The 281,838-nt window shown below is 40.8% G+C and overlaps 28 protein-coding genes across 44 annotated transcripts in view; 10 read left to right on the top strand and 18 right to left on the bottom strand.

Moving 5' to 3' along the window:
- LOC108041758 (DNA N6-methyl adenine demethylase) overlaps positions 1–13,194 on the top strand; it is a 97,038-nt gene extending 83,844 nt beyond the window's left edge. The window contains 8 exon segments of the mRNA XM_044458307.1: positions 3,354–3,743; positions 5,372–6,560; positions 6,780–8,189; positions 8,511–8,715; positions 8,781–8,944; positions 9,400–9,913; positions 10,348–12,988; positions 12,991–13,194. Of these exon segments, the coding sequence (XP_044314242.1) occupies positions 3,354–3,743; positions 5,372–6,560; positions 6,780–8,189; positions 8,511–8,715; positions 8,781–8,944; positions 9,400–9,913; positions 10,348–12,988; positions 12,991–13,083 (6,606 nt within the window). The 3' untranslated portion in view covers positions 13,084–13,194.
- A 1,411-nt stretch (positions 13,195–14,605) lies between these two features.
- On the bottom strand, positions 14,606–19,790 carry LOC108043728 (N-acetylgalactosaminyltransferase 6). Of its 2 annotated transcripts, none has more exons than XM_017122538.2 (4): positions 19,626–19,790; positions 18,541–19,259; positions 17,424–18,189; positions 14,606–16,798 (listed from the first exon to the last, which is right to left on the bottom strand). In XM_017122538.2, exons 2-4 carry the CDS (start codon positions 19,086–19,088, stop codon positions 16,136–16,138), a joined length of 1,977 nt encoding a protein of 658 aa, XP_016978027.1. In that variant the 5' UTR covers positions 19,089–19,259; positions 19,626–19,790; the 3' UTR covers positions 14,606–16,135. The 2 variants fall into 2 exon arrangements, with proteins under 2 accessions (XP_016978027.1, XP_016978028.1); XM_017122539.2 differs by lacking the exon at positions 19,626–19,790 and adding an exon at positions 19,323–19,573.
- A 287-nt stretch (positions 19,791–20,077) lies between these two features.
- Positions 20,078–21,258, bottom strand: LOC108043725 (28S ribosomal protein S35, mitochondrial). Its single transcript, XM_017122534.2, has 2 exons — positions 21,045–21,258; positions 20,078–20,984 (listed from the first exon to the last, which is right to left on the bottom strand). Exons 1-2 carry the CDS (start codon positions 21,157–21,159, stop codon positions 20,122–20,124), a joined length of 978 nt encoding a protein of 325 aa, XP_016978023.1. The 5' UTR covers positions 21,160–21,258; the 3' UTR covers positions 20,078–20,121.
- Positions 21,259–22,307: 1,049 nt separating this feature from the next.
- On the bottom strand, positions 22,308–28,643 carry LOC108043727 (autophagy-related protein 2 homolog A). Its single transcript, XM_017122536.2, has 2 exons — positions 28,519–28,643; positions 22,308–28,438 (listed from the first exon to the last, which is right to left on the bottom strand). Exon 2 carries the CDS (start codon positions 28,297–28,299, stop codon positions 22,579–22,581), a length of 5,721 nt encoding a protein of 1,906 aa, XP_016978025.2. The 5' UTR covers positions 28,300–28,438; positions 28,519–28,643; the 3' UTR covers positions 22,308–22,578.
- Positions 28,644–29,242: 599 nt separating this feature from the next.
- On the top strand, positions 29,243–32,023 carry LOC108043723. The gene is made up of 3 exons (XM_017122533.2): positions 29,243–29,941; positions 31,102–31,301; positions 31,360–32,023. Exons 1-3 carry the CDS (start codon positions 29,327–29,329, stop codon positions 31,796–31,798), a joined length of 1,254 nt encoding a protein of 417 aa, XP_016978022.2. The 5' UTR covers positions 29,243–29,326; the 3' UTR covers positions 31,799–32,023.
- A 111-nt stretch (positions 32,024–32,134) lies between these two features.
- Positions 32,135–37,838, top strand: LOC108045713 (adenosylhomocysteinase-like 1). Its single transcript, XM_044457867.1, has 4 exons — positions 32,135–32,469; positions 32,527–33,280; positions 35,875–36,324; positions 36,388–37,838. The coding sequence occupies exons 2-4, from the start codon at positions 32,759–32,761 to the stop codon at positions 36,979–36,981; spliced, it is 1,566 nt and encodes a 521-aa protein (XP_044313802.1). The 5' UTR covers positions 32,135–32,469; positions 32,527–32,758; the 3' UTR covers positions 36,982–37,838.
- Positions 37,839–37,896: 58 nt separating this feature from the next.
- On the bottom strand, positions 37,897–39,273 carry LOC108045715 (upstream activation factor subunit spp27). Its single transcript, XM_017125109.2, has 2 exons — positions 39,140–39,273; positions 37,897–39,072 (listed from the first exon to the last, which is right to left on the bottom strand). The coding sequence occupies exon 2, from the start codon at positions 39,028–39,030 to the stop codon at positions 38,290–38,292; it is 741 nt and encodes a 246-aa protein (XP_016980598.1). The 5' UTR covers positions 39,031–39,072; positions 39,140–39,273; the 3' UTR covers positions 37,897–38,289.
- A 5,254-nt stretch (positions 39,274–44,527) lies between these two features.
- On the top strand, positions 44,528–88,660 carry LOC108043470 (myocardin-related transcription factor B). 3 transcript variants are annotated; one of them, XM_044458281.1, is made up of 6 exons: positions 44,528–45,090; positions 65,915–65,956; positions 75,800–76,612; positions 77,037–77,177; positions 81,816–81,881; positions 82,675–88,660. In XM_044458281.1, the coding sequence occupies exons 1-6, from the start codon at positions 45,033–45,035 to the stop codon at positions 86,901–86,903; spliced, it is 5,349 nt and encodes a 1,782-aa protein (XP_044314216.1). In that variant the 5' UTR covers positions 44,528–45,032; the 3' UTR covers positions 86,904–88,660. The 3 variants fall into 3 exon arrangements, with proteins under 3 accessions (XP_044314216.1, XP_044314215.1, XP_044314217.1); XM_044458280.1 differs by having other exon boundaries at positions 44,528–45,096; XM_044458282.1 differs by lacking the exon at positions 65,915–65,956 and having other exon boundaries at positions 44,528–45,096.
- Positions 88,661–97,857: 9,197 nt separating this feature from the next.
- On the top strand, positions 97,858–166,869 carry LOC108038744 (regulating synaptic membrane exocytosis protein 1). The gene is given in 18 exon segments (XM_044458239.1): positions 97,858–98,178; positions 114,109–114,331; positions 123,222–123,664; positions 128,737–128,872; positions 131,004–131,341; positions 134,446–134,694; positions 135,401–135,479; positions 135,482–135,656; positions 135,726–135,974; positions 136,475–136,716; positions 143,591–143,715; positions 144,313–144,532; positions 144,720–144,784; positions 150,785–150,966; positions 151,499–152,235; positions 162,118–162,860; positions 163,713–163,874; positions 164,685–166,869. Coding segments are annotated over 16 exon segments (4,020 nt in total). The 5' UTR covers positions 97,858–98,178; positions 114,109–114,331; positions 123,222–123,538; the 3' UTR covers positions 164,877–166,869.
- On the bottom strand, positions 154,694–156,671 carry LOC108053570 (putative transporter SVOPL). Of its 2 annotated transcripts, XM_044458241.1 has the most exons (9): positions 156,567–156,671; positions 156,188–156,512; positions 156,009–156,130; positions 155,694–155,955; positions 155,543–155,644; positions 155,373–155,487; positions 155,048–155,322; positions 154,869–154,996; positions 154,694–154,815 (listed from the first exon to the last, which is right to left on the bottom strand). In XM_044458241.1, exons 1-9 carry the CDS (start codon positions 156,598–156,600, stop codon positions 154,754–154,756), a joined length of 1,425 nt encoding a protein of 474 aa, XP_044314176.1. In that variant the 5' UTR covers positions 156,601–156,671; the 3' UTR covers positions 154,694–154,753. The 2 variants fall into 2 exon arrangements, with proteins under 2 accessions (XP_044314176.1, XP_044314175.1); XM_044458240.1 differs by having other exon boundaries at positions 154,731–154,996.
- Positions 156,902–159,015, bottom strand: LOC108053591 (putative transporter SVOPL). Of its 2 annotated transcripts, XM_017136295.2 has the most exons (6): positions 158,806–159,015; positions 158,697–158,747; positions 158,310–158,634; positions 157,749–158,258; positions 157,079–157,623; positions 156,902–157,014 (listed from the first exon to the last, which is right to left on the bottom strand). In XM_017136295.2, exons 2-6 carry the CDS (start codon positions 158,734–158,736, stop codon positions 156,980–156,982), a joined length of 1,455 nt encoding a protein of 484 aa, XP_016991784.2. In that variant the 5' UTR covers positions 158,737–158,747; positions 158,806–159,015; the 3' UTR covers positions 156,902–156,979. The 2 variants fall into 2 exon arrangements, with proteins under 2 accessions (XP_016991784.2, XP_016991798.1); XM_017136309.2 differs by lacking the exon at positions 156,902–157,014 and having other exon boundaries at positions 157,440–157,623; positions 157,772–158,258; positions 158,697–159,015.
- Positions 159,124–161,456, bottom strand: LOC108053613 (synaptic vesicle glycoprotein 2B). 2 transcript variants are annotated; one of them, XR_001769706.2, is made up of 6 exons: positions 161,348–161,456; positions 160,956–161,280; positions 160,391–160,900; positions 159,583–160,136; positions 159,434–159,530; positions 159,124–159,385 (listed from the first exon to the last, which is right to left on the bottom strand). XR_001769706.2 is itself a non-coding variant. In XM_017136323.2 (6 exons), the coding sequence occupies exons 1-5, from the start codon at positions 161,385–161,387 to the stop codon at positions 159,496–159,498; spliced, it is 1,464 nt and encodes a 487-aa protein (XP_016991812.1). In that variant the 5' UTR covers positions 161,388–161,456; the 3' UTR covers positions 159,124–159,385; positions 159,456–159,495. The 2 variants fall into 2 exon arrangements, 1 of the variants encoding a protein (XP_016991812.1); XM_017136323.2 differs by having other exon boundaries at positions 159,456–159,530.
- A 19-nt stretch (positions 166,870–166,888) lies between the features above and the next one.
- On the bottom strand, positions 166,889–169,078 carry LOC108053509. The gene is given in 4 exon segments (XM_017136197.2): positions 166,889–168,456; positions 168,521–168,709; positions 168,773–168,870; positions 168,873–169,078. Coding segments are annotated over 4 exon segments (1,713 nt in total). The 5' UTR covers positions 169,072–169,078; the 3' UTR covers positions 166,889–167,229.
- Positions 169,079–169,104: 26 nt separating this feature from the next.
- Positions 169,105–170,341, bottom strand: LOC108040297 (snurportin-1). The gene has a single exon (XM_017117710.2). The coding sequence runs from the start codon at positions 170,291–170,293 to the stop codon at positions 169,238–169,240; it is 1,056 nt and encodes a 351-aa protein (XP_016973199.1). The 5' UTR covers positions 170,294–170,341; the 3' UTR covers positions 169,105–169,237.
- A 666-nt stretch (positions 170,342–171,007) lies between these two features.
- LOC108053542 (probable proline--tRNA ligase, mitochondrial) lies at positions 171,008–172,653 on the top strand. 3 transcript variants are annotated; one of them, XM_017136238.2, is made up of 4 exons: positions 171,008–171,181; positions 171,238–171,489; positions 171,551–171,812; positions 171,872–172,653. In XM_017136238.2, exons 1-4 carry the CDS (start codon positions 171,089–171,091, stop codon positions 172,651–172,653), a joined length of 1,389 nt encoding a protein of 462 aa, XP_016991727.2. In that variant the 5' UTR covers positions 171,008–171,088. The 3 variants fall into 3 exon arrangements, with proteins under 3 accessions (XP_016991727.2, XP_044313986.1, XP_044313985.1); XM_044458051.1 differs by lacking the exon at positions 171,872–172,653 and having other exon boundaries at positions 171,238–171,493; positions 171,551–171,764; XM_044458050.1 differs by lacking the exon at positions 171,008–171,181 and having other exon boundaries at positions 171,402–171,493.
- LOC108053527 lies at positions 172,632–175,093 on the bottom strand. Of its 2 annotated transcripts, none has more exons than XM_017136220.2 (6): positions 175,013–175,093; positions 174,563–174,744; positions 174,370–174,493; positions 173,835–173,996; positions 173,643–173,776; positions 172,632–173,586 (listed from the first exon to the last, which is right to left on the bottom strand). In XM_017136220.2, the coding sequence occupies exons 2-6, from the start codon at positions 174,623–174,625 to the stop codon at positions 172,756–172,758; spliced, it is 1,314 nt and encodes a 437-aa protein (XP_016991709.1). In that variant the 5' UTR covers positions 174,626–174,744; positions 175,013–175,093; the 3' UTR covers positions 172,632–172,755. The 2 variants fall into 2 exon arrangements, with proteins under 2 accessions (XP_016991709.1, XP_016991717.1); XM_017136228.2 differs by having other exon boundaries at positions 174,990–175,086.
- Positions 175,094–176,662: 1,569 nt separating this feature from the next.
- LOC108053552 lies at positions 176,663–178,154 on the bottom strand. The gene is made up of 2 exons (XM_017136249.2): positions 178,022–178,154; positions 176,663–177,660 (listed from the first exon to the last, which is right to left on the bottom strand). Exons 1-2 carry the CDS (start codon positions 178,049–178,051, stop codon positions 176,770–176,772), a joined length of 921 nt encoding a protein of 306 aa, XP_016991738.1. The 5' UTR covers positions 178,052–178,154; the 3' UTR covers positions 176,663–176,769.
- A 2,373-nt stretch (positions 178,155–180,527) lies between these two features.
- On the top strand, positions 180,528–182,010 carry LOC108053492. Its single transcript, XM_017136176.2, has 2 exons — positions 180,528–180,769; positions 181,316–182,010. Exons 1-2 carry the CDS (start codon positions 180,618–180,620, stop codon positions 181,782–181,784), a joined length of 621 nt encoding a protein of 206 aa, XP_016991665.1. The 5' UTR covers positions 180,528–180,617; the 3' UTR covers positions 181,785–182,010.
- Positions 182,011–182,206: 196 nt separating this feature from the next.
- LOC108053486 lies at positions 182,207–187,419 on the bottom strand. The gene is made up of 6 exons (XM_017136159.2): positions 185,014–187,419; positions 184,694–184,951; positions 184,199–184,444; positions 183,956–184,135; positions 183,498–183,846; positions 182,207–183,140 (listed from the first exon to the last, which is right to left on the bottom strand). Exons 1-6 carry the CDS (start codon positions 187,417–187,419, stop codon positions 183,136–183,138), a joined length of 3,444 nt encoding a protein of 1,147 aa, XP_016991648.2. The 3' UTR covers positions 182,207–183,135.
- A 3,430-nt stretch (positions 187,420–190,849) lies between these two features.
- Positions 190,850–192,976, bottom strand: LOC108053498 (uncharacterized protein KIAA1143 homolog). Its single transcript, XM_017136187.2, has 3 exons — positions 192,709–192,976; positions 192,500–192,650; positions 190,850–191,067 (listed from the first exon to the last, which is right to left on the bottom strand). The coding sequence occupies exons 1-3, from the start codon at positions 192,814–192,816 to the stop codon at positions 190,850–190,852; spliced, it is 477 nt and encodes a 158-aa protein (XP_016991676.1). The 5' UTR covers positions 192,817–192,976.
- Positions 192,977–194,817: 1,841 nt separating this feature from the next.
- LOC108038151 (peroxidasin) lies at positions 194,818–230,676 on the top strand. Its single transcript, XM_044458151.1, has 10 exons — positions 194,818–194,943; positions 195,524–195,897; positions 216,930–217,145; positions 217,222–217,293; positions 217,400–217,641; positions 219,490–220,149; positions 222,736–222,942; positions 223,045–223,223; positions 223,546–223,727; positions 227,839–230,676. The coding sequence occupies exons 2-10, from the start codon at positions 195,731–195,733 to the stop codon at positions 230,489–230,491; spliced, it is 4,578 nt and encodes a 1,525-aa protein (XP_044314086.1). The 5' UTR covers positions 194,818–194,943; positions 195,524–195,730; the 3' UTR covers positions 230,492–230,676.
- On the bottom strand, positions 230,587–231,883 carry LOC108038203 (acyl-coenzyme A thioesterase 13). Of its 2 annotated transcripts, none has more exons than XM_017114953.2 (3): positions 231,785–231,883; positions 231,228–231,379; positions 230,587–231,167 (listed from the first exon to the last, which is right to left on the bottom strand). In XM_017114953.2, the coding sequence occupies exons 2-3, from the start codon at positions 231,315–231,317 to the stop codon at positions 230,826–230,828; spliced, it is 432 nt and encodes a 143-aa protein (XP_016970442.1). In that variant the 5' UTR covers positions 231,318–231,379; positions 231,785–231,883; the 3' UTR covers positions 230,587–230,825. The 2 variants fall into 2 exon arrangements, with proteins under 2 accessions (XP_016970442.1, XP_016970451.1); XM_017114962.2 differs by having other exon boundaries at positions 231,228–231,367; positions 231,785–231,882.
- Positions 231,884–232,376: 493 nt separating this feature from the next.
- On the bottom strand, positions 232,377–233,224 carry LOC108038193 (acyl-coenzyme A thioesterase 13). Its single transcript, XM_017114942.2, has 2 exons — positions 233,076–233,224; positions 232,377–232,802 (listed from the first exon to the last, which is right to left on the bottom strand). Exons 1-2 carry the CDS (start codon positions 233,163–233,165, stop codon positions 232,443–232,445), a joined length of 450 nt encoding a protein of 149 aa, XP_016970431.2. The 5' UTR covers positions 233,166–233,224; the 3' UTR covers positions 232,377–232,442.
- Positions 233,167–235,522, top strand: LOC108038173. The gene is made up of 3 exons (XM_017114923.2): positions 233,167–233,258; positions 233,438–235,317; positions 235,370–235,522. The coding sequence occupies exons 1-3, from the start codon at positions 233,204–233,206 to the stop codon at positions 235,520–235,522; spliced, it is 2,088 nt and encodes a 695-aa protein (XP_016970412.1). The 5' UTR covers positions 233,167–233,203.
- Positions 235,511–236,844, bottom strand: LOC108038183 (enkurin). Its single transcript, XM_017114931.1, has 2 exons — positions 236,584–236,844; positions 235,511–236,481 (listed from the first exon to the last, which is right to left on the bottom strand). Exons 1-2 carry the CDS (start codon positions 236,687–236,689, stop codon positions 235,664–235,666), a joined length of 924 nt encoding a protein of 307 aa, XP_016970420.1. The 5' UTR covers positions 236,690–236,844; the 3' UTR covers positions 235,511–235,663.
- Positions 236,845–236,950: 106 nt separating this feature from the next.
- LOC108038165 (protein daughter of sevenless) lies at positions 236,951–243,190 on the bottom strand. The gene is made up of 7 exons (XM_017114912.2): positions 243,025–243,190; positions 240,040–240,364; positions 239,206–239,972; positions 239,030–239,141; positions 238,736–238,970; positions 238,072–238,669; positions 236,951–238,012 (listed from the first exon to the last, which is right to left on the bottom strand). The coding sequence occupies exons 1-7, from the start codon at positions 243,088–243,090 to the stop codon at positions 237,479–237,481; spliced, it is 2,637 nt and encodes an 878-aa protein (XP_016970401.1). The 5' UTR covers positions 243,091–243,190; the 3' UTR covers positions 236,951–237,478.
- A 746-nt stretch (positions 243,191–243,936) lies between these two features.
- On the bottom strand, positions 243,937–245,574 carry LOC108038220 (60S ribosomal protein L8). Of its 2 annotated transcripts, none has more exons than XM_017114973.1 (3): positions 245,495–245,574; positions 245,133–245,272; positions 243,937–244,742 (listed from the first exon to the last, which is right to left on the bottom strand). In XM_017114973.1, the coding sequence occupies exons 2-3, from the start codon at positions 245,268–245,270 to the stop codon at positions 244,110–244,112; spliced, it is 771 nt and encodes a 256-aa protein (XP_016970462.1). In that variant the 5' UTR covers positions 245,271–245,272; positions 245,495–245,574; the 3' UTR covers positions 243,937–244,109. The 2 variants fall into 2 exon arrangements, with proteins under 2 accessions (XP_016970462.1, XP_016970468.1); XM_017114979.2 differs by lacking the exon at positions 245,495–245,574 and adding an exon at positions 245,456–245,480.
- Positions 245,575–246,786: 1,212 nt separating this feature from the next.
- Positions 246,787–280,962, top strand: LOC108047493 (serine/threonine-protein kinase mig-15). 6 transcript variants are annotated; one of them, XM_044458224.1, is made up of 19 exons: positions 246,787–246,952; positions 247,576–247,709; positions 254,508–254,573; positions 267,326–267,770; positions 267,861–268,103; positions 268,227–268,732; positions 269,014–269,187; positions 269,717–269,737; positions 270,686–270,990; positions 271,639–271,780; positions 272,790–273,692; positions 275,329–275,496; positions 277,424–278,020; positions 278,088–278,243; positions 278,302–278,469; positions 278,531–278,680; positions 278,739–278,873; positions 278,949–279,023; positions 279,092–280,962. In XM_044458224.1, the coding sequence occupies exons 2-19, from the start codon at positions 247,632–247,634 to the stop codon at positions 279,263–279,265; spliced, it is 4,506 nt and encodes a 1,501-aa protein (XP_044314159.1). In that variant the 5' UTR covers positions 246,787–246,952; positions 247,576–247,631; the 3' UTR covers positions 279,266–280,962. The 6 variants fall into 6 exon arrangements, with proteins under 6 accessions (XP_044314159.1, XP_044314160.1, XP_044314158.1 ...); XM_044458225.1 differs by having other exon boundaries at positions 270,626–270,990; positions 277,778–278,020; XM_044458223.1 differs by having other exon boundaries at positions 270,626–270,990.
- Positions 280,963–281,838: the final 876 nt, after the last annotated feature.

Raw genomic sequence — 281,838 nt, 5'->3', positions numbered from 1 at the left:
GAATATCAAGTAATCTTGGTAATTAAAAATACGGAAATTAATAAAAACACTGGAGAAAAAAGGATTTTGAGACTTAAAATTACAACAAAATGTGGCTATGATTAGCATACAAATTTAATTAACGATTAGATAGAAACAATAATTTAGATAAGTCATCAAAACTTTAAAATGCAATATTATTTTTCTGAATATCAAGTAATCTGGGTAATTAAAAATACGGAAATTAATAAAAACACTGAAGAAAAAGGGATTTTGAGATTTAAAATGACAACAAAATGTGATGATATGCAATACAATTTTTTTAATTATTTAAATAGTTCATTTAAACTTTAAATTGCCTTATTAAATGTTATATTTCATTTCACAATAGGAATTAAAAATCATTGTAATGATTTAATCGAGACTACTTCGATATAGTACAGATAAAAAATGTATATATATATATTTATATATATAATTTTTCGACTTACATAGATTTTGAGATTCCGAATTTAAGAATAATATATTTTGTGAGTGTCTTACCAAGGTTTTTACCTTTACTTAACCTTATTCGGCTGTGTTTCGTTTGCTGCTTATCAAGGCGATGTAACGCACACAAGCGTAAAGAACACACACATTAAGAAAACACACACACGCACAGGGAGATAAACTCACACAGAGACACAACTAATTGCTGTTTACTCAGCCCGCAATTTTCTTTTCAACACTCAGAGAAAAATATGTGAAAAAGCGCTGTAAGCTGAGGGCCATTGCCCGGTGTTCTCGTTCTTCTTTTTTGTCGCTGTGTCAACTGCAACTCACTAATCTCTCACTATCTCACACACACACAGATACTCACTAGCACACATGCACTTTATATATCTCCGGCGGTGCCATCTTTCTTTAACGTTTTATTTATTTTACCAAGAAACAAATAGTTGCCGCGATGCAAACGCGCGATCATAAAAATTTAATTAACTTTTATGAGCTGGGTAAATAGTGGGGAAAATGCATTAAACACAGCGCAGAAAAACTAGAAAAACATTTACTCAAGACCCCGGGTCTGAAAATACATTTTTATTTACTTTCCTTACGATTTTTCATTTGCGTCGTGTTTGTTTATTTGTTTGCCGATGTCTAAGCAAATGTTTTCGCCGGTGTTTGCAAAAGTTTAATTAATACTTCAATGCTAATATTTATGAGGGTTATACAGCAGAGGTTAACAAAATAGTAGTGAACTTAGGATGCAAATAAAATTGGCAACACCTCAACTTTGTAATATTTTTATTGATCTGCAAAATTTTGGTAGACGAAAAAAAGTCTTCAAAATGTTCTTTTAATATTTAAATTTTATTTAGTGTTTTAATCTATTAAAACTATTTTGAAAAAGATGGCAGTACAAATTTATACATTTTTGGAAATTTCAAACATTTTTGGAAATTTCAAACATTTTGATTAAATTAAAAATATATTTTCCAAATGCCCTATTGCTGTGCACTCGTCTGTAGGACTATTTATTTTGGGATTGTTTGCTCTTAAAATACAAAAAAAAGGAAATGTAAGCAAAAATAATTGGCAATTTTCAATTGGAAATTGCGTGCAAATTTATTTTAATTTTGCACCTGCGTTTGCCATCCCCATCGATGTTTGCAATGCAAATATTTTTAGAAAGCCAAAAGAGGGAAAAACCAGCATCGCCCCCTCACCTTTTTTCTGGCCAGTGTTTGTTCAAGTTATTTGGCTGCTTGGTTGCCACCTGGGAACCCAGAGATAAGGAGAGGAATTCGAATTTACCAGCTCGGATTGTTGGATTTATTTGCATAGCATTATGCGACACATACTATACATACAGTTTAAATAAATATATAGAGAGAGAGATGGCCTGCCAAGGTGGCAAATATTATTTCACACATGTGTAAAATATAAATCACTTTATTGCAGCCAATTTGCACAAACGATTTGCTTTGACTGCCATTTTGCGGGCCATGTATGCAAATTGTGTTTATTGTGTGTGTCTGCACAAAACTCCCTGCCACATAAGCCACATTAATTGGATGCAGCCTTTTTGGGCCATTTTTGATTTGTGCCTTTCGCAATTAGCAGAAATATTTCGAGATATATATTTGTTTGCCCTGAACCCAAGGAGTTTTGTTGATTTATTGCAAGAAATTTACGACAGACACAATGCTTATTTATACGGCTTCCTCTCCCTTGGATTTATTCCTCTTTTCAACAGATTGCTGGAAAGGAACAATAAAAGTTTTGTCTGCTTGTGTAAATCCCTATTTGCACAGCCAGCATTTTAAATGTTTTAAGAGCAACGCTTCATTAATTGGGTGAACAAGGTTTTTGAAAGGATAAATTTACATTTTATTTTATTTTTATTCGCTTTTACACTGCCTAAAAACTACCCCTTAATTAATTGCGCAACCAAGATTTATACAATCTTTGCAATTCTACCAGAAACTAATTCAAATTAAAAAGGTTTTCTTGTTTTCACAAACTTTGTGAGGCTTCCACGATGCAAAAATAGTGTGAGGCTTGCCCACAAAAGAAAACTCTCGAGCATTATGCAAAAATATCTGACCATTATCGATTGACCTGCCAAGAGCAGCGTAAAACCATTTTTGCTTTTCCATTAGACTATATGCATCCCTTCGCCAAGCCAAAAAAAAAAAAAAAAAAATAAAACTAATAAACGACGAGAAGAAACGACAGCGACTCTTTTATGAACATAAATTTTGAAAGCCTTTAATGGCGAGCAGCCACAACGACAACAACAAATGGCAACCGCAGCTGTTGCTACGAATTTTTGCAACATTTTTCCTCTGTTTTCGGATTTGGCTGCTCAAATAAATTGCGCATAAATCGTGGGCAACATAAATTTTACATGTTGCCCGGCGTTTGCAGTCTGAAAACAAGTTGAAATTATGTGAGCGAAGCGGGCATAATTTATGCGATCGGATGGGGAGGCAATTAAAATATTTGTGCCAACTAACAAATTTCCTTAATTAAAAAATGTTTTAAACTATGCAATTACGAGTTGAATAAGTGAGATCAACAAAATATAAGTTTTTAATAAGCGGGAAAAAAGAGTGGGTCATATGTATCGGAATTTGGTGTATTTCTACAGCAAGCAAAAAAATAAACAATAATAAATTAATTATACAGCTTTAAAATAATAGCTTTTGCAAATATTTAGTTTATATAGTAAGGTTGAATAGAAACGAGCAAACAAGAAAAGATTATGGGTATTTAGAGCTGTCTTAACTAGCTATTAATTACGCTAAGCTACCTTATCACAAGTTTACACATAGTTTTGTCAATAACCCCTTACTAACTGGAGATCCTTTTATCTTTTCCTTACTTTTCAGCAGTCACGCGCCCGCAAAAACTCCACCAAAGCAAACAAACTGAATGCAGCCGCTGCATCAGCAACATCGCCTCGTCTAAGTCCAGTGCCGGCAGCAACACTGTTGCCGCAGCAATCGCCAAATACCACATCAGCAACAGGCAATCTGCAGCAGCAGCAACAGCAACAGCAGCAGCAGTACCAGCAGCATCAGCAACTTTTGTCGCAGCAGCAACTCCTGTCGCAGCAGCAGCAACAGCAATATCAGCAGCCGCAGCAGCAACAGCAGCACTTCCAGCAGCAACAGCACTTGCAGCAGCAGCAGCACGCACAGCAGCAACATTTGCCACAGCAGCAACATCAGATAACCGCACAAATCCAAACCATGAAGGATCAACCGCAGCAACCCATGGTGAGTCGTCAATCGGTTTCGATTTTTCCCCTTAAATGCCATTGACCTTCTCAGTTGTTCCCCCATCACCCCCTCACTAGTCAATCGGTTTTGATTTTCATTTCGTTTTCCGTTTCAAGGCAGCCAAATGAAAAATACAAAACACAGCAAGCCCATAAATCCGTTTGGCCATATTGCGTATACGTCACGTGGCCCCGGGGCCAATCAATTGCAGCTGTGCATACACTCAACAGCCAGACATATATATATTGTGTATATAGTCTCCCATTCATTCATAAAGATTTGGTCGATTTTTATCAATGATTGCTAAATGCTTTTGAAAACAAAACCACACACCACGCACACACGTGAGCCAGGTGCAGATAAATTCCAGATACAGGAAGCCAGCTGCCTGGCAATTCCACTCCTACACTTACAGAAATTTTACTAAGCAAGTATAGCCATAAAATTGATTTTTTAGAATTTTATTGACTTTTCTTAAAAACATTAAGAAATGCTTTTGGTTTATGTAACTGAATTGAAAACAAGGATAGGAAATATTAAAAGAAGAATAATAATATCTCTCAAAGTAAAATGTATATTTCTGTATTCATCGTTTTGTTTTGAGCTTGATCTCTTTGCAATTCAGTTTTATTTTAATTGAATTTCAACAATTTCTTTTGTGTGTGCAATGCAAATTGTTTGCGTTTTAATTTTTACATTTTATTTGGATTTTATTGCTCGCCCCCATCCCATTACTCCTCACTTTCACTTTCATAACTTTTTCAGCGCGCTCGTAAAAATGCAAATGAAAACGGGTTGAGTTTTGGGTCTGGCCGGCAGTCTGGCTTTGTTTTTCTGCCTTGTTTCTCGTTTTATTTCTTTTCATGGGGTTTTCCTGTTTATTCAGGGAACAAAAAATGTAGCATAATTTGAGGCGCGTTAATTAACAGTGGTGTTTTGTGTACACGCCGCGGAAGTTGTAACTCAGGGCAAAAAGGAAATTTCTGTTTTTGGGGTCTGCAGTTCGCCACCAATTAGACTGAGCCTAATTAGGGCACACAAAATATGATTTATGACTGGCCAATTCAGACCAGCTTTGGGTACATAATTCATGTCAGTTTTTGAACTGTTTTTATGACCAAAATGTTTATTTATGAATGGTCCTGTAAGCCAGTGGAGTAATGGTATTGTGTTTGGGTTAAGTCTAGACCTGAAATTAATGGTAGGATATGGTCATAATAAGGTGGTTAGAAAGCAGCAGTTGAAATTGGTTAATAAATGGTCAAAAAAAATACCTGGGTAATAAATAACAATTTAACATAAATGCGATTTGGTTTTGGGACATTAGAGGACTTTGGGTAACTAATGTTTTCCTAGGGGCTTACTGATTTAAAAAAAGCATTTTGAAATTGCTTTCTAGGAAATAATGAATACATAAAATAATACTTTAACCTTAAAATTATTTTATTATTATTATTAAAAAGAAATTACCAGCAATTACAAAGTTTGAAAGTGGTATACAGTATATTAATTAAGACTTATCCCCTAAAAATTTTAAACTAAATGGCTAAAAATTAAACACCTATACTTACGACCAATACCGCTTTTCCAGTACTAATCGATCCTGGTATTTCCCTTTCTTTTAGGCACCCATGGCCTTCTACCCCACATGGCAGGCGGATCCGTCGCAGGGCTGGCAGAACCAGTTCATACAGCAGATACCACAGAACACACCGGCCATAACGTCCCTGAACTCGCTGGACTTCCAGACGCAGTCGTATGCGTATCCCTCGAACGGCTACGTCCAGTCGGGACTGGGATTCGATCCCAACTACGGAAGGTCGCCATATGCGGCGCCAGTGCAGCGCTACGACTTCCAGAGTCAGCAGTTGTCCACGGCTCCGTCGGCGATCAATCAGGTTGGTCTGCAGAGTGTGGCTGGCTTCGCGCCCAGTTACGCAGGACAGGTGTCCGCCGCTCCAGTGCCGCCGTCGCAGCAACAACAGCAGCAGCAGCAGCAGCAACAACAGCAGCAACATCTGGGAGCGGACCTGAACAAGACGATGTCGGGAAACGACACGCCTGGATATCCGCGGGTGAGCAGCGTGCCGCCGCGCTCACTCAACTGTAACGGGTATTCAGGCGACTACAGCGGTTCCCCAACCACCAACAGCAACAACAGCAACAACAACACTAGTAACACCAGCAACAACAACAGCAATCCCCCGACAGTGGTCAGTGGTGGCACAACCACCCCAGCCCCACCGCCCACTGTAGTGGCGCAGCCCGCCTCCTCGCCCATGCAACCACCCAACCAGGCGGTGCCCCAGTCGCCCACGCGCAGCAACATGTTGCAGCAACAGCAGCAGCAGCAACATCAGTCGCCCACGGGCAACGGGCTGCAGCCCTATGTTTCACCTCAGCAGCAGCAACAACAGCAGCAGCAACAGCAACAGCAGCAACACCTCTCCTCGCCCCCCATGCAGGATTGGAATTGGCAGCAGCAACAACAACAGCAGCAGCAGCAATCCTTGGGCGCCGAGGGATATCCGCAGGGGGAGAGACTCCACCTGAACACCCGCATCAAGTCCATGATCATGCGCAAGAGCGATCCCAAGGATCCGCCGCCCGATTTGCAGCAACAGCAGCAACAACAACCGCAGCAACAGCAACAACAGACCGGTCATTTTTTATCGTATAGCCACCATCTCCGGCCCGAAGCGGCGCTGAGCGCCAACGGACCGAGCAGTGCCACGCCCACCCACCCACTGCCGCCCAACCTGCAGCAAAAACAGCAGCAAGAAATGCCGCCAGCACAGTCGCAGCATATGACTGGTGAGTAGTATTCACAATGTTTCATTTGTTTATTATTATTAATTTATTAATTACTGACAATTATTGTCTAAACTAGAATAAGTTCAAACATCATCTCATCTATTAAAACTAAACATAAAACTTGAATCAAAAGTTAGTTCATTTATCAATTAATACCTTATGGACCTACAATACCTATTTGCCATTTCATCTAGACATTCCTCTGTATTACTCTTCCAGGAATGAATCACCAGCAAGTGCAGCAGGTGCAACAGCAGGCCGTGAATAGTGGGTCAGTGCCTGCCGAGCCGATCGGAGGTGGTGGCGATCACATCTGGAAGCCGCACCACGCCAACTCGTTCAAGAAACCGAGCGTGGTTAGTGGCTATCCAGCAGGAGTAGGACAGGATGCCCAGTTGCAGCTGCAGTTGCAGCAACACCAGCCAGGACAACACACGACCATCAGTCATTCGGTGGAGCCGCCGGTTCCAGTGGCTCCCGTCCCCGTTCCCGTCGCAGCCCAGCCCAAAAAGTCCAGGAGTCGCAGTAAAGCCAGTCGAGCAGCGGCGGCGGCAGCGGCAGCGGCAGAGGCAGCGGCGGAAATTGACCGGGATCGCAATTCCACGGATCCCGGAGGCGGTGGTGGGCTGAAGCCACTCGGTGCCGCCCACTACCCGCCGCATCCGCATGCCGCCGGAGGACCTGGTCCACCGGGTCAGGACTACCACTCGCAGTACATCAAGACCGAACCGGGTCTCCTTGGTCCTCCGCAGCCGAATAAAATGGAGGGCTACGAGCGGAACTACCAGAACTTTATACAATACGCGGACTTCTGCCAAAACGATGGTCAGGGTCAGCCGGTGCAACAGCACCATGGACATGGACATGGACAGCAGGATTACGCCAGCTATCATCACAATTCGGCGTACTATGGCGCCGGAGCTAGTAGTTTTCAGCAGAACTTCCAGCAGAACTTTGTGCCGGGCTATCAGCACTCCACTTACGGAGGCAGAGGGAAGCCTCCGGGGGCCAATCAACCCCATCAGATCCACGGACATGGTCAGAGCTTGATGGAACTCGACCGGAAACCGGACACCAATAGCATCATACCACTGCCCACGAACTACGAGAAGGACATACCCGCCTATCCCATTCCGCCACATCGCTATGCATTGGGCCATGGAGCTCCGCCGCACTTGAGTCACCACGGGATGCTGGAGCCCAAGATCGAGGACATGGGCATGCTGGGACATGGCGGGGGCTATGCCTATCTGGGAAGTGAGGGGAAGGCGCTGAACAATGGGTTCTCCTGCTGCCGACAGGGAGGCACGCGGCCACCCACCGCGGAGCACTTGAAGGACGGCACCTGCCTGGGATTGGGCATCCAGCCCAAGGAGGAGCTCATCGACGAGGATGAGCTCATCGACACGCATGGCAATGGCTTGAAACCCATCGTGGGAGTGGGCAAGGCCAAGGGAAAGCAGAAGCCCGACGAGATCCCCGAGATCGTGGTGAAGCACGAGAAGATCAATCCCATGTTCGACACCACGGATCGACTGGAGAAGGGCAACAAAACGGAGATTCCCGAGTGCGAGTGCTTCCAGTCCGACAAGAATCCCCCGGAGCCGGGTACTTACTACACGCATCTGGGTGAGTAGTCCTACAAATCTGTTCGGAATCAGAAATCTATTTTAAAATCAATTTAGAGAAGAGCAGTGAAATAATAATTAAAAGTGAGATTTTTACTGACCAAAGTAGTTTTCATTTAGAAAAACGATAGAAATATGTATCATCATATATTTAGAATATTATGTACGAGTATGACATATAACATGAAATTGTTTTCCTGTAGCTTAATTTCATACTTAAACTTACAGTGTAAAAATAAACAAATAAATAAATTTCAAGGATTAAATCAGGCTGTTGAATCAAGTAAAATAATTATCTTATTTAAATGTATTATTTTACCAGGCACTGCATCTTCCCTAATGGACTTACGAAGAGAATTCGAGGAGCGTTGCAACCTCACGGGTCGCCAGTTGAGGATCGAAAAGATCGTCTACACTGGAAAGGAGGGTAAGACTTCACAAGGATGTCCTGTGGCCAAGTGGGTCATCCGAAGAGCTGATCTCGAAGAGAAGATTCTGGTGGTGGTCAAGAAACGACCGGGTCACAGGTGGGTTTTCTCTATTATTATCTATTTTACAATGGTTCTCAAACTGTAATATTTGTATTTTCCAGATGCATAGCTGCCTATATTGTAGTGTGCATGGTGGCTTGGGATGGAATGCCTCGTTTGGAGGCGGATAATGCCTATAAGAATCTGATCCCGAAGCTCAACAAATACGGCCTGCCCACCACGCGAAGATGTGCCACCAATGAGAATCGCACCTGTGCCTGTCAAGGTATGTAGTAAACCTATATTATTAGAAATACCCTTTTTTAAAAATTAACCAATTTTTTAATTTTTAAAAATAATAATCACAGTATTTTAAAACAAAAGTCTTTAAATCTCTTTCTAAAGTCCTGCTTTTAAGTAACTTTCGAACTCAAAATTGAGAACGTAGGAATTCCTTAAGCGAAAGCCATTTAAATATGTCTTTTCTGGAATATCAAAAAATATATATTGAATTTTTAACAAACAAGTGTTAAGCCCAGATATATTTTTCTTTTAAATTAAATTACTTTCCAAGATTAAATTTGTAATATTGCAGATATAGTATTAGGAATTTTTAAGAATACAGTATACGACCACTAACCAAACAATATGGTTAGTGATACGACTTAGCGATTTTCCACATGTCCATTTTGGTCTCCATTACATACTTCATGTTTAATACTAACTTTAACCAATTTGCAGGACTGGATCCGGAATCGTCGGGCGCCTCGTACTCCTTTGGTTGCTCCTGGTCGATGTACTACAATGGTTGCAAGTACGCCCGCTCCAAGACGGTGAGGAAGTTCCGGCTGTCGGTGAAGAGCGAGGAGGCGGCCATCGAGGATCACATGAACCTGATTGCCACCCTTTTGGCGCCGGTGTTCAAGCAGGTGTGTCCGCGGTCCTACGACAATCAGACGAAGTACGAGCACGAGGCCAGCGATTGCCGGCTGGGCCTGGAGCCCGGAAAACCCTTCTCGGGGGTCACCGCCTGCCTGGACTTCTGCGCCCACTCCCACAGGGATCTGCACAACATGCAGGATGGCTGCACGGTGCATGTGGCGCTGCTGAAGCCCGGCAATCGGGACACCCGCCTCCCAGACGACGAGCAGTTCCACGTCCTGCCGCTCTACACGATGGACGGCACGGACGAGTTCGAGAGTGTCGAGGGTCAGCGGGACAAGCACCGCACCGGGGCGGTGCAAATGCTGGACAAGTGAGTGTACCGTTGAGTTTTGAGCAGCAGCTCCCAGGCACTCCGAAAAGAAATCGATCGAGGATCAGGGAAATCGTCATTAGATAATCAAAAAAAAAAAAAAAATGTAATTATGTAGAGCAAATTGCACAATTTAACAATGTCACGATTTACAAACTAGAATCCTGAGTTTATAATATTAACCAAGTAAATAACCTTTTCCTAAAGATTATCGAAAAAAAAAAAAAAATTAACAATGTCACGACCTACAAACTAAAAAAAACAAGGGTTTTAAACTGTTATTTTAATAAGTTCCTTCTGAAATTAAAAAATATTCTGATTTATAAATAACGATATTAACGATTTCCCACATTTAAGTTCGATTTCTGTTCAGAGTGTATTAATTCCTGGACTTTGCTAATATGCACTCCCTATCTTGCATCCCAATCGAATAGATTCCCCTGCGAAGTACGCGTGCGATCGACCCCTTTGATACCCTGCAGAAGACACGGCAAGAAGCGGAAGGAGGGCGACGAGGCGGCGCCACCGGACGGGGACCAGGATGCGGTGGGCGATGCCAACAGCCAGAGCAGCTCCAGCAATGGCGCCCAGTCGCAGACGCAGGCCAACAACAACCAGCAGAGCAGTCCACCAGCTTTGGGAGCAGCCCACATCAAGAAGGAGAACGGCAGTGGAGGAGCAGCGAATGGTGGGGGAGCGGGTTCCAAGTCGAAGGGCAAGGGCAAGTCGAATCAGTCGAACAACTCCAGTGCTTCCACGCCGGGATCGGCCCCTCCCTCGACCCCCTCGCCGCGATGCCAGACTCCGGTGACGAACAATCCCAGTCCGGCGGGCAGTGCCTTCAGCACGCCGCCCGTCCACGGATCCAATGCCAATCCCCAGACGAATGGTGGGCAGACGGCGGGTGCAGGTCAGCCCGGCCAACTAATGAGCTCCAACTCCAGTCTGATGAACATGGCCACCATGATTGATACCTTCACGGACGCCCAGCTGCAGTCCAATCAGATCTCAAGCACTGTCCTGGATTCCCCGTATTCCTACGACTACCAGACGGGTTCCTATATCGACTCCAGGAACTACTACGGCCAGTGGCCCACGCCTCATGCTCCGATGGGCATGCAGGGGCAAGTGGGCGGAGGAGGACCAGGAGGACCGGGCGGAGCAGTAGGTCCTGGAGGAGCTGTGGCCGGCGGAGTGGCACCCCTAACGCCCACCACGCCCACGGCTCAGCCACAACTGGGAGTTCCGCCGGCGACTTCGTTACCCGGAGGAGGAGGAACCACCACAGGAGCCCCACCGGGAGCACTTCCACCCACAGCTCCTGCCGCGGTCACTCCCAATCATCTGGAGACGAGTAATGGCTACGGACCAGGCAGCTATCAAACGCTGGTCAGTAATCCCAATCCCGCCTCGAATCTAGCCAATCCTGGAGGAGTAACCACCGAAGTGCAGCAGGTGCATCAGCAAAACCAACAGCAACAGGGAGTCCTAGCTCCAGGAGGAGTTGTCCCCACGGGACTACCCTTGGTGGGCGGGGCACCCGGTGACCTCAAGAGCCGCCTGGTCAGCGAGGAGAATCCCGATTCCACGACCTTAGTGAACCACCATCACCACCACCACAACCTCACGGAAAGTAAATTAACCGCCTTGACGGCCATGCAACCGATGACGAACCTCGCCCAGCTGACCACCTCACATCATCCGCAGGAGGGATTCGTGAAGCCGAAGCCACCGCCCAGCGATTACACGGCCCAGTATACGGCTCAGTATCCCAACAACTACCAGATGTACCCGCCTCCACCGCCACCGCCCCACTCGGCGTACTCCGCCTACGATGCCTACCAGAACATGAACTACAACTACGGCTATCACCAGGCGTACTCGCCCTACGGGATGTATCCCCAGCAGACGCCGCCTCCCACGCCTCCGCCGCCCTCGCCCAACTGGAACATGTATGGTCACCACCAGACGGGGTCCGTGAACTCGGGCTATGGTGGTGCGAATCCTGCGGTCGGAGCGGGTTCGTTGATAGCCACCCATGGTGCAGTGGCGCCGGCGGGAGTGGGTCTCCAGAAGCCCATTGTTCCAGTACCAGGACCGCTGCATCATCAGCAGCAGGTGCAACAGCAACATCAGGTGCAGCAGCAACAACAACAGGAACCGCCACAGACGATATTACCCGACCTGAGTAATGGCCAAACCACCTCCGAAACGGTAGCCACACCCACGCCCACCGGCGAAGCGCCGAGTAATGATGCGGGATCGGGCAATCCGGGAGCTGGAAACCAAACACCCACTGGCGGAGCAAGTGCAGCAATCACGGCTCCACCTGCTGCTTCGCCGGGCAGCACGAATTCCAGCAAAATCGAACCCATCGGCGAGGTGGCCGAGATCAATGAGAACATCGAGGCCTTCCAGGATCCGCAGATGGGGGGCGTGGCCATTGCCCTGAATCATGGCAGTGTCCTGATCGAGTGTGCCAAACACGAGATGCACGCCACGACGGCGGTGCGAAGGCCGGATCGCCACCATCCAACGCGGATGACCCTGATCTTCTACCAGCACAGGAACCTCAACAGATGCCGACATGGCATAGACGAGTGGGAGGAGAAGATGCGGGTGAAGAAGATCAACACGGATCTGGACAATAAAGCCAAAGAGGAACGCGAGCGGCTGATGAAGAAGGCGGCTGGCGAGGATCTGGACGATCTGGATGAGGATGCCCTGATGGACGAGCCGTCGGCGCCCGTTAAGAAGGAGTCCGCCAATGGACAGCAGCTAAAAAACGGAGCCAGTGGCAGTAAGAAAAAGAAGAGCAGCGCCGATTCCAAGAAGAACCAAACCAGCGAGCAGTCAAAAAACGAGAAGGTTGCCCTCCACGCACCAACACTGACGACCACGTCGTGGACGACCCTGTTTCCCATGCATCCGTGCGTGGTTTCGGGGAAATATCCGGAGGGCAATAGCAGTCCGACCTCGTCCACGAACAACGCGCCCAACGGTGGTGGTTGCCCACCAGGCCAACAACAACAACAGCAGCAGCAGTTGGCTCCTCCTCCTGGCAGTGGGCTCGCCCCCACATACCGCCGGCCACGCCCACTGGCACCGCGGCACCACCGCCGCCCACTCCGCAACAGCAGCAGCCGCTGCCGCAGCAGCAGCAGACCTGAATCTCTTCAGGCTGAGGGGCTACTACTGGTAATCGGCCACCGCCGGAGTCCTAATCATAAGCATCCACACAAATCAGCCCTGTCCGGATTTCAATTACGGCGGATTAGGCGGTTAGGGAATTAATAAACTGAATATATTCCAGAAGCAAGCGAAAATGGGTTTGAGAGTTTAAGAAATTGAAATCAGTTTTGAGACTTATTTGGAATAACCAAAAAACATATTCATTTAGATTTCAGTTTGATCTTATCTTTGATCTTATCTTTCAAAAGGGTTTCTGTATACATTTTCATTTCAGAAAGAGTTTTTAAAAATCTTGTATGTAACACTTATGAAACGCAAAAGTTCTGGATTTTTTTCAAAAAGCTAGATTTGAAACCAAAAAATTGTAAAACTATTTTAATATAACGCGTTTTCACCAACTTCAAAATGTTATAATTCAAAATTATTTAACTCTAACTGGTTGTTTTGAGGAGGTAACCTTTTAAGAAATTAACAAAAAAAATTTTTTAAAATGAATTTAAAAATCAGAAACCTTTTTCCGTTAAAGTAAGCCGCCAAAATAAATCGAAATGAAATGAAATGAAAAAAGAACAGGGCTGTATGACTGAATATTCACTCAAAGCAAAGAAAAGAAACGGAGACAAAAGAATTGATTATTTTTGTAAATGCGTCTGATTTTGTGTGCCATAGGAGGAGAGTAGGAAAAGTCCCCCAAAAGGAGTTGCAGTTAAAAAAGTACAGTTGACGCTGCCAGGCTAGAGTTGTCACCATTCCACGAATAAAAAAAACAAATCCCAGATACTACATACATCACTCAGCAAAAATCACACAAAAATAACAAGTTTCTAAACTGATAAAGCAGCTAGTTTAAATTCAACTATTAACTTTAGTTTCTTAAGAGCCAGCAACAAAACAATTTCTGTTAAATGAGTTATTTTTTAAAGACAAGCAAAAAACAAACTACAGAAGAGCCACAAAAACGAATACTACTAAAACAAAAACTAAATAAAGAAATTTTGCTTGAAAACAAAAAAGTCATATTAAGAGTTAGTGGGAGTTGAAAAAAGAAAGATCATTGCCAAAAGTACAAATAAACCATTTTTTAACAAGCAACTAGAAAAACTTAAAGAATTTCGCAAGACAACAAAAGAAAATAGTTGGTAACAAAGGAAAACAAAAGAACTACACTACATTACAAGAGTTTTAAATTTATTTAAGAACCTTTTTTTTTAACAATTTGACTGTCCTTTGGGATTGGCTCGAAAATTGAGTGGCAGTGCCAAACGAATTTAAATTGTATAAAATGAACAAATGAGGTATTTCTCTCTTTAAAAAGGTTAAAAATGATTTTTACACTGAAAGAAATTTCTCAATTGCTCAGCTGATTTACCGTTAAACCAAACCACAAGCAAAACAGTTGAAAATGGTGCGAGCAGGACAACTACAACTACAACTAGAGAAGAATTGAATATTTTTGAGCAAGTGAGAAAGAGACAAACAGAGCGGCACACGCTTGGTGAGAAAGAGATAAACCGATGGAAATATAAGGCAGCAAGACATTTTAAACTTTAATCATAATTTAAACTAAGTTTAAGCAACACACACACATGCAACACAAAACGAAAGTTATATATTTATTTATGCGCAAATCGACGGCAAATAAGGGGTTAATTCTAGTTATTATTATTTCTGCAAGATTTAGTTTGAAAAACCCAAAAAGACTCGAAACCAATCAAGTATTAAGCACTAAACAACCAACAACTAATACTAAACTTATTTGCCTAACCATTTGTAATTGTTGTATAAAACTCAATTAATAATTTGCATCCATCCAAAAGGTAAAATAAAAATTAAAGATTAGAATGCAAAATGTGGCAGCGCAACTGAATTTCAAATCAAATTAGTCTACATATAAATATATTTTGCACAAAACAAAACAAAAAAGGAAAGGATAAGCAAAAAACGGTTATTGATAATACGATTTTTAATTTCGACGATTGTACGTAATGTAATGTAAATGTAAGGCAGCGAAGAAGACTTTTGAGCAACAAGAAAAAACATGTTTTGATAAATATTTAAATGTTTATATAAATATATATATATATTAATATAACTTATGATAATTGATAATTGATTAACTGATTACGCAAGCCAACAACTATTATAGTTTGTAAATGCTTTTTTATCATTTTCAAATAAAAGCAAATCCTTTGCCATTATTAAGTTACACAACACCCCAAATCGACTTTTGAGTTTCGCGGGGCGACCGGCGTGCACCTTATATATAAACTATACGTATTGGCATATGATAAAGCAGAAACAAAAACCAATTAACACTGAGCAGCATAAGTAATAAGCCGAAATCAGAAATTAGAAATCAGAAAAGAGAACAAAGATAACGCACCTGGTATAGCGACTTTCAGGTGCGAAATCAGCGAGAGATACGATATAGCGATGATACATACATATTGTAAAACGATACACACAAACCGAGAACGTATATACAGATTGTGCAGCACGAAGATGGATGGATGAGAAAAAAACATAAATTATATTTATTTAAAGTACGCGCATGGAAAGCAAACAGATATTAATATTAAATAAAACGAAAACAAAGTTAAAATCGCCAATTTGTTTCTTTCTTACGTGGTTTTAAAGTGGTTTTATCATATGGGACTTCAATAAGTTTGCTGTAATTTGTTTAACTTCTAAATTTTAATGGAAAACAATTTTTCTGGCATACAAAGTCGTACATGTCAAAATTTATGACCATTTCAAGGCTTACTATGAATTTTCCTTTCATAATACATTTAGAATCTTGCTTAAAACCAAACAAAATTCCAAAAAATCACCACAAATAAATTTTGTGTTAATTATAATTACGTTGAGATGCACTATTTATAAAGATAGCCTTTAATGCAGCAATGGAAATGTGCGCTTGAGTCGGAGTAAATTGTAAATTGGCCAAAGTGCCTTACAACCTAGCTAGCCTAGTTATTTACATCGAAGTTTTCTAAGTACATGGCAAGTGATACTATCGCTGAGCTGCGTTTAAAGGTTGAGGACGAGTTCCTTGGAGTAGTTGTCCAACGACGTCTGATTGAAGGAGCCGAAGTTCCAGTGCTGGAAACGATTGTCGGGGTCGCACTTGTTGACCACCACCTCCTGGGAGAAGGGCAGCAGCTCCAGGCATCTTCTGCCCTCCGCGCCGTGCTTAAGTAGCTTCTTGTGGTAGTCATAGAACCAGTACTGATTGCCACCCTGTCCATGGCAGTCCCACAGCCAAACGGGGGCATTATCATCCCAGATCTGTACGTCCAGGCATTCCTTCTTTCGCCGTAAACGCAGATCGCGTTTCCAGCTCAGCTCCCAGAACTGAGTTTTCTGTGGAATCTTTATATCGTTGGCACATGAGTACATTCCCATCTTGTTGTGCTTCTTTCTGCTCATCGTGTCCAAGCATAGATTCGTATTGCCCAAATTCTGCAGGGCGCCAAGAGCATAGCTCGGCGGATCCACCGGCGGGTAGGTCTTCATCAGATCGAAGGCCACCTCCTCCATGAACCACTTGAAGGACTTGCACTTCAGCTTGGTGCGGATCGCCTTCTGTGCGGTCAGATCTCCAGGATCTACGCTTTCATAGAGTCCATCGCCGTGGCTGTACAGGTAGTTCTTGTACTCGTCCATCCAAACCTCCGCCACTCGTTTGTAATTCTGCAAAAGAGTCAGTATGATTAATTCATTGATTGATTGCTTAGATAAGATAGATATTAGATATTATCGGAAAACAAGGTTATTAAACCGCAAATCATTTTGTTTTTTATGGTCAGCAATCATAGGGGCTTTAAAAGTTACTTCAATATTTGCAAGCCCATTTTGCTGTAAACCGTTTCGCATTATTTAAAGTATTTTTAACATCAAAGTGTTAGGTTTGCTGCCCTGAATTTTCGATAGTAAACATCTATTTGCAAAACAAATATCAAATAAAGATGTCCCACACAGATTAGATAGTGAAATTGCTGAGAAACTCGGCATAGGCCTTTAAATTTAGCACCAATATGACAATTTTTTTGTTGTGTACTTTTTAAAAAGCAAGAATGAAATCTCTTTTTTGATCTTCACAAGCAGATTTACACACAAAAGAACTTAAATAGAGACTGTAATAAAAGTGAGAAACTGGTATTCCTACGGCTAGATTGATGGGCGTGTCTGTGAATTTTAAATGCATTGCTCAATTCCAAGAACGTGTTTTGTTTTAATGAAGTCAATCAACTTAGCTCATTTAAAGCGATTTTGAAGAGATAAAATATATAACATAATTGCCAATTTGTCGACTCACCTTGTGCAGATAGTCGCCCTTTCTGGGACTTGGCTGATGGTGGCGGGGTCCCCGATATATGTGACCAATGCGAGAGCAGGGAGCATCGTACATTTCACCGCCGCACATCCAGATCTTGAAGCTCAGCTCGTACTGCTCTCCGCCCCAGATGTCCAGACCCTCGTCGTAGCCGCCCAGTTCAAAGAAGAACTCCGTGGAAATGGCAAACAGTCCGCCAGCCATTACGGGGCTTTTGAAGGGATCCGCCGGCTTCTGCAGATCCTCTTCCAACAAGGGCAGTCGCTTGTAGTAGAACTCCCAGTCGAAGGCTCCTCGGGCACCCTCATCCTGCGCCCGGTAGTTGAAGTTGGAGTGATCGATCACATCGATAAATGGACACACCGCCGTCCGTTTGTTCAAGGCGATCGGTTCCAGCAGCGGAGGCAACCAGTTGTAGTTGGCTTCCACGTGAGAATCGAGGAAGATGAGCACTTCAGCAGTGGCATTCCTGGCTCCCTCAGCTCGGGCTCCAATCAAGCCCGTGCGTTTTGGCAATCTCACCACGCGAACCCACTTGAAGTGATCCGCAATGTAGGCCTCCAAATCGTGACCCAAATAATCCCGATCGCTGTGATCGTCCACCAGGATTATCTCCTTGAGAAGCTCGGGCGGTGAACGGTTGATCAAGCTATGAACCGAGCGCATCAGTACGCTCAAATATTCGTTGTAGAAGATGATGATCACACTTACAGTGGGCAACTTGGCCACATATTCCTTTTTGCGGCAGCTGCAAAGAGTTTAAAAAAACATATGAAAAAGTTTCAAGGGTCTAGATTTAAAGTTAGCTTGCAAACGATGAAGAAAAATACGAAAATGGGTTCTATCAACTCGCCTAGTGATGCTTATAAAGAATATATACACTTATACGGTTTATTATATATTTTTGTTGTATATATATAAGCTTTTTTCTAATTAAAATTCATAAATATATGTGATTCATATTATAATAAAAAGATTATCACAATAAACGTGATAAGCTTTTTTTTCTTCACATAACATAGATATTATTTTACGAAGTACACCCTTATTAAATTCAATGAGTGCCCCAAAAAAATATGATTGTATGCCAAAAACTTACAGATGGTGGCGGATGTCCGGCAGCGAGCGGTTAACTGATATTGAATCCGAAAGCAGCGCATTAAATCCATTCTCCAGCGACATTTGTTTCTCCAACTCGCGCTGGGTCTCGTCGTCCAGCGTGGCGGCTTTTCCTTTTTCCCCGAGACCCACTCTCTGTGCATCTCTGGCCATAGCCGTATAATCATGCCAGTCCTTCTTCACCGAACCATCGGCGGGTGGGGCCACCTGCAGCTCCTCCTGAGGCTGCTCATCGCCCACCGGCTCCGGCTCATCGATCTTCTGCAGCTCTGGATCCTCTTCAAGATCGTGTTCCTCTGACTGTTTCACATCTGGTTTCTTAACTTTTGCCTCGGGAACTGGCTTCCTTGGCTGCTGGACATCGCCGGAAAGTCCAGCCTGTTCGGGCAGGGGCTCTACGCCGTGATGTACGGGCTTATTAGTGTACGGACTGGAGGAGATCCAGCTGGTTATCAGTATGAAGAGTGTCAGGGAGATAAACAAAAGCAGCGAGGCCTTCACTATCCACTTGAGATTGGGTCGCCTCATCCTTGCCGAATATCCGTGGTTACGTGTCGGCTATACGGGTCTCTATATAAACCATTAAGTAAAGCCTCGATAGACCTATTGTCCCACTGTTAGCTCAGGTGTTTCTGGTGTTTGCTGGGTTTGCCCTCTATCTTGCAACGTGGTTTCTTCTACGTCAAAGAGAAATGAATACTGCAAAAAAAAGGGAAACGTAAGCGCATTTGTACACACATATCTTTTTTGAGTGTCACATACAAAAAGAACCCAAAGATAAGCGAGACATTTTCACCAAATTGAATGTTGAGATAAAAGAAATTGTGTGGTACTGAGCACTTAAAGAACTTCCGGTGAATATTAACATTATCGCTTATGTATGTTTATAAGTAATTACTATATATAAAGAGTATTATAAACTTTAATAAAACCAAACGGACTGGCATTGTTTATAATTCATGATTTTATGGAATTTATCAGGTGAAACGTCATCAGCACCTTGAGTTCTTATTAAAAGAAGGCAGTGTTTTTAATGGATTTTTAGGGGTTTATACCCATTCTCACCCGGTTAGAATTATATTTCGCGTAAAGCTTCAGCCGATCTGGGTTGAATAAACTAATAGCTACTAATTAGCATAGCAAAACAAAAGTTCGCTTCCACGTCCACGGAAATTCGGTTTTTTTGGCTGTTCTTGGCGCTGTTCTTGTGCCGTTCACTCGGAAACGCCTGCACTTGCCGCAGAATCAGCTGTTGGGGTATTTGCCCCGAAAAAGGGGCGCCGTTTAAAGGGGACTAAAATCTTCATTCAAATTTATATCCAATTCAAAAAATAAAATAGTAACAATTTAAAAAATGTCTTACAGATAAAGCATTATTGGCTATTTAAAATTTTAATGCTTTTTAACTTTCTTAATTATATTTAATATACTTAAAGAATGACTGCCTTAATATCTTTTTGGATATTATATTCTTGTCAGTTTAATGCAAAACGTTATTATTAAATACAAAATCCACATAAATTATTAATAACTTCATGCTTTATTGGCGTAAACAAGTTCCCTAGACAATGTTCAACATTTTCTTGACCTCCTCCTTGTATTTGCCCAAATTGTACTCGTTTTCACCCTCGTTGATCAGCTGCTCCACACTATTGGCATATGATTTACTGGGAGACTCCTTGGGGGCGCCCTCTTTGGCGTTCCAGTTGAGGATTCCCTCGGCGGAAATCTTCGACTGGTTCCTTTCAAACAAATACTCTTCCATGTCGGCCTCCGATTTGGTTTCCTCCCAGGGTTCGGTGACAAAGGATTCGTGGTAGCAAGCGGTGAGTAAATACAAGGCGTAGTCGTAGTTCTGCTTCTTTTGGGGACACCGATCCGTGACAATTGTAAGGATATCTGTCTCCTTGTTGTAACGATCGCCCACGAGGCGCAGAAACTTATCCCGGGAATGCGAATCAAACCGAAGATCAGAGAGCTTCAGGGACACGGTCACCTTCCTGGCCTCCGGGTTCCTGATCGTGGGCAAACTCTGGCAGTAGTCTGTGGTGGTGACCTCGATGGGAAAGTGTCGCTGCCACTTGGCTTCCGTTTCCAGACCCTTTGGCCACGGGGTGCAGAATCTCTTAATAGCTTCGCATTGCTGACGAATGGCAGGCGGTGTTAAATGCAGAAAGTTGGGGATTTTCATCAGCTCCGCATTGGCGAATTTCGAGGGGGCTGCCGCCCCACGCTCCGTGAATCCCTGGCGAAGTGGCAGAGGCACACTGGCCGGGTGGAAGGATCGTGGTCCTGGCCAAACAGCCGTCCAATCCTGATCCACTGCCATGCGAGTGGTGCGCGGAGGTGTGATGGGATCCCTGCGCACCTGCTGGCGCCGCTGGAATTGCTGCTTCACCGTCCGCAGGCTGAGCACTCGGAATTCTGATCGAACAGGAAGATATACCCATTAATGTATACTCCTAGAAAAAGCGTGTTGTTTACCTTCATCGTCTTCAATTTCTGGCTGGTCCTGGTTGGAAAAAACACGGATTCTGCTTTGGGCCGCATGTTTTTTGAGTGGTAATCGCTCCCACAAACGAGTTAATCCAGCAGACATGGTTTTACACTTAAATTTCTTTTTTGAAATCTACTTTTTATTAAAAAACCTATCAACTTTTGCGGCTTTTACGTAAACCATGCGACTACTAAATGCCATTCTCCCCGAACTGCAAAAGAAAACAGCTGTACACAGGGGACTGCCATTCCCAGGTGACATTTAAGCGGGTTTCTAATAAAATTCCGTTAAAAAGTTTATGTTTTAAATTACAAGCTAACAAAAACACAATTAATAAATTATTAATAAATATAGCACACTTAGAAATTATTGTGATTCAATTCTCTTCGGGTCTTTGCAGAAAAGTGTCAAAAACCGGCACTCCTAGGCTCATAACTTTTCCTACAGGCATCCGTTTTAACAGTGGCATACCTCTAAATGATTGTGTTTTAATTCTCTTAAAATCTGTGTTCAAATTTTGGTTTGTATTTTTGGGTCGATTTTTCATCATTTTAATGATGTTACCCCTTTCCAAATTTTCGAAAAACGGCTTTCCAGAAAAGTGCCCTTAAACCTGCAGTTCTAGGCCAATAACATTTTTACAGACATCAGATTTCAAAGTGGCATATATCTTAATGATTGTGTTTTAATTCTCTAAAAATCGGTGTTTTCACTATTAATTTTGTTTTGGATCGATTTTTCATCATTTTAATGATGTTACCCTTTTCCAAATTTTCGGAAAATGGCGTAGCTGAAAAGCCTCGAAAACCTGCACTCCTAGGCTCATAACTTTTCCTACAGGCATCCGATTGCAAAGTGGCATTTTGTGGCATCAAATTTTGGTTTTTATTTTTGGGTCGATTTTTTGTCATTTTAATGATGTTACCCCTTTCCAAATATTCGGAAAATAGCTTAGCTGAAAAGTGTCAAAAACCTGCGCTCCTAGGCTCATAACTTTTCCTACAGGCATCCGATTGCAAAGTGGCATACCTCTAAATGATCGTGGCTTAATTCTCTAGAAATCTGTGTTTTTATTTTGGTTTTTATTTTTGGGTCGATTTTTCATCATTTCGATTAAGTTGCCCCTTTTCAAATTTTCGAAGAATGGCTTTACAGAAGTGTCAAAAAACGTAACCTTACAGAAAAACGATTTCAGATTATAATATCCTCTGCAAATGTATAAAAATAGAAAAAATAAATACAGTTCCCACTTTCCTTTTATATACATTTTTATTTAGGTAAAATAATAAAAAATATAACTTTGATGTACTGTAGTAATATGGCTAAAAAGGATAAGTTCAATCATCACATCCAATCGGGATCCCAGTCCCTCGTCTCCCTCGCCTTGTGCATGTGCTCCTTTTATGTACATTATTTATTTTTAGTAAAACATTAGAAAATAGTGTGTTATGCTGTAAGCCCCTTGGAACTAAAGCTACCGTAAACCTAACCGATTTGGGTGATTGGGAAACCCAAACTTGCTTAGTGGATTTCCTGTTTCCACTTGTCGCGCGCCTCCAGTTTTGCCTCCGGAACGAGCGAGCTCTTGGCGCCGCCCAGGATATTGGTGGTGGCCTGGGTGGCCAGCACCGCCGGGCAGACGACGAGCTGCGGGATCTGGCGCACCACCGCGCCCACTGCTCCGCTGTAGCCCTTCTGGTCGTGCTCCGTGATGGCCGCCTCGATGAGTGTGTTGGCCGATTCGTTGATGCCATCCCTCACGATGGTGTAGGCGTTGGCCACGCCCTCGCGCAGATCCTTGGGTCGTCCCTGGCGCCTCCTCCTGCCCTGCCTGCCGCCCTTCCTCTTTTTCATGGATGGACCTGCGGATAGCATGTCAAAAGTGGTCTCCGCCGTGAATTGCAGCAGGTGTATGATCCTCGAGGTGATCTCCAGCGCTGCCAGTGCTGTGCGGGCCGTGAAACTCTGCGCTCCCAGCTGGAATCCCCTGATAATCCGTCCATCCTTGTTGTACTGCTCTATGGGCAGGCGGAAAAGATCGTAGAATCCCTGGAAAAGCTGCAACACCGCATTGGTGGGCCCGATTCCACTCAAGATATTAGGGAGCTGATTCCGCTTGATGTCCTTGAGCCACTCCTTGGCCAGAAACTCGCAGAGTTTGTTCCACCCCAGGATTCCCCGGCGGTTAACGATTTCCCTCAAATTAATTCCGGATCCTTGTAGCTGGGCCAGACCCATGATCAGGCCAGTGACGGGTCCTCGGGAGAGCTCGATCCGCCTGCCATGGTAGTCGAAACAAATGGGAAGCGCTGGACTGAAGATCACCTCGCGGAAGAACACAGGTGAAGCAGTGGCAGGATCCTCCTCTAGTTCGATCTCCACGCTATTCTCTTCAATCAGCACATTCAGATTCCTTTCCACCATCTCCTTGACCTCCGAATCGGGCAATTCATCGGACTGATCCTCCGGCAGCTTGCTCACCGACATCACCGGCATATCTGTTGCGGAGGAGCTGCTGACCTCCGTCTTGGTGCCGCCAGCAGCACTGGCGGAGTTCCGGAACATGCCAGAGAAGAAATCCTCCAGGAAGAGCAGAGTATCCTGGTCGATATTGAGTTTTATGGGCAGGATGGAGACCCGCAAAGAACACTCCTCCGCTGAGCTCTTCTGTGGATTTGGACGCACATTAAGAGCCTTCACAATTACCATATTCTCGTCTGGTCTGTGGGACAAATTGTTGCCCGTCGGGTGATACAGAAACTTGTTGATGTCCGACGAACGCAGTCTGTCCCTGATTTCAATTTCCGACACGAGCAGCACCTGTCGAGATGAGTACATGGAGGTCAACGGGTAGGTTTCGTAGGAGAAGCGGATCTTGGAGAGCTGTATCTCCACCAGAATCTCCAAATTGCGCTTGGAACCCTTGGGCTGTTTGAGCAGGCTTTTCCTTGAACCCTTCCTTTCCTGTTTCTCTTGTTCCTGGGCTTGCGATACTCCATACTTGTACGTCTCCGACATGCCAAAGCCACTGGCAGCCGTTGACGAGGATTTCTTGAGTGGTTCGTCCGGGAAATCTCTGCCGCCATAAAGGTGCCAGGTGAAGGTCATCTCGCAGAGAGTGTAACTGCTCTCGGCCATTGGGAAGTTAGCTGGAGGCCTCAGCAGATCCACCTTCTCGTGGGGCAATTCAAAGTGGTTATCCACGATCTGGAGGGGATCCTCCGAGATGTAGATTTGCTTGATGCCGAACTTGTCCATGCGGCAGATCTCCTCGTCGTGGATGATATCGAAATCGCGCTCCTCCAGTGAGGCATTGCCCAGGGATCCCAGCTCCTGCTGCACTTGCGAGCCCAGCGAAGTCTGCGGTTGCATTTGGCTCTGTTGGTAGTATGATGTCAGTATCACATTCGATTCAAAGTCCAGAATGTCGCCAATGACCGAAGGACTCTCCACCATCAGCGATGTGCTCTGAAGTTTGGCGGGCGTAAACTTTCTCTTCTCCTTGGGCTCATCCGGAAAGTAGAAGATCTCGATGCCCTCCTCCCTGCTTCCCGGGGATTTGGTTGCCCTGGGATTGGGCGAGCACTCTACATCCATCACGGCATCGGCCATCAATTTGTTCACTTGGTTCTGCGTGTGATCGTTCACCTCCTGATCCTCATTGGGTTTGGGCTCTGCGACTTTTGTTTCCTCGTTTAAGACGGGCTCCTCTGGCGGCGACAAATCTCTGTCGTTGGCTACATAGGCTATCAGTTGGGCCAGAGCTGCCGCCGAGTCGTAGCAGGTCTTCAGGTGCATGTCGTGAATGGAGGAGCGCAGATCCACTCGCGGCTGTCCACTGCCCTCTGCATTCAACCTGAAAGATATATTCAGTAGTCCAAGATTCAAAACGGGTATCAAAGCGTCATTGGATTCCTTAACCAATCCCAGTTGGAGTACACAATCCTCGGCCAGAAGTCGCAGAGTGCAGCCACTCATGGAGGATATAATATTGCTGCTCAAGGTGCAGTAGCCCAAATCCAGGAAAGCTCGTTGCGGGAAGAATTTCGGGCGATAGTCAATACCAGCATTCCAGACATGCAACTGCAGTTCGGAAACCAAGGCGAAGGGTTCGTATTCCTCGATGGGAAAGTCGGCCACGTCCATGAAATCAATCAGCTGAGTCAGCCAACTGTGCTCTGAGTGGCAGGAGTGGTGCTCCAGGATGGCACCACTTATTCCAAAGGACATTTTGATCCTCTTGATGCGCTGCTCCGGTTGTTTCTTGATCTCTGCTACCAACGATAAAACCTCCATTCGTTTTCTGTCCTGCTGCTGATGATCGTTTGGGAAATTATAGATGGTGGGCAGCAGATCCTTGTCTGGCAAATCACTCCAGGCTAGCACCAAATCCTGGAGAGTGTTTCCGCAGTGCAAGGCCTCAATCTCGCCCAACTGGATGCAGAAGAAGCTCCTGTTCGAATCGTTATCCAATCCATTCACTGTAAACAATCGCAGCTCCTTGAGATTCACCTGGAACTTGCCGCACTCCTTGGAGCGTTGATTGGTCTCGGGATCGAGAAAGTGGGAGAACAGGATAAGCGAACCCTGCTCCACAAACAGCTCAAAGGAGAAGGCTTCATTCCGAACTGGTGGCGCCGCAGCAGCAGGAACAGTCGGCTCCGCCATGGAAAAGTAAATGCTGCTCTCCATGGCACTGGTACTGAGGAGAAGGTTCCTCCGGAACTCCTCCAACTGGGGCTCTGAATCCAGGTTCTTTGATTCTCCCCCCTCCTCCTCCAGATTGTTTTCATAGTGCGGGGAACGTGGCTCCCACATGAAAAGATCTCCATTCAGACGGTTGTATATCAGTTCATACATATTCTTGGAATCCAACACAACCTTTACGAGTGGGATAAAGGCAAAGATTTTCAGCTTTGAGGATTGCGTGCAACTATCGCAGAATTCATTGATCTCCTCCGTTTCGCCGGGCAAAAGGGAATCCGTTTTGTCCACACTGCCATCGAGTCCCTCCACATGGGATGTGTAGCCAAAGGTACATTTTGAGCTGAAGGGGGATTTCCTTGGTGGTTTCTTTTGGTTATCACTAGTATCCGTCAGCTGGAGAACATCAATTTGGATTTTCTTGTTCGGCTGCATTCTCTGTTGGCATTTCAGAAGATGCACTGCACTCTGTTTGTCCGCATCACAGTAGAACGCATCCAGTTCATCCGAAACGATGCTGATCTGAGACCTCGAAGTGACTACCAATGATCGAAACTCCAAGGCCAAGAAATCGCGACGCACATTCTTTTGCCACCAGGGAATCTTCTGCGGATCGTTGGCCGCTCTACCATCCACCACTGGGAAACGCAAATGAAGTCGCAGATTCTCGCACTTCACACTAAATTCCGTTTGGCTGGGATCATCTGGATAAGGATGTGAAGGAGCCGAATCCCTGGAGAACGGGGAACTGCCAAAGAGGGCTCCCAAACGATCGTATATAGATATATCCAATTCTGCCGTGCATTCATCCAAACTGCATTCGATTTTGTTGGTGCAACGATTATGGTTTTGCTTGAACATGAACGAGGAGCTCTGGGTAACCACAATTTCCGGTCGGATGTGATAACCATCCGGGCAGTTTCGCTGGCGATCGAACAGCAGCAGGTGCTCCATGGAGTCGTTCAGCACCTCGCAGAGATCCACAGCAGTGGCCGAGAGTGTGGTTCTAGATGTGAGCTCTTGGAAGTAGCGCTGCTGGCTTCCACCAACGATGATTGGGGCTGCGCGGAGCAGGAGATACTGCTGCTGCTGCAGGGGCATGTGATTCTCCAGGACAGTGCCCAAAAAGAAACCACTGGCAGTGTCCGAGTAGCGAAGATAACTGGCGTGATCGAAAACCGTGCTGCAGCTATCGATGTTGGCGGTGTTTTGAATGAGAATATCTTGGTGCAAAGCCACTCCATAAATCTTCGAGATCTGAACCTTAAACTTGAGGATCTCGCCGGATTTCTCCGTGTAGCCCAGCTCCTGCTGCAAAGTATTAGTGCACGAGGTGAGCATGCTGTTTGTGGATTCACTCATTTTTCGACTCCGGGAGTAAACGCTCCTGGGGGGATTTCCATAGCCGGAGTATTCAGAGGGCTCTGGGTCTGACATTCCCGTACACCAATCTGCATTCTGGCCCAGGATTCCCGTCATGCGGGTGGGCTGCTGCTGATTCTGCATATGATACTCGCTGGGAGGAGCCGACTTCAAGCTCCTGCCCTTTTTGGGCCGCTCCTGCTGGCCTCCGCTATTGAATCCCTTGGAGAGCTCGATGAGCAGATGAATTTGACGCGGGGTCAGCATAAAGTATATGTCATCCAGACTTAGTTCCAGACTGACTTTCGGCCCCACTATGTTCTCCGTCTGCTTGATATTGATTTGTATATTCTGCGCACCCTTGAGCTCCACAATCTTGCAGAGCTGCTCGTAGGGAGTGGGTCCAAACTGGTGATCCAACACATCCAGCACCTCAGAGGTGTGCAAACTGAGTCCCTCGATCATCAGATTATGTTTTGCTATCATGGGCAAGGCATTGAAGCTGCTGTTGGGATCTTCTTCGGTTTCAGTGTCCTGGGAAGTGGACATGGGCATCTCGTAGCCCGTTTTGTTCTTGTACTCTACATGGCTGGCCTGGAAGGAGAGCACCAGTTTTCTGTCCGACCTGGGCAGTAGGTACTCTATATTTAAAGTAGTATTCGTTAGCTTGGCCCGAATGCGATTGAGGACATTGTCGATGGTTTCGGCGAACTTCTCCAGGCCAATCAGGGCGTTATTGTGGTTTAGAAAGGGCACATCGTCGTCCACCTGCTTCATGCATTCCTCTGCCATTTGCATGGAACTGCTAACCGAGGACCACATGGACTCCAGCATGGTGGTGCCGCTCTGGTAGCGAGTAACTGGCCTCAAAGTGATGGTTAAATTGGAGATCTCCAAGCTGCTGTCGTTGGTCATCAGGGCATTCCAGGGCACGACGACCGTCAGGCAGCCAATGTGACCCGAAACCACCTCGAAGGCCCAGCCCTGATCTTCGAAGAGATCATTGAAGGCGTTGACCTTCAGGAATATATCTTCCACCACCGCCTTGCCATTGTAAAGATCCACTTTCAGCTGCTCCAAGTTTAAGTTATTCTCGAAAAACTGGCCCAAATATCGCTGCAGCAGGTAGCGACACATCTTCGTTTTGAGGCCATCCCAGGGATTAAACCACGACATCTTGCCTGGGTTTTTCCCTCAGCCAAATTTTCCACGTTTTCACCGATCTTTCTTTTGTGCGTTTTAAATTTTTCGTGGTGATATTTTTTCCAGCGCAGCAGCAGCAACAACAACTGTGACAGACCTTTGTTATTGTTTTCTGGTGTCGAAACAAGGAAACGGAAGAGAATTGGTTCGTAAATCAGCGATAAGAGTCTGTAAAAATCGCTTACCACTCACATTTTATGATTGGCGGGGGCGGAGGGCGGCTGTGGGCGGGTATATATGTGCATTATTTTGGAAAATAATGAATTAATAAAGCGCAGTTAGCGAGTGACCATCAAAGTTGGCCCTTGTTCTTCTTCTTTTTGTTGCTGTGGTTAGTGTGACCAGGAGAGTGGTAGTCGAAAATGACCGATTGCCTAGGGCTCTGCGGGGGAGGGCCAAAAAAGGTGGTTTGAAAATGGCTAATAATTAATTTATATTTACTTAAAAGAAATGAAATGTATTACTGCTTCGGAGTATAGGAGCACACAAACTATATTTAAAGCACTTTTCGACTAACTTCTAAAAAGCCAGGCTTTGGCCAGTGCTGGGGAACACACCCTAACAGCTGTTTGTTTATTATTGTTTATTTGTCTTGAGTTTTTTTACATATTTTGAAGGTTACATTTCAACTAACCTTAGCTAAATCCTGGAATTAAATATCTTTTCCAAAAAATATTGAATATGTTCCCTCAAATTTTAATTAGTTGAAAATATTTTTAAAAAATATCAAGAATAAGTAATTTACTTATTAATACTTTTGTATTATTTACAAGATTATATTATTAGATTATTTAATTCATATTAATTATGTATCAGAACATGACTCAAGTCACGTACCCATTGGTATAGTAAAATTAAAAAACAAACCACCTGTTGATACCCTGCAATAAGTCATACTTTGCCCAGTGTTGAAAAACACAGCTTCACACCAGCTGTTTGTTTGCTAAGTTCTTAATTATTATTATTTTCCTCTTTAGTTTTTCTTTTGTTTGCATTAATTATGTTCCTTTGGCATTATTTGAGCCTTTTGTGCCTTGGTTTCGCCGCAAACGAGGCGAAATCCATCAAAAAGTCGCATGTTAGTCTGTTGGAGCCGACATTTGATCTGGACGAGAGACTGGGAAAGATGGGGATGTCCCCACCCGACATTTCCAATGATGTGCAACGTGTGCAGGTCCCATCGAGTGATGCACCTGGAAAAGATGACTGGAAGGGCAAGTGGTTCCCCCATGCCCCGGGAGATCCGGAGGATAAGAAGCAGTCTGTGGAAAAGACGACCACGGAGGCAGTTACTCTACTGGATTCCACAACAAAGGATAGTTGGCAGGGCAAGTGGTTTCCCCAAGCCCCTGGGGAACCGCACCTGATCAAGATGTCCCCTCAGGACAGGAACAAGTCGGATGAGTCCACATTGAAGGGCAAGGTGATTCCGTCCACGACCGAAAAACCCCATGTGATACGGAAGAAACCGCTGGACGGAAAGAACACGGAGGAAACTGAGGAGAAAAGTACCACGGAGGACGTAAAGATACAGGATAATTGGCAGGGAAAGTGGTTTCCTCAGGGTCCCAACGAACCACACAAATATAAACCATTCATTTGCGATGATGGCAAGGTGAGTTTTCTATCCGGATAAAGGGGAATTCCCATGTCTTGTAAAAGCGTGATCTAAAATTGGACTTATGGAGTCCATAACTTTTCCAAATTTAAGCCTATTCCAAAGTGGCATACCTCTAAAGACTTGTGGTTTGATTCTCTAAAAATCTGCATTCAAAATTTGCATTTTAACGTTGGTCCAATTTTTGACCCGTTTTCATGTCATTTATTTCCAAGTTTCCGATGTGTTGTTAAAAGGTGACCCACAACTGGACTTCTGGAGTCCATAACTTTACCAAATTTTATCCGATTTGAAAGTGGCATATCTCGTAAGACTCGTAATTTGATTCTCAAAAAATCTCCATTCAAATTTTTAATTTTAACGTTGGTCCAATTTTTGACCCATTTTCATGTCATTTATTTCCAAGTTTCTGATGTGTTGTTAGAAGGTGACCCTTAACTGGACTTCCGGAGTCCATAACTTTACCAAATTTTATCCGATTTGAAAGTGGCATATCTCGTAAGACTCGTAATTTGATTCTCAAAAAAACTGCATTCAAAATTTTAATTTTAACGTTGGTCCAATTTTTGACCCATTTTCATGTCATTTATTTCCAAGTTTCCGATGTGTTGTTAAAAGGTGACCCTTAACTGGACTTCCGGAGTCCATAACTTTACCAAATTTTATCCGATTTGAAAGTGGCATATCTCGTAAGACTCGTAATTTGATTCTCAAAAAAACTGCATTCAAAATTTTCATTTTAACATTGGTCCAATTTTTGACCCATTTTCATATCATTTATTTCCAAGTTTCCGATGTGTTGTTAAAACGTGACCCACAACTGGACTTTCGGAGTCCATAACTTTACCAAATTTAAGCCGATCCCAAAGTGACATACCTCTAACGACTTGTGATTCGACACTCTAAAAATCTGCATTCACATTTTTCAATTTAACGTTGATCAAATTTTTGACTTATTTTTATGTTAGTTACTTTTTAAAAACAAAAAAATCTGCTGTAAAATCTTTTTAAATGCTGATCTTGCTTAAAATCACACTGTGTATATACATAAAACAAACTTTTAATCCCGCAGCTACTGATAAGTACTTGAAGTATTTAATATTGCTATTTTTGTAAATACATTGAATGACTTATTTTGTTTGTATTGTTTTTTTCAGAGCAACCTTGCCGTGGATTTCGATCCAAATGACATCCGTGATAGCCTGAATTACCTGTGCATCAGCAGCAATCGCAGTGTGTACCAGCCGAACTTGACCAGAGAAGCCATCCTCACGGAGCACTTCCTGCCCAGCGCCTATTTGCCACCAGCCAAGTGCCTGAGTGAAAATATTAGTTATTCCCACCTGCCAGTCACCAAGTAATGCCAATGATATTACTCTTTCCTGACCACTTTTAAACCAAATCCATAATTTTAGTGGTCCATATCGTCCATTGCCTGCTGAATATGGATCCTATTCCTACCTGCCACCCCAGCGATACCTTCGTAACCTGGCAGAAGGTGCCATAGTGATGCTCTATCATCCCTGCGCTTTTCCAAGCCAAGTGAAGCAACTGCAGGACATCCTGGGCGGCTGCCTGTATCGCCATTTGATCTCACCCTCGCAGGCCCTCAATCCGGAGCGTCCTCTGGCCCTGCTCGCCTGGAGCCGCAGCCTGGAGATGTCCGTCGTGGACCAGCGATTGGCGGTGGACTTCATCCAGAAACACGCCAAGCAGGGACCACTTGCTCCGGAGGAACTGTCGCGGGTGGTGGAAAAAAGGGAAACCTACAAGGAGGGACTACTCACGGAGGCCCACTTGGTTACCACGGCGGATGACTACGAGCTGTGCGGTTACCTGCAGGAGGGAATGTAGGGAGAACATGTTGACTATTTGTTTTAAATACAATTCGAATAATTTGCCAATTATGTTCATTTTTATCTGCGTTCTGTGATAGTTAAAGTTTTCATTTATAAATTCCCAAAGTATTTATTTTTATTCATGATCCGAACGCAAACGGTCAAGATTTTTTTTCTTTACGAATTCTTGCTCATTACCGTATTAATAAGTTTAAAAATTATATTTATTGTTAAAATGGGATTTAAAAAGTTGTCAGTTATTTAGTGTGAACGCAAGACACAAATGAAACGACTGCCGGCGCATATGAAGAGGCCATAAATAGCACTAACGCCTTCTGCTTTTTGGTATTTTCGCATTTCTTGCTTACTGTCCTCGGTTTCGGTTTAGTTCTCTTTCTCTGGATAATAAATAATAGTTAATAAACGATCGCCAAACGATCCCCCACTTGGTCGCCACACAAACAACGTCGCCCGAAAAAACCGACGGCTATATATAATTTCCACCCCGCCCTCCGGAAAAGCCCAGGAATCCCCGGATTCAAAGTGCGTAGCCCCCCCAAGAAGTAGAAGAAGAGGAAGAACAACAACAACAACAGAGGAGAGGTGAAACAAAGGAGACGCAAACTAAAAACAATTAAATTGGCAATTTGTGGGCGACCTAACGTCGATTTATCACGTGATTGTCTGGTTAGTATAATCCCCGATCCAAGTATAAAGTGATTTGAAGTTTATCCTGAATTTCAGGCTTTACATAACATCCAAGGCGGTCGTTCTGAAGGAGGAGCCGTGAAGGATTAGGAAGTGGAAAACTAGTAGCTGGAGAAAGAGGACCACAAATTGGAGTTATAGAACAGCTGGAGAAACCAAGACAGCTAGAAACTTGACAGGAGAAGCAGACAAAGAGCTTTAAAGGATCAGGGAAGCAGCACCAAAAGAACCTTAAGAAAACCCCGAAACGAACCCCCGAACTTCCACCATGAACAACCTGGCAGACACTGTAGTAGTTGATCCTGGATTCGGAGGCGGTGACAAGCAGGCGCAGGCAGGACCGGCGCCGCAGGATGCCAGTGTGGTGGTGCCCCCACCCGCGACCAAGCAATCCTCGGCCCTGAAGAAGACCAGTCGGTACAGGAGCCGCTCGCTTAGTGCCTCCTCCACGGATTCCTTCAGTTCGGCCAGCTATACGGGCAGCAGCGAAGATGGCGATGATGTGCCGCCAAGGGAGAAGGTGCAGAAGAACTCCAAAGGCAGCTCCGATTTCTGTGTGAGGAACATTGCCGCCCAGCATGCTTTTGGTCGAAGGGAGATTGAGATTGCGGAGCAGGAGATGCCGGGCATTATTGCGCTGAAAAAGCGGGCCGCCGAGGACAAGCCGCTGAAGGATGCCAAGATCGTGGGATGCACACACATCAACGCCCAGACGGCGGTGCTCATCGAAACACTGGTGGAATTGGGCGCAAGTGTGCGCTGGGCCGCCTGCAACATCTACTCCACGCAGGTAAGTCCGGGCCTATGAAACACCAACCACCACCCGCCACATCATTCATTTATTTATTTACAACCATATGTCGTATACAAAATAGGAAAAATATTACAGATAAACGACAGATATTTATGGACTTTTAACGAGTTTTTAAAATGTTTTACTACAACGGAACAACTTGTTATACCCTTGCAGAGGGTATTATAATTTTGGTCAAAAGTGTGCAACGCAGTGAAGGAGACATCTCCGACCCTATAAAGTATATATATTCTTGATCAGGATCACCTCCTGAGTTGATATAGCCATGTCCGTCTGTCCGTCTGTCCGTCTGTCCGTCTGTCTGTCCGTCTGTCTGTCCGTCTGTCTGTTTCTACGCGAACTAGTCTCTCAGTTTTAAAGATATCGAATTGAAACTTTGCACACACCCTTCTTTCCTTTGCACGCAGTATATAAGTCGGAACGGCCGGGATCGGCCGACTATATCCTATAGCTGCCATATAACTGATTGATCGGAAATGCCATAACTCTGCTGTTTGTTAAGTTAGGAAATTGAAATTTTATATGGGTTTTATATTTGGCCAATCAATCCGACCTACCAAATTTCATAAAGATCGGCCGACTATATCCTATAGCTGCCATATAACTGATTGATCGGAAATGCCATAACTTTGGTGTTTGTGAAGTTAGGAAGTTGGGATTTTCTATGGGTGTTATATTTGGCCTATCAATCCGAACTACCAAATTTCATAAGGATCGGCCGACTATATCCTATAGCCACCATATAACTGATTGATCGGAAATGCCACAACTTTGGTTTTTGTTAAGTTAGGAAGTTGGGATTTTCTATGGGTTCTATTTTTAACCAATCAATCCAACCTATCAAATTTCATAAGGATCGGCCGACTATATCCTATAGCTGCCATATAACTGAACGATTGGAAATGCCATAACTTTGGTGTTTTTAAAGTTAGGAAGTTGGGATTTTTTATGAGTATTAAGATTGCATCATATGAATAATTTTGGAGAATATAATTTACAGAATATTCTGCAAGGGTATATCAACTTCGGCTCCGCCCGAAGTTAGCTTTTCTTTCTTGTTTTTAGTAGTCATAGTTAAGTTTTCGTTTTACAGAAATGATTATATTTAATATTGAATGTTTTTTAAATGGTAAAGATTTAAAGTTGCAGATTGTATTCCTAAGTTATATTAATATTTTCCAGTACTTTGCTGAAACTAACAATTTAAAAGAATAGGTAATGCATACATTTATGCAACATCGCACCAAACTTAAAGTCACATTTTATAAAGTGCTAAATCAAATTTCCCTGAATTTATATCTAAACACATTTTATTATATTTATTTAAATACACATTTATATTCGAGTTTGGTCACTTGATCTGGCTGGTCGCTTGGAGACAATTGTTGTCACGCCAGGCGGCGCAAACAAATGATCAATCAAGCCATGTTAATCAATTAAGCGCCCGCGGCTCAAGTGTTTGGCAATCGCTGAGTAATTGATGTGCCCTGAATTGGGTCGCCACATCATTGGTGGAGTGGAAGTTGTAGACGCAGTAGTTCCATTTGCAGCCTCGTCTGCGGTTTCTCGATCTGTTTGCCCAGTCCTGCGGCGTGGCTGATGCAATTATCACGAGTGTGCGGACTATAAACAATTTATGGGATCTCTAATGAAGCGGTCCGAGTGCGAGGGCACACCCCCTGCTCATTTATGCACCCACCCGTCCGTCGAAACTTTTATCGCCTTCGAGTTCCCGACAGCCTGTCACGCTGAATCACCTGTATCACCTGGGGCTTATCAGCCGAGCTCCGAGTGCTGTGCTTAGCGAGGGTGCAGCCCGATATAAGTCAGATATTACCAAATGTTTACACCGCATTAGGGGGACTCGATTTATCAGACAAACAGTCTTTTCGGAATTCCTTGGGGGTATTTACTTCATGGCAATAGTTGTAATAACACGAAATATACTTTTTTACTCCATCATGGAATACATTATCTTTTTAAAATTGATGGGGCAGTCACAATAATCCATGCTTACATATTATATTCGTGTTTAAAACAACACCATTTATCATACCATGTACCCTGTTATTCTTACTATTACTTAAACTTGTACTTAACTTGAAATTTTTGTTGGATCTCATAGCCAGACTATGCTACTTCTATCTATTAAAATAGAAGTGTGTTATAATTTCTATAAATTATTTAATAATTTTTAGTAAGAAACTATACATTTTCAGCAACCTAATTTTTAATTTTACAACTTATACACACGTGATAATACTTTTTGTTATATCGCTTTATAAAATTGTAATAAATTTTAACATAGTTTAATAATAGTACTAATGTTAATTGTGACCTCAGTCGAAATGATAAGAGAAAAACAAACTTTTTTATTAACTTGAAAAGGTCTTGAAAATGATAAATCAACTTTTGGCCGTTGATTAGTTAGTAAAACAATTACCAAAACGAAAAGGTATTATCGTAAAGTGAGAAAAAAAGAACTTCAGGCTTTGTTTAATGATTATAATCATTAAACATATTAAAGGCATATTAAGCTAAAACCAACTAATATTTCCCTCATTTTTTAGAACGAAGTTGCCGCTGCTTTGGCCGAATCTGGAATCCCGATCTTCGCCTGGCGCGGCGAGACGGAAGAGGACTTCTGGTGGTGCATCGATCGCTGCGTAAACGCCGAGAACTGGCAGCCCAACATGATCCTGGACGATGGCGGCGATGCCACGCACCTGATGCTAAAGAAGTACCCGACCATGTTCAAGTTGGTCAAGGGAATCGTGGAGGAGAGCGTCACCGGGGTGCACAGACTCTATCAGCTCTCCAAAGCCGGCAAGCTGACGGTGCCGGCGATGAATGTGAACGACTCGGTGACCAAGACCAAGTTCGACAACCTGTACAGCTGCAAGGAGTCGATCCTGGATAGTCTCAAGCGCTCCACGGATGTGATGTTCGGCGGAAAGCAGGTGGTCGTCTGTGGCTACGGTGATGTGGGCAAGGGCTGTGCTCAGGCACTCAAAGGACAGGTGAGCGCTGATTAAATCCACAAACATAGAGCCTCTATTAACCTACTCAATTATTTTTTACAGGGCTGCATTGTTTACATCACGGAGATCGATCCCATTTGCGCCCTGCAGGCCAGCATGGATGGCTTCCGCGTGGTGAAGCTGAACGAAGTGATCCGTAACGTGGACATCGTGGTGACGGCGACGGGCAACAAGAACGTGGTGGTGCGCGAGCACATGGACAAGATGAAGAGCGGGTGCATTGTGTGCAACATGGGTCACTCAAACACGGAGATCGATGTGAATGGACTGCGCACACCGGATTTGACCTGGGAGAAGGTGCGTTCGCAGGTGGACCACATCATCTGGCCGGAGGGCAAGTACATCATACTGCTGGCCGAGGGCAGGCTGGTGAATCTCTCGTGCTCCAGCATTCCCTCGTTCGCCGTGTCGATCACCTCGGCCACCCAGGCGCTGGCTCTAATCGAGCTTTTCAATGCCCCGCCCGGACGCTACAAGACGGATGTCTACTTGCTGCCCAAGAAGATGGACGAGTATGTGGCTAGCCTGCACCTGCCCACCTTCGATGCTCACCTCACGGAGCTGAGCGACGAGCAGGCCAAGTACATGGGGCTCAACAAGGCCGGTCCTTTCAAGCCCAACTACTACCGCTACTAAAAAGAGGTCGAGGGCAGCGATCTGCGGACAATAACACCAGCAATTAGGAGTAACAACAACGCCAACGAAAGTATTGTCTTTGCGAAGAAGTAAAACTATTTAAAACAATTGTTGACACACACACAGAACACACAAAAGGATACGGAAAGGAGAACACAAAGTTACTATTACCATTGTATTGCTTAGTTTAGCTCGAGCGGAATTATTGGTTGCTTTTCGTTAGCATTTAACGTCTTCGATATAGTATTTAGCACTCGATTTAGCCGCAGGAGTATTCTCTCTGTTTACTAATCCCCCATGACTCTCTAAACCCTAAACTAATCTTGCCCCTAAGAATTTATCCCCTTGAAATGTTTTTATTGCCGATCACTTGAATTTATTTTAGATATTCGATTGCTTTTTGACTAGGTTATCATAATTCAAAAGATGTCGATTTTATACAAATTTGGAAAAGTTTCATCAACAAATATTAATTCCAAATAGCTAAAGCTTCAAATCGAAATAATAAGCAATGTTAAATGAAAATCCCTTTTTCGAATTATGAAATCTACAATAATAAGTGATCGATTTAACCTCTCGTATTGTTTACGTACTTAATTTGTTAATCGTTTATGCCCCGCTTTTGATTATGGCACATTTGTACTTTCGTTTCGTCCGGAGAGTGTTGATTGAAATGCAGTGCAAAGTAATTCCATTTATTCAATTATATACACGCTGGCATATATTTCAGATCGAGAATTATATATATACACTGCATATACACCTAATATGTATATTAGAGAAAAGTGAAAAATGTTTGTAAGAAATTTGTGAGAAACGCAAAACAATAAAAAAAAGGATTCTTTATTGAGCAATAAGCTCTGTTCGTTCGATTGATTGATTTTCCCCCACTTTCAACCCAAAAAAAAGTCGCCATTCAGATGCATCACTCGTCTATTTCTCTTTTTATTACTCGATACATTGCCTTAAACTTGTTTTTCTTTGATACTTTATAAAATGTAAACTACACGAGTTTGTTATAAAAAAATCATACACTTTATGTATTACAGTTTTCTTTTATATAATTTCTCCGTTCATCTTACGCTTCTCGTCTGAACTTTTCCTTAAAATGCCGTAAAGTGCATATCAAACCCGTCCTAATTAGGTTAATGCTAAACACATGCGTCAACTAAATCTTAATCAAAGGTTGTGTGGAACAAACAAATCCAAGCGGAGCCGAAAGTTACAGTGGGTTAGGTAAACCAGGCTGGCTGTGAGGCTGCGTACATATATGGTTGCATCTGGAGAGGATCGGCGGGCGGCGCGAACTTAGTCGAGGAAGTGCGGCTTGAGGTGCTTGAGCATGCCAAAGGTGCGGAATCGGCGGATCTTCATCACCTTCATCAGCTCATCGTCGCAGATGGCGAACTGCTTGTTCTTGGGATCGTACAGGTCGCGCTCCTTGATGATGGCCCACACCTTCTTGACCACTTCGTGGCGGGGTAGCGAGGATTCGCCCATGAGGGCGCTCAGTTCGGGTGAGAGATTGTAGGCCCTTGTGAAGCCGGTGCTCTTGCGTCCGGACCCGGACCCTGCTCCTCCGGCAGCCTTGCCCTTCTTCTTGGCGGCGGGTTTCTTTACCACCTCATAGTCCGAATCCGATCCTGCATCGCTCTCGGTCCCGGAATCATCTGCGTTCAGGGTCTTGCGCTTCTTCTTGGGCGCCTTGTGCTTGGTGGGTTGTGGCCTCTTCTTGGGACCCGGCTTCTTCTTCTTTTGGGCCTCCTCCTCGCTGCTGCTGGGGTCCTCCTCCTCGCTGGGCTCGCTCTCATCATCGGGCTCCGCATCCGGGTCCTTGCCCTCGTCATCGTCCTCATCCTCCTCGTCCTGCTGCTCGTTGATCACCTCCATCACGATCTTGTCGAACTCCTTTTTGCGGCTCAGCAAGGAGCAGTTGAGCTTCCCCTCCACCTGCTCGCGCACCCTCTTCGCGGAAATGGTGGCCAAATCTGCGTCCTTCAGAACGGCCTGTATTTCGCGACGCAGGTCCTCGCTTGAGATGTCCGACATCTTGTTCGTGGTATTCCTCGTTTTCCTGCGGGACACGTATTACTGTGGAGGCGGTAAGGGTTAGTTTCGTTGTGCCCGCCTGGAATTGGATGTGCTGGGACATGCTTACCTGCAACTCACTTTTCGGGGGTCTTTTCACGTTTTTCGAAATATTTTACGGCTACACAAATTCTTCCGTTTTTTCTTTACACCGGCGTCTCTATAGGGTTGCAACTTGATGACCGCACTTATCGGTATCGAAAGAAGAAAATCCCTCTATCGGACAGTGCTGACGGGGCTCTAGCCAAATGTGGCTAGACGACAGGTGCATACAAATCTAGCTATATTGAAGCTAAATTAATTTTTCTAAAAAATGCCCATTTCTAATAGCCTAAGATTATATTAGTTATAATTATACGTTGCTCTCAGCTAAACCCTTTTAAAAATGTTGTGTTAATTACATTTTTTAAGATATAATTACGGGTTCGGGTGTCAGCTAAGGACTTATTTAAGCTCGCAACCATTTTTGAGGCATATTTGCAGAGCATTTCAGTATTTTTGGTAGAGCAACATGGGATATTTCCACTGTCGTGCTGCGGCCACACTGGTACCACAAGAACGTCGCGTATTTGTTAAAAAACTACAACTAAATAATATTTAACAACCGTTTAAAGTTTTCCTCGCGTTTCTAAACGTATCTCCGATACGCGAAAAGTTATTGTCTTTGTCGGTTGCCGTTTACGTGTCGTGAAAAACAGTGCAATTGCAGCAGCTGCAGCAACAATAACAATATATAAAATATACCAGCAACAACTACACTACACACACACAACAACAACAACGTGCGCTGAGGTAATTTTGCTATTTTTTAATGCTTTATTTTATGTTTATTTATATAGTTGTGCGTGTGTGAGAGTGATGTGCGTTAGCTTCCCATCTAAATTTGATTTTTGCTGCAACTTTTCATGTAGTCCCCCTTTATTTAATTGCATTTATGTATATGTATCTATTCCGCTGTTTAAACCCCCTTTTTGCGTGAGATTCGCAAAGTTTTGGCGTTCTCTTTTGGGCTCCCCTTCTTCGCTTTTCGCTTCTCCGCTTTTTGCCGCTGCTTCGCGTCTTTGTTTTGCCGGCGTTTCGATGACGTTTTTGTTGTCTTCTTTTGTTCGAATTTACGACGCCCTTTTTCCAATTGGAACTTTGGGATCTCCGGAATAAAAAATGTTTTTTTTATTAAAAATAGATACATATACATACATTACTTAAGAATTGTGTTTGCCACTATATTTCTTGATTTACTTAGAAGAACTAAAGTAAGGCTTAGTTAAGGTAAACAAATATATAAAAAACTACGTTGTTATAAGATTCGAGTAAAAATCAGACTGTCATTAGTTTTAAGTTATTGTACACCTTTAAATAAACAATAAAATAAAAATAATCCACATTCTGAACATAGTAAAATGTCGCAGGAAAGAGAATTCCACCAGTTTTTCATGGAATGGAATGCATTAGAGTTTGATTGCATTGTCCCCCAATAAGAATATACCTCTCCCCCTGTCTTATTAGATAGCTAACCCATGTGGGCGGTGGTTGAGGTGTCTATTAATCACGTTTTATTGCTTCGTAATTTTCAAATAAAAACGGCAGAAATTACAAGGCGTTATTTCCAATAGTTCTTTTGTATCGACACAAAGTATGCTGGGCTATTTAAATCCCAAACTGATAAGGAACAATAACAACTTATTTCTAGATAAGAAACTGTGTATTTATCACATATATTTTGACTTTTAAGTTTGTTTTTCCTTTTCCCAAATGAACTCTTAACAATTCAAAAAAATTACACAATTCCCTAAGGAATGGGCTCGTTTTAAAAAAAAAAAACGTTCCTTAAAAAATGTTCAGGACAGAGTAAACAATATTCGACTATTTCTTAAATTTTCTTTACAGAAATCGGTGTGTATTTTGTAACATTATTAGCCGATTTAAATATTTATTTATTGCAGCGGCTGTGCTCTGCGTTGTCAGGCATTCATTTCTTATTTTTTGTTTGCCTTTTTATTTATTTTGTGGCTTGATGTCGCCTCACAGTGACTGCTAAAAGTATACACCCTCTACCTGTTGCTACGCGCCACCCACATAAGTGAAAGTATACTTTTCGTTGGAAGTGTTTCAGACAAATTTAATATTTCATCGTTTTTGTTTTTTTCAAACCAATTAGATGTTCTTGGCATAGTTTTTTCTTATTTTGACCGATCTAACATTGCTCATTTAAGTAATCACATAAATTATCACAGATTATGAAATCAGCCGATGAAATTGGTTGTGTGTTTCTTAAGATTTTAGATATTAAATTATACTCCTTGGGGAAAGGGGATTAATTGATGATAAGGAGATTAGATGGGGGTACATTTTTATAAATTTAGCTTAAGAACATTCAAGGTATTAATTTATTAAGCAAAAACCTTTTTAAGGGCTTTATAGGGTGCTCAATTTATTTGGTTTTCTATAGTTACGGGAATGTTTATTAATTCAATTTATTTTATTGTTATATTTTATACATCTATATTTTCACACTATAAATTATTTTAATTCTTTATTAAAGAATGAAGATATTCTGAGATTTCCCGCTGTCTTCGGGCTTTGTTTGTTTATAGCTGTTTTAAAACTAAACGCTCGCATTGCCGTTTCGTCATTATGAAACGACGTCAAAGTAAAAGCACCAAGAACTTTCGCACGGTAAAGATGTTTTTCAATTTTCCGCCGCTGCTGCTGCCCCGAAAAAAGAAAGAAAAACTTTTCTCGCCCACGCCGAAAATTCTGACGCGCTCGATTTGTGTTTGTCTTGGTGCCTTGTTCCCATATTTTTTATGCTACCCGCTTTATAATTTATGCATAAAAAAATCAAAAAAATAAATAAGCAATGCCTGCATTAAGACGATCGGGAGTGGAATGGATTTTCGCAGCATTTCAGCCGGAAAGTGAGGGAGCAGGGGGTGATTATGGGTGCACAGTGGGCCATAAAAGTCGGCCCACTCATAACTCATAGGCCAAACTATTTTTCTGTGACCCTGGACGAGGTGCTTGACAGTGGCAACAATTAAATTCGGGTTGGAAGTGCACATATCTTTTTATGTTTCTAGCATCTGTGCACTATAAATTTGTGCGAACGCCGGAATTCGCAAGTAAATTCCCTTTTTTTCGGTGCATTTGTTTGGCCCTGACATTGCACTTGCTGCATGGAAAATGGAAAATTGTGCGAACGCAGCTAATGGAAAATGCAAATGGGCGATATTTTCCCATGAAAAATGGTTCACTTTGTTTATGACAATTTCTAAATCGAAGACTGCACAAAAGGCCAAAAAAAGAATTGGAGAATCCAAAGCAAACAAGATTTAGCCAGAGGTACAGTGCGTAACAAATAATATAAAATTCATTTTTTGGAAAGAAGAAACACACTTCTCATCAGTACAGAAAAATTGTGATTTATGGTATCTTACTAAATATAATAATGAAAATGTTTAAATTAATTACAAATTCTTTTTATATGGATTATGATTGTTTTATAATATTTAATTGTATACATGTACGGGTTTATGTATATAGGAACTATGTAATATGTAAGATCTATCTGAGGTTTACTGTGAACAGTGATTCGACTTGACTAAAGGCATCATAAAGAACACGCCCACAACCATGACACAATCGAAGATGATGCCTGGTAATATGCCGCCCATTTGCCCGATTTTTCCCTGGCGGCCTGAAAAGTTTTGACGTTTGCGCCCGATTTGGCTATAAATTTGAAAAAATATTTTCTACAAAATTCTGCAGTCGCACAAAGCAAATATGTTGTGTCGCTAAATCAAAACGAAGAACAACAAAAGTCAGAGCTGAGTCAATTTTCTTATTTTTAGTTGCTGCTTTTGGTATGTGCTTTTATTTTATTCTTTTAAATGTACATTTCTATTTGCGAATAATAAAAAAAATATATATTTGTGCTAAATTTAACCCAATTAGTTGTCGGCGTTCTAAATTTATATTTGCAATTTACTTTGATTTTCCTTTGCCAGCATTCTTCGGCCGCAAATCAATCGAAAAGCAAACTCAAGGGGGATACTGAAATCGGGGATTAGTCATGCAGGTGTTTTTCTCTATGTCTTACGGCCCCCCACAATCGACATCGAATCAATTCACAGTTCGGTTTGTGTTTAGAAATTCTACGACCATCATAAATTATATTTTATATCTTGAATCGATTCCCCAAACGTCCAATTGCCCAATTTGCGAATTTGTTTATTGGCAAAAAATTATGCTGCGATCCGGGCGAAAGTTATTTCAGAGACGTTGCTTTTCAAGGTCGTTGGATTGTTTGCAAAGGATTTTTGCAGTTAAGATCTCTGCTTTGGATGTTGGCCAAATAATAAATATTATTTTTTTTTTTCGCTTTTTTCATTTGGCATATCTTATTTTTGCTCCTTGTGATATGTGGGTAGGGAAAATAAAAGAAAAGGTGTCGGGGACTGGAAATATCAAATGGGGAAATATATTTTAGGAAGTCAGTCATAAATAAAAAACATACAGAGTGCTTAGGCTATATTTATTTGGGAATTTCGATAGCTTTTGGATGCGTTGAACTTTAAGAGGTTTCAGTTTGTGTGACAATTTTTTATTATATTTTTTATTAACCTTTCTTTACTAAATGATTTGTCTTATACCATGGAGATTATGAGATTGTTGTACTGAATAGGCTTTAGGGATGCGCATATGTCATATGTAAATAAAGTATAATTATAAAAAAGGTTAAGTGTGTTTTTATGAGAAATAAATAAAGAAATGTATATGTATCAATTTGTAAATGTATTCCTTCTCATATGTTCAGCTATGTTTGAAAATGAACAAAAATTAAGATAATTAAATATGGGCTTATCATGTTCAGAATGGTTAATAAGTTCCTATTTATTATAAATTATGCTAGCCATCATTTAAAATACTCTTAATTGCTAACTTATGACAGCCAAGGTTTCTTTTTTAATCTTCTTCAACCTTTGAGAGGCCTTCGCAGATTTCCTCGTAACTGAACCCACTCAAAAAAGATTAGACTAAGTGCAGGCGGATGCCTTGACCCAGAAACCCACTTTGAAACGAAACCCAAACGATCGTAAGATCCCAAATACCTCACGAGATGGGCAACTCTCCTTGGTGTAGGGTGCTCGGTAAAATAGACCGAAAACTTTTCAGAAAACTTTTCGAAATTAAGAGCCGTGCGCCGATCGTCTTCGAACTCTCCGGCGAGAGGATTTTGAGTTCTATTTTCGAAAGAAACGTTTTCGAAACACGGAGAGTGAAAGAGCGCGGGCATTTAGTCGGTTGTTGTTCGTGTAGGAAATGTGAAAGTTCATTGTTTCATTGAGGAAAAATGGTGAAAAAGTCAAATTATCTAACAGTGGCGAGATGCTGCGCGCGGATGGCCGAAAATTTCGAATTCGGAATTCGAAATGGGAGCAGATCGGCGTGCGCCCGGAATATCTACACTCAGTGGTCTCTGCGGAGGTTTCACGTTAAAACGTCTCTCGAACGAAACACACGACGAGATTTCCACGGAAAAGCGCAATGTGAAAGCCAAAAAAGACTAGAAATAGCCTGGCGTGACGTCCCACACAGACGACAGACAGCAGAACGATTAGCACCGCACCGTCAGTAGCGGACTATAGCGAACCGAGAGAGGATCTAACGCCCCGATCTAACCGATCCGATCCGATCCTAACTAACTGATCTTGAAGTGTTTAGCCTAAGAAGTGTTACGAAAATGCCAACATTCCATTGCTGAAATCGGAAGGAAAATACCGAGAGAACATAGATTCCTGGGCAGCAGGTGGTTGTCTCCCGCGAGTGTCTCAAGTGCCTAAAACAAGGATGTGTTTTTAATCAAAAAAGAATCCCTCGACGGCGAACACCGAGCTGCGTTATCCGAGTTAAAAGTCGAGGAGGACTGCACCACCGGGTGGTTTTAGTGGTTCGCGGGGACCATGCCGGTCATTGCCGATGCCGCCAGCGATGAGCCACCAGCAAAATGTTGCAAACATTGTGAGGGTATGCCTAGATCTTACATCCAACCTATCCAACCTATCCACCTATATATCCACCTACTGTATAAACAATGGCAGGAAAAGTGCAGCGGGTTCGTTAACCGATTCGCCGCTATTGTTGGCTATTAACTTCGGCCCAAAATCCAAACACAATTGAAAGATTTATGCTTAATTTCTTCCCTCCCCCACCGTGTGCCCCCTATGTTTTTTCCCCCGCCACTTGACTGACATTAACTTTGCTCTCCATTTGTTTGTTTTAATTTTTGTTGCTCTTTGGCCAGGGGCAGCAATTGCTGGGCACTTAGTTTTTCCTGCTACCAAAAAAAAAAAAAAAATGAAGAAAAATGGAACAGAAGAAAAACCGCTGACGCGTCTACTTAAAATTGTTTGGTAGTGGAAATTCATGACAGCTAACGCCACTGGCTGCAAAATAGGCCTCGAGATTAGCTAGGGAAAAATGGATTTTCGCCGGGATTTTGACAACATTATAATTTTGACCGGAAATGTCAAAATATTATGCACAGGAAACTAATTTAATTTCAAAGAGGATTTTCATGTTAATGTTTTTTTTTTTGAATTTAATGAAATGAGCCATAAACACTTCCTTTGATTGCATTTCATACAATATCTGTTTTATAAATTACGGTTAGCATTAAATGCAACTCATTTATACATTCTAGTTTAATTAAAGATTTGTTTAATTTGTAAACATAGTTTCTGACGATAGGCTATAAACATTTATAAAGTCTATGCTAAGAAAATGGGGATCGATTTAAATAGTTTTAAAAATGTATTTTCAATTCGAATTGAATATAAATTTTGTTTTCTATATTTACGTGAATTTTATAATTCGTAAGCCGCAATTAAAGTTCCATTGTCTTTATTGGAAGATCAGAAATTTTCATTTTTAAACTTTATGTAAATTTACTTGAATATTTGCTTCCTTTTATACAGTCTTATTACAATATTGACATAATATGTGTATGAGCATCGAATAAATAATTAACGTAACGATTTCAAAAATCTGTCTTTACTTTGGTTAAGATATGAAAAAATGTTAAAAAATAAATTTTGACCTGAAGTTTGCCTTGTATATGGTGTTATCGTTAACTTGTGATAAGTCTTTGGATAAGATGAAATATTTATAAAAACGCTGGTAGTTCAATTTTAGTTCATTTAGATTAATTAAGCAAAAGTGTTACCCCTAATGAGCAGAGGCTGAGTTTTTTGTTGCTTTTGCTGGCTGCCTTTTGGCCGTGCGTTTTCTGCTTGGCACGCGCTCAATGTCAAACTGACCAGCCCACCTTCCCCCGCCCACTTTCACGGCGCACCCCACCAGCACCCACCACCCACCACCCCCAACCCTTCTACGCCTTGGCTAACGAGCTGTTAAAAATAAAGCATTGTAAAATGTTGTCAACAAATGCAGACATTGTATGAATATATAATATAACGAGGAACCCAGCATATATGCCAAAGTTAAACAAAGCGTGGGCGAACCCCAGAAAAACGCAGCCGGGAAATTGAAAATCTTGCGGAAAATATTTGAAATCGAAGAAAAGGAATATGCAACTTTTATAGAATGAAATCTTTCGTAACCATTTGACTTTAATTACAAAAAGAAAATATTAATTTACCAGTGACATCTAAATTACAAAATCGATTTGGAATAATACAAAATAAACTATCACTTATGTTTTTGACTTTAAAAACATATTTATCATCTAAATTATTCTTCTTTTATATTTCAACTGTCCTAATATCCATTGAATAATAACAAAATTTGGTGTCTTTTTTGATTATTTTATTAACTTGATTTAATTTTAACTTCAAAGTAAACTTTAAGACGCAAATTTGTAATATTATAGTTAGAACCGTTTCACTTTCAATCATGAAAAGAAAGAAAGCTCCTTTTATCTTCTATAAATCCAATAAGCCAACGCTGCCACTTGTTGTAACCCACAATAAATAAACTTTCCCCTAAAGCATTTAAAAATAAATAAATTACCCTAATACCCAGAATTAATCAAACTAAAAAAACAAGCAACAAGCTAACAACGGGCTAAGCCAAATCATTTTGCCATATAAACGACTTGTTTACAACAATGCAATCTTGTTTACAAATAGCTGAAAAGAGGAGGAAAATTCCATTTCTTGCGGCTAATCGGAACGTAAAATTTTCCAAGCCTTGACACTCTTTCAATATATTGCGCACATATATTTTTATTCCATTTGATATATAGTGAATTTGATGGCTGTGATTAGACAACTGCAGCTGAATGTAAAAAAAGATTTTCATTTTGATTTTTTTCGTTTATGGCTTTTTTATTTACATGATAAACGAGGGGCAGACTGCTCAGCAAAATTAGCTGCTGTGTGACAGCTAAAGCGAAATAAAATTAAATTTAATGAAAATCAAAAGCGAGGCAGACACAACCGACTGCTGTCCCTTTCCAGCAGGCTTTTCCTTTTTGTTTTCCATGTTTTTATGACCATTTTCAATGTAATTTTTAGTGTTGAGTGGGGCACAAGGTGTTGTCGTTTTGTGTTTTCTGCGTGTGAGCTCTCCTAAACACTTTAAAATGAGTGTCGCTGGGGCTATTTCCAGTCCCCCACCTCAGTTACCCCTTATCCATCCATCGCATTCCCTTTGGCTGGGCATTCCTGACATCTCTTTCGATTGCTTCTTGGGGGGGAACAAAAATCGTGCTGAACTGTGAATTTGAAAAGGGGGAAACATTTTAATTTTCTGTGGTTCATCCAAAGAATTTCGGGGATCACTCACTGACTGAACTCACAAAGCTCATTGAACTGGTTTGTGCAGGGAAAAAAAATAGTAGAATATTAGTTGAATCATCATTAATCAAAGATTGCCATTTATTAAAAAACTATTTTCAAGAAGTCTCGTGGAATAAGATTTTTAAAAAGATATTTTAAATTTAAATATGTGGTTTAAGCTTGGTTTAAACATGATTTTGTCTTAATTTAATCTTGAGTTTAATATAATATGATTAAATCTTTTTCATACAGAAAGTGCCTAGGCTAGTTTTCCATTTATTATTATTATTTAAAAATCACGACCATTTTTTCTTTCTGTAGACTCAAAACTACTAACCCAAAAGCACTCAGCTTGCAATTGGAAAATCAATCAACTTGGAGGCTTTTCCAGCCAGCCGCCCAATGGGGAATTCGAAAATTTCACTTACAACTCGACGAGCCGCACACAAAGTGGCAAATAAATTTGCACTTGCATCATCATCATCATTGCCATATCGTATCGTATCGAATGGAATGAATAGGAATACGAATATGAATACTGATATTCCATGGCAGCCAGAGCGTCGTGTTCGATTGTTTTTCCTCGCAGCGCGCGAATGTGTGAAAAACATGCCGCAAAATTGCCGAAAAAGCCAAACGCACACATGGAAATTGCGGCCGACTGTGTGTATTTGCATTTTGCCCATTTTTGTAGTCAAATTTCTGTTGTTGTCTGAATCAGCCATCCTCCGTCCCACTTTCGCCCACTTTTTTCATCCCTTTCTGACGTCTTTTGGGTGAGCTTGTACAACGCGGCGTATGAATATAGAAATTTTATTACTGCTGGCTTTTCTTGTTGTTGTTTTGTTGTTGTTTCTAGCTTGCGCAATGTTTACACATTAAATTTCAGCGTCCAGTCAAAGTCAAAATCCATGTACACGAAAAAGAGAGAAAAGAGAATCGATCGGTGATTTTTTAAGGGAAAAACAGGGGAGAAGTTTTGCTACACTGAAAAATTATTTTTGTCCCAAGATCCATATTTAATATTAGAGATGATTTGAATATCTTCATGTATTTCACTTTTGCTAAAATAGTGAAAATATATTATATTATATTAAACACAGAGTATAATATAGTTAGGAAACAAAATTTTGAATATATCATAAAGATGATCAATAATATATAAAAATTAGATCTAAAGACTTATCAAACTACATTTTTTTATAATATCAGCTTAAAAGGATCTAATTTTTTTCCGTTTACTTGTTGTTCATTACTTTTGCATGTTGCAGACACATGTTCTGGAACGAAAATCCCAAACAACAACAGCAACAGGCAGTTTTTCGTAACTATATATGTAAATCCCCAACGTATGGCATCGCTATATATCCCACATTGTCCAGTTTTACTTCGCTTAGCAATTTTGCTGGCCAAGAAATTCGTTGGAAAATTCGGAAAACGAAAGCGCACGCATTTGTGCAAATAAACAATGCGCGGGTGTGTGAGGGGGTGGAAAACAGGTGGGGGTGGGTGGTTTTTAAAGGGGTGGGCGCAATGCTACATACATCTAAGCAATGTCTGAATAATTTACAGTGGGTAATAGGCCTACATGTGGGAGTATTGATATGGAAATTAGGATGAAAGATAAACGAGTTTTTATGACGGTTTTATTTTATCGCAAAAGAATTTTGTACGAAAAATGATGAATGCACTTTTTGATTTATTCTTCCATTAAATAAAAAGGAAAACAAAATTATTCTACGCCATTTAATATATTTCAATTCTTATTAGAGACAATGATTAAATTCCATTTTTAATTTTGCGAAATATTTTGTTTGTTGCCTTCCAATTTATCTTCAATTTTCTTTTCTAAAAGCCCCTTTGAGTCTGCTGCTTTTCCTCAATAAACGCAATAATTTGCTATTGCCACTGGAAACTATTGGATTCCAATCCCGCGAAAAAATGCGAAAAAACACAGAGAGTAAGAAATAAGAGGGATTGTCTTGGGATCTCGAGTTGGCAATTTGCAGGTGTTCCTATCGCTGGATAAACAAATTACCTGTCCTCCCCTTTTCCCCCGCTTTTTGAATTGTTACTTTTTTTTTTCCTCTGGCTTATTGGCAAATATTTTTCTTGGTAATTTAGTGAAGTTTTCATGCGAGAAGCGTGTGTCTGTCTTTGCAAAGGTCGTTCTTCATGTTTCACATTGCCTTTTATTTAATAAACTGATTCGACTTGCTGTTCTGTTCCCCTGCTGCATTTATTCGCCCGTTTCGCTTATTGAAATGGAATCCCATGAATTCTTTATTGTAAATGCAACAATTTGTATTCATGGCATCGCTCGGGTCGAGTTCAAGACCCAAGATTCTCGAGACCGGGATGATGTAGCATGACCATTATGACCGAGAGCGGGACGAGATGGTGGCTGCGACCTTGACTTTGAACTCATTTCAATGAAAATTGCAGCATTAAAATGGAGGCCAATGGCTGGGCTAAGTACGAAAAATGGTTGCGAAAAATCTGCAAGGTTGCCGAAAGCAATTCAGGTGAAATTAGGGTGGAATGGACTGGAAATCGAAGCAAATTTAATTTCTTCAATTAGTAAAGTTTAAAAGTACTCTGAAGTGTGTTCCAAAGGGTTCGTAAATATTTAATGGGACTCGAAAGTGTCACATTCTTGTAATGAGATTTAATTGGTAAAATTCGAATTTGATTTTAAATTTTATTTAAAACTGCAGACAAGTTAATAATTATACTTTTCTTCATAATAACTATGCTACCTGTCAAACATAATCTTATGCATTATGAACTTAAAATCATATTACATACATGTACGTGTTATGTAGACAAAATTATTACTAAGCTGTATTTAAAAATTAATTGTCTTACAGCATATCTCTAACAAAAAAATATTGACTCAGGAAAGAGTCATTTTATAATTATTTTCAGGAGAGACCCATTTAGAGGCTTTCCAGCCCATAAACATCGTCTAAACTTTTATGATTATTTTTTATGGGGATAGAGAGCTCAGTTGGGCAGCACTTTTGCAAATAGGAGCCCCTACACCTCCCTTTACCCCCATTTAGCACGAAAACACCCACTAAAATACACACATTTCGGGACAGAGTCCGGCGCACGCCTCATTAGAACACCTTTCAGTTTGCTGTGTAATTTTCGCAACATTTTTAATGGCGTGCGGGGACATTTTGGCACTCGAGTGACCGTGTGCGTTTTACCACCCCCTTTCCCCTGAATTTCCTCGCATTTTCTTTGGTTTCCCTGGCTGCTGCGTCGCACGCAAAACTATTTAGAGAAGTGTCAAGAAATGTCTGCATTTTGCATTCGCCGTGGCCATTGCATTGCAACATCGTAGCAGTAGTCACACGCCTGCCACCGCATATACTAGATATATATCCAATACTATATACGATATCTGGTGCGGGCGGGCGTTGATAAATTACAAAACAGTGCGGTGGCTATTTTAAATGTGGCATGAAATTTGCTTTTTTGCTATAATTCGCTTTTTTAGCAGCGCTTTTTATGCTGTCAACGGAATCGGGACTATATGGCATCTATATCTCAAAATGTCGACTTTCTGCCTGAGCGAAAACTATGTCAGATTCCCCATTTTCTTTCGAGTGCATAGAACGACGAACACTTTGTCTAAACAAAAGCATCCAAACACGCAACGCAATTGCCAAAAACAAATGAAATAAACCAAAAAGAAATTGTCTTTTTGCGTTGCGTTTTGTTTGTTTGCCGTTTTGTGATTTATTTTCGCTTTGACAAATGCACAAAAATTTGACCATGGCATGTCAAGAAGTGTGGTCATTGTATTTATAATGCCACTCCGATATAGATAAATGGCCAACAGGCGGAGGCGGCGGAGCTGAGACAGCTGAGCGATAGATGACTCGATGGCTCTTCCAGAAAGGACTGACGAGACGCGTGATCCGAGTGGCTAATTAGTCAGGGATCCGTGAAGAAATCTCGAAAATCTACGTGAAATGTGTTTGAAATTAGCGGGCATTATTCATATATTTTTCTTGGATTTTTATTTGCTGAGCATAACAATCAGAAAATTAATGATGAAAAATAAATCCATTCTTGGGTACACACAAAAAGACTTAAATTGAAATATTTTATTTGAATGTCAAAACATTTTAGCTACATATAATAAAAAGAAAATATATTTAAACCTATGTTTAAGAATGCACCTAACATCATTTTATTATTTAAAATCTCTAAAAATGTCAGTTGTAAAATTAAAATCCAATTTAATGTCATATTTACTGCTACAGTAACGTTTCAAAATACAGTTTATTTTTTGTTCTTTGGATAGCTAATTGCTTCACTTTGCGAACAATTATTTGCTGCTTATGCAGCTACTTTTAATTAGAGTAGTTCTCACTCTTTTACCGGGCAATTAATGCCAGCAAAGTCGGATAACTTCATTTCCGTTGAACAAACAACAACAGCTGGGCAGAGTTGGCTGATGCATATTAATAAACATGAATATTGTCAATGTGGGTCAGGAAAAAATATGGCAAAAGGGAATTGAAAGAGCAAAAACGGATAAAAGAAATAAAAACCAGACGCTGCAGCCATATATAAAAATAGAAACCTCGCGAATTGAAGTTGAAACAGGTGCATGTTGCACGATTCATTTTTTCTTCTTTTTTTTCTGCCAATGTTTGCTCTTGGTTGGGGGTCAATTTAATGTTTGACTCTTTGGCACTTTTGAACTTACGCAGACAGATATTTTATACCTTAACCTTCGTTTTTTGGCACACTGAAAAATGTAAATATAAGAATGGTTTCTAAAATGAGTTTGCTATGCAATTTTTATTTAAAAACTCTACAATTTATTTAATCAACAATTTTTATAGGGATAAAGTTCCAAAATATTATTTTAAAAATACATTTAAATTTGATATCAAACATTATTTTTTTTGTGCATTACTGTTTTTGTGTGGCATTGAATGAAATTGCATTTTACACTCGCTGACATGGGCACAAATCTCTAGAACCTGGCAGCACACAACTTTTCAATTTCCCCCACAAATCCCATGCACATGTCAGTTAGTTGGCCCGACAATGCAATCAACATAAATACAAATCCCTAAACTATTTTAATGTCGACTTGACCCCAAAAAGTAGCTCCTGTCCCCTGGCTTAAAGTGTAGTTGCTGTTGATGTGGTAATGGAAAAGTTTGGCCAACACCAAAAATAAAAAAAATAAAAGAAAAAATGGCACTCAAAGAGCCAACTTAAAAACGCATCAAAGTCGGTTTTTGGCTGTTGGCCAAAGCTGCTAACTGGGCGTATACGTAATCAGATGTGTTGCTGTCCCACAGGAAAGTTTTGGGTGATGGCTTTTGCTTTGGGGAGTCAATTGTTGTGGTAATATGCTTTAAGGTTTCCATTTTATAGAATATTTAGCAAGCTAACTTTTAACAGCTATTGAAAAGTATCTGAGAAAAGTAGAATTATGAAAATTTACATTTCCCCGAGGATAAAAGTTGTGTTAGGATTATCTACAATTTAAACAAAATGTCTTTATAAATAGTTAAACATTATATTTGATGTTTTTTTAAAAGTTATCACAATAATAATATTTCTTGTTTTACTTGAAAACCATAGAGTATTTTCATATGTATAATATTAATATTTTGTATTCATTCCCATAATAAATAACATTGCTGGCTCATCTAATTGGAAATTGGTTTTCCAATAATTTCTTTTGAGCTACGTCGAACGTTGAACTTTGCGCCCAATAAATATATATGTAGCTGGTGTGATATAAGGGGAGGATATTGATCCTATTATGGAACACATGCAGACACTTCAGTTCATTGACATCTCGCTAATATTTTGCCATTAGTGCGTAAAGAAACTGTGTCTCAATTTTTGGGGGCAAGACAAAAAAAACGAAGAAATATGGACACCATAATGAAAATGTAGGCCCAGACATGGCCCAATATTTTACAAAGATTTTGCATAAATTGCGATGTTGTGCCTGTGAAAATGAGAAGCAATCAAATGGCAATTAACACTATTCAGCCAAATCTCATGATAATGCCCCATTCCGATAGATATTGCCTGGCCATCTTGTGTTTTGGCCCTAATTGATGGGCCTGGCCAATAACCTCCGCCATCTAGACTCTTTTTACAATTAGTGGGAATTTGTTGATTTGCATAAATCTGTTTTTTTCCCCCTTTTTCGTTTTTTGTTTCTCGATTCGCCATTGTTTAGTTCTTGATCTGTCTGTTTTTGGGCTGACTTTTTTATTGGTTTCAGTTGCGCATTTCCCATCCGAATTGTTTATGTTTATGCTGTGTGTTTTTAACTTAAATATTTGGCTGCCATTGCAGGCGGTACATTAGTCACTGATTAAACGATTAGTTTTGAGTCGGAATATTTTTTTGAGCAAGTTTTTATTAGCACAAATCATTTGCAATCTGTTGACTTAACAACATGTTCTTTGTTGTGATGTACATAAAATAAAATTTACAAACTTAGGCATGCTTTTATCTGTATCTTTTTTTTATCTTAGGTTCTTGGTTTTTTTCACTTATTTAAACAATTCAACTTATGAAGTTCGGAACTATTTCTGTATCCTTCGAGGGGGTCCAACCTTTTCACCTCGAGGGTTAAATTTATATTTCGGACTCCCTCCCGTTGTTGTTAATTGCTTGAACAGAGCCAGCGACATCACAACCATAAATTTTGATGGGCCTGCATTTATTTTTAACCCAATTTCCCGTCGTTCCATAGTTTTTATATCAATGACGGTGCTACTATATGTGTATGCTTTTTTATATGCTTGTCAGCCTTTTAGAATTTATGTTGTGTTTTTCATACATTCTTCTGGTTTGTCTCGGCTGTTTCATTCCATTCTATAAAATAATTTTGTTGTCATCGTGGCGAGGGGGCTGTGTTTTTTGTTTTTTGTATTTTATATTTTTTTTTTCTTTTGAGATCCCAGGGCGGTTAGTCGGTTGGTCGAAAGCAACAGATTTCTTAGCTTCACACGCATTTGACTTTCAAATGAAGGACAAATATTGTACGGGGCGAATGGGCGGGCAGCAGCAACAACAAACAAACAAACATACGGGGAAAAATAGGAAAATAGGAGGTGGGTGGGAGATGTGAGGTGAAAGTGTGAGGGCGTTCTGTGAAAGTTTTGCATTGGTTCGGATTTTTCCGTAGGTTCTATATCTTCTGTGCCTCCCTTCTTTCATCCCAACTTTGTTCTCGTTCGAGGCTGTGCATATAAATTATGTGAGTAATTTGATTTTAAACTGTCTGTTATTTGCCGGTTCCATCTTATTCGAAAAAGATTGTTGAAAAGTGGAAAAGTTTGCCAAGTAATTGCCTGGATATACATTTATTGTAAACATTTCGGAGCATATAAAATGTATGATGTATGACACAAATAGATTTGGATTTGTAATGGACACAAAGAAAATCTTTTTGTTATCCCTTTTGAAGAATCAAAGTTTAGTTTAGGAAATTAATTTATTCAAAGTTTCAAATTGGTTTATTTATTTGTCTTGGCTGGAAAGTTTGACAAGTAATGATTGCAATGGGTTGTTTAAACATTTTTAGGCGCTTTTGTGTAAGATATACCTTTATTTAAATAAATATCTAACGTAAAAGTTTAATTGTATTATTCTTATTAAACTTTTTGTTGTGATGTTTAAGTCTGAAAAAGATTTAAGCAATAAACAAGCCGCACATAAAAATATATACTTATTTGTTTTCCTTGAAATTCCACCATTAATCCCCACTAGAGCATGCAATATATTTATGCTGGCTTAATGGTTTTCTATTTAATTTGTCGTGCATTTCTTTTGGTTGTGCCAGTGCTTAATATGTGGAATTGGCGACTCCTTACTTTTTACGTTTCTCAATTTGAATTTATGCTGCACACGTTGGACGTAGAAGTGTGGTAGAGGCGTTGTTTGCAACGTCCGGCGGCCAAACAAAAATAGATTTGGCCCAACGCTGCCACTTAAGCCGCCGCGGCAACATTTTATCGACACGAGCCAACTGTCAGTCGGATTGGGGATCGGGAATAGGAAAATGGGGATCCTAAGCATTGTCAGACTCTCTGAGCCCAGAGCAATAGGCCTTTGGTTTTTTAGACCAAATAAGACCAAACAATACGGCGGCAATGCAAATAACTTGGCACGCATCTTGTCGACGCCGTCGTCTCTTGTTTTATTTTCCCTATGCTTTTCTTTCTCTTTTTCAACTTTTTTTTTTTTTCTTTTTTGCATCTACGAAAAGCGGATTCTAATGCATTTTCCTTGGCGTGCCCGAATAATTTCGAAACTTAACTTGAACGCTTATGTCGGAGAAAATAGCAGCGGTACGCGGGCTCCATGTCTGTGCAGTTTTTGGTCTTGTTTATTTAGGACTCGGACTCGGGTTGTGTCTGTTGGATAATTTTCTACTTTATTCTTGCTTGGTCTGCATAAAAAATGCAAAAAACCAAACGTCAGACGAGAATTTTATTTGCTGTTTTTATTATTTTCCCTGTGACTTTTGTACAACGTCCCCTTCCTTTTCCCATTTTCTATTACGGACTCTGTGTGTTTTGTTCTGTTTCGTTTTGTTTTCGGCTTTAGTTTGGTTTTGCTTGGAAAATTGTTTTGTTTTGTTTTGGCCTTTTATTTGCCTGAATGTAATTAATTTACAGGCCAGCCGCAAAAAGTCCTTCTCTAGTTGAATCTTTATTTGGCATTGCTTTCTATATATCTGCGGCTGACCACATCGAAGGGGATGGGATGGGAATGGGATGGCATCGCATCGAATCGGATCAGCATAGATCAAGCGCATTTTTTGCGTACCCAAATGAGCAATTGCGAAAATAGCACCGTATTTAGGTTTTAGGTCGCGAATTGCTCATCGATCTCTGTGAGGTATAGAAAACAGTACTGCACACAAAACACACAAAAAATGCCATGAAACAGAATTAATAAAATAACATCCCCAAAATATTATCGATTTTTAGTAGGTAATAGAATCTAAATAAACTTTAACGCCTGGTTAAATCAGTTAATTATTTTAAATAATATTGAGATATTTTGATCACTTTTTAGTGTATTGTCAGTTGTATTCCAAACCCAAATTGTATGCATTTTATGCCTGCAACCAATTCATTGTATCTTGTTTTCCTCTTGTTTACATTTGTATATATTTGCTACGCTTCAACAATCAGCGTTTCAATCAAACCGCTGTTAGCCGCCAAATGCAAACACACCCCTTCCAATCCAAGGGCCAAACTAAAAGATACATGACCACACACACAGATACTCAGTCACGCAGACATGGATACATGAATGCACGGGGAGTATCGCATGCGGAGCTCATAAAAGTAAAATGGCGTTACATAAAACTAAACGTTATTTCACCCAACGACCCAGCTTTCAGTTAGTGATGCGAATCAAATAAACGTCAGATCGTGACAAATGATTGGATATGATATGGTTACAAAGCTGAACTAAATAAATAAATGGTATCAGATACAATAGTGCGAATAATTAGAAAGCAAGGTGTTGTCATGCAAATTAATTACTTTTTTACTACTTACTTGATAAGCTAACATTAAAGAAAATTATTAAATGAATCTTATCTACAAATTAATACTTCAATTTTATTATAATGAATTTGATCGCTGATGATAATGATTTCAGATTAAGTTTTGAAACGTCTCGTTTGAATTTAACTAAAAATAGCCCTCAAAAACAATAACCTATGAAATAAGTTAGCGATATCTTTAAAAAACTAGTGTATGTATATTTTTAGCTCGACTTCAGTTGAACTGCCATCCTTTTATCGACGGATCTTTATCGTTGTCATCATCAGCAAAATCGAACACACCTGAGAAATCAATCAATCGATTTGTTCAGCTGTAAGCGACTTGGTAGCTAGAGCGAGAGGGCAGATAGAAAGAGAAAGTGAGACTTTAACAATCAGTCGCAACATGTTGTCAACAAATTTTGAACGTTTGATAAAAACGAAGGCAGAAAAGAACCGTGACTAGCTGACTGTGCCAAAAGCCCGCTGGCATTTTATGTGCCGAAAAGGAGCTGAAACAGAAAACAAAAAAAAAATAAGTAGAAACGAGAGGGAAACAGGGTGTGAAAGGGACAGAGTCGTCAATTGTCAGGCGGCGACACATGTAAATAACTTCAAACGCAAAACAAATGCGAAATGAAAATAAAGAAAAGTGTCAACAAACGACAAGGCCCTGCGGCCAAAGTGCTGCGTTTGGCTGAGAAATTTTCTTTTTTTTTTACCCTTGCAAAGGGTATTTACTACCAGTCAAAACTTTCCGACTCTATATCTCTATATTCTTGATCGGCATTACCTGGCAAGTCGATCTTACTCTGAACATTTGTCCGTCCGCTTGTCTGTCCGTTTTATTTTATAGCGTATAGGGTATAAAACAATTCGGCTTGCCGAAGTTGGCTTTATTTTATTTGTTTTTGTTTTTTAATTAAAAATGCTGATTTGAAAAAGTAATTTAAAAATAATACTTTAACATATATTAACCGATTTGAACATAAAATTTATAAAAAGTATAACCAACGATAAAAGATTGATTTTTAAGTATTTAAATTACAATATTTTGGCTTGGGTTTAGACAGCTTGTTTACCATTTCACAACACACATAATGTATGCTTATCATCTTTTGATAGAAATCTATTAAAGACAGAGTTGGACATTAAATTTCCCTAAGATCTAATTAAAAAATTTGCACATTTTTAATTCAGCGATTAGGAATGAAAGGTAGCAACCTTAATTCAAATTCATCCCGCATACTCAAAAGTCTTGCCGAAAATCTTGTCAAATACCTTTGACAGTTCCCTTCAAAGGGAAATGCAGTCGGAAAAGTCTGGGGCAGCAGAAGGGCCGCGCCATCTTTTGATTTACGCCGTCCGCCGTGGAAAATTTTTTACCCACACACACAGGGGGGAAAATCTGGCTACGCATTCCATGTAAATATTTGGAGCTGCTAAGCAGCTGACAACTGTTGCCCTTGTGCAATGGCGGAAAAGTTCCATCGAAACGAAAAACGGAAAACGAACAGCGAGAAAAGCGAAAAGAAAAGCCCGGGCAGCTGGACAACAAATCAGCTTAGATGGAATGCCTCAATAAACTTTCACTTCTGTTACCAACTTTTCGCCTGCCGCCGGGAGAGAAGTCAACTCAAATCCGTCCGCCCGTCTGTCTCATTCGTTGTCCCCATTCTATTTTCGGACGGAGATTTGTGGCGTTCCCATTTCACTTTTTTTTTTTCTTTTTTCGAGATTCTCCAAGTTTTTACCTTTGACGTTGCCTTAAGGTGGCACTAAGTATATAGCGTATATATATGTTTCTTAGAGATCTGTAGAGATTTCTAGCGCTCAATGCGTATTTCAGAGGGTGGTTTGGCCTGCCCCTTTTCTATCGAAGAGGCGATTTGAAATCTAATGAACTTCTTGAATAATGGGACTTTAAATGATAGGAATACTATTTAAATTCACCCCAATGAATGTTTTTTCTATATACTATATATATTTATATATATAGATGTAGTTGTTCTATATCAATGATTTATATTTTTTTAAATATTATTAAAAGTCTTAATTCCACACCAATGCAAAACCCTGAGATTAAACGAAAACTAAACGCTATTCTTGAATTCGATTTACTGCACTAGTTTCTTACACACATTTTTGCCAAAGTCATGAGAAAACGTTGTTTGGAAAAAGAAAATTCATTGATTTGTCAGGGCAGTAAAAGTAGACGAAAGCAAACGTAATAAATACATTAAATGCTAATAAATTGCCAATGGAAGAGACAGTGTTGCTGCTGCTACTCTGCCCTTCTTGTCTGGGCTTTGAATTTGGCATAAACAAAAATGATTAATGCCCACATGGGGACATGAATGAACAGCATTTTAGAACAAAGGCAAACAGAAGCCATCAATTGGCAAATGTCGTACGCACATCCATCATAATTATGCACATATTCGAGTTGTCGGAGAATATTTGACAACTTTATTACGCGGTCCGCAAAATGTTGTATTCGGTTTTCTTCATTCCGTTGGCGAGATTTACAGGTTTTTAATTAAAATCATTCCATGCGAATTCATCAAATGACGGACTGTCGTCTCGTCCAGTCTTTCTCTCAATCCTATTTTTTTTGTTCTTTCAACGAGCGTGGGCGACATTTGCATTCGCTGGTTTTATTTTGTTTTTGGCCATTTGGTGCTCTTAATTTGCTTCATGTGTCAGATGGCGCTGCACTTTGTTCGCCTCGGTTGTGGTGCGAATTTCTTTAGCGACAATTCCATTTATTTCTGGCTGTTTGGTTTATTTATTGCGATTTTAGGCATGTTTCACATTCACCCGCTTCTTAATTGAGATATTTATTTTCGGTGCAGGCGATGTTTATAATTTATGAATTTGATGGCTGGTAAATTGGATGATGTTTTCAGCTTAATGGAAAATTAGCTGATTTAATGAGGAGCTGCACCTTTTTTTGCGAAATAAGTACGCAACAACAAAGAAGAAACATCTTTGAATTATGTACAAAATTCCATAAGGTATACAAGCCTAGTCAATATTAATTTTTCTTTTTAAACTGAAGATAAAAATGTTTTCTAATATGAAAAATGTAAATTGATGTTTATTTTTCATCTTGTTTTTTATGTAAAAAAAATTATAAAATGTTCATATGTAAAGTGTTTAAAATTACTTTGATCCACATAAGCTGAGTCATCATTTGTTTGATAATTTTGTTTGGCAATACATTTTTTTTTTTTTAAATTTAAGCAGCTGTTGGTATGACATGTTTTGTTGTTTTATTGTGAAAAGCCCAAAATTTATTAATCACTTTTTGCACAAATGTTCGGCACTCAACGCCTCCGACTGTTAAGTGTTTAGTTTTGTGCTTTTTTTTTTTCATGTTTGTGTGTTTGATATTTTTAGCTTTGCCGGCCGGTATTTGCAAATTATCAGTACAATTCAGGCAGTCATTTTGGGTGGGTGTTATCTAATGAAATGCGGTTTCATGGCCCCGTGTTCCAATTTTTCACGACTTCCTAGACATCCCCATTTCGACCTCTACTTGAGCATTAAGTTATAATTATCACTCGCCTTAAAGCCCAAGTCGAATAAATTAGAAAGAATAATGCTCACCACATAGATAGAATGTATAACAATCAGAATTTGTCCGCTGTATATGTATCTTAATGACCCTCATTCTTTTGGCGGTGGAGAGGGAAAATATCCAAATAGCCGAGATGCCAAGAAAAATAACATAAAAATTGCCACAAAATATTTTCTAAATATTTGTATTTAGCGCAAGTTAAATAATCAGACAGATTACCAAAAACTGAACAACAGCACAAACTACAGATCCAAAACCGCCAGCGAAAATTGCCAAACAAATGTCTACAATTTTTGACAAAATTCTAGCAATTCATAAAAATTAACATCATTTTGTATGATTTTCCTAAAAAAGATTTCGTATCAAGAATTGCAATATATATTTTTAAAAAGTTTAAAAGTTATTTTAAAAGTTACAGTTCTTTATTTAGCTTACTAAAAAATATTAAAAGAAATTAAATTTTATTTTCGAAAAACATTTGCATGGATTTTTTGAACGCCCACTGCTATAGTTTTCACTGAGCAGAAACTACTCTTGAATTTTCTAGTATATCTTAATGTACATACACATGCAGCAGCAACAAACACCTGTAGCCGCGAATCGACAAGGTTGCTCCTGATTTAGGTGGTTTTTCCTGGCAACATTGCAAGCAAATGCCGCTAAGCTCTCAATTTTTCATCCTACAATGTTGCAGTTGGGTGGCGTTTTCCGTGGGTGGCTCTTAACCTGGTGCACCTGTTTGCCCATTGAAGCGTTGAGTTCACCCAGCCAGCTTGTTGTCATTTCCCAGGCAAACACGTAACTTTCCACATCAAACTTAAATTATGCAAATGTTTGCTCTAAGCGGGCGAAAAAGAGAAATTTCGGCGCTGGGTGGATCACAAAAAAAAAGGGAGGGGCGAATCAAAGGCAAAAGTTAAAACGAGACGTTGCAAATGGAAAAAGTATGTACACAATACAAATTATGCAACAGAATATTTTCCGAAAAATTCACAAAAGTTAAATTGAAAAGTTTGCAGAGCTGAATTAAATGTGGTTAAATTAAATGCATGCATTTCAAAGGCAATTACTTTGCTTTGGTTGGATATGGCACAGAAAAAAATTATTGCTACATGTTTAAAATTTAGTAATGAAATGTTTTAAAATAATTATGATAGAATTTGAATACCGAATATATTATTTATTTATTTATTTTTAATGTCAAAAAGAGAGTTCAACTTTTACTTGCAGTGCAGAGATTCCCCCTAGTTAACAAAGATATTTTTCTAATTGCAAAATATTTGCTTATTTTCCACACTTTTCCGCTGCAGAGCTTTGGGGCTCTGAATTTGGTGCATTCAAAAAATGTCATCTAATTAATTGAATTAAGTCGACAACTGTCATGGAAAGCATTCGGCCAAGGACCTTCGTTTCAACCCCCTTTCGCCCCTCGTGATTTCTTTTTCATCAGCATTCCTTGCTTTACTGAACCTAATTAATTTTCGAATAGATACTCAACTCAATGTCCCGCTGGTCTTTTGTTTGCTTAGACCAAAATAGCTGAAATATTTGTGAAACAGAAACAAAGTGTTTGTATTTATTTTGGCCGAATATGACACATTTTAAATATCTGCGCTGCTCTACTTGCTTCTAATTGTTTGTTGAGCTTTTCGGGGGAATTCGCGCGGGGCAAAGGTGAGTGGGTGACAAATGCCCCAGAGTTCGCAATTGTGACAGATCCAAATGACGGCGATATTCTTGGCCTGACAGCTGCTGTTTTGGATGCTCGTGTGGTGCTTGCAGTCATTCAAAAATATCGTGAAAAACCCCTAGTGACGTGCGAAAAACGCAAGAATTTTAACTAAATTGTTTGACCACTTATTATTCCTTTGTTGATCGCCATAAAATTCATTTTTAATTTGCATCAATAAAATGAGAATTAAATGAAATCTACTATCCTTTTCCTGAGTAATTTCAATTACGAATACTGAAAGGATGAGCAATAAATCAAATCTAAATACCATAAATTGCTTATTTAAATTGCTCTGATTAATTTAAAATTCCTTAATCAAAAGAAAATCGGTAATTTGTATTACCATTTTTGGTTAGCTCTGCTTAGATGGTTTTTAATCATTATTATGTTATTTTTTGTCCACTCAGCCTTTGGCGTCATCGGCAAGCGGATTACCTGCTAGCACAATTAAGTTTTCGGCACGTAAATGAATCATTCGAATGGCTTTTATTTTGCTTTCCTTGCTCTCGCCTTTCCCGCTTTTCCGCGCTCTCTTACTCACTCTTAATTTTCATTTCCATCGCTTTGCGGGGGCGAACGTTGCGCATACGCCCCGTTGTACGGCCGTCGGCTCGTGTTGTGTGCAATTAATAAATTTAATTAAGAAATAATGCACAGGCCGCGGGACGACTGGGCGTCGTCGTCTTGTGTCGCTCTTTCAAGTGTGAAAATTATGATTATTTTCTATACATCATTTTTGTTATTACGGGAAATTTAAAATGTAAAATAAAGTAGAATTTATACCTCGCCGCCGGCGCTTTAAAACTATTTGGCTTAAATCATAAATCAAAGTGTGCGCTGTGCTGCTGTTGCTGCCCCACTAAGTTTTTAATTAAATCTCAATTGCCGCACCATGCATCACCGCATTTAATCCGGCCAGTATACAAAGTATTCTATAGATTTTTGTTCATGGCCAAAAACATGTACGAAAACAGTTTTAAATAATTCACAATGGAATTTCCGATGTGATTATTGTAATCGAATGTGTTCCACGTTTCGCATGGACTGGTGCAGAAATTCCCATTTCTCTGTGTCCCCCAAAATGCAGTCACATAATTCAGTCGAAATGACCCGTAGCACACGACACCGCCTGCCAAGAAGTGTTTTTGCTTTTCCCCTTAATAGCTATTGTAATGCCCATGACTGTATGTGCGAGTGACGTGCGGTTTTGGTTTGCTGCATTGGCGCTGCGCCTGCTTTTGGCTGCCAGTGGGCAGCTGGCGGTCAAAAACACAGCCGCCCGCCTAGCAACAGTTTGCCACACCACCAGGTGGGTGGTTGTGGGTGGTTGCCTTGTGGTGGCTGCATCTGCAGTTGCATTTCCACTAAATAAATGGGGTGCAATTAGCCAGGACCGACCTGGAAAACCTTTAAGAAGTGAGCAACAGGAAATGGTTAATAGTCTACCTTGCTTAAAAACACAGACGAACAAATATTTATGTATTCATTCTTAAGTTAACCAACTATTGATTTTAAAATTATAAAAAATAAATCATCACATTTATGTATAAAATAGTAGATTTTACAAATTTTAAATAGATTTAAATGCTTGTAAAAGCCTTAACTAAAATTTAATTAAAAATTGGTAATTATTTTAAACTTTTATCGCTATTGTGTTTTTCTTTACATTTTCTTATCTGGGAGAAAACCTAAACTATTGAATTTTCATATGCAAATTAACTTTAAAAGTATTAGTTTTAGATAGAATTAATCTGAACATGCATTTATTATCATAGAAAACCTCTAATTAAAAATTAAAATTTATGTCCCTACTTATTTTTTTGCAATTAACACGAGGTTATGTGAACTGTTTCTTTTATTAGTATAGAATAAAATTTACTACAGCATTTATCAAATCTTAAAATTGTCAAAGTTTTGTATTTCACATAGCTTTGTGGGAAATAGTTTTTGTTTTAAGTGCGCTTAGTATCACTTAAATGCTTTTTGGCAGCCGAAAACATATAAAGAATATTTTACAGCTTAATTAAACGTTTAAGTACTATGAGTACAAACACTTTGGTTTACTGCCCGTCTGCGATAATTTAGAATAATTTGATTATTTTAGTTTAATCACTGTCAGAACAGAATATTGTGTTTCAAATTGATTTGTTTTGGCCTTTGGGGCCTTGAAATAGTTTCGAATCGCTCGGCTAATTTACTCGAGACTCTAGAGTCCTGCCAATTGACCAGCCCACCAAAACGGCGACCAACTAGACCACCTCAACCTCAACCCGTCAGATCGCAGTTCATCATCCCGTGAGGAGAAGATGCGGCCATGCCAAAATAATGCATAATTTCCCACACACACATCGTTTTTTTTATGGCTTGAATTTTTGGGCTTGCAGTTTTGAGTCATCGCCCGCCGTCGACTTATTGCGAAACTATGCGAACTGCAAAATTTCACTGGCTATTTTTATGGTCCTTATTGTGTTGGCATGCGCTGAGTGGCCAATAATATTTGCAATTATTTATTTCGGCGCTCGAGAGGCGGGGGGTTATTGCCAAACCGTTGAAACATGCGCCATGAATAATTCTCTACCCAGTGACAGCCCCTTGAATTTTCCTTCCCCCCTTTGCACAATGTGCGGAACGTGCGAAAAACTTTTATGTTCTAAAGATTTTGCAACTTTGAACTTTCGCGGCGACGCGAACATGACGAAATAATTGCAATGGCAATCGCAGAAACTCTTGCAACACACGCCCAACATTTGCTAGCAATTAATAAATTGAGGTCCTTCTTTTTTTTTTTGGTTTTTGCCCGCACTAGTATTCGTATTTTGCAATGTTTATGAATGAAAGTACTCGTTTTCATCTCAATTGGTGTCCAATAAATTGCAATCACACTCGTGCGAGTGCTAATTAATTTGTAGATCAAAAATTATGATTAGGGGCTAGCGAGCTGCAGCTGCTTTCGTGTTTTTTTGGCAGCCTTGGAAAGTGCGTTGACCAACGCGGCGTATGCGCAATCGGTTGACAACCCACACACTCACATGCTCACCGGTCCGCAAAAGAAAATCGTTTTTCCTCCGATTCTGATTCTGATTCTGACTAGACAAATTACATGCGTCTGTATTCCTTGCCTTTCTTGCTAATTATTGTCTTCTCATTTTGTATCGTTGCAGGTGAGTTTCCTTTCTGGCCAAACGATTGGAATCCATTCGAGAGTGAGTGGAAATTTATGTTTAGTTTCGGGCACGGTAAAGCTTGCATGAGCAAATCCAAAGGATTAAATTATTATTTTTTAAAGCTTTTAAGTAGGTAATAACTAGAAATATATTAAGAAACAACGAAGTTATAATTATTGCAAAGTTTAATCCAATGCGCTCTTCACTGCGTTCCAAACTTTTGACTGAAAGTATAATATACTCTGTAAGGGTTTGAACTGTTTGATAATTTATTTTGATAATTTATTATATTAAAATCTTGAGAAGGTCACCGGTTTTTGTCATACACAAATTAAAGTTTTATTTTTATATATATAGTGAATAAATTAAAATAAACTTGATGATTTTATTAGCGATAACTATACATTTTTAAAATAGTTGTTAAAAAACAAAAAAGTGTTGAAGCTAAGACATTGATAAAAATAAAATTTTTATTTTTAATAACGAAATTAGGGAATTTCACCTGTACTTACTATATACCCAAGTTAGCGAGGGCCTTGTCCAATCATTTCTCACCTCGTTCCCAAATCGAATGTCCTCGATTTGGCCGATTTGGAGGAAGGGTATGACCGACTGGAGGCTTCTTTATAATATCACAACACAAACTTGACCGTCAGTGCTGCCAAAATTATTGTTGTGCCTGCCATTAGTATTACTTTCGGGTGTTTGGGGAAAATGTTGACGTGCAAATTGCACGGGCAAAAGTTTTCCCAATTTTCGTGTTGATTTTTTCTTGTTTGCCGTCTGGAAAGAGCGACGTACGTCATTAGGAGCTGCAAAATATTGCTGCTTATGCTGTTTGTTTGTTTGTTTTAGCAACGCGCGCTGTTTAATCGGAGAGAGAGAAAAGCCGATCCACGATTTCTCCATTTTGCCATGAATAATTCATCTCTCTCCGACTGCGTATGTTCAATGTTTCATGCATAATTAAGCATTTTTGCAATTAAATGTGTGCGCGTGTCTGTGTGTGCAGGCCGAAAGCCCAAAGCCCAAAACCAAACCCCAAAAACCTCCAACCAAAACCCTTTGAACTAAACAAACTTTACCTTGCCTTAGCGCTGAATATTTAACTAATAACTTGGCGACGTCTCAAGGAAAACTGCGAAAAGGTTCGATGGTTTGGGTGTTACTTCAAGTTTTCATAAAAGTTTCTGAGGATTAAGGTATAGTCACAAAACTTTTTGATATTAAATAAAATTATAGCTTGTTTAGTCATTAAATATTTAAAGTACATTATTCAAAGACGAAAACTTCTGAACTGTTTAATAATTAAGTGTAGCTTAACTCTGCGATCTTAGACGCTATTTAAAAACACAAATCCCTTTTCTTCCTACAAATTAACTACCATCAGGAAGAAGACAACGATACCTACCAAAAATATCAGATGATTCGCACATAAACAATGTGAGACTTTAAATTGCTAGAATCTTGATGATTTTATCTAGATTTTTCCTGTTGCCGCTTGGATACGAACCTATGCTGTTGTGATAAAAACACAACAACACAATGAAAATATTTAGCCCTGAATTGTTTGCCAAAAAATGTTCATTTTCATCTCCTTTATGCTTCTTTTTTCATTTTTTTTTTTCTTGCCTGCTTATTATGTCTTGTTTTTTTCGCTCTTTCTACCATTTTCTGTTGTTTTATTTTGTTTTGCCGGCAACAATAGAATAGAAGGCAACAACAATGGCAAATTGAATGTACAAAACTAAACATAACACACAAGCAGCTTGCCTGCGTCCGAATTTATACGTATATATATACTATATATATAGTATTTTTCACACAATAATGTGTAGAAAAACTTGCGAAATATTTTCCACTTGGCACGCAACATGGCCAAAAGTCGTGTGTATTTGTGCATTTTACACTTTTAATTTTATTAATTTTTAATACGACTTTGCTTAGATTTGATAAAATCAGAAGTGGTTGTGTGGATCTGGAGAAACTGTTGAATGCCTTTTTTTTCGGTAAACTGGTTAAAACTAGTAGGGAGATAAAATAAAATTAAGGTATTTTGTGGGAACAATTTAGATCTTGTACAGGGTATATGTTCCAGTGGCTGTAATACAGCTTTGCCACAAAATTAAACCAAATAATTAAAAAGAAAGCCAGCTGCAGTTGCCAAAAGAACCAAGGAAGCCTTCTTGAATATAAATAGTTTGCCGAAAATCTCTGCTCATGGGGGTGGATATATATGCAAATATCGTTGGGCCCTCGCCGTGCTATCATTGAAAATTCAATTTCAATTATTAGACCCGACTGTGTATGTTTGTTGTTTGGGGAATAGTTTGTGGACGGTGGCCCCCGGCACTTAAATGTCACATTTTCCTATGTGGCTCATTTTCTTGGCTCATATTTTCGCAAATTAAATTTTATTGAGCGTATCGTTTGGGCATAATTAATTTTAATTGAGGACACTACCCACACAGACGGCCACACCCTTACGAAAAACACGGTCGTTTTGGGTCTATTTATACTTATTTTGGTAGGCGGAACTCTTTTAAATAGGCTACACTGAATAAGTCTGTGAAGAATGCTCACACTTTCCCAACATTTTCGACCATCACACCTGTCTCTCATTCTCTAATTAACTTTCAATTCAATCAGTCCAGTGTGCTGGGCAAAAATGCACAACTGACCACTGCCCATTGTGTGCTCAAGTGTTACAATCCTGCAAGTGCATCCTGTGGCAGCCGCACAAGTACACTTTAGAAAAAAATGTTTAATTACAAATTGAAATTGTTTTCCAGGCAGTGCTATTTGGATTTTAGAAAGAGTTGGAAAGAAAGCTTAGAAAAATACATAGAGGATTGCAAAACTAAGTTTTAAAGTAAATTGAAATGAGGCATTAATTTATCAGAGAAAAATTCCTGTGTCAACTTCTAAGCATTTTATTTTTTAGAAAATTTCCTTGATCCTCGTTTCCATAATTTCTCTCAGTGCACACACGCATCTCACGCATGCAGCTACATAAAAGACCAGTCAACGTCAGTGGGGTCTTTGTATGCAAAACATGTCCGACAGCAGCCGAGAGCCTGCTTTTTGGGTGTGTGGGGTGTGGTGTGCACTGAGTGTGTGTTGTTGCGTGTGTGCCTGCCCAATTGACTTTTGCTGTCGAGCAATTGTTTGGTTCAGGTAGCAGAGAACGTCGCCCAGCAGCAACATCATCAGCAGCACCAGCAGCAACAGCACCAGCAGCAACATCAGCTCATCAGCAACAACTGCATGAAAACCGCAGGCATTGAGGACGACGTTGCCGCCACTCATTTGCATGCAACAGTTGAACAAAACAGCTTTAATTCAATTTCAGTTTCAGTTGCACTGCGCGCTTGGCGCTTATTAGCAGCCATTGTTTCTGAGAAGGAGCCACTGTCGACACAATCAACGCAATGAATCGCAAATATGTCAGCACACGCAGCTTAATATCATTTCTTTCTACCTGGTCAAAAGTGGAGACTTCAAAATATACCTTAAATGCAGATTGAAAAGTATAGTTTTATGTGACTGATCTTATGATACAGGGGTATGATTTTGTTTTTAGATTTTTTTCTGATAAAAAACTATAGGTATAAATTCAAAAGTGTTCGAATATAGCATTTCATCTTATTTAAAGACCCTTTTACAAAATCCAGATCGAAAAGCTGATAAAAAACAATATTTAATATTTATCCAAATTTCAGCCAAAAGTGGATTATTTTCCCATATAAAGTAGTACATAAAGTACAGATGTAGTCGCAATTTTATTTTGTAATATTCCAACATTTAAAAGTTTATTTGACAGAAAATGAATTAATTTTAATTTTTTTTAAATCAAAAGAACACTCAGTTTCTTTCTGTGCAGCGCAGAACTTTAGTTTAAAGAGTGAGAGAGAGCTCGTCACATAATGCCAGTTAAGTCGATGACGCCCACCTGTGTCACTCAGTCAGTTGGCCAGGTAAACGTCACTTGGCCATTTCCACAATCGAACAGCGCCCCCAAAACATTAGCCGCTCGACCAGTTTGACTTTTTTTATTTTTGTTCATATTCAGTTTGCCGGGTTGCTCTCAACACGCCGGACGCGATTTCAGAAGCGTTTCTATACATATACTGATAATGGCTTAATGAATCAGTTAACGATTTGTGTTATCGTGGGTTTTTGTTTACCGTCCCGATATGCCAGTGCTTTTGAAACTTAACTAAGGCCGCAAACTACACAAAAACAAAGCAAAATGTCCAAGAATAAATAAGTTAAAGTGATAAGAAGCCACACGAACGCGTTGAATCTACTGACAGGTGTGAAATTGTGTTGCACAAAATGAATTTACTTAAAATGCATTCAAGCATTAAAATCAATTAAAAAGCTTGTCACTTATAAATGAATTTGGATCCTGAATTTCTCAGAGAAATGTAGAAATTAAATTCAGAGTTTAATAATAAAAGAAAAGGAGAAGTTGAGTAGAATACTGGCAACTGAATAAGATGACCTTTAACTAACTAAAAAAACTTAAAACATGTTAAAGTTCATAAAGCGCATATCTACATCGACTAAACAAAAACAAAACAAACTAATCAATAATAACTAAGCCAAAGCGATAGCCAAAGCACTTGAGCTTATAAAATCTATTGAAAGTTGTGATAATAAATTTTATATTCCAGCTAAAGTCTTTAAAAAAGACTGAACTGTTAAAAATCTCGAACAAAATTGTAATAAAACAAACCGTTTATAAGATAAACCCTCTAACATGTATTGTTACATGTTGAACAGAAACTAAAAACTAAATCCCCCACATAAACCGAATTTTACCATGACTCATTCCATTGATAAGGCCAGAAGCCCAAAAAAAAGTAACTGATTCGACCAAAATAATATTTCCAATTTCAATGCCAGTTCGAGTAGATGTTTGGTTGATTTGTCCGATGATATTGCTCCTGAAATTTGTTATTGTTGTTCATGTTGTTTGGTTGTTTGGTTGTTGTTGCCAGCTACCTGACACTTGTCAAGTTGCGATAACATGCGAAATTTCAGGCAAAGCTTCACCAAAAAGGCAAAACCACTTTATGCATATTAAAAACTATAAAATAACGTTCGCCATAGATTGTTTTATTATATATTGTATTTATCTTTGGTTCGGCTGGCAAGTTGAAAAACAAGTTTTCACTATTATGACCAAATCGGATGAGCGCTCGTTCAGCCGTTTATTCACAAAGAATAAAGTGTTATTTTTTAAAGATAGTTCTTATATCTGAAATTTAGAATTAAATCATTAAAAAAATGTATGTTCGTCTGGAAAATGCACTAGAATTAAAGTTAGTTATGGTTTTTGTTTCTAGCCACTTTATTAAATAGCTAATAAATAAATCTTTGTGTGGATCTGATTTCCATTATAAAACAAATCATTTTTTCCCAGTGCATTTAAACGATCGACTCAGCTTCTTGGCTGTGGTGTACTACACTTTTAATTTGTGCTGCTAGTGATCGTTGGTACTAGTATTTTCCGCTGAAATGTTGTTGCTGGATGTTTTTCCCATTTAAATGAGTTTTGTCTATGACGTCTGCGTATTGTTTACAAATATACGTTTCAATTTGCAGCCCCATATACATGTACATTATACATTATACACCCACCCAGCGACACATGGCAAGCAATTTTCTGTTTGTTATTGCTCCGATGTTTCCCCCACGGATCCATTTGATTTTCCTTCCTTTTTTTGGGGGTTCTTTTTTTCGTTTCGGTTCAGTTTTTCGTATTTTTTTTTTTTTTTGGGATTCATGGCGCTTGCATAATCCTCGCTTGTCGAAGCTGTCAGCGATGTTGCCACTGCAGCTGTTATTGGCATTCAAATGAATATGTAAACGTCGCATCTCGCAGATTGTTTTCGCTAAATCGAAACAATAAACAATCGCAGTGGTCACGATTCGAGGTGCAAAAATCATCAGGTAGCACGTTTCAAATAATTTATATGCAACTGCTTCTTGTAGGCGATGACTCACTTGATAAGACACACAAAATATGAATTTTTTAAATAGATATCCACTGGGTAATTGGTTAATTGCAATTTGTAAAATTGTTTTTGTTAGGAAAGATATGACCTTGATTTATTAAGGAATTAAACCTGGGACTATGAAAATCTTTAGTTCCGTTGTTGATAAGATGATAATTTTGATCATAAACTGCACTGGCATTTACTTGGTTAAATTTTTAGTTAAATTATGTCTAATGTGGTATGAATATTATGTTTGTTTAATGAAAACATAATTCGGGTATGCTTGCTATTAAATGAATTTAAAAATAATAGTCATCAACTCGTACAAAAGAAAACAAATACTGATGTTTTGTTTATTAATTTAATTGTAAAATAAATGTATATTTTAGTGCATATTTAGTCAGTCAAGCTTAGTTATCTCAGATTAGTTTTTATTAAAATAACCTAAACTAAAGATTTCTTTTGAATAGAATTATAACCACTTTCGTGTACGGTAATGAATTTCAAGGATCAATTTATTTTGCTCACATTTTTATTTATTGCGCGGTTCGGAAGATAAACTGCAAATGAAAGTTAATGTTTATGCAGCCGCAGACAAATTGCCAGGTTAAATGCGAGCCTCGTACGACAAGCATCGATTATGTCGAATTGTAACGTTAACAGCATCCTGTTTCCCGTCTTGCCAAAAGGAAGTTGGCCAACACAGACACACTCGCGCACACGCACACTCGCACACACATGGGGCAACCTCAATGTAGCATACTTTGCGGCGCGTTGATTCGTGTATGGCTGCTGGCACACAGCATACATAATTGATGTTTACTCTGAAGTAAGCATGCCAAACTACCACACACACACACACCCACACACTTCTGTGGCTACGGAAAACTGGGCTACAACTTCCGCCGCAACTTCCTCTCCGCCCTGAATGATTAGTTTTGGCCATGAAGGACTCTCTTCCTGGCCATGAAATCAAACTAAGTGCCCGGGCCAGAGTCCTTTATTTTTCAACTGTTCCGGCTGGCTGGGCTCCACTATTTGTCTGTGTGTGTCTGTGTATATATAGTTTTCCCGCTCAAGGTTATAGTTTTGTCAACATCTCTGGAAAATTGTTGAGTGTGTATTTGTTTTATTTATTGATTCATCAAGGGGTTTGCCTGTATGCTCTCCTTTGATTATAATTTCCATAATGGCAACAAGTGGAATGGAATGGAATAAGAATTTGGGAAAGTTTGAAATTAAATCTATAATAAACTTAAATCAATTATACTTAACATGTGATGTAAGGGTTGTAATTTTAATAGTACTTAAAATACTTTCTATTATAATTAATTCCTTTAGAAACATTATAAGTATTTTTAAAACATTGAAGGTGGTTGCTAATGTTAGTTCTATGACTTTTTGTTCACTTTTAAGTATTACAAAACTTGTGTCTAGTTTATTTCGAGCTAATGGCCAATTCCGCAATTGTTTTTTCTATTTTAGTTGAAATATTTTAAGCCAACTAATTCTGGGCAATTTCTCGCCTGTTCAATTGTTCTTTCCGATTCATTAATTTTCGCTTTGAAGCAACGGTTTCCTTTTCACTCTCGGTTCCTTTGTCAATTCAATTGTTTTGTCATTGCCTCGGCAGCAGCATTGCGCATACGCCCCGTTGACAAATTGTAATGGCCAAGGAGGCGAGTGAGCGGGGCGAAGGGCAGTGAGCGGTGGGCAGTGGGGTGAAGGGTGAAGGACGGAGGAGACTCCCTGGCGAGCAGGGGGTGGCGACGTCTTGGCCAAGAGAAACCACTTGCATTCGCTGGCTGCTGGCGCGAAAATAGAATTTGGCAATGGCTTTGGTGGTCCCTCGTCCGCCGACCGTTCATCTCGAAACCATGTGCCTGCGTGTGGACAACATGTCGCGCCACCGCACACAGGCAAGCCCAAACGCAAAGATTGGGGCAGGCATCAAAAGTACACAGGAAAAAATTTGTGTACTTTATGTAAGCTTCACTCAATCGAACAACAAAATTGTAAAAGGTTCTAGAAGCAAATATTTTGATTCAAAGTAATATTGACCATTTACTGAAACTAAAAAAAAACTATTTTCATCAACAACTATTCCAAAATTACTTTTTCTTTAAATACAAGAGAGAATAAACCTTTATTATACACATTTTTACAGTGGCGATTTAGGTTATTTTGTTGATCCTACCCAAATAATTATAATCTGTTAATAGAGAGAGCAGAAATATAGTTTCCTTAAAAAATGTATAATATATCTTTGGCTAAAAATTGCCTATATTTTTTTTACGTGTATGGCTGGCTGGTATGTTTGTTTTGTTTGTTTGTTTGCTAGCTAGCCTGTTGCTGATGCTGCCGTCTTTCCTGCTGCTTTTCTTTTGCTCTGGCGCTCTTCTTAACGACCAATAAATGTCGCAGCGAATGCAAATGCAGCGCTCGGCACAGTTATCCATTTATTTGCGTAGCAATTTTAAATTTAGTTTAGATAAACAAACAGGACGGTCGAGCGGAAGGCAGGAAAAAAAATGCTGAAAGTGTGACAGTTTTCCGGCCCACGCAGTGTTAGCGAAAGATATTTGGAGGCGACCTAAATGCGACAATTGCGATGAGTTCTCTCTAAACTCTCTAAAAATATCCAAATTCGGGCAACGACAATGTAAGCACAAACCCTTTTAAGCTCCCCGAAAATAACACAATCAAAGGAAAAGGAAACAAAAACAGAAACAGAAATTAGTGCCAGAAATAGAAGGACATTTGACAAGTGCATGTCAGTCAGCAAAGAGATTTTGGCCATTATGCTGGGATGGGACTTATTTTTAACCGACGATCGTGTTGAAAATAGTCGCCAGATATTGCCGAATATTGCATAATCTGAGGCGTGTCTGGGAATGTCGCTTTCGCATGATGCAATGCCGCCGTTTGCCAAGATTTTCGGCGCAATTTCGCCATTTGCAGTTCGCATTCGCATTACTGTCGCCACCAGTTACGAGTAAGTGCAGCAGTGCGCCCAGTGATTCGGCAAATTGCAATTATACATTTATAATCTACGTATTGCTGTCGGGCAATTCCCAAGCCAAAAAGTGGCCACAAAATCTCAGGCACACTGAAAACCAGAGCCCCCCAGTGCGGCAAATAGAAAAGAATTTGAAAAATAAATACCAAGTACGCGCTTTGCTATGTTTTCTATGCGGGGGTGGTCGAGCAGAGTGTGGGGGGATTGGGCCAACAAACTAGGTTACTTGGCAGTGTTTAGCATAAATAACTAGCACACAAGTGGCCACATCAACGGCAACAACAGAAACATCATCGCAAAGCCACATTAAAATAAATAAATGTGAGTGTGGGTGGGAAAAGAGAGAACGGATAATGAGGAAAATGGAAAATCAAATTAACACTGCGTTTTAAACCATTGAAAATTAATGAATTGGGTTGGCTTTAGCTATTAAAAATGGGGTGGGCTTTAACTACAGACTCGCCATTGCAATAGTTCACTATTTTATCTACCAAATTTAATTATAGTTTTTGAATTATTTTAAATATATTGGTTAAGCTAAAAATGCAATAAATTTATTATAATAAATTATGCATTGTTTGCATAAAAAGCTATTCAGAACAAAGTCCTTGGTTTTTTTATTGTAAAGGACATATTAAATATGACTTTAACAGCGTATTTGAATTGTATATTTGTTATAGCCAAATATAAACACGACAATATCCCAAGGCAATCAATCATTATGAATATTGTATTATAAATATAGTTGATATGTTGATAAAAGAACAGAATGCTAATATAAACATCTTTTGTTTAATTATTTTTATATTTTTCAAACAAGTTCTCATGTATTTGGTTTTATTTGCCTTTTTGCAGAGTCTACGCAAAGCGTGGACGGCGGACCTGCATCGTGGCGTTTAACGCTCGATCAGGATCTAATTGACACGCTCAAGGGCAACTTTCCCAGCTGGTTCCAGGTCTCAGCCGGCGGAGGAGGAGCAGCCAGCAAGCAGCAGCAGCACCATCATCATCATCAGCACAACCATCAGCTGGTCCAGCAGAAGCATCACCAACTGGTGGCCACCAGTGTCATACCCATAACCATTGACACCAAGCTCGGCGCCAGCAATACAAATACACTCCAGCAACATCAGCAGCAGGCGGCCATCCTGGGCCACAGTTCGTCGTCGGCCTCGCCCGCGTCCTCCGTCAGTTCCAACTCCTCGAAGAAGTCCATCAGCAGCAGCCTGAGCAGCTGCAGCAGCAGCAGTAGCAACAGCAGCAGCAGCTCCCATTGCATCTCCAACGCCAAGTCCGGTACCAGTGGTTCCAAGGGAGCCAGTGCAGCGACGGCGAGCAGGTTCCTCAACAAATCCACCTCCACGTCGCCCGCCAAGAGCCTTGCGAGGACTCTGAAGGCCACCCAGAAGACGGGCGGCAACCAGAAGGTTGGCCAGCTGGTCAAGTCCGCCTCCCTGCACAGCCTGAGCAGCGGCAGCAGCGGCAGTAGCAGCGGGAACAGCGCCAGCGGCAGCTCCTCGCTGCTGGCCACCATCTCCACGTCGCCGCTGACCACCGTCGAGCTCATCTCGAGCGCCGCCTGCAGTGGCCTCCTGGCCACCAGGCTCAGCGGCAAGGACTTTCAGGACATAATTCTGCTGCAGGAGGCCATGTCCGACATGTCGGAGGGTGAGTTTACGTTTGGTAGCATTAGGATTAGTGGAAACCACATTAAAAAGCGTTTTAAAAGACCCCTTAAAATAGTTAAGTAATAGTAGACATTTTAGTGGATATTAATACTTAGGCTTTGAGCTATTAAATTTCATTTGCTATGATAAAATAAAAGGCTGTACAAAGTTGTATTGAAAATTATAGTTATGTTTAACCATTACCGACATTTGCATCTTAAAATAATAAGGGCTTATATTTTATTTAAAATAATCATTTAAAGGAGCAATTTTCCAACAACAGTTTTTACCATTTTGTTCTTCAAAACTTATTTTAGCAAACTTCTTTATACCATGGAATAACAATAGTTTGTTGTACCTTTTTAGTGTGGTTCTCTCCTTTCAATTTAATACTTTACTAATATTTTTTCAACCTCAATTTTTAGGTGAGCAGCGTTTGCATGCCACGTTTCTGGGCAGCAGCGATGATGGCAACAACTCGGATTGTTACGATGCCAGACAGTCGCCGCCAAAGGCAATCGTGGATTCCAGTCCGCTGCAGCCGGCGATGGACAAGAACAAAGAATGTGAGTTGACAATCCTTAATCGAAATTCCTAAATACAATGGCAGTAGCAATCCACTTCTTTCACAAGAATTTAGCAGAGTTTTGCTTTTATTAAAAGTTTCAGTTAGCTCATTTTCAACTTTTATTTTAAGGAGGGGTTTTCTTTTAAATAAATTCAAAAATACTTTAAGTAAACTTTACGGTTTACCAAATCTAATCGCATGCAGTTTAATTTGTTTGTTTTATTTCTATAGTTTTTGTGAGAATAAAAACATTTTTAAATGATTAATTATGGCCCCAAAAAAAAAGGGGGACCACCCAGAGAAGCCGACAGCCGAGGAATCAATCCAACTTAACAGCCCAGAACTCAGAACCCTTTGGCTGTTAGTTCAGCTCTTGTTTACCCAATGTTTGCCGCCCACGTTGGCCATCTTTCGGCGGCTGTTTGGCATTTGTCATCCGGTGCCTCCTGCTTAGTCATAAATGCCAGCCAACACCACGACCACAACGATCATCGCCAGAGAACCATCATCGTAATCCTCCTCGGCTGCCCAGCTCATTATTGACGTTCGCCTGGGGGACAGTTGTGAGTGGGGTGGTGACTTTTACAGGGCGCACACAGTTTTAATGAAGCTGTCACGGCACAACAGGCACTTAGGGCGTACACTTGAGGTGCCACGCCCCCGGCGGCCAACAGCGGTCGAAAACTCATTCAAAAAATGCTTTTCTATTTTGTCAACAGTTTTCCGTTCCGTTCTGTTCTTTTTTGGCTGGCCTACATATTTGCTTGGCATTTTGAGTGAAGAGAAATATTCTTATTAATTTTGAATGGCCCAAGATGACAGAACTGGTGTGTGTATATAGCATATATATAATATATATATATGGCTGCATGGTCGCTAATAGTTTTGACAGCTCTTGTCGCCTGCAATTGCACGATTTTTGAGGTGTAACCGGAAGTGGACGATATAAAGTTCACACGCCCTGACCCTGACAAAAAGGATCTCTAAATCTAAATATTTAGGAAAACAAGGTTTATTTCTGGCCAAAAGCTGCCAAAAATGTATGGTGAAAATTTCCGGCAGGCGCCGAGCAAAGTTATCTAACAATAAACTGCATATTTAGCAACAACCACCAGTTCTCTATCTCTCTTTGCCTTTTGGTCAGTTCAATTCGGGGTGTATGTAAACATTGTGAAAAAAATTTATTATAAACACATGGCTGGCAGTCAATGATGGCGGCGCTGCAAAAATGTTTTGACAAATAAACACGCTGCACGCGACCCGAAAACGCAGAGAAGAGCGGAAATATCGGCGGCAGGGCGACAGTTGCAAAGGCATTTTCACATGCCACTCGGTGGCCAGTGCACATTGGTTTTCACAATCGGAAATAAATTTAAATTTATTTATTTATGGCTAGAGAATAGGTTTATATTAGAAACATCAGTGAAGCTTAGGTAACTAGAGGTGTCACGTTTATATTTTTACCGAAAACTGTTTAATTTCAAGTACAAAATACTCATAGATACATGCCTGACCTTAAGACGTGTCTAATAGACACTCAATTTTAAGTTATCCAAGGTAATGCAGGTTAGCTAAGAAAAAATATAGCATTGAGTAGAAAAAAATGTAGAAATTTTAATGGCATCACATGAGCTCTGAAGTGAAACACGTATCTCCACGAATTTTATGAAATTATTTGTATTGCTTTTTAGTTTAAAAAACTATTTGAAATGAGAATCCTCAAAGATGGCATCTCATTGCATAATCTCATCTTCAAAGTCAAAAACTTTATATATCGCAAAGTCAACCTTACTTTTTCACCACTAAAGTGACCTTTTCAGTCCACTGTGCCTGTCCCTTGGCTGCCATCACATGCATTTGCCTAGCTGCGATGATGGCGTCTTCGTTTAGTCAGAGCAGCGTTGATCACGTAATCGATTTTATAATACAACATATAAACACGTATTTAGCCACACTTTTGTGCGGGCTGCCTCTCCCTGTTTTCCCGCTCTCTGGCCAGATTTTCTTCGTTTTCCCCGGCAATTGTTTACCTGACCTTCGCCACAGGCAGTGGGTTTTCTCGGCGAAGGGCAGCTAACCGCAACAAAATACCAACAGGAATTCTATAAGAAACTCGTTGGCCATGTCTACACACATTTATTGCTTTTCGCATAAAACTTTTATGTGTTTAATTTGGAATTTATGTTATTGTTTTTATCAATCCGTGGGTGGAGGTAGGTGTGTGTATCGACGGGGAGAAAAAACAAAATTTCGCGCATAATTAATTTACGAAGGCGACAGTGTCGTCACCGAGAGAAGATTTTCCAGTGTTACATTGCTAAAAATTCAAGTGTTTTCCCTGGCAGCCATAAACAAAAACAAGAATTTGTTTTCGGTTATTTTCTTTTTTTTTTCTTTTCTTTCTTTCTTGGGTGTTGTTTTGCACACAAATTTTTGTGTGGCACACTTCAATCGTAAAATCGCCAACAGCTGCCACCGCCGTCTAAGACAATTACGCGCCTTGGCAGCTCTCTTGGCTTTTTATGATGATTTCCGACAAAGAGCCCAAATTACTTTAATAACGTCATCGTCACTTTGATGTCGACTTTGTTGTGGCGTCAAGTGTTTTCTCTGTGTCTGCCTGGGCAGCATCGAAAATTAAATACACTGGGTAAAAGGCTTTTCTAAGCGACTAACCCACTTACTAAGATTGCACACAAGCTGCAAAAGTCGAAAGTCCAAAATGGTAAAAGGGGGAAATGTATTTACATGCACTGGGAAAAAATGTCCAACTTAATCTTTTCATAAATAGGAATTTATAGGGTTTAAACAGGGTTACAATTTCATGACATTTAAAAATATTAGTCTCCTAGTCTTCATTGATAAATAAATAGTCTAATTAGAGTAACAAAAAATATGATTTAAAGTACATTTACATTAAACTCACAATTTTATAATTAATTTTAATACTCAAAACACATTAAAGAAAATAAACAAAATAATATAATTTTAGAATTTGATTCAATAAAAATCAGGTATATTACCCAAAGCAAGTTAAAATTAATATTTGTATTTAAAGTAACTTGGTCAGAGCAAAGTTCTTGGTGAAAGTTAAACGCATAAATGTAAAGGCAGTATGAGAAATTGTTCACAATTTTTCCTCATTCTGCATCTCTGTTTCCGGTCTTAAATGCTCATCCTTGGCTTTTAGGATGGTAACCACAAAAACACCGATTGCACTGCCCTTCGGCTTGTTTTGCTGCCTCGAACTGCCGAAGGGGCATAAGATTTTGTGTTTTCGTTTCATTTGCGGCTTTGGCTTTATTTACCTCCAGTTTGCAGGCTTCCGATAGATGAGGCCATCCCCATCCTCCCACTCCGCAGTGTCCTGCCGCCTTAATGGGCTTTATTTCGTTTTAATTACATGGCTGGCTGGCCATTTTGTGAATCAATTTCGCCAGTGCTCGGAATGCTAATTGAAGGTAATGATATTAGGAGAGCAGGTCGTATGCTTAATATGCCAAAACATTCCCTGGAGACTAAAATTACATTACACAATGCTTGCACGCATTTAATCGTCCATTCGGATTTAATGTTGAAAGGATAATGTCCCATTAATTGATTATTTTATACGCTTTTCGATTATAATTAGAGTGACTTTGAGAGAGTATTGTCTCATCTTTCAAAGTCAAATGCGGTGGCTTAAGAGGGCTCCTTGTTCCCCATTATTTATTTTGCCGACAGTCTGTCACTTTGTCCCTATTTCTCAGCGGCTGCCATTGACTGGATGCCAAGTTAATTGACATCAATCTGTTATTTAGCCGCCGGGAGCATTGGCAATCTAATCAGATTATTACGCATACGCCCCATGGGGCCACACCTTCGTCGCCAGACTTCAGACCCAAACTCCAGCTTTTGAGTTTGACTTTGGCCTGGCTTAAATATTTAATTTTCCAGCCCCAAACTTTTCACTCCTGGAAAATATGTGTACACATTGTTCACACCATAATAGCCCGCACATAAAGATATTAAAAACTTTTTCCTTTTTTCGCGCTGCCTTGTTTTTCCCATTCGCAGCTGCCTCTCGACATTTATTGCCATTGCCCTGGCATTGTCAAAAGGCTAGGAAAAGGCAAACTTTTCGCCCCAAAAATATTTCCCCCCAGCTGTTTCGAGCACTTTTGTATGGAATTTCTATGTTTGATCGCCACTCTCCCACATTTTATTGTTTAATAATTTATGATTTTTTTGCGGATTTTCAAATGTTAAAAAAATTATTGGGCTCTCTTATATATTTTATTTAACAGCGCTTATATTAAAGTTGAAATTAGTAGTTAATTACAACAGAAAGAAAAATAATCTTCCTGATTATTAATTGTAACTCCTTGAATCATTACTCATTTCTGTAAAAAAGAAAATTTATGAATTCGTGATATTAAAAAAGAGGAAACGATGATACATATATCACATTATAGAGTTAGCTATTTTCTCTAAATATAATAAAAATTTTAAGATCTTTTGTATGAGATTACCCCCATTTAATTACCATTTCCCCTTATTCTAATAAAACTAACTTATAACTTTTGTGTTTTTATTAACAACTGACATCTAGTGCAGCTTTACTAACCCGCTTTTTTGGTTTTCACTCTTTTTGCAGCGCTCAAAGTGAAGCTCATGGTGCGACGTCCACATTCGCAGCTTGTCGAGCAGGGCATCATACCATGTAAGTAGATGCGTCCGAAAAGCAGATTTTATTCCTGCCCCGGGTCACAGCATTTAGCCGCTTAGTCAGATCGATAAAATACACATTAACCTCACTTAGCCGGTTCAGAGCATCTGCTGGCGTCCAATTCATCGGCTGCCAAAAAGGATATGCAAATACTGCTGCCGAACATTTCATTTCAATGGCTTTCAAATTTATGCGCAAAGGAAAAAAAGCGAAACCAAGGAAAAGTATCCTGGAAATACGCAAATTTACAAACTAATTCAAAGCCCTCAACGCAGCCGAAAGTGAATTTGAATTTAAATGATAAATTTCCAGCAATGTTGAAGCGCCAAGAGCGAGGAAAAAGCTGAGCCAACTTTTGGGCACTGGATCAGAAATACATTTTGTGTATCCAAATAGTAGGGCAGGGTATTAGGTTCTGACTAGATGGCTGCGAAATGCATTAAATTTATTAGATGTTGATGAGCGAGTCGGGAAACTCTTCAAGCGGAATGTTTACATATGCCGGTGAACTAATGGAAATGGTTTTAGGACCTTTGACCATCGAAAAGCGCAACTCTAAGCTTGACTTTTACTATTTAAAAATCTAGAAAAAGAAAAATGAAATAACATTTCTTTTAAATTTAAATGCATTGAATTTCAGCAGTACAAATTTCATAATGAAACTTAAGAACTAGCACTTTAAATTATTTAAAAAGGCAGTCTTTTTGGATTTCTTTAAGGAATTAGTCAATAGTCAAACTAATCGAAACATAAACTTATTAAATAATTATTTCATTTTCCTCGCCAGCTCTGAAGACATCGCCCGCCATCCACGAACAATGCAAGCAACTGGAGCGCGCCAAGACCAGCGATCTGCTGAAGGCCAAGATCCAGCAGCGGCCCAATCGCGAGGATCTGGAGAGGCTGCACATCCTGGAGGAGGACGAGTGCCACATCGATCCGAGTCTGGCGGAGAAGCAGCGCATGCTGAAGAAGGCTCGCCTGGCGGACCAACTCAACTCGCAGATTCAGCATCGTCCTGGTCCATTGGAGCTAATCAAGAAGAACATCCTGCACACGGAGAAGCCGATCGAGAAGATCGTCAAGGAGGGACTGGTGTCCTTCAAGGCCACCAGCGAGGGATTGCTCACCAGGCCGCAGCATCCGCATAGCTATGTGACCTTCGACGAGGATTCCCTGAGCTCGGAGAGCGATACGCGGCAGACGCCGCCGCGTTTGGATGAGGCGATGGCGGTCGCATCCAGTTCACCCACCGATGTGCTACAGGCGGCGGCTGCCTCTGCGGGAATCGTGTCCATGGCCCTGACCATGCCCACAGCGGGTCAACTGGTGGTCACCTCACCTAGGATTCTCACCCAGCAGCAGCAGCCGAAGGCTGTGTTGGTTCCGGCTCCAGTACCACCACCTCCGCCGCCGCCACCACCTCTTCCGGTGGCCAGTATCATTAAGGTGAAGCAGGAGACGGCCAATCTGTTCGAGGAACTGTGCCAGAGTGTGACGGGAACGACGGCGAGTCCGGTCAGCCTCCAGTACCTGCCCATGCTGGCATCGCCCTGCTCCCGGGCCTCGAGTACGTCCACCCTGAGCCCCCTCTCCTCCATCGCCTCGCCGCCACCCCCGCCGATGACCACCACTCGGCTGCACCTCCAGCCCGTGTCCGTCAAGTCCGATGCCCCGGGGAAGGACAAGAACCGGAAGAAGTCCAAGTCCAAGCCGGTGTCCAAGGCGCGCACCATTAAGTTCCACGAGTACAAGGGTCCGCCGAGTGCCGCTGGCCAGAAGCAGGATCAAACACAGCCGGAGGAGACCTCCTACCAGCTGATGTTGGAGCAGCAGAACTGCCTGCTAAAGTTCCTGGAGAACCTCAACAAGAATCAGTCCATCATCCCAGCGCCCAGTGCGCCGGGTGTCATGATTCCTTCAGCGCCGGGAGCGACCAACAACAGCATCACGGTGACCACGAAGACGGTGCCCGCTCTGGCCTCGCAATCTGCTCCAGCTCCGGCTCCCATCAGCCTGCCCAATACCATTTCCATAACGAGCAGCTCGGGAGGAGCTCCGCTGAATTTCGGCGATGCCGCGATGTTGACGTCCACGCCGGCGGTTACGCCCACACCGCCCACACTGTCGCTAATTGCCACACCGCACCAACAATTGCAGCTACACCAGCAACATCAGCAGCTACAACTTCAACCGGCTGTTGTGCAGCATCCACCACCTCTGCCCTCGCCGGCGCTCTCGGTTAGCTCCTCGATTCCGCCCAGTCCGGCCACCAGTTATGCCGAGTCCACCACCAGCTCCATCACGGATCTGACGCGGCTGGAGAAGATGAAGGTCTCGGACTTGAAGCAGCATCTCAAGCGCAGGAATCTGCCCGTATCCGGACCCAAGCCCCATCTTATCGAGCGACTGAAGCCGTATCTGCCTTTGGAGCCACTTGAGAGCACTGTAACAGCCACTCCTGCTTCTAACAGCAATACCACCACAGAGGTGATCACCATCAGCGATGCCATGGATACCAGTAACTGCGGCTTGGTGGAACAAACTCCGCCGGTGACCATGTTGGTCTCAGATGCGGGCTTGGAGCACGAGCAAATGGACGTGGTGCAGCAGCAGCTGGATAACACACATCCGATAACTTTGCAGACCATTCTGCCTCCACAACCGCAAACGGCCACCATAGTCCTGACCAACGAGGAACTGCTGAGGGAGCAGCAGCGCAAGATTGATGAGCTGCAGCGGCAATTGCAGCGATCGCAGCAGGAGTTGCAGAAAATACGCCAGCGACAACAGCAGCAGCAACATCAGCAGCAGACTGTCACGGCCCAAGTGGTGAATTCATTGCCCACGCAGCAGATTACGCTGATCACCACGACCTCGAACGGACCGCAGCAAACGCTGACTGTGATGCCGCAGCAGGTGGAGAAGACCATACCGGCCAAGGTGACGGTGAAAGCTAGTGGAGGTCACAAGGTCAATGGGTTGCAGCAACAGGGATCGGCAGCGAAGAAGCCAGCTGGCGGCAACTCCAACAACAACAGCAGTAGCAACATCTCATCAGCCAATCCACCGCCCATCAACCAAAAGATGGTGGTCAAGCAGCAACTTGAGGCCAAAATCCAAAAGCAGAAAGCAGCGGCAGCAGCCGCGGCACAGCAGCTCCAACAACAGCAACAACAGCAGCAACAACAGCAGCAGCAACAGCAACAACAACAGCAGCAACAGGTGCGCCTGCTCACGCAAAAGACACAAACTGTACTCATTCCATTCAACAACAACAACAATCACATAAACAATGCTCCTGCCAAGACAACAGCCAAGAAATCCAATGTGCCCGCCAGCAATACAACCAGCACAACCATATTGCAGGCAGCTAAGCCGGCGGTAACAGCAGCAACTACTCCAGTTACCCAGCACCACAATAACTTGGGGCTGTTGTGGAACGAGGGCAATCAGACCATATTCCTGGTGGGTCTGAACGATCAACAGATGACGGCGCACACGCTGGGCAACATCAGCTTAACGGCCACCACCACAACAGCAGCTCCTGCTCCACCAGCTCCTCCCAAGAAGCTTTTGAATGGCCACCAACGCACAAACTCCCTGCCCAGCATTGTTTTCCCCATCGAAACCAAGTCCATCATCACGCAGCAGCAGTTGCAGCAGCTCCAACAACAGCAACATCAGCAATTCCAGCCTGTCCAGCAGCAGCAGCAACTTATCCAGCTGGATATTAAGCCCTCTCCAGCACCACCGCCGCATTATGAGGAGGCCACCAAGCAGCTGGCGGCCAGCAAGGCGGCAGCTTTGAATGGCCTCCTACCGCTGGTGAAGATTAAGGAGGAGCCCGTTCAATCCCCGGCGCCGGCTGTTGCTCCTTTAACAACAACAGCTCCTGTGTGCAAACGTAAATCGGCGAGCATCAAGTCCGAACAGGTCAGCGATGTCCTGGACATACTCATCAAACAGGGAGAGCTTCCGGAAAGTGCCGCTCTGGAGCCCATCACACCGCTGACGCCGCTGCCCGAGTTGTCCATGTTCAACGGAGCCACGCCCACGACGGCGGCGGGTGGAGCCAGCATAGTGCCGCTGGTGCCCAAGCTAGAGGCTCCATCCACTCCGGCCCAAGCCCTTGACATCGTGGCCATGGACACGAATGAAGCGCACGTGAGCTATGTCAGCACTCAGCCCACGGCGAGTCATGGATTCATCGAGAACATAGACATGGCCTCGCCTCTGCAGACGGATACGTCGGCCATCGATGCGGAGAGTGTGGCCAAGACCCTGGACATCTTCCTGGAGCAGCACCATGCCACGCCCCCGCCCAGCACGCCGCCCAAGAGTTGTCACAGTGGCAGCGAGAAACCCAATAGTCCGGATGCCAAGCTCAATCACTTCGATGAGTACGAGTTGCTGGAGCTGATGTCGCAGCAACTGGAGATGGACATGGGGGACGACTCCAGTGGCTATTGTCACACCTCGTCGGCCAAGAACAGCGGCGGCAACAACAACGGCAACCTGCGACGCGATCTCAATCCCAGCCTGCAGCCGTCCATCAACGAGCTGCTGGACGCCAGCAGTCCGGACAGCGTGCTGCTGAACAACAATGCGGGTGCCGATGTGGACTTCGATGCGGATAGCTTTGTGGCCCAGCTGAGCCAGCATGTCACCGGCAATGGCAACAGTCCGGGGGTCAATTGCAATGGATCCCTGGAAGCATCGTCGTCGGCCGTGAATGGCCATTTTGGCAGCCACAGCACCCCGATGGATTGCGATGATTTCGAGAGCACACTCAACTCCTTCATGCAGGCGGTGACCCAGCCGCAGGCGGGTCAACACGGCGAGTACTCGACGTCGACGAGCATGGCCAATGGAACTGGAGGAGGAGTAGGAATGGGCGTGGACAACGGCGGTGGCGGAGCAGTGGACGCCTTCAATACCAGCGGCGATATATTCGATCTGTTCAACATGGACGACTACAAGATGAACTGGGCAGCAGGGGATTTCACCGTCTAGATGGTTTATGTTTCCATATAGTCCCCCTTAAAAAAAAGGCAGAGCAGAATTTTCAAAATCACATCTATATATTTCCCCAACTTTGTTCCGTATCGAAAAGAAAAAACATACACACAATCCAGCGTGGTGCTCACTTTTCTCAAAATATTCCTGAAGAATTCGTTTCGAAGAAAGCAAACACACACACACACACACAAAACAAAACAAATCCTATTTATTTTCTAAATGCATTTAAAACATTTGAACGTCAGTTGAAATTTTGAAACTTTACTATTTCCAAGAAAAACAAAAAAACAATGCCAAAATTGCCGGGAGTAACACTCCAAAAACCATACTTTGCACCCTTTCCTATATAAGCAAGAAAAACAAAAACCACAAAAAACAGCCAAAACATTTAGAAAAGGATAACAAGTAAAACTTATCATAAACTATCACTAAATCGTAAGTCTACAAACAAAAGTTGTAAAGATCGATAAAGAGAGAAAAGAAAAAACAAAAGTACATGTTTCTAATGAAGGTCATTCCAATTTGAGAATAATGCGAGTGAAATCTAACTAACTAAACCGAATGGAAGAATGAATGAGTTGATGAGTCCAGGATGAGGATCAAGATCTGCAGAAAATAAAGGAGAGAAAGTGGCAAAGGAAAAAAAGAAAAAAAAATTATAAAAAACGTAAAAAAAATTATATTCTTGTTGTGAGAACGACTTAAGTGAAACACATTCAGTAATTTTGTTTTAAGTTCTATTTAAAATGAAATGAATTCAATTATTTAAAGCCTACGCAATGCTTAATTCTAATTTGAAAGCGAAATTAAATAAAAATTTAAAACACAATTTGAGAAGTATTTCCTGCAAGGAAAGAAAAAGCCTTTAAAGTAGTCGAAGCCACAAACCAGTTAAATTAATATTTAAACTCGGATCAATTTCATTTCAAATGCTAGCGAAAATATATATATTCATATTTCTTTTTGTTTTGCATTCTTAGGCACAGCGAATTCCGTTACTTAAATTAATTCTAAAGAAAATATATTAAAAGCAATTAATTTAGCTACTTCGTAAAGTAATTCAATTCTGCGGCGTGTACTTAACGCACATTTATTAACAGTGTCTAACGCAATTCGGAATTGTAATTGTTTAACTCTTGTATGCTTACATATTTGGCTAAGTGTATTTTGTAAATTTGGAGCATGCCAAGCATTCGGACATATTTTTGAGTGTAAGGCTCAATAAAATCAAATTTAAATGTAAACTGAAATAATTATACATTAAGCAAAGGACACATTTCAAGGAGAAACAAGCAAAAGAGAACCCAATTCAAAATTGCAAAGTGTGAAAAACTCAATACAATAAATATATTTTTGTATAAGCGAATTATATATACTCTACGTTTAGATCTAGTCTAAAATTTCACACATTTCACCCGCAGAGCAAAAGTTAATCATCACTTGACACTTGTTTACATTTGCAATAATCTGATTTAAATTTGGATTGTAAGCTTAAAGTATATTTATCATCGACGCGCTTTAAACACAAATGAGAAACGTTTCCATTATAACAATTCATATATTAATTTTAATGAATACGTTTATTGTTAGAACCAAACTTAATTACATAACTAAACTTATTGTTTGATTAATTCTAAATTTAATTACATAAATATCTAATTTAATATGTTGGCTTGAACAATTTTTGTGCGTTGCGTTTAAAAGAGATTTCATTTAAATACAATACAGAATAAACTCAATCACGTCATGAACTATGTGTAATTTTATTGCAACAAAAAGGATAAAAGTCTACATAATAAAACATAACAAGTGATATACCGATATACTTATATATATTAATGCGTAAATAAAAACATTATTCATTTTTCCAAAATGTGGTGCCCAGATTTAATTTACTTACCAAACTGATTAGCGAAGCCAAACAAATGCTTTTGGCCCAGTACTTTATCAAGTTTTGAACTCTGCGAAGCATGATAAATACGCATTTAAGCGCATTACGCCCCTGCGCAAGTTAAATTCCACATTAAAATTAAAATCAATGACAGAATAATACGCAATCATAATGATTTTGTGGCTGCCACAGAGCAGTATCAACAACATCAACAAAACAAGGCTTATCATTAGCCAAAGCGGCCATTCCTTGATTGGCGGCCCACCGCCCACTTACTGGGCGGATTTGGGGGGCGGGGCACTGGGTGAAATCGAGTTGAGTTCAGTCGTTTATTTTTAGACCCGAAACGAATTCAGCAAACAATATGACGCAAAATTGCAGCAGCAGTGGCAGTTGAGTAGCCATGGCAACAATTGTCGGATATTCCATAGTTGGACGGCTGCCAAGCGTTATGGCTTACAGCCGAAGGACAATGGCGGAGCACAAAGGACGAGGGAAACACAGGACCTCCTGCAGCGGCAGAGCCCTGCTGTCCCACACAGAGACAATCTGCTCGTGAATCTCCTTTGAAAGTAAACTTGGCTTTATCGGCGGAAGGAGGAGCCCTTTATCTGTTTCTTGGAATTAAAGGTATGATTCGGATTTAATTGAAGAAACAATAGTTTTGCATATTTCAAGATATTTTTATCGAGAGAACTATCTTTGAAATTGAAGACAGGAAATTCTCTTTGTTAATATTTTTGCCAATGGTCTTATTCAAATCAATTTAATTAAATTATTGTTATGTTAATCAAAATCCTGGAATATTATGATCGTCATTAAATCCGCAGAAAGTGGTTCGGATCCAAAATTTAGTTAGTTTAAAAATAGTTTAGTTTCCGAAAATTTTGAAAGGGGTTACTTCATTAAAATAACAAAAAATCGACCCAAAAATAAAAACCAAAATTTGAACACGGATTTTTAGAGAATAAAGCCACAATTATTTAGAGATATGCCACTTTGCAATCGGATGTCTGTAGAAAAAGTTATGAGCCTAGCAGTGCTGGTTTTTGACACTTTTCAGCTAAGCCATTTTCCGAATATTTGGAAAGGGGTAACATCATTAAAATGACGAAAAATTGACCCAAAAATAAAAACCAAAATTTGAACACAGATTTTTTGAGAATAAAGCCACAATCATTTAGAGATATGCCACTTTGCAATCGGATGTCTGTAGGAAAAGTTATGAGCCTGGGAGTGCAGGTTTTTGACACTTTTCAGCTAACCCATTTTCCGAAAATTTGGAAAGGGGTAACATCATTAAAATGACGAAAAATCGACCCAAAAATAAAAACCAAAATTTGAACACAGATTTTTTGAGAATAAAGCCACAATCATTTAGAGATATGCCACTTTGCAATCGGATGTCTGTAGGAAAAGTTATGAGCCTGGGAGTGCAGGTTTTTGACACTTTTCAGCTAACCCATTTTCCGAAAATTTGGAAAGGGGTAACATCATTAAAATGACGAAAAATCGACCCAAAAATAAAAACCAAAATTTGAACACAGATTTTTTGAGAATAAAGCCACAATCATTTAGAGATATGCCACTTTGCAATCGGATGTCTGTAGGAAAAGTTATGAGCCTGGGAGTGCAGGTTTTTGACACTTTTCAGCTAACCCATTTTCCGAAAATTTGGAAAGGGGTAACATCATTAAAATGACGAAAAATCGACCCAAAAATAAAAACCAAAATTTAAACACAGATTTTTTGAGAATTAAGCCGCAATCATTTAGAGGTATGCCACTTTGCAATCGGATGTCTGTAGGAAAAGTTATGAGCCTGGGAGTGCAGGTTTTTGACACTTTTCAGCTAAGCCATTTTCCGAAAATTTGGAAAGGGGTAACATCATTAAAATGACGAAAAATCGACCCAAAAATAAAAACCAAAATTTGAACACAGATTTTTTGAGAATAAAGCCACAATCATTTAGAGATATGCCACTTTGCAATCGGATGTCTGTAGGAAAAGTTATGAGCCTGGGAGTGCAGGTTTTTGACACTTTTCAGCTAACCCATTTTCCGAAAATTTGGAAAGGGGTAACATCATTAAAATGACGAAAAATCGACCCAAAAATAAAAACCAAAATTTGAACACAGATTTTTTGAGAATAAAGCCACAATCATTTAGAGATATGCCACTTTGCAATCGGATGTCTGTAGGAAAAGTTATGAGCCTTGGAGTGCAGGTTTTTGACACTTTTCAGCTAACCCATTTTCCGAATATTTGGAAAGGGGTAACATCATTAAAATGACGAAAAATCGACCCAAAAATAAAAACCAAAATTTGAACACAGATTTTTTGAGAATAAAGCCACAATCATTTAGAGATATGCCACTTTGCAATCGGATGTCTGTAGGAAAAGTTATGAACCTAGGAGTGCAGGTTTTTGAGACTTTTCTATAGTATTTACTGGCCTCACATAGTTTTCTATGAAAAATATCCCATTCACTGTTTTAATCAAGGTATTAAGTTTCTAACTAGTCTGCACTCTGGGAGTATTAAGCTAATCATCTATTGTTGGGAAAATTCAATGGCCACTCAGCAATCGGCATTGAAGGGCTTAGAGTCCTCAATGAGTCGATGGCCGACTTGCGTATTCCCCAATTAAGCTTGGCCATTACCTTTAATAACCCGCCTTATATCCATGCCAATTTATGCATCCATTCTGCGTTGTTTTTGGCCATTGTTGGCAGGCGGCCACAGCGAAAACAACAGCGTCAACATTCCACAACAGCTGCAATATGTGCCAGCAACAGTTGCCCAGCAGCAGCACCACACAAAACCATCGCGAACCACCGCACCACTCTCGCGAATCTACAACCACCCATTGCGAACTAAATTTATACAGCGCTGACTGTAATTTGCGTTATTAAAATGGCGTCAGTTGCTTACCAAAGCGAAAAGTTTCGCCACGCCCCCTTCATCGTTCGCAGGTCCTTGGTCCTTGGTCCTTAGTCCTGGGTCCTTGTCACAGGAGCCCCTGTGCTGGTCTTCCACGCTCCTCTAATTGTGTTGGAGCTGCGCTACAAATAGGTCATTCTCCGATGGCCAGTCAAGTAAATTGAGATTTATTTCTGGGAATTTGGTATTTCGCTAAGACACAAAAAGAATTTTTAGCGGGAAACCAGCAGGTTTACTGTCCAGTTGGAAATAATGATGATGAAGGTGTCTAGTTGGTTATGGTTGGCTTTCATTATATATATTTTTATTTCACTTTAAGCCTTTAATATTGTTTAACCGTCAAAGGAAGTGCTTGATTTTATGACCATATTTCTAAGGACTAAAATATTATTTATACATATTTTTATTAAACTAGTTAAAATTAGTAAGTGTACAAAAAGAAAATCCGATACCAAAATAAATGTTCGTCACTAGTTACTCTACCCTTAAATCTGGTAACGTGATGTTCCCCGCCAAGGTTAGTATATATTTTCAAAAACAAAAGGACACCCTTTCGCCTTACTTCTTTTAGACTTATGGCCAAATCCCTTGATCACTGCCATATAGAGGTTTCCTAAACTGCTCTGGCCGAAGCCCCGAGGGAACTACGCAATGTGCGTACTTCTTGGCGTTTGCCTTTTGGACTTGGCCCAGCAACAAGTTGGCCGTGTTGGCCATCATCCTTCAGGGCCAGTTCCCACTTACCCCTCACCCCCGCCAAAGGACACCCCCGACGAGTCCACCCAGCCCATAAGTCAAACTGTTGCTTTCATTTCGCTGGTGTGAACTTTTCACTTTCCTGCCAGCTTTTGCGTTTGCCCACTGATCGATATCAATTGATTGAGCCACGCGAAGGCACACGATTTTTTCGCCATTTGATTAACAAAGGGAATTTTCAGAGCCTCACAAATTATGACCCACTCGACAGCAATTTCCCGGCACATTATTCAGAGTTAATTACTTTGTCAAATAAAGCGTTTTGAGCCACAGGCACAACAGGCATTGCCATTGTTTCCGCCGTCTTTGGTGTGAAAATTCAATTAACTTCGCGCTGTAAATAGGCAGAAATACGGCCTAGCCGAAAATCTGTCTGGCAAACTATTTGCATTGAGCATTTACCCAAACGGCCAGGACAACGAGGACGAACACAACGGCAACAATGACTGCTTTCGCGATTTTTGCGTCATTCACCCAAGTTAATGCTAAGACCACTTGTCGTCCTCGCAAATTGTTCTAATTAAGAAGACCAAGTTGGCGACGAAGTTGGTCGAAAAGGGCGGGGCGTTCGGGCAGGTAAAATGCCAAATTAAAATCGTAATGAAGCACTTAAGTTGTGTTTTCTTAGACCTTTTTTGCTGCCCTCCCAAAGGGTCCTCAAAATGTATTTGGGAATTTTAAGGAGAATTATAGAAATTGGATTAGTTAAAGATAAATATTTTGAGACTTTTGAAGGCTGGTTGTAGCATTATAAGAAGGGATAAATCTTAGATGTAAAGAAGGTTAAATTCAATTAAGTGACATGTTATTAGATTAATATTAATATTTTGGTAACTAATTTTTTAATGAAAATGTAGTGCCATCTTCTGAGTTTCCTTTTAATTATTTGTTTATTATTTATTTATTTATTTGTTTATTATTATTTATTTTAATTATATTTAGTTAAAACGCACCATTTTACTTATGTTATTAAATTTTGACTTCAGTTGGATATCGCGTATTATTTATTGGCTTCTTTAAATTGAAATGCCTTTTGTAATATTCAAAATGTAAGTTCAAAATAAATTAAAAGCTTATTATCGGTTGTTAGATTTTTTAAAGAGTATTAGATACTCAGTAAATACAAGTTGGTGACATCCTGTATTTGGTGGCTCTTAACTCAGCCATCTTGGTTGTTGGCGAGCGAGGATTTGAGATTCAAGTGTCCCCGGCATTAGCGTCGAGTGCTCGGCTGTCTTTCTTAGGGCTTCCACATAATTAAGTTGTAGCCATTGAAAGTGGGCAAAGGATTATTATGCGGGGTCCTCAGTGCTCGGACTGGTGCCCTTCGTCCTTCGGCTGTCTTCCCTCCTGACCGTCGCCATTAATTGAGTGTCATGGCGAATGCAAAATAAGCTTACGCATTTAGTTGACATAACCGTCAGGGATAAACTGCCAGCTGGTCATCCAATTCAATGACAGTTGCACTTGCAGTTGGAGTTGGCTATCGCAAAATAGATTCTTAAGCCAATCTAATGGCAGGCAATTAGCTGGGGTTTTTATTCTTCTTCGAAGCAGATGTTATGGGGCATAAATTCTCTCACTGGCACGTGGGTGTTTTCCTTTCTAGTTTGCTAGATAGAAAGGACGTTTGTTTTATCCCAAACCAGACTTATTTAAATCATTTAAAAATAAAACTACTTCAAGAAAGCAGTTATTATTATAAGAAATATATAATCTTTTTGGCATTTCTTTAAGTGTCCTTATTACATATTCAAATAAAACATCTTACTAAATACAAATATAAGTTACTGATACAATATCCAGGCTATGTCAATCAATCAATTAGAGAATGTGATTGATGATTGATCCCCTGAAATTTAAGAAACATCCTCTATTTTATGCTTACAGCTGAATTTATGGAAGCATGTTAGCTTTCTATATTTCTAAAATTATTTTTCAAATTTCAATTGCTCTAAATTTTGTACGTAAATTTTGTATGTTATTTTTATAACAATGTAGAGATTTAATTTTCCCCCAGAAAACTGACCACTGTTAAGCCTCTAAAAGTAGGCCACAAATCGTGCATCCCGCCATTGAATGGCGTTTATCTCGGAGTCAGGAGCCTCGAGCATGGTGTACCATCTGGTTTTTGATCGACCCCACCGCTAGTCCGACCCCTGACCCCTGACCTGACCGGACCGGACCCACCGCCTCCTGACCGTGGGTCAATATTGGTTTGCTTTACTGCGCTCGGTTTGATTTTGTTTGCTCTTGGCTGCCAGCATGCGGAGCAAAAACTTTTGCCGCAAGACTCTCACACGCGCTGGATTCTCGGCGAGAATGTGTGCAAATGTCGGGGATATTCCATGGTTAAACAAAAGCATTTGCATGAAAATGTTTTACTTTTACTTCGAGTTTTGTGTGTGTGACGAGCAAATGGAGGGGAAACCGGGAGCACGGGGGCTCGCCATTTTGTTTGCGCTTGCTTAATGTTTTGTTTTCCCTCTGTTGTGCAGTGCTAATTGAAGCAGATTTCTTACAGGAAAATTCGCCGTCTATAAAATGGAAAACTTAATCTGAAAAAATCAATCTGCAATAAAAATAAAATTAAGAAGACGACGGAAGGCGCCATAAAAAAAGGGAGAAGGAAAAGACAGCACATAAAGAGGAGCCGAGGAAAATGGACCCTTGGCCAAAGGCAAAAGGTGTGCGTCAGGATTACGCGGCATTTCACCATTTCGGCATTTCGGCATTGCGAGCAGGCGAGGGTCCAAAGGATATTCATAAATAAATATCTGCAGGCATACAAATTGATAAGCTGGCAGCCAGGTCCCGGCCTAAGCCCCCCAACAATGTCCGGATACCCAGGTACCCAGACCCTGGCATCTTAATCGACAGACGCTGCATACCTTTTCGAGGCCTGCGAAATCGCCAGTCGACATCCCGACCTCGAGTGGAGTGGAAAGGGATCTCGAACGGGTCCAACACAAACATCCCCCGATGACTGGCTGGCTAACAGGTAAACATTGGCTACACTCGCAAAAAAATAGCCTTGGGGCTGGGAAAAGTTTCAAGTGGAATGGTTAAATGTTAAAAAATGCAGCTCATAACATAAAGATACAAAAATGCTAGGCCTAAGAACAATTATCAAAGTTAGCAAATCAAAAAATAAATTACTCCTGTAAAAAATAAACTTCTTGAATTTTATTATAGAGGGGTAAGGTGTAGTTTTATTTAGTATAGCTTATAATAAATTTAAAAGATATAAATATAATTTTATTTACGAAATAAATATAATTTGGAGCTCTTCATATTCCGAAAATATAAAGAAGTAATGTAACTACTAAAGATTTTACTTGTAAATAAATACTGTACTGTTATTTATATTTTAAAAATTATATTCAGTTATAGAATAGTATTTTTTCCAAATTCACCCGTGTGCGTTTCCTTTTGCAGCTTTCTAATGCCGTTCGTCCTTCAACAGGCGCTGCTCCTTTCACACGCAACGCCCCCAGCTCCTCCCCGCATTTTCCCTTTTCCACCTCGCATTGGCACATTTTCTTTTCGCTGCCTCCTCAGCTTTTTTTCGCAGCTCCTCCTTGGCCCTTTTCCACTTTTCTTGGGGCCCATTGAATTTTATTGTGCGCTCAAATTGTTTTGGTATTCAAGCTTAAAGCACGCGACTGCTTCTATGCCTGTGGTTGGTCCTGCTCCCGCTGCTCCTTCTGCTCCTTGTGCTGCTACTGCTCCTTCCGTTCATTTTTTTGTTCTTTGTTGCTGCTGCAGGTCCTGCGATTGTGCTCGTGTGCTGGTGTGCGTGCGATGTTTTCCTCCTCGGCGATGTTCTCCTGCCTTCCAGCGTATCCTGTTGCTTGCGAAAACGCAACCAGTTGAACATTTCCAGCAGGACTCTCTGGGCCTCGGCTCCGTTCGGCTTTCAATGTCGTCCTCTGGCTCTCTCTCTCCCGCTCTCTCGGCGAAAGGCTTTCTCTCTCCGTGTAATTCGGCTGTTGCTTGGCACATGTTTAACGCGCAATTATTTTGGTCCTGTTGCGCTTTTTCCACCGACTGTGTGCGAGTATGGGTGGCTCGCTTAGTTTGTATTCAGACAAAGTCAACTCCAAGTTGCTAAAATAACGTAATTAATTCTGTTATTCAGCACTCACAAATACACTTAATTTGAGATTTTATATTCATTGTTAAACAGTTTTTAATTTTAATTTTTTTTATATTTAAGACATCATGAACTTTATTTACTATTTAAAATGTTATTATCATAGGTGAATTGTATAATTTCAAAAGTCTATTTATCATTGCTCATTTAACTTCTTTTTTTTGTGATTAATTTTTAGTTTACCACATGCCAAAGATACATTTTCATATAACAAACTTAAGTATGCTGAGTTCAATTTAAAAAATGTTCTAAAATTTTATTAAAGTGCTATGATTCTTCTTTTTACGTAACTCATCAGGAAAGTTGGCTTTATAGTACCCAATTAAAAAAACTCGAAATGTTCTCCTATTTATTTATTTCTATATGTTCATACAATTTCTTTAGCTAAATTAATTTTTCAATTTTGTTTTATACATTTCGAATACCCTTAAATAGGAGCCTTGAATTTCTGATACAAAATATTTATTGTATTATTTATTTATTTGCTAAGAATTATAAAATGTATTTTTTTTAAATGTTATATTATATTATAACCGACTCTAATACGTTTTCTAGCTATCCCAAAGTACATAAACTCTTAAATAATTTAGTGTAAGAAATTAGTCTCTAAGTCCTAGATATCTCTCCTTAAAAAACCCCAAATATCCTTATAAACAGCTCGCTTTCCCCGCAATCTCCATCTCCATCTTCATCGTCATCTTCATCGACATCAACATGATGATGGCCATCAGCATCATGGCATTGGCATCGGCTGGGCATGCAACAATTATGGAAACTCTCCACTCGGGTACGCTTGTCCGCTCGTGTAGACCCAGAATCGGGATGTGGATGTGGATGTGGATGTGGATGGTGGTACTCGGCGTGGAGAGCGCGCACCTTATGTAGCCAGTGCGTGGGCGTAAGGGGGCGGGGCATGTGCGAAAAAGCGACGTTCGCAGCTGGCTGCATCCGCATCCAGGGAAATCGCTTAGCTGTTGCTTTCGTGCGACGACTTCGCAAGGTGGAAATTGATATTACTTTTTAATGCTGGGCCAGCTGCTGGCAGGACTTCCAGTGCGCGACAGGGAGGGGTGTATGCCGAGGAGCGGCAGTGCGACAGAGAGAGAGAGAGAGAGCGTGAGAGTGAGAAAGGGACGCAGTGAGAGCGCCTCGCCGAAGGACCAAAACCGCCAGCCTCGTCACAGTTCGAGTTGAGCCGTCTCGCGAGCAGGACACCAAACGCGGAGGCTGACATATCCTGTGGCCAGGACTTTGGGGAACCAGGAACCCAGGCTTTAGAACCCATAGCTTTTCTAACTTTCCCGGCCAAGGTGTGCGTGTGCGCGAGTGTGGGTATCCTGGCCGCCTCGCTGTGTGTGTGTGTGCGTGTGTGTGTCGGTGTGTTGGCCAACACCAAACAAAAGCCAAAATAAGTGACGAATAAATTTAAATCCGCGCGCCTAACACACGCTACCTGAGAATATACATTTTTAACCCACTAAATACTACTCAAAATTTGAAAGCAACAAATATTTTGAATCCAGGTGAGTTAAATCAGTGTTGTGCCAAAATTCGCTGCCATGAAAGGACTCGCGTGGCAGGCTAGCAAATAGTTTAATTTCCGGTCTGGCCATCAGGCGCACATCCGGTTTCAGTTTTATTTCCGTCTGTGCTCACTGCTCAGTCACATGTGCAAAATATTGGCTGTCGAGTCTTAAATTAATTTCCCATAAATAAGAACAAGTTTTAAATTCGAAATAAAGTATTGAGATTTTCAAATATATTCTTTAAGATTCTAAGAAGGTAGTCAAGGTCTAACGTTAGCTTGCATTTACTAAGACTAGTTGGGAATTATAGTCATCTGTATAATTAATTGTTTACAGATAATGTTAATGCAAATGTTAATAATATTGCCTTATCAACGCCTTTCTCTTAAATCCCTGTTTGAATTAAAAAAAAAAATCTTCTCAAGTTACATAAAAACATAAAAATACCATTACTCAAAAGCTATTGATTTTTGGTCCCCCCAACTAATTCCGAATGTATTAACCAGGCTTATGTCTTAGCCCTTGGGGTCTTAGAGAAAAGACGGCGGAGCAACACCTCGCAGGCTGCGAAATAAAACAACTTAATGAAGCAAGAAATTGAAAACATTATCAAGGCGATTAATTATTGATACTTTGATGTTTCTGGCCCCCGTCTAATTAATTTATAATTAAGTTAAGGATTTGCCCGGGCCCTTCTCGGATTTCCCGAGCTCCGGCTTTAAGTTCCAGGATAAGGAGCAACTTTAAGCTGTCTTCGGCACCTGGTTCAGTTCGATTCGCTGCGATTGAGACTTTATGGACGTGACCCGCCTGCCGTATCGATGGCAATCAGTTTGAGTTTGGTATGGGGACTGGCTAATGCCTCCTCTTGGCCAGCCAACTGTCATTACTCTTGGCCCTAATCCCTGCCAAAGTTTGTGCCGCTCCACGCGAAGGGCTCTAAAACCCAGAGCTGCAAAACCCAAGCACTTTCACCTGCCTTTGCGCGTCTGGTCGAAGTCTGCCCCAAAGTGCTTTTATTATGCCATTTTAATTTAGATTCCTATCAATCAGTAATAAGCATTATGTGCACCGCCACAGACAAAACAAAAGCGTAAAAAACGAAAAGATATTAGCCATTAAGGTCAGAGGCATTAGCCTGATATCCGCTTGATTTTTATTACGAAAACTTAATTTTATCGGGTTTTACCACTGAGTGGACAACGAAAAGATTGGCTTTAAAAATTAAATATTACTCAAGCTTTAGGAGCAATAGAGAGCTGTTCACATATTTACCCAACATACGATTATTATATTCTTATCTTGCCACTGAAAGTCATTGATGTATCAATTAATGTTTCTTAATTTTATTTAAATTTTTTTCATTTGAAGTTTTTAATTCAATGCAATTTTGGTTTAATTTTCATCTACTCGTAGTTGTGACAGCAAATATTTTACTTCAGGCTTTTGTCAATGAATGAAAGTGCCATAATTGATTTACAAAAATGTAATTAAATTTAATGTTGGTAATTGCAGAAAATTGTTTTTCCATTGGTGGTTAGAGATAATTTATCTTGAAAATGTACGATTTTAGGATTTTATAACTGAATTAGAATAAACATTTATTATAAAATACATTTTAATGGCCAATAAATTGATTTCCCAACGTGGGCTATAATTTAGTTCAATAACTTGACAGTAATATACAATAGCTGATTTATATTTATAAAAAATATTAATTAAATAAATGTTTACCGCTAAATAATGCGCCAATATTTGGTCCTTTATTTTGGGCTACAAGTAACTGCAATATTTAAAAAAGTAAATACCCCTGAGCAATTATTTATAACTCATATTCCAGACAGTAAAAAAATGGTTTGCAGGTCGAAAGTCAATCCCATATTTTACAAATTCATTTGATTGTTTTTACAAGAATCACAATTTGTATTGATGTTGCCTACTGTTTTCACGGCCAACGTTTTTATGTCTATCGAAAGGAGTAAACAAAGTTGTTTAGTTTTCCTGTTTTGAGCGGATATGCAAATCAAGCGGCAAAACTCATTTCGGATTCCACACAAAATAGGCAACAACAAGAAAAGGGAAAAGTTGGCAAGAACAACAAATAGTGGGGAAAAACTGGAGAAAAAAGAAAACTCATTCGGATCGTTTGCATAAATTTGCGTCTTATTTTGTTGGCAATTTATATGCGCAGCCGGGTGACACACGCGTTTTAATTGAAAGCAAATAAAAGACTCCATAATACATAATATGACAAGCCATAATCCTGACAGCAACAGTTATGCATGCTGACAGCTCGCAGCTCGCAGCGGAAAATGGGGCGGGAAAGTCCGGAAAATGGACAGCAGGCAAATGCTGACAGGCTGGCCATCCCTACGAACTTAATGGCATTTTAAACCACTGAACGATGGCCAGTTTTCCCCGCATGCCTGTCCAAATGTATTCATTAATGTCGCCTCCAAAGTCAAAGTGTTTAAAATGTTGAACACGCTCGGTGAAATATCCTTCATATCCTTTGCCCACCCCACAACACAAAACACACAACACACACACACACATACACAAAAGGATTAAGGTCCTCCTTTTTTGGGCCCTGCTTAGCCGCCTTTGGCTTATTCTGGTTGCGCTTTAATCAAAAGCAAAAATTAATTAACTTTATTCCGAGGACTCCCGTTGGCTCATCTCTTTCGCCGCGTGTGTAGTGAATAATGAACGACTCCCGGATTGCGAGATGCAAAATACCAAATTGCCGCTTCATTTGCACAACAATTTTTAATAAAGCAGCAGCAAAGTGAGCGAATTTTTTTTTCGTCCGCGGCTTTTTGCCGGGTTTTCCGGACGCAAACAAGCAGAGGGCCGAAAAAAAAAACTCCGGGCCAAAGATAAAAAACGCGTAAACAAATAACCAACATAAGCCGCATAAAGTGAATGATGCTGGCCACAGGCGCAAATATTTATTTTACATTTTTAAATAAGTCGCTCACATTTGTTGTATTTGTTTTTTATGCTGACAACCCATTTTATATTCATATACAGAAAAACTGAGGGAGAGACATTTTAAACTTTATATTGATAAGATTCCTATCTGTTTGAATATATAAATTCACTAATTAACTGTTTACAAAAGAAAAGTTGTTGATTCAAATTAATAATGATAAACGCTTATTGACTGTCCAATATAGAAATATAAGTCAATATTTACTTAACCTTTTAAAATAGTCCTCTGGCATTTAGTATATGTATCTTGTTTGTTTTTGCTTTTTCTACTTTTATTTATCTTATACCTTATTTTGTAAACATCTTAAAGTTCAATCATTTTTTTCGCTTCTCTGAAATCTTTTAGTTCTTAGTCCTTTAATATCTAATTGTTTTCTGTGCACAGGAAAATGGATTGCTGGCAGTGGGGAATGTAATTAATTGAATTTCGTTGGCATGTCCACTCATCACGGAAGTCAGAAGGACTTCCAGTTTTTGCTCCCTTTTCGTTTGTTACGCATGCAAAAATGTGCAAAGTGCAGGTTTATGCAAAAAATCAAAGGGTTCTAAGTGGAAGGCGTAGATGGAAAACTCCCATCCCCCATCCCCCTCTTCCTCACATTTTCACATTTTCCAGTTTTTCACCCACACAGGATGCTGCCATGCATTCGCAATCGCTCCGCTCACTTGTCGTTTGCACACTCCTCTATTTACTTTCTGCGGCTCGACGAATTCTCAATTAAAATGTTTACCCACAGTTCTGGAGCAGCTCTTGTTCACTGGTAATTTGCATATGTGGATGCGTGACTCTTTCCCGAAATACAATTTCTCGTTGAGGCCCCATAAAAAGCAACTATCCAACGGGGTAAAAAAAGTGGTTGGCTGGCAGAAATAAATTACACTTTTTCGCTTGTTTGTAATCCTGAAAATGTTGAATTATTCCAGGGAAATAAAGTGAACTTTGACTGAATTAAAGTCAGCTTTGAAGTAAATTACTTTCATGTCTTGCAGCTTTAATAGGATTTCGAATTTTTGGACAAACACAGAGAGTAAATTGAATTGAAGTACGAGTTAGGTAAAGAGGATTCGAGATTTCAGACACCTCAATCACTTTCAAACTATTAGGAAAATAAATAAATTGCCAGTTAAAAACTCTAGAAAGAATGAACTTCTTTCTTAGCCAATAAAATTTTGATTTAGTTTACAGTAAAATGATTTTTAAATATATATTTTTATTCAGATTAAAGTCGTCTTCAGCAAGATTTCTTTTTAAAAGAGCTTAAAGTCTCCAAACAAATATTTTTTCTTTTCACATTAAAGGCACATGAATAATTTTGTTTTAAAACAAATAATTTTTCTGTTAAAAAACATAGATTTAGAAAGTAAAGAAACACAATTAGTTCGTTACCAAGAAATAATTTACCTTTCTCTTCCGCCAAGACATTACTTTAGTTGACAGTCTAATTTAGATAATTCTCCTTGGGAGCTTACGAAGTCCAAAGGGATCTGGCCCACTTGTCTTAACTTGGCCAAATCGCCGCAGCAGCGACAGTGACAAAATGCTACAAATTTTACAATTTCCTTGTGCCATTTAAAGTCTCATTCTGGATCTCCGTTGGCCGCCGGCTGTTGGCATTGCCATTACCTTAACGCGGACTATCCTTAATATCCGGGTGAAACACAAAGGGGGGAGGGAGGGGGTACTAGGGAATAGGAATAGGGATATATGGGATACCCAGGCAGACAGTGACAGAAGGTGGATAACCAATGTTGGCGAAATGTTGCCTGGCCGCGCTCTGTTTACATTTTGTTAAACGCGACCCTGACCCGCGTCCAACTCAGCCCGAGCTGTCCTTGTCGTCCTACTCCTCCACCTCCTCCTCCTCCTTCTTTTCCTCCTCCCAGCTCATCCAGGTCCTTTCCCAGTCCTTGGCCATAACGTGTAATCGCTCAAAGCAGCTGATAATGGCTCTACTGGCTGCTGACGCCAGCCCAATCCTCCTCCCAGTTTAACTACACTTGAATAAAATAATTTTCTGGGATTGGAAAAACGCTTTCTTAATGCCTCAGCTTCAGGGAAAACTTTATTTTCCTTTTACTTGTTTTAAAAATTACAAATTAGGGAATTAACGAGTAAGACTTACTCTCATAGAATGCGATTTTTTGTATAGTGCATAAATATTAAAGTCTACAGAACAAATAACTAAACAATTAAAACTACTTTATCTATTTATCTATTTTAAATATATAGAATGATTGCATAAAATAGATTTGCCTTCTTATAAGGGAATATAGTTAACATTTTATGAATAAATGTTATAGTAAGCAAGTTGTTTTAAACTTAGAAAAAGTGTGTAAGACGAGAAAACGGACATCAGTCTTAATAATTACTCATTGACACTGTATTTAATAAAGCCGCTCTTTAAATTACTTGAAATGTACAAAATGGTTCTTATTTATAGTTCATTTTTTCTCAACCAGACTTTTATGCTGAATTGGTTTCCCATTGTTTAATTTTTCTTTGTGCACTCTGGCAAACAGAATGTGCCGCATTGTTTGGCCGGGCTCTCCTCAGTTCTGCGCAAAATTGACATTTTATGCCCTTTCTATGGGTCGAGTGGAGTGGATTCTGCTGTGGGTGGAAGCTGGGTTGCTGGATTGGAGGATTGCTGGATCGACTGGAGGATGGGTTGGCCTAATGAAATATTTGAGCCAGCTAAGAGTCGTGTTATGAGTGCAGCTTACGGTTTATGCTTTGATTAATGTAATTGGCGCCCGAGGTCACGTTTCCAGGGGAGTTTGACACTTTGAACCGGACGAACGGGCCGTGTTGTGTACTCGAGATGATTAATGCATGTGCCCGTCCGACGGGCAACAGGCTGAGCTTAAAGTTCAACAATAAAAATGAGTCCGGAGATGGGCGAGCTGAAAATCGAAAGTAATTTTACTGAAATGTAAAAGTTTCAGAGCGGAATCCTGGGAGTCGCCCGCTCGGTGTTTGCCTAAAGTTTTAGGTAAAATTTCCTTATTTTTTTCCCCAGTTTCCCCTTTTTTTTTGGCTAACACTCGCCGATATCGCCACAATGCAATGTGGAAACCGAGAGCAGAGCAACAGTTTGGCGAAAAGTTGGCACAAACATTTATCAAACGAGCTAAGCAAAACTTTTGGCCCCCCAAAAGCGCTGTAAAAAAGGAAATGGGGCAAAAACTATTTGCGGTTCGTTGACAATAAAATACCCTTTATGGTAAAGTCATTTTGTGCATGGACTTTCTTGGTTCGGGGAGTGAATATTTTGGGTTTTTTATTGCATAAATGTTCGCCTCATTTTGGGTTCATCTCTCATCTTGTTTGTCCGCCTGAGACTATAACTTTCTTATCGGAATGTATTCAATTTAGTTTGATTGCCTCTGCTCAACCTTCGCAGGGTATTAGAATCCCATCCCCCAAAAGTTGGCTCAACTTTTCTTTCTACAAAGTCGACATTTTTTCCCTTTGTTGTTTCTGGTTTCGTGGCTGTGGCTCCTGCGGTTTTGTGGGTATCCTCGTATCGCGATGTTCCTACAGCTCATGTGCTCGGCGCAAATTACGGGCGGTTTGTGCCAGTTGGGCAATTGCCGCTCCCAAAAACAGCCAAAAGGATTGACAGTTATTAAAAATGAAACGAGGCAATTACGTTCTGGTTTTGTTGCCAGTTGTTTTTGAGGCGTGTTTTTCTGGCATGTTTAACGGGTGCTTACATTTGCATACTTCTCGGGACGGCCCGCTTTCTCTATATGTGTGTGCCTACGTTAGGGTGAACTTGGAAAATAAGAAAAAATAAAAGCCAACTCTATAAAATATTATAACTGACATTACTAAAGGGCAACTTAAGTGAATGATATTTAATGCTTGAAATATTAGATAAAGGATTTTCAAAACATTAATATGATTTTCAGAGGTTTTTAGTTGAAATCCTTATAAAAACATTAAAATCATACACTCATTGTCTTTTTGGTATTAAGTAAAAGTAACTTTCTATTAAGAAGTATTTGAGTTGGCCTCCGTGGCGTAAGCGTACTATTACTAAAAAAAAAACAGTCAGTATAAGTTTTCTTTTTTACGTAATTCCATATATTCGCTGCATTAGCTAAGATGAATTTATGAACAATTTATTTTTAAACCTTGAATTCTGAAATATTTGACTTGGCCCGCATGGCGTATGCGTAATATTTATAAATACATGCCGTGTGCTATAAATGTTATAATAAGAAATGATTATTTATTAATCAAAGTAACTTTCGATTAAGAAATATTGTACCCAAAAACATTTAAAGCTTTAAGAGTAAGTCATTATAGTATGTTAATTTAACGGATCACCCTAATGTAAGTTTGTTTGTTCGTCTGAGTGCGCCTTTGTTTGTGTTTGCTTGCGTGGCCGTGCATATGCTGATTGGTGCCAAGCCTTCGTCTTATCGCAGGCCTTTAAAATTGGCAAAGCCAAACGGCGAAACTCGAAACTTTTTACTTTTGCTGCTGAGCTTGGCCATAAATCAAATGTGTTCAAATTTGGCTTACAATTTTGTTTTTTTTTTTGTGTTTTACTCGTTTTTCTTGGCGCTGCAAAATTTTTGTGGGGCATTAAGCATCGTTTTTGGGCAAGTTCCAACCGTCCCATGTTGGCAAATTGAATTCCGCATTTCGCTTTTGCCACAAAGCTTAGTTCACTTTATGGGCAGTCATTTCTGTTGGCCGATGAGCCTGGCAAAATCCCAGGCGTGTGCTTAGCCAGAAAAAGAGTCGAATGGCGGGGACGTTAGCGAAATATTAAGCCCGGGGTCGACTGGCCATATGCCAACGTCTGTTTGGGCCACTCCTCTTACCAAACACACAATACATTATGGTGGGCCAATTAAATTGAGGGCGCGGGGTGTGCTGCTCGACCGACTGTTGCTCCTGGCGTACTTCAACACTCAGAAAAATGTCTTAGAAAATCAAGAGTTCGTTGTGAAAACTAAAATCAAATGTTAAAGGCTGTTACCAATGTAGTGGTTTTCTCTGAATAAATAAATCGGGTGCAGGCGCAGTAGAAATCTCTTTACTTTCGAGATCTAAGAAACATCAAAAATGTAATCACATTTTGAATAAATTTTATTAATACCATAATGTACCAAAAATAAGTAAAGAATATTTTTCTTTAAATTTCATTTGATATTTTAGAAATTGTCCAAAGACAAGTCAATTCGACTACTTTGACAGCTTATTGAAATGGTAAACAAATAAAGACTATAGCTGGGTTTAAAATAAACAAAGAATTTTAAAGAATTTAAAGACTGCTTTTTAAATTTTCTTATTATAAGAAAGTTATTTGTAATTTTAGGCCAGTAATTTTGCCCTCAGTGAAAGTGGCTCAACTTACACTTCTGCAGATAGCAAAAAGTGAAAACTTTGCATAATAATGAGCAGTTTATTTGCCCGCCCCAGTGTGTGTGTGTGAGTGGTTTCCGGTTACAAGGTCCTGGCTTGTTCTTTTCCCGATTTTCCTGGCCACCACCCACAACAAACGAGAAATTCAAAGGCCCAAAAAGTTGGCCGGATTCTCGTGTTTTTCTTCCATTTGCTGCAGAAATTGTTTCGTTATTTTGCTAGCTGCGTTGCTTTGATCAGATTAGTCCCTTTTTCTTGCTGGAATTATTTTTCTGTGGGCCATCGATTTTAGTGAATATTTATAGGGTCTGCACCTGAAGTTTCGCTTAAAGTTCTCCGGATTGCTAAGCCCCAGAATGGGTTAACAAATGTTTGGTTTCTTTCGAGCAAGTTTCATTTGTTTTTGGCCATGTGTGTGTGCTCTGTGTTTAAAGTTGCTCTGTTTGCCATGCACTTTGTCTGCTGTCCGAGGAACTTGCACAGCACGATGTTTGTCCAGGTCCTGGCATGTGGTGCAACCGCCACAGGACCCGCCCCCCACAACACCCACCCACACACCCACTCCCATCCACACACACACACTCAGCAGGCGGTGCTCTTGGCAAACAAAACGCACATCAAATTTGCATAATTTTGCGCAAAGTAACGTTTTGCACAAACAGAGCCAACCACACTCGCACCACCCACAAAAAACCACCTCATCTTTTCCCCCAAAAAGAAAACCCAGCAACAGGCAGCAGTCCAAAAATGCGTGTCACATTAGTTGGTAGATTTTATGAGCCGTTTTGCATTTAACATGTGCCAGGCATGGAAATCTCTGCTCTGAGCTCCTTTCAAAGAGGTCCTTGAGCTAATTAAAGAAACCGTTTGCCAGATCTAACAATGATTTTTAAATGAGCTGTCGCCGACAGGATGTGCGGTGTGGAAAATCGTGGGAAATGGGAAATGAAAAATCTCAGAGGGTAACGGCAGTGTGTGTGGATGCCACGACGCTGATTGACTGCTCCTGTCAACTTATTAAGTCGGAAATGTATGGAAACGACCCCCACGCAGCTCGCACTTTTCGAGTGAATTATTAGCATTTCTAAAAATACCTTTGCCGAGCAGCGTGGGAAAGGAAAGCTTGACAGATTTACTTTAAAAACATTTTCCCAGTTCGGGGTCAAAGGTTCCACTGTTTCTAGGAACGTGATGACTTTGTGCTTTCCATATTGTGGTGAGTTTATTATAAATCTGCTTATACAGAAATAAGAAACAAAATAACAGGCGAGAAACCCCATTTGAGTTTTTAATTAAAGGGAGTAGATTTTACAGCGTGAATATGATACCCACTGTGTAATAAAAATAAATTACCCACAGAAAATAGGCCAACAATTACCTATGTATTTAAATACTAGTCTGAAAAGTCCTCGCAACACCGCGGATCTAAATTAAAAATACAGCTGATAAAATTAATTAAATTTAAATTACACCTATCATCTTTCAAAAAAAAAATGATAAAATTTGTTCATTGTCAAAATAATGTTTGATATCTGATGCTTATTTTGTTTCAACTTAAGTTAGTTTGGTCAAATTTATATATAGTACATTTATTTTTGTTTTTTCTATTACTCAATCTACAATTCATATTTTTTAAAAACTTTTAAACCCAGTGACCCTGATTGTACTTTTTATTCTTAATAGCAACTATTCAAGGTCAAATTAAAATAGCTTTAGCATTATTTTCTTGAAGGTTCTTTCAAAGTAAGTTTGGTACGTAAACACAATTCAAGCCCAAGCCGTGAAAATAGAATACTTGAGGTGCGTCTAGCCCTCGTGACCTTAGGCATACACATGTACCTATGTGCGGATATATTTATAAGTCACGTTGCCTTGACATTGAGTGCCGCACCAAATGTTAATGATGTGGCCTTAGTTGCACTTGTTGAGCCCTCCGGCTGAGTTGGCCACACTCGCCGACCCACTGTGAATGGGAATGGGAATAGGAATGGGAGTCTGAATCTGAATCTGAATCGTTTGCGGCATCCTGGCACTTTGCGCCCCGACAATCCGTATTGATTATTGCGTTTATGGCTGGCAACTGGAGCATAAAGACGAAATCAAACACTGGTACGAGTGTGTATCCTGGCAGCGGGGATCTAAGGTCCTGGCATTGTGGCAGCTGTCTTTGATAGCAGGTAAATCAATATTTTCCAATATAAACGCATGAAGGCAATATGTTTTTGTGTCTCAGGGCAGAGTCTTTTGCCAAACAAAGGCACCTCAAAGACTCCCGCATGCAAATCAAAGGCTTTTTCTTTTTTACTGTAAATATCGAGAGAAAATTGGAAAGGAAAAGAAAAGAGCACTTATTGCGTATACGCACAGTAGGTTGAAATGTTTCATAGAAAACTAAAACCTAGAAATAGAACAGAAAATTACGGAGAATGATAGATATTGTTGATAATTTTAAATATAAAAAATAAAAATATAAACAAAAAGTTTCAATCATACATTGCGTATACGCAATGTTGGTATAGTTTATGTTTTATGCTGCACTGTTTGAGTAGTCAATATTTTAATATGAATTCCTGAATTCTTCTTACAATCTTCAAAACAAGGGTACTAAATCCCTTTTCGACATAAACGAAAGCATGAATCTGCTGAAATTGTCAATAAATAATAGATTTTGATTGCCAAGAACTCTCTGCATTACTTTCGTGCATTGAAATCCCTTTCGACATAAACGAATACTTCGAAACTAGACGAGGACTATTCAATTTTGATATCTGATTGCCAAAGACGTCAAGCAATTTGTTTTCCCAGAAGATGCCCCTTTTGGCAGCTAAAGTTCTAGTAGTTGGCTTTCCTGCGTCGCTTTGAATTGCAGCCTCGGCTTTTCCCGGAACCAACTAGAGTGCGGAATAACATTTCCTAGAACAGGAAGCGCCAAGGACCTTTATTGGGGCACTTTAATCCGCTCATTAGGCAGCAGCTGCTTTGTGCTGGCTGCTGCAAAAGGGATAATGTGAGTTCTGTGCGAAGAATCCCCCTCGCTTTGATGGGTGGAATATAAATTACGGGTCTAATGGGTGTTATGGCTCGAATGCCGGTCTCTCGACACAAAACAAACACGTAGAACCCGGAATTGTCAGTTTTCCGCTGCAATGGCGTGCTGCATCTTATGGCCTGGCCTGCTTATTAGGATCCTGGCATTTTCCCATTTGCCAGCAGCTGTCATTCGGCATGCCTCACTGCACACACGAGTCCTGCAGCTCGGCTACTTTTTCCGGCTCCTGGCATTCCATTATTATTTATTTCGAGAGGGGGAGGGGGGTGACAAAATGATCTAAGGCTACGCCTTGAGTAAACATTATTAAAATTGCCAGCGTTGCTGGGAAATCCTAAAATAACCATGGCGCCCAGCCAGAGTGTCGAGTGCTGAGTGTCGAGGGGAATGGAAATTGTCATTTTCATATGGGGAAAACCGAACACACACACACAGCCGCACACACATTGAGAAATGGCAGCCAAGGTTATTATTATTGCTAAGCTGAAGTGGACACAAACACACATACAGGGACACAAGATATCTGTACAACTTGTTGCTCCGGTTTCTTTATCCCTGTCCTGCGCGCTGATTATCCTGTTTTCTTTCGTCCTTTGGGTTTATTAGAAAACTGTCAGCAACTCTCCGCATGCTCCGGCGCACACTTGACATTTATTTATGCAAAAATGTGAAATCATTTGTGAAACTGGCCGTCAACGCACAGCATCCACATCTACATCCACCCACAAAGGCCATCAAAAGGGACTCACTCGATTCCGAAAGGGATCCACGCCTCGTTGAATGTTGCCTACAATCCAGTGGCGACCATAGAAAAAAAAAGTGCGGTCCATGAATAAAGTTTTTTCTGCGCCGCCCTCGCATGGGAAAAATGTCGTTTAAAAAACGCTCCACAAGTGAATGGCTTTCTCTTTTTTTGCTTTTTTCATTTTTCACTTTGAGCTTTTCCTGCTCAGGAAGAGTGGGTGCTAATAACTTATGATTGGATTAAAAACTTGGCTTAGCTTTCGCTGGCCACAACAATTTCTAGAATTTGTTTAACTTCTCTGAACATGCAGACTAAATAATTTGAGCTTCTGATTTCTATGTCCTTCTTGTTTTTGCAAGATTTTAACTATTTCCATAGAGATCGGAAGCTTTTGTCCGCCAGTGCTGCCAATTTATATGATGGCTTAATGATCGAGCTGCAAAGGAAATCGATTTCGAGTCTTGCCCTAATAGATCGTTGGGCATTGGGAAACGTTGCAATCGATAAAATTAAGATGTTACCAAAATACGATTTTTCAAAAATTTTGTTACTTTATGTAAATGATGAAAAATCGACCCAAAAATACAAGCCAAAATTTGAACACAGATTTTTAGAGAGTTAAGCCGCAATCATTTAGAGGTATGCCACTTTGCAATCGGATGTCTGTAGGAAAAGTTATGAGCCTAGGAGTGCAGGTTTTTGACACTTTTCCGCTAACCCATTTTCCGAATATTTGAAAAGGGGTAACATCATTAAAATGACGAAAAATCGACCCAAAAATAAAAACCAAAATTTGAACACAGATTTTTTGAGATTTTAAGCCACAATCATTTAGAGGTATGCCACTTTGCAAACGGATGTCTATAGAAAAAGTTATGAGCCTAGGAGTGCAGGATTTTGACACTTTTCATCTAAGCCATTTTCTGAATATTTGGAAAGGGGTAACATCATTAAAATGACGAAAAATCGACCCAAAAATAAAAACCAAAATTTGAACACAGATTTTTAGAGAATAAAGCCACAATCATTTAGAGATATGCCACTTTGCAATCGGATGTCTGTAGGAAAAGTTATGAGCCTAGGAGTGCAGGTTTTTGACACTTTTCCGCTAACCCATTTTCCGAATATTTGAAAAGGGGTAACATCATTAAAATGACGAAAAATCGACCCAAAAATAAAAACCAAAATTTGAACACAGATTTTTTGAGAATTAAGCCACAATCATTTAGAGGTATGCCACTTTGCAAACGGATGTCTATAGAAAAAGTTATGAGCCTAGAAGTGCAGGTTTTTGACACTTTTCAGCTAAGCCATTTTCCGAATATTTGGAAAGGGGTAACATCATTAAAATGACGAAAAATCGACCCAAAAATAAAAACCAAAATTTGAACACAGATTTTTTGAGAATTAAGCCACAATCATTTAGAGATATGCCACTTTGCAATCGGATGTCTGTAGGAAAAGCTATGAGCCTAGGAGTGCTGGTTTTTGAAACTTTGAAATTTGGAAAAAAATCGACAGATTTTTGGAGAATTAAACCATAATTTTCATAGAAAATCGCACGATGTAGAAATAAAGTCTGACATATAACATATAACGTAAACAAATACATTGAATTTGTTAAATATTTTATGACCCTTTAAAATGTCTTTACAAGCCCCTTGAGAATTGAGGAACAAGACTTTCAGCTCAAAGTTATGTCACTTCAAAACAAGGAAAATCCATGATTCGTTAGAAAGAAACAATGTCCCTACGCCTGATTGTATTTGTTCCACATAATCCTTGGAGCATGAACAATTCCCCAAACCCCCTGCATATGAAACTAATTTCTTTTGTCGCATTCAAATCAAAGGCACACGTGTGTCCGGTGCTCTTCCGCTGCCAGGAAGCGAAATCCTGCTGAAAGGATGGCTCATTAGACAGAGCGGCGCTCTAAGTGAAATACTTGTTTGCCAGCCTGGTTATTGCTCCATCGAGCCCAAGTACTCTCTTTGTCATATTCTGGCTATTGAGTGATACAGTCATTTGGCCATAAGCAGGTCTTTGACTATTCTTGGGGATTACAGAGAGAGACCTTGACCAAAAATATTTGGATGATGGGTTAGTAACTTTTGTTTACATATAGATTGTTTTAATTTCTTGTCAGTTAAACAAAAGATTTAAATTTAATTAGCTGAGAAAATACTTCAAAACACTAAGGAACTTAATCAACAGCTTTTAGTTAGTCCACTTGTTGAGCAAAGTGCGCCACATTTTCGCACTGTGTACGACTAGGAGCTGAAACTGAAAGAGTGACTGGGGCGAGGCCTTAACCCGAAATGCCTGGACGCATATCGGGCGCAAATATCTTTGGCACACTTCACTTCACTTAGACAAACAAGCGGAGGGCGGCAACAATGCCCGGCAATAGAGCCCTGTTGTTGATTGAACAGAAACCAGTTGACGAGAGGGGATCGAAGTGAGGTGGCTACGTGGCCCGGGTTAACTTTTCCAGGCCCAGAGCTCCCGGCACGTACGTACGTCCAGGATGTCTGACTGGATGACTAGATGACTGGATGACTGCCTGACTGGCGGCCCGGCTGTCTGGCAATTTGAACGAATTTGGCAGTGCTTCATAATTTCACTCCAGCCAGGCTTTTTGCATACTTTACTTTCGGCCAAGTTTTTCGACTATGGCCCGTGTGCTTGAGTGACTTTGATGCTGTCGAAAATGGACTAGGACTTGGTCCTGCAGCTGCCTTTGTGTAATTTATGCCCTTGTTTTTGTCGAGCTCTCGTCGACTGACAACGACAACGACGACGACAACTTCCGGCCAACAACTACATTTCTCATTTAGTAATTTAAATAAACTTTCAACAACAGCCTCTAAGTCGCTCAAAGTTTTCGGCCACAGAAATTCTGCATTCTAAATGTGCCACTTGAACGTAATGAGGATGTCCTGTTCCCACACTCTTTTCTGTATATAAAAATGTATCCCCCAATTTCCGTATATACAATTTGCCGTTGCATACTTGAGGGCGCCAAAAGAAGGCGGAGCATTGTGGAGCAACTTGAATGCCCCAAGGACCGCGAGACCGCAGCCCAGTTGGCCAACTTTCATAATTACGAGAGTAACGACAACAGCCACAAGAAGGCTTCAGATCCAGCTACATCTACATCTACTAAGTGTATATATCTACCATGTACATAAACATAGCAACAGCAACAGGGCCGCAAATGCCACAGCCGTCGAAAAGTTTTCAAGTCAGCCGAATTTATGATAGAAATATACTTTCTCTGCACTTTGGGGCTTAGTAGGTACTTAGTACTCGGAGTAAATGGAGAAAAGTCAGCTGCTGTGATAAAGTATTAATAGGGCGGGTCCATTCAAACAGAATCGATAATAGAATGTGTCAAAAGCTCTCAAATAAATTTGCATATATCTTAAATTAAAAACCAAACTAAAGTATATAATCTTATAAAATCTTGAACAAGCTTCAATAAGCAGAAAATAGATCAAATATCTTGCCAACTATTATTTTCCGGGGAAAGACAAATAAAGAGGAGTGCAAATTAAATTTATTTTAAATAAGATTGGTTCCGTTTGAATGAAAATTGATGAATTTGAAACGCTGGGCTGCCTGATTGCAGTTTAGGCAGAGTGTTTTCCGCTCGGCCGAATATGACATTTGATTTATGCCCCACATTTCACATTCGACAGCTGTCTAATGCCAGGACATGCTCACAACAAGTCTCCTCCGCTCATATCCTTGCAGGGCTGGGCTCCAACCACGCAGCCCGATTTGAAATCGAAAGCCAAAAAACCGAATGCACAACAAATCGAGCAGCATGATGCCGACTTCGCGCTGATGATGATTTAGATGGAAAAGGATCTGGAACTACAAATGTAGCCATTGCCCTAGCAGAATTCCCCATCCTGAACCGCAGATGAAGCTAAAGGCGGTGGCAGCAGAACGGAAATGAAATCAAATCGCACAGGTAATTTGTTGCCACAATGGCCAGATGAGAGGCCTGAAACTACCTTTTGCATTCGTGGGTTTACACGGGAAAATAATAAAGAACAATATTCGTTTCTTATCTTTACATTATGTATAACATTAGGTTTTTAATCGCCTTTATTACAGGATTGCAATGTGTATTGATTTCAGTAGTAGATTTCAGTTAGTAAAGTAGATATTTTAACAGAATATTAATTCTCATAACTTAAAAACCTTTAACTTTTTCCACTTTGGAATATATTTATTCAACAGTTTAGTTATTTTTTTGAATTTACCTATGAAGAAAGTACTACCCCAAAACAGAGAAATAAATGCTAAGCCCAACTTGACTTGAATTATGCTATACAGAGAACAACATATAAATTTTAATTTTCTTAAGGAAACAAATCCAAATGATGACCAGTTCGGTTGACTTCTTTTTCCCAGTGTGCCTACCACAATCCTGAATGAGTTTGCATTACAAATGATGGGATTACTGTGCGCAGATGATTAGGTTTGAGTTGCAGAATCGAGGCATCCGGACAATATGCGATGCCTGCGGCATTCCGCAGCCCGAGAGCAGAGAGTCCTGGCAAGGATGTGCGGTCGAATAATGGTCTCGGCTGCCGTCTTCGGGTGCCAGTATCCCAGTATCTGTGTGCGTCCTGGCAAAACCAAACCACAGCAATTATTACTTTGCTATTGCTTGCGGATCAATTTAAATTGTGGGGCTCAATAACAGAATGCCTTCGCTGCGGTTGCCACGCCCACCCTCTGTGCCTTTGATTAATATGTATGTTAAGTACATTATCATGAAAAATGACTTGAGGCTGTGACTGCCCATGCGGCGTATGCGCAATATGTTACACAAGGAAAATATCAAACGCAGAGTGTGGTTTACTTTTCTCGATTTGTCATAAATCAACAGGATTCATGTTTACTTTTTGGCGACCCTGTAATCAATATGCCCCGAGGGCTCTGCGACTTTCCCTGATTTAATTAAATGCACCCCTGGAAAAGGGAACGTGCAATCGAACCCGAAATCGCGTGTAAATACTGCTTCATCAGACCGAATTAGCCCAATTTGCCGATTTAATTCATTCACTTTCACTAGAAAGTTAAAACCTAATTTGGCAGACCATATGAAAAATGCATCAATTCGGATCGCAATCAAATTAATGAATATAAGTGCTGAATATTTCATAAATAATAAATCAGAAAAGGACAAACTGGGAGGGCGGATTGTGTGCGATTGTGGGGAATTAAATAAGTGTCTGTCTGCTGGTCTGACATTTGACCTTCCGGCCACACAGATTTGTTAAATGTTGCAGGAGAATAAGTCACTCGAAGGGTATACATTTGCATTCGTAATTGAGAATAATATGGGTTTTTTGCCCATTAGTATATCACTTTCTTGTTCGCAGCTATTTTATATGTATTTAAGGTCAGCTGTCAGAAATTGTGACAGACATTATTAGATGGTGTCAGCTTTGTGTGACTTACAAAATATAATAATAATGGTGGAAAGTACTGCCGAACAAAAATTAAACTAAGGAAATTAAATAATACCTTATTTACTTCTGTCTTTTATATTTTGGGTTGCACTTTTATTCAAGCAAATGCTATTTAAGTATGGAAAGATACGAGAACTGTATGACCTGCTTTTATGTTTTCCCACTGTGTAACTTCGAGCACTTGCAATGCTATTTAAGGGACTGCGCCTTTACTGTGGTGAGATGCAGGGAATGTCGGAATGAAAATGGGAATGGGATCCGAAGGAGACAGCTGAAGGCGCCGGGGAAAATGGGTTTTCACAGAGAAGAGAACCGCAGACAGACAGTTGCGACAGCCCAGACACATGTTGTGTGTGGTGCGATAAGTAAGCACAACAACTGTTACACGACAGTGCGAGCAATAACAATAATGACAGGACATACGCCCAAGTCAGGGATATCGATGGGTAGACATGATTATGCATAATGCTGCTGGACCTACAAGAAATGACTTCAGTCCGAGATACCAAGTCCTTGGCTGAAACTGTATTTTGTGCTCTTTTGCATATTTATGACAATTTATTTAGTTTGTGCTCACATTTTTAATTGACTTTGCTGACGAGCCACGAGGTCGTCCTTCCAAGGACGAGTTGAAGGCAGGCTGGGGGGGGAGGGGGTTCAAGGAAGCCCAGGACGACATTGAATTCGCATTAGATGCGCTGCAAAAGTTCATGAGGCCGTTGAGCTGCTTTTACGGCTTGTTTAGTTGGCCGACAGTTCGACATTGACACTGACATTGGTATATCCTTCATGCATATGCTGAATAATTAACTGGCAATATGTTTCAGCACAAAGGCCGGGCCTTGACAGCCAGTCAGCTTAACCTTTGCCCTGCTCACTTTGGGCCAGCATTTAATTACGCAATGAATGCCTAGCACTTTATATTATTTTGTGGAATTTTGCCCCAAAATATATCCTTTCTAAGACTACACTCATAAATGTTGTCAGTTGATTACTGCTCAAAAAAATTACCATAAATAATAAATAGTATTTTAGAACCAAGTTAAACAACCCCAAACCCTTCTTTATGTCTACCTTCTTTTTAAAAGTTTGTTTAACTCAAGAAATTTTGCAAGGCATTTAAGATTGCCATTTTTCCCGAAAATGTGTCATTGTGTTAAGAGCTAAGAGCTATTTATTAATTGGATAAAATACATATAACCCAATAAATATTCAAAAATTCACATTAATCAAAAAAAAAGTGCTTTACAAATTTTTTGTAAATTGTTTTTACACTTAGGTCTTTTGGTTCTTGTTTTATGAGTGTACAAGTCTCATTTTGCGAGCACTTACTGAAAATAATTATAATTATTTTTTATTGCCAGCGGCATTCGCCGCCTTGTGGTTAATTAATTGCGGTCACTTTGCTCTCAGGATCCCAGTCTGCCCAAATCTTTACGGTCGTGCCATCGCTTAACGGCCATTAAGCCTTTTTTTCTGGTTTGTCGGGGCCTTTGTTATTACGAGGTTCGGTTTTTATACCCTACACTTTTTTTTTGTTCTCCGCTTCGTTTGATTTAATTTTCTATGCCAGCCGTGCGTAATTAATATAAAGTTTTTGCAGCGAATAAATCAGGGAATGCCTAGAAATGATGCTCTGATATAAAAGTTAAGTAGCGTTTCCTTGGTTTTATGCGACAAAGCGACAATTACGCACTGTCTCTGCCCTTAAATTCTGATGAGACTGTGTTGAATTTCACGCATTCCTAATGAGGTTGACACGTTGGCGCGACGTCATAAATGCGAAAATGCGACGCCCCCTCGGGAAAGGGGGAGTGGAAAGGGGGCGTGGCAGCGTTGCGTGTTGTCATGCAAGAAAATAGTCGTCGAGCTGCACATTTTACAAAGCGTTAATGAGCACCTGGCGAGCTCAGGGGTTTTGTGCCCATATCCATATCAAGTTGATTTGGCACTAAGTTTATTGCTCTTCACGGGAAAAACATTCTTATTTCCCTTTAAAAAGTGTGTGTTTTTCACAGCACTTTCACTCATATCAGAATATTAAATTTAAATATTAACTTCCGCTCTTCAAATCATTAATTAACGAGTAAAAAAGGGTTGGGATTAAACAAGAAACTTTCAACATAAACTCACATTTGTAAAGTTTGTTTTGCTAAGCTTGTTAAAAAAACTTTATGCAAAACAAAAAATTGCATTAAAATTATAAAGTCTTAAAATGTTTCATAAACTGAATATTGAATAGAAATATAATATTTGGAGAAGACCTAAGAAATTTACTGAACTTTAGTAAAGTTGAATATTGAACATTTTTCCTACTAGATTTATAGTTTTATAAATGGTCATTATGGATAATAACATATTATTAGTAGTGACTAAAAGGTATTTCTGCTAAGAAAATTGTTCCTATTGTTATTTCTCTCTCTGTCGTAATGTCTGATGTGCACACTGCGTATGCGTAATTCCTCCTAATAGCAAACAGAGCTTGTGTGTAATATTTGCCAAGCACTCGCCAGTTGTTTGATATTGATTGTGTAGCACAGTGCATTTGGGCGATGGGATTGCGTTGTCCAATAAGCCCTTGCCCAAAAGCTTTGTCCACTCGCAGGAGGAATTGTAGAAGGATAAGGAATCAAACGCACTTCGGACCAACAACATTGGTTCCATAATCCAATTGCCCAAGTCGTGGCACGCAACAACTGGTATTGTGAAGTGTGTGTATCCATGTTGTAGTTTCAGTTTCTGTTCCAGTTTATAATCAAATATCTCCACACACAAAGCCCGGTCAAATTCCCTTGGGGCCAAAGTAACAAACAAAGAGAACGAAACTGAGAACGAGAACGAGGACAAATAAAATTTTCTAATAAATAATTTATGAAACAATAAGCCACAATACCAGCAAATTGAGTGTAAAACCTAGAAGCCAGAACACAATGCCGGGTCATTAGTTGGTGGCAACAGTTGGCCAAAACAGATTGTGTCGAACAATGCGTGCAGCAGACAATTTGATTTGTTGAACGAAAACACTTTGATTCGATTTCAATTAAGATGAAAGTCGGGATACAGTCGACCAGATATGGAGAACGACGACGTGTCAACAGTTTTGCGGCCAGACCGCAAAACGACGCAGGTCCTTGAGGGGAAATCGAGGAGGCATGAGCCTTCTGAAGGACTCTCGCTTAGGCTTTTGCTTTGATTAAATGTCAAGTTGCAAGTATCGCCGTGTGCGACCGCAAAGCGAGTGCCACTTGAAGCACATGAGCCACGTTCCCTGCACCTTTGCCACGCCCCCTTCTCCGCGGCCACGCCCCCCACTCGCTGGCATTTGAATAATTGAGTTTGGCAGCAGTTTAAACGATTGCCAGCCTTTGTTTGTGACTCCTGCTGAAAAAGCCGAGCGTTTCGGTGGGCGTAGTTTTATTTCATTTTGCCGCGTACGTGTTCAGCATGGCGAAAATCCTGAAAATCCTGGGGAAATTGTAAATGGAAATGGCCATGTGCTGCATGAAAGGGACTCGAATTCGGATTCGGATTCACAATCAGAATCAGGCAGCAATCTGTTCGGTCGGCCCACAACATCCTCGAACTTCTTCTGTTTATTTCCAGCAATTAAACCTTTCCAAGGATAACGAAAGGCGGCAGGAAAAGGGGGTCGGCAAGATCGAGTATCCGCCACGTAAGCCCGTCTCTGTCAATTAGCCAGCCATGGCGTTGACATCCCGTGCGTTTGCCACTTGGCCGTTGGACGTGGATGCCCATGTCCATGTCCATGTCCTGATGAGCGGATGGCCAGGAGCAAACAGGCCGCGGTCGCAGGTTCATTAAAAATCCTGTTTTGGCAACAATGTTGCCTACCGCAGCCACACAGTGCGAAAAACTCGCAACTACTTATTATAATCAAGTTATTTATTATAGTTTATACTTTAATTCAATCTTAGGAAATAAATATGTTAATAAAACGGTAAGATCTTTCTCCTTTAGCTTTATATAAAATGGGAGCGAATTAAATATTTTAAGTAGGCAATTAGCACTTAAACAAACTTAAAATGAAATAAAACCAATTCATTTAAATTTTTTGTAAATTAACATAATTAATTAATAATTAATTAACATGCTTTTAGACATTTGTTTAGACTGAATTCTATTTCTGTGAACTGGTTAAAGTATTTAATTAATGAATTCCCAAACTTAACATTTGAAGGCAGCTTGCACGTGTTATTGGATTTCCCTGTCGCTCCTTGAAAGTTCCTCTGCTCTCTGAAGCTATGCCCTCAAAACTTTCCCATGTTCTCGAAAGGCAAATTAATTTTCCCCGAGATCGATAAACTATGATTCTTCATAGTTTCAAGTGACACACACGCACACTTTCTGTGCAGGCACCTCAAGTAGTTGAGAGATGGAGTGTTGGTAGGAGTGGGTAACTCGGCACTCATTTTATTCTGGTCCTTCGGATCCTTCGGTATCCTTTAATATCCTTTGCTATCCTTTTGGCGTTCAGCCCACAACAACGGAGCACGGAGTGTGTTAACAAGGCGAGCAACAGGACAAAAAAGGGAGGAGGTCACCACACTGCCCGGGTTTTGTTATCTGCAGACTCGCCGGGGAAATCCCCCATCGCTTGGCTTTGTTGACAACGCTTCATTCATGCCATTCATGAGGTCGGTTTCCCTTTCGCAGCTCGCCTGCTGCTGAATCTGGTGATTCTGGCGATTCTGACGATGCCTCCTGCTGTCCGGTTTATTTATGAACTGCGCTGCGATTTCTCAACTGCAATTGGACCTGATGCTGCTCTTGGTCCATCTCTTTTTTTTTATTCCCGGTTCAAAAGCTGTTGCGCTTCATTTGGCTGAGGAATTGCTTTTGCCGTATTTTTCCTCCATTTATTTCGGACTGGCCTGCACTTAATTTGTGTCCCATGCACGTTCCGGCATAACAATTCACTTTGACACCCTGTGTGACGTTAGTCCCAATAAATTGCCGGGCATTGAAAGTTTGCCGCAGCCCACACACACACAGAAAAAATATAAAACAAATTTGAAAAAAATATTCTAACAAGAGATACACAGGAAAAAAGTTTCAGTATATTCTGGCTGAGAGTATTATAATTTTTGGTTAGAAGTTTTAAACGAGTAAAGGCGACATTTCCGACCTTTTAAAGTATAAATATTCTTGATGAGCATTACTAGACATGTTGATATATCCATGTCCTTCTGCTGTATTTTTCTAAAATAGAAAAAATTAAAACTTTCGCAACTAATTTTTACAATTTCTTCCTGTGTAGTACACTCTATTTTATATGCGAGCGTTTCAATTTCGATTTGGCTACGGTTACTGCCTGTTTTTTTGTTTTGGCCGAGCTTTGTTTGCCTGTGCGTGACAATTGCGATGTCCTTGGATCCCGGGTCCTGCACAGGATCTAGGCGAGTGGTTGATAAATCTTGTTGGACTTTATTTAATGCATGTATTATATCCAAAACATACACTCACACACACACACACACACATAGTGTCCTTTAATGCTAATGGCAATCTGATCAGTTACATTAGCATGCACAGGACGAAGGCTCTTGGCCGCCGGCAGCTCGTTTTTGGCCCAAAGCCCAGAGCCCGATTCGGAAACTCATTCTCCCAATTTCGCGCTAATTAACTGGGTGCCAACTACAGCCGACCAAGTTGGCTGAAACTTTGCCAGCATCCGGCCTCGTCCTTTCGTCCTGTTGATTTCACAGTGTGCGTGTGTGTGTGTGTTTATGTGATTTCATGCTTGTTACCAACACCAACACCAACAGCAACAACAACGACGACGGCAACGGAAAGTTACAATTTATGAGCACATCCTTGCGCGCTAAGCTTGTGTAAGCACGAGAGCCTGCCGTCGCTTTTCCGCCCCTTTTCCAACCATTTTCCCCAGGACCCCCTCTCTCCTCGCCCTCAAACAAACACTTGTAACACTTTGCCTTACATCTTCCTCCAAAAATCATCTCGTCCTGATTTCGCTGCGCGGAATGCATGTCCTGTCGCTGGCATTTTGACAGCTTCAAGCGGCAACTAATTTTCGCTTTTCCCCAAATACAATTTAAAAGTTTGCCCGACAGTTCGCCAGCTCATTTGGAAAGTCGGGAATTTCATTGGGCGTAAACACATTCCCCATGTCGACAACTATCTCGAATCAATTTTTATGAAGTTTTCGAATGGCCAAAAAAAGAGAGACCCTTGTCGACTAACTGCATTCTGTGACAATGACTTGGCTCAAAGTTTGCAACTTCAAACTCGATCGGCATCCCTCTGCTTTTAATCCGTTGTCCCGGCAACATCAATGGGAATTGGGGAATTGGGAATTGCAAATGCCCCATATATCCCTATAGCATGCACATATATCCCTATGCAGCTCAAATCGAGCGGATAGCTCGACAATTGAATTGCTATGTGGGTCATTTCATTTAATAATTCCATTTCCAGGCAAACAGCAAAGCCAGCTCCGAGTTTCCCCTTTATGTGCAGTACAACCCAGCTGCAGTGAATGCCCGATAAGCTGGCCAAAGCATTCTGATTGCTCTGCTTGATGGCGATAGTCTGGAGCAGCTTATCAGTCAGCCAAAGAGCTTAACAAAGCAGCCATGAACTGAGAAAAAATTCTTTAAAAAATCATTTTTTATTTCTTTAATATTTATGTTGGCATAAAAATTTAATGAATACTAAAACTTGTCAAAAAAGCTTTGTTAATTATCTTGTTTGGGGTTTTCAAATTTTGTATTTGGAAATTGTAAAACGCCATTCTAAATGTATTTTTAATTTAAATCTGTAATGAATATAGCTTAGATTTTCTAAAACATAAAATATTATTATTATTACCAATGGATACTAGTTTCCAAATTTCATAAAATTTTTCCCTGTGTTTCGCTGCTAACTGCTCCTAAAACAGTGGCTTCAAAGCAACTTCACTCTATTAAAGCTCTAACTTGGGACAGGGTTAATATAACTTATTGAAAATCAGTTTCGGGCACTAACTTTACGGTTTCGTTGGCTAACCCACTTAACAGGGCCAACTTATTATAGAGGTCACAATGAAAAAGGCACTTTTGCATGCCGGGCGACACATTATTTCCGCCTTATAAACTTTCGCCACTTTTCAGCATAAGCGTGTGTGTGACTGTATTGGTGGGCTGGTTATGGGGAGCGGGAAAACCCAAAACACTGTTGATGGTTATCGTAGGGAAATTTATGGAGCCCGGCTAAGTACGGTGTAAGTCGGGCGGACCATTACACGTCCGTGTTTTGAGCTCCTTAAGCGCCGCGTGCAACTTGCCTTCTACTGCCAAATGACTAATTATAATTTTCCGCCTCTTTCTCGGTGTACTTTCCATGTTTTCCACCAAAAAGGAGCAGCTGCAGCCGGCGGCAATAATAACGTTTGTGAATTATGGCCAAAGTTAATTAAAAGCCAAGAGTGGAACTAGAGCTGCACATAAATCAATCCGGATCGAGAGCAGGCACAACATGTAGAACTGGAGTGCCAATATCCCCCATGTCAATGCCTATTTACATGGCCAATGAAAAATGGCCCTCAGAGGACAGAATACACAAGAGCATGGCCAAGAGAAACGAAAACAATCCAAATCGAAATGACTTAAACCGGCTTACCAGCGAGCAGAACAAAGCGAACATAACGTATACGCAACGTCCAACACGGCGGATGCATGATTAATTGCACTTTAAATACACACGGAAAACGACGAACGCAAAACCAATTCTCAACCAAACAAAAACGCAGTAAAAAAGCCGTCAAAATGTTGCCAACAAATGTGATGTCATTCATGAAGAAGGTAAGTGACACTTCGATTTTTAATGAATATATAAATCACTGCGCACCGGCCTTGTTGTCTCTGGCAGAAGCTCGTAATTTATGCTTAATTTCATTTTCATCCGCCAGTTGTGATTCTTTAATTATTCCCTGCTGATAATGAGCAGCCAAATGAAATGCAATAAAACCGAATTTATTACTCGTTTGCCTCTGTTCAAGAAGTGCATACACTTAAATGTTGAATGGTGGAAAATTCCCAAAATCGTAAATTTAAACATCAATTGATATTTTCAATAAAAACAAGAAAGGAAAGCTAACTTCGGGCGGAGCCGAAGTTGATATACCCTTGCAGAATATTCTATAAATTATATTCTCCAAAATTATTCATATGATGCATTCTTAATACTTAAAAAAAGTCCCAACTTCCTAACTTTAAAAACAACAAAGTTATGTCATTTCCAATCGTTCAGTTATATGGCAGCTATAAGATATAGTCGGCCGATCCTTATGAAATTTGGTAGGTCGGATTGATTAACCAAATATAAAATCCATAGAAGATCCCAGCCTCCTAACTTTACAAACACCAATGTTATGGCATTTCCGATCAATCAGTTATATGGCAGCTATAGGATATAGTCGGCCGATCCTTATGAAATTTGGTAGGTCGGATTGATTAACCAAATATAAAATCCATAGAAGATCCCAGCCTCCTAACTTTACAAACACCAATGTTATGGCATTTCCGATCAATCAGTTATATGGCAGCTATAGGATATAGTCGTCCGATCCTTATGAAATTTGGCAGGTCGGATTTTTTAGCCAAAAATAAAACCCATAGAAAATCCCAACTTCCTAACTTTAAAAACACCAAAGATATGGCATTTCCGATCGTTCAGTTATATGGCAGCTATATGATATAGTGGCCCGATCCGGCTCGTTCCGACTTATATACTACCTGCAATAGAAAGACAACTTTTGGGAAAGTTTCAAGCAGATAGCTTTAAAACTGAGGGACTAGTTTGCGTAGAAACGGACGGACAGACGGACAGACGGACAGACGGACAGACGGACAGACGGACGGACAGACGGACGGACAGACGGACAGACGGACATGGCTAGATCGACTCTCCTGGTGATGCTGATCAAGAATATATATACTTTATAGGGTCGGAAATGTCTCCTTCACTGCGTTGCAAACTTTTGACTGAAATTATAATACCCTCTGCAAGGGTATAAAAACATATATTTAAGTTATTGTTAAAAAGTTTTAATAACTGGTTATTATTTATTTAATCTTTTATGAAAACCTAGTTCTTTTTATTCTAATTTTTTAACTTCCTAACAACTTGTAAATGTTATTCTGATATTATTATTTTCAAAAATTGCATACACAAAGCAACTGCAGGATAAGGTTCGAGCTTTTCAAATCGTTTAAGACCTTTTCAAACAGGCTTCAAAAACAAACGCCCTGCGGAAGGGCAAACAAAACTTTTTAATTAAAAAGCCCTTTAAATGCTTTGCCCGCCTGACTGATTTTCCCTTTTGTTTATGAGCCCGAAAAATATCAAAAATACACATAAAAACGCAAACGGACTGGCGGCAATCGAAGTGGTTCAATTATCCTGCCGAGCACCTGCTTTGGGTTTGGTGTCCCTTTTTTATAATGCGGAAATTGTTTTCGGGATTGGGGGAAAAGAAAGAATAAAATTATAGGTACATGAGCTGGTGGGCTGGTGTGAAGCCAAAAATAACACACAAAAGGAAGCGAAGGAGCTGCCTTCGAAGAGTGTAAATTCCGTAGAAATTCCTGTTTGGCACAAAATTCTTTGCAAAGTTAATAAAAACCAAGTTGGAAATTAAGGGCTGGGAAAATGCCGGCTGACAAGCAAATGCCAGCCAAACTAAGTGCTGCAGATTTTTGTGTTTTCGCCAAGTTTGATTAGACCAAATGAAGCACGAAATCAAAGCGCTCCAACTTCTACAGCCTGCCAGCCAGAAAAGAACCCATCTCAAGACAATGATGAGCCGTTGACAGTCTGTTAGCAAGTCTGTTGGCAAAAAAGGATTTGGCAAACTTTTTCTATTTGCCATTCAAATGCCTAACAGCCAGTCGGGGTATTTTGGAATGCGGCGACAAATGCGAAGGGGCCGCAGGACATCAAAGGACACTCGCTGGGGCATAAATGGTGAGGTCGGTCTAGGACCACCTCCTGCAGTTTATTTGCAGCAATTTTCTTAATAGTCCTGCCGCTGTAAAGTTCCCCAGCAACTGCCGCACTTGGCTCGTTACACATTTGCTTGCGGTTGCCGTCTAGCTGTGGACAGATCCTGGCCATTACATCCTGACCATGCCATCCTGACCACACGTGTCCAGTAGGTTGGCCGTTGTCTGTGTGCTGCACTTTATTGTGCCTGGGTGCAGGCCATAAACATCAACAGGCAACTTGCAACAGGCAGTACGGAGCCTTGGGTTCAATGGCAAGCACGTGCCTGCCCCACAAACTACTTATTACTCGGGTGAGAAGTTTAAAAAAAAATAAAACTAAATTTAGTATAACATAGTATACTATAATCATTTCAAAATGTAAGAAGTAACTTCAGGGGTGGCCGTTAAATATTTAGTTAAATTATTCATTATTCATCTTAAACAAAGCGCTGTTAAAGAAAATGTATCTTGTATTTTTTCCACCGCACACTGACGTTTTCCGTAAGACATTCGTTGTAAACTTGTGTGCAACTTTTAAGTGGCAAAGTATTTGCTCGCTGCTTTCATTTCAGTTGCTATTGATTTCCATTCCGGCTGCAAGGATGTCTGTCCTGGCGAAATGCAAACGCATTCAATCATGGCAGACAAGGCGCAACTTTCCCCGTGCTGGCGACCAACTTTCTCCTCATTTCATCTCGCATTGACTGCTGTTTTATGTAGCATACTTTGCGGCCATTAAGGGCGCACATATTGCGCGCCATATTATTGTTCTGATGGTGGAGGGGTCGGAAAAGCGAGTGAAAAAGTGGAGGAAAAGCGAGTGGAAAAGCGGAGGAAAATTCACGGAAGCGGCAACAGCAGCTCTTAAACGTCAACACATAATTTTCGGCACTAAACATGAAACTATTTGCGGCTTCGGGCCATAAGACCCAGACGTCGTCAGAGCAAAAAATCATAATAAATGACAAAATTAACACGGCAATAATTGTGTGGGGAGCAGAAAAGCGAGAGGAATGTAGAGGAGTAGTTTACCCTTGCGCAAGAAAAATAGCCTCAGACACCTGAGCACATAAATTAAGTTGGTTGTTGGTTGGGTTGTAGCTGGGTACCTCAACTCTACGTTACACTAAGATTCCATGGGCTGCCCGCAAAAGTTGGCAGGGAAAATGAAAGAGCCCATAAATCCGCAGCATGAATATTACCAGGCCGACATCAAATGACATCATCAAAAATGTAGCCCAAGCTGAGCACAAAGCGGCCATAATCTGACACTAGATGCCGCTTAGTTCCAGCCAGAGTTTGGGACCTAGAGTCCCTGGGCCCCCTGAAACCCCTAATCCCCCCTCGTAACCCCCTAAAACCCTATAAACCCCCACCCCCAAAAGGTAGACAACCGAAAACGCTGCAGCCAAAAGCACTTAGTGTAATTTGCGCAGTGCGAGCGAGAAGGCGGTCCTATATGGGCCGTCCTTAATGCATAGGAAAAAATATTATAATCCATTGCAGGATTTTCTCATGACCAATATATGTTAGATTAAACATTAAACAGACCCTTATACATTTACATATAGAAAGACAATTAGTTAAGAGATATATCAATAGACCAATAAATAATTCAATTCAGTAAGGATATAAATTTCAATATCACTTATAACAGTTTTTAGAGGTTTGATAAATAAATGGTAATTAAATGTAATGCATTAAATTTTGTACTTTTTTATATGATTCAATTTTATTCATATTTTATATCATCTTAATATTCCTTTACTTTAAGTAAACATCAAATCCCATTCCATATTTTGTTTTCTGTGTAGAGAACAGAGCGACTGTTTGTTCCGGTTTCGTTGGCGCTTTGGCAAATAGAAAATTTCCACTTCATAAAATGCTGACAGAGCAGAGCAGCACTTATGTTTTCGGGGCTCGGCTGGTCGGCTAGTCGCCTCCAATTGTTATTCTTCCCTCTGAAACATAAACACACACACACATACACAGACACACACAGCTAAGCCCGGTGAATCCCCCTTCTCACACCTTCGGTATGCATTAAAAAGAATGACGGCAATTTTTGAAAGCCGCTCCGGCTGCTGGCTGGTCCTCCGTTGTTTAATCAAAAATTACTTGCCACACTTTACGATTTCTTGGCAATTTGTTGCGCTTCAGACGCCTCCAGCAAGACCCAGAAAAAATCAAATAAAACGCACCGCGTTACTTTCACCTGCGTGCCCGTGATGACTGGGCAAAAAAAAAAAGCGGAGAATCTGAAAAACACCAGGATAATAACCTGTATCCTTACTCACAGGAAAATCTGCTGCCTTCCTATGAATTTAATGATAATATTCGTCTGGTTTAGTTAAGCTGCGGGATTTGAAAATGATTTGAAGAAATTGCTTATATTATATTAACCTTATACCAAAAGAAAGGTTGCCAGGAAATTTAATTTTAATGAAATCAATGTGTGTAAGCGATAACAAAATACAATTTATTTAGTTTCTTATTAATTCATAACCTTTGGTAATACATATTGTTTATTTGTGTTTAATACTGCCTTAGACTAATCACGTTACCCATTTTATTTGAATTTTTAAAATCGGTTTAGTTGATCCATTGCAGATTACATACCTCAAAACCTTTTTAATAAAAAAACAGCAGTTGCATAAGTCTCTTAGCTGATGAAAGCGGGTAACTTGGCGTAGTAATACACGGCCAATAATCTCATCGTTTTGAACCACGTTTTATGTTCATGGCCAGCCGAGACCCGAATAAAGATTTACAGCTGCCGCAAATCAAACCCAGAGCTCGATACGCCAATACTTATCCACATTTACTTTTGCTTAGCCCCGCCCGCTGACCTCTCACCTTCTCCGCTTTTCCTCTGTTATTTCCCGCAGATGGTGGCCACCGATGAGCAGGCCAGCGAACGGCAGCAACATGCGGCGGATTCCGGGGGCGGGGCCACCCAAACGGGGGCCCTGAACAAGATGAAGGCCACGATTTCCTCCTCGCTGCTCACCGTCACAGACAAAGGTAAGTTATCCTGCCGGTTATCCTTGCCGTAAGTGCATGCGAATTTATGGCATGAATTTTCATACAAGTGCCCGTAAAGCTGCTGGCTAAACTTTATGCAAACTTTGTGTGTTCGTGTGTTTTTGCGAGTGCACGTCAGTCTTGGCGATGAGCTTTCGGCGGCTAACGGCGCGTATACGCAATATTTGATGCTCACGCTCGTTTGCATCGCACATTGAATTATGCAAGGGGTCAGTGGTTACTGCAATGCCAAGTCATCGACATTCACACTGTCATTGTTATGGGGTCCATAAATGCTGCCAAGAAGTCAATAAATTCGGTGGACTTCTGTTTCAGCATCAGCTATAGTTACAGTTCTGTTCAAAATAATAGTTATAAAAAATTGTATTGACTGAACTTTTTTATTTACTCATATAAAATAAACCATAATATAACCTAACCACAAATCACTATTAAAATATGCATCGAACATCAGCATTAGTTCTGTAGCACTTGCCATTTTTCTTGTAAAAGAACGCATAATCAGATATATATTTTTCCCTGATAAGAATTATTTTATATAAAAAGCCGTTGATATATTTTATGTTTTTTTGTTTAAATGCATGTCAATGCCACTATTTTTTTAGGCCCTGCTGTATTTATTTAATATGTAGTACCAGCAAAAGCAGCGGGAAACATGAGAACGTGGTGTTGACTTTTGTGTTATTTTTATCACATTTTAGTTTGCCACCAGCTAAGCGAACGCTGTGGATTCTTGATTTTATGGGCAAGCCATTCGATTTATTAGAACGAAATGAAATCTCGTTTCATGATGTTTATTTAGCAGTGTCGTAAAAGAAAGAGACAGATTTGCGCACATAATTTGTGCAAATATTTTGGCACTTGTGTTCCTTTGAACTCCCCAAAGAATGCATCCTGCTGAAGTGCGCTTCGTGGCAGTTGGCAAATCTCCAGATTTTTTGTGGCTAACCACAGTCAGGAGCTCACACATAATTTAAAAACAGAAAAACTTGCAGATACTTTAATAGTTGCGCAGTTCTTTTATCTTTTCTGTTGCCTGAGTGTTCCCTTGAGCAGGTGAAATCGCTTTTCGCAACAGGAAAAAAGGAAAAAAAAGGTTTTTCCTTGCAGGTTTTCCCTGGCATTGTTTTATATTTGCTTTGCCACTTTTACGGCTAAAAATGTCAAGCGTGAGTTGCCAAAAGGTGAAAAAGCACAAGGTGCAACTGTGCGTATGAGCAATGCAGGGCACACACAAGAAAAGCACGCCTTTGTCCTTGTCTCCTGACTGTGACTAATGCACCGCGACTTTTTCCGGGCCGCATAAAACTTTTCACCATTTTCTCAAGGGTGAAATATATAAAACACACACGCTGTATAAACTCATATAATCATATAAATGTGTGCCAGTTCAGGGAAAAAGGCTTCAGTTTGTCGGGTCTTAGCGTTCTAGAAAAAACTCACTTAGAATGAAAAATCAAATGTTGCATAAGTGATTTCATGTAATTTAGGAGAGTGCTTTAGTCGCACAGGCAAACTCATATTTTATTTAATTTATCAACATGGTTTTATTTAAGTTTCCTTCATTACAAATGTTTGTTTAAAATACCAGTTAGTAGGTAAATATATAGTATTAATGCCAAATGTTAACTTTGCTTCTACATAATATTTTCCATTTGGTTTCAATGTCATCTAGGATAACCATTATTGGTAAAAATATAAATTAACTATTTTTTATGATATATATCTTATTTAATGTTAGATCACCAACTTCCCTTTTATTTCGCCATATCTACCGATTGCAATAAATGCAATTTGGCTGCCATTTACACTGCATCCTTTTAGCCTTCTCCCTTAATGAATAACGAAGGCTGTCGAAAATTTCCGTTATAGCCGATTATTAATTCATTTATTGCATTGCCAGTCGCTTGGGCAATTAGCAGACCAAACAAATTATGTGTGCTGACAACAAATTAAACATAGAATGGTATGGCAAACACACACTGCATTTGGGTCAGTCCATGCAGTCAACAAGTTTCCATTGAGCCAGAGGGTTGGCTTTTTGCTTGGTTGCCTTCCTAATTGATTGCATAACATAACGCCCTCTCTCTCTCTCTCTCTCTTTCCAAAGTTAATAAAATGTCGCCACGCCCCTCGTTGGTGCCGACGGAGGCGGATACCAGCGGCAGTTACGGCTCGCCCAGCTATCAAAGCCAGCAGCAAATGCAGCAGGAGTCCGGCGGCAGTCTGAATAACAACAACAATAACAGCAGCAGCTCGGCGACCACGGGCGGAGGCGGAGGGGGCGGGGCGGCGGCCAAACAGGAGCCAGGACGAAGGGCGGGCGCCTGCAGGGTGTGCCTCAAGTCCTTCAAGCCGGACGACTACCACAAGACGTGCTTCGAGTGCCAGCAGCGGGTGTGCGAGGACTGCGCCAGCTACAGCAAACTGGACGAGCACGAGGATGCGGTAAGTTGGCAGGACATGGGATGCGGGAACACAGGGAAAGGGAAAAAGGGCACCAGGATGCACCTTCCGTGCCACTAGGCAATGCCCCATGGTCGAGTAGTTGCGCGGCAAAAATAAACACAGGCTCTCGGCGGCACTTCATTAATAAGAAAATAGTCGAGGGCGTCGAGCACTGGGGGAAAATAGGTGGCTTAAGCAAGGGAATATCACTTAAAAAATCAGAATAATTTAATATGTGATATTAAACTACTCCCAAAGACTTCAAAATATACGAGGTAACACTTGTTTTAGTCCTCATTTAATATGTAATTTATCAAATTATTCTATCGGACACTTTTTAAATATATAAATTTATTACTTCATTACTGTTTATAAGTCAAAGAAATAACTGCAATAACTGGTGAACCAAATGAATTCTTAATGAAAGAAACTTTCGATATAAAACGTAGAACATGTTGTGAGAATAATAAAGAAAGTTTTTATAATGCCAAATATTATGATGCATATAAAAATGTGATTTGTATCTGTATTCCGTCAGTTGTCATTTAAGGACAAAGAAACTTTTTGCACTCATCCTAAAATGGCAAAGTCGTTTAGAAAAACAAAGCGTAGAATTGAAAATTGTTTGCCGTGATAATGACTGCGTGGGTGGCAACCAAGGGGAGGCATGGGTCAGTGAACATAAATTAGATTACGGGCAGTGGCGAAAGGGGTTCGGTGACAATGGCCAACTGGGCCTAACTGCGGCCTATTCATCGCGGGACATTAACAAGATAAAGGCCGAATTAACGAGATTAAATGGCATCCCCTTTTTGGAGGGTAGGGGAATTCGGTTGCACTCCTCCGATGTCCGAAGTCCGATGTCCTGCTCCCTGTTCATTGTTTCTCCTGTTCTCTACCATCTCCTGTCAACACTTGCCGCATAATGATCATTGATAACCACACCGTGCAACATTGTCTTCACCCGAACTTGTGGTAATTTGTCAAGAAGCCACGCCAACGCCCTGTACATAAAATTTAACGTTTGTCTGTCAACCTGGCCACTTTGGCTAATTGAAATTGATGTTCATGGGCGTTGACTACAGGATACAGCACACAACCAGCCCACAACAACCGCCTGTTATGCCCGCCCAGCGTAATTATGGGTCCGATGGAGGTGGAGATGGATGTGGAGGAGGATGTTCCATATCATTCAGAGGCTTCGCTTCTGAAATAATCATTTAGAGCATACATACTGGTAAACTGGACACTAGACAGCCATGCGATTGTTCATGCACTCTACTTATGGTCAATGCCAAATGGGAATTTGATTTCAGTCACTCGGAGAAATGGAGATGGTAATAAAGTACTTGTATTTTCAAATACCTGTTTTACTTCCACTTATCGTTTTCCTATATTCACTTCAAATGAAAGCTTAACATTTGGTATGGCTTGTTAGTTGACCAATTAAACCACTTTTCAACCGCTACACAAATCAGTGTCGCATGTAAATCTTTCGAAAGTTGCCAAAATAATTGGAAGCCAATCATAAAATAGACCACAGAAATGCCACGTACAAATCTAGTGATTAAAAATCACCAGTTTGAGCGGCAAAAGTTATGATGTGGAAGATTTAATTTGCATTGCCAACGACGTTAATAATATCTCTGAGAAAAGCATTTGCAACTTGAAGGGTAAAAGGATTTCATGCTTCAATGACAGATTTATTTATATATTTAGAGATAATAAAATCTTGAAAACTTTGTCACAACATTGTCATAATCAATAAACGATTACTGATTAAACGAGGACTGACAAACCGAAATTCCTGATAGATTTCCGAGTGAGTGTTGATTATTTTGAAATTTGTTATGGCTTATTTGCCGCTTCATGCTCGACTTCCTGCTTAGACCTAAGCTCGCACATCAAAATCGATTTCCGCCTGCCGTTGCATACGCGATGAACGCAAAATAAATCTTAAATTTCCATGAGCATGCAGTGAGCTTGACTGCTCTTCTTCGTCTGACGTTGCTGTGGCAGCTAGGAAATAACTTTTCAGTCGATTTCTCGATGGGATCATGAACTGGCAGCCACACTGCCGCACTGCAGCACCGTGTAATTACAGAGCACGCAACTGGGGAGCACGGAGGCAATAAACCAGAGCCGGGCTCTAGTTTCAGGTCGCAGCTGCGGCGTACAGTGCCGGCCATGTGCATAGGTGCACCGAAAAAAAAATAACTAAACAACTAATTTTGTTGAATTGATATCCAGTACTTCCTAAACAAATGTTAAGGGTTTTAAAAATTAATAATTCTGAAGTTATATAAAGAGTTTTGGTTGATTGAAATTTCATATAAAAATTGTATCTAGAAATTACAAATATGGTAGAATGATTATCTCCTTTAGTAAATGGTAAGCATTTGCAATCTAATACCTAATCACACAAAATTCCCATTCATCCTAACAGACAACTTGACATGCCACAACTTGCAACCTATAAAACCGAATTGCTGACCGTTTTCGGTGGTTTTTCTCCGTGCAGCGACTTAATTACAATGGCGGCAGCTTCCGCCAGGGCAGCCATTGAATATGGGGCAAAAAAAGAGGTGGAAATGGGAGGAGGGGGCGGAGGGGACGGGGTGACACACATGACGATTGAAGCCGCTGGGCAAAATGAATCAGCAGCCAGGTGGAAATGTAACGAGCATTGTGCGGGCGTGCCGCGGAAAAAGGAAAAAGGAAGTGGAAAATGCAGCGAGGCGGACTTGAGGGGATGACGATGATGCAGGTGCACCTGTGTCCCCTTCAATTTGTGTGTGGGTGTGCGGGTGTGTGGGTGTGGAGGTCCTGGAAATAGGATTTTTCTGCAACGTGCTCGACGCCATTCGCCGTGGGGTGAAAAGTTTTGTTCTGAAAGTAATTAATATTTATTTTCGCAGCCCAGCATAATGGGTTTTCTTGAGCTTTCGCTGGCCACTAATAAATATTAGCGAGCGCTGTGTGCGGCCGCAAATAGATTCCAGCGCTAAGCTGCAAATTTTAATTAACGCTGCGTATACTTGATGCCGCGTTGCCACAGCAATGTCAATTGATTTTCCCTCCCCGCCTCCTCCCTTTTCCCCCAGACCATGTGGCGCTGCAGCGTGTGCCGCCGGAAAATGGCCTCGCGTGTGTGCATTCCGCAGGACTCGACGGACTCCATGCTGGACGTCCCGGTGCTGGAGGCACTGCAGCGGCGCCACTCGGACGCCAAGTTGGGCAGCAGCACGCAGACGCTGGCGCCCAGCAACGGAGCAGCCCTCGCCCCGCCGAGAAGTCCCGAGTTGCGGCGCCACTCCGACGTATCGCCAGCCTCGCTCAAGGAGTTGGAACGGGTAAGTTGTTAAAAAATATATTGAAATAATTACAATAAAATAATTACAATAAAATAATTATAATAAAATAATAACCCCCAGTAATAAAATAAAGTTCAGTTGTTGATTTAATTTTAAATCCAGCTTAGGCTAGAAGTCAACTCTGGCAAAACTTTTCATTACTATAATAAAGCATTCATGAAATCAGAAGTCCTAAGAAATGTTTAATAGGTTTAATTAACTCAAGAATATTTTACCGCATACTGAACAAGAAAAGAGCATTTTAGTTGTCCTTTGTATTTCGCCAAATGATACAAAAATATTTATTTTGTTTTTAAAGAAACGCTTTTCTTTCATCAACAGGTTAGAATTCAAAGTAAACCAAAATTATTTTTGATGGTTTTGCAATCTTTGTTTAATTAGTTGCATTTACAACACATATAAAATATATTTATTAGCTTTTATAGAATAATAAATATATATATAAAATATATTTTGATCACTAGAAGATTTCACATTGCATAATTTGAGGATTGGTTGATCAAGGAAAAGTAAAAATTTGAGTTAAATAATTATTTTAAGCGATTCTGAATATGTAGATTACGAAACTAGTAAAATGACAGCTCACGCTTACAAATTCTAAACTAAAGCAGTTAAAATCTATGCAATATCCTTTTATGAAAAGCTATTTGTTGAACATCCTAACCCTTTTATCACCCCCTTCCAGCAACTGAAAGGCGGCCGCAGCATGGCGCCCAGTCGCTCCAACAGTCCGCCGAGGGGCGATGGCGCGGATGGACAGCCCCCTTCGGGGCGCCCCTGTCCCGCATGCAGTCGCGGAGGGGGTCGCGGGTGGCCCGGCAGCACAGCTACGACGACGACATGAAGACCGGCCCCGTGGGCGGCAGCATGGGCGGCGGGGGACCGGCGCTGGGACTGGGGGCAGATGGAGCGGGCCTGGGCATTCCGGCCATGCCGCGCAGGTAGGGGGATTTTTCCGGAGGAGGAGGAGGAAGAGAGGCCACTGTTTTTACCCACTATCTGACCCACAGGAAATCCGCCTACGATGTGTTCGCCCCCGGGTTGACGCAGGGTGGCGCCACACCTGCGCTGCAGCGGTCTCCGGGCGAAGGCGGCATCATGCCCCCCATCCAGCTGCCCGGGTCGCGGAGACCCTCGTTCCGGGTGCCACATCCCTCGGAGGACATCCAGAACGACGACTCCCCAGGATCGCCGGACAAGGGCAGTCCCGTGCTGACCGTCGACGACGACCGGAGGATGCGGCGACGCGGCTCGCAGCTGTAAGTGGTGTTAACTGTTTGACAGCTGAAGTTTACGAGGGGAAAGTCGGACTTTAAATTCAGAATATTCTAAACTCGCAAAACAACCATTGGTTTTATGGTGTTTTAAACTGAAATGTAGTTTTATACTGAAAGCTGATAGTAAATCTAACTTTTTAAAACTCGACATGCACAAGGGGAATGCCCGATTTAATACTCTGAATCCATTTTTTTTTGAGGGTTCTTAAATAATAAACAAGTTTTATTAAGTAGAATAATAGGTATTTTATTTCAAAGATATTGAAATTTAACTTCACCCAGAAAAATAGCTAAGCTAAATTGTAAAAATGAAATTGTAGTAAAATATAACTCCGGGTCATGTTTTTTTTTGGTCGTTTTCCAAAATTGAAAATTTGTACTACATTTTAAACTCTATGGGCACAGTTTTTTGACCTCTAAAAATTTGAAAAATTAATAGTAACATTGTTTTTAAAAAGATACTTATTTTATCCCTTTAACAGACCCGACATAGCGATGCTGCAAAATCGCGGAGCTCTGCCGGCGGTACCGCCCTCCGCGATTCCGCCGCCCATGGCCTCGTTCACGGGCCCCAATCTCGAGGATTTGGAGGCGCCACGGCGGCAGACATCAATGGACGGCGAGGCCATAAGGATCGTAATACACGACGTGGATTCGGGTCCGATTTGTGCATCTAAGCGGCGCATCATTCTGCGCCGGGATCCCACGGACAAGGCGCACCGCAGTGAGTTTGGGGCTTAGAGACTAAGACACAAGGCACCGAAGCCCCGGGGCTTAGCTTAATGTGTGTCTGAGATTGGGCGAGAGTGTGTGGGGGATTGTGCACTGGGAAAAATTTGAATGGCTTCTGAAAATGCAAAAAAAAATGGTAGATATTCCCAAATTAAATTTAACAATATATTGGCGAGAAAGCATTCCTTATTTAAGAACTAAATGGTTTCTGAAAATACAAAAAAATGTTAGACATTCCCAAATTATTAATTTAATTATCTATTGGCAAGCAAACATTCTTTATTTAAAAACTAACATATAATAAATTCCATTTAAACCATAACATCATTGTCAAAAAATGAATAAATGCAGTGCCCTTAAAAATGCATTTAAAATTCTGAAAGCCCAAAAAAAACTACTATTACACACACACCTGTACTTTAGATTTGCCTGTGCGCAAATGGGATTGAGTTCGGTTTGTTTGGCCGCTCCATCCGGCTTCGGTTGATGTCCTGCCCTTGGAACCGCACCGGAAATGGGCAAGTAAACAGGACTCATTACATCGTTTGGTTATGCTAATTCGGCGGGGCAGCGCTCCACCCTGCGACGAAGTCGGTTGTGGACACCTTAATTCCCTTGCCAAAGTGCAGGGGCTACGGTTGCGGTAGGGGATGTGGGCGTGGCCAGGATAATGTGGTTTGGGTCCCCGTGGGCCTTAATGAAACCCAAAGCGGAAGCAGACTGGTAGCAGATTAAGCAACTGAGCGGATTTCATCGACATAAAGGCACCGAGAGCTTCGAGTTCCGAGTTCTCAGCTCCCTGTTGCAGCAGCAAGGACACCCCACACACACACACTCACACACTCACACAAAGGACATTTAGCTGTTCGGCATTGTTGGCCAATGTCGTTTGTTTGTGTGTGTGTGTGTGTATGGGTGGGGCAGGGTTTTTATTCCCTCGCTTTGTTTCCCACTTCCTCTGGATGTATTTTAATTATATGCATTTTTGTTGCATACCTCAGGGGGCCAGTAAGTCAGGATACCAGGCCAAATGAATTTTTAATTATCGACAGCGGACTTGGAGCATGAAAATCAATACGGAATGGAACGTGAGCGTGGGCATTAGGATTCAAAGCAAAATTCAAGTGGGGCATTTTTCCTCTGAGAGCAAGACAAAAAAAAATCAAACAGAGGGAATGGAAAACTTCACGCCTTGCTGGCCATAAATAATAATGCCCCCGAATGTTTGGCATATTCGTGCATGCATGGCCTGCTCCTGGGCAGTTTCATGAACACATCCCAGTCGAATGCAGTAAAAAGTGGCCAACATCCTGGCCATTTGTACTGGCTAAAGGGGGGAACTAGAATGCCCGACAGTTAGATGCACTCTCGACAAGGGCAAAACCAAATTTCGCATTTCGAAAGACTGACAGAAAACCAGGGCAAATTGGAGTAGGGGAAAGAGCTAACTCTGGTTGCAAGTGAAAACTTTGCGCAAATAAAACAGCTGAAAGTGAAAATTGATTGCCAGTTTCTTGCGAGTAATACGTTTGGTCCAGAATTTCTACTTTGAGGACAAATTATACCAAGGCAAGAATATCCTTTTAAAATTGAGTATTATAAGACTTCGTCTATATGAATATTTAATTTTTATTAAAGACAAATAGCTGGCAACTTTGTGAAACTAGTCAGAAAGCCTTCTCAGAATTATATTTATATCTTTTTATAATTTGCTTTTCCTAGAACATGTCACAATATATGCATAATAAAATTCCTTGTTTAATATGTTTGCCTTTGCCATAACGAACTTTTTCCAAACCTGCCAATAAAGCTCAATCTTGTTATATATTAATAAAAAATTCCTAGAAACTGCACAGCAAACCGCGTAGGTAGACATGATTGACTTTTAAATTACAAAATGTTCAAGCAGAGCAATCATTGCATATTTTTAAAATATCAACAAGAAAGGAAAGCTAACTTCGGGCGGAGCCGAAGTTGAAATACCCTTGCAGAATATTCTGCAAATTATATTCTCCAAAATCATTCATAATGCATTCTTAATACTCATAAAAAATCCCAACTTCCTAACTTTAAAAACACCAAAGTTATATCATTTCCAATCGTTCAGTTATATGGCAGCTATAGAATATAGTCGGCCGATCCTTATGAAATTTGATATATCGGATTGATTAGGCAAAAATAAAACCCATAGAAAATCCCAACTTCCTAACTTAACAAACACCAAAGTTATGGCATTTCCGATCAATCAGTTATATGGCAGCTATAAGATATAGTCGGCCGATCCTTATGAAATGTGGTACGTCGGATTGATTGGCCAAATATAAAACCCATAGAAAGTCCCAACTTCCTAACTTAACAAACAGCAGAGTTATGGCATTTCCGATCAATCAGTTATATGGCAGCTATAGGATATAGTCGGCCGATCCCGGCCGTTCCGACTTATATACTGCGTGCAAAGGAAAGAAGGGTGTGTGCAAAGTTTCAATTCGATATCTTTAAAACTGAGAGACTAGTTCGCGTAGAAACAGACAGACGGACAGACAGACGGACAGACGGACAGACGGACAGACGGACAGACGGACATGGCTATATCAACTCAGGAGGTGATCCTGATCAAGAATATATATACTTTATAGGGTCGGAGATGTCTCCTTCACTGCGTTGCACATTTTTGACCAAAATTATAATACCCTCTGCAAGGGTATAATAATAAAATATCTCCATAAATGTGAAGAAACTACTTGAAACGGCTCTCCACAAACCACTCATAATTCCCTTGGAGTGCGTGGCATTTAGTAGTATCTTGTGGAGAGCTCTTAACGAGCGCCTATAATACCAATCAAAATAACTAGCCACTGGCTGCCTCCACACACACAAACACACACACCCACGCACACACAGTTTTCCCATTTTTTTCCCATCGGTTAGCCACCTGTGCGACGTGCGCTTGCTAATATAAAATTTCAATTTGCATATCATAAAAAAATGTCAATACCCAACAAATACGCACAAGCAGCTGCAGTGGAATGTGGGTGGCTACGCTATACTATACTATACTATACTAGACATGCGGTATCATGAGTTAAACCCTCTCTCGAGAGCCTTGTCTATATGTCCGTATGCCTGCTTAGCTCGGCATATTTGATATGCAGCGGAGCAAGTGGAATTTTAATGTGCTAAACCATTTCCTTGCTGGTACTTGTTGTACACCTCCGTATCCTTATCCTTGTGCCTGCCTGCCAGGACTACGTCTCCTTGGCCACAGCACACACACACACACACATATACGAAGTACGTAGAGCTTGTGGTTGTGGCAGCTGTGCTGAAATTTCGCCTTGATATATTGACTGAGTTGATGCCTTGTAATTTGAGCTCTGCGCTGCGCTGCGCCCTGAAACATGCTACACTTTTTGCATTAACTTTCGCCGGTGCATCAGCATTAACACGCAGGTGAGCTTAATTAGCCGCTGTATTCGCATGGCTAATTAGGCATTCGAGAGCTCCATCTCCATGTAATTCAATTGTTGCCAGCGAAGTCCTCAATTATGCATCGCTTTAAGTGTTCCAATAGCAACTGTTAATCGACAGGAGGGGGGAGGGGTTTTTAGGTCCAGGTGTAGAACCAAATGGCGTCTTAGCACGCCTAATGAAATTTTATGCAGCCTCATGAGCCACACACACACAAACGAACACACACCCATTTATTGCCACGAATCACGAACCTCGGGTTTCGGCATTGTGTGCATGGTTTTCTGAGCTACAGGTGGCCATATGCCACGCCCCCTTTGGCCCATAACATCTAACTGTTCGCCTGACTGCCCTTTCATAGTTCTCCGCCTCACAAGTCACTCAAATCGAGCAGTTTTGCGTTATGGTACGCAGAGAAAAATAAGGAGAAAAGCTAGGACTAAAGCGTTTTAAATTAATTTTTAGTAAAAACTTTTTTGATTCTACAAACTTTTCTTGAAATTATCGCATTAGGTTTTAATTTGAACCATCATATCATCATAGCTGAAATATAAGTCAAATTAAATTTTTAAATAAGGAAAAATAAGGAGAAAAGCGAAGACGAAAGCATTTTAAATTAATTTTTAGTAAGAAACTATTTAAACTCTATAAACTTTTCTTTCTTATCGTACTTGAGCTCTACCAATTATTGCTTGTATTGAAATAATGACATTTAGGTTTTAAATTGAATCATCATAACTTAAATATCAACTAATTTAAATTTTCAAATATTTTTTAAGTTTAATATTGTTATCTGAAATATGGTATTTCAGGCTTACCTCACAGTTGTCAAACTGTTAAAAATATTTACAATTTAAACAGAAAGTTTAATAATAAAATGTTTAAACCTTAAAGATATTGTCTGATATAGTTGACATTTTTTTACGTGCCAGTGCTACAGGAAACCCCTTGTCTTGATCTGGTTTATTAGTTTAAGCCACTGATAGCCAAGACATACGAGTTAGTATTCTTTGCATGGCACTCGCTTTGCTAGTTTAATAAAGAGCCAATTTTATAGCAACTGATAGAAGCCACTAAATCGCTTACGCTCATGACTCCATGACTTGTTTCCCCGGACAGGAAAAGGATGCAGGAAAAGGGATCCTGGGACGTCAGGATGCTAGGATGCAAGCAGGTGTGCATCGATTAAGTCGTTCAATGTGTGTCAGCTAAAAGTTTGCTCACTTAATGCCATTACGAGGATGTGGAGCATGTGTCTGCCAGGCAGAAAGGATGCAAGGACATGGCGCAAATTAAAAACTTGCCAGGGAGGAATTTAAAAGGCAGAACTTAGAGATAGTTTTCCAATTAAAGTACAAAATCTTTCGAGTCTGCTTTTTGCAGAACTCTTGATTGGCTTAAGCCAAAGTTAAAGTCCTGGCCCTGTAATGACCTACATATATACAAATGTTGATTCAATTTGCCAGCATGTTTACGGCCCTTGGCCAGCAAAGCAACAAAAGAAACGGATACCCCAAATAGGAATAAACCCTTGTAGCCCCGACCCACTGGCCATAAACAACACACCTTTGTGTGTGGCTGTGAGCCCGGCTTATTAAATCCCAATGATGGCCACATAAAAAATCGTTGGCCATCCGGCAAACAAATTGTATCATAAAAGTCTGGCCCGCCCCAAGAATGGCAACTACGCACGGAAAAGGCCAGCAGACAGTGGACACTGGACAGCGGACCAACAATGAGACAAAGGACTTCGGACATTGCCAAAACAAGGACCTCACCTCCACTCATGATTTTTATGGCCAAAACGAATCGAAAATTTCACTCAGCTCCATGTTAAGTGCGGACTTAAAGGCAAATGACTGCACTCAAAACAAATTTTAAGTGCAAACATTCAGTTTTTGTAACTTCAAGAAACCAAGAAGCAAGTTTTCCAAGGCCAGAACTCTTCATTAAGTCTTCAAATTTATTCAAAGACTTGAATGGGTTTTAAACAGAACTCCTGTTTTTATTTGTCACAAAGATTTTAATGCAATGAGTTAATAACTTTATTTATGGTAGGAGTAAAAAACTTGAGAATACATACATTTCATTGTTATTATAGTGAATTTTAGCATTTAATTGATCTGTTAAAATTCTTAGTTTAAGTCCAATTGTTTTTTTGTGTGCATCAATCGCGATTTACCCAAAAACGTGGCGTCATCGAATAATCTGGGCCTTTTCCTCGCTGTCAGCAAAAGGATTTGCGTTTTATTTATATCGTTTTTATTGCAGTCTTAAGACTTGGGCCGGGAAAAAACTTTTGATTAAAACACACTCAACAAACAGCGGTCGTGGATGGGAAAATGTCGCCTTATCCTAATTGGGTATCAATGCGCCTGAATCAACAGCGCTGGCGGATGCGCAACATTTTATTGCATACTGCCCAAGTTTGCCGCCATTTCCTGCGCAAAACTTGGACCTGCCAAGCTGTCCTTTCGTCCTTCGTCCTGCTCCCTTGCTTCCAGATCCCTGGAGAGCTCACCTTGGAGACACAATTTCATTGTCATCGCTGCTCCGGTGGCTGGTTAACTTTCCTGGCCATTGTCTGCACCCCATCCTCCGGCGGCGGAAATCCGCTTTCCAAGTTTTCGGTGCACAAATTGTTGAAATTAGTTTTCTGCGCCAAATGATAAGTACCTGAAACTGAACTGCAGCCCCCGCAATTGCAATTTAATTAATTAAATTGTTTGTACTCGGCAAATGAAATCTCTCGGCCTCCAAATACAGTGCAAATTTGAATTTTAAAGCCTCATTTCCAATCTTAAAGACAACCTGCAAACTGCAAAATTCCATCCTTACAGAGTTTATCAATGCTTGTGTATGTTTTACTATGATATGAATGTAAGGGAACAAAGTCTCACTTTGTTGTAAAACTGTCTGAATGTTTTTTTAAGCCGAGTAAGCAATCTCCTTTAAAGCACTTCGCCACTTAAATTGTTATAAATGTCCAGGGGGTCAAGTTTATGTTGGAGAAAAATTTGTGTCAAATTTGGGAGAAAGAAAAATACTGGAAAATCCACAAAAAACTCGCTGACTGAGCAGAAAAAAAAGAGAACTTAGCAGACAAACACAAACAGGGCGGGTGACATGGCGTATACGCAACGTGGGTTTTCGGTTCGGCTTGCGACTTCAGCGACTTGTGGCACTGCCACTGCAAAGTGCAAATGAAATCAAGGCAAATTGTTGCCACATGCCCGAAATTTGTATCTGTATCTGCGAATACGTGCCTAGTCACAGTCCCCGATTTTTGGTCCAGTTCAAGAGTCCCACTATTGATTATTCCGTCCTCTTGGATTGCCCAATCGCGGCGAGTGCGTGAGCCAGTCTCTTATTAAATCTGACATTGTCTACTCCCGCAGCACGTGGTTTTGGGATGCGCGTCGTCGGCGGAAAAACCGGAGCCGATGGCCGTCTGTTCGCCTACATTGTGTGGACCGTTCCAGGAGGAGCCGCCGAGAAGAATGGCCTGCAGCAGGGCGACAAGGTGAGTGTGGGTAGCTGTGGGTAGAGATGAGGATGAGGATGTGGCTGGCTGGCCAGTCTGCCATGATTGGTAGTGGCTCAAAGGGTGCTGAAGTGCGGCCAACCGCAGTGCACGCTCGCCCAGCTGCCAGCCCTAAATTAATAGCACATGATTGATGATTCTCGGCACGGGACATTGCCAATACACTGTAGCAAGTTCCATGTTGCCACACATATTTTTCATAATTCAGCTTTATTCTTTGGACATGGTTTAGCCTTAACATCATTGTGCTTTTATTTTATTTTAAATTTAAATACGTGTTTGTTTTCTTTTTTTTTAATTTACAATTTAATATATTGCTAGCACATTTCTTAATTCACTAGATTTAGAGGATTTGCAAACTGGTTAGTAAAAATCAAGAAGAACAAGTATAGAAACATTAAAGTCTATTCAAATGAAAAGATAGTTAGTAGTAAGATAGGTTTTTTTTAATAATAATTTTTTGGAATCATTTTTGGCATATACTTGAGAAAAAATGTTCAATTAACTTAAACAAAATGTTGGGAGACATCAAAATAATTTAGTTTCGAAATCTAATCCAATGGCTGTCATCCGCAGATACTCGAGTGGAACGGAATGTCCCTGATTGACCGGAGTTTCGAGGAGGTGTGCTCCATCATGGACCGAACCGGGGACATTGTAGAGCTTCTGGTGGAGCATGCCACGGATTTCCGGATGTGCGATCTGTTCGACGAGAACCTGCCACCAGGCAATGCCGGTGGTCAGAGTGGACCTCGGCGGTCCGGAGACGGACCCGTCGGCCTCGGCCTCATAGCAGGTAAGATCAGTTATAAGTCCACAAAATGTTCCCCCTACCCTTTAAAAACCCTAAATAATACCCAATATTTTTTTACAATATATATATACCCTGTAAGTAAACAGCTATGACATTCACATAATTTTCATTTGTTGCTCTCGTTTCTTGTTACTTCTTATCGCGACAAAACCGAAATCTCGAAAAACAGAGCCCGAAACCACCACAGACAAATCACCAGCATCGCCAACTAGACGGAAATTACCAAAAACTCCGGTATAAAACTATTTTGTTTTATTCATTTGTGTAAGAGAACCTAAGCTGCGGCAGCAGTCGAGGAAGTGAACATACTATATTGATTTAAAGATACTACCGCCTAAATGAGAACACACCGAGCTATGTGCAGCAAGCCAAACGCAACCAAAAACTGAAAACTAAAAACCGAATGCATACTATATAAAGTAGCTATTAAATGCAGCTTAAGCATTGGCAGCAGTTTTCCACACGATTTCAGCTTTCACAAAGTGCTCACGAATTGAATTGAATTGAACCTTCGTACTTGATTGCAGCTTCCATGCTATATATATATATTTATATATAAATATACTCGTATAAAACTCACCTTTTCTAGTCACTGATTCAACGATTTGCTTTGACCTTTTCGTTTTTGGTAACACATTCATACCCGATATTTACCGTAGCTAACCGAGTAATATATATATATTTCCTGATTTCTATGTGTTTCCTCCTGATTTCCTTTCTATTGGATTTGATATTTTACTTTGATATTCCACTACAAATTATGATTACTAACCATGCGAAATGGCTAAATGTGTTCATTGCTATTCTTTGTCATATAACCACCAGATGTACTTACATATATTTATTTTTCGGTGTTGGTAGAACTTAGTGATTTCGAGAAACTACAAAAATATATTACTAACATGCCCAACTAACGTATATATATAGACGGTTAAATAGCCACTAAGCGATATATTGATAGGAGTGGATGCTCAAGGAGGTGGATACCGATACAGTCCGTGTATCGTATCGTTTTTCGTTTCCAAGTCTGTTTTTCCTTGGTTCAACCTTCTTCTTCGCGGGCAATCCAATTGCCCGGGGATCACAGTAAGAACAAAGCACCAACAATAGGGTTTTAAGATATAAACAAGTTTTAACGTAACATTCGTGTCTATAATAACTCCACTCGAGAAACGAATTTTGAGCTACTCCCAACTCCCAAAAAAAAACAAAAGAAAAGAAGATACATCCGCTTGTGTAGAACCCATCTCTAGGCTCTACGAATCGATACAATAATAACAAAGGAACAAGACCTACAGAGAATCACTAACATGAACTAAATGTAAAGGCTCAGCTTGGGCCAGTTATAATATATAGTTTATAGACAAACCGAAATTTTTATAAATGTTACTAGTGCAAATTTGTAGCAAACAGAGTTTAACAATATTTGTGTGTGTTTTAAATGTTATTGACTTTATGATATATATATATGTAATCGTAAGCTAAATCAAAAACCAACCAAATTGGACAAACCAACAAAAAAAAAAAAAGACAAAAATTAGTAGTTTGTTGTTGAAATGTTTAAATGTGTTTTTAAGCCAAAGTACCCGAAATACCTTATATATGTATGGTACACGACTAAAGTCCGAGAGTTGTGCGCATTTGTAGACCCCGTACTCTCTCTATATGTCAGTGTTAGAGCTGTGTTTGTATATGTCAAATCGAAATTGAAAATGAAACTGAAACTGAAAGTGAAAGTAAGATAGAAAGCGAAAGCGGAAACGGAAACGAAAGTGAAGGGGAAGCCCACCTACATACAAACATACTCGTATTCGTATTTAAGAAACACAATAACGAAGTGCTAAAAACGGAAGAGCGATGAGTGGAGAATCATTTTCAAAGAGCTAACTGAATTTACTCGTTTACCTTATAACAGATGCTTTGTAGCTATGTAACTCCTGTCAGATGGGTGATAACTTAACATTGATTTCGATCACGACACTTTGTATAGACTACCTACTTGTAATCATAAACGTAACTGTAACTCTAACTGTAACTAATACCTGTAATACATGTACTAAATTTATAAAAAATACCTTTACAAAAGTCACTTGGGCAGGTGTGCAGGTCCCCTGATGGAAATGTGAACAAAACTGATGAAATTTTTTAAGATTACATGCACTAACCGCGCAGCTCGAGGTTGAGATATTAATTTGACAAACCAAACCAAATATGTATACATTTACAACTCTACGCTATACGATACTTAAATATATATCTATATACAACCAGTTAATAGTCACTAATGCGTATACCAGCGTACCAAAATGTGCTAGAAACCTAAATCTAAAAAAAAAACGGCTAACAAAAGAAATGTGAAAAATAAAGTCTCTCTATTTAACTGCAAAACAAAAACGAACTGCGTGCAAACAATTGAGAATCTCTCTTGCCTGGACTTGCTTTATATCCTTTCGCAGCAGACCCGCATATCCGTAAATCCGCAGAACTCAACTATCCGCCATCCGCCATTTGCCGATCCACCCAACCCCACCGAAGCCATCAGTCAAATGGTAAATGAACAAAGCAACTCTATCACAAGTACCCTGTACAAAAAGCCCTGAAAATGGGGGTTCCCCAGAAATCACCAAGGTCTCGAAATCTCTTGAAAAGGTGTCTTAAAAGTATTAATTTATTTTAGACACCTTTATAAGTGATTTCAAACCCCTAGTGATTTTCTAAATACCCCCTATTATTAATATATAAATAGACCTCAGCCTTTGTACAGTCTTAGCACCCAGTATCCTTAGAGAACCAAAAGTATTTAAAATAGTAAAACCAGTTACCAAAAAATCAGTGTATTATAGTTAGGTTGTATAAGATACTTTGTAAAGCCCATTCTCCCTCCAGTCAATATGTATTGTAAAGTGCGCTTTCTCTTGTTTTTTTATGTAATGCTGCGTTACAATTTGTGTTCATTTTCGTCTTGGTTCCATTTTATTTATTACGTATACGACCTGTTTTTCTCTCCTGGTTTCCTGCTGCCGCCACGCTGTGTCCCCTGTACACAATTTCCACTTCCACCTCTCACTCTCTGTCAATTTATGAGCTTTTGTTTGGCTTTCGCTTAGCAAATGTTTACCTTTACTTTCGTCTCGATTCTACCGCTTCGTTTCGTTTGGTTTGGATCTGTCTGTTCAGTTTGGCTTTGCATAATACCCGACTACTCTTTAATTATGCCGCTCTCCCGCAAAAAAATATATATCTGTGAACCATATAGTGCCGTATTTGTTCGTCTTCCGAAGCGAAGCCCTGTACCATACATATTAATACACACACTTTCCGAAACGAATCCTTTCAGTTTGCGTTTTTTATCCGTCGAAACAAAAGCTTATTGTGCGCTAATGTACCTGATGTTCGTGTTTAGATAGAGACGATCTACCCAGGATTTTTGATAGTCGAAATACACTTTTGTCCAGGGTCACAGTGCAGAAAAAAAAAGAAAAGAAAAAACAAACACAAGAACACACAACTTTTTTGGTTACATTTTTTGAGTTGCCTTTCATTTGCGATTCCATTTCAGTTGATTTCCTCTTAGATTCCTTGAGTACATCACTTTGATTTGTTTGCATTTTGCCTAATTTGCATAAAACCTACGCCTAAGTTTGACTAGCGTTTAGTGGCTCTTGAATCTTAAACCGATTAGCATTTTTCCTAAACGACAACTAAAATCACTTACGAATATACAACTATATATAACAACATGTGCTGATTGTATACCAACTCAATTTTCATTTCCTGTACAACCAATGTAACCCCAGCTGGCACGAGTTATGGCTATAAACAGAAAGATACCAAATGAAAACAGTAACCGAAAATTAAACTGATACCTCAAAAGCGAGGCGAACAATAACAACCGAAACAAGCTAAATATATGTACAAAATTAAAAACCGAGAGTAATACGACTGTCATCAAATTGATTGAGCTGTGCTGCTTTCCACGGGATTGATTGATTGATCTAATCTGATCTGTTGAATGTAATCAGTTAACCCACAATATGCATACGACTCCTGAAAGCATAATCAATTCGATTTGAAAGCAAGAAACCTTGTCTTTGTTTCCCCCTGTAAATATCTGTTAAACGTAGCTTATGGCATATATAATTAGTGTTTAATTTTTTGTATGTACTTGTATATATTTCTGTGGTCCACCTAGTTGTCAACTTTTGCGGCAAACTTTTGTGTCACTTTGAGTTATCTTCCAGTGGAAAAAAGGGGGGAATTGCGGTTTGTCGACAAACTTTGGGCCCGAAAACCAAAGCCGGGCAGGTGTCAAGTGGGCGGTGACTTTTGTCTTTTGGCGAATTTGTTAGCAACAGGTGCTGTCGCCCTTTAATTGACAGCTGGGAGGCATAAAAAGCGGGCAAATGTCGAAAATTAGAAAACTTTTAACAACAATTCAGCCTTGGATTCGTCGGGAACCTTTTCCTTCTGCGCTGGGGCCTTCGTCATTATTATTATCGACGACGGGCCTGAAAAGTTTTCAAGTGCTTAGGCTTTTATCGCCGGCGCCTGCCTGATGCCTTCTGATAAACTCCAATAATCCAGCAAGTACATGTGCCTGCTTACCTGTAGATAAAAATAAACATCCCCATCATCGCCATCCCCCCAATTTATAAGGCAGTCCCAACACGAATTCGATTTCCACAGATGAAAAGTGTGCGTCATAATGTAATATTTTTCCTTTTCGCTCGTAAAAAAAGTTACCGAGCAACAGTTTTGGAATATTTGTATGCCTGTGTGTGTGCGTGGGCTCCATTTCCGCTCGCAACACGTTATTGCAATATGGCGGCTTCCGCTGCAGATCCGCCACGGAAAATGGAGAAAGGAGAAAGTCAATTCGGCCGTGTGGTTGTTGCTGCTGCGCATGAACACGCCATGAATATGTTATGAAGCCACGATATTACCAACTACTAGCACACGGAAAAAAATTAAGACTAGAGTATATAGAGTTTATTAACATCATTCTCACCTCTTGAGTACAACGTACATTTAATTGTTTAGTAGGATTACCTTTTCAATATTTTTATTTTAGCCTAGGAAATTAAAAAGCTTAAAAGATGTGAGAAATAAAAAACGATTACAAAAGAATTTCTTTCTCTTCATAATGATTAGCTTATCACATAATATTAAAGTATTTTCAAATATTATGTGATGAATACTTATTCATTTTACTGTAAGAATAGAGAAGAACCTATTACAATTTTTTTTTGGCCAATAAATTTGAAGTTTTTTAACTTTTATTATTTTGAGTTAGACTAGTTACTTTTTAAATAGGAAACTTTCACTAGTAAAACAACGATTGGAGATTTATCTAAGTTGTTGGTATTTATACTTATAATCACTTGACTGGTAACAGTGTATTTACTCTTGCCAAAAATAAATCATGAGCTTAGGTATGAAATTGAAAGAAAGTTTTTGGCTTACCCTCCTAAATTCCCAAATACAATAAATAACAGGTGGTGTTTTTTCTTCGTGCACATATGTAGCATAGTAAAATAGTGCTAGTTTCAGCCACAACTACAGCAACATTCGCAGGACCTTCATGCGCAACTGCGCCGCAATGACTTCCGTTTTGGGGCACACAAAACACTAGACAGAATGCCCCGAGCAGATTGCATTTGCGGTCCTCTTTGTTTATCTCCGTGCATGTGTGTTTTGCCTTTTGTAAATAGAGAAAACACATGCACATCGGTGTTGCAGTGTGCGAACATCATAATTTGCATTATATTTATGTGTGCCTGCTTTCCAGTTTCGCATTTCGCATTTCGTATATCGTATTTGTGTTTTCCCCCGAAGGGAATGCGTTGCAATTTAACTAGCATGCTCCAGAGTCCACCACCCACAACCCCCCGCCTCCATCCCTTCGTTCTCACTCGTTTAATTAGTTTTATTTACGTTTTGATTGCTTTAATTTGTTGTTCAGTTATGTACATTGTACACACACACACTCACATTCAGAACACAACAAAAAAGCGAAACAAAAACACGCAAATTTACAGAAAAACCAGCCAGCCGAACAACTGTAAATAGGCGAGGCTAACAAAATGCTTTTGTTTAGGCACTAGGCTGATAAATCTAGACTAAATATATATATATATATATGTTCCTAGCAATTGTTAAGAGTTGAATAGTGGCAGGCATTCGCATCGTCAGCCTTTGTGACCCGTGCACTAACGAGCTTTTTGATCGCCGCAGGAGCAAATTGCCCGCGAGAAGATGGTCACCGGAAGGGTCCAGATCCAGGTCTGGTACCATGCGGAGCGCAACGAGCTGGTGGTCTCCTTGATGGCCGGCGATGACCTGGCTCTCCGGGATGAGGCCTACGGACATGGCAATCTTCCCGAGGCGTACGCCAAGGTCCGCATCCTGCCCAAGTGGTGAGTGAAGAAGTGCCTACGAACATGGTTTGTCACTATATGAATCCACCTTTTTATATCCATTAAACAAATATTTGAACACACTAAAAAATTTACAAGGAAATCCTGTCAGGAGTTTAAATAAACAAGAAAGGAAGCAGAATTTGACAAGCCTAAGTTTATATACCCTTGCAGCTCTTACAAAAATTAAATGTACAATATTTAAATTTTGATGCTTAAAAACAATGAAGCTAGGTCGATTTTCCGATACATTTTTTAATCCTTCCTAGTCAGCTATACAGTCGTTATAGCCGTCCAATTTTTAAAAACGTAATAATGGCTAAAAAAATGTATATACGTTAAATGACAAATTTAAATTCAGAAATTCAAACCACAAGTCTTAATAGGTCAAAAAGAAGAAAGGTACCTGTTCTGGCCCCATATTAAGTTGTATATTTTCAGATTTATTTTCTAAAAAACCTGTTAGACACAGCTATAACCAAATAAAGTACACATTATATTTAAAAACACTTTATATTTTTCCTAACCTCAGCGGAGATGGCAGCGTGCAGCAGACGGAGGTCAGCCGACCCACTCAGAATCCCATTTGGAACGCCACCCTGACCTTCGGTCATGTGAAGGCCGACACCTTGATGGATCGCTACATAGACATACAGCTGTGGGACTTGGTGCCCCACACGGAGTCCATTTTCCTGGGCGAGTGCTCAATTGAGTTGCAGCAGGCCTTTCTCGACGACCAGGCCATCTGGTGTCGGTTGGATGATATGAAGGGTTTGCGTGGCATTAGCATCAGCAAGTCGCCAAGTGTTTCGCCGAGGGGCTCCATTGCAGCCGGAGCAGGAGCACCCAGTGGCGATGTGACCCGACTCCTTCGTCGCGACTACAACATGCAGCGCTCCAACTCCGATGATGTAGACTCCATCGGAGATGGAACCTCGCTGCTGCATCCCGATCACGCCTGGATAGCCGGCTCGCGACGCGGTTCCTCACAGTCGGAGACAATGGAGGTGGAGGTCTACCAGCTGGGCAAGGACTTCTCGCGCTCATTGCCGGGCTCGCGTCGATCGAGCTTCCAGGATGCCGAGAAGAATCGGCTGGAGGAGGACGCCATGGCCACGCCGCCCACCTCTTATCTGGTGGGCCGGCGCCGTTCGTCCGTGGCTCGACGCGATCCGGATGAGATCTTGAAATCCTTGAAGGCTGTCCGCGGCGAGCTGGGGCGCACCATGAGTCTGGGCACCGAGCAGCACAAACGCATGGGATCGAGACGTGAGTAAAGGGGATTCGCACTTAAGATTGGTCCTTTGGAGAAGTAGTTCCCTAGAACATTAGGCGAATAACAAAATTAATCGATTGATAACTGATGTTACAGAGATTTAATCATTAACACTTGAAGTACACTTTTAAAAAGGTTATTTTATCATTTACATCACCCCTGATCGATCAGCCATGATTTTAAAATAATAATTAAAGAGAGACACCTTTTTTAAATGCTTAACAACATTATTCTAAAAGGATTTTCGTTAGCCTATCACGATTTATTCTGCTATGAGCCAAATGTTCAAGGGAACTACTTTATGTCCCCCGGTTTCTATGGGAACCCGAGATTGATTAAATGAATTATTTACAATTATTATGATTTAGCCTACCTCAAAACCGAGATCCAAATTACTCACTGCAAGAGATCTCTTGCCGCCTTCTCTTTTTCTATCCGCTATATTCCTGTGTCTCTCTGCATTTCCTATGAACCCCACAAAAACCTCAACTGTGCCTTGCTGCTATATGCTAAATGGACACCCACACCTAATATATCTAACATTGCATCTGACACTTACTATACTTTTGACACTGTCTCTCTCTAATGTCTTCTTCCATATCTTTCCCACTATTAGCCACAATATCGGTGTCGCATTATCAAAGCTTTGACACACCCTACACAAACTGGACAAAACACTAATCGAAATGCCCAGCAAAGTCACACACAACTTAATTAAATGCAAAATCAAATAAACTAACGCTTAAAGCACTAACTAAAGCCACTTGTTTAAAGCCCTCAGCACCTGTCAGTATTCGTAATTCTTTTGCTTAATCTAATGAAAAGGGCTCACTCTCGAGTGAACCACCAACCAACCACCACACTGTGCACCACCAGAGCAAAACCACAAATGGTAGAAAACTGAAAACTGAAAACTAAAAACCGAATACCTAAAAACCTTTGTAAATTATACAAGAAACCAGAAACAAAATAAGAATTCCTGCAAATTGAGCTTAGCAGCAAGTATTTAAGAAATGTAAATCGCATTAAAGCCAGACTACAGACTACAGTATGTACCACACTAGAAACACCACCAAAAAAAACATCACTCACCACTGGTAAGAATGCAAAATAAACTTGAGTTGAGATTGAGTTGCGTTTTGGCATTTTGGTTTCAGCTTGCCATCTTCTTTTTCCACCTTAATTAGCGCCATACACCTGGAGCTCTTGATTCCAGCTAGCTGCATGCAAGCCACTTTATTAACGCCCACTTTCACACACAATTACTTAGTAGTATTCGTCTATATATTGTATAATATGTACTCGCATGCATGTTTGCGAGCTGCGAAGGAGCCGAAATCTCATTACACACTCATCCAGGCTCACGTTCTCCTTGATAATCCAGTCGAGAATGTGTCCCAGGACACATGAAAACTTGGGGCTTATTTAAGCTTATTGATGCTATTTTCACAGCCCCAAAAAAGTTGCCGAAAAGAAATTTGTACCAGCGAACAAAAGCCAGCAACTGGCAAGCAAATTTGCGTTTAAAATGCAAAGCTCGGAGGGGGAAAACCCCTTATTACCTGTTGTCTTTTCGCAACAGTTCGCCGCCCTCATAAACCCTTCAACGCCCCGTCGAAATAGCTCAGCCTTGAAATTAACTTTGCAAATGCGAAATATGAAAGCTCAGACAGAACAGAAAAATAAAAGTTCAAAAACGAAACGCGATAACAGAACAAAGCCAAAAAATACGAATTTCCCAGAGCCACAAACAAGCCGTTAAATATGAAAATAAGCAGCGTCTCTGTCTGGGAAAAGTTCTCCACAAAGGTGGGGATATGAAAACATACATATATGTCCCACATATATATTATATATACATGTTCTATACGGAATTGACAGCTCCATTCTCGCTGGGGAACCTGGCTGCCAAGTAGATGTCCCTTTTATTGTCCTTGCTCAGCAAAAAGTTGGCCGTCTTCGCCAATATGTTTTCTCGTTTCTCGCTTCCCGTTTTCCTTTCGATTCGATTTTCTTGCTCGACAGTTATTATTAAGCCGCTTAGCGATTGCCTTGCCTTCCGTTTCCGTTTTGCCTTTTACGCACTTTCATATCCGCTGGGCTCAAACATACAAAAAATATAAAAAAAAGAACCACTCGAGAGCGTATAAACGCAGCTGTCGCCAAGTTTATTTGACGTTTATTTTATTTTTGGCTGGTGCACAAAAATATTTGAACTTTTGCCATAATCCTTTTCTCCGCTTTTCGGCGCAGGGGGCATCAAATTTGTACGCCCAATTGATTGAATGATTGATTGACTGATTGGCAGGCCCGATAGGGAAAAACTCATTGCCGAAAGCCTCGTCATTTGCCAAAAGTTTTAATGAAGCATGTCTGTCGTATAATTACGCACCTCACGTACACCAAAAGTTTATAAAGAGGGTATTCCAAATTTAAATAAAAAGAGCTTTAGAGCAATTTTTATTTCAAAAGTCATATATACAATTTACATATGCAAAATTATATGAGACCTCACTGTGTTATACTTCTAATTTTAACATCCGTTGGTAACAACAGCACCAGTATGCCGCAAACTGGGGATTTTCTTTTGGTAGAATATACATTTTAAGTGAGAGGAGTTGCTTACCCAATAGTATCAAAATTAAGAGATTGAAGGTGACCAAACAGCTGTGGGTCAGGGTGTAACCCACATACAAACTGGTTATCAAAACGCCACAGCGACCTAACATGCTGATAAGAGCAAAGGCTTTACCCCTAGAAAAAAATCATAAAAATCAATTAATGATAGTATGGAAATAAACTTACCTCAGATGAGTAGGCACGAGGTCTATGAGCAGGGAACCTGCCAACCTGATGCTGCACAGGGGCGGATCGATTATGGCGAAGAAGGAAGCCAGTATCAGGTCGGGATGCTTCATAAAATTTAAGGCCACGCATCCAGCAATTGCCACAACGGTATACGTAACTATAACTATCCGACGCTTAAGACAAATCAAGAGAACGCTGGTCAGCACGAAGAGCCCGAGGACGACGAACCCGTGGATAATGGGATCCATCATTTCCTTAAAACCTAGTTCACACTGTGAGAGGAGGTGAGTGTGGAAAGTCATACTTGAACATCATAGCCCACCTCTTGACTCCTTTCTGGACGAACGCCTTTCAAGTGATCACATATCGTCTGCGGCTCTTCAAAGTGAGAAACAAGAACTCTGATTCGCAACATCCAAATGGGCAAAGCGAAGGCTCTGTAAAATGATTGGAAACTTTAATAAATAAAATAGAACAAGACATTTAACTCACATTCCACTCAGGCTAAAAAAGATAAAGAAGAAAATACACATGAACCTGGCATGTGTTGTCATAAGATTCTTGGTATCGTGACACCGATCCTTAACCATTTGCCTGGTGGGAATAGAATTACAATCGGAACTGGAGCAAAACGAATCCTTACGAAGGACGCAGGCGAGGTTGTGTGAGCGAGTCCACTCCCAAACTGGCCAGGGTAACGTCCTTGCCCTTGTTCAGCCGGCAGACCTTCTCCATGATGTTCATGGCCTTCTCCGGATTGCCAGTTGAGAGGCAGTACTTGGGGCTCTCGGGCAGAAAAATCAGCGAGATCAGTCCGAGGATTCCGGGGATCTGATTGCAAATAAGCAGGATGCGCCAACCGCCAATGGGTTCCATTTCCAACGGAAGCAGGACACCGGCCAGCGCTGCGGGAAGGAGAAATCTGCTCATCTGAGGAGGCTAGTGAATCGATTCTTACACGGCACATAAATCAGGCTCAGGCCGATGGCGTAGCTCATAATGTTCTGCACTCTGGGGCGCAGGGAAACCTTTGTGAACTCACTCAAGTAGGTCATGGTACAAACCAACGATCCCGAGATACTTTGGGTGGGTGAAGGTGATTGTATTTTGGATCGCAAGTGTCCTCTCTCTACTCACAAGAAACCTTGCAATGTGCGCAGGACCAAAAAGGACCAGAACTCCGGCATGCAAGCCGACAGCAAGGACAATAAGATTGCGGTCAGGCCCGCGATCAGGATCACCCTGCGTCTTCCAAACCCATCCGATAGTTCGCCCCACATATAGCAGGATAGCATCTGGGAGCCAAAGTTGCAGGCCATTAGCCAGGCCACCCGATAATCTACGATCTCCAGCTCACAACTGGCCCCGGCAATCACCACCGCAATGCCCATTTGCTCGTTGGTGATCCACATTTGCATGACAAGGCAGGCGAAGAGAACGATGTACTGCATCTTGCCGAATCCTGCGGACCACAAAGCTCAGGCAACAGGATCATCCTCTGTTTCACAGGACTTACCCAGTAAGGCGAACACATCATCTATGTCACTCATCGTGCGCGTTGTTTTTAACCATTTTTGTGTAAAAATAAAAAAATGTAGAACAGCTGAAACGTAAATACGGATTGCTTAGAAAACTTTTGAGGGATATTAAAAGGATTGGTTGACATTTTCATTTGCTTAGAACTGTCATGAATTAAACTCTTTTTGCGACGAAAATATTTATTCAAACACTTATTGAGAATACACAAGAATTCATAGCCACTTTCACTCACTGGACAACTGCTGATCTATATCAGCAGACTTCCTTGCTCAGCAGAATTCCTTGCCCAAGGAGTCTGCTGATCTATATCAGCAGACCTAGTACAGATCGAGTACCTTGACAGCGGAGTCTAAAGGTAGTTTCATCACTTTCCTTAAACTGGACCTGCTCTCACTTGGGTAAAAAGATGGCCAAAATGACGCAAACTGAAATAGTAAGGGAAGTCTTAAAAAGATTAACATCAGACATAAAGGTCGATCACCCACTTACCAGCCAGATAGACGTTGAATAGGTTCAGGGTGGTATCACAGGAGACCCTTATCAGTAGTCCAACCAAGGTGCTGCCCCCCACGGCTCCCAGTCTCGCCAAGGATCGCACCATGCACAGAGCCTTTCCTCGCAGGTGGATGGGCAGGGCGTCGATCAGCACCGAGGAGGCCAGCGGGATCAGGACTCCCGGCATGACCATCATGCCGGTGAAGCAGACTAGCACCAAAGTCGGCTGCTTTAGGAAATTTAGAGAAATGCCCAGGACAAAAGCCACTGCGATGTGCAACGTAATCACGTTCTTCCGAATGAGGCACTGCAACAACAGCGAGGACAAAAAAAAACAACCCATGTAGGCCAATCCATAGTAGATGGGATCGATCAGGTTGGTCATCTCGTCGTGGCAACTCGGTGGTCCTGCCTCTGTGCCGTTTATGATCGGGGGGGCATGAAATATTGGATTATTTTCAACGAGATCGCACAACCGGTGGCTGCCGGAGTTGTCCATGTTGCGAATAATCGGAAACCAGATGCCCATGCCAATGGACCTGAAAGGTTCAGAAAGATAAATTTTGTTTTCAAAATTATTAGGGTCACCATAATAGAACCTAGGACTATAGAATGTATAGACCTAAAAGGTATTTAAGCTGAACATTTTAATTCTTTAACTCACGTAAAGAATAATCCAAAAATTACCATTAGGCAGATCATAAATGTTCCGACGTATGGCTTGCGGAATAGCCGCGTCATTTCGTACAACATATTCCTAAAGAAACCTTCCTTGGAAATGATCGTGGCACGAGGGTCTTCGGTCAAAAATATGTCCAGATCCTCTAGGTTCTTCCTGTTCATCCGGCATATCCACTTGAGGACCTCGGTGGCCTCTTGATCCCGCCTCACAGACATGTAGAAGTGCGGGGTCTCGGGCACTAGGCAAATCCCCAGCAGAGCTATCCAGCCGGGAATCTGGACGATCATCATCAGGAATCGCCAACCGCGCATATGGTAGTCGCTGGTGATGTTCACGCTGATGGAGTGGGGCTGAATGGCCATGGTCATCAGGGGACAGTAGATCAGGGCCGTGCTCACCGATTGGCTGCAAAGGGTGACCACCAATGGTCGCCACTGGGGCGCATGGAACTCGGTGAGGAAGCCCACTTGTAAGGAGGAAACCCCGGAGAGGCTGGAGGAGATTATGGAGATAAAAAGTCAAATAAAGATTAAGGCTACCTACAAGAGTCCCACGATCATCCGAAGCACTGACAGCGAGTAGAGCTCCGGCATTAAAGCGGAGATTGAAGAGAAGCCCAAAGCTCCTATCAACGCCAAGCGGAGAATGTACTTCCGCCCGTATTTGTCCGCCAGGAATCCAATGAACAGCCCGGAGACAACCATTCCACCTAGCAGGGAGTCGGCCAGGAGGGTCTTCTCCTCTTTGGTGGTGGCGAACTCGCAGGACGTCAGCACCACGATATAGGACACGCTCATGGACTCGGATACGGAGTACATGTAAGTGAAGAAGCTCACCACGAAGATTATCACCTGAGCGAAGCCATAACCTGGTGGAGAGCGATGACAAGTTGCCTACTTCCCATGACTGCGGCTGACTAAACTCCTTTACCTATGGTCAAGAGGGCAGTGTCCACATCCACAGCCGGCATCTTGAAATCTTCTATAAATTAACGACAAAATTTCAAAATATACACTGCTCAATTTTAGATGTTGTTTACATAGCTACATGCTTTGTTCGATGTCTTGACCAAGACCAAAGGTGAGGCTGAGTGAGCGAGACCACGCTTGAATTGGCTATTGTGTCGGTTTCCATGAACTGCAAAGCCTTTATTGCTATTTCACAATTTGTGTATATAAAACGAATAACGAAAGCTTGAAACCAAAATACGGATTGCTAGGAAAACGTTTATTGCATATCGAAGCGGACATAAAATATAGATGTAAATAAATTTAAATTAAGAAAAAAAAAAAAAACATAAAATATCTCATATACCACCAGAAATTACTATCAGATTATTTCGACTAATTACAACATCTTCATAGTGAATTCCTTTATTAAAGATATTCAAAAGTGCACAAGATTACAAAGCTGCTTCCAGTGGATCTATCAGCAGACCACAAGTAGATATTTAATGTAACGCTGAGTTCTGACAGTTGTGTCACCAAGTGAACTCAAGACCCTCTTGGTAAAAGTTTAAGAGCTCAACGGACTTTAGCTATTATAATTCCAGTCTTTTGAAGGCTCCAATAACCATTTCGCAGAGAGGTAGCGATAACATTCAGCGGCAGTTCACAAAACTGGGGATCAATATTTAAAAGAGATCAAAAGGAAGGCTTTTCACTTACCCATATCTATAGCATCACTTACAAATTTGGATAAGAATATGCAACACAAGACTACCCTGGGTTTATTTCGGTAAAAACATGGCCAAAATGAAGCAAACTGCCAAGAGAAGGAACGTCGTAAATATATATTAAAGGTCAACCCCACTTACCAATCAGATAGAAGTTGAATACGTTGAGGGTGACATCGCAGGAGACCCTTATCAGCAGTCCCACCAAGGTGCTTCCACCAACAGCTCCCAGTCTCGCCAAGGATCGCACCATGCACAGAGCCTTTCCTCGCAGGTGAATTGGTAGGGCGTCGATCAGGACCGAGGAGGCCAGCGGGATCAGGACCCCCGGCAGGACCATCATGCCGGTGAAGCAGATCAGCACAATAGTCGGCTGCCTCATCCAATTAAGCGTCACGCCCAGGATAAAAGCCACTCCAATGTGCAGCGCAATGACGTACTTCCGGATGAGGCACTGCAGCAAAAGCGAGGACAGTATGTAACAAAAGAAGTAGGCGAGGCCGTAGTAAATGGGATCGATCAGGTTGGTCATCACGTCGTCACAGTGGTACGGTTCTGGAACCTCTGTGCCATTGATTATATGGACTTTATGCTTGTGAAATAGTGGGTTATGTCGAACCAGGTTGCACAGTCGGTGTTTGCCTGAGTTGTCCATGTTGCGTATAACCGGAAACCAGATGCCCAGGCCAATGGAGCTGCGTGGTTGTTAACAAGATCATCGTAACGTTATTAATCACATATCTATTAATCTGTTTGAAGTCGCTGCCAAATTTCCCAGCAGATGGCGTAATCCAATTCTATTGGAAAGACAAGCACCATCTGCTGGTGAAAAAGGTAAACATATTTATCTGCTACCGCTGATGTTTTTGGCCATGTTATGTCTGTTTAACTTGATTGAGCAAGCAAATATAAAGAATATATGTGGCGTTATTAAAAGAGAATCACTCACGTGAAAAATAGCCCAAAAATGAGCAACAGACTCATGACAACAATGTATACGTAAGGCCTCTGGAACAGCCGGATGCTCTCGGACCACATATTCTTAAAAAATCCCCCATCCTCGACTGAATTGCGGCGCTCTTCAGTCAGACCTGATATATCGAAGTCCTCCCACTTCTTCCGGTTCATCCGGCACACCCATTGGAGGGCCAGGATGGCCTTATCATCGCGGCCCACGGACATGTAGAAGTAGGGAGTGTCCGGCACCAAGCAGATCCCGAGGAGAGCCAACCAGCCGGGAATCTGGACGGCCAGCATGAGGAAGCGCCAGGGGCGCATGTCGTAGTCGCTGCTAATGGTCACGCTGAAGTCCTCGTGCAGGATGGCCATGGCCATCAGGGGACAGAAGATCAGGGCCGTGCTCACCGATTGGCCGCAAAGGGTGACCACCAATGGTCGCCAGTTGGGTGAATGGAACTCGGTGAGGAAGCCCACCTGTAAGGAAGCAACGGCGGAGAGACTGGAGGAGGTACTGAGGTGGTTAGAAGGAGTCCAATGAACACAGGGCCACCTACAAGACTCCCACGACCATCCGAAGCACAGACAGCGAATAGAGCTCCGGCATTAAAGCGGAGATTGAAGAGAAGCCCAGTGCTCCTATCAACGCCAAGCGGAGAATGTACTTCCGACCGTACTTGTCCGCCAGGAATCCAATGAACAGCCCGGAGACAACCATTCCACCCAGCAGGGAGTCGGCCAGAAGGGTCTTCTCCTCTTTGGTGGTGGCGAACTCGCAGGAAGTCAGCACCACGATATAGGACACACTCATGGACTCGGCAACGGAATACATGTAAATAAAGAAGCTCACCGCGAAGATTATCACCTGACCACAGCCATAGCCTGGTGGAGATTGGGGCAAAGTTTCATGTATTAACAAAAATATATATTTCTGGTATATATATTTTACCAATGGTCTGCAGGGCGGTGTCCACATCCATTGCCGGCATTTTGAAAGCGTATTACAATAACGTTGTAAAACGAACATAAAGCATTATAAAATATATACTGAGAACGACTTAATTCCCAAATCGATACTGATGTTTTTATCTGCATGCTTGGTTTGATGTAGCTTTCCCTATTTTCTTATCTTAGTCCTAGTCCTTAAACACCTTTCATTCTACAGCCTTAAAAAACTAGTGATGGAAAGTATCGAGATAGTGTGGGGCCAGAAAATAATTAAATTACGGGATATACATATTTGTATTTTATATATTTGCCTAATGCTATTAATGTATCCCAATATCTTTATTTGGAGAGAGTAATTTAAACCATTTTAGAAAAAAACAAAATATTAATTGAATTTTTAAATATTCAACTCAAAAGTTGATCATAAGAAATATCACATAAAATCATTATAAGAATAAAAAGTATTGCACATATTATGAACGATTCGAATTTAGTACTATTCTTATATATGTTAATAATGAATGTTAACGTAAAATGATTCACTCGTAGAAATAGTATTGAATACCTAAATCATTAAAAATGTAAATTAAACATAAAGGAACCTTTGATGGGGTCCTTAAAACTTAAATAGGTAGACTTTTTGGTAGTTGCCCGTAGATAAACGGTAGTTTTCCCATATCTGCAGTAATACTTGATACTTTGAGTTGAGTTCGAAAGCGTTTTGAAGGAGGTGTAAGGGAATGCTCTAACTTCTGATTCTCACCTGAACAGGTGCCAGTCGCGTTGGATTGCCGAGCGGACCCAATAGCCGCAAGAGTTCCGTCTTGGATTTGTCGCAGCAGCAGCAGCAGCAGTTGCAGCAGCTCCAGCAGTTGCAGTTGCAGCAGCAGCAGTACCTGCAGCAGCATCTGCCCCTGGGCGTGGCCAATGCCGACACCAGTCCGCCGTCCGAGGACGAGGACAGGCGGTACAGGCCGCGCTGGAAGGGATCAGGAAGCCAGCTGCCGCCGCAGAGTCCCAAGCAGGTGCTTTCCCGGCTCAAACAGGCCGCCTCCGTGTCGAATGTGGCCCAGGATTCCAGTCGGCAGGGGCAACTGCTGGCCACCAGCCAGATGCAGCAGCGCAAGAGCAGCATGTTCCAGTTGGGTGACAGCCAGGCTCCCACTCCGACCACCACCACCACGTTGCAGCGGAAGGGCAGCATGTATGTGGCCAAGGTCACCGAAACCCCGCCCCTGGGCACGCCCACCCGCAAGGGCAGTGTTTATCAGAGGAGCGGCGTGGGCTTGGGTGTGGATAGCCCTGGACCAGATAGTCCGCAGAGGAAGCAGAGCGTGGTCAAGACCCTCAGTGGGAGCTATGTCAACATGCCCGCTCTCACGGGCGGAGAGTCCAGCTATGGACTTAAGCTGGGTCCATCGCAGATCCACCCCAAGGGCTACCGCCTGACCACCGCGAGGTACGGGGAACTTAAGATGGGATTCGTCAAGATCAAAGGGAACGTGGAGGTGGAGGTAAGTGGACTTAAATATTTTAAAGAAAAACAGGGCTTTTTTAAGTGTTACCCCTTAAAAAAGCCCTGTTTTTTCGAGTTTATATTTTTGCAATTTTGGCCATCAAAAACATATATTTCAACACACATTTGATTTTTTGCCAAAATTGGGCCAAAATAAAATTTTTTAGCTGAGAATACCAATCCCAAAACCAACCAATCCCAAAACCAACCATTTCCAAGAGTTTTCATTAAAAAACTGAAAAATTTAGCTGTTTTTTCTGGATTTTGGCTATCAAAAACATATATTTAAGACACAGTTTTTAAGCGTTTTTTGTTGTAATTTTGCCAAAATGGGACGCACAGCCAAAAGAATTACTGTTTTGTGCAGCTGAGAACCAATACAATCAATTCCAGGTGGATTTGGTAAATTTTATTTTTTGACCGATTTTCGCATTTTTTATAAGGGGTAACACTTGATTTTTTGCCAATTTTGGGCCAAAATAAAAATTTTTAGCTGAGAATACCAATCGATTGGAAATTTTATTAAGAATTCAACGAGGTATGACATTCCTAGATTCGACCATTATTTCCAAGAGTTTTTATTATAAAACTGAAAAATCGAGGTCATTTTTACCGGTCTTTAGCCATCAAAAACATATATATTTTTTGAATTATGATTTTTTGTGAAAATTGTCAAAAGAATGCATTTGTTTAGTTGTGAAAGCCAATCGATTGGCATAAACACAAGAATTCATGAACCAGATATTGCAATAGGAATGTGGTTGCTAGCTGGCTCCTGGTTATGGAGTCTTTGGAACATGCCATCATACGCACATATTTTATGGCCCCTTTTACTATCCCTCGTTTTCAGCTAATCTGCGCCCGTAATATTGTCAACGAGGACTGCGAGACTCCGCCGGATACGTACGTGAAGTGCTACATCAAGGACGGGGACCGGCTGCGGCACAAGAAGAAAACGCGGGTGGTGCGCCACGCGGCGGAGCCCCTCTACCGGCAGACCATTAAGTACCAGGTGAGCAAATGGCCATTGTTGTAGCGCCTGGCAGGTGACGATGATGATGATGACCATGATACCGCGATGCTGACCATGGCCACCAGGATGTTATTACCTCCTGCCTGCATTGTAATGCGATTAATGGCTGCTGGGCGACCCGCATCGAGGAGGCCAAATTCCGCGACCAGTGGGTAGCTGGTGGCCCAGAATTAACCCTCTGTATGCCAATATCCGTTTTTTAACAAAAATAATAGGTCCCCAACAGAAATCACTTTCAATCTTCTTTGATTTTCATAATAAATAAATCCAAGAAAATTTAAGCAATAATTATTTTTAAAATTTGTATAGGCTTTAATTCATTTAACGTTGTTAATTCACTTCTCATTGTAAAATATATATTCAAGCATTTTTTTAATTTATGTGAATTAATTGCATACTTTTTAAAGACTACATTAATTATGTTCCAATTTATAGATCTTTGGTTTGATATAAGTCGCTTGAAAAATGTAAAAGTTTTCTACTATACAAAGATTTAAAAAATTAAAAGTCCACAGGTTGATTTCATTTTCACTTGCGCTTAACTTGGAAAAATTCCCGTGACCACCTAAAATATATAAAATCTACTCTAGTTGATTATTATTTATTTTTGTATTGATCCAAATGAATGTTTTAAAATGTGAAGTAAGTAAACTCACCCATTGGTATACAGAGGGTTAACCTATCACAGATGGATGCGCCCCGTTGGGCACGCGCCATATTTTTATTGGTGGCCATGTAATTACCCAAACGAACAGCGAATAACGATAACGAATTTCCATGCAAATACAGAGCTCGGACGTCTTTGGTCGGAACATCGTCATCATGGTGTGGCAGCGGTGCGTGGGCTTCGAGCACAACCAGGGATTGGGTGGCACGGAGGTGAACCTGGACAAGGTGAGCATCGGGCAGCCCATCAACGGATGGTATCCACTATTCCCGATGCACAGCTACGGCGGCTCCGACTCGGACAACTCTCCCTGACCGAACAACCCAGCAGTCATCCCAATCCACAGGCAGTGCCGGAATCCCAAGGAGTCGGAGATTACGTCACTGCAAGCTCAATTTGTTAGCGCCTAAGATATGGACACCGTATATATATTGATATATTGTTACCCCGACATATCCCCCATTAAGGCATTACGTCCCCTGTATGTATTAGTTATAGTCAAATGAGCTTAGCACGGGCTGGCAGGTGGAATCGGTCGGGTTATGTTACACTAAATACCATATACCATATATAATACATTCGTGGTGAGAGAGCTTTGTAAGTAAGGTACACAGGTAAGGCAGCACTAAATCGGGGAAAACCAATATCAGACAGCACAATAATGAGGAATCAGAGTACCAGAAGCATATATACACACGCTTATATATTTTTGCTTGTTGTGTTTGTGAAAGTTTAATGTAGTTCGCATTTGAAAGTGAGGAATGGAGATTGGAGAATGGAAGCGAAACGGGCACCAAAACAATAATGTTGAAATTTCGAGGCAACGAAGAGAGAGGGATTTAAAGCTTGCTAGCTAACCAAGACATATATCCGAATAAGTGTTAATTAAATGTTGCGCCAATAAAACCAAATAGGCTAGCCCCAACTATCTGAACAGCTGAAAACCCCGCCAAGGTTTCAACTGCTCCACAAACACGAAATCCGAACTTCTAAAAAAAAGGATCTATAAATCTGAGGCTCTAACAATCTGATTATCTACAAATTGAATAACCCAAAATTTGAAAATCTAAAAACTGAACGAAAGATATCTAGTTTAAATCGACAATCTTTGTGGGTGTGTGCTTGTGTGGATGTGAGAATTGAGTGCGATTAAAGCGTGATTAAGACGAATTTACTGTAGTCATTTTATGGTAGGGCATTGATTGCAACACAGCAGATTAAAGACACCCCCTCTTCCTATTTTTCCCCACATTTCCACCCGTTTTTCAAACTCTCCAGACGCTTTTAGCAGCCACACAAAAACAGGACAATCTCGTGTAATGAAAAAAAGTGAAAAATTTACATTTTCGGAACTTGTGTATAAATCTAATATCTAATATCTTATATCAACGTTCAGCCTAACGACTTGGAGTTTCAAACTAAAGTTACAAACACATAGATTTATTTATACAACGCTTACACTTGAGTCGTATTGCCTAGAGTACTTAAGCTGCAGCAAAGATTGTGGAACTTTTACTGTCCTAAACACTTTTAACGCCAGTTACGGTACCTAAAAATGTCCTTAAGCTGAGAACCATTTCTTGTGTGAAAGCTTAACGACTCTTTAACCGTTACGGCAACTATATAGTCTCTATATCTGTATCTGTATCTGTTTCAAGGGCAGCTGCGGGCTTTTCTTATTGTTAGATGTTGCTTTAAAAAAAACCCTAAGAAAAATACTTAGTACCAGATAATCCATTGTTGTATCTTGTAAGTACTTGGTAGTTGTCAAGGTAGTCAGGGTAAAAGTGGAACACACAAAGATATTCCTGTTTCTTCGGTTGGCTAATTACTCTTCACAATCTGGCTGTTGTTTTATATACGTAGTTGGGTAACGAAAACTAAAATGGTTGTGCTATCTCAAAATTAAAACTACTTACTAATGTTCAGCGCGTTGAACTGCTGCTATCAACTACTCTTAGGTATTTTTGGTCTTTTCTACTAAACTCTTAACTCTAATCCTACGACTACTATTACTTATTGTACTTGGCCGAATGTTGGTATCGAGTACTTTGAATACTGTAAAAATGACACCATATCAGCGTGTAGCGTTGGGCAGGAACAGGAATCTGGGGAGGATTGCGCTTTAAAAGTGCAGAGTGGGCTATAGCAAGGCTTATAAGAACACAAATCTACTACTTGTTAAAATAATAATTAGCCATTACCTGCGTACACTATGTAAAACAATATACACAGATGTGAACTATATGAATATGAACGTACATATTATAAATATATATTATTATATTTAAAATAACTGTAGAAAAACCAAAAGAGACCCACATTATATGTATATCAAATTGAGTTTCAATAAACATCAAATATTTATTTGAAATTGTCTATGATTGTGGGAGGGTTTAGGTGGCATATACGAATAAACAACCTACAAGTCAACAATTTAGGCAAACAATTTTTGACATTCTACGGGTTATAAAAAATTAATTAAAAAAATTTAAGGATACCTTATTTAAACTTCAATCATTTATTAATGCTATTCGTGCTAACGCAGCATAAAACAAAATTTAAAGAAACAAAAGTGTGTTACAAGTTTTTGATTTAAAATATATAGAATAAAGCAGTTTTAGTTGGTAACTCCTTGGCAAAATAACCAAATCTAATTGACTCGTCTTAATTTCTAAATTTTCCGATGGTGTTGGGAGCAGAATTTCCTGGAGGAGCTGCTCCCACAACAGCTCCTCCGTTGTTCAGTAGCGCCGTAAGTGTGGCATGCGAGGAACTAAGCGTGGAACTGGCAACCAGCTTGGTCTTTAGCGGCGTTGTGGTACTGCCCACCACTTGACCCTGCAGGCAAGGAGTTGGCGATGCAGCCGGCAGTTCTTTAAGCACCACTTCTTCAGCCGGCGGCGTGGCTACCTGTTGTTGCTGCGGCTGTTGCTGCTGTTGTTGCTGACCTGAAGCGCCCTGGAGCAGGGCATTTCTCAAATGACTGTTGTTGGCATTTCCCGATTGCTGCTGGCTGGGCATAATGTACGAGTTGGTTATAAGCCCACGGCTCTTGATATTCAGATCAACAAAGAATAGCCTCATTTTGTGTATCATGGCATCAGTGACACTAAAAGTAAGCATCATGCTGAGATCAATGTTGGTTTTGTGGCGATACAGTTCATGGGTCTGCTGCAGCCGGCAGACTTCATCGTGGATAAGAAATAGGAACCGAGAACTGCGATTCTCGGCGGGAATAATGCCTCGAGTGGCCAGCCACTCCCTGTCCTCACCATCTGGCAGATATCGTATCAATTCCGGGTGCTTGCTGGCCAATCGCTCCTTGCCGTCGGTGCCAAAGCCAAAGGCCAGATTGGCCTGCACATCCAGCACGAACTTGGTGGTGGTCGAGATCTGTGCTGTGTTCCAAAATATCTGCCTGCGCACGGGAGTGGGCAGGGTTCCACCCACCAGCGGAGTCACCGTTGAGCGATGCTGCTGTTGCTGTTGGTTTTGTGCCTGATTTGGTTCCTGCTGTTGCTGCAGAGGCTGAACTGTTTGCAACTCCGGTTGTTGAGGTGGCAAAATTTGTGCAGCAGGTTGTTGGTTCTGGATTGGCAACTGGTTGGCCGTGGTCGCCGTGCAGGGCATGGGTTTGGTGGCCACAAAGCCGGTGTTTCCAGCAAATACTTTGTTAATTGGGTTAATCTCCTGCTTGGCTGTGCGTTTGAGTGCCAAGCGCTGCTGTTCTGAGGCTCCAGGCACCAAGCGATGCTGGCGCACAAAGTTCGTGTACTGAGCCTTGGCATTCTCCAACAAAGCACATGATGACATCTTCTGCAGCGTTTCCTCATTCACCGAATGCTGACCAAGATTCTCCTTGATATTGCCAAAGGCGGGCTTAAAGAAGTTCTGGTTTAAGTAAACAAAAGCAAAATTAGATAAGGTTTACACCCCAAAACCGTCTTTAACATACTTGCATATAACGTTTGATTATCTCATTGACCTCCGCATCGAAGGTTTGCTGTACACTAATCCTCAGAAGTTCCAGAGCTCTCATGGCCGACTCCGCACTGCCGCCACTTTCCGTGTTGTGTGAACCACCGAGTCGTTGGCGAATGCGTTGCAACATGTTCTCCGCCATTTCTGGAGTGGTAACATATTTCTGGGTTGCACAAAAATACAAACTTAGCAACGGGGATGGATAAATAAACTTTTAATTACCGACCTGCGAGGACTCCGCATCCGAGGATGTGGACTCGCCCAGCAGCGACAACGTGATTGTGTTGTTTTCTGCAGTCGCATCCTTGTCCGCCGGTTTTCTCCCCCCTCCACTGGACTGGCCACCCGAGTGTCCATCGAATGAGTGGTTTGATTGGAGCAGTCGGAGTCATCTGAGGAGGAGTTTGCTGCCTGCAGTTGCATGCCCGGAGAAGAACGCTGCTGCACTTCGTTCGCTGATGTGTTGTTAGTGTTTAAGGAACCCCCCACATCGGTGGGAATTTTCCAACTTCGCTGAATGACCATTTTTGGTTAAATATGTTTTTAGCAATTTAATAGTTTGGTTTGCTGATTATGGGCTGGCCGCAATCTGGGCTGGTTTTCCTGGGCGCGAGCTGAGGCCGTTTGTCCAGGGCAGCGTTTTCAAAGCGCCTGCGCAGGAAAGCCACCCCCACACCGCCACCCATTTCGCTTAGCAGACATCAGCTGTCGGCGGTTCCGCACAGTCCATGTCGAATTCCCCGAGCTCCAGACGCCGCTGATGATCGAGGACTCCTTTCAGGCTGGCAAACTCATCGCTATCAGCTTCCTCCTCCGCTTCCATTGTGTTATGCTGCGACTCTTGCACATTAGCTGCCTTTTTCTGCTCCTTGAATTGCTTTCTCTGCTCTGCTAGTTTGCGGTCGAACTCGTCCATGTAATGAAGAGCCTGGCTTGACTGGTAGTCCTCTGGAGATGTGTAAGATGAATTTACGGGTAGACCTAGCAAATCCTGCATCATAAAGGGGAATAGCCAGCAAACCAAGGGTGTGACTTGGCACACATAACTAGAATCTTTGTGATAGAACAGGAAACCATCTAAAGGAGGCTTGTTTTCCGGGAAAATGGGGTATTTTTGCAGGACCTGCTCCACAGCAGAGGTGTCCTCGAAGTCGTGGTGATCTAGTAGGACAAATGGCTTCTCGTTGTGCTCGCCAATCTTGGCAAAATCGTTCTCTTCGAAGCGAGCGCGCAGCCAATAGAAACGGAAGGATGCCTGGCAATCCTGCAAATTCTGCTGACCAAAGGAGATGGCATCCAACACATAGAAGGTGTCTGCATCCTCCACGTAAACGCAGTCAAGGACTGTTTGGGACTTTTGCAGCTGCCAATCGCCGGGCAGAGAAGATCGCATCTCCATGAACATCCAGCCGCTTTTGGAATACGCTTTTGTGATCCCACTGCTGGCCACCACAAGGCATCTTTTGCCCGTGGGACAGGGAACCAGCAGCCACTCGTTGAGATCCTCGGGCTTGTGGCGCAACCACTCGGAAAGTTGTGGTCTCCAGGGGATTCCCTTCTGGTGGCCGGCACGTTTTCTGCTTTTCTTCTTTGCCTGCGTTTTCCCGGTCTTTTGCAGGGGGCGGGAGTCATCCTGTTCCTGCTGGCGGCGCAGCTTCTGTTGCTTAAGAAGGTCCTTTTGGCGCCGCCTTTGCTGCTCGCCTATATCCAGACCCTTTTTGTACAAGTCCTGAAAACTCAAATTCATTTTGAAGTGAGTTATAATATATTATTCCCAAATACTAGTGTTGGAAAGGGCAAAAACCCGGCTAGTTATGGAATGTTTTAGGGATGGGGGAGCGACGTCAGCTGCGTGACGTTAAAATAAATCAAAACATAATAAAAAATAAATATTAAAAAGTTAGGTACTTGTATATAATAAACGTATAGGTTAGCGCTATATAATTAATTCATTTTATATATTATTTTGTTGTTCTTAACTACTTGTATTAATAATGGAAAAATGATTTCTTAGATTGAATTTGTATTCATAGTTCTTACAAAAAATAAAAATCCCATTATGATACATTTTTTTTTTGTTTTATTTTAGTATCACGATTTTATAAGCCTCTAAGATTATTTTGTGCAGATGTCTACGACCATTTACCATTAAATATTGCTCTTCATTTCAGGCCAGAAATAATATGATTATTCATTTTATTTTAACTATTAAATTTTTATTTTTTATATATCTCTATGTCCAAGCTGATCACTTATAATTGTATAATATACTTATCATAGTTTATACCAATCATATAAACCATAAAATCAAAACTAAGAAGGCACTTAAAATGTTATTTTATTACAGCCAATTATCGAAGTCTTTCAGCTTAGCACCCTTGATATTTTTCACTGAATCGAGTGTTTACTGTGACACATTTTCTAGGAATATTTCATTTTCCAACTGTGGTCACACTGGCCATTAGCATTTATTGTTTTGCATTTTATTTACCGGCGTTTTTATAAGTTAACAACTAGCTAACTAACTAAACTAAATAAAAAGATGAATAAAGCCTCTCGACTTTTCTGTCCGGCTCTAGTTACACCCAAAAATGCGGTGGTCAAGCAGACGGAGCAACTGTCTCGCAGCCAAAAGGTAAAATGCAGGTGTTACGAAAGAAGAAGTATTACTTAAGTCTAATAATTTAACAGCTCTTGACTGAACTGGGATTGGTGAAATCGGGCAGTAATGGCACCTACCAGATAATGCCCATGGCCCAGAGATCGGTGGACAAGATGATTGACTTGGTTCAAAGAAACATGCTACTGGCTGGTGGTCAGAAGATCACCCTGCCCATTTTAACGCCCACAAATCTTTGGAAAAAGACAGGGCGACTCGATGGGGACATCTCCGAGTTCTACATGGTGCGGGATCGCAGTGGCAAGCAGTTCCTCATGAGTCCAGTGAGTGAGTGGGTAGATATCCCAATTCCCGATTCAATTCTAATTATCTTTCCATGATTAGACCCACGAGGAGGCAGTCACGGCCATGCTGGCCACCACTTCACCCATTTCCTATCGCCAGCTGCCCTTGAGGCTTTACCAAATCGGTCCCAAGTTCCGGGATGAGCTAAAAACACGATTTGGCTTGATGCGAGCCAAGGAATTCCTAATGAAGGACATGTACTCGTTTGATGTTTCCGAGGAAACAGCCAGAGAAACGTATTCCATAGTCAGTGCTGCCTATGATAGGTTGTTCAAACAGCTGGAGGTTCCCTTTGTTAAGGGTCGGTATAACTACAATTTAAAAAGGTTAATAGAGATAATAATCTAAAACAATTTTTAGTGAATGCCGCTACGGGAATGATGGGAGGCAGTGTATCCCACGAGTACCACTATATATCGCCCGTTGGCGAGGACACCCTGCTGCAGTGCAGCTCTTGTGGCTTTGCTGGCAACTCTGAAGTCCTGGATGTCAAACCAGGATCACCAGTTTCCTGTCCAAGTTGTAAAGGCTCAGATTTAAAAGAAGTTCGAGGAGTTGAGGTGGCGCACACCTTTTTGTTGGGAGACAAGTACTCCAAGCCCTTGGGTGCTACCTTTCTAAACACCTCTGGCAAGCCACAATCCCTTGTAATGGGCTGCTATGGAATTGGAATCAGCAGGGTTATAGCTGCTGCTCTGGAGGTGCTCTCTTCGGAACAAGAACTTCATTGGCCAAGACTCCTAGCGCCCTACGATGTGTGTTTAATAGGACCCAAACAGGGCAGCAAGGAGCAGCCCGCAGCGGAGGTGATCGAGAATGAGCTGCTATTACAAGTAGGAGAACTTTGTGGCCAACAGGAGCTGCTCCACGATGATCGCAAGGAACTAACGATAGGCAAACGTTTGCTGGAAGCCAAGCGGCTGGGCCATCCGCTCATCATAGTAGTGGGTGCAAAGGCTGCTCATCAGGGATCGCCCAAACTGGAAGTGCACCTCAGCAAAGGTGAAAAACTTGAACTAGACATTAATGAAGCCCTAAAGCTTATAGCGGATTATAGCCAGCACAAAGAGAGTCTTCTGAAGGGAATATTTCCCCAAGACACACAAGAAAGAATAAGCGATTCAGTTGGCCATCAGCTTTAGCTTTATGCAATAAAGTTAACAATAACACAAAACTTTTCACAACCGCGCATCCAGGCTGATTAACCACAAATCAGCTCCGAGCTGCATCCACTACTTTATGCACTAGTGATCCGCATAGTCGGGTTCCGGGATCTGCGGATAGATCTGCACCTGCAGATTCGGCTTGCGTGGCGGCGGTGGAGGTTTGGTCACCATGCTAGTGTAAGACCAAGGCATCTGGTTGCGCAGCTCCTCGCTGACACGTGGGTTAACTGGAGCCGGATACATCTCGCTGTAGCGAGTGTTCAGCGGCGAAGTCACTGCCAATTGTTGGACCGCCGGTGAAGGAGCTCGAGGCGTTGGTGGTTCTGATGGTGGATAATTGAGACGATCGGGATGGGCCTCGGTGGTGCGATAGGTGTTGATGTCCGGCTGGGGAGAGACCACATCCCTCTGCTGGGGAACTTGCGGCGGCAGCACCATCACCGGCGACTGCAGAGTGGTGCGATCTCCGGGTGCATACGGCCGGGAGTCCTGACGCTGCACGCCCTGCTCCGAGGGAATGTAGATGGGCAGCGGCTTGGGGCGGATCTGCTCCGGATACTGGGGGCTTTCCTGCGGGGCCGAGGGCGGAATGGCCTGCACTAGAGTGGCCTCCACCACCGGTTGGACCACCGCAGGCACTGGCAGTGGAGTCGGCTGGCGGGTGGGAGCCTGACTCCTGCTCACCGCGGCTTTGGCGGCATTTTGCTGAGCCATTATACCGGACAAGGACAGACAGAAGCTGACTCCAATGATGTTCAACAGCCAGATGATGGCCACGCGGGTGGTGAGGCACAGCAACAAAATCGAGGGCGTCGAAAAGTAAACACCGAATGGCTCCATGACGCTCCAAACTTCACTGGCAGTATCAGTATATTTAACTCCAATGTAATTGAGTGCTTCTTGCATGGACTGAAATGGAAAGAATCATAATTTGTTCATAGGGTAAGGAGCATTACTTTTCTAACCGTAGTATGGGTTAAGTCGATTCCATGATACACTGAGGCCACCACATCGAGGATACTGCCTGCGAGAACGGATAAAAACCAGGGCCAATAGACCACTCCGGAGATCAGCTTGGTGGTGCGATTACACAAGGTGGCTGTAATGAATCCTTGGTTATTCATTTTAAAAACTAAAAACCCTCTTGAGATACTCACTAATTACCAGTACCGAAGTAGCTACCCAAAGTCCACTTACCACTGCATAGGTTATCATGAAAATGAATTCCCGGTTGGTTATGGCAAAGGACTTAGCCCAATCCATGTTTAAGTCCACTTGAATTTGGTTTACCTTCAGCACAGGATCACCACATTCCTGTTCTGTTATAAAAATATTTAATTGGAAATAAATGATTACAATAATTCTTTATCAAAAATGCCATTTTACTCTAAGAAATTGCCTTATTTTAGTTTAATATTCTAAACACAACTCCAGAATCAAAATCCTAGGTTTGGTTGATTTTTATTTCTAAAGATATTTAATGGAGAATAAGTTGTTACTTATGATGATTGAATGCACTAAGACCATAATGATAACTATAATTGATTTTTCAAAAAAATTTTAGTGTAGTAAATAATAGTTTCACTTTAAATAAATTAGTTCCTACCCGAAACTTATTTCTGATCACCTTGAAGCTTATCAATTTGGCTTCCTTTGGCACCTCTGAATTCAACTCATATTATAGTAACTCACCCGTAAAGTAAATCAGTTCCATAGCATATTTGAAGGGATTCTCGCTGAAGTCAGTAACCCCATCCGGACATTCCCGGAAGGTGATGCCCCAGATGGACAAGCCCAAATAGGCGACTCCCTGGACCTAGAGCACATGTTCGTGATTATAATGACTAACCGGAAAGGAATGTGGACAAATCTTTATGGTACTTACGAGTATGACAATCGCCATGAAGAGTATAAAGCACTTGGAAAAGCCAGTGCCCATGCTCGCCATCTTGATGTGTTTCTATACTATAACTATAGGATATTTGCTATTCCGGTTAATGGGTTGTGCAACCTGTGATCGCTGGGCCAGCCAATTGCCTACTCGATAAGACAACGCACGCTTTGGGGCTATAAATTCAATTTGAAATTACAATTCGTCAATGCGAGAGATATCTAATCAGCTTGATTAGTTTTTAGGGGGATTTTGCATATTGAATCGGGATAGCTCAATCATTCCTGGGCCAATTTCTTTGCTACACTTGAGGACGACTGTCTAATCTCTTCGATTGGATGAATCACAGGGGGAAATTACGTTGTCGTCACTTCAATAAAGTATACGCAATGTTGGCCATAAACAACAGAAAAACACTCACTAAATCACCAATCGTTATCTCACCGATGGAACTCAATTCGCGGCTTTTTCGGAGGTGAAAAATGGAAGGCGAAACGCATTCGCCGGCTGCCTCCTTTGGACTGAGCTCTTCCATCGAATGGCCATCGAGTCCGGGTCTCCAAAACGCTCCGCTCTTTTCAGAGCGATAAGATAAACCTAATGAAATTTTAAGGGTTACACCTGCTATCAAATACGGTGACTACCCAGATTGTGCCTTACAGTTGCACAATACCAAAAGTGCAAATATTTTGCTAATTTTGTAATACAAATTGAATGTGTTATCAAAAAGCTTTTCAGCTTTATCATTGGGAAAACATAGATATACAAAAGAGCAAATATGGGCGAACCTGCCCCCAGGTAGCTAAATAAATAAAGGTACACGACAGTAAGCAGGAACTAAAATTAAACTCACAGCTGATGGCGAGTTTATCAGAACGCGGACGACTGACTTATCAATTTTCTCGCTCACGTTGCGTATACTTGATACTCGGACTCTCAGCTTTTTGGCTCGTGAACTCAAAGCTATCATCTTTATAAGTTGTAAGTGATTGAGTGCGAGTGCAGGGGATTTCTTTATCGGAGGTGATTCATAATACACCTAATACAAAATTCATGAAAAATGTTTACTCCGTTAAACGAATTGATAAACGATGTTTACTTTTTGTAAATTCTGCCACTGAAAAATATAAGCTCGCCCCTCCAATTTAATTCACACCTCAAAATATTATTGAACCTACTACTACTACTATATATAATATTTATGGCTTCTAGGGTGTAACTTTTATTATCAAACCTAAATTTAAATGCTTCTGAAAAGAGGTAGGTCGAATTTATAGTTAAAAGTTGCCAAAGTATAACTTTATATTTAAGATTCTTTTCTGCATATCTTATTCTAATTTTTCTACTCATTTAGAAGTCTAAAATAGAACCCGACAACACGAGACAGGTACAATCATTATCTGCTTTATTCGGAAATTACCAATAAAATGTCAATTGATAAGGAAATACTAATAAAATTATTATACAAAATATATTAATTACTCAAAATAAAATGTTATTTATATATTTTTTAGTTTTGATAACATCTTGACAATATTACCTAATTTTTAAACATATGTAAAAATGCTTCTGAAATATAATCTAGAGAATCTAATTCCCATTAATTATAGGCGTTAAAGTTAGTTTGCCAAGTATTGTTAACTTTATCAAAACCAAATAAAATCGCACACCGCTTTCCCTACAATCGTATAATCAAAATGCAAACAATTGATTTGCAATTTGTTGACTAATGATGTTGGTCATCGTGCAATGAAGCTGATTAACACTTTGGGCCAAATATAAACACATCGATTGGATAGTTCAGCCCGCCAACAATTTGGCAATGTTTAATTAACCCAATTGAAGACCACATTTTGCAACGCGTTTCGTGAGAACCAGATAGTACAATTTGCTTTGCACAGATACTATATTTGCATACGGATGTGGGGTTTTCCCGTCGAAAATTCTGGGAAGGTTTTGGTTTCGGGTGAATCGTGCATGCTTGGGTGAACCGCTGGCTTCATTAGGGCCTGTGTTTAGCCGAGCAATTAGAGCCTCAAATTTGGCAGAGATCCCCGGCATGTGAATTGGGAATGCAAATAAAGAAGCCTCGGATCGGATCACATGACTTTAATTGAACTTGGCGTGTCATAAATATGTGAGTAGAGGGGGATGAGGGGCGAAGATGGACTACAACTAGTGGGTTCACAGGGTCGACTGGCTTAAACGCGAGCCGATAGGATGACGGGATCGGCCTCCACCTCGGCCACCTTCTCCTTGAGCTTCTCCTCGTCCTTCTTTAGCTTCTGGATGGGCTCCTCGGTGGTGGTGGAAGTGGTTGCCGAGGTGGAGCTGCTCACAATGGTCAAGATGGTGGTGGAGCTCTTGTCCACGTCCTCTTTTTCTGCAGCCTTAGTGGTGGTCTCCACCTTTGTGGAGGGCTCCTCCGTGGTACTCGCTGTGGAAGCGGATGCGGCAATGGCCACCGCCTCCTCCACACTCTCGATGGGAGCCGTGGACGTGATCGAGGTCTTGGTAATGCTAATCTTGGTCTGCTTGCCATCGCTGCTGTCGTTATTCGAGTCCTCCTTGATGGTGGCCGAGATCAGCTTGGTGTGGTGCACCTGGAAGGTGGGAATCAGCGGCAGAGCACCACCATTGTGTGGCTGAACGGACACATGGTCGATGATCAGGTGGGCGGGCACACCATCCTCACTATTCGGCACCTTCCTGGTGGTCTGAAGCAGAATCTTGCGGGCCAAGCCGTCGTCCGTCGACGAGGCATCCACATCTGGGGCCGGCGTGGACTCATCCGATCGCTTGGTCAGCGCGTGCTCCTCATCCTCTGTGACCTGAGCCGCGGCTTCGGGCTTCACCTCCTCCACCTCGCTTCCTGGGGCACTGGCCTGGTGGAGGCTCAACGCGGACTGGAACAGACTGTCCTCCAGATCTCCGATCAGGCCGTGGAACGAGATCTGCTTCAGCTCGGCATCGGGATTGGCCTGCACCTGCCGCTTGACCACTTCCTGTTTCTCCAACGGCTGGAAGCCCGAGAAGAGATCACCCAAATCGAAGGGCGCGGCCAAGGAGGAAACCGCCAGGGTCGCCAGCAACTAAAAAAGGAAAAGGATTTCAAAATTTAACAATGGATATAACAACATGATCCTAATAAATAGTTATAAAAAGTATCTTTAAAATGTATGTAGTTTATCCTATATTACTTTTAGGTCACAATGGTATCTTTAATTGTTTTTTTGATTTCAAGACATGAATTAGAATAGAAAATAATAAAAAATGTTCCAAAAATATATATAGTTGTTTCAATCGGGTTATGGTTTCATCAAGTGGATTATCAGAAAAAGAATCAAAATCATATTAGATTGAGGACTTTAATTAACAGAATGTATACTTTTTTTTTCGTTTGTAGGTCTCCCAACTGTACCATTTAATATTCCTTGATATATCAATACTCACGGTGGTTAGCAAAGTGCACTTCATGGCCATTGCTACTGGTGATTTAGTCCGGATGGGTTGAGTTGTGTTCAGCTCCAAGCTCAGATCGGAAATAAGTTTACCGCCCCGTGGCCAGCGAGTTTTTAAAGTTTTCCGGCGCTAGCCGAACGACCGATCGAAAGTTGCGGCTAAGCTTTGTAATTACGTTCAGTTAGCACTTAAGTCGCTTGGTTTGCCGAACTTGTTTTGGTGCCTGCGCGTGCTGCTCCCTCGATGTTTGGTCCCAAACCTATACTATTTTTTGATTCCTTCGTGTTCTGTTTGTTGTCCAGCTCCGAAATTTCGACACTGGCAAAAAAGAAGCTCTAAAAATGGAAGAAAATACAAAATTCAGCAAATTTATAATAATCTAATTTGAAATGACACTTTCATTAAAATTTTTTATAATTATAATAATAAATCACATTCATCATCATCTTCTAAAAACAGTATATTTCCGCTTCAACATCTAATCTAATTATCTGACTTAATTCGAAAACACTTTTCTGACGTTAGAACATCTTCACTGCAGTTTTTGATTCAAATATCCAAATTAATGCTAATGCTTTAAGCCTTCACGTGGCAGGGAATTTAGTTCAATTAGTTAAAATTGTAAATATATCCCAAGGATTCACAAATTGGAGATCGTAAAATGTGCTATATGACCCAGGAGTTTTTAAAACACACCTGAAAGCGTCGCTGTTGAATCCAAGTTGATTGTCCTAATTGTGGCAATTAACATATATCTACTAAAATAACGCCCAATTTAATTCCAAGAAGCCGATAAAAATAAAAACAAGATGAGTCTGGAGGCTTTAAAAGGCCAAAACAATCGGCGGAAAAAAGAAAACATGTCCAACACGCTATAAACCGCAAAATACTTACGAGGTATATTTATATATTTATGTGATGCTTCTGTATCCCTCAGATGACTGCACTTTGGACCACTTACAACTACGCCTCCTTAACACTTCATAATTAGAGCGGTCGCCATGAGATCACCTGGGCACAAAGTTGATATGCGAAATGTGCAAATTAATTTTGAAAATTTTCCGCTGAGACAAAAGGTTCATGCTCAGGTGAAAACTTGTTGAAGAAACGTGCCTGGAAACCGATTGGCCTCCATGTCGAAAAACCGCAAAACGTTTACTGCGGCTTCGATTCGCCGGAGAAAGACTGCAGCCCGAAAAAATATAGCCGAATCTGGGCAGTCATGAATGAAAGTCAAGATCGGGCTGGTTATGCCGGAGAATGGGCGGCTTTAAGCGGTTAACTCTAGTGCGAAATAACTTGAATACCCGGTGGGTAGTAAAAATCTAAAAAGTTTTTAATTTTTTTACAAATTTATGAGGCATTTGGCGGGGGATCTGCGCAATGTCTCCACCCTGAACACTAATTCTAGGTCTGAAAAATGCTAATTTCAGTACAGTCCAGATTCGGAATTATTGGATTTAAGAATAGTTTTTTTAAATGGTACATCTAATCTTCTTAGAAGTTAGAAACATTTTAAGTTTCAGATAAATTAAACTGAAGATTAATTTACGGTAATAAATTACAGGATAAATTATTTTATGTTATATTAAGTTATAGTTAGAAAGGTTTTATTTTGTATACAAGTTATACAAATAATAGCAATAAGTTAAATAACTTTGTAAAAAATTTGCAGGTGCTTCCTTTTAGTTTTACTTAAATTGATCATCACTTTTTCTTTTAAATTTCTTAAATGGTAATAAATGTCCACCAACAACGGTCTTTAAATAAATTAATCCTTCAAATAATCCGTTGTTTTCTGAAGATAGATTGTATTAAGGTAGAAAACGGTTTTAAGAATAGGTTTCTAGTTTCATGCAAATTGCCAAAGTTTGATATGTTCTTGTCACACCGGGCGTATGAGTATTATTAAAAGGTTAAAAAGCTCGCTTAGCATGTGATGAAGATAACTTTCACATTGCATACTAAATGCAAACGTTTCTGGACATTTTGCGGTCGAAGCACATGTCTACGTCAGCCGGGGCGTATGCGTAATATGGAAACTCACATCAATTGGCAGACGTGCGCGTGTCCAGGCCACATGCAATAATCCCGGCAAATGCGTCACTTAAGGTGCAATGTTTATAGACTTATTTTTGGCCAGGTTCGATGCGAGGAGTAAACAACATGGCGAGATTTGCGTAGGCAGCCCTTGCTTACCTGCGAATGGATCAATATTTGTGGGGATTCGACTCGGGGACAGTCCCTGAGACACGCTCCCAAAACGGGCACAATTAATTAGAGTCTGGGGCCCCGCGAAAACAATAGCCAGTCCAGCCGAAACGGAAGCCAACTCGGACTTGGTGCCTAGAAACTGGGGATGGAGACCCCGGAGAGTGGCAAACCTGTCGGCCAATTAACAGATGCCGATAATTACGCGGAATCGCGCCTCGCCAGCCGAAGCTCCATCGCTATAAAAGCGCCCCGATCTGCACTAATTACCTTTAAACGCGCGAAAGTCAAGCAAGGCACCGGAGCCACTATCCCAGAGCAGAGCTACAGCAGGCCGTCATCCCAAGCCTTCCAAAAGCCCAGCCTAATCCCAAAGATGCAGATCCACCAGGCTGTGTTTGGAGCCGCCGTGCTCGGCATGCTGTTGGCCATCGGAGGCTCGCTGCCCGTTTTGGATGTCAGCTCGGGCATCGACAACGCCACCATCGAGGAGCTGAGGGCCAGTGTTAACGATACCCCTAAGAATCTGTAAGTAAAAATGATCACATATATTTGTATTACATTTTTTACATCAAAGTTTTTAAGCACGAATTTCTAGAAGCCCCTTTGATTTATTAAAAAAATAAACCTTTAAAAAGTTTATTAAAAAATGTGTACCAACAACATAAGTTTTGAACTGTTATGTTAAAGTTTTGATATAGAAATATAAAATAGAAAATATTTCAATCAAAACTTAGAATAGAAATTTCCTAATATTTGTGATATTTATTATCACACCATACCATAGTATGATTTATGTTTAATTATGATTCATCATTAGCTTCAGAAATTACCATATATAAAAAAAAAACCCTCACACTTGAAATCCCATTCTAATATATTGATATTTCATAAAAATAGAAACCATTTTAGAACGCATTATAATTTATAGTTCTTTCCAATGATAAAAAAGTGTTAATTGACTATAAACAAAAAATATAGATATCTTTTTATATAGGGAAATAACCATAAAACAATCAATAGATATTATCAATGCTTAGAAAAGCTTTTAACTGGTTGTGTTCCCCTTTCTAGCTATGTGGTCAAGGCGGTGGTCTATGAGATTGGCATCCTGACGGAGGTGGGCGAGAATGACACCAGTTTCGAGAGCCAGGAGCGCGTGGACTTGACCTTCTACGACACGCACAGCAACAAGAGTCACATTGACCTGGGCAACATTCCACTGCCCATCCAGACGAACGTCACCGGCCAAGTGCTAACCGGAATTGCACCCGTGAACCTGGGTGCTTTCAGCAGCCCGCAAGAATTGCTGGAGACTTTGCCCCTGACCGGCAGCATTGTGAACATCACGCACAGCGACACCGCCTTCTACCAGCTGAGCAGATCCAACACCAGTGCTGCGGACAAGCCACAGATCCTGGATCAGGATGCGCTGGCCAAGCTCACGCATGCGGCCCAGCTGTTCCCGCCCTCCTCACAAATTGGCCAGTCCGTGCCCGTGAATCCGGCCACCGATAATGAGGTGACGGAACCTGAGGATTAGGGCGTACCTCCCCGGAATCTCATCGTGATGCAGTGCGTTGCTCTCCATACAACCTACAAATACGTATACTCTAGATCTACTTAGTTTTATGGCTTCACACACACTTAAGTACCTACAGTGCTAGAAAAGACTGGACGAGGACAGGCCTTGGTCACATCACAAGGTTGGAATTTCACTTTTCTATTGTAAAGTAAAAATAAATTTCGCATTAGTGCTAGGCAAATGAGGCGTCTGTCTTTCCAACTGGTGTTATCTGGTCTCCGGGCGGTGCGAGGTGGTCTCAATCGTCATGTGACTGGCGAATGCTAAAAGCATTCCGATCACTTCTCACCTCTGACGTCGGCGGAATGGATGATGGAGTGGATCCAAAAGTAAGAGGCCCGACTGGAACCCTCGCAATTGCAATGAAAATCTCTATCATCTTAGCATTTTATATTAACTAGGTTTTTAATTTTCTCATTTTCAGTTTGTTTGTTGGTTGGTAGGTTGTGTTGTGGTTTTACTTTATAACTGTAGTACATGGGGATTCTTAGGCGGTAATAGATGATATATACTTTAATATTAATAGATAATGTGTAATATAAATATAAGTTTAAACTTGTACACAAAAATTAAAATGTCGAACTACTCTCAGATCAGTTTAGAAGGGTCCTAGCCCATGCGCCTCGCTCCGAATTACTCCCGCATTGCCTCATCGACTAATCGCAAAAATAAACTAGAAGATTCGAAGAGAACGAAACAAAGTACGCCATTTACGTGGGCGGGGACCTATCAAAATGTATATACATACTGCAACACACATTTGGATAATCGTAATTTTCGTATAAATAGTTTAGTTTTTAACTAATTTACATAGTCATCATGCTGACGATGCGCTCTGGCGGCTTCTTCATAATATGCTTTAAATATAGTTAAATATATATGTATGTATGTGGTATATATTAGTAGTAGCTACAACTTCAACTTATGTGCACACTCCAAAACGTATGTAACTAAAATCCGTAACTAGTATCTCTATCTGTATCTATGCCGTTAGCGTTATGTGTATCGCGTATCCTGTAGCTGGTGTGTTAGTGATTAAACCGCACCAAGTACGGGCTACTTTAGTTTAGTCAGGGCTCGCAGGCCAACTGGCCAACATTCCGGCCTTCCAGTCTGCTCCTCCTCCTCATTCGCTTCGGTTTTTGTTTATACTCTTGCTCTTTATACAATTCGTCTTACAGAAGTAGAAGGGCGTGACCTTGGGGCGGCAAGGTCGCGTTCGGCTTAAAAACGAAACTATTTTAAAGCGCTGTTAATGCTGCAAACTTTGCGAGATTAGGTTTTTGGTTGATCCAACACGCTCTTTTCTTTAATCTGCGGATAAAGAATAAAATATATAAATATAAGCATGATTTACAGGTAATACATTATATTTTAAAAAGATAATAATTGTCTTGAAAAAATTCTTAGAATTTTTGTTTCATAAACAATTTAGTTTATGATATGATCAACCGCTTTTGCAATGGGTTATAATCGAAAAAGCCGTATTTTAGCTTTACGTAACTTAATAAAATTGATCGAATTCTTTTTTTTTCCAATAATCTTTTCAACGACTTCTTACATTAAAAAAAATGAAATACGTTAAATTTTAACTTTAAAATTGCGTTGAGTTGTCCAAAGATATCCGATTTGATTATTTTAGCTTTAATTCCGATCTGGATAATAACGAACCTATGACATGACTCTCCATATTTGTGATGCGTGGCTTCGATGCGGGCTGGGGTATGATGGTGATCTCATCGTTGATCTTAAGCGGCTTCAGCAGCGAGTCATTGGCCGCTCCCAACGAACTGCGCGACATCCCTGCTCCAGATCCGGACCCGCTGGATTGCGCGCTGTTCTTCTTGCTATCCATTGCCTTCCTGGCCACGGTACTGTGGGCGGTATAAACGTGTGTCTCGAACTGTTTGTACATGCCGAAGGTGGCCGTGCAAACGGTGCACTTGTAGGACAGGTGAGCGGGCTTTAGGGTCATGTGATGATCACGCGACACGTGATTCAGCAACTTCCATTGGTACATCTGCAGGGGAAAAGTCGCGGAATTAGAAATTACTCATTCAAGAGTCACATATAAGTGAGATAAGAGTTATAGCACTGTAACCCAGAGCTTAATTATCAGAAAAACGCACCCTTCCACAGACTGGACAGCGACCGGCATCCTTGCCCTTGTTGGCAGCCTCCTGCATGGAGCTTGTGACCAAACCATGAGAGCCCAGCAAATGCCTCTCTAATCCCTGATCCGTAAAGAACCGGAATTGACACTTTTGGCAATTCAATGGCGGCCTGTTGTAGATCATCTTGGGATGAATCTGTTTAAAAAAAATATTCATTAGCAAATGGGCAAACGGGGACAAATGGAAACTCAGCTGTACCTTCACTTTGTGCATCCACTGCATGTGGTTGCGCAGCTGTTCCAGATCCTTGATGTAGCCATCGCAGATCTCGCAGATGACAAACTGCGCCTTATTGTTGCCGCTGGGACTCTGGCCGGGCTTCATCCCTGCGGCCGCTTGAGGCGCCTTGCTGGACGAGGCTCCCGCTCCGGCGCCCACAGAGCTCTGTCGAGGTAATGGCGTTATCGAGATACTGGGCTGTCCGGCCATCGGCTTCTTGGACGCCTGAGTTAATAAACAGATAATTCGATTAAAACCGTTTTTTTTTTCAAGAAGTTTTTATACCCATTTGAGAAAAGGAAAGGATCTCTTATTAGAAATTTTACATATATTCAAATTTTAACATTCTAATAAATTTAAGTTATGTTAAATAACAACAACAAAATCTCAATGAATTTTTCTAAAAATAAGGCGATTAAAAAAAAAAATTAAATATATGTGTTCAAAGATTTTCAAAGTGGTATCTTAGCTTACCTGAACAAGCTGTCCTGCAGCCAACTGGTAACTGTTGGGCAACGATAGTCCTGCGTTCATAGAATTGCCTCCGCGGACAGGCGCCGGATTGCGCACCATGTTCTGTTTGGGCGGCTGTGGCGCTCGTTGCCTCATCTTGGCCGCATTCTGGGCGGCCAACGCCGCTGCCTGAAGATTATTCCTGGCCTGCGCCGCCGCCTGCTGTTGCTGAATATTGGCCAAAGCGGCCTTTTGTGCAGCCGCCTGCGCAGCCATTGCCTGAAATAGATTGAGTGGATTAACAGCTGATCCACATTGATCTAAGATATACAAACTCCTACCTGATAGGCTGTGGCCGTGCCCACTAGACCATGACGTGGCTTGATGCGCGGTATCTTGGCAGGTGCCTCCCAGTCGTTGGGTGGCGCCAGGTTCAACTCCGGCCGGAACTTCTTTGCGCAGACAGGCTGATGACGAGCCAGCTTCGCCTTGCCGTTGTCCTCGAAGCCGCAGTTGGGACACTGGTGGTAGGGCAGTGGCTTAATCAGGCGCGCCTTGATGTTGTGCACCGCCTCCATGTGGTAAACGATCTCCGTGGCGTTTCGGATCTCGAACGTGCAGAAATTGCACTTGTACAACACTCCGTTCATGTGCGGCGTCTCATAATGATTGGCCATGGCCATGGCCGATTCCGACTTGAAATTACAGAACTCGCAGCGCTTCATCCGGAACTTAAAGGGGGCGTTTTTCGTTTTGGAGGCCTGGAGATTGCCCGACAGTGCATTGATGGCCATCTCAAACTCTTTGGGGACTCCTTGCACCTGGGCCTTGCGCATCTTGCGCTTCTGCAAACGCAGTAGATCCGCCTGCACGAACTCCTGCACCAGGCCCACGCCAATGTCCATGAAGAACTTGCCCAACGGACTCTCAAAGTAGTTCTCCTGTCCAGGTTTGCTGCCTCCTGGATTGTTAAGCGCTAGTCCACCGGCTGTGGCCAAGGCAGCGGCGGGCTTGATGGCTACTTTAAGGGCACTCAGGTCGTCGTTTGCCTCCTTAATCAGCACCTTAGTGCGCACTCCGGACTCCGAGTCGTCGTCGTCGTCTTCGTCATCATCATCGTCGGACTGCTCCGACCAGGATTCGTCGTCGCCCCGCTTCTTCTTCTTTTTCTTGCTTCCCTCATCGCCCTGATCCGCCGGCTTGTCCTCCTTGTTCTGCTCGGTCATCATGTCGAACTCATCACCCTTGTCCGCCTCGGCTAAATCCTCAGCAGATAGCGCATACTTGGTCTCGATGGCCTTAACCACCTCGCAGATGTTTTCGTGCGGCGGCTTCTCATATATGTAGGGCACAATGAAAGAGGGCGCTTCTAGCACGAACATGTCGTCTGTAAGGCCAGGTAGCAGGTTGGCATTGTTAGTCATGCTGGGCAGTCCGGTCAGCGATAGCGTTGGCGGATTCAGTTGCACCGGGCTGGCACCAATGCCTCCCGCCATGGGAACCAGTTTGGGCGGCACTACTCCCAAATTGGTGGCAGCTCCCGTCACAGCATTCGTTATAGTAACCGGATATATGGAATCCCGTGGTCCCGGCATAGAGCTCGTACTGCCATCGTGGGGCATCAGCGAGCGGGCATCCTTGATGGTCAGCTGGCCCATTCCCGACGGCGTCGAACTGCGCTGCCTTTTGTGGCTGGGCTGCAGATGCAGATCGTCGAGGTCGCTCTTGCGTTTGCCGCTGGGCGAAATACTTGGAGGTGTGTCGTCTTCAATCACGACGCAGTCATCGTCGTCGTCATCGTCCTCATCCTCATGAACAGGAGGGGGCGGTGGTGTAGCCTTGACTACTGGCGATGATAGGGGAAGCTTCTTCACAGGCGGCGGTGGAGCTGGAGACTCTGTATCCGAGTCGGAGGCTATCAGCACTGCATCGTCGGAGGAATCACCACCGTTGGAGGGTGCCGGTTTGGCTGCCTTCTCAATAGGCTTTGCAGGCTCCTTGTGGTCCGTGAGATCCATTTCCTCGTCACTGTCCTCGTCCAGGTTGACCACTCCCCCATCGGAAGAGGCGACTGCCCCCATGGCCTCTGATAAGCTGGCCTGTCCGTTCTCTTTCTGTTTCGGGCTGGCGTCAAAGCCATTTTCCTTCTTTGACGTGGGCTCTTCCTCGTCGTCCTCTTCGCTAGGCTGGCTATCGTCACCGTCTAGATGGTTTTTTTTCCCGCTAACCAGCGCCTCCTCCTGAACTGTGGCTGCCCCTAGCGGATCTTCGGCCTCGCAACTGTTTTCCGCCGTGCTACCGATCTTCTCGGCCTCGTCTTCGTCCTCGGGCTCATGATCCACGTCCCCGTTAGTGGTGGCCTCTTCTTCGTCCTCCTCCTCATCCAGTTTTGGCTCTTTGGAGCTGCTGCTGGTGATCTGTGAGTCCTCGTCGTCGTTCTCCACTTCCTCGACTTCCTCGTTCTCTTCCACCTCCATTAACTCGTCGGGCGCTGGAGCTTGTGGAGAAGCCTGGGCCACATCCTCTTTGGAGATGTCCTTTTCACCAGTAGAGATGAGATCCAGTTTTTCCTTGGAGGGTAACTCCTCCTCATGCTCCTCAACCTGATTCTCCTCCCCCTCCGCTCTGTCCCGTTGCTCATCATTCACTGCTGATGTTTTCGACTGTTTTGGGGAACTTGATGCGCTGGCAAGCTTTGTCGTGGGCTCGACCACGCCCTCCGGCAAAACGACATCGACTTCAGTCATTTGAGGTCCGTTCTCTGCTCCGTGGAATGTGCCCAAGTCGGTTTATCTTCCAGCTGTTTGTGTTTCTGTAAGTCATATTGAAAGTAAAGAAAATTCTAAAGTCAGTTAAAGATCTTTTTTGAGAAAATTAAGGGGAGCTTCTTTTTAGACCAACCGGAAAAATTGGCACGTAAAAGAAAACTAAAGTATCAAAAAGCAACGAATGAGCAGCACAAAGCGCAGCGGGCAAAGAGTAAAAATAAAAAGAGCTAAAACTGCAGAAAGAAGGGGAAAGGGGCAAAGACAAAAGGCGAAAAATTAACAATCACCGAAAAATATTTGAAAATCTAGGTGAATTAAAAAAGGTGAATTTAAGAGAAGGCGGACCAAAAACAGAGAAGAGGAAGCAGCGGGAAGCGGGGGGAGTTGAAAGAATGGTTTAATACAAAATGGCTGCCATATTGGATTAAAACTAAATTTCAATTTAATATGTAATGCAAGTATGTAAATATTACACTGGAAGAAAAAATGAACAGGGCAAAGGAGTTATTATTTTCCGGAACATGTATGTAATTTATATACTTTGGCATAAACAAACACCGTTATATATATATATTTAAAACATATATATATATATATGTTTATATGTACATACGAACAGTTACCGAGCAGAGCCAACAAAACGATTGACATACATACAGACAGAAACGCACACACACCGCTTGCACATATATATAAAATCTATATATACAATGGCAATATCTATGTATGTAAGTCGGAAAGGCTAAGGGGGAGGTGCGGGGGGTGGCACGGATGACGACGTTTGGCTTTAGCTTTTTTAGTTGTTTTTGTTGCTGGCGGCGTGGTGGAGTATACTTTTTGTTGTTGTTGTTCGTTTTTGGTACAGGAGCGTGTTTTTGCGCTAGTGTTTATAGATGTGTGTGTGAGTGCGGCGCTTGCTTTCGTGTGTGTGTGTTTTTCTGCTTCTATGTTGGTTTGGATCTCACCTTATTTTATATATAATTTAACTAGACGTTGTACCATTCAAAAAACATTTTTTAACAGCTTTTATGATTGTTTGTTTTCAACCGCACTTACATTTACATATTTCCTGTCACAATCGGCAGGTTGTTGTTTTGTTTGGCCTCCCTTTTGCACCCTCGATCACAATAAACAAAAATACTGTCAAAAATTAAGGATCCTTTTTTTGTGGCTAAAAACCGGGGAAAATCCGAAAACTTTGGGGCTTTTTTTATGTTGGAAAAAAAAACTGAGTGGAAAGAACGCCAAAGGCGGAGACACAAGAGACGAACGAACGAACGAGCAGGCAAGACAAACTGGAAATGTGTGAGGCGGAAAAAGCAAAAACAGAGTTGCAACGAACAGCCGGGGCGCGCGCAGGGTTGCATGGCTCATATCGGCTATCGGGTATCGATAGCGGGCAATTACAAATTGCTAAATCCCAATTAATTACATATTTAATTGCTACGTTTATGTTTATTTCACTCATTAAAAAGCGGAAAAAATATTTGCAACTGTTTGCCGGCTAAGGAAAGGGCTCTCTCTATTAAGCACGCTCTCTAAAATAGCGAATAACCGTGTGAAGCGCATGGTCCGCACACATGTGTTTGGGTGTATGTCTGTGTGCATGAATGGAATAGCGTGGAATGGGAGGGAAAACAAATTTGACAATTGTACGCGCGCCACGAACGAAATGAACAAAACAAAACTGAAACGGCATTGCTTGTCGCCGGTTTTTTTTACTTTGATGGATTTATGCGATTTGGCATGTGCAAAAATTCAAACAGAGCGCGCGAAAAAATATTAAATGTGTAGCTTAAATATAGCAAATTAATCTGCTGCCCCCCTCTTCGCCCCCCTTACCTTACACACACAAACTAACACATACTAGCGTCTTAAACTGTATACTCATCACGATACTTTTGCTGATGCTTCTTCTTTCTCCTCCAACTTATTTCAGATTACGCTGCCCCTCTCTTTCGCACCCACAGCAACGGGATATATACAACCGTACATACCTATCTATATGTATACATACAACTAAATATGTATGTCTGTATGTAAGGGTCTTAATATGTAACTGTGTGTGTCTGTACGATTTGGTCTATATGCAAGTACAAAATTTGAAAGTAACCCGCTTCTGGCGCATTTTCCATCCCCTTCCCACCCCCCTGATCATCAACTTTGTAGAGGTCGAAGGGCATCCGGAGTAAGGAGTAAGAAGTACGGTATGCGGTCACCTAACCAATCGCCATCATCACCATCGGTGGGCCCATTAAAAACCCAAACTCAAACCCAAAACCAAACTATCGCCGCACTTTGTGTTATACATACACGTGACCTTTTCGATATTAACTTAATTGGACAATTCATACATAATTCAAAATGCAAAGTTAATCGAAAATTACTATGGCGGTTCGATTTAAAAATCTCTAAAATTTGGTCTATAAGATCAAAAAGGTGAACAAAATTATTTACTTAGCGTGAGCTTGATCCTAATTTTTAAATTGTATCTAAAGCTAATTATTCGCAGACTACAATTTGAAGACTACAAGAAGATACACCTTAATTGAGATTGATTCAAAACTTCCATAAACTTAAATATAACTTTAATTGAGCAATGCTATCGTAATTCCAACCTAGGATCAAAACTATTCTGGGTATACATGATCATGATATGCTATGATTTATGTATTATTAGATTATCAATGATTTCTACAACTAAAACCAAAAAAATGAAAATATATCAATATATAACCTTTGCTTAATCAGCAAAATATACAATATCAGATCAATATCCGATCCCCAGAAACACATTTTATGACATTTTCATTTAAAGCTTTACCAAGTCAATCAAGTTTCTTAGTACTTTGTATAATAATAGTTAAAGAAATCTTGTCTGATGTTTCACATTATTATATGAATATTTTTATTTGAAATAATATTAAATCAATGTACTTATGATCTTGGTTGACGTGTCTAAGCTTAAAATTGTGATGATCTAATATCTAAATCTTTTAATGACACATTTAAAAACAACAATAATCCTTCTTTGGGTTTTTAGGTTTTGATGCAACTTTGGGACAAAATGCCACCAATCACTATATAAACATATTACATATATAATTCGGTTTTGTAAAGTAAAAAAACATATTGAAAACCTCGCAATTTTTTGGTCAACCTATGAATGCGAAATGTAAAACCGTTGTTTATCATAATGGCTGCGTCATTCTGACTTGATTTCTGCTACATACTCGTACATAAATAAGCAGAACTCGATATTTAACCTACAAAATTCACTTAGCAACAAAGAAAACCTAAATCTTAGTTAACAGTCATTTACAGTTTCTAGCATAGATTTCTCACCTTAATCATTCGCTGCGGGTTAACTAAGCTAGTGAAAGTTATTTCCGGATAACTGATCTGATCTTCAATCCTCGGCCGTATCGTCCTCTTCGTCCTCGTTGAAGGACAGCTTACTGCTGGCGACCTTGGACTTCTTGCTTTTAGACTTCTCAGATTTCTTTCCAGATTTCTCCGTCTTCTTGCTGTTTTCGGTTTGGGACTTATCTTCCTCGATGTTGGGCTGCTTAACACGCTGTTTGAAGACTATGGGCTGGGTCAGATCCGCACGTTTTTCGGCTAGTTCTGGAGAAGATTGAATATAGGAATTAGTTTTGAAATAAAACAGTGATTCAAGAATTCGAAATTATGAATTTTTATAGAAAACTGCCTTGAGTTAGACAAGAAAAACTATTTCTAACAACTAAAGAGCTTTGTCAAATGCCAAAGCGAAACTTCTGCCTTTTTTCTAAAATAATGTAATATAATATTTTACTTGTACGATCTGAAAATGTATTGGATCTTAACATTGCATAAGTTGCTATGAAAATCAAATGGTGGATGCTTTTTGTCGAGTACTGGATGTGGGTTTGAAAGTTGCACAAAATCTTAAGAACATATTTAATATTGAAGAGCTAATAATATAAAAAAGGAAATGTATTTTAAAAATTGCATAAGCTACAAACGAATTCCAACTCATTATTGGATCGGAAAATGTATCTGGGTTTAAAAATTGCAGCATGACGAAGATGGGAAAATCAGAACAGGCCACCCCCTCTCCCCCTTAACCAACATCCTCCAAGCAGCACCCACAAGATGTTTTTCTCGGCCCTGGCCAATCCCCTCCTCCTCCGTCTCCTACCGCTCCATCTACCTATTCGCAACCCGCCCCCGCTGTTCCGCCACCCCTTCATCCTCCTGCTCCCTCTTCCTCCTCCGCCACTGCCCCGCCCCTCCTTCTCCTCCACCACGTCGTCAAGCCACTTTGGCCCGCTCTTTTTCTCTTTGCTCGCTTGCTTCGTTCATCATTGTCTCTCCGCTTTGGCCGCCTCCTTCATCCGTTCGTTCTTGCCCACGTTGTTTTCACCCGATTTTCTGCGCTCGTCCAAGGGGGGAGGTGAAGAGGAGGAAACGGAAGAGGGGACAAAGCGAGCGGCAGCTGCTGTTGTTAACTTCTTTGCCGGCTGCTTTATCGCCCCGCCCGCTTTACCAACGTTTTTCATCACATGTTTTGCTTTAGCGGAGCCCCCCAATGAAAATGTCAGTGTGTATGCCTCGTCGGCTATTTGTATATGTGTGTGTGTTCGTGTGAGGGGTGCTCCGCTGGGCAAAAAAAGGGAATCTTCAGGACGGAAATTACAAGGTTTACCATGGCAACATGGGTTTAAAAAAAGTATTAAAACCTCTGCCAATGCACATAAGACACCTACTTTTCAGTAAACAAAAATCGAACAAACGGTTCTTTTTGCACTACCGTTATATTTTCATTGGCAAAAATGCACAAACACACGCGCGCACACATATATACGAAGTCATATATATATTAGATATATATATGTAACGCTGGGCAGAAGAAGACAACCGCTCGATTCTGACTGAAAAGTTAAACTGAAAGACAAACTACAACATCCTACCTACGCACACACGTGCAACTGCCGCCGCTGGCGTGTTGTCTATGTGTCTGTGTGCGAGCGTGTAAGTATGTATTATATAGGTATGTATATATGGATGTACCGACCTTTGGCGGCCAACTGTTTCTCCGTTTTGGCTTCCTCAGCGGAAAGATCTCCTGGTCGAAGGACCACCACCTGCGGCTGTTCGTCCTCCCTTTCCGGCCGCGAATCCTCCCCAGAATCGTAATCCTCTGGGTCCGACTCCAAACGTTGGCGCTGCTTGGGATTAAATCCCCATTAGAATTCCCCGGGTTACAGACGACCACGAACTTACCTTGGTCTCTACGCTGGGTCCTTCTTTGTAGCCAATTTCCGCCTTCAACTTGGCCAAAAAACTCGGTTCCTGCGGCTTTACGTAGGTTATGTTGTTGCGCTTGGACATATCAGTTATGACGGCTATAACATCCCAGTTTTTTACCGATTTCGCAGCGGTTTTTGTTTTGCAGTTTCTATTTTGGCAAAATTTCTTGTTGGGGGTGGCACATATGTTTATCGAAAAGTGTGGAATAACGCGCGTTGAAAATACTGATATTTAAAACAGGGAATATACCTTTTTGTTATACGTTTTATTAATCTACTTATATTCATTTTAGATTTTAAGTTTGAGCTTGTTTTCTTTTTGGTTTATAAAACAACAATGGCAGATTGTTGATTGCTTGGTTTGGGTGTTATCGATAGTCACAATTGTACTAGAGATAGGTAAAGTGCTACCCATACAAATATTTAGTAGATGGGCAGCATCTAACATGCGGTTACCTTTTGAAAAAGGATTAAAGATAAACATAGAATTTATTTCAATTTAAATGAAATAAAAACCACTTTGCTGTTTCGTCAAATAAATTATTTGCCATGCCCAACTGACAAATTCCCCTCGAGGAACTCGATTACCCCGAGACTTGCAATCAATTTGCGAATAGATTTATAACTCCTTGACATCCTCCACTTTTACCAATCAAAAAAATGGGCGCATAAAACTGTCGCATAACTTGCAAATTTTCCGCTTCACCTGGAATGCGATGCCCCGAAACAGAAATTTGATCGAAACTGACAGCAAAACAATACACAGTGGCATTCATCAACGTCAGTGGCTTCCATTTGCAATGTCGTATGCACAGCTTCCTCCTCTCCTGAGCCCCCTCTGACCCCCTCTCAACCCCTCTCCTCCCATGGAACATAATAAATCATCTGCAAATTGATTTCAAAACTTCGACAGCTAACCAAAAAAGTGCTGCCGAAAAAAGAAGGCAAAATGAAAACTGCTGCAAAACGGAGAAATTTTATGAGCTGCAGCATATGTCGGACAAAAACAAATAGGATGCAGTGAGAAAAAAAGTCCTTTTTTAGATTAAAATCATAAAACTATTAAAATAATACATTAAAATTGGGACTGTCACTTTTAAAATTTTAAATTATAGTCCAAACTATTTTATAAAAGATTTATTTTCAACTTCTACATCCTAAAAATATAAGTTTATTTTACTTTTACTGTTGGCGTATTTTTTAATTTCTTTTAAAAAAACACAAAATATAGTTTGTTATTAATAAAATAAGGATTAGAGTTAGAAGTAGTAAAATATATTCACAATATCTTCTTTCAACAAACTAATATTATGATTTCTAAAAATATGATAAAAGTATTGCCTCACAAACAGAACTTTTGAAAAAGTGTTTGATGGGTAAAATAATATTTAAAGGTGCTACAAATTCAGAAATCGAAAAATTGTTGTATTATTCTCTCTCTGTGGGGCAATCCTGCTCAAAAACAAAAACGAAACTCCGCTTTCTGCATTCTGGCACGCGCTGGAAGCTTTCCCCCAAAGGGTTTTCGCCGGTCCCCGAACTAATATCAAATTGATAGCTTTTAAATTTGATTTCGCGTCTTATCACCGACCGCTTAAGCGAGCAGTTGCGAATCTGCCACCCCCTATCACTTCATGGATGCAAAAACAAATGGAGTGTACCAGGACACACCACCCCCCCTATTCCCCCTCCCCCTCATGCATTAAAAATGAGGCAGGCAGGGCATTTGATGCTGTGCAAGTGCAACGTGGCGTATGCTTGTTGTGTTTTGTTTTGCTCGCTTTGCGTCCGCATTGAAAATACATTGAAAATGCCGGTGCAACACAAGTGTGTCGGCCTTGATGCAATACTGTACCATATATAGTGGATATAGAGTCATCCATCCATCCATCTATACATCCCGTATATAGGCACCATAGGCTTCAGTCCCATGCCGGCCAACTAATATCGAGAACTCTTGAGAAGCCAGAGCCTCAGGAAAATGTTATCACAGTCTGCATCCGACACGGAAAAGCCGAAGCGCTGCATGTGCAACTCGGGACTCGGTTCCAAGTTCCGCCTTTCAGTTTCTGTTCCTCGGCGTTCAGATGCTCGTCGGCACTTGGCGCGTGCAGTTCTGTTCACTCGGCATAAAAATCCCCGGGAGTCGTTTAATAACAAAATCGTTCTAAAATTAAACATTTCGCCGAGACACTGAGAGAAAATATCGGTAACATTGCTTACAGTTCGATGAGTTTTCAAATCAGTAAAGAGTGTAGTTCTATCGCTGGTTTAAATTAAACTTAAATGGAAAACACTTTTTAACACCCTAAATTTTAAGATTTTAAAATTTTACTGAAATATAATTTTAGAAGTTCAGATCTTTAGTTAAAGATTTTTAACACATATTATTAATATACAAGTGAAAATTTAAAAATCTGCTGTCTCTAATAAGTAATTTTGAAAAGTGTAAAGTAACTGATTATAAATAAAACTTTTTTGAGATTACATTAATTTGGAAAGTGTTAAAGAAACTTTACAAATTATAATTTAGAAATTGTTGGTATTACTTAAAATAAACTAGAGTTAAATTTAAAAATAAGTTATACATAATGCTTTACCACAAATGTTGTATAATATTTTGCAAAATTCATAAGAAATTGTATTTTTATTATACCATTTAAATTGTTTTAAATTTTATTTCTTTACAAAATCATAAGTTTAAGGATTTAGAATCCCATCACTAGAAATAACTAGTAAATAGCAGGCTTCAATCAGCAAACTGATATCTTGGATTTTTGTTTGTGTAGCATGGTGGCCATTGTGCGATATATAAGTCGCACTTGCGCAGTGTTTTAGGCACCGCATTCAGTGATAAACGCTGTCCCGCAGAAAGTGATAAGGGAGCGGTACCAACTTCCGCCCGCGAAAGGCACTTATCGTCGCGTTTTGGCTGCGCCTCAAACAGTTGTTGAAACCACGTCCATCTGGTGAGAAGTGCGTGAGATTACCCCGAAATGCGAGTGCCGCTGCTCCTGCTGCAGCTGCTCGGCCTGCTCCTCCTCTCCGGCGGAGTCACGGCCGCCTACTGCCCCTCCGGATGCACCTGCCTGGAGCGCACCGTGCGCTGCATCCGCGCCAAACTAACCACCGTGCCCCAGGTTCCGAAGGATACCCAAACGCTGTGAGTATTCCATGGAAACCGTAGACTCTTCACTCGAACAATAAATATAACATTTCTCTAAATTCACGATGGGAATATATGGAATTCAAGATTTAATTTAAAAAAGTTTTAATAAATAAAGCACTTTGGAGCAATGGTATTTATAAAATGTTAAACTAAAATAATTTTAAAATATCTGAATGGGAAATAATTTATTAACAGAAGTTCCAATAAATTTTAACAACCTAGTTTTTTTAAGTATTCAAGAATATTTAGTATAGTATTTAAGGACAATTCGTTTTCTGGCTTAAAATGTTATATTTGACAGCTATTTTAAATTTAAATCAATATTAACGCTTTTATAATTAAACTAAATATTATTAAAATTTTAATTGAAAATGAAAAAATAATTTAAATTAAGTGCTCTCTATGAATTCAGTTTACTTAAAAATAAGTAAATTTTTGGTATTCAATACCCAAAAAGAGCAGAAAAGTTTTAAAATGCACAGAACGATTTGGTGGAAATTAAATTATAATAAAGAAGACTGTTACCTAAGTGAAAGGAGTTCTTAGAATTCATTTATCCCGAAGTAGAAATCCGAAATGGACTTTTAATATTAGTTCTTGGCCAACTTCGTCCTCTAGTTGGCTTTTGTTGAGTGTACATAAATCAACGCGGGAGTTGGCTTGCAAATCCATAAATTAGTTTTTAATGTTTTCTGTGCACGCTGCGAAAAGTTGACAGCGTTAATTTGACGCCTCCCTTTCTCCGTTCGCTTTCTCCGTCCGCTTTCTCCATCCCCTTTCTCCACCCCCTCCCCCTAATCCTCCTCCACCGCCGTCGGAATCCCAGATCTACGCTATGTTGACTCAATTAAACGGATGTCTAACCGGCAAAAGCTGACTGCGATTTGTATATTTATCACGCTGCCTGACGCGTATTTGCATGCATGTGCAATATTTCTGACGTTGCATTTATTTTCGAAAATGTCAGCAGTTTTCGCATGAATTTTGGGGGACCCATCGCATGCGACTCGGCAAATGTTTGTGGCGCATATGCATATTTATGTAGGCCGTGGCATGTCCCGGACCAGAGCAACATCCTTGCATCCTTGCATCCTGGCAAAATGCAGCCGGCGGCAGGTGAACAGACAGAAAAACAGTCTCCACTGGAGGACAGCTAGATATCCAGACAAGATTTTCGTGGTATTTATGGGGGAATTCAATTTCCACCTGGGGCCACTGAGCCGCGTTTGATGGCCGGGATTCGCTGATCCGGGGGCTAGCGGAAAATACGAAGGATTTCCACACGCCTGACAGGTGCAAAGTGCATCCTTGTCGGGGGAATAGGTGCAGCCACTCACTTAACGAGTCAACGAATGTGGAAGCCTTAAATAAATCGATTTTATGGCACTTTTGCGAGTCTAAAAGGCACTCAATGGGGAATACTATTCACCCATTAATGTTACAAGGTGAAGATGTTTATTCTGCTACATTCAAAAATATGAATATATATGTATAAAACTATATTTTATAGCCTATGTAGTAAATATGCCAACATATCATTTTATTTCCATTCGACTAAGCTAATAGCTGACACGTGCAAAAACCAAACTTGATATAAAAATAGGTGAAACAAATTACTGCCGATGTCAACAAATTGCAGTCCTTTAATAAATCGATTTGCATTTAATTTTTCCCCTTGAGGTTGAACTAGTAAAATTGCTAACAATGGCAAAACATTTTTTTTTTTACACTCAATATGTAATGTATATATTTTGATACTATTCAAATATAATTATGAACATTTTTAGTTTACCTTTTAAGTACGTTCAATATTACAAAAAGCTTTACATTTTTTTTTAGAAATTGTAGAGCAGATATTTGAAGGTGCTAAAATATTTTAAACACATTCACAGAACTTTTTTAATCGTTGTTGGTTACATTTTATTTTTAACATGCGTCACAGTTGTAAACAGTAATTGTGTAGATGCTAAAAAAATCGTAAATATATTTTAACCGCTGATTTCAATTACCATTTTGAAAGCCATTAAAGTTGTCTGTCTTTTTTATTACCTCAACTAAAATTCAAAAATATAAAATATAAAACTAAATCATTTGAAGACCACTACAGGATTAATAATTAAATTAACCAACATGTCAGGTCAAAGCGAAACTGTGTGCAAACAACAATGCCTTTGTAGTTAAATATGCCATTGTGCAATGTCTGATTTGCATATAAGCCACTCCCCCATAGAATTCACATCCATTTGCAAATCTCATTCGGAGGATCGCAACCTTTTCCATTTGTTTGGCTCGCCACACAACAATTTCTCAAATGGGTGAAAAGTGTGGAAAAATGGGAGGTGGAGGAGCCAACAGCATTTGGCAGTACTTAAATTAATCTTCATTTTAAATAAGGTGATGGCTGCATAATTTATCATGCCTCGAGAGCAACAGCATCCGCATCTACGGCAGTAGGAAAAAACAAAAAAAAGCGAAAAACACTGAAAAAGAGAGCAAACTTTGCCATTGCGATTTCGCTTTTCATTTATTCCTCAGCCGACCCGTTGCACACTTTTAATTAATTTGTTTCATTTATTACTGCATGTGTCTAAAAGTTGCTCTTGTTCTCGACTATAAGCACATATTTGTGCATTTTGCTTTTGTTTTTCTGTCGAGTCAGATTTTGCCGCTTTCATTCCATAATTCTCGAAATGTTTCTCGACAGTCAACGAAAAATATGAGAACATATTTTCCCAGCCAGAGACACCATTATTTTATGGCTCACACATGCCAGCATTTCGGTTCGGCTCTGTCTTCATGAAAATATTCTTGATTTAATTTTGTTAATGGCGAAAATTTTGTTTACAATTTCCGTCCGGAGGTCACTGGTGATAAATGCCGGGCAAACATAAAAGAGACGTTGTGAAAAATAGTTTACTCAGAAAAAGGCGAGCTGCGAAAGTCAGGGATTTATTTTTTGGCTATCAAATAAATTCATAAAGAAACGAGAATAATTTTCCTTTACCAAAATATAATTACTTGGGGGCAAGAAGATACATTTATTCGATATCTAACACTTCTCAATATTTGTTTGTAATTTATTAAATTTATGAAGTATGGCCTTTGTTGTTTTTTCTTATCTGGTTTTTAAAGAATTTAAAAGTTTCTGATAATTGATGTATAAAACCTAAAAGTGCAATTATTAAGTTTCTCCTCAGCATAACTTGATTCACAGTTTAGCTTTATAAATGATCTTTAAGATCGCCTCCTGCTGGCTTTCATTCAACGTTTGAAAAGCTTTTCACTGAATTCTTTTCTATTTTGCACACTTGAGCTTCAGTTGCCGTTCCTCTTCAATTTGATGTTGCTGCAGCTCAAACCTTCTCAAGGCCTAAGCCGCATTTCGCTCCTTTCAAGCTGTCCATCCATCAGGCATAAAGTCGGTGCCTTCGCAGCAGCAGCCATTGAAAGTTCTCGCCAGGATGGGGTCATAAAAAATAGTGCCCCTACTCCTAACATCCTTTTTATATCCTTGACTTGCCTCGAACAAAAGCCCAAACATTTTTTGGCCCGTCCCGTGTGTATTTAAACTGGCGAACTAAATGGAAGTCGAAACTGTGTAACATACGGCGGCCGTTCGCCTACATCATTCATCTTGCCACGCCCCCACGACCTCACTCCTCCGCACCGCCCACTCACATGGCAGCTGCTGGAAAAGGGGGCGGTTTTTGGCGGCATTTATAGCCCCCCTACCCCCTTCGCTACCCTTTGAGCTAAATAAATGCACTTGATTTCATTTCATGATGATGCATTTTTAGCTGACCTCCCATACAGCACACATCTCATCTTGGAGGCAGTTGCTCTGTCATTATTCCCGGGACCTTTCCAATCCAGCCCCTTAAGTCGGTTTTACTTGTGAGTACTGGAAAAAAATTTAATTTGAATAGGAAACAAAATCGCAAGGGGAATTAAGTGGATCTTAAGCTGAGCGAAGTCTTAAATTTCGTTTATAAAAAAAAGGTATTCAGAGAAGATTAATTTTTAATTTTAAATTCATGTCATCAAAGATCATTTTATAATACAGAGTATTTTAATAAGAGTCTGTCCAAATAACTTTCCAAAAAAATATGGCTTAATGAAAAACATTAGAATAAGAAAAGTTATATTCTAATTCGATTTAAAAATGATAAGTTTCATAAATATTAATACAAAATTAGGAACGTTTAAAAGGCCTCTGAATTAATAACAAAATAACATATAATAAAATAAATGTTGCAGATGATTTTCTTTATTAAAAAAAAAAACTAGTGAACATTTTAAACACATTTTTATTGAGTTTCCGATAGTGGTTAAAAAATGCCTTTACTTAAAATGACAAGAAAGTTAAAGAAAATAAATTTTGTATATTTTACCCAGGTAATATATATATCTGTTTAATTTATTTGACACTATTTTTGGCTTACTGTATCATTTGCTTGAGAAGACGAGCACATAAAACGCATATGTAGCCAAGCCATGTGAACTAAATCTGTTTTCTGCCGGCATCTCTGCCACACATGCCATCCAATAACTCGAGCATTATGCACATATGAAATATATCTCATAATGCCGGACCGACTTGCCACGCCCCCGCCTGCCGCAACCCCTTCGCCGCCCACTTTGCGGTGTGTCAAAACAAAAGTCGCCGCACACTGCATGCATGGCATATTAAAAAGTTTGATTAGCGTCCAGTTCGCTGACCCTGCCACGCCCACTCCGCCCACTCGGAGAATATGTCTGGTGTATATACGGACATGAACATGAATATGAATGTATGTATAGATATGGACAATATTTGCCCCGGTTTTTTATTTGCAAATCAACTATTTGCTAAAACTATTTTGCTGGCAAAAATGTTGCGACTCCCCTGTTGCTCTTGCTTTTATTTCATTTTTGGCCAGCTTTTTCCCCTCTCCCCTCTTCACTCCCCCTTATCCTGTTTATCCTTTTTCCTCTCTTTGGGTCCTGCCCCTACATAACTCCCATTTTCCGCCATACTTTTCTGCATTTTCTCATCTCGTTGGGTGCATTTATGCGTGAGAAATGCCTTGTATTTTGTAGTTGTCGTCTCCATATCCTGGTTCCTATTCCTGTTCCAGTTCCCCTGCCATGTTGTTATTAAATATGCATAAATTTCCTTTTTGCACAGTTCTCTCTAGCCATTGTTGTTGCTGGAATTTTGCATTTACATTTGCTGTTTATTTGTCGGTGGAAATATTGAAATTGTTACCAATGGATAGCAGATTTCAGGCCGGAGAACTTGTTTCCGGTGGGTGAGTGGGCGGCGGATGAAGTCGGATCTCCGGGCTCAGGTGTGGATGAATAGTCAGAGGAAGTCGGAGGGGTCACTGGATATACATATCCATCTGGGAAGATGTCCTGTTTTGGGCGTGGATAATTATAACAGTCGGCAGTTGTCGGTGTAAGCTGATGTTGTCTAATTTCTGACTGATTTGTGGGTAATTCATTTGCTTGGCGTTGAGTTATGATGAAATTGTTAATGAGATTAAGTATTAATACTTGTATGGTTTTAACATTTCTTGCTTAAGAACTTTTCAAATATATACCAGCATCATTTTATGTGGTTTATGATTGAGTTGCCATAAGTTTAAGGCCTCAACAAAATTCTAATTAATTAACTTATTTATTTATGATTAATTGTGAGCTTTTCAAACTAAATAAATCAAAATTCTTTAATGCTGTTAGTCTCCTCTTAAAAAATATTAATTTATACATTTTTCTCCTGTTAAAGATGTTTGCATAATTATGGAAAGCTTATTTCTTTGATTTGTGACTATTTAATTTGGTTAATTACATTTGTAGCTTTACGAGGCGTATAATTAAAACGTGTCATAAACAAACAATGTTAGTAATAAAAGAGTAAAATAGAAAAAACAGAAAATATGTAAAAAAGTAATATATTATTAATTGGATTACAAATATGATAATTTATTAACATAATTTTCTAGTTAAATGAAGAAAATAACTCATTCTTCTTTTTTAGTTACATTTATTTTTACTAGTACATCCTTTTTAGGTTGAATCATAATTTATTAAAGTAAGAAAATTGAACGATAAACCGCATTACAGAAATTTATTGATTACTTAAGCTAAGAAAGTATCAACTACAAAAACCAAATTTTGTTTAGGTTTTAAATAAATTGAGAAATTAAATCTGGGTCACAAAAGAATTTCCACATCTCTGAAAAAATTAAGATTTTGCACATATTTATAGTTAGTTTAATTAATTAAATCATGTAGATCATGGTATTGAATTGGCAAACTGAATTTAATTTGCAAAGTATTTGTCGCTTAAAAAACTCATCCTCCTGAGATCACAGTGCCATCAATCAAAGCAGTCTGTGTTTGTCTAGTGATAAATCGTCTAAATGCATTTCGAATTCAATTACCAATCATTCAAAGAGCATTCAAACGTCGCTGTCTCGCTTTCGCGCCATCCGTCTCTTTTTTTTTGCCACGCCCACTTGTCAGGATGTTGCCCCTTTGGTGAAATATAATATTATTGTTACGCTTTTTTGCCCTTGCATTTCGGAGTCTGGTTTGACTTTTCAATTGTTGCCATATATTTTTGCAGACCGAAAAAAGGGCAACATGGAAATAAAATTAAATTGCGTATGTGAACAATGTGGGCGGTTTGTGCCACCCAATTCTGTAATATGATTTGTAATTATGCAAATGAAGCGGTAGACCAGAACCCACTTGAATGGGCGATCCATTTTTGGCTGATTAAAGCTGAACGAACGTTTGCGAAGGCAACGAGCATCAAAGGGAAATCCCCGATGGCAAAGTTTTTGCCAATCAAAGCGTATGCATTTTTAATTCACTGTCACTGGCAGCAATGGAAATGGAGCTGGAAAATGGGGGGGGAAAATCGAGTGGCATCTCGAGATTACCGAGGAGACTGCTGATTCCGCCAAGAAATCTGTCTGCCAGGCTTCGCTTCACTTTGACATAGAAAAATCTTCTATTGATTTCCCGAAACTCCCCCTCAATTTGCATTTAAAGTTGGATGTTTTTTGTCCTTCGTCCTTCGTCCTTTCTCTCTTTAATGCTACAAAGTGGCACTTGGTTCATTTGCCAGCAGTTCTCCCTCGGATCTTGCCACTACCATTGCCACTGCCACGCCCACCAGCTTTGTCATTTCGCATGCTCGTTAGTGCGGAGCAAAGAATGCAAAGTAGCAAGATAGCAAAAGCTGTGTGCTCTGTGCAAAATGCAGCAGCAACATCATCGCAGCACAAACACATGCCACAATTTATAAGCAAAGTTATTTTGCCACCGAGAAAGCTAGAGAGCAGGGGGGGCAAAGGGGGCGGTCCTGTGGCAACCAGCAACATGTCAAAGTGGAGCAATCGGCATGTGCAACGGACACAGAACAGGACACTGAACACGGAGAACAGGCATGCACATAAAGAAAAAATATAAAATACCAAGGAACTCTTATATTTTTCAAAATAACTACATAACAAATTTATATTACACAATTTTAAGGACCTTAAAATAAACTCTTTGTTTAAAATATTATAAATTAAATATTGGTTAAGCCTTAATTTAATTTTTTTATCCCAAGATTGGACAAAAATAAAATATTTACTTTCTTGAAGGAGGATTCTTTAATGCGATAATATCTATTACTATGAAAACTCTAGAAATAGCATAACCAAATTAAGTTCATGATTAAAAGGGTTGCTTTAGTATGAATAGAATATTTATCTATTATTTATTTTTGTTGGCTTACATATTTCTAGAATGTGTTTATCTATAGATTTGCTCTTATTCCTAAGAATAAGCAATGATTAAGCAATGATTCAGCAGTTTAGGGTCGTAAACTTTACAAAAGAAATCATTGTATCCTATCAGAATATAAGTAGTCTCAAGGCAGGATTATTCGCGCAGTGTAGGACCTGGCAACTGGCGGTCAAGCATAAGAAACAAGCAGCATCAGCAGCAGTAGAATCGTCCGCAGACGAGGAGCGGCAGCCCATAAGTATGCTATGGCAACAGAGCGAAGCCCAAAAGCGAAGGAATAAGAGCGCAAATAAAAAAGGAGGAAACAACTGGTAGAGCTCCCCCTTTTCCACCTGGCCAGGTGAGATGCCACCATCATGTGGGCACGGCTACAGTCAACAGCAGGCGTTGGCCAGGCCAAGAAAAAGACAAGAAAAGAGGGCCACTTTTGAACACCGAAATGGAGAATACTCTTGTAGATAAAGTAACCTAAGCTACTGATTATTTTTTTAAAGAAAATACAATATTTATATGCCCATTCAATATTTTTGTGGATTAAATCAAACATTTAATATTATTTTAGAATTTTTTCTTTAGAAAAAACACAGCTTATCAGTGATTTTTTTAGATATTTTGTTTATTTTAAACTTAAGTGAAATTTTCTGTGGTCTGAGTCTAAATGCCTATTATATTTTTAGTAGCTCAAAAATTTGTATAATTAAAATAAAATTCTCTATGAAGTCTCAACTTTTTGCCAAAAAATCCTTACCCCCTCGAAGGACATTTAAAGGAGGCAAAGGAAGAGGTCGCTCCGGACTCGCTCACTGCTCAGCCAGGCGGCAAACCAAGTGAGTCCGGGGGTCCGAGTCCAAGTCCTCCTGGCCAAGTGGCACGCCACGTAACCAGCAGATACCAGATAGCAGGAGCAGCTAGTCGGAATGCGGAACTTGGCCCAGACAGATGCATAATAATGTTAATGTAAACGCTTGCGACTCTGGGCGGTGGGAAGTGAACACCAGTGGCCACCGAAGATTGTGAGCAGCATTACCATGGCGTATGCGTAATATGCTAGCAAATTTGAAGCTTTTCATTGAGAAATGCAATTTATATTAAGTATGGGTAGTGCATTGCTTAAAATAAGATAGTAGACAAACTTTTCTTTAATCAGTAGCTTTTTCGAATGTACTTTTTTACCATGGCGTATGTGTAATTAATGCATATTACTCATACGCCATGTTACTTGATTCGAGTCTTTTCTGAATCTTATTAAATAAAACTGAAATCCATTTAAATATAACTCTGGCTTGCAATATCACTTCCTGTAAAATATTTATTAATTTTCTGGGACCACAGACAAATACCTTTCATCCACCTCACACCAAAAGTATTTATATCCAGATATCCCAGCGCTATCTGAAATAGAAAACTGCATGAACAGTAAGGGCTTTGGATAATATTCGCCTTTTGTACGCATATTAAACCGTTTCCACTTGAATGGCGAACTGATTTCATTGCATTTTTATAACGCATATATATTGTATGTACGATGTGTGGGCTGAGTTTTCCTCCTCAAATAAAAAGCGAAGAGCTGCTCATGCACCCAGCTCCATGCTCGACATATAAATCTGCTGTATAATTGAATTTCACACGTTGCAAAGAAAAAAAAAATAACAAAAATGGTGAACAAAAATAAAAAAAAACATAACCAGTGGCAGCGAAAGTTTAAATAAAATTTATTTCAACAAAAATACACGCTCACTTTGCGAAAATGTGTGCAGGGATGATGGCTGTTGCCTGAAAATGTGAGAATTATATATTGAAGGGTGTTTTGGCGAGGGGGGAAGGGAAGGGGAAGGGAGTGGAGTGGAGGGAGCTCCTCCAGGTGGCCACTTTTAACCATGAAGGTGTTTGCCTGGCCAAACTGGAAGCAGCTTAAGCATGCCAGAACGAGCAGCCAGGATGATGGGGGCGGAGTTTTTGGTGGATGGAAAGGAGCTCTGCAGGACGAGGACTGTTCCTCCAGACAGTCGGCAATTGCATGTGTAGAAAGTGCACTTGTGAGACATTTACACCTGTGAAAACGTCGATGGGTGGGGTGGGGTCTACAAAATGAAGGAGCAGGATCAGGATCAGGAACTGCGGCATCAGGAAGAGCATTCCCAGCCGGGGGATGAGCTGCAGCCAAAGGAGCATTTGAGTAAGAACACATTAGCAGCCCAACAAAACAAAGAAAAGGGGTTCGCGATAGTATAAGAGCAGTTCATATGACAAAACACCAAAAAGAATCAATTATTTTTATAATGAGACCATAAAATAGTTTCATTTAAGTGCTATTTTATGGAAAATTTAATTTAATAACGCATAAAATTAAATTTATTTTGATATATTCTTTACTCGTGCTAACAAAGGATCAACAAAACCATTAATAACCTTTGCTTATGTGTATATTTGGGATATTTGAGAAATGAAAGAATAATAAATAAACATTGAAACTAGATGCCGAAAAAAGTAAATATTTAGTTTTGCTTTGTAAATAGCTCATTCAATGAATCTTTTCTCTTTCAATTCAAAATGTATACAATTGTTACTTAAAATGCAAGAATATAAAACAATTAAATATTGAAAGCTGAATTTTTTAATATTTGTCTTACTTTTAAAAGGCATTTTGATAATTAATTTTGTTTCTTTTATCATATTAGTAGCTCTGCTTAAAGATCCCAACCCAATGGCCAATCTTAGTGATAGGTTTTTTGTGTTTAGGAACAACTTGAGAACAGGAGAGTCAAAAAAAAGCAGAGGAGTGAGACAGCAATTTGAAGGCAGAAAAAATTTGTAGCCCGGGTATTTTTTTTGCGTTTCTTCTTCACTTTGCTCCGAGTGTTTTTCTTACCGATTTTCTTTTCCTTTTTATTCTGCTCTGCTGTCAGGAGTTTTTCTTTTGGTGGCAGCCCAAAAGTATGCAATGCAAGTTTAGATGCCTCTCTTGTTCTTCCCGATTCCTTTTTGCAAAAGAGTATGTGTGTGTCTGTGTGTGTGTGTGTGTGTGGGACGGAAGTGAATTTTCTGCACGTGGCTTAACTTTTGCTGCCTGCTCTGGCGTGTCATGCAGTCAGCAATCTTTATCCAACCCAAACCCCCAACTTGAGTTTGAGTGCAGCCCCTTTCATTCTTTTCTTGCGGATTTCGCTCAAGGATTGCATTTAACGCAGGAACAGGAAGGAAGGAAATGCCATGTCGACGCTAAAACTGGGTTAGCTTACATAACGACAACATTAACGACAACGTTTTCCTTCCGGTGGGAGGGGGTGTTCTTATGTGGGTGGCTGGCAATTCCGGAGGATGGAGTTCGCTTCACGCTTCGTCGCTTATTGGACATAATTACTGAATATAACAATTCTGCGGTCGCCCCCAAGAGGCACTCGAAAAAATGTGCACCATGAGTTTGCTTAAAGATCCTTTAAGGTTACATTTTTTGATTCATTTTATTTTATGTCATATTTTAAAGGATAAGCTATAAATATTTTGGGTAAAATGTTACATTACAACATTACATTTTCAAATTGTTCAAGTTTTAATTGGCATAAATCAAAATCAAAAAATAAATTCTTCCAAATCGACCCAGAATTGAAAGTTGAAGTCCTCATCTGCCAAAAACAGCCATTCTTTCGACTGTTCGTCTTATTTTAACAAAGTTGTAAACAAAAAACCCTAAAAAAAAGTTTTATATGTCCAAAAGCCCCAAGCAATCAACACAAATTTCTGTTTTTTATTCAAAACTTTGGGATATAATAGTCAACTGTTAGAATGTCATACCTCGTTAAATTTGTTATAAAATTTCAAATCGAATGGCATTCACAGCTAAAAAAATTCATTTTGGACCAATTTCGGCCAAAAAAACACAGTGTTTCCCGTTATGAAAAATGCGAAAATCAGTCAAAAATAAATTATCTTCTTTTTTCTCTTCATCTTAGCTTAAGTTTTATTTATGCCAAATTGATTGGCATTCACAGCTGAAAAATTTAATTTTACTTAAATTTTTGTTACAAATCAAAAACCATGATGTAGTGTTTTGAATGGTTTTTTTTAGACATTAGCAACAATCGTTTTGTTTAAAATTTGTGAGCTAAGATAACAGTGAGATTACGTCTGTTAAGAATAGAGTTTTCTCGGACATAATTAAGTCCAAAATTTGTAGTGCCAGGTCCTAATTTTGTTGAGTGCATTCCTTTTGGCCATAGCCACTTGTGCGTAACGGCAGCGTCAGATAAGTGCAACAAAAGCCACGGCGGATGCGGCCGAGAAGTGAATCGGTGGGAGCCAAGCCACATATCAATTCCGTGTGAGCGGACAAACTGGTCTTGTTGCAGTCCTAGTTCCGGAATGTCCTGTTCGTCCTGGTCAGTGGACGGGGCGGATCCTTTATCGCTTACACTTGGCCAAAGGCGAGTCACCCGCACACAGTTCACTAGTCGCACTGCTTTTTTGTCCGCCTGCCAAATCCTTAAAGTTGCCAAGCTGTAGCCCAAGGATTTGTCGGAGCAAAAGTTTCGTTCTTTGTCAGTTCGGGGAAACAATGTTAATTGCTTTGCAGTTTACTTTCTGGATGCCGCTTGACTGACTCAACTGCTGGAGTTTTCGGTACAGGTGAAATCCGCTAAGCTGTATTAGACGGCTCCAAAGTGTTTGGATTAATTCTGCGATTGCCTTTTGCTCACTTTTAGACACTTATACCTTGGTTTTTAAGATAGTTTAGAAGACTCTTACAAAAATTCTAAGGGAAATAAATTATTATTATTTGGTTTTATTTCTCAATCTTTAAAACTCGTTAAGAAACATTTTTTTAAAGACAAATACGTTTTTGTTCACTATTCAATTGTGTTTCCGCATAAGTCAAAATATTTATTCATTGATAAATTATTGTATAATGTAAATTTCCATAAGGAAACCATTGTTGAATCATACAGCGTTGTCACATTGAGGATTTTAATTACTCTCAAAGTTGCTTTACTGAAATCATTGGACATCCCTTTGCAGGTAAAATTCATTAAGCTCTGATCTACAGTTCTAAACTCTTTGGCCAAAAAATCTTTTGTTGCTCCATCTGGGCTAAACAAAGCGTTTTATGCATGCACACTCCGAGCCAATTACGCAAAGTGCTCTAAGTATCTCAAACAGTCCTAACTGGACACGATTACATTAACAGTTTAGCACACACATAGCGGGGGGATATCGGGGGATTTTCGGGGGATATAGGGTTGGATATAGAGCCATCGTTGGAAGTGAGCGAAATTGGGAGTAAGCAAACCGAACGAAAATTAAATCAGAACAGCAAAGGCTCGAAAGTAAGCCCTGGCTGCAAAAAGGAGTTTGAGGAAGTGAAATAGCCACTGCAGGCAGCACGGTAACCAACTTTAGACCCTGGAATACCCATCTCCATCCCCATCTCCATCCCCATCTCCATCTCCATTAACCCTTATGCACTCACTCGGTAGTTGTCGGGCTGACAAAGTGACTGGCTGACTGACAGCTGAACTTTTACGCACACAGATAGACAATGTCAAGGGCTAACAGCGATGGACGGGGTGGCCTTTGTTTAATAATAATAAAATGTCACTGGGCAAAAATAAACGGCCGAGAAGCCGAGCGGCTGAAGGATTACATTACCAAGTGGTTCCCACACAAACACACACCCACACACTCACACAGAGCTGAAAAGCGACGGAGCAATTGTCATGAGTCCTTTAGTCCTTTGGACCATCGTCACTGGCAAATCACCTGGGCAACCCAGCAGCAAACAGGATATACTTGCCTTCGGCTTTGCGGATGTGAGTGGAGGTCCTGGCATGCAAGGATGCGCCTTGCCATTGCAGGCACTTTTATTCCTCTGGTTGTTATTTCTGGCCATGTTGCTGCTGCTATTTCTGCTGTTGCTTGCGTGTTTGTAAGCCATGTTATTACAATAATGTGCAATCTGAGTCTGTGATGGAACACTGAGCGAAATAAAGAGGGAAGAAAGCTAGAATATAGAATAGATCGCTTAAAGAACTATTTTCGAATAAGCAATATATTAAAATACTTTAATAACTGGAGTTCCACGAATGTTTTATATTTATATTTATATTCGCGGTATAAGCATTTTCGTTTAGCCACCTTTTATTATTATTTAATTATCACAAGGTTACTTACTACATTTGGAACTTAAAAATAGAATATAAATAATATTTGGGCTTCACAAAAATGCATAGAGATATATACAGGATTAAAACGTCTTGAATATGTGTTTCAATGTATGCTATGCAGAACGGAACATCATTAACCTACTGGACATTCGTACATATTGCCTCATATTGTTAGATAGATATATAGAGATATATTTAGATTTAAATTTCTAAACCAATGCCAACCTTTTCTCACTGTGTTTGGGAAAGCGGTCTCTGTGGTGTCGTGGGTGCGAATGTGAGCGTGCGGCAGGCCAAAGTTAAATCATGTTTTTATTGTCACATTTGCCATAAAGGCAGCCTGGGGACCGGCAGACCGTAAAAGGATTTATACTGGCGCAGGAGCAGGAGGCGTCATAAGATGCTGCCTAAGCCGTGTGCCGGCACACGTGAGGTGGGCGGGAAAGGTGGGCTGGGCAGGTGTATAAGCCAGACAAATCATAATCAGAGCACAAGGCAACAAGCCCAACAAAGCCGGAATCACCTTAACAACCAGGTGGGAGGATGGGGTGGAGGTGAGAGATGTGAGGGATGAGGGATGGGGGCCAGGAGATGCCACTGATAAGGCAGCTTTTCCATTCCTTTGGCCCCCGTTTATGGCCTTGTTTATGTTGCATACTTTATGGCGCAAAAAAAGGGTGGAGAAGCGTGTGTGTAAATCGCGGAAAAAAAAGCGAACAAAGTAGAAAAAGCTATGAGAATGCGTTACCTCTAATGAAACTGCAATGAACTGGAAAATATACTGACTCAATGATAAAACTAACTGACGCTCAAAGCGAGCAGAAACCAATTCCACGGAGAAAATTAAACCTTAAATGCATTTAAAAACCATCACAAGGGAAAGCAATTAAAAGGGGAAAAAACCTTTTAGAATCAGCAATTAATTTTTCATCTACTAGAAAATAAACTTCTTTTCATATTCATATACAAACATTCATACATTTAGATTATATAATACCAATAAGTAGAAAGTCTAAGGCTTATAATAATATTATTCTGATATTTTGTTTATTTAACTTAAGAAGTTAACTTTGTGTGCATATTGCAGAATGAATTTCAATTTACCACAAATTTTTCACTCAGTGAAATTGCAAATTTCGGTTAACTGAAAGTCCCGCCTTAATAAGCAACCCGATTCCCTCAAAAACCGCACTCGAGGCGAAATAATCAAACTGAAATCTCAAAGCGGACACCACAAACATGCACTGCCAAATTTGCAACCCTATACCCCGCATGGAAATTTCCACTAATTTACTTGCTGCGGTTTTTCCTTCACTAATTGTGACAACTAATTGAAATCAAATTAGTGAAGCCACTAAACAGCTTAACGCTCGCTGAGCACGCACCAGATTTTCCACCTCGGATGGGGGGCGAAATAAGGGGGCACCAATGGGTTAACCATAAACCCTACACAATGCTAATTGTTTTCATTCAATTTACTGTCTGCACGCCGCTTTAAAATATCGCTCTTGGCTTCAGTTTTGGCTAACCATAAATTTTCGTCATGGACATCAAAGCGTATACGCAATATGTGTGTGTATGTTCGTGGCATGTCCTGTTTGCGGGTGTGTTAGCGGAGCTGCATGTGTGTGTGAGTGTGGGTGTGCAGGCATGCGTGAATAGACAAACATGCCAGAGTCGAACATGCCTTTGTCAATAATATGCATTAATTAAGTGCAGACATGGATGCGAGAGGAATCAAACCAAGGATATCCGAGGCACATCAATGGATCCCCCCGAAACTCGCGCGCCACAGGACATACGTCCTGCGCACACGCCGCATTGCAAACTTTAATTGAAAATATATCGAATAATGCGAAAATGCAAATGTCATTATCAAAATTCAGGCCGGCGGAAGTGTCACATGCGCTGAAAAGAAGTTTCAAGATTCAATTTCCGTTTCCGCACACATGACGCGCTTCACAGCAGGTGGGCTCTTTGGGTTTTTGGCTTCGTGGGCGTGCCCCAATTGGGGGGCGTGGCAGGGGGACTCCCAGTTATTTGTGCCTCCGTTCGGAGGTCCTTTTTTAGCAGCTCCGTAAATAGTTGCGCAACTGACATGACGCCATATCTATGAGGCCATTGCAATGCCCCCGCTGAATCCCCATTTATCCGGAGAGCAACTCCATCACGCACTTGGTGCGGAGTGGGTTCCGACACACTATCACTGAAAAAAATATATTTCAAATATTTTATATGAAACAGATTTAACTAGCAAAAAAAACACATTTAAAATATTAGGCATTTAACTGGTTTAACATATTAAATTTTAAATAATAAAGTAGGACTGTATTGTTAAACAACATCATAAATAAGAATGAATTTTATTCCAGACTAAACTGACTTTACGTAAGATAGCATTCTATTTTTAAAGTTCAGTAAATAGCAAGGAATTTTATTCCAGAATAAACTCATTTTATGTTAGATAGCATTCACAAACTTTTAGCGGAAGTTCTGGTTTAAATTATAGATTATAATATTTTTTTTAGAAATACGACAACTTATTTATAGGTCCATTAAATTTTATTTTAAGTCTTTTTTTCTTGGTTTTGAATTAATCTATTAATATTATTTAGAGACTTAATAAATTAAAATTTAATATATAAAATTATATTAAAAAAACAACGGTTTTTAAGAAATAAAGTGAGCCCATACTTAAGTTTGTGTTTACATTAAATCGATCAAAATAATAGGTGCAAATGACTGATAAAACGGTCTCCTTTTATATTTTTTATGAACTTAACTAATTATTAAAGATACATGTTATTATGTATATATTTTTTTCTGTGTAATTCAGTTTGGTAGGCTCGATGAGGCATCGGACTGGGGATTCCGGAGTCCAAAGTCCGTAGTCCGCAGTCCGGAGTCCGGAACCCGGACACGCACTCAGCGTGTGTGCACATTGAAGTGGACCATCGTTTGTCACACGTGGTGGGTGTGGAAGTGGGTGTGGGAGTGGGAGTGTGTGGAAAAGTGGGTGGCCAAGTGGATGCGGGCGTCAGGACACTGGTACAGTGGTGCCATGTGAAGAGGTGTTGGTTATGCAGAAAGGGAATCTGCAAGTGGCTGGGCATTTTAAAGCACTCTCCGTCTAAGCAAATACTACGATTGCGGTGAGTCAGTCAAAGGGGCGAAAGAAGACGAGTTCCTTGTTGATTCAAATTAGACTGATCCATCTGCCGGCACCACTTGCCGGCTTGACCCACTGTTGATGTGGATGTGGATGTTGCTGTGGCTGCGGCTGTATTCCTTGTTGACTGTTGGTGGCGGGGCTAATGGAGTTTGCAAGAAGTGGGCAAAAATGTGGATCAAGCAGCCGCATTCGCACAAAGGCCCCCCTTTCTTCGCCTTTCTCCGCTGCTTTCTTCCTTGCGGGAGAAATGCGAGCAACTTTGCAAATTGTTGCTGCCACCCAGCTGTATCCCAGCTGCCCCACTTCCTTGGACCCACCGCAACTGCATGAGGTTGCCAACTTGGTGCACCTACAAAAATATTTTCAAAAACTTTACAAGCACTTTAAATAATAAACTAAAGAACCACTATTTTCATTCTTAAATATGATATCAATTTAATGGCAATACAAAATATGAAAATTATTTTTGAAAGTCAGCTATATAAATATATTTTATTAAATAATAAATTTAAAATAAAATATTGACCAGAAGAATGGGAAATTTTTTATACTTATTAGAGTAAAGATTTATAAATCAACAGACAAGCCAGTAATTCCCTCTTCAATTTTATTGACAATTTAATGCAAATATATTTTAATTTGTTTTTAAATTATAGTAAGTTTATTTGTTAAGGCCCAATAAATAACAGCTGCCTAAGAAAGAACAAAGCGAACTAGTTGCTGAAACTTAGAAATATTTTGATGAAACCTTTTCTGTAAGTGTAGCGATGGGAGCGGGGTTACCACATGGACACCAGTGGGTCGACTGGCCCCAGGACTTGGGTCTTTCATCAGGCCAGCGTCGTAGTCATAGCCATAGCCATAGCCATCGCCATATCCAGAGCCACAGCCAAGACCGAAACCGAGACCCGGAGTGAGAAGTGAGAGGTGAAGCGGCGGTGGCTGCTTTGTTTATGTGGCTCCATTTGGGCGTGTGCCTGACCTGACCCACTCAACCACCCATCACCCATCACCCATCTGAGCCATCCGCATCCACGTCCACCACCTTCCTGTGGCTGCTGCTATTGTTGGGCTGGGGCCTCAAGCTCTACGTGTGAGTGGTTTTAGTGTTGTTCTGGATTTTTATACCCATTAGTTTTAGGATGGAAGGTAGTCTATTTTCATGTGAATTTAAGTAGAAGAGCCCAGGACTTTCTTCCATCCAAATTCAAACTAAAAGTCAAGATTTAATACAGTATCTATGAAAAATAATATTATAAACTGCAATTTTATTGAATTAAACTTTAAGGCGAACTGAAACAGGTACACTATTCTGAAAATCCTGGTACTTCAGTATATTTTTAATGGAAATAACATTTTAAACAAATTGTTACAGATTTTGGATCAAATTATACATTATTTATAATTTAATTTTGAGTTGTATAAAAACGAATACAACCATTTGTGGTTAATAAGCTTTTATTATTCCAAAGCTTATTTTATTAAATTGCTCGCACAGGTTTTTTCTTTTTAATAAACTTATGGAACTTTTCCATTGTTATTTTTGAAAAAATTCCAAGGCAAACGAATGCTGGGTATTTAATAGTCGTTCCACTTCACTCAAGCACTCCATCTTGTTCTGGATTTTTAAGTTGTTTTCGTTGTCGTAGGTTGTTTGTGTTGCCTTTTTTGTTGTCCTGTGTGTGCGAGGTTTTGCCTTTTTCCTGTGTGTTGCATCCTCGTCTTTAGTTGCAATTTGAGCATAGACACAGACACAGAAACAGACACGATTGCACTTGGCCAAAACACACACATACACACAGTGAAACGCTGACACCAATTAGGGTTGCAGGTTGTTGCTGTTGTTGCTGCCGCTAGTTGCTGTTGGTAGTTAGTTAGTTTGGTTGCACTTTGTGCGTTGCATGTTTACAGTGGCCACAAAACATAATTTCTGTTTAGACAACTTTAGCCCCATCTCCAATTGCAGTGGCTTCTGGCCAAAAAAGGGGTAAAAAGGGGGTAAAAAAAGTGGTAAAAAGGTAGTAAAAGCGGTAAAAAAAAACAGGGTCATAATTATTGCGCCAACAAAGACCCAAAGCAGCTGCAACATCAGCCGGCGGTAAGCGATGTTGCCAGCAGGCAGGCACCAGCTGAATTTTCGGTATAATTTTCACTTTGGCCAAGAAACTTTTTCGCTGCCGCATTGAATTTGCAACTAGCAAGCAGCTAAATTCTGGCCAAAAGCAACAGCAACAAAGTTCATGAGTTGATTAGAAACTTTTTAAACCGCTGTTGCAGCTACATCCTTAGCCCGCTGCAATCCCATAGCCATCACCCTCAGCCGCTTATGCACTCAGAAAAATTATCTTACGATTGTAATAGAAAACTTTATAGAACTTAAATTATTAAATTAATAAATACAAGAAAATTGCATATTTATATTTGGTCCCATTTCAAAAGGCAATCCTTTCCATTAAATATTAAAATAACTTCCTTAAGCAGGCAATCTTTATGTTGGTTTCTTAATATATTAATTTTAAGATTAGTTAATTTTCCCTTAAAAATAATTTGTTTAGTCTAAGGGTATTTATAAAAAGGCTGTACAAAATTCTATAGTAAATCATCGCTTAAGAAAAGCTGGGTCGATTTAAATCAAACTTTTTTTCCGTTGTTCTGACGATTTCCTTAATCCCATTATAAAATACATATTAATCGAAATTTCTTCGAGTAAACTGTTGCTAATGGCAGCTCGTGAGCTTGGCATATGCGAAGAGACCTCAATCCGTGGCTTGGGCTCCCAACTCTGACTATATGCTACTGCTACTATACTATATATGTTGCCGGGGTTGCCGGCTTATCGCTTGGCTGCTTTGTCGCCGGGCACGGGTATAAACTATGCGAGCATCAACTTTTTGTAATTAATTTTTAATGTGTGCAAAATGTTTGTGCAAACGAGTGTATGTTGTTGTTTGCAGCTCAGCGATATCAAGCGGATGTCGTTAGAACGGTTTATCAAGCGCTCTAAGAGGCGGATAAACTGCGGCTTCGTTGCGGGGACATTCTATATAGTATTTAAGTTTGTGCTTAGCTGGGGTAAATAATTGGATTTCGCTTGAAATTGCTGGGAGCGGGTTAGAACTCGAAGGCTTTCGTTTCTTCAAACGGAATTTCTTTGGAAAATATCGCACTAATTGCATATGACAATGAGGCACAACATTCACCACCCAACCGCCCACACGAAAGCTCCTTAAAGACCCATTTGAAACCCCCCAACACTCAATACCCACATAGTGCGAGAATGAGAGGAAAGAAGGTGCGATGCAGACCGCATGACGAGAATTGGCATTGGCAACTGGCAGCAATTTGCCAGAACCAAAAATTGATTTACCCTCAACTGCAAGTCTTCCAGTTTCAATGCACTTGGAATAATTTCTGTTTAAAAAAATATATATTTCATTAACTGAATAATACAATTGTACAATGAGTAAGAATATTTATTTACTTATATGATATATACTTATATGTGATATATCAACTACTTATCGAGACACTTTATATTACTTTTTTAAAGCAAAGCTGGCATCATTGACAAATTTGTGTCTTTTGAAATATTGGCATCATTGATAGCTTCAGTGTAAGAGCTGGCATCACTGGTGATATAATAAAAATAGCTTTTAAATGAAAATAAAATTATAAGAGCAGTGCGTTTTAATTGGTATTTTCCTGAAAACAATACTCTTTAATTAATAGCAAATTCATTTGATACATTATTTCGCAGTGTAGTAAACCCACCTTTTCCTTCACTCCTCACCCATCTCGCATCCGTCCATCAGATAAACGTTTTGCTATCTGCAATCTGGAATTCGCATTCTGTCCACTCGACTCACTCACGCTTTGTGTTCTTGTGTGTCCCGGCGACATTTTTGCAGGGATTTGCGTTTCAATCACATCGAGGAGCTGCCGGCCAACGCGTTCAGTGGTCTCGCCCAGCTGACGACGCTCTTCCTGAACGAGAACGAGCTGGCTTACCTGCAGGATGGGGCCCTCAACGGACTGACGGCGCTGAGGTTCCTCTATCTGAACAATAATCGCCTAAGCCGCTTACCCGCGGCCATCTTCCAGCGGATGCCACGCCTGGAGGAGGTGTAAGTGAACCCAGCCGTCTTAATTAAGGATCTCCCCGAGCAATCGCCTTTCCCGCTTTCCCTTTTCCCTTTGCAGTTTCCTGGAGAACAATGACATTTGGCAGCTGCCCGCCGGCCTCTTTGACAACTTGCCGCGCCTGAGCCGTCTGTAAGTCGATGATGATGATGTCCCCTTTTTGGGGTCTGTCTTTTGTTTGAGCTGTCACTAACTTTTGGGGCTTTCCCCTGTCCCCTCTCCACTGTCCAATGTCCAGTTTCATGAGCAACAATAAGCTGTCCCAACTGCCTGTGGACATCTTTAATCGGCTGAACAGTCTGAAGCGTCTGCGACTGGACGGCAATGCCATCGACTGCAATTGCGGTGTCTATTCGCTCTGGCGCCGCTGGCACCTGTATGTCCAACGCCAACTGGTGGCCATCTCGCTCACCTGTGCCGCTCCTCAGGCCCTCCAGAATCAGGGCTTTTTCAGCCTGGGAGAACATCAGTTCAAGTGCGGTAAGTAACAAAAGAATATTTTATTAGGCCACAGAAATCTCTAGGAATCTGAAATCTCTTGACATTTTTTTCCTAAAATTAATATCTAAATAACTTCTACAATGGGTTTTTTTGAGAATCAAATTACGAGTCTTACGAGATATGTCACTTTCAAATCGGATAAAATTTGGTAAAGTTATGGACTCCGGAAGTCCAGTTTTGGGTCGCCTTTTAACAACACATCGGAAACTTGGAAATAAATGACATGAAAATGGGTCAAAAATTGGACCAACGTTAAAATGAAAATTTTGAATGCAGTTTTTTTGAGAATCAAATTACGAGTCTTACGAGATATGCCACTTTCAAATCGGATAAAATTTGGTAAAGTTATGGACTCCGGAAGTCCAGTTTTGGGTCGCCTTTTAACAACACATCGGAAACTTGGAAATAAATGACATGAAAATGGGTCAAAAATTGGACCAACGTTAAAATGAAAATTTTGAATGCAGTTTTTTTGAGAATCAAATTACGAGTCTTACGAGATATGCCACTTTCAAATCGAATAAAATTTGGTAAAGTTATGGACTCCGGTAGGCCAGTTGTGGGTCACCTTTTAACAACACATCGGAAACTTGGAAATTAATGACATGAAAATGGGTCAAAAATTGGACCAACGTTAATATGAAAATTTTGAATGCAGTTTTTTTGAGAATCAAATTACGAGTCTTACGAGATATGCCACTTTCAAATCGAATAAAATTTGGTAAAGTTATGGACTCCGGTAGGCCAGTTGTGGGTCACCTTTTAACAACACATCGGAAACTTGGAAATAAATGACATGAAAATGGGTTAAAAATTGGACCAACGTTAAAATGAAAATTTTGAATGCAGTTTTTTTGAGAATTAAATTACGAGTCTTACGAGATATGCCACTTTCAAATCGAATAAAATTTGGTAAAGTTATGGACTCCGGTAGGCCAGTTGTGGGTCACCTTTTAACAACACATCGGAAACTTGGAAATTAATGACATGAAAATGGATCAAAAATTGGACCAACGTTAAAATGAAAATTTTGAATGCAGTTTTTTTGAGAATCAAATTACGAGTCTTACGAGATATGCCACTTTCAAATCGAATAAAATTTGGTAAAGTTATGGACTCCGGTAGGCCAGTTCTGGGTCACCTTTTAACAACACATCGGAAACTTGGAAAAAATGACATGAAAATGGGTCAAAAATTGGACCAACGGTAAAATGAAAATTTTGAATGCAGTTTTTTTGAGAATCAAATTACGAGTCTTACGAGATATGCCACTTTCAAATCGAATAAAATTTGGTAAAGTTATGGACTCCGGTAGGCCAGTTCTGGGTCACCTTTTAACAACACATCGGAAACTTGGAAATAAATGACATGAAAATGGGTCAAAAATTGGACCAACGGTAAAATGAAAATTTTGAATGCAGTTTTTTTGAGAATCAAATTACGAGTCTTACGAGATATGCCTCTTTCAAATCGGATAAAATTTGGTAAAGTTATGGACTCCGGAAGTCCAGTTGAATTTGCTTCGAAATTTTAGGGACACATTTGGATAGTTTAAGTCGACATTTTGCAATAAGAAAAAATCGATGTTTTGAAGCCTCTAAAGCAGGCTCCCCCTTAAGGTATAAGACCACTTTTTTTGTCTTTTGTATTATAACATATATAAACATATTATATCAAATCGTTGAGTTTAAAGAAGATTTTTCATCAAACTGCCGTAAGGGAAACCCTCTTAAAAGCCCCAGTCCATTGAAAGCATGATTTCTGATGTGCGCCACAGATACATTTAAATACCGAATTGATGGGCACTCTGCTGAATATATCTTGCAGCCAAGCCGCAGTTCCTGGTGGCTCCCCAAGACGGCCAAGCCGCCGAAGGCGATCAGGCGGAGCTGAGCTGCGAGGTCACCGGCCTGCCACGCCCCCAGGTCACGTGGATGCGCAACACCCAGGAGGTGGTGGTCGGTGGCGAGGAGCAGGCGCGGGTGGAGATCCTGCCCAGCGGCAGTCTGCTCATCCGGAGCGCAGATGAGGGGGACATGGGCATCTACCAGTGCATCGCTCGCAATGAGATGGGCGAACTGCGCTCCCAGCCGGTCCGCTTCTCCGTTTATCCCACTGCACCACCGCGCGACTTCCTCCTCGATGCCCGCAGCAATCAGGTGTGGGTGGACACAACACCACCGGGGAGTGCAAACACACCAACGCCATCGCCACCGCACTTCACACACCAGCCACACGACCAAATTGTGGCCCTCCACGGCTCCGGCCACGTGCTCCTCGACTGCGCCGCCTCCGGCTGGCCACAGCCGGACCTACAATGGTTCGTCAATGGGCGCCAGCTCTCCCAGTCGACCCCCAGCCTCCAGCTCCAGGCCAATGGCAGCCTCGTCCTGCTGCAGCCCACCCAACTCTCTGCCGGCACGTATCGCTGCGAGGCTCACAACTCTTTGGGCAGCGTCCAGGCCTCCGCCCGCATCGAACTAAAGGGTGAGTGAATGCCAGAGGTGCTACTTTCTGGGCAGTACCAGCCAGGTACTTGCTGGAAATTATATATACTATTTATTTATATATACTATTTTATATATATATTATTTAAACCAAACAATTAAGCTATACAAAATTAATCGGCAACGTTACCAATTTACTATTTCCAAGCTTCCCTTGATTTATTGTTTTAGATTATTAGTTTGGGGTAGATTTGTATTTTGAAATAAATTTAAATTAAGTATAGTTTTTAAGAGGTCATTTACTGTAGAATGTATTTTCGATATTATATTAATTATATTTACTACGAATAGGTTTTTTGATAGATACCATACTTTTTTATTTATTATAGTTTTATACTAGTTCAGTATTCAAAGTAGCTGTACTTAACTATCTTAGGGTTATGTATTTTAATATGAAACAGAATCAAATTTTTTAAGAGAGCTCATAGCTTTAATTTTAATCTTTATAACTTTGATTTTATGATTGTTATTATAATATAACATAAAATGGAATATTTATAGAATATTGATAGAGTGTTATTATTAGTTTTAATGGTAACCACATAAGGTACCAAAGTACTGCTCATCACTGAAACCGTTTGGGATGGTCACAATAGATCCCCTTTTTCTGGCCATACACCATCGACAGTCACAACTGTCGCGTTCTACTCAATTTGCAGTCGATTTAATTTGTTTTCGTCTGGGAGTGGGAAATGGCAACGATTCGGATGAGGATGAGGCTGGGGACTGCAATGGAGACTGACCAGGATACTGGCCACGGCAACACAACTGATATTGGGGCATTGGGACTTTGCAGAGGAGTTTGCCCCCGCGGGATGAAACCCCACTCCCCGATAGATAAATTGCGACAACTTTGACAGCAGGTGGTGTCGGTGATTGGATGGAACTCTATGTAGACAAATCAAATCACAAAAGTTTGTAGTATTGCACTCAGAAAATTACTATGAATGTGGGAAACAGAATAACACAAGTTTTTGCTATAAATACTAACAGCATTTTGTTATTTTACTATTCACATTCCTTCGAATGAGTTTAATAGAAATATGGGAAACAAATTTACAATAGTTAAAAATACAAGAAAATTTAATTTTAACCTATTTTAAATTTGTTTCTAATATTTTTAATAAACTCATTCAAAGGAATGTGAATAGTAAAATAACAAAAAGTAAAATAACAAAAATGTGAATAGTAAAAGATTAAAGAGTTTTTTTATTTGAATATGGTATACAAAATTTTATAGAATTTTTCGTAAAGAAATATATTTTTTTTCTTTTGGTACTTTATTTAAGTACTTTTTTGCAGTGCAGTAACTTTATGCAATACTAAATAAATTGCTCTGGGTTTGATTGGGGCACATTAAGCGCTCTCGCTACGTAGCCAGTTGCTCATTAAATAACCGAAGAAGTGCATCCCGGCAGGAGGTTAACCCCGAAACTGCTTGGCACTTGAGCTTTTTATGTTTTTCCATTCGTTATAGCCGTATTTCGAGCGTTTGTACGTGACTGTACTTTATGGCGCAATAGAAATGGCCAACGCGGAGTGAAATATATATAGCTTATATATATATATATCCCCAGGGGAATGGAGATCGCAGACGGCGGAAAGTGCATGTGCATCCACCGCCTTGATGCAGCACAATGGCTCATTATAATTTGTGGTTGTCGGCACAAAATGAAGTACGAAATTTATGCATTATTTTGCAGAATTAAGTGCAAAAATTATAAACTATTATGTGCGGCGAGGGCACGCACAAATTGCGCGCTGTGGCTTTTGTGGATGGGGAATGGAAAGGGAAATGGCAATGGGGATTAGGGGATCTCGAAAACTGCGGGAACTACGGGACCTACGGGGCGGATGAACTGTTTAAGCACTCAGGCATTGCGCTTGGTCAGCATAATTAACCCGGCGAACGCATAAACAGACACGGGCAAATACTCGAAACAAACACAAACACTCGTATACAAATAAATATGGCGGGCACGCTGAAAAGTATGCAGCGAAATTTTTGAATTTATATTACGTATACGCCCTAGGGACTTGGACAGAAGTACAGTGGGTTAGGATATGTTCTTATTATTTTTTATTAAATGTAATCCTCTTTTAGCTAGGCATTAAAGTACAAAATTAATGTTTTTTTTTAATTTAGCATAGTTATAAGTTAAATTTTGTTTTTTAAGTTCTATTTCAAACTTTATTTTTCGATATTTTGCCAAGTAAAGCTCCCTTTTCAAATACTTCATTGTTTTGTTACCATTAAACGTTAGTTAATATACTAGATATGTTCATAAAATACCCTTTTAATTATTAAACTGACCTTACAAGTTTTTGGTAAATATTGAAATACGTTTTTGAAAATGAATTCCCACTGCGCAGCGGCTAAAGCGGGTCAAAAGGCGGGCGTTTGGGGGTTAATGTTTGGCGTTTGGTGGTGCTTCGGCAACAAAGGACTCATAGAAACCAAACCAACGCCGGCTTGCGCTTTAGTCGCTTGTTGCTGCCATTTGGAGCAGGAAAATTGCTCGAAAATCACTCATTCGCCCCGTTGCACCACTTACCACTCTTGCAGAATTGCCCGAAATTTTAACAGCACCGCAAAGCCAAACAATCAAACTGGGCAAGGCCTTTGTGCTGGAGTGCGATGCCGATGGCAATCCGCTGCCCACCATCGACTGGCAATTCAACGGCAAGGCTCTTGCGGGGAATACCCCCGATCTGCTCTTGGAGAACGAGAACACCGAACTGGTGGTCAGTGCCGCCCGCCAGGAGCATGCCGGTAAGTAGGGAAAGTGATTGCCAAAATCGGTTTACATTGCATTCCATTCCATTCCATCCGATGCCTTGGACATTATCCATGAATACTGCAAATCCCCCGCAGGTGTCTATCGCTGCACGGCGCGCAATGAAAACGGAGAGACGAGCGTGGAGGCCACCATTAAAGTGGAACGCTCGCAGTCGCCCCCACATCTCGCCATCGAGCCGACCAATTTGGTGGCCATTACGGGCACCACCATCGAGCTGCCCTGCCAGGTGGATCAACCCGAGGACGGACTGCAGGTAAACTTACTTACTCACTCACCCCGGCAAATGGCCAGGGAATCGGAAACTTTTTTTATTTACCCGCCACTTGTTGACGTTTCCTTTTGGTCTGATTTTCGGTTTGGCCACCGGAAAAAATATCTGTAAATTGGAATCTTATTTTGATGTTATTATAATCAAATAAATACTAAGATTTTCATCCAAAAGATATATCTCCGACAACATCATTATTAAAGTTATGTTATTAGAATATAAATATAACATTTATATATGAACAAATTTTAATTATTTTTTATGAGTATCTAAATGACTCCCAATTTTTTCCTGTGTACATCCTCAGATTACGTGGCGCCGCGATGGCCGGCTCATTGATCCGAATGTGCAGCTGACGGAGAAATATCAAATAAGCGGCGCCGGCAGTCTCTTCGTGAAGAATGTGACTTTCCCGGATGGAGGACGATACGAGTGCCAGGTGAAGAACCAGTTTGGCAGGGCCTCCGCCTCCGCACTGGTTACCATCAGGTGAGCAAACGAAGGATTCCGAATCAAAATCAAATAGCTCAACTTTGGGCACCGTCGCGACCGCAACTTTAATTGCGCTGTCGGCGGCGTGAAGGGCGGATTGTATAAGACTCCATTAAAATCAAAGGGAAAACTTTTGCTCAAAGGCGAAAGAACTGTGGAGAACTGGCAAGAAAAAGGCCTCTGCCAACAGAGGACGCACTTAAAATGCGTTTAAGTGCGCGGCAAACTTGCTTAATTAATTGAAAAATAGTTGAGGCACAGAAAAACTGAACATGAACTTAATGATGCAACGGATTATGCTGGAAATTAATCAATTTTAACATCTCTGTGGGTACCAAGTTATATTTTAAAAAGATTTTGAAAGTATTTTCCAAATGAAAATGTTGTAAATATTTTTAACTACAAACCCACCTTTTATTTACCTATTAATAAAATTTAAAAAACGTATAAAATGTATAGCAAACATTTCATAGATTTTCTCTATACTTTAATTTACTTAAAATAATAGCTTTCATGTTTTCCATTTAGTAATTTAACTTTAATAAAAATGTTACAAAGTTGTGTTTTAAAAATGAACCAACATGTTTTACAATTGTTGCTGGCAGGATTAGTCTATGCATGCCTCAAATGATTCTTTAATCCTTGCGTAGTTGCACTGAGCTAAATTGCTTGGAAACCACTCCCGCAAAACTATGAAAAGAACATAAAACCATAAAATAAAGCTGCTGGCTAAACTACTGCACAGTGGCCGGAAAACCAGGGAAAACCAAGACAAAACCAAGGCAAAATCAAGGGAAAGTCCAGGGAAAATGAACCTCCTGCAGCAGCGAGGAGGATAAACATCAAGCTACGACTGGCTGTTATCAGAAGCAGTTAACAGCTGCACAAACTTGCTAATCCCCTCCAGTTGCCAAGGCACTGAGCTCCACTGTGTTGTCAGCTAAACTGCAAATAAAATATGCACCCAGGCACCAAGAACATCAAAAGGCGGCGAGGAAGGCACAAAAGTTGTCGCCGCCGTTGCCAGTTGCCAGTTTTCAGTTTTCAGTTACCAGCTTTCTGTTGCCAGTTGCTAGTTGCCAAACTGAAAAACGTGCTAAGCCCGGAAAAGCTACGTGCCACACTCACACTCACACACATGCATTCGGTTGGGGAAAATGGCAGGAGACACAAGGCAGTGAAAATTCCTCACTGAGGCAACCGCACAAGTTATCCAAATTGCCCAAATTGAAATTGAGTTGACAAGTTGCTGGCTGCAACAAGAAATGGAAGTGAGGCACACTACAGAAAATACCGTTTCTCCAAGTCAAATTTTAAAATTAAGAGCGAAAGAATAAATAACATAAAGACACAAAGCTTTATTTAAAAGCTGAATATAAATCATTAATAATTTTTCTTTATTTGTAGATGTAAGATACAATAATGTATAAATGCGCAATAAATCTGAAACAATATAGACAGCAAATGCTTTTACATTTATTTCTTAATGTATCTTTATGCATGCATTTATTTGATTTAATGTTTTGGTATTTTATTGACCATGAGTTATTTTACAATAAATGTGTGTCTACTCCCCTAATTCAAGATATTTGCTTTTTATATTGTGCAGTGAATCTGTAATTTATATATATTAACTAATTTTCAGTAAATTCCTGGAAATAAGTCTAAAGTTCAGGTATACACTTTTCTTGAGGTGCATTTAAAATAGAACTTGTGCCCATCTTGTACCTCAACTTTTACTCTCCTTTTGCGGCCTTAGAAGTTTTCAAATTGTTTGTTCCGAAAAAAAGCGACAAGATGTGAATTTATTGAGCAAATGGCCTCCGCGTCCACATCCACATCCACATCCACATCCATCCTGCCACAGGCCGTAAATCAATTTGAGGCGGCAAAGAGTGGAGATTGGGAATACGGACTTGGCCATTAACCACCGACTGGCCCACAAAAGAACCGCCGTGGCGGCTTACTTTCTGCTTACACAGCCATTTTCCGATGCATAATGCAGCAGGATTTGGCAGTCGAGGAAAAGCGGGCGGGATAATGGTGGAAATCTGGGGATTTCCATGTGTGTGTGTGTGTGGGGTGGACGCAGCATTTAGTGGCAGGAACAGGAGCTGAATCGGCTTACAGTTCTCTGCGCCGGCAGCATTAGAAACTTTACTCATTACGCCGGGAAAACCCAGTCGCCAGACCGCAGCAAAGCATCAGGGGGCAGAAAATTATAAAGGAAAAATCCAGAAAAAGGGTGTGAGAAAGCAGCGCCAAAAGTGAAAAACTATGTTGGAAGAAGGATCCGGGAATCCCCGCCATTAAGAGTGAGCAAAAACCGCTGAAAGACCCCGACGAAACCAGTGCAACAAAAATAAGAAAAATACCAAAACACAACAACCAAAGGCAGCAGCACACAGAAATCCGCCTAAGTTGTGGGTAATGCTGGGCGTAAAACAAAAGCTTATCCTGTTACTGCCATTGTTTTTGTTGCTGCCACTGGCTTTGGCTGCTCCTTTCTGGAGCCACTGCCTCCTGCTACTGCCCCTCATCCTGCTCCAGCTCCTGCTCCCGTGATCCTGTGCTGCTGGCAAAAAGGGAAACCACGGAAATACATTGCCGTACGCCGCAGCATGTGGCAAAGGAGGAACGAGAGTGAGACGGAAGCCAGGACCCACAAAAAAACTTTACACCAAATTAGGCAACTGCAAGTGGTGATAGCTGAGATACTCTTACTGAAAATGGGATTCATTATTAACAAAATTTAAGAAAAATAAGTTAATCGAAATACTTTAAAAAATTAAAACACCACTAGTTTCTTGCTAGAAAAACCACAGAAATACATACTTTAATGTCTGTAAAATAAAGAAATACATATTTTATTTTAGTAAGTGTTCATAATTTTTCCCTAAAGCAAATATAATAGATTTATTTAATTTATATTTATATTTATATATAGATTGTTCCATTTTATTAATTGTAGCAAGTGGGTTATATAGTAACTTTCATTCCAAAAACTAACAAATCGTTAAACAATCATTTTAGTGAGGATGTCAGCAAAAAAACTTTTTTAAAAGTATTCTATAAAGTTTTGTACAAAGACTATCTTTGAATTAAACACTTTCTCTATTACTTTCTTTGGCACCGCAACAAAAATTCATTGTGTGCTAAAATAATTGTAAGAGTGATTCGCAAACTTTCCGAAAAATTATCAATGTCCCAAATACCGTGGGCAATTGTCAACCGAAGAACAACGGGCGCCCCGCCGAGTGGCCCAAAAAAGGACAAGGCAAAAGGGCAGCCACAGGATGGCAGCGTGGAAATATGTAGTCCTTGGCTCCGCAATATCCACTGCCTGAGGCAGGAGGACCAACACAGACCAGACCAGTACCAGAACCACTGCCAATGGCAACTGATAGTGCCAGACTTCTGGTGCAACAGGGTGTATTATGGTCGTTAAGTTATTACCTACAACGTCGCCTCCGCCGCACAATGCCAAAGTTTACACAGGCGAAAGTTTCCTAAAGGAGCATTCCTTGGCCGTCCCCCTTGTCCATTCCCCCATTCCGAGTTGGAAGGCAAAAGGCAATGCGCGGATTTCTTTTTATTTTCTGCACAAAATAATAAAAAATGCAGCATATTTTCCTGGGGAAGACAGGCGCAGAAAAGGGGAAATAGACTGGCTGGCATTTTTATTAGACAACGCGGCCATTTGGGCGACTCCTGGCACTGGCATTATGGTAATTAAAATGTGCAAATTCCCCAAGATATCTTTATTGTTTCTGTGCTTTGTGTCCTTTATGGAGGGTGCCAACTTCTGGCTCTAGGCATTTATAAAAATTAATAAAGAATTAAGCTGCTGGCTATTAGAGGTGGGGTCACCAAAAGTTATAATTTATATTAATCATAAAAATCTTTATTTAACAAAGATTAATAGGGAATTTAGTCACAAACTTATGGGGTATACTATTTCCAAAATGATTCAGCTTAAAAGATAAATGCATATATTTAAGCAAGACGAAAAGTATAAATCGGGGTCACCAAATAACTTCTTTTGTTTTAGGTGTTTTCAAGCCAGTCATACAATAATTTAATCAACTAATTTGTATTTCTTTTTTAGAAACAATGTGGACCTGGCTCCAGGAGATCGCTATGTGCGCATAGCCTTTGCAGAGGCGGCCAAGGAGATTGACCTGGCCATCAACAACACCCTGGACATGCTATTCTCCAATCGATCCAATAAAGCTCCTCCGAATTATGGTGATCTACTGCGGGTCTTCCGCTTTCCAACTGGAGAAGCCAGGCAACTGGCCCGTGCAGCGGAGATTTACGAAAGGACTCTGGTGAATATCCGAAAACATGTCCAGCAGGGAGACAATCTGACCATGAAGAGCGAGGAGTACGAGTTCAGGGATCTGTTATCCAGGGAGCACTTGCACTTAGTGGCCGAGCTGTCGGGTTGCATGGAGCACCGTGAGTCGCCCAACTGTACGGATATTTGTTTCCATTCGCGATACCGCAGTATCGATGGCACCTGCAATAACCTGCAACATCCCACCTGGGGAGCTTCGCTCACTGCCTTCCGGAGATTGGCGCCTCCCATTTACGAGAATGGCTTCAGTATGCCCGTGGGCTGGACCAAGGGCATGTTGTACTCTGGTCATGCCAAACCCAGTGCCCGATTGGTATCCACTTCTATAGTTGCCACCAAAGAGATCACCCCGGATGCCAGGATTACCCACATGGTGATGCAGTGGGGTCAGTTCCTGGATCACGACCTGGACCACGCCATTCCCTCGGTGAGTTCGGAGAGCTGGGATGGCATCGATTGCAAGAAGAGCTGCGAGATGGCTCCACCCTGCTATCCCATCGAAGTGCCACCAAATGATCCTCGTGTTCGCAATCGGCGCTGCATTGACTTGGTGCGATCCAGTTCGATTTGTGGCTCCGGAATGACCTCCCTCTTCTTCGACAGCGTTCAACATCGCGAGCAGATCAATCAACTGACCTCCTACATCGATGCATCGCAGATTTATGGCTACAGTACTCCATTCGCCCAGGAACTGAGGAATCTGTCTGCCCCAGAGGGTTTGCTTCGGGTGGGAGTTCACTTCCCGCGGCAGAAGGACATGCTGCCCTTCGCTGCTCCTCAGGATGGAATGGATTGCCGCAGGAATCTCGACGAGAACACCATGAGTTGCTTTGTCTCCGGGGACATTCGTGTGAATGAGCAAGTGGGTCTTCTAGCTATGCACACCATTTGGATGAGGGAACACAATAGGATAGCCAGGAAACTGAAAGAGATCAATGCCCATTGGGATGGGGACACTCTGTACCAAGAATCCCGCAAGATAGTGGGCGCCCAGATGCAGCACATTACCTTTAAGCAGTGGTTGCCCCTGATCATTGGAGAAAGTGGCATCAAGATGATGGGCGAGTACCAGGGTTACAATCCCCAACTGAATCCCAGCATAGCCAATGAGTTTGCCACGGCTGCCCTGCGATTTGGACACACCATTATCAATCCCATACTCCATCGCTTGAATGAGACCTTCCAGCCCATTCCCCAGGGTCACCTGCTCCTCCACAAGGCCTTCTTTGCTCCATGGCGTTTGGCCTACGAGGGTGGGGTTGATCCATTGATGAGGGGTTTCCTGGCAGTGCCTGCTAAGCTGAAAACCCCGGATCAGAACCTCAACACGGAGCTCACAGAGAAGCTATTCCAGACTGCCCATGCTGTGGCCCTCGATCTGGCTGCCATCAACATCCAGAGGGGTAGGGATCACGGAATGCCTGGCTACAATGTCTACAGGAAGTTATGCAACCTCACAGTGGCCCAGGACTTTGAGGATCTAGCTGGTGAGATTAGTAATGCTGAGATACGCCAGAAGATGAAGGATCTGTACGGACATCCAGACAACGTCGATGTTTGGTTGGGTGGCATCCTGGAAGATCAGGTGGAAGGTGGCAAGGTGGGTCCTCTATTCCAGTGCCTGCTAGTTGAGCAATTCAGACGCCTGCGAGATGGCGATCGCTTGTACTACGAGAATCCTGGTGTCTTCTCCCACGAGCAATTAGTCCAAATCAAGCAGGCCAACTTTGGTCGAGTGCTCTGCGATGTGGGTGACAACTTCGACCAGGTCACCGAGAACGTGTTCATTCTGGCCAAGCACCAGGGTGGCTACAAGAAGTGCGAGGACATAGCTGGCATCAATCTCTATCTGTGGCAGGAGTGTGGCAGATGCAATAGTCCACCGGCCATTTTCGATTCCTACATACCCCAGACTTACACCAAGAGGAGCAGCAGAAATAAGAGAGATCTGCGCAAGGAAGACGAGGAGGTGGCCACCGCCGAAAGCTATGACAGTCCCCTCGAGTCCCTTTACGATGTCAATGAAGAAAGGGTCAGTGGTCTGGAGGAGCTGATTGGCAGCTTCCAGAAGGAGTTGAAGAAGCTGCACAAGAAGGTGCGCAAACTGGAGGACTCGTGCAATTCCGCTGACTCCGAACCAGTGGCCCAGGTGGTTCAACTGGCGCCGGCGGCACCGGTTCAGGTGGTGTCCAAGCCCAAGAGGAGCCACTGCGTCGACGACAAGGGCACTACCCGGCTGAACAACGAAGTGTGGTCGCCGGATGTCTGCACCAAGTGCAATTGCTTCCACGGACAGGTCAACTGCCTGAGGGAGCGGTGCGGCGAGGTCAGCTGTCCGCCGGGAGTGGATCCACTGACGCCTCCGGAGGCCTGCTGCCCCCACTGCCCGCTGGTCAAGTGAACGGCTCAGCCGAAGAATTAAGCATATCGATGTACACGTTTATCCGTAGTAGCCACTCACTCACTCTAATCAAAACCAAAAAAACACACCGGCAATTGCGCAATGAGCATGTTTAATTGACAATTAACTAACAATGTACTGCTACACATGTAATAAAATAAAGCACATTAATATCCCATACAAAAGTGAAATATTTTTGGGTTTGTCGAATCGATTTGGAAAAATCTATAGGCACTACCCACGGCAAGCTTTTTGTTTCCATTATATATTTGTTATATATTGGTTTTTCTTATCACTTTGAAATATTTTAAAGTTTATTTTGAACCTCTTTGCTCTAGTCAAACTTGATGTATTTCAGATGGGTTCCCTTGGCTATTAGTGTGTCATCCTTTTTGTGCTTCAGCGTGCAGTCGATGAAGGCCAGATACTTTCCCACCTTGGTAAGATTAGCCTCAATTACCACTTCGTCACCCACTTTGGCGCCATTCAAAAAGTTTACACTAAGATCCACGGAAACTCCGGGATGACAGGGTTTGGACATCAAGGCGTAGGTGGTTACCATGTCCACCAGGGTCATGATATAGCCTCCGTGCAAAAAATAATACATGTTTGCATGTTCCCGTTCCACTTTCAGCTCAGCAGTACAGACTCCATCACCGCCATCCAAAATCTTGACCTTTGATGGGGATGATTAAACAAATTAGAAAATAAATATAAAACTTTAGCTTGAGCGTACCTTCTGCATGTGACTTTCAAAGCCCGTGGATTTTGTGATGATCTCCGTGATGTGTTTGACGAACTCCAGTCCCTTTTTGCGGGTTCCCATTTTTAGCGAATGGATGTTGTCCCAAAGACAATCCTTTAGCTTCTAGTTTACTGTAATAAAAACTGGTCGGTTTGATCGTGATGATTAAAATTACTAGATACTGGTTCGTAGAAAGATAGTGGTTAAATAGAAGGATAGCCGTATCAGACACTTAAAAGTCAAGTCGTAGGTTGTGATTATTTGATAAACATGTAACAATCCATCTTTATTGTACGTGTTATACTAGGGTAGACGAGACCCATCTTAAGTCACAATTAGGTTCTTGGAAGAGGTTTTTGCGGATGTTAGCGCTAATCTAAAAGTGCCTTGGTGTACAGTTATTTACAAACTAATCGTAGTTGTTTTTAAGCTAAAGAATTGTTTTACTTTATCTTCGAGTGCAGTCTTACACTTTTCTTGAAAGTAATCAAAACCAAGGTAAACAAATATTACGTGATATCTTAATAGTAAAGGAATGCGGAACCTACCAAACTACAGCCAATATGCAACGCTATATTCTAATTTATATCAGATTAACGTAATAACTTCTGTAAAAACAAAAACAAATTTCAAAACAAAAAAACAGCTGACTTACCGATTAGGTGTGACCGCATTCACAGTTATATCGACTAGGCTATACTGCAATCGATATATCGAAAGGACCAAATAAAAGGAGTAACGAATTTCAAATTTATTTGCCCATTTTTGTTCCTTTCAAATCAGTAAAAAGTGCAATGCATAGTACAAAAATACTGCCTATTTCAGCGATAAGTACCGGTTGTCTTAGTGTTCTTTAAGCAAACAATAAGTGTTCATTAACAAATACATTGTTTTGATTTAAGTTTGTTATTTGATTTTTTTATCTTTAAGTGCATTTTCCGCTTTTCGACGAAATTAAGCAAATTATGATTAGCAAACTAAAGGTAAACTGATATTAGATAATAACGTGAAATATAATGGAATACGAGCCCTACCGAACAACGGCCTTAATAGTTCTAGGAAACAAACCCAAGTCGCAAAGAAAAACCTAATACCTTAAAAAATACAACAAACTTAAAGTCCCTTAAAAACGCACAAAAGTCCCTCCAAAATAGTTTATTCAAAAAACGATTTCGAATTTTTTCACATAAAATCCATACAATTGGTTTAGTAATCGAGCTTCTTTTTGTCGAATTGAATGTACTTGACTTGTCCGCCCTTGGCGATGACCTTGCCATCCGATTTGCGGGTCAGAAGGCAATCCAGATAGGCCATTTTCTTTCCAGCCCGTACAGTATTACAATCTAATTGAATTACTTCCCCAAGATGAGCAGGGGCTGTAAAGCAGATATTTAAATTAGCAGTTACGCCGGGGTGACTTCCTTTCGACATTAGGGCATATGTTGTGCAAATATCAACAATTGTGGCCATTAGACCTCCGTGAAGGGTTCCTTGGCGGTTCAAGTGCTCCTTTGCCACAGTAAACTCTCCCACGGCGCGACCATCACCGCCGTCGGTTATTTTAATCTGCAGAATTTATAAATAGGGTACAATTGGAAAAAGCACAATGAAAATTTGGAATAAAAACTCTATATAAATTTTTGGAAAACCAACTCCAAATAAGAGGTCATTTTAATTTTAAATTCTCAACTGAGTCCCACACGAGAGATGAGAATTTCAAAATCCGAAGCTATCGATAGCTGATTACGGTTACATAATACCATCTCTGCCCCTCAGCTGTTTTTTGTGAGAGTTCGGCGGCGTCTGTTTAATTTGTTGCACTATTATTCATAGTCTTACCATTCTCAAGACTTGATCAAATCCCTGGGTACCGGTGACGTATTCCGCTGTAGCTAATATAATGTCCAGTCCTTTTTTTTTGCTCGACATTCTGCTGGATATTTGATTGCCGAACCGAACACTGCAAAATGACAAAAGTTACTGAGGGAGAAATTTCAGGCGGCGGCCAAGATGTCGGGAAATGTAAGTGTATTAGTGCTATATAGCCACACCGATTTAAAACTAAGATAGTGATATTGGTAAGGGCTGATATGCCGATTTTTCGCGCTTTGTTTTGCTCGCCTTATTTGTGTTGCTTGTAAATATTGCACACTTATCTCTTATTCTATGAAATATGGGACTAACTTAATTATATCCCCCAGCTAATCTGGATTTTCCTATACTGGCCAAAGGATATGTACGTCAGGACTCGGTTAACGATTTTGTGGCCAGCTATTCGGAGGGAGAGTTTATAGCTCTCAGTGGCTCCAAGACGGAAGTGGTCACCTTGGAGTTGAGCAGCAAATTCGTGGCCCTGGATCCTTTTCCATATTTGGTAGCCTATTTGGAATGCAACGCTTCGGAACCGCGACCCTTAGATGTTTTGGCTAGTCAAGTGAATCTGGAGGCCATATACGACACCTGTGATGTCCTGGAGGCGCAACATTTGGCCTTGGAACCAGCTTACACGGCTGTTTGCTCCGTTTCTGTGCCAGCAACGAGATTAGTAGCTGTCAAGCGGTCACCCAAGTTACTACCAAATGGAAATCTTCTTCTGGGCTCCCTTAACTCCTATGGATTTTTTACCTTAATGAGCAAACCCGCGGAGTACAACCGATGGAGCCGACTGGAGGAGCTCAATGTGTCGGTAGTCTTAAGGGACACCCTGCTACCCGAACAAGACATTTCCAACATAACAAGCTTTAAGAAGTATCAGGCATTCATTAATCGCGCCTGGATCACGATGTTTGCTTGGTTACCAGATAATTCTGAGACGAATGGTCATCATATTCTGGTCTTGGCAACCGCTTCTGGGAGTTTGTGGACTCTCAACCTAAGTGCCGATGCGAAAACAATCCTGAGTCACCAAGAAGTATGCACCTCACTTGGTCGCATTTGCTATATTGACGCTTTCAAGGACCTTCTACTCCTAGGCGATATCAATGGTCTCATCCATCTGTACAAATTCGTGCCACAGGAGATCCCCAATTTTGTCTTGACAAAGGCTTTGTGGGAAAAAGCTGATCGCATGGGTCTGCAAAATGCACTGATTACGGAGTGTCCCGTCAAGAATTGCTACTACATAACCTGCTCCAAGGCGTCGCATGTGCTGACCTGGTGCATGCCAAGATCGGAGGAGAAGCAGTGGCTGGCGACACGACTCTACGTCGGCGGGATGAAGATCACCGGTCTGTGCAGCCTGGGCAATAATAGCTTTGCAGTGGGGAGCGCAGGCAGTCATTTGCATCGGATTCAAATCTTCCATGAGGACAACCAACTCCGACTGCAGATGCAATCAATACCCATGGCTGTGCTGCAGGACTTCCCGGTAATGGGACTCTGCACCAGTAGGCACAAGAATCTAATGACCATGTTTGTCTACCGCAACAAGGAATTTATAAATCAAAACGTGGCCCAAAGGAAACATATGGACATTCAAGTGGTCAAGGTACGGAATGAGGATGCTCTTGCTCAGCTTATTAGCCATTTGGAAGTTGATAAACCCATCAATTACCACACCGATTTCTTAGCCGAACTTCGACTTGACGTATTTGTCGAGGCGAATTGGCAAAGATATATAGACTTTAGTCCATTGAATAGCTTTACATTTTCGGAGCCTGCCACGGAAACGCAGCTGCAGCAGCTGCAAGTTAAATTCCACGTCCTGCAATCCGTTCTTCGCCTGCAAACGAGTCTGCTCCAACTGACGGTACATGTAAAAAAGTCTCAGGATGAAATGAAGCTACTCCTGGCGATGCTATCCATTACACACATAAGACTAAGACTCCAATTTATTGGTACGCTGAGTCAACGAACAACATTCCAGCAGCAGACAACAAAGTGCATGTTTGAGGAGTCTCGACGAATGATGAACAAACTAAAGTCTGACTTCTCGGAGGAGCATCCTCTGGGATCTACCACAAAGGCCTTTGTTGAAGAAATAGGAAAACAACTTAAGGTATTGCATAACAATCTGGGCAATCCTGTGATTGGAGATCCCTTGGAGAAACCACTGTTGCGCTGCAGTGTGTCGTTTGTGGAGGTAAGAATTTATTATCAGGATTAAAAAAGATACATATCTAATTTCTATACAGATTTCCCCCAGCTTGGACCGTCGCTACTGCAGCATCTGCGAACGCTCGATCCTTTTCGAGCTGGAGAATCTGCAGGAACTCTACGATCTTGGTAGGATACTAACGTGCCCCATCTGCCATGGAAGCTTTGCCGTGGAAATGTTAACTGCATAAACGTTAAATTTATTTTCAACCTAAACTACAAAGCTTTTTGTGTGTCCGCCTCTGAGAGCAGAGCAAGTGAATCCAAAAGAAGACGACTTACTCGGCTGACAGATGCCAACACACGACGGAAAATGAATGAAAATTACAACGCTAGTACTCGGAAACATAGATAATGGGAGTGGTCTCGATCAGGAGAATATCCTGCTCCACCTGGCGAAGATCGGACTCGAGTTTGCTCTTGCGCTGCCGCTTGGCGATGCTGTCGATGAGCAGCGACATGGACTGATATTGCTTGGTCATCTCGGTCAGGCTCATGCGTAATCCCTCAAGGATCTCATTGCGCTCCGGCTGGTTCATCACTCGCATTCCTGGCATTTCCGGTGGACCACCCAAGTCGACGGAGGCCCTGGTAAATCCCTTTATACCGCGGCACAGCTCCAACAGGCGTGCCTGTTCCTTGGCGCACACCGCATTCATATCGGCCAGCATCCTCTTCGTCTTCTTGAGGTAAACAGGAACCTTGCCGAAATCCTTGCGGCAGATGAACTGCGGCACCAAACCGGAATTCAGTAGATTGTGACGAGTTCCACCGGGGGTGTCTACATAGCGAGGTGGCGGGGGACAGGGTATGGTCTCCCTTGCGCACATCTTGTTGCGTTTGATGAAATTGGGCGCCATGGTCGGCTTGTGGCCGCCACTTCCCGCTGGTGGAAGTGGAGGCATCGGCGGCATCTTGGGGCACTTGTGGGTGTTCTCCCGCCGCCACTTGATGCCCTGATTTTTGCGCAGAAAGGCGCACGGTGGATCAATCGGAGTGTGGGCACACCCCATAGTTCGATGCAGGGATTTCTTGGCCTCGGTTAGGACGCGGGTGCCATCGTTCTGCAGAATAACCGACAGCTTCTTGTCCTCCACATTAAAGCGTTCCCGCAGATCCCTGGCATACTTGGCTGCCCTTTCCACAATAGCTGAAAGTAGATAATAAAGATCAAAGAAAAAGTTAACCTTGATTGAGAAAAATAATTCAAAAATCGGCCTGGATAGGATTAAGATTTAAAAGAATTTCTTACGATTTTTGTAGACAAATATCGATTCCTTGGGTCCCACGGCTCTCTCAAACTCGTGCTCACAGCCCAGGATGTTCTCATCGTGATGGGTGATGTAGACCAGCGACATTGTTAATGCAAATATATAAGGTTGAAATCAAAGAACTCTAAAGCGTTCTAGTTTACTGACTACTCGTATAATTATAAAAGATTGTTAAGTATTGACTTCGGCGTTGCCAAGTATTTCTAGCTGACTTCGATTGTTTGAACTCAAAACATGGGTTGCTATAGCATTTCACAGTTTTTGGAATAAATGAAACCCAAACACGTTTCCTAGAGATTTTAAATTTGTTCTAAGGAAATTCTAGTACTTTGAGAAACACACAAAAAGTTGGTATTATTGTATATATTTTTTTAAAGCACAAAATCAAGCTACAGCTTGTGTCGCACGCGTGTTACATTTATAAATTGTAAATAATTTGTTACCATATAAAATTCGTGTATATAAATATTTTGCTTGCGTATATAAAATAACTGTTTGCATTGTAAAATTAGCACTAAGATCGTTTGTCATGGTTACATTTTGATTCCGAAGCTTAACAATAAACATGGAAGTGTTGGAAGCACGATTTAAATACGAATACGAACGACACAGATTCAGATACGGATTACAGATTCAAAGCAGCATCCAAAAATGCTGGTGCCGACTTACAAGCTAGATATGTGGTTTAATGGGTTGTGAGTTTGACAATGTTAACGAAAAAGACACTCGGAATTTGCACTTTTTTTTTGGCGGGGCCAGCTTTGCTACGCTGGCCACCGGATAGGCACTACAAAAATTTCGGATCCGCAACGTGGTCCTTAGTTATTGCACGTTGTCATTGGAGAGATGTTCAATCATACAGCTGACCCAGCAGATTCACTTGTTGCCGCTGCCCTCATTGCTCTGGCGCTCCTCTCGAATCCTCTTAAATGCCTCCGTCTTGACGAAGTCCACGGAGTTGTAAACCACGCTGCTGGGCACTGGGGCCCGGGCTCCACCCGCATCCACGGCAGCCAGCCGAATTCCACTAGCTCCATTGTTGCCCTGAGAGTACAGATTTCCCACACTCATGCTGGATCGATTGAGCAGTGGGGGCTTGTTGGTTACATCCAGATCGAAGTACTGCAGTTTGTGCTCGGCCTGCGCCACCGGTTGTTGCTTTGGAGCAGCAGCCGCTCCCACCAAGCTCATCATGGTCGCCGCTGCCGATGCCGTGCGCTGATGTTGCACCGACATGCTGCCGGGACTGTTGGGATGTTGACGTTGTTGCTGGCGCGGTAGGGTGCGGGTCTCGTGGAAAAAGGTGGATGCTGCCGGGGAGTGGACATCTATTTCCTGCGGCAGCACCATGGAGAGAGGGGCTCCAGAGGAGCGTCGCGTTGCCGGCGACATTGTGGCCGAAGTTCCCAACTAAAAATAAATCGATGCATTATTTAATGATTAAGACACCCGTTTTGTTTTTATCTCACCTTATAGACGTTAGGCTTGCACTTCCTGTCTACGCTGGGTCCTTTCGGCTGCTGAAGCTGAGCCGCTCCAAGTTTACTGGTTAAATGTTCTACGCCCACCGGGGGCTTGGCCGGAAACTCCTCCGGCGGTTTGTCCTCAGCGGCAGGCAATCCACCCGCACCTTTTGGCTTCAGCTTGCGGTTCACCGGAGGACGATTAGACTCCTCCACAAAATCGTAGCGAAACACATTGCCCTCCATCTTTGTCGGAGCCGCATTCGTGTAGCAATGGCGTGGCAACGTGCGAGCACTAGTGGGCGATGAGGCGGCTGGCTGAGAGCCGCCAATTTGGCCAAGATTGGCTGCCGTTAATGTGGCAGCCACGGAGCCCAAACCGGCTGCCATGAGATTCGGTGTGGATGCTGCAATGGGATTGGAATTGTGCGGGCTGGTCACTGGCCGCTCGCTCAGCAGGTGGTTGATATTGTAGTAGGGAAGTTGGTGGGAGCGTGGAATGTCGTAGCTCTCCTCGATCAACGCCGAGTTGGCATTGCGACGGGCCACAATGGCCGGGGAAGTGTTTTCCGTGTCTGACAGCTGCGGCAGATCACGAGGAATTCTTGCAATAAACCGAATTAATATGAAGTTAGGTTGAAATTCAGAAGGGTTTGCGTTTTTAGCTCACTTTTCATTCTCCTTAAAGTCGAGTATAAGATTATTTTTGTTCTTCAGCACCTTAGCCAGTTTCTCCAGCTGGTCACCAGCTTCTGCCAGAGATGCTGCTCCTGCTAGCTTGGAATGCGTTTCAGTTAGAGGCACCACAGCTCCACCTTCTTCTGGCATCTTGGAAAAACGCTGCGAGTAGGTCAGCACAAATGACTCGTTCTCAATAGAACTATCCGATGGTCGGGTACTGCGATCTGTGATACATTTGAAATTGATAATAGTTCTATTTAAAATGTGGGTATGAAACACTTACCCACATTCTCACGCAGGGGCAAAGGATGGGCCCATTCTTCGTCATCGGTAAAAACGCTTTCCGAATCTGAGTCGGAACGTTGTTTACTGGCATTTGGATTGGCCAGTTGTTGCTGAAAGGCAAACAGAAAATAATTAATGACAAAGTGCTGGATTAAAACATACTCTTTAACTTACCAGACTCAAGTTGGTGATTTTGGGTGAGTAGGATTGATCGTTGGTCAGATTCAAACCGATGTTATTATGACAACGTGGCGTATCATAGAACTTGGGATCCAAATTGTTCAACGGCGTTATGGGATTGTTTGGTATGGGCACATCTGCTCCTCCGGGAATGGCACTGCCGGGCAGGAATCTCGGGGTGCCCGAGAAGCACTCGCTGATGGGTATGTAGGGCCCGGAGGCAGTGCTTAAAGCGGGCGAAGCCTGAACGCTGCTGTGCTGTTGGGCAGCAGCCTCCGCCAGGGTTTGTTGGGTGAGCACCAGGTGCTCCGGCAGCTTTCGCACCACCCCATTAGAGTTGACCGCCAGGCGGGCCTGTTGTTGCTGCTGCTGCTGTTGCTCGGCGGATGCTGCTGCTGCCTGAGCTTGGATCAAAGCACTGTGGTTTAAATAAAGTGCAGTTGCAGGCGATGGAGGCGGTTGCTGCTGGGCAGCCGAGAGCAGATCCTGCTGGTCAAAATTGGCATCGCAGAGCATCGTCTCGCGATTGCTGTATTCCGTGTTGACATACACCGAATCGGAGTTGTTGTTGCCCGCATTCGAGGGCATCGGTTGCTGTTCAATGACCGCAGGTCGTCGCAGCTGGGCCGCTCCTCCAGTACTCGGGGCTGCAGCTTGGGCTGCCGTGGTTCCAGCCGAGGAGTGCAGCGATGTGGTGGTCGTATTTTGAGTGGAGTTGCTCAGTCCGCCACTGGAGCTCGTGTGCTGGGTGCGGTTATCATCTGGGTATTACAAAAAATGAAACGTTAAAGAAGAAAATTCTTTGGAATAGTGATTCAGGAATCTTACCTGCCCCCACACCTCCCAGAGGCAACTCATTCGACTGCTTGGTGTCGTGCAGATGGCACACCTGGCAGATGCAGTTGACCCAGTCGCGCATGTCCGCCTCCGTTTCGGCAGCCAGGTAATAGGTGCGCTTGGGCGTCTTAATGTCGAACATGTACTGGAACTTCTGCTTTCGATTCTCCAGCCGCAGCCCACAGTCCACCTGCTCGCATTGATCCAAATCGATGACGCCCTTCAGCTTGCGGCAGTTGTGGTCGGTGTAGTATTCGAGGCAGAACTGCTCGGGTATCTCTCCCTGCTTTAGTATGAACCAGCGACGCCGCCAACGCTGCAAAGATACAATGGAAACAAGGCGCTTAAGAGTTGGAACGATACGCAAAGTTAGTAAACAAGCAAGGACAGACCCTTCTACTAGCGATGTACTTATTTTAAGCCATAAGACTTGTCATATCCAAGATATTTTCAAATTAAAACTAATAATAATAATGTCTTATCTTTACTTACAAAAAGCGCTTTGACCTATCAGTAAAGCAAATGAAGTAATTCCCCTATTTAGTTTTAATAAGTGATAAGAGGTATCCATTACAATGAAGGCCATGCGACAATTTTCAAGAAGATATCACTACTATTGGGAGTCTGAGAGATACATGAATGATGATGACTAACTAATCCAAATAATTAGTCATCTGGGCAAAGAATATTCTAAGGGCTAACAAGTTCGTTTAGTTCACCCATTTTTTCTATATAAAAGATTTTACAAAAAATGGTTTTATACACACCAATTCGAGTAATTGTTGATAGTATTTGTTAGGAACTGATAAGAAGAGTGATGTTGTACTAATATATTTATATATTTTGGAGATACGAATGTCTTTTTTTCACTTTAATACTGTTTAAAGAAGAAATCTTAGAGCTGGATAAATAAATGTGCCTTACAATGGTATTGATATTTCTTTTGTGAATTTAGATACCCTTATTGAGCGATGGACTGTGAATGGTGATATGGGGGTGCAGCAGTCCACTACTGATCCGGCTGCCCAGCTGAAAGACTGACTATACTATCATGTTAACTGGTGGTGATGGTGAGTAAGCGGGTGATGCAGCCGACTGCAATGTCAACTGAGACTGCAACGCCGCTGCTTTTCCGCGAATCATATTTTGCATTGACATTTTCTTGGGTAATCAGCAGGCACACACAGTCCCACGAATCAACACCCCACGCCCACGTTACCGTTAAATGATTGCCAAAACAGCTGGGTGGTTTGAGACCTTGCTGAAAATGAAAATCCCAACTGATAATGGATGGTTTTTTTCAGACTGTATAATATCAAGCTTAATTGAATTATAAACAGTAAACAAAAAGCCGCGCACAAGCCAGAAATTGGCACCCCGAGGCGATTGAAATACGCAGCTCATTCTCTCGAGGCATCATTATTGTTTGTTTATACAGTGGCGCACAAAATAATAGCAACGAAAATTCGTGTAGACCTTTCTAAAATTGGTTTGTTTACTTTTAACTTGCTTACAATATTTCGGTTTTCAAGAAGACTTGTGTAAAAACAACCTTAGTTTCTATCTTTAGTTTATACTGATCAAAGGTCAATCTACAAGATACTTTATCTTTTAGTAACTTTTCGAATTTAATTTTCAAAGCAGGAAATAAAGTCTTCAACAAACTGGTCGAATAATTGTAAAGCTAGGTAATATTAGTTACTATCTTGACAGAAAAACAAACAGTATGAGTCCAGAGAAACCATAAATTGGGTTTTGCTGTAATTGAAAAATGCTGTATTGCAGACCTTTTGATCAACGTTTTGGGTGTTCTTGGAACTGTCGTATCCATTATAAGTGGTTTCAAATGTACACCCTAGAGGTGAGCGCGTGAGGAAAGTATCTCATCATGAACTCTTCAAGAAATTATCAATGTTTTTGTTATGTGTGTATGCCAGTTACAAAGTCAGAGTATTAAACACTTTATTACATTGTTAAAAGAATATACATCCCAACTTTTTTCAATAACCATTTTTGGAATATTATTACATTATCTATTATGACCTATGTATATGGGTAATGAAAAACTTTTGAGAATAAGTGTTAAATAGTATTAAAATCACGACACGCACCCATCTCTGCCCCAAGCAAGAACAACAACTACAAGGAGCTGGAAAGACAAGTGCGTCATTGTTTTTGTGGCTCTGTTGTGTGTTTTGTTTTTGTGCGTGATCCGATGTGGCTTATCGCCCGTACATAAAAACAAGCTACATATGAACATCAAAAAACATACACACATATAGCCATACATACTTTTCACACGAATTACGGGGAAAAATAAATTTGATTAAACGCAACAGTTGGCGGTAATTTAATACACGAACGGCTCCCTAAAGTAAACATTAAACGGAAAATTAATTAAGCGTAAATTTAGACCAGCGCCAAAAACAAAAACACGTTCCCACGCCAAAAGCAAACATAAACAGAAAGAGAGTGAGAGAAAGAGAGGGGGACAAGAGGAGGTGGAAAAAGGGAAAGAAAAGAGAGAAAACCCAGAGGAAGCCATCGTAAATTCATTCACATTTTGCAATTTCTGCTGCGGTTTGCAGCTTGTTTGCATTCCAATCAACTGGAATTGCAATCCCTCGGTTTAATAATGAATTAAATTATACCACAAACAACAACGGCAAACAAACACACAGACACACACGAGAGTAGGCACCAATACAGGCTTAAGGTAATTGTAAAAAAAAAATGCCACTTCCATTATAGTGACTCAATCGATGGACACAAATTACGGTATATCTCTTCCGGTCTTAAGTTTACCGTTAGCTAATTGCGGTTTTCTTTTCACAATACACTTATCACTTGGCAATTTGGTTTGTTAAGATTTCGATTTCGACTTAAGCTGGGGTTTTCATAAAAATTCCTTTGGTCTTGTAGGTAAAATTCCGTTTTGGGGTCTTTGATTTTTGGGGCTTCCAAGAGGAAACTTACTGCTCGCCAAATGCGCTTGGTGGGCGGCGACTTAATTAGCCAGCCTTCGTAGAAAGTGCGATCCATTATTTTGCAGCGCTCGAGGGAAATTACTTCGATTTATTTCACTTCGCGCACACCAACAGCGTTTAGAAGGACCGCTTGCGAGTTCTGCGGAAAGACCGCACAGTGTGACCGTATGCTAGGTGTGGGTATATACTGAATACTACAATTTATTTCCAGGTTGGTATATACCAAATACTACAATTTTAAAAATGCCCAATCTTAAAGTTTTTAAAAGGGTAGGTAATATCTAGAATATTTATAATTAGAACTCGGGAGAGAATAATGGTTTAAAATTAGTTATTTTAAAAACAAAACATTTACATCTTCAATCAAAAGACTCACTAAATATCCTAGAGGGCAGATACCAGAGCTCTAAGTTTTAAAAAATTACAATTTTGTGAAAATTATGGTGCAAAATTAATTACAAACAACGTTAACATCCCAACTTAAAAATCTATTATTTATTTCTTATATATGTATAACCAGAATTTTTAAAATTCCAAATTATTTTCCTTTCTTACAATAAACACAATCAAGAGAATATTTCTTTCAAAATTTAAAATTTTATTAAATCTTTAGACCTGACAAAACTAAATTGTATGGTTCTGTATAACTGCCTCATCTAATAATTTTCAAATCTAAACCATATATTGCAAACAAAAATTATTTTCTAAGAACAAGCTACAAAACTCTTTCAGGCTTGGGATATTATCTCAAAATTTGATATTGGAACATTCAACGACCATCTCCGAGTCCAGAAATATTCTTCATTTTAACATTTATAGAACTTTGTGGTTGATAACTAAAGCCTCAAACATAAAATACCGTATATGTTTCTTCATTAAAATTTCCAAAAACAGACAATGATTATTTTTTACAAATAAGTTTTATTCCGCCGTGTCAAGTGTATGCTGACAACATACAGATTTTCCATGTAGAATAGCATTTTCTCCCACAGCGCCGCACAAAAGAGTACGGCTACTACCCAGATCTCAGGCGGAACCTGCTTCACGCCGGAATGATCCTGCTGTAGCCAGTGCTTATTTGTCCTTGCTGTCGCCCTTGCCACCACGGATCCTACCGGTACGACGGGCAGCGATGAGACCGACCTTGCGACCGGCGGAGGTGCCTCGCTTGACGGTGGAAGCCTTACCAATATGCTGGTGGTTACCACCACCGTGGGGATGCTCCACAGGGTTCATGGCAACACCACGCACCTTCGGCCAGCTGTTGCGCTTCACCTTGTACTTGTGGTAGGCACGACCGGCCTTCAGGATAGGCTTGTCGATACGACCGCCACCGGCGACGATTCCGACCATGGCGCGGTTGGCCGAGGGCACGACCTTCTTGGCGCCGGAGGGCAGCTTGACACGGGTCTTCTTGGTGTCCTGGTTGTGGGCAATCACGGTGGCGTAGTTGCCAGAGGTACGGGCCAGACGGCCGCGATCGCCGGTCTTCTCCTCAAGGTTGCAGATGATGGTACCCTCGGGCATCTGGCTCAGGGGCATCACGTTGCCGATCTGGAGGGTTGCCTTGCGGCCGCAGTACACGAACTGGCCGGTGTGCATGCCCTCGGGGGCGATGAACAGCTCCTTGCGGATCTTGTAGCGGTAGGGGTCGCGGAAGTGGACGACGGCCAGGGGAGCGCCACGGCCGGGATCGTGAATGATGTCCTGAAAAAGGAAAGGTATGTTATAATTTTTTAACTTGAAACCAAAGCAAATATCTTAAGCCACTTATTAAATGGACCTGAATATAAACAATTATGTTTACAAAGGATCCCTTTAAAAGCTGTCCAATCTGTTTAAATGTGAATGCTCCACAATATAGGTAAGATAACAATAACAAAATTATATTTCAAATCATAAAAGCACATGAGTTTTAATTAGGTATTACTAGCGTAACTTGATATCCATAATGCCAAACTATCTGATGTGGCAGTGTATGGTAAATCTGTGGATGTGCATCAACTTGAACTACATTCGATAAGCAACAGATTGAATGTCTTGAGTACTAATTGCTAAGCAGTCTTCACTGTAACTCCTTCTGGACAACGGACTCACCTTGACAACTCCGCGAATGTAGCCGGAACGCTCGGCGAAGTCCAGGGAACGCAGCTTGGCGGCTCCCTTGCGCTTCTTCACGTGCGCCTTGAACACGGAACCAGCGCCCTTACGCTGTGCACGAATAACGCGACCCATTGCTGTAAAGGTAAATTCGCGCAATTAGTATTTGTATCCACTTGGAAAATTATACGTCGCCATTTAACGCCCGTCCATCGCAACACCCCACGAAATATGGTGCCGATCGGCCGCGGCCAATCTGTGGCCCTTCGTTTCGGAGGTCATTTTCCATGGATGTTGCGATAAATGTTGTTAAATCTCACGATTTTTTCTCGAACTCGGCGAGCAGATGCGGATCGTACCAAAATTTCGGTGGAAAAGAAAAGAAAGAGAGGGAAGTGTCAGTGTGACAGGAGAGGTGCACGAAAAGCGATAACTCTGCTTTAACAGCACGCTGTTAAAATGACATATTGTGCTGTTGCGCGCGATGGGCCTTAACATTAGACTCCACTGGCTCATATTTTTGGGTTAGTTATTTATTGATGTAATTAATTTCTTTTTAATTATAAAAAGATCAAAAAAATGTCAGCTTGTGAACTTTTGATTTATTTAAAGCACAAGAAAGGCAGCTATATTCTGCAAGTCAAAGCTTATTATGTATTAGGAAACATACTTAACCCACCAGTTTATATTTATAAAATTGTATAGAACTCAGTTATTATTAATTATGATTTTATTTTTAAGCAGATAGGATTAGCTTTTCCGAAATTGCTATGCAAATTTTCTTATAATACATGAATAAATATATTTATTTTTAATTGCTGTTAAATGGTTTCCCATTGCTACAAAAATCAATCCTTTTTTTTACTATTATATTTGCTAATATTTGTTTAAAATGTTATATTCTAATTTCCTGTGAGTAAACGGTTATAAAAACATTTAAAGAAGGTTCTGTAGCAGATAGTACAATTATGGCTTGACTTGTCAATGTGTCTAAGCGAATTTTTCTTTAAAGATATGTTTTTCTTAGGTTTCTAATGAGTTTTAAAAGCCTGAATTACTTTTGCTTCCTATCCTTAAGAGTCCTAATAAGGCATTTTTTTTCAGTAAAAAGAGATACCATACCCAATATTATTCAGGAAAACATTATCTAATCGGAAAACTCCAATTGGGATGTTTTTTGTTGGTGCCCGGCGTCGACAAGAATTTAAGAGAAGAGCTATTAGAGATACGGCTCTCAGTTAGTAAACAGAAACAGCAAACTCTCCTCATCTAAAGAATATTTCCTTAAACATTTTGCTTGATTAGTTGCTATTTAAATAGTAAAAAAATAAACCACATAATCAAAATGTAACGATACGTTTATAGTGAAGACCAGTAAGACGTCGATGGCTATCGATATTCGCATGCACCGATACTTCGAGTCTATCGATTGTCTTCAAACTTTAGACCACTTCAATAGTTTATGTGCAAAGCTTTTTTGGATTGTATATCTTAAAATTTCTGTAAGGAAATCGTTGTGTTTAACATTTTTGGTAGGAAAACGTTGTATTTTAATATTTAGTGATGGATAAACATCGATGAGGGCAAACATCGATATCACCTAGTCTTAAAAACATCGATGTCATCGTGTTAGCATCGATGTTTCCCCACCTCTATTGTGAATTCGGATTTCGGTGCGAGATTTTGGCGTCGCGTTGAACGGAACTCGCTCTGATTTTCACACAGAAACAGAACCGAACCGAAACCGAAGAAATTGAACAAGTCTGCCGTTTGTGCGATGCAAAAGCGATAGGCCGCCCAATCGCTGTGCGTGAAAAGTACGTAAGATCCGTGGGAAAATCGTGGGAAATCGCGAATATCCTGCGCGAGTAAGGAAGGAAAAAACGAGTGGCAGATTTTTTCTGTCTATCTACACAAACACATACGCTGGCTGCTGTGCTGGTGTGGGTGTGTGTTGGATGGTCTATCGGAGCGCCGCTGAATAAAAAATGAAATTGTGCAGTGTGTGTCTGAAGAAGAAACAGCAGCTGAAGCGGCAGTGATTAATAAATGTTTTGAAAGCGAAAAAAGATTTTTTAAAGTGCTGGGAAATTAAAAAAGAGCCGCGCCCCGTTTGCCAAATGTTAACTAACCCACACACAAACACTCGGTCACAAAAACACACACACACACAGGGAGAGAGAAATAGAGAGGAAGAGAGAGAGAAGAAGAGCGGAGAAGCAAAAAAGAGAAAAGCTGTATGACAGCAACAAATAGTTTGTTAATTGCACAGGTTTTTTTTTGTATTTAGCGCATTCGGTAAATAAAAATAAAATTAAAGTCTAATCCTTGAATTTTGCTTCTTCCCCACTTGTCCTCCTGTTTTGCCCTTTCTTTCGCCGTTTCATTTGCATTTCTCCCATTTCCACCTCTCTCTTCTCTCCTCTTTCTGCTTGTAAAGAAGCAGCAGCATTAATTCTCCAGATCCAGAAGAACAACAAAAAATAGCAAATCAAAATGGCGCACCAGCAGCAACAACAACTAGCTCCATCGGTCAACTGTTCACTGGACGATATCGATCTGACGGCACTAAAAGTGAGTATATGGCTCATAGTTTATTGAAGATAAAGCCCCCCGAAAAAAAGAGCTTCCCCAAAAATAGAGCCCCAATTTTACACACTCCCCTTCTCTATTCATTAACACGCCTCGCCCGATAAATGGGAAAGTGACCGCCCGTGATTCTCCCAGGTGTGGTCGTTTACACTCCAATTTCCGTTCATAATTCGTTCAAATAAGACTATTAAATTTCATAAAACTTATCCGGGAGCCCCATAAGATTTATTAACGCATTTGATTTACTTTTTGTACACTATAAGTTCCCTAAATTATATTCTTAAGTTAATGTTTTTTTACTTTAAATAAAATTTGCGTTACAACTTCTTTAAAATCAATTCTAACTAATCGTACTTCCATTATTTTCTAGTATGTTTACGTTTATGTTTTCTGTAATAATCTGTTTGATTTCACATAATAATAAAAAACTCTAACCAATTCCTTAAAAAATTAATTTTTTCTGTAAATATTTACTTATTGTATTCTCCAACTAAAGGATATATTTTCCCAAAGATAACTTAGTTATTTGTAACTTCTTTACAAAAAAAAAATAATTCCTTTTTTTATTTATGCTATTATATCATTGGTATATGGTATTATTCATTGTATTATTTCTTCTCTAAGTCAAAATTCCAAAAAAATGTTGAAAATAAATATATTTTTTGTAGATTCTCCGTTTTTACAGCTGATTTTCAATAACCCTTAACTGACTTTCCAATTGGGATATTCCCTAAATATTAAAGCCGTACGATTTGTAAAGAACCCTTGTGAGGAACTTTGTTCCATAAATACCCCAGAATATCTTATACAACACGATTCCATTGTCCTTTACAGTCGTCAAACCCTTGAAGGCTTCCCCGCATATTTATGCAAATTGTTTAAAAGTACAACAAAAGGGAAATTTTTTCATGTTGGTTTTTTTTGCCACTTTGCCATGGCAACCAAAAAGGCTTTTTTTTTGCATTTCTATCCTCCCCCTTGAAGCAATCACAATAATAATCGAGTTTATAAATGCATATTGGCATTTCGATTTTATTGCTTGATAGAAAACCACCCAACTTAACACCCACCCTATATTTTGTGTGTGTGTGAGAAGTGGTGTGCGCAACTTTTGACCGGCCGGTGTCATCTTCTCCTCTTTGCCAAGCTATTTTTTGTTTCGTTTCGTTTCTCAATGAATTTGTCGAGTCTTAACCCCCTTCGCCCGCCTTGGCCCCCCTCCTTAACCCCCCTTTGGCCCGCACGCACTGCCGCATGCGTTTGTTGCCTTTCTCTTTCACCAAACACTCACCACTATCACCACTCGGTGGCGGAACGGAACTCACCACGCCCGCCGGCCCCACGTTGGGCGCCTTCTCTTTTGCGCACCCACCGAAAGTTCAGTTTCGCACGGGTGTGTGTGTGTGAGTGTCCGTTTGTTGACTCTGCCTGGAAAATGGGGGGTGGTGGTGGTGCTTGGGTCGTCGCCTCGCTGCTTCGGCATGTGCGCCGCTGTGTTTGTGAGTGTGCTTCACACAGATGAGGTCAAAATAATAGGCTTTAATGGGGTCCTTAAAGTGGAATATACCGTAAAATATTAGGGCTTCAGTCTTGTCTTCATGCCAAAAGTTAAATTTTAACTGAGAAACTGAACCAATTTTCCAGAGAAAACGTGCCAAAGTCTCTTTCCGAATGTATTTGAAATCTCTAGGAAAGATTTGTTCATATGCAAGTATAAAATGTTATCCTAAAGTATTTAAAATGGGAGAGGAGTTAAACGAATTATTTTCAACTGCACCTTTCTTTTTCATCCACATTTATAAGCGAAGGTAAATAAACCTTTTATTACTACTCAAAATATTACACAACCACATTTTATTTATGGTTGGCAAAAATTAAACACGATTCACAAAGGATTTAGGACTTTACTTAAGGGGGTTTGTTGCATGACCTTCTTATGAAAATAACAAAATTCCACTGGGTACCATACTAAAGATTCACAGTAAAGTTAGCAATTTACGAAGTACTTTATAGCCTATTATAAAAATGAGAAATTACAGCTTAAAAAGCACTTTAAGAGTCCTATTATTTTGGCCCCAACTGTTCGTTCGTGTGTGTTTATGAAAAATTGTTCATAGTCGATGCAGAGCGACGAAGACGAGACAAAAACGAGACAAGAATGAAAATTGTTTAGTTTACTTTATTAAAAGGCGGCAGGCAGAAGCGAGCAGAGCAACACCATGCGTGCTTTTGTATCTATGTGAGCCGCATGTATCTGGATCTTTATTTGTATTTGTACTCGTATTTGTATCTGTGCTGCAGCAGACAGCTTGAAGATGGCGATAATGTGGATCCAAATGATAATGATGATGAAAATGATGATTAAGATGGAGCACACATACTGGCTGCCAAAGAAAACGACGACGACCCCAAAGCAAAATCAGCAAAAATGGCAGCAGGCATGAGAATATGAATTGTGTGTCTTGTTTGAAGTGTTGTTTTTATTTTTGTTTGGCCTTCTCCTTTTGGCGCGGGGCGGTAAAGTAGGCGTGGGTGTGGGCGTAGCCCCGTCTGCATGTCTGCCATATTCTGCTGACCTGTCTGTGCGTGGCTTTTAAAGGTCATTAAACACAATGCGAGAGCAGTGGAATGTCCCGAAATAGAAAACGAGAAAAGGTCAGAGTCCTTAAAGGTTCGCTCCGGTTCGTTTTTTTTATGAGGCTTCCGTTTTAGTTTTTTCTCAACACGATAAGAACTCCATTCCTCATGACCGATAAGATACTGCAAACTGCATTCATCAGCACAAATTTCATTAAATATATCTGGTTTTTTTTGTTCTGACTTTATTTGTATTTAGTGCAGTTTCTTTTATTCTCCTCTGATAAGCGTTCAAACGCGGTTTGTCTTCATTTTGGTGTGGCTTTTTCTTTGTCTGTCTTTTACTCGCTTATGCACTGGAAAAAATAGACCTGAAACGAGTAATATGTTTTAAATTGAAGTTAATTGCTTTCATTTCCGAGATCCAAACAATTGACTATTAGAGAGTTAAGCGTGCAAAAGCGTGCTTAAACTTTTCAAAATGTTGATTTGAATCACAAATTTTTGTAAATTTATAAAGCCCTACATCTTTCTCAGTGTGTGTTTATTTTAATCAACATTTATTGCATTTCGTTAGCTGCGATAAACGTGTTCGCCCACATTTGTTCGGTTTCCATGTGTCCGTCTGTGTTGCAATTTGCTCTAAGGGAAACGACGGCGAAGAGTGGAAAAAATCCACACATGTTTCAGTTTTTGTGGGTTAAATCAACATTGGCCCCGGGAAAACACTTTTTATAGAGTTCGGGAAGAGGCATCTCTGCACTATCGAGTGTGTTTATAGAAGCAAATTTCCCCAGAATATTGGGAAATCTCTCCATACGATGAGGAACGTTTGAAATCGGTCGGAAAATTATCAGCTGTAATCAGAGTTTTCTGCTGATAGCCAAAATGTAGGTAAATGGGTTTTGTGACGTCAGCGGAGTGCATTCCTAATCGAATTGGCCACGCGACCCACACAAATTAAACCACCAAAAGACATGAATAGTTGGATCACTGAGAGAAATATTTGTATGTTTAGATTTGAATGGAATGTTAAGAAACATTAAATATTTATTGCTTGAATTTAACTGTTTATTCCGACAGGAAACATTGATGTATATTTTAGACACTATTTAAATTAGTACGTATAGGATACAATTTATATGTTTCTGTTTTCTTACATTTTAATATCATATTTTCTACAGCTTACACTATATTTCTCTGGGTGCATTCACTGAATCTGCATAAGCCAGCTCCATTGCATTGCATGGGCGTCCTAATATGCAGTCAGTCCTGTTTTTAGCCACTCTCCTGCTCTTTGCATTTTTTGCTGCTAACTGGGCCAAGCCTTTTTAAAGGGGCAGGGGGACAAAATGAAAGGGGAGGGAGTTCTGCGCTTTTAGACAAACAAAACAAAGCAACACGAAAAAAATTCCAGTTTGCCAGGCCAAGCAAACTGTAATAATGAAGCAACTAACTGAAGAGATAGACGGCGACAAACTTCTGGCTTAAGACAGTAGTTGTTCGATAACAAAGACTTATTTTGACTAATGATATCTTTCTTTCAATTCTGTTAAGCCTTTATTTTAACTTTTTTTTTTAAGTATAATCGTGTATTACTAACTATGTAAATGACATACAATAAACAAATATTTTTCCTATAACCACATGGCCAAGCTTCACTGTACCGCCAGCGTTTGCGTTGGTCCGCTCTTTCGGCCTCCAACGGGTTGTTTAGTTTTAGTTTTAGTTGTACCCGTTTGGACAAATACAAAAACAAACAGAGCGGCCGGAGCAAAAACAACAATATCGGGGGCCAGAAACGAAAGGCAAACAAAAGGCAAAATGTGGAGGGGGGCTAGGCGGTATAAAGGGGGGAGTGGTGCAGGGGGACACATGTGGCGGCAGCTGGACAACTTCCAACAGAGCGACAGGAATCAGCCAGCAGCAACAACAACATCCGTACCAGCCTGTTTTGCCTGCTCCCAACTGATAACTGTAACCAAATCTGCACAGGAAGAAAATTTGGTTAAACATAAGCATCCTTGACTTAGTTTATAAATAACAAAAGAGCAAAACAATAAAAAAAAATACAACAATTTGTCAAAAATATTAATATATAGCCAAAAAAAACGACTTGAAAGATAATACGATTGTTTTTTGTTTTCTACCAATTACATTTAATGATATTTTCTCTCCGTGCACGATCTCTGACCACCGCCTAGAACCTTTTTCTTACGGCTACCTGCCCCAAGTAATTTCCCTCTCCAAACCACTCGCCCATTGCACTGCTCATTTTGTTTTTGTCTTACTTAACTTAACATGTCAACGCTAATGATTCATGGAGTGGTTCCAGCAGATACTTTTCTCTCGCTTTTCTTTGTCGTTTTTCTCCATTCAGTGAGTTCATTTTTCGTGAATTTTTAATTGATTTTTACAACGTGAAGTAATCAGCCATAAATAGCAGTAATTGCCGCCGCACTCCCAGCATGTTCTCTTTGTCTCCTGGCTTTTCTCTCTTTTTGCCTTTTTCTCTGCCTTTCCTTTTATCGCATGTGTTTGACACACTTTTCGGGGTTTCGAGTGTTAAAAAAAGGGCTGGGGGTGCAGCCATAAATCTACTTAAAGCGGCTTCTATAGTTCTTCAGTTTTTCCGCGTCCCCCATCTCTTTTCTCCCCTATTTGTTTATTTCATGGTTTTTACTTTACTTTTACTATATATTTTTTTTTTGGCTGCTGACTTTTTGTCTTTTGGTCTCTAATTCCTGAAGCTTAAGGAGCTTCCACCCTGTGAAACAAATCACGAGGAAATTCAAACAGGGGGTGAAAACGTGCAGTTCGTTTGATGGGGATTAAAGTCGCATAAAGCTGATAACTTATGATACGCCATAAATCAATCGTTTGCGGATGTCAAAAGAAATATTCCTAGTCGTATTTTCCTAATTCCACTCTCCAATAAATTATTTATTGATTTATTTTCTGAGAAAAAAACTGGCAAGACTTCAATCAACCTTCTTATAAGTTAGTCTGCTTAACTTGTTGTGGAACTTTTGCACCAACTGAATTTGGAGCACTAACTGCACTTTACTAACTTCTCTTATTTACCGTTTCTTGTGGAACATCAATTGAATTCTACACTGAAAATGCAATAAAAAATTAACTTGACAATATTTGTTTGTAATGGGAAACAAATTACGAAAATTTGTATGACCACTTTTGAGCCGCTAAAATTCCCAACAGATTCTAGCGACTTATAAATTAATCTAGCAATGCAAACTGACAAAAAAAGTTAGCATTAATATTACAGTTTTTCTAACCATATCGCGAGTTCACATATAATAATACAAAAAAAAAAAAGGCAAAATATTTATAAGTTACTTTTCTATTGCATGGATATAGATAACAATGCTATCTTTGTTGCCCTATGATAATAACCTATCAAAAGCCCATAATAATTTTCCAGAAATAACTCCTTAACCAACAAACCTATTAAATCAATATTTATTGAGTACAATTTCTTTACGTGCGCCTTGTGGCTCTTAACCCCTCAACTTCTGCCGTACCTGTAAGCGTCAACTCAGGTTGTCAAAAAAGTCAGTTACCTGTTGAAATGCTGGTGTTCTTGTTTTTGTTGTTATTTTAATTGGCATTTGCCTTACCTGTCGCTCTGGACGTCTCTGTAATCCCAATTCCCCCTTTCCCATCACCTGCGCTCCAATAAAAATAGAAAGCATTGTGCTTGAGCTACCTCCTCTAATTTTTCTTTTCGTGTCACGCCCGTGTCACGAATTGCGTGTCAATGAACTCGCATGCAATTTGTATGGCTTTTGGGATCGAGAATGGGCATGGAAGTGGGATATAGGGTGAGGGGAATGGGGAATGGGGAATGGGGATGGGAATCCGAATCGGAATTTGGAAATCGAGGATTTTTATTTTTAACGCAGTGCCAGAGGCACTCCGGACTTGTCTCTCCTTATTTGTATTGTTATGCCTTAATAATTTGTTTACAAACAACAAAAACAAAGCGTAAACGTTCGTGCTTAAAGGTTGTTTAAGTGGTACGGGTTCCAAAAAAGAGGGATTTAAGAGCGGGTTTTTGAGGGGTTCTTTGTTTGTTTGTTCGGCAGCTGGGAAAAAGGATTTTTATTTTTGGGCGTTTCCACACACACATTGATTTTCCCTAGCTTATCTCTCATGTTCTCCATATCTCTTTTTTTCTTTCAGGATCCAGCTGGCATCTTTGAACTCATCGAAGTTGTGGGCAATGGCACCTACGGTCAGGTCTACAAGGTAAGTGAATGTTTATGTCTAATACATTTTTATTGGCTGTAAATAACTTTGGCATTTTTGTGGCTATTTTCGTGTTTAAAATTCGCTCGTGTAAAGTTTTTACGGCTTTCTTTTCATAAGCAAATTTTCACAGAGAGCAATGATCTCAGATTTTTCTGAGAGTCACTTAGTCTCTTTATAATTAGCAATCGTTAGAGTTTCTGCTTGACTGCGTTTCGCTTTAGTTTTGTAGTATGTTTTTTCGCAAAAAACGAAATGCATATCTGAGTAAATGTATCTACAGGGTGACGCCTCATCTTCCGTCTTGTTCTGGTCGCTTTAATTAGTTTGTGTCCGCTATGTTGTCTAATAACTTAAAGCGGCGAACAAAACAAAAAATGACTACAAGCCAAAACAAAAATGCCGAGAACGGATTCTTCTCACACATTAACACATTTTTCTGGCTTTTCGCCTGCAGGGGTAATAGTAATAGTAGAAATAATAATGAAACGGAAAAGAAGGCAAGTCTATTACCGAAGTTGGAATGCCCTTAAAGATCTATAAATTAAGCGTACTGAAAAAAGAGACAGAATTTTGTGAAACCTTATAAAAATAATATCAATAATGCGATAAATATAATTAATCAAATTATATGGCAAACTATTAGAACTAAACCGAGTTTGAAGCGACCAAATTATTAGTACCAGTTTCAGCTCATAACTGAGACTATAAAACCCTCTAGAAGGGTATAAAAACAACAGGAACCAGAGCCACAATCATCATCATAATCACACAGCTAAACAATGCCTTGACTTTGTGCTTGTATTTAAATTATAAGTTTAAAATGTATCTGCAAGATACAACTGTGCAGCAGCACAGGCGGCGGTACAAAAATAGACATTGCTTTTGTAAACTACCGTTAGCTGTTGGAAAAATCAGAAAAATGGAAAAAGTGTGGCATGCGCCGCTTGGGAGGCCAACGGCAAGTTGTTGTTGTGCTTGGGCGTTCATATTGCTGTTGTTGTTGCATGTTACTGCTGCAATTGCTGCTGCTGCTGCAGTAGATGTTGCTGCTGCACTTTGTGGGGGTCGCCACCGGCATCTTTGTGATGAATGCAACCAAATTGAGTTGCCGCCGCTGCTGGATTTGCCTCAAGTTGTTGTTTATCGCCTCTACAGATCCTAAAGTATTTTTATACCCTTGAAGTGGGTAATTTGATTTGGGAATTGGGCTTAAAACTGAATTGAAAGGAGTAATTTCGCCGCGATAAAGTTTTACTACTGCTGATAAAAAATTTAAAACCAAATGTATTGCAGATGGATTCGTCTTTCAATGTCAAATAAATCATGAAGAATTTTTCGTAATATATCTTTTACTGTTAACATTACTAATACTTACTTAGATTACTAATAGCCATATGATTTTCTCTTATCAAGAAACAAAAATCATAAAAATATAACATTTAATAAAGTAAAAGATTAGATTGCAAGGGTAAGATCATTCTCAGTCACTTGTACTTATAATTCACTCGTATTACCACTTAGTGAATTTCTAATGGATGAGTAATCAAGTCAGTAAATTTCCATTTTAACAATCAGGTGGTTGCGCACGGCAATTCAAATTTACCCAAGTAAATTCATTTCCATATCTATTTTTATTCAATTTCTCGGAATGACCAGATCTTTTATGTTGCCCTTATAAGGCTCTCATGGTGGATTAAGCTCTATCGGTTACACCATTTCATGAAATTGTGCTGTCAATCAGGTAACAGCTTTCAAAAATGTCTTTAATTTCATATGTTTATGGCCTCAAATTTTGCCAAAGAAATCCCTGTCAATTGGTTTCGCCCACACAATTCAGTCTGTTAAGGTTTCTAAGGTTACCAAAATATTTTGCAGATCAAATCGTAATACACTTGGGAAAATATATTTATACTGCAGTGTTTATAGAAAATGTATAAGTAATTTCGTTAGGAACTACTACTATTTGAGGTGATGAAAAATATTAATACAACAGTTTATATTCTCCAATTTGTACATGAGTTATTTATTGTAGTTAAGATAAGATAACTTTTGATGTCTTCTGACTAATTTGTCAGAGTTAGTCATAACATTGTTTTCCGTGTACCCGCAGATCTTTAAAAACTTGTTAACTCAACTAGGCGACGACTTTGGCGCTCTAAGTAGTTCATTATTCCGCAGTGGCCGAGCATCTGTGTGAAATTAGCATGAGTAATGCCCCCAGATACTTTGTGAGTCTGATTCTGTATCTGTATCTGTTTCTGCATGTGACTAGAACGCGAACGCACTTAAAAAGTAACGGATGCCGAGCCGCCCGGAGTCCATCCACTTGCTCGGTTTATGTCTCATTTCGTTGGCATTTATTTGGCTGTGGTTTTAGCCGACTTTACGCTGATTGACTGACTGGCCAACCGGTTTACATTCGCTTTGGCTATTGAGCTGCGATTTGAGAGCCACCTTTTTGGCCTCAGCAGCTTATCAAACGTCACAGTTTTGTGTTGACCAATTTTTGCCATTTGGCCTGCCTGCTTAATCATAATTTCATTTTGGGTTGGTTTTTTCCTTTTGGGTGTTTTCGAACAACATTCGAGTGAATTCCAGTCAATGACGATCTTTAGCATGAGTTAATTTTATTTCTGGGAATCTTTTTCGCAAAGCTCCTGTGATTTACGATTGGCTGTCACCCCCCCGTTTTGTTTAATTTAATTTTTTGTTCGCTTTCATGTTTGTTTTGTTTAGGACACTTCCGTTTTATTGATAACTTGATATTTCCACCAACTGCGCTGTTTGTTTTTTATCGCACTTAATAAGTTGGCCAAACTGTCGTCAGTGAGTCAGAAGAGCTGAACTGGAATCATGAAGTGCAGGGGAGGATCGGAAAAGGTGCCATTAGCCACATGCGGTTCCAGGGAACACGTACAAGTGCAACGTGTCAACGGCTTTGTGCCATGTGCACTGATTTTTTGGTAGTGGGGGTTGGTATAATGAGAAGTCTGACTTTAAACGTGGTCAACTGGAAATTGTGAGCAGAGGAAAGAAGGCAAAGTTCAGACAAAGAAACGGGAAGTTTAGATAAGTTTAGAAATGCGAAAGACATTTACTTCTAGCATTTCCAGTTTAATGTTAGTTTCATTTTTCACAAAGTTAGTTGACGAAGAATTTTGCTCTACTGATAATGGATAAACTTATTGCACACACCACTGAATGTTACATTTCGTAAACACTCTTTAAATAAATTTAGAAAATTATTTAAGGAGGCACAATGTATTGTTTTTAATATAATGTTTAATAATACAAATTGGCCTTATAATACAAACAAGCATTTGTTCCAGCACTATATCACTAAAGGCAAATCCTAACGGATTAATTTTCTTTCAATTCCTGATTCTATAACATTATTTTGTCTTATCTGATACAAACATTTGAAGAATATTTAATGATATAAACGTGTTGGCAGTCAAACAAACACACCAAACACAATTTCCGCAATGTTTATAAATGTTATTTTCGGGGCTTGGCCCCCGTTAGTTTTCCGCCCACGCAATAAAACCAACGGCAGCAGCCCACAGTTGTCGCATAATTAACATTTTTCATAGCTGGGCGAACTTTGACCCAATTACGGGGAACTCGAGAAGGAAGCAAATGGATTGAGGAGGAGGAGGAGGTGGAGCTTAAGTTGGAGACAGACAAGTGCAGACAGCCAAGACACAATACATATTTATGAGCGAGACATGATAATAAAGCACGCAAGCAAATAAGTAAAAAAAAATTGAAATTAACCAACGGCGCAGGCGCAGCCAGGCAGAAACAAGCAGAAGAGGCAAAAACTGCAGTGCAGGGCAGTCAATAAAAATAAAACACGACAAGCGAAACATGCAAAATACATTAAAGCCAATAAACAAATCAAGCAGGAAGCAAAAGCAAACCGAGCAATAGGAAAAGACAGAGAAGTACAGAGAAGAAACTACTATTCAGACTTCAGACCCATTAAAAAGGCAGCAATTAGTGCGCGAGTACCCAAAAAAGCATAAAAGGCTCTCTCAATGTCACAGAGCTAAAAAGTGACGAAATAAAAAAAAGCAAAAACTAATTATTACGCAAATAGTATTTGTTGGGTAGGCTCCAAAAACATTTAACAAACACAAGTCATTGACACGTTCCCAGAGTGCGTACACACAAAGAAAAGTTATACAAAATTAGTTTTCTAATGGGTGTCTTTATGTATGAAATGCAACTCTATTTTTTCTCTATAAATTAAAAAAAATTCATAATAATGCATATATTCTAAAGTGTTTTACAATTAATTGTTATATTATTTGATAAACCTCATACATACATTTATGAATGGATCTATGATATGAAGTAAAATCTGTAAAATTATATTTTTAAATACTTATTTGACTTTAATTTTGTTTGTAGTGTACAGCAGTCTCCTTTCTCTTTCCCTGCTTTACAAATATTTAAATGATTCCTCTCTCTATCTTTTCCCATTCCCTGCATTTTCTGCGCTATTTCTCGCTTATTGTATTTTTAGAGGTTCACTAACTTTTCGTCTGCTCTGTTTTCGGTTTTCATTTTTCGGATTTCGGATTTCGGGCTTTCTGCTTCGCTTTGTTCGCTTAATTAAATCTCTAGCCCTGACACTTTTTTCATTGACAAGGCAACCTGTATGCTCCCTGCTCCGCACTTTTGGGCCAAAACAATAAATGGGATTTTGGGCTTACGTTTTCGAGTATTTTCGCAAAATGCAAATAATGAAAAGAAAAGGCTTTTTTTGCTAGCCGCAGCAAATCATGATGGGAAAGTCATCGAATAAAAGTAGAGGTGGGGGGCTGTGAAGAGGGGTATATAGAGGGGCTTATAGATATACATATATGTGTGGGTTTCCAGTAACGACCTTGGGAAGTTGCCTCTTCTTCTTTATCGCCGGTGAGTTGGTGTCGAAGCTGCTAAGTTATGCATTTTATTATCTGTCTGCGTGGGTTGCTGTTTTTTTTTTGTGTATTTTATTTTATTTTTTTAACAGCTTTTGTTTTTGGCTTAAATTATATATGCATGCTGGAAGTTGAAAATTTATTACTTTCGAAGGCGGCGTGTGAAATTTTTGTGGTCTGTCCTCTCCAACAAAGTGAAACCACAAAAACTATTTAAAAAAAAACAAAGTTTGATCAAAGGTCGGGGTTTTGGCCATTAGCGAAAGCAAACCAAATGTAGATTTGCTACCCCCTTTGATTGGCTAATTGGTTCATTAAGAATACCAAGAAAAACAGCTTAGCCAATATTTAAAAATGTATTTTATAGAGTTCTGTTTAACAGGGGAATCAATTTTTTATATTTGTTTATACAAACAGGCTATGATTCACATAATAAAGCAAATGGTCTGCAGATTTTGTTTGGGTTGTGTCTGCATACGAAAAAATGAAAGTCATTTTGGAACTGATATCACATCTTAAATAAATTAAGTATATATAGTATGTATCTTTTAAAAGTTTACCCTATCTAATCTGCGTTTAAAAGCATCGTAGTCTATATTCTACAATATCTCGAAGCAAACCCAAACTATTTATCTCTGTGTTGATGGACAATTGACCTACTTTTCCAAATAAACTTTGAAACCCATATGTCCAAATTACCGCCCACAAATCAGCAAATGAGATAACTCTCTTTATCTTTATGTTTGGCCATTATTCAGCAATTGCCATAAGTATGCCTGTTTGTGGAGCTTACAAGGTTAACTTTGGCAATAAGCAAATGTTTTAATATTTATGGCTTGATTAAATATGCAAACATTTCGCTGATTACTCACAGATTGTTTTATGGAATTCCGTGATTTCGTTGGCCACTTTTAGGGGCATATTTAGTTTTGTTTTCCCCGTCTATTTTGTTGCTGTTGAACAATTAATTTATGAGAGAAAGTTTTGTTATTTTACATGCATAATTTGCTGCAAACAACAAAGAAAAGCCTTTGTCTTTTTCCAAAGCCACAAGGGAATTGAACTTATCTAACTGCCGATATTGCTTTAGCTTCTTCTATAGCTTCTGCTGGCGGACCCTTATCTGCATATTGACTTACAATGCAGCATATGTGACATCGGCATATTGTGTATATGTGCATATATATTGTCCCATGTAATTGCGTACACACAATCGGGGGAAAATGAGAATAAAAAGCGAACCCGTTGACCCGCAGTCGTGTGTTGCGGTTGGAAGTTTCTTTCAGACCGCCCTATCTTTCCGCCTAATTCATTTAATTTCCAATTACCGAAATGGGGTCCGCAATTTGACAGCTCCAGAGGGACACACTCTTACTCTCAATTAATTAAAATATAAGCCCGGGGAAGTAATAATACACATATATACACACACCCCTATGTGATGAGACCTTTCAAAGGAAACCGGAAATTGTTGACACGCAAAAGTGACGTCATTATCACACAACACATTATTTGTATTTTAATATATACACACCCATTCCCAGCCCCACATATGGGTGCCAAAATAATCTCTTGACACAATTTCATCGATCGCTTATCTTTCTGCAAATAAACACTTTGGCTGTCAACAATGAAAATAGATTCAATGACTCAATTTTCAAGGTATATTCCACTGATAAGACAATTAGCCCATGCAAATTGTTCTTGTGATTGCCAGTCGACTAATGCTTTATAAAACCTAATGAATAAACCATAATTGTGCTGGTAATTGATTGTGAAATAGGGGGAAATGGTTCCGATGCCGAATGTGGATGATCGTGAATGAATGTTCAATGTGGGTTAGGGATTGTTTATGATGTATTTTATAGGTCTATTAAAATATAAAAAAACTATTTACAAGAGGTATTTTATTGTCAATTATTAGAAGCTTGTGTACGGGTATTGTTCGTGCTATTCCAAGTGGGTTAAATGTGCTTTGAAACCATAACAAATCTTTTTGTAAAACACCATTTATTCTCGAGCAATTTGTCTAGACAGCGGTTAGTGGTGTCCTATCAATTTTTAAATGGGAAATGCCAAAATTACATTTACACTGGCACTTTGGTTCTAAAAATAACTGGCACATCAAACAACAAACTTTTGCTAACTGGGTTAACCATGTTGGAGGCTAACAGCAGCAGCAACCTGGCAATAAAACAAAATGGAAAGCTAGCAAACACTTTGAACTCGATTTTTCCTGGCGCTCCACTCGAACTCCCCTCACTCAGACACACTCCTCTCCTGACGCCTGGGAAAATTCAATTTAATGAAATGCAGCCAAGTGCTAAAAAGCCTGTTAAGTGGTTCAATGAAAGAGCGAGGGAGACGAAGCGGGTGAACTGGGTAAATGCAGCTATTGGCCTGGCTAACCTTTGACCCACACCACCAGCAGATTGACTCGGCAACAGCGGCGATAGGAAAACTCTTCGACCACTGACCAAATGTGAGCCATTTATTTGGGAGATAAAATTAAACAAAATTTTCAAGCACTATTTCCCCTTCAATTGCTGTTTTATGAGCCAGCTGCAAACACTCGCACACACAAACGAGGTACTACAGATAGACAGTTCCAGATACATTACAGTCGAACTTCTGAAGGTTGAACATTCTGAGGCTAAGAACCAAAAATTCGGAATAAATTTACAACTATTAATCAAAGTATTTAATTCCATAAGAACTATTTTCTTAAATAAATAGTGTATCAAGAGAATTACTAAATTACATTTATCGATAGCCAACTGTATTCCACTCACTGAAGGTATACTTAAAAGTTTTAAACTGCTCGGCGGGCAACACAGCAAAAACTTTGATTACCCGGGTTAATTAACGAAACTATCAACAATTGGTAATTGATGAGCGCTAACCTTCCCCCACCGCTGCCCCCTTGACCCCATGCCAACACACCTAATCACCTTTCAAATGGAGTCTACAAATTTGCACACCGATCAACTGGCAGCTAAGGAGGTGGAAAAAAATGGCAAAATAAATAAAAACTATGCACAAATGTTGCGTAAGTTGGCCAACGCAGCTGTGTTGCACTGTTGCTCCAAACTGGAGGTTCCCAACTCTGTGGGCCAGTGGGGCAAATTGGAGGCTGTTGTCACTCGGTGGGTTTCGGATCTGGGGTTGCTGGGTTACTTATGATACTTTACCTGACGCATCGCACGGGCGTGGTGCTGGCTGTGGTTTTCTATTCGTATCTCGCAAGTGTTGTAATTGAATTGCCGCTGCGGCTGTGTGGGAGCTCCAAGATTCAGTTGGATTCAGCTGTTGCCACAATTAATATGCCCACAAAGCTCATTGAAAGGTGCCCCAGCAGCAGCAGCAGCAGCAGAAGAAGACAAAAAGTGGTAGTACAATGTGGTTTGGTTTCCTTTCGGCTTGATGTGGTTGCGACTCATTGGGTAACCCAATACCACCGGCAGGTGGGTGGCTCCATGTAGTTGTCGATATAATTTGCATGGAAATGGGACAAGTGGAACGGGAAACTCAGGAATGAATCTAGTTTATGAGACCGTTATTTTAATAAAATATTTAATTAACGATCATTTGTATTACTTCCTATATAAATCTGCTTCATAAATTGTAACTAGATTCATAAAACAACTCAATTAAAGCCTTATTGGTATTTATCTTATCCATAATTATTTTATTTCAATTCTATATACATTGATTTCAATATTTTTCTAGTTGTATCTCAAATTTTCTGATCTATTTCATCATTTCCTTTTTTTCCCCGATTCCTGTCCTCAGCTAATCTATTAAAACATTTCCATTTCCTCGTTTATTTTTCTCCGTATCGTATAGAACACATGTTTGCCCGGTTCATCAACATCAGTGGGATTTCAGGCCTTATCGCCGACAGAACACAATTATTTCGAGCTAACTCACTTTAATCTGACTTTCCCCCCTGTATAGTATATAAATATATATCCCTTTCTCCTCTTTGTTTCAAGCGATTTGCGTGCCAAGTTGAGGCAACTTGAAAAACATGTCCAAAAGTTGATCTTTTTGGTCCATTTTTTTTAAGAGCGGCACTTGACTGCATTTTTCGCCTCTTATGCAACGTCAGTTTCCGACTTTTTATTTTTTTTCTCTTTTCTGTTATCAGCAAGCTTGCAGTCTAAAATCATATTTTTTCTGTCAGCGTCTGTTGTGCATTTTTCTCGCATTTTTTCTCTGGGATTTTTGTCGACAAATTTACACGACTTGTGCATAGTTTTCGAAGGGGGTAGAATGGAGTATCCAAAACAAGATATTGCAAATGCTTTTCTTACGTATATTTTTTGCGATCTTGTATACACAATGCTTATGAGAATAAATATATTTTTAGCCTGATTATGCAGTTTTTGTTTTTCTTATAGACACTAATGCTGTTTAAGCAGGACCTGTAATTTTACATAAATAATGGAGTCTTATAAGAAATATACCTGTTTATTGCTATGAAATGGATTGGTTCCAAAAGATAACTATATTTAAAGGATAATAGTAAAAAACTACCAAACTACTCTGTTTTTATTGCAAACGAGAAGAGTGAATACATTGTTGTTAAATACCTAAACTCTCTGCTCATACAGGTCCACCCTAGCGCCCAAGTATCTGTATATTTGTGGCATATCATCGAGTTGATTGTTTTATTGTTTGGGTTTCTTTTCACGCTTGATTTTATTTGCGCTGGTATCCGTATCAGTATCCGTGAGTGTGACTGTGGCTGTGACTGTGACTGTGCCCGGTATCTGACAGATACTTGTGCTCGGTGTGGTAATCATAAACCATCTCTTGTGCATAGGTAGGCAAATCCATACCCGAATCGGACAGCTGCACCAGTCGACTGAATTTCGTTCCATTGTTGACTTTACCTTTAAAACATTTTCACATTTTGATTATATTACAAATTCAGCGATTTTTCTTTTTTTTTTTTTTTTTTTCTTTCGGTTGGAGCTTTATATGGCAAAAGGCTTGTCGTCGTCAGTTGCTTTGTTTATTTGTTTCTGCGGATTGTTTAGCTCTATTTGCTTTTGGGCTTTTAAGAAGAAAACCGAGGGAGGTGGAGAAAAGCGGAGGGAGAGTTTGACTGCACTGAGTGATTCACAAATATTTTTCTTTGTATTAATTGCGGCAATCAGCTTTCGTCTTTGATTACTTCGATGTATAGCTTGGGGAGGAATTTGAACTCACTCAGAAATCAAAGACGACAACTTCCTGGTAAAAGTACAACACCTGCTAGAAATTTCCCCAACTCTTTGTAATGTTTTTTTAGCCTGCCTAATCGATTTCTCTATGCACAATTTCGTTCTTTACCCCAAGTCAGGCTCCATTAGTGCATGTCATTAATTTGCATAAAATCTGCAGCACAGTTAGAATCTGATGATGATGCGATGATGGCCTAGACATTTTCCAGCTCCTCCCGCCCGAGTTGCACATACTTTTTAATAACATTTTGATAGAATCTAACCGTGGTGTAACGCCTCGTCTAACTAATCAATAAGCGGAAAGAATGGGACAGGTTTTTGCTGGATGAATTTTGGGATACTCTAGAACTATGCAGTAATAGTTTTGGCCAGAAAAGAGGTTATTATAACCTAATGTATTATAAAAGATGTAGAATTTTACTTAAAATATTTTATAATATATATAATATATTATAACATATAATATATATAATATATTTTAAAAGCGGTCTAATGTGATCTAAAGTACATGAGTTCTTAAGTTAAATTATTCTTACTTATTTTATAACCAGTAGACTTCCAAATTTCGAAACAACTTTTTACGACTTGGTCTTTAAATGCAATCCATCAAAAACCAAAGTGGTGTCTATAAAAGGTTCCTTAAATACAGCCATCAAAGCGAATCTATTACAGATATAAATCAGCGAAATGATAGAGTTTCCAAAGTGTTTTCCCCTGTGGTTCGCAAACTTGAAACCCAATCGTAATTACCCTCTTGAAGAGAACATCGAAGAGCCAACGGGCAGCATTTCATACCATAGTCGCATCGTCATCGTCTGACTATCGTCACTTAAATTGTTATCATCTCTCGTTAAGCATTTTGATTTATGGATGGGGCCGCAGCCTGATGCTCCTGCTCACTCAATTAAAACTGTATTAAATGTAAAATGACTTTAAAAGCGGCTTAGGCGACACGACAGCCGCAACGGCGATGCAATGGCAGCTGATGCTGGGAGCGATTTTTTAAAACCGGCAAACCGGTCGATCAGGACAACTCAATCTTGGCCTGAAGAACGGAGTAGAGAATAAAAAACAATTTGCGAGTTTGATTAAAGTGGCAGGCTAATTGAAACTAGTTGGGGTTGGGCTAAACACCAGCACTAAACGCCAAAGATCCAACGTGACTTGAGAACTTTAGGGAAATAATTGGAGGTCTTGAATCTCTTCTCGAGAATTTTGCATTGAGTGCTGCCACAAATTAGAGAGCAGAGTTCTAAATTAATATTGTCGCATTTGTGGTGATATAAAATTGTAACAAATATGTTGCTTTAGGTCAATACCCTTTAAAGCAATTCTCAGTGATTTTAATGCATTTTTTAAAGATTTAGTTGCCTAGCGGGAAATACAAAATTGTTTATTTTAAACTTAGAATAACGCAGCTGTTTTATAAATGATCACTGAAATGGAATTTACTATTGTAAATTGTTAACGAATAATAATTTTGACTTGAAAAAGGTTTAATCTTGGTGTTTTATATCTTGAAATTGTTTTTCAAATAAAATAGTAAACATTCTTGGGTATATTTATCCCATCGTCTTTACTCTTAGTAAAGAAAAAGTAGATTTCTAAAACCGTTCTTAGAATGGTGTTTATATTCCTGGACTTAAAGGGGGTTTTTCTCAGTGCCCTCATCTTTTTTTAGTCACCTCCTTCCAGGCGTTGAATTAGTCACCTTCGTGGCGCTCTTGAATAGATATTTGTGGCATGTTTACCTTAACTACTTGACACTCTGATTGAGCAGACACATTACCCCACTCGAGGTTGATGCTCCTCTCCAGACGGAGTTCTCTGCCCTCCACTTGCTCCTCTTCTCGTTGCGTTCTATTGTTTGATTCCATTGGAGTCGATGCCGATGATGCTGTTGCGGCTGCTTTTGTTTACTTAATCACTTTTTATGCGTCGTAGTTTGTTGACGCCTGGCGGGGGCGAAGACAGCGGCAGCAGACCCACAGACTATATAAAATATATAGAATATATGGCGCTGCACTAGCCAACGCCTCCATGGTCGTCGCCAGCGTCATCGTCTTGTTGTTGTCAAGAGCATAATGGAGGGTGCTGAAGTGCATTAAACAGCCTCAATGCCGTAATGAACCGAGTTCTGGAAACGCCAACCCGGGCCTGACCTCGATCATTGCCAGTGCTCAAGAACGAATCGGTTGAGTTTCTTGAAACCTAAGGGGTTCTAGGCTTTTTAACAATTAGGCATACCTATTTCCGCTTTTACTTTGATATTAAGTTTAATGGAATGCTTTTATTGGTTTCATTTACTAAAAACACGATACAGTCTCGAACGAAATGATACATCGATGTGCAACAACATTTTTGAAATATTGAATGTTACAAAAAATCCCCAACCATATTGGTTTCATGACAAAAGTAACCGATAAGAAATAAATATTCAATTTGTCATTGGGCTTGAAGATTAATTAAATTTACAAACAAAACATTTTATAAATAAATGCAATAAACAATACATTTTTTAAAAACATTAGATTAATTTCTTGTTAGTAAATATTACTCACCAAATTGTCACTTTTTAATTTTACAGGGCCGCCACACGAAGACTGGTCAATTGGCTGCCATAAAGGTGATGGACGTCACCGAGGACGAGGAGGAGGAGATCAAGCTGGAGATCAATGTGCTAAAGAAATACTCGAATCACCGCAACATCGCCACCTACTACGGAGCCTTCATCAAGAAGTCGCCGCCCGGTAAGGACGACCAGCTCTGGCTGGTGATGGAGTACTGCGGTGCCGGATCGGTGACGGATCTGGTCAAGTCCACCAAGGGTCAGAGCCTGAAGGAGGAGTGGATCGCCTACATCTGCCGCGAGATCCTGCGGGGCCTGAGCTATCTGCACTCGAACAAAGTCATCCATCGCGACATCAAGGGGCAGAATGTGCTCCTCACAGACAACGCCGAGGTGAAGCTGGTGGATTTCGGCGTGTCCGCCCAGCTGGATCGCACGATAGGCCGGCGCAACACATTCATCGGTGAGCTAAATGAGTCACCTGCCACTGTCGATCCTACCTGCTAAACTGGCTTTCGTCTGCGTTGCTCGCTCCCCTTTCCCCTTCACACAGGTACTCCCTACTGGATGGCCCCCGAGGTCATTGCCTGCGACGAGAACCCCGACGCCACGTACGACAATCGCTCCGATCTGTGGTCGCTGGGCATCACCGCCCTGGAGATGGCTGAGTCACAGCCCCCGCTCTGCGATCTGCATCCCATGCGCGCCCTCTTCCTGATTCCGCGCAACTCGCCACCCAGGCTCAAATCGAAGAAGTGGTCCAAGAAGTTCCACGGCTTTATTGACACGGTGCTAGGTGAGTCATCTGCATTAATGGCAGCAAAAATGAATGGGTAGGGTGTGGGGGTTCTTGGACTCTTACCATGCACTTAACTTAATCCCTTAAGGGCCATTACTGAAACCATTATTTCACCCGCAGTTAAGGACTATCACCAGCGGCCTTACACCGAGAATCTGCTGAAGCACGCCTTCATCAAGGACCAGCCCACAGATCGCCAGGTGCGCATCCAGCTGAAGGACCACATCGATCGCTGCAAGAAGCGCAAGCAGGAGAAGGAGCGCGAGGATTATCGCTACTCGGGCTCCGACAACGATGACGACGAGCCGCAGCTGGCGGGCGAGCACAGCTCCATTGTCCAGGCCCCGGGTGGCGACACGCTGCGCCGCAACTTCCAGCAGATCCAGGAGGGTCGCCTGGCCGCCGAGCAGCAGCAGCAACAGCATCACCTGATGGCCCAGGCGCAGGCCCAGGCGGCTGCCGCCCATGCCGCCGCCCAGGCTCAGGCCCAACTCCAGCAGCAGCAACAGCAAGCGGCGGCGGCGGCAGTAGCGGCGGCCCATGCAGCGCAGCAGGCCCAGCAGGCCGCCCAGCAGCAGGCGCAGGCCCAGCAGCCACAGGCCAATCGCCAGCCCAAACCGCCATCGGTAAGGATGTGGGGGTATTAAGGATTCACGGATTATAAAGCCAGTTCAGTTGGGCTATTAAAGAAACCAAGAAACGGCAATTTCAGCGTTGTTAGCTGAGAATTGCACTGAATTCCATTTGTAAAATCTTAAGCTTCACATCTTTGTTTCTGATAAGGAGGCAATTTTTTAGAATATTTTATCTGTCTATGTATTATTAGTAAAACCGATTTTTGGTTGGATGCTGGGGTTTTGAAATCATTGTAAAATCAAGTTACTAAACCAAGTCTTTCCCATTACAGCGCCAGCAGGTTGAGGAGCCGGGTCCGCCGGCACGGCCGCCACAGCGCCTGATCGTGGTGCCGGATCCGCCGCACGCCAATCGGCCGTTGCCACCGACCCCCAAGTGCGGCGAGCCGGCGGGACAGACGCCGCAGCAGCAGCAGCGCAACTCGCAGAATAACTTCAAGCCATCGGTGCGTATCGGGCGAAGATTAACAGCAAAAGGGCAGGGCCGATAAGGCGGCAATCGGGGAATCCGATCTCATGGGGAGGTCTCCAGAGCGATGACTTCGAGTTGACTTCAAGCACAATATCAGCTTGTACTTGGGTGGAATCTATCCAAGGATGCTCTATCTAGACCCCGTAATTTGTGACTCCCCCGCCCTCGATGTAGTTTGATTTTTTGAGTTAACCCATATGTAAACCATGTAAAAGTCGATACCATACCATATCTTATCCTAATTTATATCTCTTTTATTTTCATGTTATGTGCGCCTACATAATCTATAAATATATATATATATATACCAATATGCATTGATAACCCGTATATACTATATGCGTAAATCGCGATTTATGATTTGACTCATGTGTACATCATCCCGTTGCGCCGTTAAAAAACCAACGTATGATTTCCGAACCGCACACGATTACAACAAAACGAACACTTGATATTATTAAACACAACAACAATCATGACAACTACTACAACAACAACAACAGTTACCACCAAGGAGACCTGAGGTATGTCCTACGATTTTGAGTTCGAAGCCTGTCGCATCTTTTCTATTTTGTTTACTGCTTGATTTTCCTATAAAGTTTGCATACATTGAAACAAAGAGTGCGTTTCAGAACAAAAAAACATTTTCTTTTGCCCATAAATATCCGAAATTGTATTTAATTTTTTAAAAATTAGTCAATTTTAAAGTAAATTTAATAGAATGATGGTATGTAATACCTTAATGTTCTGAAACGCACTCTCCATCGATTGTTTTCTATTTGTGTAACCCCGAATAAACCCCCCTTTTGGACCTTAGTCAAAATTTTTGTAATGGAGGTACACAAAAACCGCCCCCGTAACTCTCAAACCCCAAAATCAACACCTTTTGCACGTGCCACTTGTGAACTAAACTTCCAAAGCCTAAAGATTCCATAACTCAACCAATTGACTAACCCCCAAAAGTAGATTGATACCCACCTGGAGTATTGAGTTTCCCGAGTGATTGATGCGATTCTAATGCCGTTTCGACCAAAGTAAAGTGCCGAAATGGAAATATGTTGTTCCCAAGCAAACCAACTAACGTAGTTAAAGACTAACATCCGAGCTTTCTAACCATTTTCTGTGTAATGCTCTGCTGGATTTGAAAACACTTTTTCGCCTGGCGTGTGTTTGATCGATTTTATCTATAAGAACCGTATCGGAGGAAAACCAATCTAATGCTCTCTTACTTTTCGTTCCCATTTCCCATCGAAAACCGAAAACCCGAAAAACTGTGGTATCATGTGCAATTCAACACACACCCAACAAAACTACACACACGAAAACTACACAACACAAACACACAACTCAAATCCTCCTCGCCCCTGAAACGAAAACAACAAACGAAAAAAAAATGTATTGTAAAACTGTAGGATCATTTGGATGTGTTAGCAGCACAATTAAATGAATTGGGCGTGGTCTCCTCCCAACAGCCACAGCCCCAGACAGCCGCCGGTGGCCAGGGATCCCAGCAGCAGCAGGCGCAGCCGGAGGCGCCTCCCCGCAACAATCGCCAGTCGAGCGGTCTGTCCTCCTCCGGCGGATCGGCATCCGGAGGCGGAGGCGGTTCATCCAAACCGGCCGCCGCTCTGCCGCAGCAGTCGAACAATCATCTGGGACAGCCGGTGAATCCGCTGGATCCGTTGGACAGCAGCGATTCGGACAGCGAGCCGGATGAGCCCAACGATCGGGCCAGGAACGATGGAACACTCTTGGCAAGCGATCCGCCCAAGCCGCTGTAAGTACGAGCACAAAGAAGGGGCGTGGCACTTTGCAGCAAAATTCCACAAATCGAAGATGCAACGTAGTTCACAATTAAAAAGCAAAAGACCAGGGACCGCAATTATTTTATATTTTATTTTTATTTTTAAAAATAATATGGAAACACAACTGATTCAAAAATACATTTAAAAATATTTTTTACAAATTTAAAGTATTATAATTCTTTAATTGGAAAACTATAGAGATTTTCCTTTCCCAATCTGATCGAAATTAAAGCAATATTATTTTGCTTTTCCAATTAGTAAACCAGACCAAACATGGCTTGCCTAATCATTCGAGATTATACAAAATTGTTCCATTTTTATTTCACTTATATGGGTGTTTTTTTATATATATTAAGAAATTCAATTTGCGGTCCCTGATTAGGAGGATCACATCATCTCTCTCTCTGAATACTAACCCTACTTCACGTCATTCTTATCTCTCACTTATTTAAACACTCCATTGATTACGCACCCGCATTCACCATCCACTACACCTGAAAAATAAACCCACTCCCATTTCATTTCCATTGTCAACAACGATTTGCCGCCCCTTTTTTCGTTTTCGATTTGTTTTGCCTTTTTTGGTTTTTCGTTATGTTCAGACCCGAATTTTCATATAGGCCTGGCTTGGGACCCGTCTCGGAGGACGCCAATACGACAACGCCCTTGAGTCACGGCAGCGGTGGGCCGCCCAACCGCCCACTGCCACCCACGCCCGACGACGACGATCAGGCCGGGGATCGCACTCTGATCATGAAGCGCGTAAGTTGCACCCACAACCCCCAGAATTCCACTTCTATATCCTTACATACGAGTATGAATCTTTGTTTAGTTTAGTTTTTAGTTTTGATTTTTACTGATTTTAACTGATTTTCCCGATGAGATGCAATCAATGAGGGCTAGAGCAGAATGAGCTATAGGCATATGCATTGTGAATCGGTGACAATTGTACAAATTGTAAACTAGCTTTTGTAGGGTTAAAGGTCTGCCAACCCTAAACAAAAAACTAAAGATTTCAACTAAATACAAAACAGAGTAATATATATTAAGTTCAACCTGGTTGTGGTTCTCTAAATTAAATGAGTTACTTAAGACTAGCTTAAAATATGATTTGATTTTCCCTACTAAATTTATTTGAGTTTGAATTAATCTTATTTTGATATCTACAAATATATTTTATATAGTAATTTAATGGCGTAAACAGTGTGAAATCTTTTTCGTGAATTTTTCTTTCTTTGTACAAAAAATTTATTTTCCAAATTTTCGTTACCAACTTTTTTGTATATTTTTGGTTGAGCCATGTGTGATGTTGCATCTATAAAAACAAAAATGCACTGGTGCATAGAATGTTGACACGATCGAAATATTGTACATACATGACTATATGCACTTTAGCACACACACCACATACATATTTTAAATACTTGGGTTGCTAAATACATATTTCTAAGATAAGTTAGAATCAATACTATTTTGCATAATTCAAATTTTAATGCAAAATTGTATTGGTACTGATGGTTCAGAAATATAAATATCAACCCTTGTACATATAGTAACCTACTGGAATGAAGAGCAGAATTCATGAAAAACTTTCCATGCTGTGGTGGGTGGGGACGAACCCAGATCTCTTTTAATCAATATTTAGAAGCCTCTAAGTATTAAACAAAAAAAAAACAAAAAACAGACCAACTTAACACCATTCTTCTCTTGCTGCGTACTCACTACAACAACAACTACTACTCCTCCCTGAACCTGCAATCCCCCCAAATAGAAACTAGAGCAGAACATAAACCGCCTGCAAAAGTCCGCCTCCACATCGCAGGCCAATGTGACACCTTCGTCGCGTCGCGGTGATGAATTCAATTTGCTGAGGGACTGGGACTTTGATCGGTTCTTCCCCAAGAACGGAAACGGTGCAAGGGGCAGTGGACGTGGCAGCCCCACCACCACTGCCAGTCTGAGCCGGAGCTCCCAGCTGAGTACTCTCAAAGTGGAGACGAAACTGCAGAGAGCCAGTGTGGCGGAGGCCATCACCCGACCAGTGCCCAGGGGCTATAAGCCGCTGAAGGCCGCACCAAGTGCCAGCCAAAGTATTGCCAAAGAACAAGGATCATCGGGAACGGGATCGGGATCGGGAAGTGGAAGCGGGAGCAGTGGTAGCGCCAACTCCACAGCTCATAAACGCCAGGATTCGGACTCTCGGCTGCCGATGAATTTCGTGCGCGGTTTTCGACGCGAGAACTCTGATTTCTTCCCCCTGACCAAGAGACACTCGGCGGTGCTGAGCACGACGGCAGGATCGGCGTTGCCCTCAACGCAGTCTGTCCAGCCGCAAAGATCGAGTGCCCTGTTCCAAAGGAACAGCATTTACAACAGCAGCATCAGCAGCAAGAGCAAGGAGAATGCCTTACCCGGAACGCCAGGAGCAACTGCAGCGGAGGCCAGTGCAACTGCCACTGCCAAGCCGGCAACCACTGCAGCCATCACTGCCACCAAGGGAGCTGCTCCGAAGCCCTCCAAATCCCTGACCAGCTTTAATTTCCTGCGACCGCGTCGCGAAAAGACTGAATCCGTCATTGTGCTGCAAAATGCTGCAGTTCGCGCCCAGCGGCAACAGCAACTGCAACAGCAGCAGCAACTGCAGCAGCAACTGCAGCAGCAACAGCAGCAGCAGGTAAACGTTCTCAGCTCGCACAAAACAACCAAATCAACAGAGAGGCAAACATTTATTCCAAAAATGCTGCGAACATAACTCACCAAAAAAAAAAGATATTGCAAAAATATTTACCCCATTAAATTGTGTTTTGTCTTGGCGCCAGAAACGTAAACCAAACCCAAACTACCCAAAAAAAAACAAGACTGAAATTTATCATTTCGCTCGCTACTTCCATTCTCACTACATCCACACACACGCACTCCAAACTAATAGCCCGTAAATAAAAAATTTAAACAATACACACCCATTGTTGCTAATCAAATAACAGCTGCAGATGTAAAAAAACATATAAGAAAAAACTAAATTAATGTGAATTTCTTCATTTCATTGCCTGAGCATGTTTGGTTTTTATCTAGAATTATTTATTGCATTCTCATTTGTTTTGTTTATTTTTTATAACCAATCAGAGCTCACGCCATCTTAGGATTTAAGCTAATCGCAACCCTAATTAAGTCTCTCTAATACGCTTAAGAACTCTGATTAACAAATGCAAATAACCGGTAGACAGTCGGTAATCTAATCTGTATATAACTCTAAACCCCGAAAAAAGAGGCAAAAGTATAGAATGCTAATGAGATCAAGTTAATACCCGTAGTGCAGGTTGAAGCTTTCCTAAACTTCCTGTTTAAATGTTAATAATACGGTGTTGATAAACTTTTATGATAGATTTTTGGTATTTGAGGCAGCTCAGTGATCATTTCAAAACAGTAAAAAGCAAACTTTAATTAATTAAATAATAAAAAAAGATTGTATTGTAGTATTTGGTTTTAATTGGTTCTTCCAAAATTCTTTAAATATTTTACTTGGCACTTATAAACAAAGAATTTTGTTAGGTGAAACAAATAAGAAATTTGTTTATAAATTGTTTTAGAAATCGATAATAGCAATCATTTGTTTTAGATTTATTTATAATTAATCTGTCTTGCTGCCTCTTATAACTCTGTAAATTAGAATGCTGTTCTGTATCATCCTGTATCAACTCTATTGCTTTCGCTCAAAATTGTTTTAAAGCTTTTCTCTGTACAAAGACAAACCCGAAATCAATTACAAAAGTTTGCTGGTTTGGTTAGCAAGAGGAAAAGTTAATTAAGAAACATAAATAATACACCGCCCCCACCTGAGAGATTGTTTTGCAACTTGAGCCACGTTTTGCCTGCTGCGCTGAACTGAAATTTTGCTTACTTAGTTTAAGTGTTAGCTTTAAAACAATTTTGAGGAACACAGAGGACTCGATGCGATGCCTAAATGTCATAGTCTGTAAGCTCTGTATACAAGGATACACACACATCCCGCACCCACAAATCTATCTATATATCTGTACCTATATCCCATATGCGGCTAAAATTCGAGGCTTAGTAGTGGAGGGGTCATCATTAGGCAACCTCAAAGTGTCTCATTGGCATTCATTTATTTTGTGCTGCTGCTCTTGAATCTCTTATGTACGTTCTTTGACTCATTTCGTTGTTATTTCTGTTCCTCTTACTTTCCCCTCAAGACATTCTATAACCCAATACTCTCTCTCTAATTCCATTACCAATGTTTGTAAACTTGGATTTATTCGATATGCTAAATCTGTACAATATGTTCCACACAGAATCGAGGCGGCGGCGGCTGTGGAGGAGGCGGTGGCAGCAGCGGCCCGGGGGCCGATGGCACTGGATTGGGAACTCCTGGGACAAGGACCAGCAGCGTCCTGCCGGATCTACTCAGCCAGGCGTCGCCGGCAACGCCACCACGCCATGATAAATCATCCAGTGAGGAGGTGAGTAATATGACCAATAAATAGTCCACTTTCGTCCTCTTGTGTTTTTCGTTTTAATCGATTTTTCATTGTGTTTTTCGTTCGTAACCCTTGTGTCCACGTTGAGTTTATTTATTGTGATAATATATTTCGTTGTATCGTTCTGTCTGTTGTTCATTGCCGATTCATTCGCATTATCTTTGTTAGGATTCATGGCTAAGAAAATAAAACTTCAAGTTCTTCCGGTTTGATAACAGAATCATAAAGAGTGTCATTATCAGTCATTACTTTTACAATTCCACCTTGAGGTATATTAAATAATGAGTGATTCAGAACACAGTACAGTGGTTTAATAATTAATTAACTTGATAAATCATTATTTTTTCATAAGAATACATGATTTCGATATAATAAAGAAATAACATTATCCTTTTTACTTTATCATAAATTATTTATTTTCAATAAATACAAAAAGTATCATGTTTAAAAAGTTATGAATCTTTTATACTACTATTATTTGGAACCCTTCTTTTAAATTATTTATTTTTTATTATTTTAAGCCCCATTCCTAACCCCAAAAATATATGTGACTAATCCCTAAGATTAAGATCATCTCTAGGATAATCATTTTTGACGTGGAGCAAAGTTCATTATGAAGAGTGTAAACAATGAATTGGTCGACAAAATTTGAGAATACGAAATAATTTGCATGCTCGTATGAAGCTCTCACCAAGTGCATGATATAGTAAAAAATATTTACCATGAAAAACAAAAAAAGTAAAGAACCAAAACGTTTAAACAAATTTCTTCTTCTTAATTGTGCTTTGTCTTTCCGCAACGTTTGAGCTGATGGCCACTACGATATATTCTAACAAATTACAAATTACCAATCAAAAACAAACAAACAAAACATTACAATAGTAAGTATGAACGAAGAGTCCCCAAACCGACAAAATGCTCTTTATTTTGTATAATTTGCTCTCTTATAAAAACCAAAAACCCCAACAACCACCATATCAAGAAAATACTTTTGTGTATAGTTTTACATTTTCAAAATGTGCCATACTGTATGTGAATAGCTTAGTGTTCTTTAAAGGGGAAATGGAAATCTAGAAGATATTTTTCTCACATTTTCTGTATCTCTTTTCTCCCAGCACTAGGAATGTCTTTCAGTTTTCTCTGTATATAAAAGATATAAACACATGTTATCAGTTTCCCATTTTATAATTTCTAATGTGGAAATTCATATGCGATCCACTGTCTTCTGCGTTGTATAGCAGTCAATCTCATGTCACTAACATTTCGTCTACAGTGATACCATTTTTCACATACTTACACATACAACATACACTGGAGGAAAAGTTTCCAAGAATGTATCAAGACACAAAATCACACACAAATTATTTTTTAAACATGTTTTTCTTATTTTTACCATTGGCCTCTGGGGAAAGACTAATCACATATCGATTTATTATTTATTTTTGTTTATCCTAACACATTTCCACTTTTTTCAACACTTTTAACATTGTATAAGTTTTGGCTACGTTTTCATTTATTGTTAGCTTAAGCATTATCCACACTTAACCAACCCGACCACACACAAGACACTTTTGTAATGCTCTCTCTGCGCAAATAAACCCAAACACAAACCCAACCCGAACCCAGCATGTGTAATTTATATGATTTGTTTATTTTTAGTTGACATCTCAAGACTAATTGAAATTTTTTCTTGCACTTTTTCTATTTTTCTTTTCTCTCTATATAATAAAAACAATGAAAAACCCAAAACCAATCAAATCCAATGTAAAAACTGAAACTATCCAAATAATCAAAATATATCGATAATTTAATATGAAACCGAATCAAATTATCACAACGCATCGATTATAAACAATAAAATGAAATGTAAAATAATCGAAATAATCGAACCGTGTTACCGACTAACCAGTATCAAGCGGCCATTAGCTCATCCGTGCATTCCACGCCATCGAAATCGTTTATCGCTAGCAGCGGAAGCGGCGGTCTCGGTTTGGGGGGCGGTACCGTTGTGGGCGGGGTGATTATCAGCAGCAATCACTCCCCGCAATCGACGATATCGCTCGCCTCCTCGTCGTCGAATTCGCGCCAGAATTCGCCCAAGAATTCGATCAGCAAGACGCGCTCCTCCAGCAGTATTACTAATCTCTTGCACAAATCTGCTTCTTCCTCCTCTGCGAACCTACACCACCTGACGCCTTGTTCCTCGACGTCCTCCGCCTCGATCTCCAATCCTCTGCCACCGCACGCATTCGCTCTGCAACAGAAGCAGCGCAGCTTCCTGACCTTTGGCTTCGGTGCCGGTGGCTCTGGTCCTTCGCGCCGGGAGTCGCACGTCAATGTCAACGTAACGCCCACCTCCCACGAGGCGGCCAACGACACGCCCGAGATCCGTAAGTATAAGAAGCGCTTCAACTCGGAGATTTTGTGCGCGGCGTTGTGGGGCGTCAATCTGCTGATCGGAACGGAGAATGGACTAATGCTGCTGGACCGATCTGGTCAGGGCAAGGTGAGTTAAAGCTTTAAACAGGAGTTAAGAAGTAACATATAATGAACCATAATGTTTTTTCCTACAGGTCTACCAACTCATATCGCGACGCCGTTTCCAGCAAATGGAGGTGCTTGAGGGCCAGAACATACTGGTAACCATATCCGGCAAAAAGAACCGAGTGCGTGTCTACTATTTGTCCTGGCTCAAGTCGAAGATCTTGCGCACCGATGGACTCTCCGATGTGAGTGTTAGACCCGCAAATCTCCCATTCACCTTTTTTAATGTGATTCCACCCACAGCAAGTGGAGCGTCGCAACGGTTGGATTAATGTGGGTGATCTACAAGGTGCTGTACATTTTAAGATTGTCAAATACGAGAGGATTAAGTTCCTAGTGATTGCATTAAAGGACTCTATTGAAATTTATGCATGGGCTCCCAAACCATATCACAAATTTATGGCATTTAAGGTGGGTCTTCACTTTTCCATTAATGATTGATAATAAAGATTTAATGTGTATTCCTTGTTAGAATTTTGGTGAATTGGAACATCGCCCGCTTTTGGTCGATCTCACCATTGAGGATCAGTCGAGACTGAAGGTGATCTATGGCTCCGCCGAGGGTTTCCATGCGGTTGATTTAGATTCAGCTGAAGTATACGATATATATCTTCCCAAGCATGTAAGTTGGCGTGTTAAAAATGTCGAAATTGATTGCTAAATAATTATTACTCCTGCAGACTCAGGGTGCAATCATTCCACACTGTATTGTGGCGCTTCCGAACTCAAATGGCATGCAATTGCTGCTGTGCTACGACAATGAGGGCGTCTATGTGAACACTGTGGGCCGGGTGTCCAAGAACATTGTGCTGCAGGCAAGTCATCATCACTTGGGAAATCCAGCTATGTTATTATTTTCCCTGGTATTAATCTTTAAATTACCTTTTTAGTGGGGCGAGATGCCCACCTCGGTGGCCTACATTGGGACTGGACAAATCATGGGCTGGGGCAATAAAGCAATAGAGGTGAGGAAACCATAAAGTACTTTGGCGTTCTAATTATTAATTTTAATGGATTTTTCCCCCTTTTTCAGATACGTTCCGTTGAGAGCGGCCATTTGGATGGTGTGTTCATGCACAAAAAGGCGCAGCGCTTGAAATTCCTTTGCGAGCGCAACGACAAAGTATTCTTCAGCAGTGCCAAAGGTGCTTCTTCGTGTCAAATCTACTTTATGACGCTCAACAAGCCGGGCATGGCCAATTGGTAATTGGTAATCCAAACCGACGATCGATGATCTTGGCAGGCAGCCTTCGATCGACGCCCCAGCGATCGATTTGCTCAACCGGCAAAAAAAAAACAAAACAACCCATAAACATGTTCTTCTTATTTTACCACAAAAGCAAAACGAAAAAGAAAGTATCTAAAGCGAACACATAAAAGATAATTAGCTGATTTAAGTGAAGAGTGCATAACGATTAAGTGAGATATCCTAAACAGACACACCAACAAAAACAACACTCAACAACACACCAACAACCCGAGATCATGAACTAGTGCTTATGAAATTCACCACGACAACGTTTCAATTAGTAAATGTGCTAAGGAAAACTCGATCAACACGAGCCTATATATATAAATAATCTACTTAATATTTAGAGACGAACATTTCAAGCTCACTCGTCGAGGTTTTTTGTCAGATCTGGTCAGAAAACAACCGCAATTAAAGCAATTCGTATCCTCCATCCTTTCGATGTATGTATATTGACGTTACATAAATGAACACCCAGCCAGCACACGATTCAGATCCATTTCAAATGTCGTTTCACAATTGTGTTTAATTTCGCTTACAAGTTAAACTTAAGTTGAAAACCAGCAGCGCAGCAAAAGCAACAAAAAATATATCGAATTTTCTACACAAAGCAGAAGAACGTCGTATATATATATATAGAAGAAAATATATGCAGTTAGTTTTTGTTCTTGATATTATCAAATAGAATTTATTTGTGCGTTTCCGACGATTACATGTTAGTGGAGAGAGCAAAGAAAATTTATACATAAATTATTGTCTGCGCGCTCATTTTATGGATATGAAAAAAATGGAAATCGAAGCGAAGCAAAGCAAACAAAACCCACATAAAACGCCATTGTAAAAACTAAGTGATAAACAAGTAAATAATTGATTAATGTAAAATAAAGCCGAAAGCAACACAAACCCAAGCAAGCTTGCTACAATTGAGGATATCTAATGGAAACTTAGAAACGCACCATGACGTTTGCGAGGAGAGCTACCTTAATAACGAGATTGGAGGGAATTACAAACGAGAACCTAGTTAAGCTGCATTTTTTACTGAACTTTTATACAGAGCCAAGAGAATGAAGAGAAAACATAAAAACGGATGAACGAATCGAGGAGGGAAATTAAACCAAAATTCTATAAATCGTAGCATGTTAAAATTGATAACCATTTAAAGAACCATCTCCGCTTGTTGTACTGTGTGCATTTTCTTTGTGTTTTTACTAGCTTCAATATCAAAAGTGGTCACGTTGCAATATCTCTATATCGAATGCATATAGAACCTTTTCCCCAACTGGCGCACACCGAATCCCCAATGGAACACTATTTCTGCCTTATTTTGTGTTGTTTGCGTGATTTCGCCCCACTCCTCTTCCACACACCACACCCTCCACACAAAAAAATGTCTCATTAAGAAGTATATTTAAAATATTGTTTGTTTTTGTGTTATAAAATGATTGTACGCCCCGTATTAAATAATGTTCATCGAAGCAAAATGGAAAAGAAAAGTGCACTAACATGCACGTCTAAAACAACAAAAAAATAAAAGAATTAGTAATAAATGCTTACTTTATTTCTAAAATAAAACAAGTAAAATGATACAGAAATGAATGTAAATCTAATTATTATATATATATAATCTCAAAATTAAAAAAAAAATATTAAAAAAATTATTGAGTCGTATTTTTAAAGGCGTTGGGACTTTAAGTTTGTTTTTTAGGACACATTTTGTTACACATTTTTTTTATTTGGAAAGTGCAGATAAATAAAGAATAAATCAATATAAATTAAACTGGACAACCTTTCTAGATAGTTTTAAACTAAGCCTGATATCAAGGCTAATTACAAAAACTAAAATTACAATTTTGAAAATTAATCAAAAAGTTTGTGGAGTTGATTACACCAGAAAACCAATCACAAACTTTGAAATGTAATGGTTTGTATATATATAAATTTATGGACTTAGCATTGTCTTGACAAATTTTAAATTTAAATTTTAAATTTTAAAACTCGCTCAATGCTGAAAATTTCTGTGCAGTCGTTTAGGGAAATCCCCTTATTGTTTTTCTAACAGAAATGTAAATGATATTTTAACAGAGAGCCAAGTGGTGTGCGTTCTCCAAGAAAAACACCGCGAAAATTCAATCTCCAGAAAACATCGATAAAAACAGAAGTTGATACTTGCAAAGTAGTTTTGGCGGAAAACATCGGAGCTTAAAAAAAAAGTTTTCAGAACATTAGTGTTCTCCAACTCTAAGGGATTTGTAGTTGTGATTGAATCAAGTAAAACAAGAAAGGAAAGCTAACTTCGGGCGGAGCCGAAGTTGATATACCCTTGCAGAATACTCTGTAAATTATATTCTCCAAAATTATTCATATGATGCATTCTTAATACTCATAAAAAATCCCAACTTCCTAACTTAACAAACACCAAAGTTATTCCGATCAATCAGTTATATGGCGGCTATAGGATATAGTCGGCTGATCCTTATGAAATTTGGTAGGTCGGATTTATTGGCCATATATAAAACCCATAGAAAATCCCA

The sequence above is a fragment of the Drosophila rhopaloa genome, unplaced genomic scaffold, assembly GCF_018152115.1.
Source record: "Drosophila rhopaloa isolate 14029-0021.01 unplaced genomic scaffold, ASM1815211v1 contig_163, whole genome shotgun sequence".
Classification (NCBI taxonomy): domain Eukaryota; kingdom Metazoa; phylum Arthropoda; class Insecta; order Diptera; family Drosophilidae; genus Drosophila; species Drosophila rhopaloa.
This window is presented reverse-complemented; position numbering and strand designations above follow the sequence as displayed.

Bases quoted from the DNA above. Each gene is read 5' to 3' on its own strand.
- LOC108053591 (XM_017136295.2), bottom strand. From the start codon at position 158,736: ATGCCGGCTGTGGATGTGGACACTGCCCTCTTGACCATAG. The intron at 158,635-158,696 runs GTAAAGGAGTTT...GCTCTCCACCAG, and splicing joins CACTGCCCTCTTGACCATAG to GTTATGGCTTCGCTCAGGTG. The intron at 157,015-157,078 runs GTAAGTGGGTGA...TTACTATTTCAG, and splicing joins ATTCAACGTCTATCTGGCTG to TTTGCGTCATTTTGGCCATC.
- LOC108038165 (XM_017114912.2), bottom strand. From the start codon at position 243,090: ATGGATCGCACTTTCTACGAAGGCTGGCTAATTAAGTCGCCGCCCACC. The intron at 240,365-243,024 runs GTAAGTTTCCTC...GTATCTTTGCAG, and splicing joins CCAAGCGCATTTGGCGAGCA to CGTTGGCGGCGTCGCTGGTT. The intron at 238,670-238,735 runs GTGAGCTAAAAA...GTTTATTGCAAG, and splicing joins GACTTTAAGGAGAATGAAAA to AATTCCTCGTGATCTGCCGC.
- LOC108038183 (XM_017114931.1), bottom strand. From the start codon at position 236,689: ATGTCGCTGGTCTACATCACCCATCACGATGAGAACATCCTGGGCTGT. The intron at 236,482-236,583 runs GTAAGAAATTCT...ATCTACTTTCAG, and splicing joins GATATTTGTCTACAAAAATC to CTATTGTGGAAAGGGCAGCC.
- LOC108053527 (XM_017136220.2), bottom strand. From the start codon at position 174,625: ATGGCGAGCATGGGCACTGGCTTTTCCAAGTGCTTTATACTCTTCATG. The intron at 173,777-173,834 runs GTGAGTATCTCA...GATTCATTACAG, and splicing joins TACTTCGGTACTGGTAATTA to CCACCTTGTGTAATCGCACC. The intron at 173,587-173,642 runs GTTAGAAAAGTA...TTTCCATTTCAG, and splicing joins TCGACTTAACCCATACTACG to TCCATGCAAGAAGCACTCAA.
- LOC108043723 (XM_017122533.2), top strand. From the start codon at position 29,327: ATGTTCCTTTGGCATTATTTGAGCCTTTTGTGCCTTGGTTTCGCCGCA. The intron at 29,942-31,101 runs GTGAGTTTTCTA...TGTTTTTTTCAG, and splicing joins TCATTTGCGATGATGGCAAG to AGCAACCTTGCCGTGGATTT. The intron at 31,302-31,359 runs GTAATGCCAATG...CCATAATTTTAG, and splicing joins TCCCACCTGCCAGTCACCAA to TGGTCCATATCGTCCATTGC.
- LOC108038203 (XM_017114953.2), bottom strand. From the start codon at position 231,317: ATGGGAACCCGCAAAAAGGGACTGGAGTTCGTCAAACACATCACGGAG. The intron at 231,168-231,227 runs GTACGCTCAAGC...TCCCCATCAAAG, and splicing joins TTGAAAGTCACATGCAGAAG to GTCAAGATTTTGGATGGCGG.
- LOC108053552 (XM_017136249.2), bottom strand. From the start codon at position 178,051: ATGGCCATGAAGTGCACTTTGCTAACCACC. The intron at 177,661-178,021 runs GTGAGTATTGAT...TTCCTTTTTTAG, and splicing joins AGTGCACTTTGCTAACCACC to TTGCTGGCGACCCTGGCGGT.
- LOC108053498 (XM_017136187.2), bottom strand. From the start codon at position 192,816: ATGTCCAAGCGCAACAACATAACCTACGTAAAGCCGCAGGAACCGAGT. The intron at 192,651-192,708 runs GTAAGTTCGTGG...AATCCCAAGCAG, and splicing joins GACCCAGCGTAGAGACCAAG to CGCCAACGTTTGGAGTCGGA. The intron at 191,068-192,499 runs GTCGGTACATCC...AATCTTCTCCAG, and splicing joins GAAACAGTTGGCCGCCAAAG to AACTAGCCGAAAAACGTGCG.
- LOC108043728 (XM_017122538.2), bottom strand. From the start codon at position 19,088: ATGAGGCGACCCAATCTCAAGTGGATAGTGAAGGCCTCGCTGCTTTTG. The intron at 18,190-18,540 runs GTAAGTTTTTGG...AACTCTTTGCAG, and splicing joins CCGGACATCCGCCACCATCT to CTGCCGCAAAAAGGAATATG. The intron at 16,799-17,423 runs GTGAGTCGACAA...ACTCTTTTGCAG, and splicing joins AGGGCGACTATCTGCACAAG to AATTACAAACGAGTGGCGGA.
- LOC108038151 (XM_044458151.1), top strand. From the start codon at position 195,731: ATGCGAGTGCCGCTGCTCCTGCTGCAGCTGCTCGGCCTGCTCCTCCTC. The intron at 195,898-216,929 runs GTGAGTATTCCA...ACATTTTTGCAG, and splicing joins CCGAAGGATACCCAAACGCT to GGATTTGCGTTTCAATCACA. The intron at 217,294-217,399 runs GTAAGTCGATGA...TCCAATGTCCAG, and splicing joins TTGCCGCGCCTGAGCCGTCT to TTTCATGAGCAACAATAAGC.
- LOC108043725 (XM_017122534.2), bottom strand. From the start codon at position 21,159: ATGTCTGCTGGATTAACTCGTTTGTGGGAGCGATTACCACTCAAAAAA. The intron at 20,985-21,044 runs GTAAACAACACG...CTGTTCGATCAG, and splicing joins AGAAATTGAAGACGATGAAG to AATTCCGAGTGCTCAGCCTG.
- LOC108053570 (XM_044458240.1), bottom strand. From the start codon at position 156,600: ATGAGTGACATAGATGATGTGTTCGCCTTACTGG. The intron at 156,131-156,187 runs GTGAGTAGAGAG...ACCCACCCAAAG, and splicing joins CGCACATTGCAAGGTTTCTT to TATCTCGGGATCGTTGGTTT. The intron at 155,488-155,542 runs GTGAGTTAAATG...ATCATTTTACAG, and splicing joins TTTTTTAGCCTGAGTGGAAT to AGCCTTCGCTTTGCCCATTT.
- LOC108038193 (XM_017114942.2), bottom strand. From the start codon at position 233,165: ATGTCGAGCAAAAAAAAAGGACTGGACATTATATTAGCTACAGCGGAA. The intron at 232,803-233,075 runs GTAAGACTATGA...TAAATTCTGCAG, and splicing joins TTGATCAAGTCTTGAGAATG to ATTAAAATAACCGACGGCGG.
- LOC108038220 (XM_017114973.1), bottom strand. From the start codon at position 245,270: ATGGGTCGCGTTATTCGTGCACAGCGTAAGGGCGCTGGTTCCGTGTTC. The intron at 244,743-245,132 runs GTGAGTCCGTTG...TTCCTTTTTCAG, and splicing joins ACATTCGCGGAGTTGTCAAG to GACATCATTCACGATCCCGG.
- LOC108053486 (XM_017136159.2), bottom strand. From the start codon at position 187,419: ATGACTGAAGTCGATGTCGTTTTGCCGGAGGGCGTGGTCGAGCCCACG. The intron at 184,952-185,013 runs GTAGGAGTTTGT...AATCTATTTCAG, and splicing joins GCACGGCCACAGCCTATCAG to GCAATGGCTGCGCAGGCGGC. The intron at 184,445-184,693 runs GTAAGCTAAGAT...TTATTAACTCAG, and splicing joins CTGCAGGACAGCTTGTTCAG to GCGTCCAAGAAGCCGATGGC.
- LOC108040297 (XM_017117710.2), bottom strand. From the start codon at position 170,293: ATGAATTTGAGTTTTCAGGACTTGTACAAAAAGGGTCTGGATATAGGC.
- LOC108053492 (XM_017136176.2), top strand. From the start codon at position 180,618: ATGCAGATCCACCAGGCTGTGTTTGGAGCCGCCGTGCTCGGCATGCTG. The intron at 180,770-181,315 runs GTAAGTAAAAAT...TCCCCTTTCTAG, and splicing joins AACGATACCCCTAAGAATCT to CTATGTGGTCAAGGCGGTGG.
- LOC108045713 (XM_044457867.1), top strand. From the start codon at position 32,759: ATGAACAACCTGGCAGACACTGTAGTAGTTGATCCTGGATTCGGAGGC. The intron at 33,281-35,874 runs GTAAGTCCGGGC...CTCATTTTTTAG, and splicing joins GCAACATCTACTCCACGCAG to AACGAAGTTGCCGCTGCTTT. The intron at 36,325-36,387 runs GTGAGCGCTGAT...TATTTTTTACAG, and splicing joins CTCAGGCACTCAAAGGACAG to GGCTGCATTGTTTACATCAC.
- LOC108038173 (XM_017114923.2), top strand. From the start codon at position 233,204: ATGACAAAAGTTACTGAGGGAGAAATTTCAGGCGGCGGCCAAGATGTC. The intron at 233,259-233,437 runs GTAAGTGTATTA...TATATCCCCCAG, and splicing joins CGGCCAAGATGTCGGGAAAT to CTAATCTGGATTTTCCTATA. The intron at 235,318-235,369 runs GTAAGAATTTAT...ATTTCTATACAG, and splicing joins GCAGTGTGTCGTTTGTGGAG to ATTTCCCCCAGCTTGGACCG.
- LOC108053542 (XM_017136238.2), top strand. From the start codon at position 171,089: ATGAATAAAGCCTCTCGACTTTTCTGTCCGGCTCTAGTTACACCCAAA. The intron at 171,182-171,237 runs GTAAAATGCAGG...ATAATTTAACAG, and splicing joins AACTGTCTCGCAGCCAAAAG to CTCTTGACTGAACTGGGATT. The intron at 171,490-171,550 runs GTGAGTGAGTGG...TTCCATGATTAG, and splicing joins AGCAGTTCCTCATGAGTCCA to ACCCACGAGGAGGCAGTCAC.
- LOC108043470 (XM_044458280.1), top strand. From the start codon at position 45,033: ATGCCGGTCATTGCCGATGCCGCCAGCGATGAGCCACCAGCAAAATGT. The intron at 77,178-81,815 runs GTGAGTTGACAA...CTCTTTTTGCAG, and splicing joins GATGGACAAGAACAAAGAAT to CGCTCAAAGTGAAGCTCATG. The intron at 81,882-82,674 runs GTAAGTAGATGC...TTTCCTCGCCAG, and splicing joins CGAGCAGGGCATCATACCAT to CTCTGAAGACATCGCCCGCC.
- LOC108043727 (XM_017122536.2), bottom strand. From the start codon at position 28,299: ATGTCGTGGTTTAATCCCTGGGATGGCCTCAAAACGAAGATGTGTCGC.
- LOC108047493 (XM_044458223.1), top strand. From the start codon at position 247,632: ATGGCGCACCAGCAGCAACAACAACTAGCTCCATCGGTCAACTGTTCA. The intron at 268,104-268,226 runs GTGAGTCATCTG...TTTCACCCGCAG, and splicing joins CTTTATTGACACGGTGCTAG to TTAAGGACTATCACCAGCGG. The intron at 278,470-278,530 runs GTGGGTCTTCAC...ATTCCTTGTTAG, and splicing joins ACAAATTTATGGCATTTAAG to AATTTTGGTGAATTGGAACA.
- LOC108053613 (XM_017136323.2), bottom strand. From the start codon at position 161,387: ATGCCGGCAATGGATGTGGACACCGCCCTGCAGACCATTG. The intron at 160,901-160,955 runs GTAGGTGGCCCT...TACCTCCTCCAG, and splicing joins CGGATGGTCGTGGGAGTCTT to TCTCTCCGCCGTTGCTTCCT. The intron at 159,531-159,582 runs GTAAGTGGGGTT...TTCTCTTGGCAG, and splicing joins ATTCAACTTCTATCTGATTG to TTTGCTTCATTTTGGCCATG.
- LOC108045715 (XM_017125109.2), bottom strand. From the start codon at position 39,030: ATGTCGGACATCTCAAGCGAGGACCTGCGTCGCGAAATACAGGCCGTT.